Source organism: Balaenoptera borealis (genome assembly GCF_965194805.1).
Source record: "Balaenoptera borealis genome assembly, chromosome: 11".
Classification (NCBI taxonomy): domain Eukaryota; kingdom Metazoa; phylum Chordata; class Mammalia; order Artiodactyla; family Balaenopteridae; genus Balaenoptera; species Balaenoptera borealis.
This window is the reverse complement of record NC_138868.1, coordinates 24528199-24816556: the sequence shown is the minus strand read 5'-3', so window position 1 is coordinate 24816556 and position 288358 is coordinate 24528199. Positions and strand designations below refer to the sequence as shown.

At 39.2% G+C, this 288358-nt stretch overlaps 3 protein-coding genes and 2 long non-coding RNA genes across 16 annotated transcripts; 2 read left to right on the top strand and 3 right to left on the bottom strand.

Moving 5' to 3' along the window:
* Positions 1–58068: 58068 nt before the first annotated feature.
* LOC309606582 lies at positions 58069–102705 on the bottom strand. Of its 2 annotated transcripts, none has more exons than XR_014231958.1 (3): positions 96399–102705; positions 80586–80683; positions 58069–67083 (listed from the first exon to the last, which is right to left on the bottom strand). It is a non-coding gene; the product is annotated as an uncharacterized lncRNA (long non-coding RNA). The 2 variants fall into 2 exon arrangements; XR_014231959.1 differs by lacking the exons at positions 58069–67083; positions 80586–80683 and adding exons at positions 89221–90673; positions 91998–92369.
* On the top strand, positions 90686–139894 carry LOC309606568 (uncharacterized protein). 8 transcript variants are annotated; one of them, XR_014231931.1, is made up of 5 exons: positions 90686–91407; positions 111815–111995; positions 118211–118329; positions 120280–122220; positions 123052–124714. XR_014231931.1 is itself a non-coding variant. In XM_082343894.1 (4 exons), exons 1-4 carry the CDS (start codon positions 91375–91377, stop codon positions 132314–132316), a joined length of 480 nt encoding a protein of 159 aa, XP_082200020.1. In that variant the 5' UTR covers positions 90686–91374; the 3' UTR covers positions 132317–139894. The 8 variants fall into 8 exon arrangements, 7 of the variants coding, with proteins under 7 accessions (XP_082200020.1, XP_082200022.1, XP_082200021.1 ...); XM_082343894.1 differs by lacking the exons at positions 120280–122220; positions 123052–124714 and adding an exon at positions 132170–139894; XM_082343896.1 differs by lacking the exons at positions 120280–122220; positions 123052–124714 and adding an exon at positions 126295–139894.
* A 122-nt stretch (positions 139895–140016) lies between these two features.
* Positions 140017–159179, bottom strand: APIP (APAF1 interacting protein). Of its 3 annotated transcripts, none has more exons than XM_082343876.1 (7): positions 158986–159179; positions 151397–151497; positions 147036–147084; positions 145690–145807; positions 144096–144231; positions 140952–141119; positions 140017–140322 (listed from the first exon to the last, which is right to left on the bottom strand). In XM_082343876.1, exons 1-7 carry the CDS (start codon positions 159040–159042, stop codon positions 140223–140225), a joined length of 729 nt encoding a protein of 242 aa, XP_082200002.1. In that variant the 5' UTR covers positions 159043–159179; the 3' UTR covers positions 140017–140222. The 3 variants fall into 3 exon arrangements, with proteins under 3 accessions (XP_082200002.1, XP_082200003.1, XP_082200004.1); XM_082343877.1 differs by lacking the exon at positions 158986–159179 and adding an exon at positions 149972–150077; XM_082343878.1 differs by lacking the exons at positions 147036–147084; positions 158986–159179 and having other exon boundaries at positions 151397–151475.
* LOC309606610 lies at positions 157620–158976 on the bottom strand. Its single transcript, XR_014231989.1, has 2 exons — positions 158297–158976; positions 157620–157872 (listed from the first exon to the last, which is right to left on the bottom strand). It is a non-coding gene; the product is annotated as an uncharacterized lncRNA (long non-coding RNA).
* A 189-nt stretch (positions 159180–159368) lies between the features above and the next one.
* On the top strand, positions 159369–251000 carry PDHX (pyruvate dehydrogenase complex component X). Of its 2 annotated transcripts, none has more exons than XM_082343811.1 (11): positions 159369–159565; positions 172571–172651; positions 194884–194984; positions 210414–210613; positions 213271–213369; positions 220300–220474; positions 222096–222243; positions 231916–231974; positions 235169–235327; positions 244471–244535; positions 247044–247273. In XM_082343811.1, exons 1-11 carry the CDS (start codon positions 159412–159414, stop codon positions 247087–247089), a joined length of 1287 nt encoding a protein of 428 aa, XP_082199937.1. In that variant the 5' UTR covers positions 159369–159411; the 3' UTR covers positions 247090–247273. The 2 variants fall into 2 exon arrangements, with proteins under 2 accessions (XP_082199937.1, XP_082199938.1); XM_082343812.1 differs by lacking the exon at positions 247044–247273 and adding an exon at positions 247317–251000 and having other exon boundaries at positions 159374–159565.
* Positions 251001–288358: the final 37358 nt, after the last annotated feature.

The window sequence follows — 288358 nt, the reverse complement described above, 5'->3', positions numbered from 1 at the left end:
ATCCCAGAGAGAGGATTAAGCACTAAATCTGGCAGCTTCTCCAACAATTTATAAGCTAAAGTGTTTTGTTTTGTTTTGTTTGTTTTTGACAGCTACACTTGTAACAAATGAAGACAAGGACAGGACTTGAGAATGCTCAAGGTAGGAGTCAGAACAGAGATTCCTATATAAAATTAGGACCCCAAGAGGGCTGCTCCCTCAGAGAAACAATGTCTAGGAAAACAAGATCCACCTAATAAACAGGTTGGCAAGGAAGGAGGTGTGTTTCAGCTTTGGCTCCGAGTAGAGGGAAAAGTTGCTTCCTCCAAGAGTTCCTATCCATAAGTAAGTCCTCATATGAACTTGGATTCAAATTCATACTACCTGTGTGGTATAAAACACTTCAAACCAAATATCAAAAGTAGTTGCTGAGTTAGTTCTCTCAGGTAACCGGCAGGAGCAAATACTAATCTTCTCTGGTGGATTGCCATTTAACCCAACCACAAAGAATGCCCATAGGTAATGTCTTATTAGCACGTAAATAAAACTTCCAGTATACATGAGAAAATAAGCCACAATGAATGAGAAATAGACCCATAAAGAATGAAGATACTTGACTCGTACCAAATAAATATTAAAAACATGATGACTGGTACAGATGAACTTATTTGCAAAGCAGAAATAGAGTCACAGATATAGAAAACAAATTTATGGTTACCAAGACAAGAGTGCCCACCATCACCACTTCTACGAACCTTTTACTGGAGGCTCTTACAAGCACAGTAGTTCAGGAAAAACAAATAAAAAATATAAGTACTGAAAGACAGAAACACAAATATTATTATTAGTCAATGATGTGATTGTCTAGCAGAAAACCCAAAAGCATTTACTAATAAATTATTAAAATTAATGAGAACATTCAAAAACATTGCTGTATTTAAGTACTTAAAAAATTTAAAGATAATATAGAAATAATATTATATAATTTCAGAGTAGCAGAGAATTTCTTCAGTAAGACACAAAAAGCAAAACCCTTTATAATTGATTAATTCCATATATTAAAAATAAAATACGTTCACTGAAAGGCACTATAAAGTGAAAGTCCAGCCACAAAGCAAGAAAAAATATATGCTATACATATAATCCACAAAGAATTCGTATCCAGAATATCTCATATATAAAGAACTTCCACGAATCAAGAAAAAAGATGATCCAACAGAAGTCAGAAGCTATGAATAGGTGTTTCACTGAAGAGGCAACACGAATGGCCAATACCCATGAAAAGGTGCTCAATCTTATCAGTCATCAGGAGAATACAGATTAAAACCACAGTGAGATACTATTTCACACTACTAGACTGGAAAAAAGTTAAAACTTTCACAATGCTAAGTTTTGACTAAAAAGTAGAGTAAGCAATATTTCTCTCATTTTTCTCATACTCTCTCAGGGTAGCTGTCTCAGTTGGTACTTTACCTAGTAAAGATGAAAATGTCCTTCACTAGAGGAAACAGAAATTCTGCTTCTAGCTGTATAACAGAGAAACCCTTGCTCATAGGCCCCGCTAAAACATGAATACAAGTATTTATGAGTAAAGGTGGATTCTAAGGGTTTAGTTTTCATATGAATGGGAATTTGAGAATAGCTAGTTTTTAAAAAAAAAAAAAGGGAAAAAGATACCACTTGATAGCTTTTGTGTATTGAGGACAATGCCTCTTAATATAGGCTTTAAAGACTGGCAGGCACCTAAATGACCTTCGGCAAGCTGTTTATACTCTGTAAGCCTTGGTCTTTGCCTCTATAGACTGAGGATATGAGACTTGTCTTAAAGATTGTTGTGAGAATTAGATATAAACATGCAAAACACCCAGCGCATAGTAATGTTCCATGGATGTCAACTATTATTATTCCTCCATTGAACAGATTGGACATGACCTACTAAGAAGGGAAAGGAGAAGAAAGGAGCCAGCTACTTACTGAGCATCCCCAACAACTCAGTCACTCTCTAAGAGAAGGAAAGATAAAATCTTTAGAGCTGGGCAAATTGAAATTAGAAAAGAGTATTCCCTCCAGTGTAAAATGTGAAGTGCAGGTATGAGGGAAAAGCACAGTCTTAGAGACTCAGAACCCGCATCTGAGTCCTGCCTCCACCACATGTTGGATCTGTACCTTTGGGTATGTCATTTAAGCTTCTAGGTCTCAGTTTATTATATGTAAAAAGGAAATAATAATGCACCAGGTGGCTGTGAGGATTAGGAGATAGAATATGCACAAAAACTCCAATCTAAAGGGTTATACAAAAGTCTTAATAGCGTTAGTAATAATATGTTTCTATTTTTCACTCTTTACAGAATTCCCCTCTCTGCACATTTTGGACACCCAACATTCTATTGCAGTTCTAAGGCTGCTGTTTCCTTGAGCTCTTCTTATTCACTAAAAGTTACCCACCCCAAGTCCCATATGTCAGGGTCATGGTGAAGAGCTGACTGATCTGATGAACCAATTTGTATTCATCTATCAGTAGATAATCATGGATTCTTCCACTTCTCTCCCATCTTGTTGTCATGTTGGCTATTAAGTAGACATTTTAAAGATAGACCTTCAGAAGGGAGAATCCTTTAATGAAAATACTGACAAGTGCTCAAAATTTTAAGTGCTCAAGGCAGACAGTTGGGTGAGATTTACTGGATCAAGTGAGGCTTCTTCACACGACACCCCCGAGACGTCTTCTTCCCCATTCATTCATTGTGTCAAACAATGACTTCTTGATCCCCAAGTAAAGTTTGAAAAAGCTTCTGGGAGAAATATAATAGATACAGTTTCAGACCTTGATACTGAAGATGAGTTATAGAGATGGTATCCTACTAGCACTTTATGCTGCAGGAAGAACTTTCATATCTGTTGTGTCATTCGGTTTTTACATCAATCCTTGGAGAAGGAAAGTGAGATAGGGTTTGCTACCCCATTTTGTAGATGAAGAAAATGAGGCTCAGAAGTTTAAAGAAATAATTTGCACAAGGTCACACACCTCTTTATTGGCTGAGTTTAACCACACCTTTCTTGGGCTCAACCTCCCTACCTGGTCTCTGGAGCACTTGGTCACACCTACCACCTGGGCCATCGAAAAAAGGATGGTAGGTGTGAGTCACTACAAACCAGTTCCTCTTGCTAGTGCTTGGTATTCCCAATTCCTTGGTATTTCCAAGCTAATTGCCAGGGAAGATCATGGTGAAAAGACCAACAGCCAAGCCGGAAGCCCAGAAAACCCATTGCAGACTGTTGGTCCTCACACATCCTAATACATACCAACATGGCACCACAGGCTGGTTACTCTAGATGCAGAAAGACCAGTTTTCCAGCACAGGCTGAGAGCAAGTGGTGAGAGCTACACCTGTATCCCTTTCACCTTCCCCATCCCATAGCCCTCTCAAAGTTTTTCCCGTGGAGAGCAACAGGTGGTTGCCCCTTCCACCAGCAACTTTTGAAATAATAATTAGCCAGTCCTCCTAATGACTTAATAATCATGCCTTGCATGTCAAAGAACCTGGTGTTTTCAGGCCTCTTCACAGTCATTAATTAATTCTTCACTCAGCCGCTTGCAGCTATAGGTCACCTCAAACGCCTTCAGGGTGTGGCTGAGTCACGAAGCCAGGCCAGGTCACCCAGCAGTGTCTGCAGCTCAATCAACCCACCAGCTAGTGGAAATCAAGGGTACAAAGTCAGCTCTCCCGTCACACCTTCCTCCCCAGGGTCCAATGCTCTCCTACCACCTACCTCCCCATTCCAGTTATCTTGGTAAAGCCTCTCATCCAAACTTATGTGTCCTGGTTTCCTGAGGGCCATGTTAAATAATGAGGTCATCCAATTCAATAATTTACACGAATGCATTACTGGTTAATAAGCCTTACTTTATTCCCCCACAGGTATGTGCATCTTAACAGATGGTCTTCTGGAGCTCCAAAGCTTTCATCCACAGGGATGAAATTCTAATGGTAGAATTCCAGGCACTTGTCACCATCAGTAGACAAGCCACTTTAGCAATGGGGCTTTTTGGGCAGAAGTTCCTCACACAACCCTGCAGGCCATGTGCACTTGAGGATCATGCTGGTGCGGCCTCAAGCCCCTTGTCTTGCTTGGACTTGGTCTTGGTCTATGAGAGGAGAACACACTTGGATGCGGGTGCAACACTTTAATTAAGAGCTGGAAACCAGTTCTCCCTTAATTAATTCCACCTGAATCTACAGCCCTCAGACAGCCAAGCCATGTGCCAAGCCAGCATTTACCCTGGTGAGATCTGGCCGGCCCCAGATTTCAGGATACTCAGACACGTGACTCACAGGGGCTCAGTGTGTGCATTTGTGTGTGTGTGCGCATGCACACTCACACACGTGCATGTACCTGTGTGTGAGGCAGAGCAGCAAAGGTGACCACCTGCCCAAGCCAGTCTAGCCGGGAGGCCTATGGAAACCAAGTGAATGAAGTCCAATAAAGTGCAGATGGATGACAATGATAGTTGAACTTCATTTAAGTTGGTTCTCAATTATGTGTTCTAATGAGGGGCTCAGGAAGCACAAGAGTGCAGTCGCTAATCCCAAAGCATTTACAAGGAGTTTAGGAGGAAACGACCAGTTGCTGGAAGATGTCTTATTTGTGCTCAAGCTATTATTATTAAAAAGGAATTGACCGTAATTGGAAATCAAGAGAACCAGGCAAAAACTGGAGGTGACTACAGTTTGGAAAAGCCATCTTGAATAGTTGTGGTTTTCTTGCAAATCCTTCTCCGAACAGAAGATTTGGAGCAATTAATCTGGGTGGAAACAGTTGGCTACAAATCAGTTCGGCTGATGCACTGAGAAGATTCTGAAGCAAACTGTCTTATCCTAGGCTAAAAAGTCTCCTGTGGAATATTTGCTTTCTCTTCTTGCTCATCTTTTGGGGAAGCACTGAGACTGGGTTTTGAATCAAATAAATTTGAGTTTTTATAAATTCACCCCTTACAAGTTACCAAGGTTGATTACATGACAATTCTCTGAACTCCATTTATTTATTTATTTATTTATTTATTTATTTATTTATTTATTTATTTATTTATTTATTTATTTATGGCTGTGTTGGGTCTTCGTTTCTGTGTGAGGGCTTTCTCTAGTTGCGGCAAGCGGGGGCCACTCTTCATCGCGGTGCGCTGGCCTCTCACTATTGCGGCCTCTCTTGTTGCGGAGCACAGGCTCCAGACATGCAGGCTCAGTAGTTGTGGCACACGGGCTTAGTTGCTCCGCAGCATGTGGGATCTTCCCAGACCAGGGCTCGAACCCGTGTCCTCTGCATTGGCAGGCAGATTCTCAACCACTGCACCACCAGGGAAGCCCCCATTTTTTCATCTGTAATAATTTGGCAGAGTTTCTGTAATGACTAAGCAAGACAACAATAACTATGATTCTTGTTTATGATAATTGTTAACATGTATTGACTCTGTTTACATTTATAATACCAGTTTACAAATATCGTGTGAGATACAGAGCAGGAAACTAGGGTTCAGGGAGGTGACATACAGGTGCCTAATAAATAGTCATGTTCTCAAGATGGCATATGCAAAGTCGTTCCATTTTTGTTAAATTGAAAAGTATTTGTGTGGACATAAAAGGGAAAGGATGTTGTAAAATATTAATTGCGGTTTATCTAGGAGGTAGGTCAGTACACAAATCTTTGTTTTTCTTATTTAGTAATCTGTATCTTCTGAAATGTTTGCTTATTACCTTGTTAGGATGAACGAAGTCATGGTTGGGGTGGAGGGTGTGGGTGGTGAGGATTAAAGGCATCGCTCCCACCTGCCGTCTGCCTCATCTGGGGCGGTTAGGGCTTGAAATCCTGGTCTGTTCACTTAGCAGGACTTATATGAGCTCTATAGCCCTGCAGAGAAAATTCAGAATTGGGCACTTACTGTTAATTCTATGACATGTGTTTTCCCTCTTTTATTCGCTTTTTAGCTTAGAATTACAAAGCATATCAAAATCAGTAATTCTGCAAAGCATATTTACTTTCTTTATGTACATTTACACATATGTATTCCTATTTATGTCCTTCCTCACTTCTCTGAAGATGGGTTCTGAACATTTGACTGCAATTCAATTATCTGTGACATACACGTCTGTGTTTAAGGCCCAGAATTTGTAGCCTGAGAAAGGAAGATCCGGACACACCAAGTTTGCTGCCTTGGATCATAGAAGAATGTGTTGGTAAAAGCATCTGGGGATTGAAGAGGCACCCTGCCCCCTTTGAGGACATGGGGACATGATTTTGTTTGGGGACTTGTCTTGGTACCGTCCCTTTGTCCATCATGGTTAACCACAGTGCCAGGGCAAGTTCAGGGTGGACAGAGGGAGAGCTTTTGTAGACGAAAGCAGGTGTCAAGGTACAATAAGGGCATCTGGTGTGTGGGAAACTCATCCCCGCAATCCATGGGGTTGGCACTGGAGATAGGAGAGGAGGCTGGGCAGAATTCTCCCACAGCCCACTTGTCTGGTTCTCCCAGACTCTGTCCCCTCAGTGCAGGTGACCCAACCACAGCCCAGGAAGGGCATGGCTGGTAATACTAACAACGGCACCCATCATTAAATTTTAAACAGTTTAAATGTTATCATAATTAAGGCTCCAAACAACCCTATAAAATAGGCACCATTGTTAGCAGCTTCGTTTCACAGTTCAGGAGTTGTGCAAGGTTCACAGAGGTTAAGTCACTTGCTCATCAGCACACAGTGGCAGAGCTGAGTCTCAAACCCAGGTGTGTCTGAAGTCACAGCCCCTATGCACTTGTCTCCGGCGACTCAGCCTGTCAAGCCTGCCTCACCTTCCTGCCCTGCATCGTGTCTCCCACGGCTCCTCTCCCCTACGGCAGGCACCCACTTTCGGTTCCCTGAGCACAGAAGGCACGGACTCCCTGTGCTCTTTATGTGTGCTCGACCCTCAGCCTGGAATCCTCACCACTGCCTGTTTGAGTTAACTTCTTTGGGCCCAGTTTAAGTCTTCCCTTGTCTTTCTGTTTGGAATGAATCTTTCCCTCCTTGGCTCAATCACAATGAAAATTATATATAATTAAATATATATACAAGTATATATAGCATACACATGCATATATATATATACAATGTATATTTATGTACATATAGTTTTTAAAACTCCCTGTGGGAATGGATGGTCCCCCAAAAATATCCATTCCCTGGAACCTGGGAATAAGTTACCTTACATGGCAAAAGGGACTTTGCAGATCTGGTTAAGATTAATGACTCTGAGATGGGGAGATTGTCCTGAGTTATCTGGGTGGTCTCCATCTGATCATTGTGACTTTAAAAGTAGAGGAGAAAGTCAGGAAAGTAGATCAGAGAGATGTGAAATGAGAAGAACTTTGAAGTTGGAGGAAGGGGGTTATGAGCCAAGGAACGTTGTAACCTCTAGAAACTGGGAAGAGTCCTCAACTGACAGCCAACAAAAGATGGGACTGCAGTCCTACAACCCCAAGAAACTGAATTCTGCCAACAAACTGATTAAGCAGGAAATGAAGAGCCTCCAGAAAGGAATGCATCCTGCCAACACCTTGGTTTTAGTTTAGCAAGACCTGTAGTAGAACTCTGACCTACAGAACTGTAAACTAATACACTGTGTTATTTTATGCTGCTAAATGTGTTGTTATTTGTTATAGCACCCATGGAAAATGAATACACTTTCATAGGGTGTTATAATTTTATTAGAGCATTTGTGTCACCATTCCCACTGTAATTGCTTAAGCATGTATATTTTCTCTCATTAACCTTTTATTTAAATGGGCTAAGTCTTCGACTCATTTTTATATTTTTTCCAGAGCCTGAATTCTATTGCATTGCATTGTCATCTGTGTTACCTGAGTGACCACAATGTGCCCAGCCTCATCCCAGGTGCAGAGACAGCTGAGTACTTCACCGATATCTGGACTCCAGCTCCTTTCAGACACACCGGAAGATTGCACCTCTCTTCCCACTTGAAGTTCAGTGTGGCCATGTGACTTGCTTTGGCCAAGAGCTACGAGCAAACACTTTGTCTCTCTCTCTTTTCCCTTCCATATGCTACCTGATGATGTTCGAGGTGGCAGTGGTCTGGCAGCTTGCATCCCTTAGTGACTTTGATGTGTGGAGCCTACCGGACCCACAATGGACATGTAACACAAAGGAGAAATAACCTCACTGTTTAAGCATCTGAGATTTTGAGGTGGTTACCACTGCATAATTTAGCATCCTAATGGGGAAAGTCAGTTTCTGCCTTTCAGATTCTTCCAATCTGAGGGAAGGGAAATAAAATATATGCACAAATAACTACTATACAGAATAGTCATGGTGGGATTAACTGTATGTGTTAGTAGTTTAGCGTGTGTTCTTCCAGACTTTACACATACATTCACGCACAGAACACCCACAAATATGTAAGTCTACAAAGGAAATGCTTGTTTTATGAGAGTGTGTCCCAACCGTATCTGCTGCCTGGACTGTCTACACATTATTTTGTAATTTGCCTCACTGGGATTTGTGGGAAAGGTCACTTCGCTCTCATAACAACTTAGAAGGTGGGCATTGTCCCTTTTTAACAGATTAAGAAACAGCCTGAGAGGTTAAGCCAACTTTTCCAGGTCACTCAACTGGCAAGCGATGGAACTGAAACTTGAACCCAGGTCTCTCTGGCTCCAAAGTCACTGAATAGCACAATACGTTCCCTCCCTTCACAAAGCAGGACACACAAAATGCCTTATACGTAGGAGACGGCACTTGCTGAGTGACAAACCAGAACGACGACTGCACGTGTTCTAAGTGTTGAGTGAAGAGCTGGCTCTGAGGCCCAGGGCAATGGAGGAAAGGCTTCACAGAGATGGTGGGGCTGGAGCGTGACCTCTGAGGAAGGGCAGGACTTAAGTAGATGAAAGGGAAGGCATTCATTAACCCATTCACGATGCATTCACTTACCCAATGACTATTTATATCTCCTCAGTATCAGGCAGTCCAGGCAGCAGACATGGTGGGGACACAGCCTCAGACATGGGAATGTTCAGGAACAAAAGGCAGCCCTGGTTAACTGGGCTTGAGGACTGAGGTGGAGGAACATGGGTGATAAAGCAGAACAGGTGGGTAAGGAAACAGCCAGAGGATATCTTGGTGCCCTCCACCACCGCTGCCTAAGAATAACCTCAAGCATTGAAAGAATGTTGAATATTGCCATAGGCATTTAGGAACACAACTCCTATTCCAAGATCAATAAGAGATGACGGGGGGGGGGGGGTGGGGGGGTGGGGGGTGGGGGGGGGTGCTTCCCTGGTGGCGCAGTGGTTGAGAATCTGCCTGCTAATGCAGGGGACACGGGTTCGAGCCCTGGTCTGAGAAGATCCCACATGCCGCGGAGCAACTAGGCCCATGAGCCACAACTACTGAGCCTGCGCGTCTGGAGCCTGTGCTCCACAACAAGAGAGGCCGCAATAGTGAGAGGCCCGCGCACCGCGATGAAGAGTGGCCCCCGCTTGCCACAACTAGAGAAAGCCCTAGCACAGAAACGAAGACCCAACATAGCAATCAATCAATCAATAAATCTTTAAAAAAAAAAAAAAAAAAAAAGAGATGATGGGGCAGAGAGTGGAGGGATGTGGAAGATGGGAGAAAAGTTAAGATTTTCCCTAAACATGGTTTCACTAGCCCTGAACTTCAATTTCACTCATCCACGATGGTCTAGTACACTGCTGGGCACTCCGTGGGACCCAAAGGAAGGGAGACACAGCTCCTGACACAGCTAAAAACAATAGGGTCCACCACACGGCAGTATATTGTTGCTGCTAGTATAGGGTCTCCCCACATTCCACCCCTCAGAAAGGCAGAGGGGTGGAAAAGTGGCCCTGTGGATGAGGAGTCCACAGACCTGGTTCAAATCCCAGCTCTGCTGCTTCATGGGAGGCGCCCAGCAAATCACTGAGTTCAGTTTTCTCCTTTGATAAACAGAGATAATAACATCTGACATGCAGAATAGTAAGAATTGGGAAATATTGTATATAGAAAGGCTAGCATGGTGTCTGGTGCATAGTAGGTGATAAACAGCTGGCAGTGATGACCAGTATCTTGTTCTGAGAATGAGCAGTTAGCTTTGGGCAGATAGTGCCATGTTGCAAGGACATGAGCACGGCTGCACCTAAGCTATAAGCTAACTGGAAGGCAAATGAAATGCAGTTCAGGACCGTGGGGTGGCTTCCAGAATCTGTCCTAAGGAAAGGCTTTGTCTACCAGATCAGCGCCTTTGTAAGGGCTTCTGATGGGAGACGACCCCTCTGTGCTTGATACTTAGATGCTTCTTGCAACAGCACAAAGCACGCCCTGATTCACCAACCTTACATGGGTGGCTGGGACTCTTGTGGCCACAGCCAACACTTAATCTCTGAGCTACCTGCAGCCAGGTGTGCTCAAGCCTGTGCTACAGAAACCATAGGCTTCAGGAGTGAAGGGTACAAGGAGGAGGCTGCTGGGAAATTTTGCCTCTGGGGGAGCCTCTTTCAAGATTTATCCTTGGCTTGCTGAAGCCCTTTCTCTCTTCTTTATCCCAGGCTTTCAAAATATCTTTTGGTGTTGCTTTTTTCTTTTTTTATTCCAAAGCAAAGTATTGTGGGAAATGGAGATAAGCAACAAAAAGAAAAAAAAAAAGAGAGAGAGTGGGCTTCCCTGGTGGCGCAGTGGTTGAGAATCTGCCTGCTAATGCAGGGGACACGGGTTCGAGCCCTGGTCTGGGAAGATCCCACATGCCGCGGAGCAACTAGGCCCGTGAGCCACAATTACTGAGCCTGCGCGTCTGGAGCCTGTGCTCTGCAACAAGAGAGGCCGCGATAGTGAGAGGCCCGTGCACCGCGATGAAGAGTGGCCCCCGCTTGCCACAACTAGAGGAAGCCCGCGCACAGAAACGAAGACCCAACACAGCCATAAATAAATAAAATAAATAAATAAAAATTAAAAAAAAAGAGGGGATTCTGGGGATTGTAGAGTATGAAAAAAAAAAAAAGAGAGAGAGAAAGAAAAAAGAAAAAAGCCAACCAACCACTATTCCACCAACCTAGAGATAACCACCCTTAACTCTTGATATTTTCTTTATCAATGTTTTTTTGTATATGTACACATATGTGTACATATACATATACATGTACAAAACAGTATATATTATAAATATCTTTCCACATCAAGGGACACGTTTCTCTTACATAATTTTTAATGGCTAAATGGTATTCCACTGAATGAGGGTACTGCCCCAATTTTTAATCAGGGAGATAGGCTATTTTGATCAGTATTAATTTTATAGCAGTATTTCAGTAAATATTAAGATTCTATCTTTTCTCACATATTTCATTATTATCACAATTTCTAGCAGTAATATTTCATATCATTCATTATTTCCTTGGGATAAATTCTAGAGTCATTTTGCTGGGTCAGAAAGGGAACACATTTTATAACAACTGTAGCCCTTACTTTTGGTTGGATCCCTTTCTTGTAATTTTACTTACTGATAATGAAAAACATCTCTGGGAACCAAAGCAGAAGTGAGTGTTATATCTTAATGTGACTGAGTCCCTAGCACAGGGCTAGCGTTCCATATAGCCACAGGAAAGTGGTATTTCCCTTCTGGCTTCAATAGCAAAATAATAACAACAACAGCTATTATTGTTGTTGTCATTGTTGCTATTGCTACCGTCTTCTGTATGGTCTTCCTGCTCTGAGGTCCCCTCCAGTTGGGCTCATGAGAGAGGAATGGGCCATTTTCTGGAAGCTCCATTGACCTCTCTTGGAGCATAGCACAGAGGTTCTGGTACACTCCTTGTCTGAGCAGGTGAGATAAACTTTTCCTGAGCCCTCAGAGCTCCTCAACTCTAGACAATAGGTCTTCTATACCGTTTGCCCAGTGACACCTGCAAGAGTCTGGTGTTCATTGTTGTGTGCTCCTCTCAGTAGGCTCGTCTATTGCGTTTGGCTTCTGCTGACTACAGTAAGGGAAGCTGACCTAGTTGAGGAGAGTAGCTTGAAAGAATAATCTTAGTGTTGGTATACGGCCTGAGGGCTCCATGTGAACCTGTCAAAATACATACACATGAATTAATCATCCCAGACCAAAACGAGTCCCAGCATTGAGCACAGGACATGGCATACAGTACAGGCACTTTTTCGCAAGTGTTTGCTAAGTGAAAATAGATGAAGGACAGGGTTAATTATCTCTTGCCTTCTCTTGTAATAGATGGCATGTCATGCGCCCAGAGTCAGATATTTATGTCTCCAGGAATCCTTTCACAAGAGAGGCGGAAGATCATGCCTCATATGTGGCACCTATTCTTCTCCAACTCCAGGGCAAAGAGCAAGATACATGGACCTAACAAGTGCCATTAAGTTTATAAAGAAAATTATTGACCTGTCAACTATAAATTGTGTGAGCATATAATCAAAATATGTTCAGATACACATGGTCTCAAAGTCACTTCTCAAGCAGATTTTTTGGGAAGTTAGAGGAGGATGCATTTCACTGAAAATGGGGGAGTAAATCAAGACATGGAACCTGGGATCCAGGCATCCAGTCCAGGGGAGAGGCTCAGGGAATTCTTCGGATGATGATGAAAGAAAGACCATAATACTATCAGCACAGCAGACTGACAATGCAACCAGCCTAGAAGGGAGGAGGACCAAGGGTCTCCAGAAGAGGTGTATTCCCCACAAAAGAAGATCTTTTGACTACACGATGGGTTTGACTTCACTGGGAGAAGTTTTATAGCTCTATGTGAGAATTAGGGAGATGAATTAATGCTAGGTACACAAAACCACAAAGGAAAAATAAGGCCATTGTTAACTATAGGAAGAAATACTTGAGAGAAAACGTAACCTTGGTATATTATGTGGCTCACTTGTGAACAATATTTTTATAGATGTTATCAGGTAAATAGTTAATATTAGATTAACAAAAAAATTGGTGTAGTTATATGTGAATGAATAGCAGAGGTGAAGTGTGTGTGTTGCGGAGGGACAAGGTACAAGGAAAAGAAAAGTGGTGTAAAGACCTGAATCCTTATCCTTCATCACAGAAAGTCAAAATATAAATGTCTAAGATTGAAAAATTAAGAACTAGCAGTATAGGCATGTCCTTTCAAGATAAAGAGGTAAATTCCAAAGAAATGGCTAAAAAGGTTGGAAGTTATTGCCTTTTGGGAGAACAACACAAGGGTAAGAAGAATTAGAGCGGGAACTGCTGTTTTTCACTTTAAGACTGACTTTTAAAAAACTAGGTACATATATTATTTTTTAAAATTAAATTAATAAAAGTGCCAGATATGAGCAACTGAGGGAATTGATGCAGACTTCTTCTCTTGGGGGCTTTTGATAGCTAAGCCTGTGGGTTGTTTTTTTTTTTTTTAATTTTAAATCATATTCCCTACAGTTGCTTCAGGGACAGTCATGGAGAGAAAAGGGGGCCCTGAGAAGGTACAGCTCTTCAACACTTTTATTGGTTTAATGTATTGGTGTTCGTGGTGAGATTTCACTTGAATTAAAAGGTCAATTGCTTTAAAAAAACATTTTTTTTTGAAGTTTGAAAGCACAGACCTAGACACAACTTTCCAGGGACTAGATTTCTCTTGAAAGCCCCATGGATCCATGTGCCAAGCCCAGGGCCTCCCTGACAAGGTGCAGGAGGAGAACCCCTCTCTCACCATTAGAAAGATATAAACTTCCAAGACTGAACCAGGCAGAAACAGAAAATATAAACAAACCAATCATATGTAATGAAATTGAAACTGTGATTAAAAATCTTCCAACAAACAAAAGTCCAGGACTAGATGGCTTCACAGGCGAATTCTTTTTTTTTAAATTAATCAATCAATTAATTAATTAATTAATTTTGGGGGCTGTGTTGGATCTTTGTTGCTGCGCACCGGCTTTCTCTAGTTGCAGCGAGCAAGGGCTACTCTTTGTTGTGGTGCACGGGCTTCTCATTGCGGTGGCTTCTCTTATTGCGGAGCATGGGCTCTAGGCATGTGGGCTTCAGTAGTTGCAGCACGCAGCCTCAGTAGTTGTGGCTTGTGGGCTCTAGAGCGCAGACTCAGTAGTTGTGGTGCACAGGCTTAGTTGCGCTGCAGCATCTTGCCAGACCAGGGATCAAACTCATGCCCCTGCATTAGCAGGCGGATTCTCAACAACTGCACCACCAGGGAAGTCCTTTCACAGGCGAATTCTATCAAACATTTAGAGAAGAGCTAATGGCCATCCTTCTCAAACTCTTCCAAAATATTGCAGAGGAAGAAACTCTCCTAAGCTCATTCTATGAGGCTACCGTCACCCTGATACCAAAACTGGACAAAGATATCACAAAAAAGGAAAATTACTGACCAATATCACTGATGAATATAGACGCAAAAATCCTCAACAAAATACTAGCAAACAGAATCCAACAACCCATTGAAAAGATCATACACCATGATCAAGTGGGATTTATCCAGGGATGCAAGGATTTTTCAATATATGCAAATCAATCAATGTGATACACCATATTAACAAAGTGAGGAATAAAAACCATATGATCATCTCAATAGATGCAGAAAAAGCTTTTGACAAAATTCAACACACATCTATGATAAAAACTCTCCAGAAAGTGGGCATAGAGGGAACCTATCTCAATGTAATAAAGACCATATAGGACAAACCCACAGCAAACATCATTCTCAATGGTGAAAAACTGAAAGCATTTCCTCTAAGATCAGGAAGAAGACAATGATGTCCACTCTCGCCGCTATCAGCCAACATAGTTTTGGAAGTCCTAGCCGTGGCAATCAGAGAAGAAAAAGAAACAAAAGGAATACAAATTGGAAAAGAAGAAGTAAAACTGTCATTGTTTGCAGATGACATGATAATATGATACATAACATGATACATAGACAATCCTAAAGATGCCACCAGGAAACTACTAGAGCTAATCAATGAATTTGGTAAAGTTGCAGGATACAAAATTAATGCACAGAAATCTCTTGCATTCCTATACACTAACAACAAAAGATCAGAAAGAAAAATTAAGGAAACAATCCCATTCACCACTGCAACAAAAAGGATCAAATACCTAGGAATAAACCTACCTAAGGAGGTAAAAGACCTGTGCTCAGAAAACTACAAGACACTGATGAAAGAAATCAAATATGACACAAACAGATGGAGAGATATACCATGTACTTGGATTGGAAGAATCAATATTGTGAAAATGACTACACTACCCAAAGCAATCTACAGATTCAGTGCAATCCTTATCAAATCACCATTAGCTTTTTTCACAGAACTAGAACAAAAAATCTAAAGATTTCTATGGAGACACAAAAGACCCCACATAGCTAAAGCGATCTTGAGAAAGAAAAACAGAGCTGGAGGAATCAGGCTCCCTGATTTCAGTCTATACTACAAAGCTACAGTAATCAAGACAGTATGGTACTGGCACAAAAACAGAAATATAGATCAATGGAACAGGATAGAAAGCCCAGAGATAAACCCATGCACCTGTGGTCAACTAATCTATGACAAAAGAGGCAAGAATATACAATGGAGAAAAGCGAGTCTCTTCAATAAGTGGTGCTGGGAAAACTGGACAGCTACATTTAGAAAAATGAAACTAGACCACTCCCTAACACCATACACAAAAATAAACTCAAAATGGATTAAAGACCTAAATGTAAGACTGGACACTGTAAAACTCTTAGAGGAAAACATAGGAAGAACATTCTTTGACATATATCACAGCAAGATCTTTTTTGACACACCTCCTAGAGAAATGAAAATAAAAAAATAATAAACAAATGGGACCTAATGAATCTTAAAAGCTTTTGTACATCAAAGGAAACCTTAAACAAGACCAAAAGACAACCCTCAGAATGGGAGAAAATATTTGCAAATGAAGCAATGGACAAGGGATTAATCTCCAAAATATACAAACAGCTCATGCAGCTTAATATCAAAAAAACAAACAACCCAATCCAAAAATGGGGAAAAGACCCAAATAGACATTTCTCCAAAGAAGACATACAGATGGCCAAAAGGCACATGAAAAGATTCTCAACATCATTAATTATTAGAGAAATGCCAATCAAAACTACAATGAGGTATCACCTCACACTAGTCAGAATGGTCATCATCAAAAAATCTACAAACAATAACTGCTGGACAGGGTGTGGAGAAAAGGGAACCCTCTTGCACTGTTGGTGGAAATGTAAATTGATACAGCCACTGTGGAGAACAGTATGGAGGTTCCTTAAAAAACTAAAAATAGAACTACCATATGATCCAGCAAGCCCACTCCTGGGCATATATCCAGAAAAGATGAAAACTCTAATTTGAAAAGATATATGCACCCCATGTTCATAGCTGCACTATTTACAATATCCAGGTCATGGAAGCAACCTAAATGTCCATCAGTGGATGAATGGATAAAGAAGATGTGGTCTGTGTCTTTATTCCCGTCTTGCCCCTAGGTTCTTCATGACCTTTTTTTTTTTTTCTTAGATTCTATATATATGTGTTAGCATACGGTATTTGTTTTTCTCTTTCTGACTTACTTCACTCTGTATGACAGACTGTAGGTCCATCCACCTCACTACAAATAACTCAATTTCGTTTCTTTTTATGGCTGAGTAATATTCCATTGTATATATGTGCCACATCTTCTTTATCCATTCATCTGCTGATGGACACTTAGGTTGCTTCCATGTCCTGGCTATTGTAAATAAAGCTGCAATGAACATTTTGGTACATGACTCTTTTTGAATTATAGTTTTCTAAGGGTATATGCCCAGTAGTGGGATTGCTGAGTCATATGGTAGTTCTATTTTTAGTTTTTTAAGGACCCTCCATACTGTTCTCCACAGTGGGGTATCAATTTACATTTCCACCAACAGTGCAAGAGGGTTCCCTTTTCTCCACACCGTCTCCAGCATTTATTGTTTGTAGATTTTTTGATGATGGCCATTCTGACTGGTGTGAGATGATATCTCATTGTAGTTTTGAATTGCATTTCTCTAATGATTAATGATGTTGAGCATTCTTTCATGTGTTTGCTGGCAATCTGTATATCTTCTTTGGAGAAACGTTTATTTAGGTCTTCTGCCCGTTTTTGGATTGGGTTGTTTGTTTTTTTGATATTGAGCTGCATGAGCTGCTTGTAAGTTTTGGAAATTAATCCTGTGTCAGTTGCTTCATTTGCAAGTATTTTCTCCCATTCTGAGGGTTGTCTTTTGGTCTTGTTTATGGTTTCCTTTGCTGTGCAAAAGCTTTTAAGTTTCATTAGGTCCCATTTGTTTATTTTTGTTTTTATTTCCATTTCTCTAGGAGGTGGGTCAAAAAGGATCTTGCTGTGATTTATGTCATAGAGTGTTCTGCCTATGTTTTCCTCTAAGAGTTTTATAGTGTCTGGCCTTACATTTAGGTCTTTAATCCATTTTGAGTTTATTTTTGTGTATGGTGTTAGGGAATGTTCTAATTTCATACTTTTACATGTAGCTGTCCAGTTTTCCCAGCACCACTTATTGAAGAGGCTGTCTTTTCTCCACTGTATATTCTTGCCTCCTTTATCAAAGATAAGGTGACCATATGTGCGTGGGTTTATCTCTGGGCTTTCTATCCTGTTCCATTGATCTGTATTTCTGTTTTTGTGCCAGTACCATACTGTCTTGATTACTAGATAGCTAGTGGGAAGCAGCCACATAGCACAGGGAGATCAGCTTGGTGCTTTGTGACCACCTAGAGAGGTGGGATAGGGAGGGTGGGAGGGAGGGAGACGCAAGAGGGAAGAGATATGGGAACATATGTATATATATAACTGACTCACTTTGTTATAAAGCAGAAAATAACACAACACTGTAAAGCAATTATACTCCAATAAAGATGTTTAAAAAAAAAAAAAAGAATTATTAGATCTCAGCTCTTCTGTCCTAAAGTCTTGTCTCCCATCTTGAAAGTGTAGGGACCTACTGTATAGCACAAGGACCTCTTCTCAATATTCTGTAATAACCTATATGGGTAAATTATCTAAAAAATAATGGATATAATTATATGTATAACAGATTCACTTTGCTGTACACCTGAAACTAACACAACTTTGTAAGTCAACTATGCTTCAATAAAAAAAATTAATAATAAAAAAAAGAAGATGTGGTACATATATACAGTGGAATATTACTCAGCCATACAAAGGAACGAAACTGGGTCATTTGTAGAGACGTGGATGGACCTAGAGACCATCATACAGAGTGAAGTAAGTCAGAAAGAGAAAAACAAATATCATATATTAACGCATATATGTGGAATGTAGAAAAATGGTACAGATGAACCTGTTTGCAAGGCAGAAACAGAGACACAGACGTAGAGAACAACTGTATGGACACAAAGGGGGGAAGGGGATGAACTGGGAGATTGGGATTGACATATATACACTAATATGTATAAAGTCGATAACTAATGAGAACCTGCTGTATAGCACAGGGAACTCTACTTAATGCTCTGTGGTGACTTAAATGAGAAGGAAATCCAAAAAAGAGGGGATATATGTATACGTAAAGCTGATTCACTTTGCTGTACAGAGAAAACTAACACAACATTGTAAAGCAACTATACCCCGATAAAGAAAAAATAATTACCATATGATCTGACAAACAAACAAACAAAAATTTTAAATCATATTCCTTACAGTTGCTTCCAGGACAGTCATGGTGAGAAAAGGGGGCACTGAGAAGGTACAGCTCTTTAACACTTTTACTGGTTTAATGTGTTGGTGTTCCTGGTGAGATTTCACTTGAATTAAAAGGTCAGTTGCTTTAAAAAACACTTTTTTTTTTGAAGTTTGAAAGCACAGACCTAGACACAGCTTTCCAGGGACTAGATTTCTCTTGATAGCCTGGTGGGTCTGTGTGCCAAGCCCAGGGACACCCTGACAAGGTGCAAGAGAAGGATCCCTCTCGCACCACTAAGACCTTGAGCTTTTCTGTCCAGAGGAGAAATGGATTCATGATGCCCTGTCTGCATCTTTGTATTTATTCCCTTCAGGGACCAAAGACCTGTGTCTGTGAGATGAATGATTTGGGATTGCGAGTGTGGTATGATTCTAGAAAGAGACTGTCAGACAGACATGAGACCCTGAGCTCACGGTCAGCCTTGACGTCCCACTGCTGTACGCAGCCGCGCCAAGCCACTGGGAGCTCAAACCTGGGAGTATACCAGTGATACTATGGCAATAAAGCAGGCAGCCATTGCCTCTTTGTACCTTGCGAGGCATTGCTCTGAGCACTTCACATTACTGACCGCTTTAATCGTCACAACCACACTAAAGGCACTGTTGCTCTCCACATTTTACAGATGAGGAAACTGAGGCCTAATGTTGATCAGTAGCAAGGGCCGGGGGCAGGATTTGAACCCAGAGCTCATGCTGTCAGCAGCTTCACTCTGCTGTCCCTCTAATCCACACACTTTAATATTCCTTTTCCTTCCATGTACCCATATACCCCTTCATGGAGACTCTCAATTAGGACTTTTAATTCTCTCAATCTTCTGGTTCGTTTTTAGTTAAACTGGAGTTTCTGCAAACATCAGACTCACTTAAAACCAAAGCCGGCAGAGAAATCCTTCATTGACAAAAATGCCTGGCACTCACCAACAGACCATTTGAAGTCATCAGCAGCAATCGGATACCCGTGTTGTAATGGTTTGGAATTAAGAGTTTAAGTCTCACACCCAAGGGCTGACACCCAGAGAAATCACTCACTGATCTCTGTGCTTGGTGCTGGGGCAGGGAGGTGAGGGGCTGGTTTTCTCGTGGGGAGGCCATGTGGAGCTTTCAAAAGACCCCTCCTCACAGCAGAAACCAGGCTCCAACCCAGCCCCAGATACACTTGAATTGGGTGGACCCAGGTACTGAGTAAGGGATAGGGCACTGCGGATGGGCCCGGTGGCTGGGGGGCGGGAAGGAGGCTGGAGGTGGGCCCTACCTCCGTGACCTCTTGGTACACCTTCCATGCCCCTGTCACTCATCCCAGCCTCAGCGAGACTTCTTTGTATTTCTCCAACCTGCCAGGCCTGCACCTACCTCTGAGCCTTTGCACTTGCTATTCCCTATGTTCTTCCCCTGCCTTTTTCTCCCCACATGGGTCTCATCTCAATGTTACCCCTTCAGAGAAGCCAACCTGTCTGCCTAAATTTAAAGGAGCCACATATTTCCCATGCTTGTTTATTTCCCATATACTGTTTTTAAGGGAAAAAAAGACTTCATAGCACTTATCGCTAGCTGAATTTATGTTGTTATTTTATTTTACTTATGTATTTATTTATCTTATGCCTCTTCCACTTCTGTGAAAGCAGGGACTTTGTCTTGTGTAAATTTCATTACCCCCAGAGCCTTAGAACACTGCTAATATACAGTAGAAATCTAATGTCTATTTCTGGAATAAATGAATGAATGAATGAATGAGTGAATGAATGAATGGGGTTCACAAGCTAGATGCGGGGAAGGCTGTCTTGAGACCGTGTTGAAGATCTTGCTTCCATGCTCAGGGAGAGAGCATGAAACCTTCCTGTTGGGAACCCTATGACTCTTCTGGGGGATTTAGGCCAGGATTGCATCAAGGCAAAGGGAAGTCTGAGTCCTTTTTAGCCTTACTGTTGAGAAGCATTTGGTAGGGGGTCAGTAGGGGGGAAAGGGCATCCTTCATGGATGCCTCCCTAATCTCATGCCTATGACACATCTAATACCATGATAACATGGCCTCTATCATTAATCTTGGGCTGTCCAGTCAGTGCCTTCCCCATGCCTGTTCCTCTCCTCGGAGGTCTTTGGCTAAGGACACCTGTAAGCTGATGAGCAGGGCCAGGCATCTCTTGAACTAGGAGCTGTAACTTACTCACATCTGTAGATGTTCCTCTCCCTTTCTTTGTTCTGAGCCCCACAATGAGAATACTCATCCCTAAGACCTTCCTGCCTTGCCAGCATTATGGGGACCATGTTAGTAGGGGAGTAAAACCCAGCTTCAGTGGGGCTTTCAGCTTAAGCCTTTTCACTCCCTCCCCTGAAGCCCCACCCCAGTGTGGTACAACCTCGTCCTAATGGGTCACCAGACTGGTGAAACCTGAATAGTTGGAGGCCAAAGCAGCACTTGATGACAAGAGGGTAGGGAGGAGAGAGAGTGAAGGAGGAGCGGGGGCTTCCGAGGGGGGCCTGGGAGAGGCACCGGGGCTATTTATTTTCAAATGGAGATGGATTTTATATTTCAACTTCATTGTTTTTATCATAGTGAAATCTTATGAGGTTGATGTGAACGGAGCCCTGTATGCATTGTTATGCTATTTGGTTTTGATAAAGAGTGGCATTGTACAAGATGTTCCTTGGCCACGTAAAACCTCGCTGCATAGGTAATGGTGGCACACAGCCATACCGCAAGTTGTGCAATGCGGTGGCAGCGAAAACAGAGCTGCTTCTCAGGGATTAAGGCTGGTATTTCAATTTGAACTTTAAGAAAGAGACTGATGGTACAGGAGCAACAGCAAGAAATAAAAAGAAAAGGAGAGAAAAAGAGGAATGAAGGGCAGGAATAATGGAAGACAGGAAGAAAGGAATATAGGAAGGAGTGAAAGAACGAAGGCAAGAAAAAGAAAATGATACCATTTAATGGGGGAAGAATTTTTTTTGTAAAATGGGAGAGAGCTGATAGGTTCTGAAAGAGATGACATTTCTTTGCTCTTCTTGCTACTTTCCTTCCCGTCTACCTTTGTTCCAGAGCATTGCTGTAACTGTAAGTATATTCTTTTCTCTCCTTCTTTCCACAAAAGAGTAGGAGTCAAAATGTCTGAGGTGCTTCTCTCAGTTTTGTAGGTTTAGAAGAGTCCAGCAATGCTCTTTCATTAACTCCAAGGCCCAGATTTTTTTCTTCACTTAAATCTCAGCCTGGGGCTGTGGCTGTCTCTCAGTGGCCTCAGTGAGATGTAAGGAGAGAAGGGAGACCACTTTCTTCTCATCACTTTCCTTTTATTTTGGCTCCTTGGAAATGAAATGCTAAGACCTACCCAAGGCTCTTTGAGAAGATACTTTAGAGGCAAGGTGGTAGAGTGGGATGAGTGTGATTTTTGGAGTTAGATGTGTGTACGTCTGAATATTACACAGAGTGTTGACAAAGTTAGAAAGCACTTAGCACATGTTAGGTGTTTGATAACTCTTGGTTTCCTTATTGACAACTCATCTCATCTCACTAGAACATTGTGGGTCATTGTCTTGTAAGAAAACAAATCTATTTCTTAATCTGTAACTCCTAACCTTCCACTTGAGCAATGAACTTGAAGACAGGAAAAAATCTGACCCCATTTCTAAGAAGAACTCCACCACAGGGTCGGAATTCAAACAAATGGCTTCCACCTGGTGCTGTCTCTAATGACGATGACCTGATTTAGAAAGAAATCAATCCAGTTGGGGTTGAGTGCCTGGAAAACCCTGCAGAACCACATCCAGACTCACCACACACAACAGAGCTGTGACCTGTCAAGGTCAGTGGTTGGCAGCTGAGTTGGGACATAGCTGAGTTCCTCTTCTGTTGTCACCAATTGTGCAGCATCTGATGTCCTCCCTTCCCGAACAGATCTGCATTTGCTTAAAGAAAACATGTCTAGGACTTCCAGCTCCTTCTCTCACTGGGTCTACCACACAGCACTCTCCACTCCTACCACCCTAACCTCGGTGCAGTTTCTAGATTTTGCAGGACTACTGCATGTACCTGGGCCTTTGCACGTGCTGCTCCTTATGCAAGCAGTTCCCTTCTTTACCACTTCTATCTGGTGAACACCTACTCATCTTTTATGATTCGAGTCCACCCTCGACTCCTCTGTGCAACCTTCCTGACTGACCCCCCTCCCGGAAGAACCTACACATCCTTCTTTGGACCTCTGATGTACCCTGAACAGACTTCTCTCATAGCCCCTGTGCCTCCTTCCATTTACCTGGAAGATTTTTGAGCTTAATGACAATGTCTGATTCATTTCTGTATCCCTAATACCTAGCGCTGTACCTGGCACATAGAGGGGATCAAAATTTGATCATTGAATGAATAAATGAAAGAGTGAAGTAAATGATAGGGGTAAAGAAATCTTCAGACAATCTATTGAGATATCTAAAAAAGCAAGGGGTCGGTTTTAGCATTCTGAGCTATTTTACCTTTGTTATAATTGCAAATTTATTTAAACTTTCTTCTAATGAATAACCAGAACTTTCACAGGGCAACAGTACTTGGCATGTGACATGACAAGTATACACGTTCAAGACCTTTCTGAATAAATGGAACAGAATGTGAGTTTTTAAGATTCTATGGAAATCTATTATGCTAATAGAGAGGAAGGGAAAAAGAAAGAATAGAAGAAGAGAGGAAATAAGATTAAATCATTGGACCAGAAACTGTTAGATGCTCTTACACACATAATTTCATTTGCTCTTCACAAAGAGCCTGTGGAAGTGGGTATTATTATCCCATTTTATGCATAAGAAATTCTGGCCCAGAGAAATTTTATACCTGGTAGACATTGAAAGTTGACCAAAACATGTCTGCCTCCCCATTCCAGGGGTTGTAGAATTCTGAAGTTGGAGTGTGAAAGATTTAACAGATCATCTAGTCTTACTCCTTGAATTTACAGATGAGGAAACTAAAGCTCAGGGACATAGGAGTCTTGCCTCACGTCAGCAGTTGGTGGCGGAGGTGTGATTCAACCTCAGGTCCCAAAAGCTCAGCCTCTTGAGGCTATAGGACAATGGTCCAAGAACAGGGGAACACGGTCCAAGCCCATCCCACTATAGTGTCTGGGTCAGGTAATGTGCCTGGAGTAGCTAATAACATCAGAGCTTTCAGACAAAAACAATTTCAGAAATTTCAGAAATCAAGCAACTTTAGGCTGACTCCGGTAAAAGGGAGACAGTAGCCTGCATATTTGACTGGCCTACGTGTTTTCTTTCTCACCCTCTTAAAATAAATATTTATTTATGCACAGCCAGAAGATACTATAGATTAATTGCCATTACCCATCTCTATTTTTCACTTTGGCGATATGAGCTGGTCTTTTCATGGTGCATTAGAAGATTTGCAATTATTTCAGTGAATTTAATATTTTGTTTATCATCTTCCATTAAATGATAATTATCAAAACTTAGGAATACAGGAAGAAATTTTCAATTTTTTTTCATCCAACATTTTGCAGAATCCTTGTTGGCTTTTGGAGATGTACATGCTTGAATGAGCTGACTTGGTAAGAAGAGGAAATGCACACCTGGCTGACTGTCTCCTAGGTGCTGCTCCAAGTATCTTATAGGTATTATTTAATTTAATGGTGATAAGAACCCATGAACTATTTATTTTTCTTAAGTCAGTTTTATAGAAATATAATTTAAATACAGTAGAATTCATACTTTTAGGAGTATAATTCAGTGAATTTCAACAAATATATACATAGATATAGCTACACCACAACCAAAATATCAAATATTTCCATTACTCCAAAGAGCCTGCTTATGTCCCTTTACAGTCAATCCTGTCCCCTCACCCAAGGCATCCACTCATCTGTTTTATGTCCTTTTCCAAAATGTCATATAAATGGAAGCATACAATATGTAGCTTTTTGTTCTGGCTTCTTTCACTTACCATAATGCTTGTGAGATTCATCCATATTGTGAATTACTTACTTTTATTATCCCACCTTACATATGAGGAAACTAAATGCCAAGCTGATTTAATGATTCACTCAGGCTTATACGTGGAGGCAGAGCTCAAACACAGCCAGCCTGATTCTAGCGCCTGCTCTCTTACTCACCTCTCTATACCTCTGCACCTGGGGTCAGGGCCCCTGGCCTTAGTCACAACACACAGAGTGGTCTTGGCTAAATGTTTCACTTGTTTGACTTTTCCTCCACTGTATAATCATAATGCTAGCTGTACACATGGACCCCCAGATGTTGTGCAAAGAACATGAGCTGCTTCTTCTTCTTCTTCTTCTTTTTTTTTTTTTTTTTCATTTTTAGGCTTGAGCAGAAAATGTTCCCGTATAAAGCTACAGCAGAATACCTTGGTCAAGAAAAATGCACTGTTCACATGCTTTCTAAGGAGGTGTCTTTGGTCCCTGCCCTCTGAATCTGTGAACCCCAGTCCTTAGCTCTGGCTGCCACACCACAGTTGGTATTGAATGAGTATTTACTGAATGGTGAACACTACGCCTATTCCATCCCTAGCTAGTTCAGCCACTTGCTAGCTGGGTGATCTTGAGCAAGTAACAGCCTCTTGGAGCCTCAGTCTCCTTACCCGTAATATGGGGCTCAAAGGCTGTGTTGAGTGTTAAGTGAAATCATGCTTATAAAGCACAGTGTCAAAAGTCTGGCAATACCTCCATCAGCATTAGGCTCTTCTTATTTTCCTTCTGTCACAATTATCTCTAGAATTGAATTAAAGCTCAGGTGTGATAAAATGTGTAAAGAACTATGAAAATATAAGATTTAATAAATTCACTCAACAAACATTTATCAACCACTCACAGCGTACTTGGCCCTGGACTCAGCTGGGGGTGCAGCAGTCAACAGACAGACTCACCCTAACAAGGGAGAAGATTATACTACTATCTTGAGTTACTCATGCCCCCAAAAGACCCCCAGCATATTAAGTTTGTCAAATATATGTCAATAATGAGGATCATAATTGGGAACATTTATCAAGTCCTTTCTGAGGGCCAACTATGGTGTGAGAGCTTGTTACATACATGTTACTTTATTTAATCCTCCCAATAATCCTCAGAGGCGCCAAGATTCCTGTTTTCCAAGTGAGGATAAAGAAGCTGAAAGCACTGAATGACGTTGCAGGTAAATGACTGAGCTGGATTTGGAACCAAAGCCTAAGTTTTAAATCGCTATATTCAATAGTTTTTAATTATCTCTTATTCACTAGAAATAGAACAGCAAGAGCTGCCAGCAGGGCCGCCATGATGCACAGCACCCAGGACATATCGTCGCCTTCACTGTCCGTGTGACTCATATCTCTGGAGTGGTGCAGAGCATGGCGTGAACAGCCTATGGGACAGCCCTGGCTGCCAAGAGGAAGGCAAGGACTAGACTTCAGAAAGGATGTGCTTGACACCTGGTAGGTCCCTAATAAATAGCTGTTGAATTTTTAAAAATGAGCTTGGCTTTCTGCTGGTTCAAGCACTCACCCAAGAGTTAACAGTCCGAAATAAAGATATCTATGCTAGAGAGATGGAAAAGCATACAAGCATTGTAAGAGTGGAGGTCACCAGTACAACCTGAGCTCACCAGCTATCACCCCTCCCCAGGCACAGAGCTCTTGTTCCCGAGTTTGAGAAAATAAGGAGGAAGATACAAAAGCATGCGACTTCCTCTTAGTCACAGGAGACTTCATGGAGGAGGTGTACTTCTCAGAGAACTATGAGGGTGGGAAGAGGGAGGCACCAATGAAGCTTGAAAACTTTTTAAACACAGAAACTTCAGCATAAGTTCGTGGTCACGTAAACACACTGGAGAGTAATGTGACAATTATGATCTGGCATTTATAAAAAAGAAAATCTTCCAGGATTCCTTTGTAAAGAGAAGGACTCTCCTTTTTAAGAGGAGGAATAAAAGAGAATTCCTCTACTCTTCTTCAAATGACCTTCTCATTCCACTCTGCACAAGTAAGCCTACATTTTTAATCGTTTATTTCTCAAACCAGAGGTTCCCAAACTTTCCCAGTAAAGGCACCCTTAGAGTCTCAGTAAACTTCACAGTGTCTGAAGCCAAAAGAGAGAATTTGCAGTTATAATATTGATTAGGTCCATACAACCTAATAAGCATTTGTCTGCTAACAACTTAGTAGCTGTTAGAAAGAATAATGCACATACATTGAAAGAAAAAAATGTTTAATTCTTAAACAACCATAATTACTTACTAATGAGATGTATGTGCCTTTTAGGCACTACACAACTCCTCAAACTTTGGAATCAGTTTGGGTATTGCTACCCTAATTTTCTATTCCACAATGATTTTCACAAAACTGAGAGTATTATGCTATCTGAGGTCTTCCATGTGGAGGGGAAACCACAAAATAGTCTTGACCCAACATCCAGAGGAAGATGGTTGCCGGCATTGGTTCAGAATTTCAGTCATATCAAGACTGTCAAGGTGATTCTCTTGACCTTTTCCTCTTGTTTGCAACGTGGCTGCTACAAGTCCAAACATCAAGTGAATGAAGCAGGAAAAAAGGAGGAAAAGGTGGTGCCAACCTCGTCTGATCACTTTTAACAGGGAACCAAAAGCTACTTCAGAGATTTCCTCGCAGCCCAGAAGATGTTCTCTAGCGGATCTCATGGGCCAGAAACTGTGTCGTATGCCCATCACTAGCTGCAAGGAAAGCTGAGAAAGTCAGCATTTAGCTGGATACAAAGTGCTCCAAGTCAGGGCTTAGTAGCAAGAAAGGAGGGTGTGGGTTTGGGGTGAACGAACAACAGTATCTACTCCAGAGCCACTTTTACTCACACAAAGATCAGCAAGACAAGAATTAATTCCTGCTTTCAATAACCTCAGGTCTAACCTGGAAACAAACAGACCTTCCCCCCCAAATTTCGACTACTATAAAAAATGATAACTAGGTACCTATTGCTGTAGGAAGGTACTTAATTTGCCTGGGAGGGTCAGAGAAAGTTCTAGGAGGGAGCTGACCACACGGTAACAGAAAGGCATTCAGAAAGAGGAACAGCAAGCACAGAGGCCCAGAGAAATGAAGAAAAGAGTATTACGTGATTTGAGTAGTACGTGATCCAGTGTCTAGAGCACAGGATGGATGGCAGGGGGGTGGGGCTGGCAGGAGAAGACAGATCAGGTCATGGAATCAGCTCTGTGAAGAATCGTGTAAGAAGGGCAGTCTATCACTTCTTTTTTCCTTTGGCCCGAATGACTTCCTTTGGGGAAATGTTCTTTTCACATTCTACAGGTCTGCCAGTTATGTAGGATAACCTTCTGTTTTCTGCGTGTGGTCCCCTGACCCAAACAGATCCAGAGTCCTTACAGGAATTGATATGGATGTTGAATGAGGGACTCCATCCTAAGGAAGACATAAACCTGGGGCTGCCAGTAGCCATATTTTCCTCCTTCAGAGAGAGCTTGCTTGAAGAATGGGGGAGGGTAGGGGGTGGAGGGAGTGGGGAGAAGCTAAGGGGGAAATGGGGAGAGGGAGGCTGATGAAATAATTCTAACATCCTGGATCCAACTTAATTAAATCCATCCAGGGGTTACTTAAGCTAATAACATTTCTGTTTTTATTCAAGCCAGTTTAAGCTAGTTTTTATTAAGCTGGTTTGAGTTGGGTTCCTATCATTTGTAGTTGGAAGGGTCTTGACAAACGGGCTACAACCTGGAAGCAGGAAAACCCATCAGAAGGCTCTCGCCACATTCTCTTCTCATATCTGGCTACAGGCTGGGCCTTCATGGGCTTCAAGACCACCTGCCCTGGCTGCTGGGGAGAAAAGCATAACTTTTCTGGAGATTTCCATCGTCCCCACCTTAATCTCCAGGTGCAGTCTGAGAGAGACATTGATTCTCACCCAGCTGGCTGGATGGCACCCACTTCCTGTCCTGAGAATGTCGGCTGTCTTCCCGGGCTGTTATCCGACTCCACTATCAGCCAGTGGCATCCAGGAACACATTGGACTTCTAGGAAAAGTGATGTTCTACAAGAGCAAACACATGCGGCCAGAGCTGACGGTAACTCTAGCAGCTGTGCGCACAGTGAAGCCCTGGACATTGTTCATGGCCTCTGGCGTTCAGGAGCCTGGCACAAGCTCCACGTTCAGGAGCTGGCAAGATAACCAGCCCATTGACAGGCATTTCTGAGCTGGTAATGCAAATCCTTGGAGGCTGTAGGGCTGAGATAGGACTTATCATTGCTTCCAAGGAGTTTCACCTGCAGATTTTAGTGCATCTTACATTCAAAACCAGACATCTACTAGCTGGGTGAGCCTAGGGAAGTTACTTCACTTCTCTGAGTGTCTGCTTCCTCAGATTTAAGTAGCCATGGTAACAGTATTTGCCAACGCATACTGAGCGCCTACTGTGTACCAGTCCTGCTAAGCACTGCACAGGTAGTCACCTCCCTCTGCAAGGGCTGACACATTTTGAGATTTTAATCTGGGTTTGTCATTGCTGTTATTATCTGTGGTACCATAGGAACCATCAGCTTCAATTCAATCTTTTAATGAATAAGAAAAGTGGCACCAGAAAGCAGTGAATGGCTTGCCTAAGTTCATATAGCATAATCAGTGACAGAGCAAAATCTAGAACCCAAGTCTCAAACAAATTAAGTTACATGACCCAAAGCAACAAACATTATAGGGTATCTATAGATTAACCTAGAATATATATGACTTCTATGGAAAAACAATTTAAATCCTAATGAAAAACATAAAACCTGATCTGAATAAGCAGCGGTTAGAGATATTCTATGCTCTTGAATGGGCATTTTCAGATTATAATGGTAACAATTATTCCCAGAATAATCCATGCATTAAATGTGATCAGATACCAGTTGGGCTTTTTTTTTTTTTTTTTTGATATATCCTGTATTAAATTTAATTTTTATTTATTTATTTATTTATTTATGGCTGTGTTGGGTCTTCGTTTCTGTGCGAGGGCTTTCTCTAGTTGTGGCAAGCGGGGGTCACTCCTCATTGCGGTGCGCTGGCCTCTCAGTATCGCGGACTCTCTTGTTGCGGAGCACAGGCTCCAGACGCGCAGGCTCAGTAGTTGTGGCTCACGGGCCCAGCTGCTCCGCGGCATGTGGGATCTTCCCAGATCAGGGCTCGAACCCATGTCCCCTGCATTGGCAGGCAGACTCTCAACCACTGCACCACCAGGGAAGCCCCAGTTGGGCTTTTTGAGGACCTTGAAAAATGGTTTTTAAAATGTCTTTGGAGGAAGAGAGATCCATCTAAGTCAACTTTAGAAAAGCAGAAGAGGAGAGAATTGCCTTACCAGTCATTGAGATGCATCACAAGGTTATGGCAGTAAAAAGTAGTTTGGTATTGTTGCAAGAATGGACAAACAGATCTATGAAACATCCAGAGAGGTGAGAGTCAGACCCATGTGTATATGGAGCCTAACATATTGTAAAGGAGGGCATCGCAGTTCTATGGGGGAAAGGCCAGATTGTTTAGTAGCTGGAGTACAGGAAACTGCTTCACTATTTGGAGAAAAATAAAACAGGATCCCTACCTAAGGAGATTCCAGATGAATAAAACAGCTAAATGTGAAAGATAAAATATCAAATGTTAGGAAAAAAAGTGAAACATCTTTGTGATCTAGGGGTAGGAAAAGATTTCACGAACAATATAAGGATTTCTTTTCAGCAAAGGACATTATGGACAAAGTTACTCAAAAAATGACAGGAAAGATAAAAATTTTCTGATATCTAAAATTGAAAAGGTATTTATATATGGCAGACCTCAGAGATATTGCTGGTTTGGTTCCAGATCCCTGCCATAAAGTGAATATCCCAATAAAGCGAATCACATGAATTTTTTGCTTTTCCCAGAGCATATAAAATTTTGTTTGCACTGTACTGTAGTGTAGTAAGTGTGCAGTAGCATTATGTCTAAAAAACCAATATGTACCTTAATTTAAAAATACTTTACTGCTAAAAAATACTAACCATCATCTGACAACACCACAGAGTTGCCACAAACCTTCAATTTGTAATTAAGAAAAAGCAATATCTACAAAGTGCAATAAAATGAAGAATAATAAAACAAGGTATGCCTGTGTAGCATGTGATATCCTCCTACGCAACCAGAAGAGGAGAACAATCCCTGTGGGAAAATGGGAAAAGAGTGCCTTATGGATAATTACAGAAGAAGAAATCTTAAAAGTTAATAGATAAATGAAGAAATGCTTAAAATCATTAATAGTCAATAAAATAAAAATTAAAGCAATAAGGCAGCTTTAAACTTATTAGATCGAAAAATTAGAAAGCTGTATAATGCAAGTGTTGGTTGGGTATAGGGATAAAGAAACACAGACGCACTGATCTACACAGATGAGAGCGGATCTAGATTATTTAATCTGGGTTATTTAGTGAAATTAAAAATATATGCATCCCCAATGGCCCAGCAATCCCACTCCCAGGCATAAATCCCAAAGAAATTCTTGCCAAGCTCTAAAAGGGGTAGATTGTATTATTGTTCACAATTATTTGCTCCCCTTTCCCAAGGAAAGGACTACACACCTCCACCCATCTCCATGTGATTTTCAGTGCCTGACTGTAGGAGATTGTCTTCTCTGCCCCAGTGTCAGTCTTAGCCACGTGACTTGCTTTGGCCAATGAAACAGGAGTGGAAGTGATGTATGTCAACTGGAACAGAAGCTCCAAATGCTATTGCATGTTCTCTCCAGCTCTCTTGCTCTTTTTCTTCTGCCAGCAGTAGGGCTTGTTCCAAATAAGGGCTGTTCCTTCAGCCTGGATCCTGGAATGAAGACACACAGCACAGGAGGTAGCCTGTTGCCATCAGCTACAACATGTGGCCTGAACAAGAAAGGAAACTTGTGGCTGTAAGCCACTGAGGTGTCTTCTTTTGTCTTGTTTATTATAGCAGCAAAGTAACCAAAACAGGGACACATAAAATAATTGTTCGTTGCAGTATTATTCATGATAGCAGATAGTTGCGGGCAGCCTTAGTGTCAGTCACTGATAAAACATGGCACACACCATAGGGTATTAAGAAATCACAATATGCAAAAGATTACATGTTCGCATGAAAACGTGGATGAACCTCAAGAACAGTGTTTAGTGAAAATATTAAGAAATAAAATCATATATATAACCAATTAACATAAAAACACAAAATTACAGCTATCTATTTTGCAATAGTATGTACCTATAAAAAGATTAAGACGTTGGCATGATTGTCTAGGGGATGAGAGAAGAATGGGAGTGAGATATGGAGATAAATAGAATTTTTAAATGTCCAGCCATTTAAAAATTGAAAGAGTAATTTGAAAAAAAGGAAAGGAAAAGGGGGCTACAGCTCCTGATGACCTGTTTGGTGCTTTTTCTTCCATACCCCATTGATTCTTGTATAGTCATACTCTCAGAATAACGATAATGCCTTATATCATAAATTGCTTCATACGTTTTAACTACAATATTTCCTCTGATCACCAGAAGAACCCTGTAAAATAAGGAGAGCAGATGTCATAATTCTCATTTAACACATTTTTAAACAGGGCTGGGGTGTCCACTGGTTTTGCTGGTAAGAGATTAATAGTTGCTTACCTTGACATAGTACGTAGTATGTGACAGGCCCTATTCTGAGTATTTTATAGGTTTAACGCATTGAAATTTCTCAGTCCCAAGGGTAGGTCCTATTATTATCACCTTCTCCATTTTACAGCAGAGGAAACTGAGGCACAATGGAGTGACTTGCCATGAAAATAGTACGTAGTGGGTCTAGGATTTGAGTCTAGACATTCTGACTCTAGAGTTAGGGTGACCACATATTTTAAAGCCCCAATTGGGACAGTTTTAAGAATAAAAAAGGGTGCTAATAAGAATTAGTCTGGGGCTACATCCGTAAACTAAGATGTCCTGTGAAAAACAGGACATGTGGCACGAGGCCAAAACCAAGCTTCCAGACACTCTGCTACGCTGCCTCTCAGAAGGAAGCCCAGGCCCCTGAGTTCATAAGTCAGTGTCCTTTTCATCACAGCAGGACTTAACTTAAGCAGTCCCAACTTAAAATTAGATCTTGCCAATTGCCTGCAAAAATAACAACAGAAATTGGCTCCATGATTATTTAGAAAACGGAAATGGGAAAAGTGAGCTGGTTTCAGAGCTGAAAAGCCGTCGAGTTGGGCCCTCAGGGCCTTGGGTGGGGGCTTTCATTAGCAGGAGGATAAAGCCTCAGTCAGGTTTTGGCTCCACGTCAAAGAAAAAAGGATAAAGAATCTGGAGATGTGAGCTCTCGCTCCTGATCTGGGGCTAAATTGGCTGGTCGACAGAAATCACTTTCCTCTAACACAGTGCACTCCACCCCTGTAAAATGGAGATACTTCTGCTCCTTTCCCACCCAACCACCTCAGGAAGAATGAATGATTACACTGTAATAGCTATGCTAAACTGATGCTTACAAAGTGGCAGCATTCACTCACTGCCTTATATCCATGATCTCATTTATCACAATAACCCTGGAAACAAGTATTATTATTGTTGTTGCTGTTATTATGATATCCATTTTGCAGATGAGGAAACTGAGGCTAAAAGATGTTCAGTTGCTTGCTGCAAGTTACACATTTTGTAATAAATCCAGGTCTATCTGCCTTAGAGCCCATGCTCTAGGACACATATTTGCTCCCTATGAGAATTTAGTTTAGCAATTCTCCCCCATTGCTTGGAATAATGTCTGGTAGACAAAATGGGGACAACATTCTTCACTCTAACTCATCCATGGATAGAGATTAATAGTGGTTCCAAAGATTAGCTTCATTTCCCCCTCAGTTTTAGGAGAATCTATATACTCCAGACTTGAAAACAAATGTGTGTTCATTTGGAATGGAAACAAATATCAAGAGAACCTCTTGGACTAATTTTTTAATACAGAAAGAATTGGGGATGAATAAGGTTACAGAAAAGGAAAGTCTCCTCTTAAAAGGGAAGAAAAGAAGGTACCATGATGTAGAGAAATTGAGTCACCATAACTGGCATAACATCAATGCTCCATGCTGGTGTGAAAACTTCCCCTGCACAACACTTGAAGTTATTGACTCCAGCATCTCAGAGCCCCTTGGGCATGCTCATCTAATCATCCAAAGTAAGAACAGCTTCTCATTGGCAGGTCCAAGGACTCCCACACAACTCCAGCTGACCTCTGAAGCTCAACAGTCTTTATTAACCTGCTTTAGCTTTCGAAGAAGGATAAAAATTAAAGGAATTGGTGTTAGTGCTTAAAGCACCTCAGGGCAAATTATCCTAAAATTTATGTGGAACCACAAAAGACTCTGAATTGCCAAAGCAATCTTGAGAAAAAAGAACAAAGCTGGAAGTATAACCCTCCCAGACTTCAGACTATACCACAAAGCTATAGTCATCAAAAGAGCATAGTACTGGAACAAAAACAGACACATAGATCAATAGAACATAATAGAGAGCCCAGAAATAAGCCCACACACCTATGGTCAATTAATCTATGACAAAGAAGGCAAGAACATACAATGGAGAAAAGACAGTCTCTTCAATAAGTGGTGCTGGGACAACTGGACACTTATGTGTAAAAAAAATGGGGTTGGGACTTTTCCTCACACCATGTATAACAATAAACTCAAAATAGATTAAAGACCTAAATGTAAGACCTGAATCCTTAAAACTCCTAGAAGAGAACATAGGCAGAATGCTCTCTGACATAAATCGTAGTAATATTTTTTGGATCAGTCTCCAAAGGCAAATGAAATTAAAGCAAAAATAAACAATAGGACCTAGTTAAAAGCTTTTGCATAGCAGAGGAAACCACTGACAATATGAAAAGACAACCTACAGAATGGGAGAAAATATTTGCAAATGATGTGACAGATAAGGGGTTAATATCCAAAATATACAAACAGCTCATACAACTCAATAACAAAAAAACACACAACCCAATCAAAAAATGGGCAGAAGACCTGATTAGACATTTTTCTAAAGAAGATATACAGATGGCTAACAGGCACATGAAAAGATGCTTCACATTGCTAATTATTAGAGAAATGCAAATCAAAACAATGAGATATCACCTCACACCTGTCAGACTGGCTATCATCAAAAAGTTTAAAAACCAGACAAAGATGTCACAAAAAAAACTTCAGGCCAATATCACTGATGACCATAGATGCAAAAATCCTCAACAAAATACTAGCAAATAGAATCCAACAGCACATTAAAAGGATCATACACCATGATCAACTGGGGCTTATCCCAGGAATGCAAGGATTCTTCAATATATGCAAATCAATCAATGTGATACACCATATTAACAAACCAAAGGATAAAAACCATATGATAATCTCAATAGATGCAGAGAAAGCTTTCGACAAAATTCAACACCCATTTATGATAAAAACTCTCCGGAAGGTAGGCATAGAGGGAACTTTCCTCAACATAATAAAGGCCATATATGACAAACCCACAGCCAACATTGTTCTCAATGGTGAAAAACTGAAACCATTTTCTCTAAGATCAGGAACAAGACAAGGATGCCCACTCTCACCACTATTATTCAACATATTTTTGGAAGTGTTAGCCACAACAATCAGAGAAGAAAAAGAAATAAAAGGAATCCCAATAAGAAAAGAAGAAGTAAAGTTGTCACTGTTTGCAGATGACATGATATTACACATAGAGAATCCTAAAGATGCTATCAGAAAACTACTAGAGCTAATCAATGAATCTGGTAAAGTAGAAGGACACAAAATTAATGCACAGAAATCTCTTGCATTCCTATACACTAATGATGAAAAATCTGAAAGAGAAATTAAGGAAACACTCCCATTTACCATTGCAACAAAAGAATAAAATATCTAGGAATAAACCTACCTAAGGAGACAAAAGACCTGTATGCAGAAAACAATAAGACACTGATGAAAGAAATTAAAGATGATACAAACAGATGGAGATGGATTGGAAGAATCAACATTGTGAAAATGACAAAAATAAACAAATGGGACCTAATGAAACTTAGAAGCTTTTGCACAGCAAAGGAAACCATAAACAAGACGAAAATACAACACTCAGAATGGGAGAAAATATTTGCAAATGAAGCAACTGACAAAGGAGTAACCTCCAAAATATACAAGCAGCTCATGCAGCTCAATATCAAAAAAACAAACAACCCAATCCAAAAATGGGCAGAAGACCTAAATAGACATTTTCTCCAAAGAAGATATACAGATTGCCAACAAACACATGAAAGAATGCTCAACATCACTAATCATTAGAGAAATGCAAATCAAAACTACAGTGAGGTATCACCTCACACCAGTCAGAATGGCCATCATCAAAAAATCTACAGACAATAAATGCTGGAGAGGGTGTGGAGAAAAGGGAACCCTCTTGCACTGTTGGTGGGAATGTAAATTGATACCCCACTGTGGAGAACAGTATGGAGGGTCCTTAAAAAACTAAAAATAGAACTACCATATGACTCAGCAATCCCACTACTGGGCATATACCTTGAGGAAACAATAATTCAAAAAGAGACATGTACCACTATGTTCACTGCAGCACTATTTACAATAGCCAGGGCATGGAAGCAACTTAAATGCCCATCAACAGACGAATGGATAAAGAAGATGTGGCACATATATACAATGGAATATTACTCAGCCACAAAAAGAAATGAAATTGAACTATTTGTAGTGAGGTGGATGGATCTAGAGAGAGAGCGAAGTAAGTCAGAGAGAGAAAAACAAATACCGTATGCTAACACATATATATGGAATCTAAAAAAAAAAAATGTGGTTCTGATGAACCTAGGGGCAGGACAGGAATAAAGACACAGATGTAGAGAATGGACTTGAGGACACGGGGAGAGGGAAGGGTAAGCTGGGACGAAGTGAGAGAGTGGCATGGACTTATATACACTACCAAATGTAAAATAGATAGCCAGTGGGAAGCAGCTGCATAGCACAGGGATATCATCTCAGTGCTTTGTGACCACCTAGAGGGGTGGGATGGGGAGGGTGGGAGGGAGACGCAAGAGGGAGGGGATATGGGGATATATGTATACATATAGCTGATTCACTTTGTTATACAGCAGAAACTAACACAACATTGTAAAGCCATTATACTCCAATAAAGATGTTTAAAAAAAAAAAGTCTACAAATAACAAATGTTGGAGAGGATGTGGAGAAACATGTACCCTTGTGCACTCTTGGTGGGAATGTAAATTGGTGCAGCCACTATGAAAAACAGTATGGAGGTTCCTTAAAAGACTAAAAATAGAACTACCGTATGATCCAGAAGTTCCACTCTTGGGTATATATCTGGAAAAAACAAAAACACTAATTCAAAAAGATACATTAACCCTGCTGTTCAGAGCAGCACTATTTATAATAGCCAAGTAGCCAAGACATGGAAGCAACCACATGCTCAACAACAGACAAGATGATTAAGATGTACATATATATGTACATATCTTCTTAATCGTGAAGATATATGACATATATGAAGATATATATGATATATATGTCATAGAATATTACTCAGCTATAAAAAAGAATGAAATTCTGCCACTTGCAGCAATATGGATGAACCTAGAAAGTATCATGCTTAGTGAAATCAGTTAGACAGAGAAAGACAAATATCTATGATATCACTTTTATGTGGAAACTAAAAACAAACAAACAAACAAAAAAATACCAAATGAATGTATACACAAAGCAGAAACAGACTCACAGATATGGAAAACAAACTTGTGATCACCAAATGGAAGAGGTAAGGGCGAGAGGAACAAATTAGGGGTATGGGATTAACAGATACATACTCCTATGTATCAAATAGATAAGCAACAAGGATATACTGTAAAGCACAGGGAATTATAGCCATCATCTTGTAATAACCTATAATGGAGTATAATTTGCAAAAATACTGAATCACTATGTTGTACACCTGAAACTAGTATAAATTGTAAATCAACTCTACTTCAATTTAAAAAAATTAAGAAATTTTCAAGGCACCTTAGGGGTAATTTTTCCAATGTCAGGCAGCGATGGTCTCCTTCGTTCATCCAGGCTGCATCTAGGGTAATGCAAAGGGACCCTGTGCTCCCTCGCCTGTATATGACATATGGCAGCATCAGAAAATAACATTCACTCCTGTCTGCTTTGCAACTGAGATAGACCTTCCAATCTCAACTCTTCATTTACCTCATTATTATTTTTAAACTTAAATTCAGGTCTTAAAATCTGAGAGATGGAGAGAGCTACAGTGGATTCAGTTCTGTCCCCCTCATCAACTATAACTGAGTGATGTAATCTCTTTGGAACTTGTTTCCTTTTCTTGCTTCACAGGAGAAGGAAAAAAGAGATTTTTTTTTTAATTAAAAAAAATTCAGAGAAAATCACTTTGAGAATCCTTTAGCTGCTTTGGGGTAAAAAAGATTAGCTTCCTAATAGCAATTTTTGGCACAGTTCCTCAGCCAACTTAACTAAACTGAATAAATAGCTCAATGATGTGGTAACCTGGGGATAAAGTCATGGTGGCTAGGAAAACTATTTGGCAGCTGCCAAAAAAAACACACAAATTTATAAAGGCAGTACTGACCCCAAACCTTATAGGTAGAGCAAAATTATTATTCCTTTTCATGCAGTTTAACTTCCATAACACTCTTCAATGTTGGGAGATTAGCTTGGCAAATGTCCAAGAGAACAGAAGAACAGAGCTAGCTTTTAAGACATTAACATTCCCCAAAGGCAGAGCAAACAAAGGATTAGATCCCAGGGGCAGAAATACCCCAGCAGAAATACTGCATCACTGATGCATTTACACCAAGACAAGAGCGTTTCTTCTCTCTGAATCACCTACTTAATGCCACCCTTCTGAAGACGAAACCACTGGAAAGCAACTGGGATTCAACTGGCTAGGACTTTACTGACTGGAGGGACTTCCCTCAAGGCACAAGCATCCTATCTTCTATTTTCTTCTCCATTTGAATATTAATAAATCCAAAGCACGAGGGGTAAGCGGACTCTAAAAATCAAGTCTCAAATTCTATGGATGTAGCACGATGATATTTTAAAATATACTGTGATTTCGTATTTCTACTTACTCAAGCAAAAGTCATCCACTGTCTGAAGAGGATTGGGCAAAAATGGCAGAAACAGCAACAACTTATATTTACTGAGTCTTTCTTAAGGGCCTGGCATTATTCTGACCACTTTATACCTACTCTCTCATTTAATCTCCCTAGCAACCTTATGAGAAGAGCACTATTATCTCCATTTTACTGATGAGGGAACTGAGGCACACAAAGTTTAAATAAGTTATCCAAGATCAAAGAGCTAGGAAATTCAACGCTCAGTTTTTGCCTTCCAAACTAGGTTTTTTATAGAGAACATGCTTATGAGAACAAAAACTTTTGATTTGCAAGTGCTTGGCTTAAGAAAAACAAAAAAACAAAAAACAAAAAAACCTTTGTTGCATTATAACATTCATATATACTAAAAAGTGCACAAATCAATGAAGTCTCACAAAGTGAACAGTCTCGTGTAATCAGTACCCAGGTCAAGAAACAACATTGCCAGCACCCACAAAATCCTCCTTAAGCTTTCTTTCAATTTCTCCCATGCCTTCAAGAGTATTTTGACTTTTAAAAACAATTGATTGATTTTTGCACGTTTTTGAACTTTTTATATTTGGAATCATAACCTATGTACTTCTTGTGTGTGTTGGCTTCTTTCATTCAAATTTTAATTGTGAGATTCACTCATATTGTTGTGCTGTCTCAATGATGTGTGCTAATCTAAATGCATATACCAAAATGTGTTTATCCATTTTACTCTTGATCGACACTTGGATTGTTTCCAGTTTGGTTCTATGATGTATATAGTGTCACTATGACTATTCTTGGATATATCTTTTGTTAAACATAAACACACATTTTGGGGGGTACACAGCTAGGAATGGAAGTGCTGGGTTATACGTTACACCTGTGTTCACTTTTATAGATATTGCTCAACAGTTTTCCAAAGTCGTTGAAGCACTTTATACACCTATTAGGAGTATATGAGTTTTCTAGTTACTCTACATTCTCCCCAACATTTTCTGTTGTCTGTCTTCATTTTAGCCATTAGAGAGGGCAAGACTGGCTATATAATTTGTAGAAACCAGTGAGAAATGAAAACGTGGAGCTCCTTATTTAAAATTATTAAGAATTTCAAGACGTTGACAGCAAAGCTTTAAGCCAAGTGCAGAATCCTTTCAAGAGTGAGCCCTGTGTGACTGCACAGACCACATGCTCATGAAGCCATCCCCGGAGGTGAGGATGTAGTCTTGTCACATTGTGATTTTAGTTACGTTTCTCTGATAAAATTGAATATATTTTCGTGTTTATTAGCCATCTTGATATCTTCTTTCAAAAAGTAACCTATTCATTTAAATGAATATTAATTTGTAGAAATTAATTTGTAGAAATCTGTAGAAATTAAATTTGTAGAAATTAATTTGTAGAAATCTATCTTATTTCTGGATATCAGGTCTTCGTTAGACCCAGGTATTAGGACTTGGCTATTTCCCAGATACGGGGTCTTGTTGTATACATAAACATATGTATTTGTGTATGTGTGTGTATTAAATCCCTTCTCCCACTCTGCGGCTTATCTTTACAGTCTCTTCGTGGTGTCTTTTGTTGAACAAGTTATTAGTTTTAAGATATTTTAACTTGTGAAATTTTTACGATTAGCGGTTTTGTATCATACTTGAGAAATCTTCGCTTACCCAAAGCCAGGAAAATATTATCTTCTTTTTTTGGGGGGGGAGAAAGGTTTGGGAGGGGTCCTTTTTTTTTTAAGATTTTTTTTTTAAGAATTTCACTTTTTATTTATTTATTTATTTATTTATTTATTTATTTATTTATTTCTTGGCTGTGTTGGGTCTTCGTTTCTGCGCGAGGGCTTTCTCTAGTTGTGGCAAGCGGGGGCCACTCCTCATCGCGGTGCATGGGCCTCTCACTATCGCGGCCTCTCTTGTTGTGGAGCACAGGCTCCAGACGCGCAGGCTCAGTAGTTGTGGCTCACGGGCTTAGTTGCTCCATGGCATGTGGGATCTTCCCGGACCAGGGCTCGAACCCATGTCCCCTGCATTGGCAGGCAGATTCTCAACCACTGCGCCACCAGGGAAGCCCGAAAATATTATCTTCTGTTTTCTTCTGAAAGCTTTATTGTTTTACCGTTACACATTTTGATCTAAAAATTCATCTGGAACTGATTCTTGTGTATGGTTGGAGGAAGGAGGATCAGGATTTATTTTTATCCATATACCTGGCGTCTAATTGACCCAGGACAATATTTTTTTCAAAGACCATCTTTTCCCTCTCTGCAGAGTAGTATCACCTCTGTCGTATTTGGGCACTGAGTGGGCAATAAGTGGGTCTATTTCTAGATCCTCTACTCTCTTGCCTTGGACTCTTTGCTATCCTACTAATATTAATCTATCTTAACAATAGTTCTTAATATTTGGTAGGGTAAATCTTCCATCTTTATTCTTCTTTAAGATTGCCTTGTCTATTCTTGGCTCATTGTATTTCTACATAAATTTCAGAAGCAGTTTGGTGTTTGATTTGGAATTATATTCAATCTATAGATCAATTTGAGGAGAACTGACATCTCTATAATATTGCCTTTTCAGTTCATGAATAAGTTGTATTCCATTTATTTATGTTTTCTGTGATTTCTCTCAATAATGTTTTATAAGTTTTAGTGTAGAAGTCTTAGTACATCTGCCATTTGATTTACTTGAAGGTACTTAACTTTTTATGCTATTGTAAGTGGTAATTTTATTTTTTTCTTCCAGTGTTATTGAGATATAATTGACATACAGCTCTGTATGAATATAAGGTGCTCAGGGAACTCCCTGGTGGTCCAGTGGCTAGGGCTTGGTGCTTTCACTGCTGGGGCCCAGTTTGATTCCTGGTGGGGGAACTAAGATCTCACAGGCCTCCTGGCACTGCCAAAAAAATAAATAAAAGTTTAAGGTGTACAGCAAAATTATTTGACTTACATACATCATGAAACAATCACCAACGTAAGTTGTGAACACCTGTCATTTCATATGGATACAAAATAAAAGAAAAATTTTTTCTTGTGATGACAACCCTTAGGATTTACTCTCAACAATTTTCATATATAACATAAAGCAGTGTTAATTATATTCATCATGTTGTACCTTGCAGCCCTTGTACTTGTTTACCTTATAATTGGCAGTTTGTACCTTTTGACCATCTTCACCCAATTCCCCCGCCCCCCTCTACCCCTACCTTACATAGGAGATGTCCTATGTTGCTCAGAAGTCCAATCCCTCCAGGCCACCAGAACCAGGTGTTCAAGGGGTGTCCCCAGCGTGGGCTGCGTGAGCCCTTTTTTGTGGAGGGTCCACTGGCTACTGCTGCCCTGCTCTGGTGGGCGGGGCTGGCCCCCAGGCTGCTTCTCAGTGGCTGCTGCGTAATGCTGGTGGGCAGGGTCGTCGCTTAGCAGGCTGAGGCTCAGTGGAGGTGCTGGAGTGCGCGGGGCTTTCAGCAGGGCATGCGCGCTGGTGCTAACCTGTGGACAATTCCAAAACGGCGCCTGCTATCCCCTGTCTTATGAAGGTAGCCTGAGTCTGAAAAAATGGTTCCTGCCAGTGTGTCAGTCCGCCCAGCGTCCCAGCTGGTTCCTGTCTCTCTGGCAGATGCTTCGAGATTAGTAAATGGATCCCCTTCACCTATGGTCCGGGCACTTTTTTCAATCTGCTGGTTTGAGCCAGATTTTGTGGCGAGTGAGTCTCGCACAAGCACTCTAAGAGTGGGTTTTCCACTCCCTGCAGTTCTATAATTTTCCTTGGGTGTATTCCTTGTACACCCAAAGGCAGGTGTATGGGGGACTTGTCTCTCCTGTGCAGGATCTAGGGGTTGAAGTGCCTGATAGGGAGCTTAAATCCCTCACTCCTTAGGGAAAAGATCCATACCTTTGTGATAACCCCCCGTTGTGGATTACTGCAGCTGCGTGTGGTTTTTTTCTTTGGTGGAACTATATCTCTGCCTCTCCTACCCATCTCGATGCTGTCCTTTTACCCTTTGTTGTGGAGGTTCTATTTATCCAGTTTTCAGGTCCCTTTCCAAGGGAATTATTCCATATGTAGGTGTAGATTTGTTGTATCCATGGGAGGGGGTGAGTTCAGGATCTTCCGAAGTCGTAATCTTGAACCAAGTCTAAGAAAAATATATTTTTTAATATAATATTCACAACAATACTATGAGGGAGTTATTATTAGTATCCCTATTTTATAGAGGAGGAAATATGACTCAGAGTTTAAGTGGTCTGTCCACGTTCGCACAGCTGGTAAGTGAAGGAACTGGGTTTGACATCTGGGTTCAAACCCCACTCCACCACTTACTAAGTGTCTTTGGGTTCTCCCAGAAGCAGACACTGAGACATGAATTTGAATGCAAGTAGTTCATTTAGGAAATGCAGGGAACATGGGTAGAGAGAGGGGGAGGTGATAAAGGGAAGGGTCAGTAGACAACACAAGGCTATTCAGGTGATATGCAAACATATTCTTTTTTTTTTTTTTTTTTTTTTTTTTTTTTTTTTTTTTGGCTGTGTTGGGTCTTCGTTTCTGTGTGAGGGCTTTCTCCAGTTGCGGCGAGTGGGGGCCACTCTTCATTGCGGTGCGCGGGCCTCTCACTATCGCGGCCTCTCGTTGCGGAGCACAGGCTCCAGACGCGCAGGCTCAGTAGTTGTGGCTCACGGGCCCAGTCGCTCCGCGGCATGTGGGATCCTCCCAGACCAGGGCTCGAACCCGTGTCCCCTGCATCGGCAGGCAGACTCTCAACCACTGCGCCACCAGGGAAGCCCCAAACATATTCTATTCCTTATGGATTTTCCCACAATGATTAACATGCTGCTTTGCACTCATATGGAGTCCAGGAAATGGGCAGACAGACATTAGTGCAAGGGAAGTTTCTGACACCGCAAGAATGTCAGTTGATCTATTGATAACAAACAAATGAGTTCCCTATGGCTCTCTACTTTCTAACATCCATTTTGTCTGCTTGTTTTTTCTAACTTCTCTTAGATGTTCTTTTTTCTGTAATTTTCCTCCTTGTGGGTGAGGATTATCATGGCTCCTATCTGTTGAAATATTTGCCCTACCTAGGAAAATAGCCAGATAAATAGCAGTGATCAACAGTAATAAGAAAGACAGAAGAGGGCTTCCCTGGTGGCGCAGTGGTTAAGAATCTGCCTGCCTATGCAGGAGACATGGGTTCGAACCCTGGTCCGGGAAGATTCCTACGTGCTGTGGAGCAACTAAGCCCATGTGCCACAACTTCTTGCCTTCTTGATGTTTAAAATTCCACTCATAGAGTTAGAAATAAATCTTAAAATACAATTATCTTTAAGGGAAAGGGGACCCTTAGATATTACACCTTTCAAAGCTGATTTGGCTTGGGCAGGGCATTGAGGTGGTTTTGGAGGGGTGGGTAGCTGAGAGACTTGGGGAAGGCATCTGGAAGAACTTGGAAAACAACAGCCTAGGTTTAACCTGGACAAAATGGCAGAAGCAAAGTCATGAGTGGGTCACAGATTCAGGGGCTGAGACTCCCCAGAATCCTTGGAAAGCCTGGTCTATTTGTTCTTTTTTCACACACAGAGGGTCTGAGTATTAGCATCCAGATCAATTCTGTCAATAAGAAATTCCATTACTGAGGAATAGGGCAATTAAAAAAAAAAGGGAAAGGACTTCCCTGGTGGCGCAGTGGTTAAGAATCCGCCTGCCAGTGCAGGGGACACCGGTTCGAGCCCTGGTCTGGGAAGATCCCACATGCCACAGAGCAACTAAGCCCGTGTACCACAACTACTGAGCCTGCGCTCTAGAGCCTGCAAGCCACAACTGCTGAGCCTGCGTGCCACAACTACTGAAGCCCTCTCACCTACAGCCCATGCTCCACAACAAGAGAAGACACCACAATGAGAAGTTTGCGCACTGCAATGAAAAGTAGCCCCTGCTCACCACAACTAGAAAAAGCTCACCCGCAACAACGAAGACCCAATGCAGCCAAATAAATAAACAAATAAATACATTTATTGAAAAAAAATAAAGGAAAAGCATATTATGATCCATCTGGGGAAGAATGGCCTAGAGAAGACTCCTCCAGATGCCCATGATACCAACGTGTCCTCAGAAACACACCTCTAGTTCCTCCAAGTAGCATGGAAAATCAACAGCACTTAGATCCACCACAAAATGAGACCAGGGAATATGTGGGTGGCTTCATGCTTGGCTCTCTTGGTACCTGACCTTGGCTCAGTCATTTACAAAATGTAGAGTTTCATACAGATTTACTGGCGCCTTAGAGTGTTGGTCCAAGGTTTAGTAAACAAACAAACAAAAACACCCAACAGCAACACCAGTCTTTGGCCAAATGACAGCTTCTCAGTGAGGCATTCACTAAATGCCTGATTGAAAATTGCAGTACCCCATACCCAACTCTCTCTACCCCTCTGCCTAGCTTTATTTTTTTCAATAGCACTGATTTCTGCCTTGTATCATACTATATAATCTGCATATTTATTTGCGTATTGACTTCCCCAGGGAGTATAAGGTCCATGAAGGCATGGATTTTTGAAGGCTTTGTTTGTTGCTATATGCCCAGAACCTAGAACAGTGCCTGGCCCCTAATCCATGGTCAAGAAGTATTTAACGAGTGAATGAAATTAATTTATTCATATAACGGATTTAGAAAAATATCCAGCACACAGTCAGCGTTCAAGAATGTTAGCTTTTACTATTTTCTTTATAATGTTTAAATTTCAACAAAGTAGAAATATTTGTTATAAGTCCCTAATATTAAAATAACAGAAAATGGGGAGTCTTTATCATGATTTTTAAAAGTAAGGTCAATACTCTCTCCCTAATGCTCTCTGATGCTTATATCTTTAGTTCTTCTGGGTCCAGATCACTTTAATCTTACATTGCCTTGATCTCTGCTGTATATTGTCATCAGGGAAGGCATGTTTCTATGTACGTAACTGAGCAAAGAAACTCCATAAAGGCAAAAATTGCTTTTTTTGGTTATGAGGATTAAAGGCGTCAATCAGTGAATCAATAATAGATTTGAATAAGGGGAATGGCTTCAGATTTTGTTTGAAGCAAGTCCTGAGATGCTTGCTAACCTTAGGCATATTAGGAACCAGTTATTAAAATGGAGCCATGAACTCTATGTTAAATGAACTTGACCCCTTCCTGCTTCTAAGCTTTATCTTCACTCAGTGTCTTCCTGGTTGGTTAGCGGTTCTCAGGCTCCATGTGAATCCTGCTTCATATACCAAGGGGCTCTTTAGAGGCTTAAAGTGATGCTTTCTTTCACTGTGAACTCCTCCCTCAAAAGCAAACAGAAGAAACAGAGAAATCAGGTTGTCAAAGCTTCGCCCTCACCCACCCCTTTCAAGAGTTAACAAACTGATTCACAGATGTGGTCTTTGCCAGGTCGCTCAGAAGTAGGTGGGGACAGGAGGTGAGGTACTTAGGGAGGAGTCCAGAGGCTTTTAACATTGATCGAAAGAAGTTGCCTAACAGGCAATGGGACTATCTGGGAGAGGTTCCTAGTGTGGAGGAAGTGCCCAAGACTCAGGAATGGGGTGGAGAGTGTTTTGGCAGGTGACAGCCATTAAGAAGAAAGAACTACTTCTCTGAAGCAGAACTGGGGAAGATGGTCCAGAATGGAGCTGGTGAACAGCATCATGGGTCTCCTTGGGGCAGGAACCTCGCTGCCTCCCCACATGATCATTTCATATCAGGCTAATAGGAGTCTCAAGGGTGGAAATGAGGTCAGCTTCTGTTTGTCTTGCACTTATTTGTCCTGTTTGGACCCCTGTCAATTTCCTGTAGGCATAGAAGACCTCCTCTGTGGAAACTAAGCCTTGGTCCAGGAATAAGAAGAGACTGTTTTCATCCTAGTGAGGATTACTTTGTAGAGCCAGTGTCCCATTGTGGAGGTAAGGAAGGTGAGAGAAGATGACTCAATTACTCATTCATTTATTTGCACATATTTGCAGGGCACTGGGCTAAGTGTTGGAGATAACAACAATAACAAAATAATGAGTATATGTGCTAGGACTATATCAAGTGCCTTCCTTGATTCGTTATTTAATTGTCACAACAATCCTACAAGGTAAGTACATTGTTCATATTACACGATAGAGAAAACTGAGGCTAGGAGAGGTAAAGTAACTAGCCCAAAGACACCTGTCTAGTGAAGGTAGGAATAGGACTGAAATCCAAGTCTGTCTGACTCCAGATGCTCTGCTTTTAACCATCATAAGGACTTAGGTGGATCTCAACACTCATGCGGTTCACAGCCTAGGCAGAAAGACAGACAAACATGTGAGAGATGTGGTAACTGCTAAAGTGTTGATTAATTTCAGCCACAGTGCAGTAATTCCCATAGCACAGAAATTACTATCTGAAGCTTTGCATTATAACTAAATACCCTTTATGCCCTCTACAACAGAGGTTCTAAACCTCAGCACTATTGACACTTTGGGCCAGATAATTCTTTCTTGTAGGGGAGTGTCCTGTACACTGTAAGGTGTTTAGCAGAATCCCTGGCTTCTACCCACTAGATGCCAGTAGCACATGACCCCAGTTGTGACAACCAAAAATGTCTCCAGACATTGCCAAATGTCCCCGGGGAACAAAATTGCCCAAAGTTGAGAATGACTGCTCAGCCAGATTTAAACTTTTAGAGGGCAATATTATGTCTTATTCATCCTTTTATTCCACCCCAACATATACACATTCATAGAACACTCCACACAACAGCAGTGGAGTACACATTCTTTTTAAGCACCCATGGGACAGTCTGTAGGATAGACCATATTCTAAACTATTAAAATAAGTCTCAGTAAATGCAAAAAATTTGAAATAACCACATGTATGTTTTCTGACTACAATGGAACTAAATTAAAAATCAACAACAGAAAGAAATATTGGAAATTTTCAACTATCTGAAAATTAACACATTCATAAATATCCCATGGTACAAGAAGAAATCACAAAGGAAATTAAGAAATTTCTTGAACTGAAAGAAAATGTAAACACAACATATCAAAATTTGTAGTATGCAGCTAAAGCAGTGCTGAAAGGAAAGTTTGTAACCTTAAATGCTTATATTCTAAAGAAAAAAAAAATTAAAAATCAATAATCTGAGCTTCTATCCCAAGAAACAAAGGAAGGAGAGTAAATAAAATTTACAATAAATAGAAGGAAGGAAAAATAGAGATCAGATTGGAAATCAAAATAAAAAACAAAAAAAAAACAAAAAAAACCCAAAAAAATTTTTTTAAAAAATTTAATCACACCAAAAGTTAATAATTTGTAAAGATCAACAAAATTAATAAACTTTAAGCTAGGTTAATGAAGAAAAAAGGGACAACAGAAAGTAATAAAATCAAAATAAAATCACTACACTACAATCACTATTAAACCTACAGAAATTAAAATATTATAAGAAAGATTATGAAGAACTTTATGCCAATAAATTGAATACCTTAGAAGAAGTGGACAAATTCTAAGACATATATTATCATAACTGACTCAAGAAGCAATACTAAATCGAAATACTAGCAATGAACAATCCAAAAATAAGATTAAGAAAATAATTCAATACATATAGCTTCAAAGAGGGTAAAATACTTAGGAATAATTTAACATAAGCAGTGAAAGATACTCAAGACAAAAAATATTGCTGAGAGAAATTAGAGATCTAAATAAACGAAAAGCCATACACTTTTCATAGATTGGAGGATTCAGTATTGTTAAAATAGTAATTCTTCTCATATTAATTTATTGATTCAAAACAAATCCTACAAAATCCCAGCAGGCTTGTATGTATAAATTGAGAAACACATCCAAAATTAATATGAAAATGCAAAGAACATAGAATAGCCAAAAGAATTTTGAAAAAAAAGGACTACGTTAGGGGATTTATATTACTTGACTTGAAGACTTACTATAAACCTACAACAATCAAGACATTGCAGTATTGGCATAAGAGCAGACATATAAAGCAGTGGAACAGAATAGAGAATCTAGAAATAAATTATATATTTTTGTTTCATTGATTTTCAACAAAGATTCCAAAGTAATTCAATGGGGGAAAATATAGTCTTTTTTAAAAAAATGAAGCTGAAATAATTGGATAACCATATGAAAAAAATGAACTTAGATTCTGCCTCACTTTACACATAAAATGTTAATTAAAAATGGATCATAGACCTAAACTTTAGAGCTAAAGGCATAAAATTTCTAGAAGAAAACATAGGAAAAGATCTTTCTGACCTCGGGTTAGGCAAATAGTTTCTTAGATGTGACATCAAAACCACAATCTATAAAAAGTAAAAACATTTACTAATTGAACTACATCAAAATAAAAAACTTTTGCATTTCAGAAAGCACCATTAAGAAAATAAAAAGACAATCCACAGACTGGAATAAAATTTTGCAAATGATGTATCTTATAATGCAGATAGGACCAAAATATATAAAGAACTTTTACACTCAATAATAAGATGACAAACAACCCAATTAAAAATGGCCAATGTATTTGAAAGAGACACTTCATCGAAGGAGATATATGGACTACAATAAGCACAGGAAAAGGTGCTGAACATCATATGTCATTAGGGAAAAACAATACCACAAGAAGATATTATTACTTATAGACTGGAATGATAAAAAATTTAAAAGACCAACAATACCAAGACCTGATGAGGAAATGGATCAACTGAAACTCTCATACATCACTGGTGACAATGCAAAATGGTGCAGTCACTTTGGAAAGCAGTTTAGCAATTTCTTAAAAAATTAAACATAAACTTACCATACGACCCAACAATTACACTCCTAGGAATTGACCCAAGAGAAATTAAAAAAGAATGTCCACACAATGACTTGCACACAGATGTTTATAGCAGTATTTTTCTTTTGTTTTCTTTTCTTAACAAAAATTGTGTATATTTAAGGTGTACAGCATGATGATTTGATAGACGTGCATAGTGAAATGTTTACTACAGTCAAGTTAATTAATGTATCATCTCCTCAGAGTTAATCTTTTTGCACAGTTAATCCTCGTGTGCGTGTGATGAGAGCACTTGAAATCTACTCTCTTATAAAATTTCCAGTATTTAAACAGTATTAACTGTAGTCATCATGTACATTAGCTCTCTAGAGTTATTCATTCAGCACAACTGCAATATTGTATCCTTTGACCACATCTCCCCATTTCCCCCACCTCTCCACTCCTGGTAACCACTGCTCTACTCTCTGCTTCTATGTTTTTGGCTTTTTTAGATTCCACATATAAGTGAGATCAAGCAGCATTTTATTGTAATAGCAAAAAACTGGAAACATTTCAATGCTCATCAACTGGTGCATTGATAAACAAATTGTGTTGTATTCATACAGTGGAATCCTACTCAGCAATAAAAAAAGCATGATACATGCAACAATATGGATGTATCTCAAAAATATTATGCTAAGTGAAAGAAGCCAGATACAAAGACTACATATTTGAGTCCACTAATAGGAAATTTCTAGAAAAGGAAAAGTTATAGAGACAGAAAGTCAGTGGTTGCCTGGAGCTGGGGCTGGGAGCAGGGATTAAATGCAAATAAGTACAAGAGAACTTTTGGTCAATTGAAATATTTTAAACTGGATCTTGGTAGACAATTCTATAAATTTACTAAAATTCATTGGAACATCCACTTACAAAAAATACATTTTATGGTATGTAAATTCTATCTTGGTAAAGGTGTAAAAAAGTAAAAATGATTCAAATAAGTTCTAAATTAAACAAATTATAATATTTGAGTTTGGGGTTATTATTTTCTCTTTGCCCGCCTTCTGAAAATAAATGTTTTCCCTATTACACTAATTCTATGAGAGAACAGATAGGTCAGAGAACAAGTCTTTGACGTGTGTTCATGATTTCTGTCTCACCTTTTTACTGCTTATCATTAAGTGGCAAAAACTAAGGGACGTTTCCTTGAAGTTCAATAGCTTGTGTTCTGAGTTTACTTTTAAATCATAAACATGGAAAAACTAATTAAATAATGATATGCTAACCAAATTATACATAATATAGATGATGTTCCAAGACTACCGAAGTGGCGTTGGACCTGTAAAAAAGTGTTTAAAAAGTAACCTCTAATGCAAACAGACTCTGGTGCAAGGTTGCAGGGACCTGCCACTGAGTAGGTATGAGGCTTGAACAAAGGCCTTCATCTCTAGGTTGGTCTATTTCTAGGTGTATTTCAAAGTGTGATCCCTGGACCACCTGCATCAGAGTCACCTAAAGACCAACTCCTGTCTTTAAATCTGTCAATAAAAGACAGATTCCAGAGCTTCATGCCAGAAGTCATGAATCAGCTATTAACTGATTTGTCATCTCTGTTAGGGGTTTAGGAGTAATATCCAGTATCTGCATTTGTAATAAGCTCCTTGGGTATTTTTAATGACCATTAAATTTTAACAACTCTTGACCCAGGTCTTATTTTCATCATTTGTGAAATGAGGGAATTAAACTAGAATTATTTCTAAAATTGTTTTTAACTCTATGAATTTGCATCTTTTCCTTTTACCCATATATTTTACCTGTTTTTTTTTTAAGCTCCTAATTTTCCTCTGATCAGATTTTTTAAGTTTCATATATTTACGTGTAAAGGACTATGACTTCCTCACAATGCATTCATCCTTTATTCTGAGAAGCCCATTTTCTAATCATTGTCAATGCATCAGTCAATCAGTACGTGCTTTCAACCTTTCTAGATGTCTCTCCTCTTATCCACCATTTGGACAGAAGGATGAGCTTTGTACTTAGCCATCAGTACTTCACCATCCAGCTCCCTCAGCCACCCACTTGATGGTAATTCAAGGGGGCCCAGTGTAGGGGTAAAGATTGTGGCTGCTAGAGTCCCGAGCCCAGGTTCAAATCCTGGCTCCCCAAGTACTGGCTCAGACAAGCTCCTTGACTTTTCTATTGCTGTTCCTCATCTCGGAAATGGAGATAAAAGTATCCTTACCTCATAGGATTGTATTAATACTTGTAAAACACTTGGAATTGTACCTGGCATACAGTAAGGACTATGTAATTGTTTGTTAAATAAATGTGCTAGTTTGAATTGGTTTCAGGCATAAGTTTCCCATGGGACAGTTCTGAGGTGTCAGGGCAGTGCTCCGGCACATGTGTCAGGTACAGGTATTTGCTTTTGGGTTTCAGTATTTGGGGGTCTTAACCCAGCCAAATAGGAGTCTCAAAGATACGTTCCAAGGAGACCCAGAATTCCATAGTGTGTGTACATGTGTGTGTGCATGTGTGTGCTTGGATGGGGAGGACAGATAGTAAACATGTAAGATGCAATGAACAACACCTCTCAGACAGTGGTGTTAAGAAGCAAACAAAACGGAGTAATGTGATGACCAGGATAATTCTGGTCTTGCTGAATTGTTCCCTTGTGACTGCCTCTGTCCCATCCTTCCCTGGTCCTACCTTACCCCAACCTCCTACCCCACCCATCCCAAGCTTGGACAGCCAGGGCCAAACAACTGACACGTGGAGTCCTCATCAGCACACTGGATTTAGTCCACTCCTAAGGGTCAAATGGGCCAATTTCCCACATCCTGTGCTTCTCTTTATTTAAATGCCCGAAATGACTATACCAGTGACAACCTTGTGAAAAATTTTCCATGAACTTTGGGCTAAAACCTTCCTTTATTTAATTTCACCTTAATTGCATCAGTTAGGCTGCTTTCATGTTTGCTCAACAAACTCTTTTGTTTATTTCACTCAGCTCTGAGAAACAGCTGCCAAATGGAGCCTTTGTTCTGAGGGCCTTTTCTAATAGTTTTCACACCGATCCTGTTTGTCTTCCTCAGGGGCAGCTCCTACCCAACCTGAAAAATGTGTGGCCATTAAGCCTCTAAGGGCAAGCTCAGTTGCCAGCTGCCATTTACGCCCCGTTCAGTTCCTGGAATGGAAAACTATGCCTTTCTTCTCTCATTTTGAAGGGAGCTATTTTTAGTTGTGTGGGGAAGGGTGTCAGAAGCCCTCAGATAACTTGAATTTTCGTCTTAGTCTCACTATGACACCCATGCCCAACATCGAGCCTTTAGCCCTCCCACCCCCAAATCACTTTTGTTCTTTAAGGCTAGAGATCTCCTTATAGTTCACCTCCCTGCCTCCCATCTCATCCCACCCCACCCCATTCTTCGTAGCTGTCAGAAGTGTGTGATTCTGAAATGAATTCCATAATTCCACTACCTTACCTCCATGCCACTGCTTCAGCCCTTCTGTGGCTTCTCACAGAGCTCAGGGTCATCACTCCACAGCTTGTTTCTCCAAGTTCTTCAGGCTCAATTCTCTCTAGTCCCAATTTCTTCAACCCCTGGAACCCACTGAGGAAGCTTTTCTCCAAAATGACACCTATCAAATTTCTTCCCTCCTTCTGTAGGCAAGCCATTCCCCCATTAAGGGAAGGGGCTATTTCTCCCCTCCCTTTGAATCTGGGCTGGCCATAGTGACTTGTTTGCTCATTAGAATACAGTGAAAATATGTTCTGGAACTTCCAAAGCCAGATTGTAAGAAGATTTGCAGCTTCCTCCTGGGCCTCTTGAAATATTCACTCTCGGAGTATTTGCTTTGGGGGAAGCTGGCTGCCATGTAAAAAGAAGTACCCTGAGTTGGCTGTGTCATGAGCAGCCAGACCACATGGAGTGGCCGTGGATAATGAAACACCATGTGGAGAGGAAGAGAAGCTAAGGAAGGCAAGGCACCGAAATGATGATGAAGAAGCCATCTTGGAGGTGGACCATCAGCCCCAGATGCCCCAGCTGATGCCAAATGAACAAGAGATGAACCACCCAGCCAAGACCTTCCACATCCCTTACTGACAAAAGTACAGTGGAAACAAAATGATTGGCTTACGCCACTAAGTTTGGGGGTAATTTGTTATATAGCAATGGACAGCCAGAAAATCACTTCTTCAGACACCTCATTCAGACCTTTGTGAAGTCCATGCAAGGCTTTGATTCACATTCCCATTCACTGTCCTTGAACCTGCTACTTTCTCTGTCTGAAATACCCTTCCCTCTCCTCTCTGCATGGCTCACTCTTGCTTTTTCCTTGAAAACCTAAGTAGCACTTTCTTTGACTAGACTTTTTTTAAACCTTCCTAGTCTGTGTAAAATGATTTCCCTCTAAGACCATTCAACAAACGTTTATTAAGCTCCTCCTATGTGCCAGACACTGAGGATTCAATAGTGAAGCAGGATCTCAGGATGCTCTGTGCTTTCCTCTTAGGTCAAGAACTCCTCGTTCTGTTTGAAATGGCTTCTACCTTTGTCTGACAATGAGCTCCCTCCAGGCAGAGGCACTATGTTTCTCTCTCCACATTCTGAGGATCTAGCGCAGAGCCGGTATATAGCAGGTGCTCAATAGATCCCAAACAAACGATCAAATGAATTGCGATCTTTAGTTGGCATTTGTATGAGCTATTGACTTTAGGTTTGGCTGAGTCAGTTCAAGCTGATTTTTGCCAAGTCCAGCTTCCTCGAGTGGAAACATTATCAAAACGCTGAAATGACAGTGGTGGGAATAAAGCCTAGTAGCAAATTTCCTGATATGGGTATCCTTTAAATGCAAGTCACAAATGCAACAACATTAAGAACCCAACGATAGAAACTCTATAGAATGAGCATTGAGAAATACTTGCCCAGAAATGCACAAGGAAATCTTCTCTTTTGAAGGTGAGAGGGAAGATTAGGAAGATTAGTACTGTTCCTATCACTCTGCTTGGGAGGTATATCACCGAACCTCTGAACCCAGCCCCTCTGTCTCTTCTGCCCTAGGGTAACAAACAAATAGGAGGATGGGAAGAGCCTAAACTCTGAAAGTTTTTCTGTTTTGTTTTCTCTTGAATACACCAAGCAGCTGAGCAAGAGAACTAGCTCTGAAAGTCAAAGTCACGTGCTCTTGCCTGAGGGTGGATTCAAAGGAAAGATTTATCAGGATTGAACAACAAGATCTGCTGTCATGTGGTTCTGTCTTTTTGTGCCTATCACTGTTGTGTGCTAAAGAGCTTCCCAGATAGGGTGGCAGCTGTTTGTCAATATGGCGCAGAGGAACGACAAACAGTTTGCCCATTATCTCAACCAGGGGTGATTTTACCTCCTTCACCCCAGGACGTCTGGCAAGGACTGGAGACATTTCTGGTTGTCCCATTGGATGAGAATGGGGGCTACTGGAATCTAGTGGTTGGAGGCCAGGGTTGCTGCTAAACATCCTACCATATACTGGACAGCACCCTCTATAAAATCATCGAGCCCTAATTGTCAACAGTGCTGAGGCTGAGAAATGCTAGCACTAGCTTCACACTTTAGTGTACCCCAGAATCACCCAGAAAGCTTGTTAAAATACAGGTTGCTGATTTGGTAGCTCTGAAGTAGGGCCTGAGAATTTCCATTTCTAACGAATTCCTAGGGGAGACTGATGCTGTTCTTGGGACCACACTTTGAGAATCATTGGCCCAAAACTTCTCTTCCCTGTGTGGCAGGAGCTCAGAGGGGGTGCACAATGGGAACATCCAAGAAGGAAGCCTCCATGCGGGCATTTTTGGGGACCTCTCTGACCTCACCTTGGGTCAGTGAACTCCCTTCTAGCTCAGTCCAAACACCTACTTTGGGTTGGAACTGAACAAACAATACATAACACAGCAAAAATAAACAAACAACAACAACAACATTCCTGAAAGAAAAAGAGCAACCTGAACAGAGGAGGGAAATCAGCCACAACTCGGGTCAAGTTTTTGGCACATTCTGTGGAAGGACTTGAGGAGCAGATAACAATAGCTCCAGTTCTCTGGAAGGGCAGCCAGACCAACAAAAGTTCAATTAGTAAGTCTTGGCAAATAAAGACAACAAACAGTTTGGCAATAATAAATTAAGGCCATGCTTGGCTGACACCCAGGCTCAATACTGTACCCCTGCCAGGCTTTGTGAAAGGGTGGCTTTGAAGGCTTCTGAAAAGGGTCCATTTCTCAAACAATTCCAGCTTTTGTTTGTGGCCACCCTGTTCTTCTCTTCGCTCCTTTCTTCACTTATCGTGAAGGGCACAAACATGACAGGTAGGCTTCTGCCCTCCCAAGAGTTTGCCAGTTCACTTCCTTTTTTCCCAAGATGGTACCAGGAGTCCACTGCTCACCTCTGCTGTCACCATGGAAGACACCCATGGATGGGACCTAAGGGATAGGAGACTCAAAGAAATGAGCTTTCTAGTTTAAAAACACCGTTTCCAAGAAAACAGAGAACAAAGGCTGCTCTCACTTAGAAACACTGTTTCCATTTTGAATCTGTGTTTAAAGGTGAGGAAGTGAAATCATTTAGTGAACTTGGTAAACACCTTAAAGCCTTGAAGAATGTAGTGTGGAGTCCACATCCCTTAAGGTTATCTGCATCCTGTAAGATGCTGTTAATGACATTAATGATGATAATGACATTATCTAATATTTATTGAGCTTTTGTTGTGTGCCAGACATAATTCTAAGTGTTCTATATCTGTTTCATTTATTTTTTGAGAAACCTTCGAGGTAGACATTTTATTATTCCCATTTTACAGATGAGCAAATAGAGACAAAGAAAAATTAAGTCATAGAGCTAGAAAGTGATTAGTGTCTCTGAGATGGGGATAAAGATTTTTATTTCCCTTGTGGAAAACTGAAGTCTGACTCTTGCCGGTTTTGTAACTATGTGTGCTAGGTGGATATTCTATGCTCCGTAGAGGGCCCTGTAGCAACAGTGCACTCTCAAGCAGATATCTCTGCTCCAGGCAAATATGTTGCTGGACACCAACTCCTAGCACCATCAGGTGATGTCTTGCTGGCAGGACCTAGGTGTTCCAACTGCGCTCTGGCTGCTGGCATTGATTGTTTAGGGCAAGGAGTAATGTTGGGTTGTACTTAGGGTGCACTGAATGCACAGGGAAGAGAACACAAAAGGGCAAAAGGGGCTGCCAACCAAAAGGAAACAGCAGACCTAGTTTACTAGTTAAAATCAAACCTAGTGACTTTAGGTTTGATTTTAGTGATCAACAAGGTCACCTCTCACCCCTCATCCCAGTGTCTCCAAAGGGGCAATGGAGGCTCAGGTGATGAACCTACCCAAGAATACACAGTGAGTGGTAGAAGGAAGACTAGAACTTGGGACAACTGACTCTGATTCCTGAGCTCCTTCCATTATACCACTCAGCCCCCTACCATTGGTAGATCAGTGGAATGAACCATGTGGAATTTCTGGACTCAGTGGGTTTGGTAAAATTCACAGAATCACAGAATCTTAGCATCCAGAGAAATTTCACCTGGTTTAATCTCTTACCTTCTATGAAGCTAGAGAGAAAGCAGTAGTGACATCGTAGGCATGTTCTTGGGTCTGCGGTTAGAGGTATGAGCGCCACACAAGGCAGCATTGACTAACCCATCCAGCAAGCGTGTTCCCGTCCACTGAGAGCCGGGATTGCTGTAGGTTAAGTAAGATGGTGCTGTCTAGGCAACCATCCTACAGGAGCCTAAGATCAAGGCGACTAGGTTGTCAGCTCCCAGAGAGCATCAGGAAGACACAGGAAATAAACATTGGGAAAGAAAGTTGAGATTGAGTTGTGGGGAGTCTTGAATGCCTGGCCAGGCAGGCTTGACTTTACTCTGAAGACAATGGGGGACCACTGGAGCTTCCTGGGTAGATTTTTGACATGGAGAGAGTTCTGCTTTAGGAAAAGGCATATATGGCTTAATGCCTGAATTTGAGAGCTGACAGCAGGTGGCAGGCATGGAAGCAAGGAGAAGTTTGCAGCCATCCAGACAAAAACTAATGTAGAGACTCAGAAATTTTACACCTAGGCTGTATCAAATAGAAACGAAAACATAGGTCCATTAAAAAACTGTACAGGGCTTCCCTGGTGGCGCAGTGGTTGAGAGTCTGCCTGCCAATGCAGGGGACACGGGTTCGAGCCCTGGTCTGGGAAGATCCCACATGCCGCGGAGCAACTGGGCCCATGAGCCACAATTACTGAGCCTGCACGTCTGGAGCCTGTGCTCCACAACAAGAGAGGCCGCGATAATGAGTGGCCCGCGCACCGCGATGAAGAGTGGCCCCCGCTTGCCACAACTAGAGAAAGCCGTCGCACAGAAATGAAGACCCAACACAGCCAAAAATAAATTAATTAATTAATTAAAAAAAAAAAACTGTACAAAAACATTCATAGTAATTTTATTCACAATGGCCCAAAATAGAAATAACCCAAATAAATGTCCACAATAGTAGAATGGATAAACAAACTTATTCATCCAATGGACATCAATATTTAAAAATGAACAAAACAACATGCAGGAATCTCACAGACGTTATCCTCAGTGGAAAAAAGCCAGACACAAATGAGTATAGAGTGTATGATTCCATTTTTAAGAATTTCTAGAACAGCCAAACTAATCTAAGATCAGAAAATCAGAACCGTGGTTGCTTTGGGGGAGGGGAGAGATTGGGCAGGGACACAAAGAAACTGGGGGGTAGAAAATGTTCCACATCATAATGGAAGCCTGGGTTAAATGGATGTCTCCATTTGACAAATTTGTACAGCAAAGATTTGTGCTGTGTAAATTTTGCTTTAGAAAAAAAATTTTGCTTAGAAAATAATTGTAAAATAATAATAATAATAATTGATTAGGGGATGGAAGATGGCATAATATTGGTAATTGTAGGAGCTGAGTGACAGTTACATAGATGTTCATTACATTATCCTGTTTATTTTGTAGGTGTTTGAGATTTTCCATAAGAAAGTGTTGAAAATAAATAATGGGCTTAGATCAAGGCAGTGGAAAGAGAGAAGCCAGGAGGATGAAAGACATTGTAGGGGTGGGCTCAAAGCATCTTGGAAACTACTTGGAGGCAGGGGGTAGTTTTCAAAGGTGAATGTTGAAAATGATATTTCAGTGGCAGTACCTGTAATGAAGTGAGGAACAGGTTTCAGAGGGAGAGTGGTAGGTCGTTTCAGTGTGAGATGTAGTGATTCTGAAATGCTGGTGGGATGAGCAAATGAAGATGGAAAACGGAAAGGAAGGAAGATGGTGTCCTGCCTTGAGTGTCCTGGTTATTATGTAAAAAGAGTGGTAACTTACTACACACATTAAAAAAAATAATGCGAAGGAGGGAAAAATAACTTAACAACTAGGAGATCATAGAACAGTCCGTTCATTTTTACAGATAAGGAAAGCAAGTTTCAGAGAACTTGTGTCACCTGTTCAAGATTGCACAGCTCTTCAACAATTTCAATTGATTTCTTAGAATTCTGAGCTATTTGATCCCAACTCAGGTGTCATGAGCTATGCTGCTTTATCTCTAGCCCAGTGCTATTTCTGCGGCAGCTCTCCAACTCTTCCATATTTACTGTGGATGGAAACACTTGCTCGCCCCCTGTGCCTGCTTTTCCACCCACATCCATGTAATGAACTCTGGCTACAAGGTACTCAGAGTGGACAGAGGCCACGGCTCCCCCGAATGTGAGCCCAATGCAATACACTATGAAATTCAACCTTGGAAAAATGGCACAAGTGACTTGCTCCTATTGGAAGCCAATCTCGACATCAATTAGGCCCTTTACATTATCTCTGATTCGTGATTACACACATTTTAAAAACACAATTAGTTATGGGCCAGAGCTATGGAAGCCTTTGATTCATAATTGGCCGATTGTTTCCAGAAAATTAAGCAAGGGAACAATAATACTGAGTTGGCTCTACAAGCCCCATTGCAAACACACACCCTAATTCCTGCAGCTGCCCAGGGTTAAAGGGCTTTTTCATTGAATGGCCCCCTACTCACCTCTCCAACCCTCAGTTTTTCAGTATGTATAGGGGGTTATGTCACTCCCTGGCTCAAAACCTCTCAGAAGCTCCCCCACTGTACTTGGGACAATGTCCCAACTCCTTGACATGACCGTGAAGCTCTTCATTCTCTGGTCTCTGTCTCCAGCCTCACTGTGTCCTGGCAACCCTGGCCTTTCAGATCATGGACTCTCAGTAGCACATGCTGCTAACAAACCTATATTCATTCATCTATTCTTTTGCTCATTCATTAATTCATTCTGTGAATATTTCACATGACTTTATTAGGTGCCAGCCCCAGTGCTAGGTACTGGGGATTAAGCGATGAACTGGGGAGTCAAGGAGCTTTCATTCTCAGAGGAAGACATTAATCAAATCATCACACATCTACATGATGACAAATTGTGGACACACAAAGAGTCAGAGAAAGGACATTCCAGACAAAGGAAAGAGCAGGGGCAAAGGTGTTGGGGAGGAGGAGGGCTTGGCAGGAACTGACAACGGCATCACAGTGAAGGAGGAGGAGGTTGGAGAAATAGCAAAGGGCCAAGTCATGCAGTGCCTTGTAATCCAAGGTAAGGAGTTTGAATTTTCTTCAGAAGGTAGGATTTTAAGTAGAAAGGATGACACAGTAACATATGATGTCAAGGGATTTCTGTGGGCTACTGGGTGGAGAGAGAATTAAAGACAAGCAAACAGGGGAAGTGGGAGACCTGTTAGGAGACTCCTAGAGAAGACCAGGTCAGTTGAGAAGTCAAACATCCTGGTTTGCCTGCAACTGAGGGATTCCCTGGGGGTGGAACTTGCAGCACTAAAACCTGAAAAGTCTCAGACAAACCAGGAATATTTAAGTCACCCTCCAGGTAAGACATGATGATGTCTTGAATTACAGGATGACACTAAGTGGAAGGATGTGAATGGTCTAGAAGTAGAGGACTTTTATTGATGAACAGGACAAAAAGGATAGAAAAAAGAAGGACTCACGTTCTGGCTTTTGCAACTAGTTGGTAGAGCCTTCTATTGAGAAAGAAAAGACTATTTGCCATTTCTCTGTCTACCTCAGGGCTTTCTGAGTAGAAAGCAAGTTTACCTAGAAGAATAGCATGAAAGAAGCCACCTCCTCATTGTGTAGTAATTTCCAAAACTTCAGGCAAATCAAGGATGTCTTGCATTAGGGTCAAAGCCATGGTCAGCTAGGAGTTTACTTTGTGTCTTGTTTTCAAAGAGGTCAAAGCAGTTTACAAACTTTTATGACAATCTTCATAAAATCCCATGTGGCACCAACTAAAATACAGGCAAGGAGACAAACAGAGGGAGATGAAACTATCATCATTATCGCTGGTAAAGCCAGTGTCTCACTATGCTCACTGGATAACTGAAAGCAGTTGAAAATGCATCTTCTTGCAGAGACCTGATTCCTCCCTAAAGAGGGCTGTGTGGTGCAATGAGTACAAAATTTGGGCTCCAATCCTCCCTCAGTCACTTACCAGCTGTGTGACCTTGGGCAAGTTACCTAACCCCGTGAGCCTCTATTTTCTTGCCTATAAAGGGAGAATAATTACCTACCTTCCAGGGTTATGATGAAAATTAGAGATAAGGTATGTACCTGCTGTGTAACAGGCTTTCCATAATGGTACCTTTCATTACCTCTGTGCCTCACTCTCCTCATCTGTAAAAGAAGGATGATCACTCTTATATCTACTTGATAGGATTTTTATGAGCATTAAATGAGATTATCCATGTTGAGTGCTTAACATGGCTCCTGGTACACAGAGGGAACTAAATATTATCAATGACTTGCTATTATTAATAGTGGGAAGAGTTGCTACCGGTCTCCTCACTCTCCATTCACTTCTACTCATGACCAATATCATGCTGTGTGGAGCAAGGGCACCCTCACCTTGCACAGAAGTCAGGTTCCAAAGGTAGTATGTAAGGTGAAACTCACAGGTATTCAAAATTCCCCTTGAAAATACTTTCAAGTCTCCCCAGAGTACTGTGTACTTGGTTTTGTGCTTACAACTCTATACCTTAATATTTATGTATAAATGTATAATGCATTCAGCAACTTACAGTACATAATAAAAATTATGTATGCAAAATTTGCTTTTACAATGTCACACAGTATTTTAATATTTTTGCCAAGCATGAGTAGTTGAATTCCTATGGGTTAAATCATGTGTGATGTGATGCCACTGTGATCATCAAGAGTAAGAGTTTTTGCAAAGCTAGTGCTTTTCTCTCCAAATCTAGAGACAATGGCTATAGTATTTCCTAATGCTACCATAGTCACAATTAAAAATGTAAATAAGCACATAATTCATTCAGCTAACCAAGTACGATAAAAAGCTATATCCATCAGCGTTTATTCAGCAACATTTATTGATATATAATAAATCAGCAGGTAATACATGCCAGACACTGTGCTAAATCCTTTACCTGTATTTGTGAGAAGCAGCATAGCCCTATGGTTGATGCTCTTGAATTAATTACTTGGGTTCCAATCCTGGCTCCACTATTTACTAGCTGCGTGTGAGCAGGTGCTTATCCCATCTGAACCTCAATTTTCTAATCTGCAGTATGGAGATAATAAGGTATCTGATTCATCAGGTTGTTTATAATGGATTAATAATTAATGCAAAGTGCCTTGAATAATGTTTAGTCTATAGGAGGCACTCAGATATTAGCTTCTGTTATCAGTACTTCATCTGTACATTAAAACTATGAGGTAGGAACTATTCCTTTCACAATTTTATATGCAAGTCTCCTAGGACAGAAAGTTTATATAATAATGTTTAGTTAGTATTTACTACAAACCCAAGACATTCTTAGTGGTTTATATAGGTTCCCTCACTTACAGCAACCCCAGGATGTAGGTGCTGTATCAATCTCACTTTTCAGATGAAGATACCAAGGCTCAGAGGGATCATCAATGAAATCTAAGGAATGGTTTGGAGAAATGCCCACTTGAATTTCTAAACGAGGGGCTAGAACCAGTGCTTATTCCATAAGTAGCCCTTTTCAGTGTATCTTCATTCTGGATCAAAAGAGATCATCTTCCTTTAAAATTGCTCTGTCCCCTCACCTCTACTGTTCTTTGCCTGACTGGTATATGTGTATAGTGTGGTGAAATCAGTGGTTTATTCACTCCTTCAACAAGTTTATTGCAAGCCTGCTATGCCAGCTGCTAGGGACACTGCAACCAAAGATCTGCTCCCTGTCTACACTTGCACCAGCACATTAGGAGACTGAGAGAGAACAACAATTTCCCACAAAGCATTTATCCACACATAATCTCTTGAGATGCCTGCTGGGAGAGGTTTCCGTGGTATTCATTACCCAGCTCCTAAGACATTGACCACATGAGCTCCTCCTAAGAGCTAACTGCTCAACGGGCTCTGATTAGCTCTCCAACCAAGAGAGACCTGTCTTAGATGATAGAACATTTCAACAAGGGGAAACACAGATAAGCATGATGTGTTAGAACTTGTGGTGGAGGCTTAATCATTTGATTTTTCTCTACTTCTGCAGAATGATTTTTTAATATCTTCAGGTTAAACTGGTTCACCTGACTTGCTCTGATCTGCATCTATGCTTCCAGGTTATTGACTAACAAACAAGTCAGGGCAGCAGTACAGGGTTCTGGTCAACCCGGAAGTGTCAGCAAAATATCTGAGTTTTCACATAAATGGTATTAGTATTTTTCCCAAAACTATACGTTGTGGTTATTAGAGCACCAAACCAGAAGTGTGGAGAGTTCAGCTGAAGTCTTGGTTTGCCTTAAAAAATCATGTGACCTTAAGTGGGCCATTGACCTTCAGCAGCCTCAGTTTGGTTTTTTCCCATTAGAGTTAATCAGCTGCTGGGTCCCTCTCAAGACTAATATTCTATGATTCTTGGATTTGATTTCTAAGAATGTCCTAGTCCCCTGGAAACCCCCACTATGGGGTTTAACTTCATATATTACTGACAGAATTAGACTTCTGTGCTCTAGTAGCTAGGAAGAGAAATGTGGAAAGTACTCTAAAGCTAGGAAAACTGCACATAAACTTCTCATTCGTTGGTAAGGAAGGAGATTTTTTTTTCCTATACTGGTTACAATGGTGACTATTTTTATTTTCCTCATCATAAGATGTTCTGGGAATACCCTTGAGTCCAAACAACTAGAAAGGTGAAGGCATTTTTTAACATTGGCAACCCAACCTACCACTGGGTGCCAGAGAACACGGGCACTTTCTCTGACCAAGAGGTGTGAGACTAGCCAGGTAGCCAAGGCTACTCCCATCAGGTTCTTCTTCCTCCCCTGCTTCACTCTTCCAAACATAATCAGTAACCACAAGAGCATGGCAAAGGTGTTAAGTAGGTATTTTGGAGCCCAGGATTCTAAGAACTGTACCAAGCTTCTACCAGGACTGTTTTCAGAGCCAAACCAACAGGAAATGACTTTTTCTGTTCCCACTCCACCAAAAAAAAAATAAAAGAAAAATTGCCAAACCTGGTTTGGCATGTGACCACAGTAATGCCAAAGAAAAGAGGTGTGGCTGAAAGGAGAAGGCAATGAAACTGAAGCCATTACCCATACCCCTACCCCTACAATACACACACACACACACACACACACACACACACACACACACACACACACTCTGCTGCTCCATTTCTTTCCCCAGTTTGCCCAATGGACAGTTATATCAGTATTAAGCTCAGCAAAGTAAAACTTTGAGAACTCAGAATTTCCCTTAGTTGAGGCCCTAAAGCTTAGGAAATAATTCCATTCATTGCCATTGAACTCTGGAAAAGGACTCTCTCTCTTAATTTCTGCCAAAGAAAACAACAAATCTCTTCTCTGCAACTCTCTTAATTTCCTGCCAAATAAAACAGTCACTCTTTTTCCCAAACTCTAAACTCCAGTGTCAAACGTGTTTGTGAAGATGAGGTTAACAGTTTGTAAATTTGAATTTCAAGTGGGTTATTCATGAATCAATAGAAACAAAACTTCATAAATTGATTGTTTTGCTCTTAGATGACATTGAGTACCTTGGTCCTTGGGGGGGGTCTTATGATCTAAACAATACAGGGAATATTCATTAAGTGAAATTCAGATTATAACCAATTATTTTCCATTGTGTATTTTTCCCCACAGATTATATATTTTTAAAATTAAAACAGCAATTATTGGCTTTAAATAAATGTCAACAGAAAAATCATTAACAATTATACTTGTGATGCCAACCTTTTTATAAGAAATATTAACTTGAGAATAGGAGGCAGTGCTAAATAGCTAAAAGACCAGAATATTCAAAATCTCAGTACAGAGCCAGCTCTGCAAAAATCAGTGTGTAACTTCAGCTAAAATATAATTTGTTTGGGCTTTCTTTGACCTTTATTCATCTGTAAATAAAAGATTTGGGCTGGATAGTTTCTAAGTTTATTTTAAAAATCTAAGTTTCAATGACTATTTTAATTATAATTGGTGTTTTTCTTGCTGCCTTTTACCATCAGTAACTGTCACTTAGGCTAATCCTGACCTTATACCAGACATTGATTAAAATTCTTTTTGCTAACACATCTTTTGGTATGTAATAACAATGGGATAAAACTTTGGGACTTCAGGCCAGCTTAGTATCAAAAGCCCTTCCCAATGATATCCCCTAAGATCTGACAGTTTCTAACAGCTTCTGGGTAGGGTACTTTTATTTAAGCAATCAGCCCTGTATCTGCTCTCCCACATGGGCTATTACTGAAATGTGTGCAGAGGAGTTTCAGGTCCTTCCTGGCTCCTCCTTACCTCCAACTGCAGGGCTGCAAGAGAGACAGAAAGAGAGAGAGAGAGAAACAGAGACAGAGACAGAAAGAGAGACAGAGACAGAGAGTGAGACTGTCAACCATACACAGGTACAGAGAAAGCAATAGACACATAGGAGGGATTGTTCTGCACTGCAAAACTCTGTGACAACATTTTCCAGTCATAAGTGGTAACTTTCTACTCCTTTTTAATAAATAACTACTGTCAGCTTTTCAATATGCCTTAAACTAGGAGCTGTTGGTCAGGTATTAAATGAAACAAATATATTGGGTGTCTCTTACACACCCAGTATATTTAATCTACCAGTTTTAAAAACTTTATGAGTAAGAGAATATTTCTCAGAAGCTACTCCTAGAAGGAAATTGCGCTTTCTGTGACAATACATTTAAATATAGTAAACAATTTTTTTTCTAATGTTAAAAGTAATTCGTGCTCATTATAGAAAATTCAAAAAATACAGAAAAGTCTGAATAAGGAAAACTAAAACTACATGTACCCAGTATGGGATTAATAGATACCCACCACTATATACACAATAGATAAACAATAAGGATTTACTGTATAGAACAGGGAACTATATTCAATATATTATAATAACCTATAATGGAAAAGAATCTGAAAAAGAAGATATTCTTTATATATATATGAATTACATGTGTCAGAATACTGGGGGTTTTTACCTTAACAATTTGGTGTGAATGCATGCAAATACCTGTATAGGTTATGTATGTTATATATTTACCTGTATTTTCATAGTTGAGATCATGCTGGGGCTATAGTTCTCAGTGATTCAATGATGACACATTCACCCATTTCCTTCAGAATGTCACATAAAGCAAGGCTTGCTGCTGACACGTTAAGGCTGAGAGAGTGAGGGGCAGTGTCCGGAGTTGGCTGTCTCTGGGGAATTTCCTTGTACCAGGTGCTTTGGTAATCTCACAGATTCCATTGATTATAGGTACCACATATCACAATTTTCCATGCTTCCAGGACAGATATGATGTTACCCAGACCCCTTCAAAGAAACGTTCCTAAACAAAGACTACATTTGTATCTGTTTAATACAACACGACTTTGCAAATGCTTTCAAATCTTTTCTGAAATGAGTTCTTGACAACTTTGCAAGTACAATAGTATCAGAACACCTCAAGTTTAGCCAGCCAAAAAGATCTTTCCAATCCTTTTACTTAATGTACATTCAAAATTATATAGGAATCTATATCACATGAAATAGTGATTAATTCCAACTTTGATGCAGCAGGTGGGGGAAGGTCTGTGTCTTCATTGAATTGAATTCCGTGTTTCCTTTCTGTGTCTTCATTGAATTGAATTCCATGTTTCCTTATCACAAACTGTTAGAGGGCATGCGCAGAGCCTGCTTGGTGATGGCATTCTCCTTAGCACCCAGCTCCATTCCTCAGAAAGGATAGTTGAATTGATTTTAATATGCTCACCAAGGAGAGAACTGTTAATGCTATCACCAAATATCCTACAGCCGCTGTTTGATTCCATCTCGGGAAACAGCCTCAAGGCAGGTGGAAGTACCAACATAGCATGAGATGGGTGAAGAAACCTGGAGAAGAAAGGACTTGCCTTAGAATCACAGCAGGAGGCTTAGGGTTAGAATGCAGAATTTAGGGTCAGTACTTTATCTCATCTAGTCACCATGTCCCTTGCTCCATTGAACATTTTGGAACCATCCTGAAGAGTTCTGTTCGCTTTTCCATTTTGTTTATGAAACTTTTGAATTTGGTTATTTCATTAATTTCAGAAACATTTATTGAGGACCTAATATGTGCACAGTATATGAAAAGTAGTTCATATAGTCTGTAGCTTGACATATATACAATATAAGTCGGGCAGAACTGAATTCAAACCTTAGCTCTCCTTTTTACTAATTTATTACTTTAGGCAAGAGAATTGGTCTCTCTGTGCCTCAGTTTCCTCATATGTAAAATGAGAATAGTAGCAGTCTATCTTCCTCAGCATTGTTACAAGAGTAATCTGTTGTTATTATCATTATTTTTTGTATCATAGCTTGTGCTAGACATCATGAATGGTACCAAAATATTCAGCTATCAATCCCAGAAGAGTGGACCCCTTATGAACTGAAAGAAATTAAAAACCAAATGGGGTGGTGTGTGCTGTATGAATTCAGAGAAGGGAGAGTAAGTAAGGGCTCAGGTAATCAAAAAAAGGTTTCATGGAGAAGAAGAAACTTCAGTTGTATTATAGAAAAGAAAGTATGTGATTTGGTTGAGAAGAGTGTCTATAGCAAGGAATAAGTTTGAAGCCAGAATGGGGAAAGATTGACTACCCAACTAATGATATTAGTTTTCCATTCATTCATTCACTTATTTGTTGCCTTGGTGATACAATCGTAAGCAAGGCATGGTCCATTTCTCTTTATAGTCTTATGGAAATAAACAAAGATCAACCAAATGAAAAAAGTAAAGGCTATTTATCCTGAGCTTGCTAGAGCAAGGGAGTCAGCCGCATTTTGGCAGAAACTCAAAGGCCGGTAGGGAAGTGGGAAAGCTTTAGAGTGGAAAGAAAGGAAGACTTCATGTATGGCCTGATTGGAGGTTGTTAGCATGGGGAAGCTATAGGCCCACAAACTAGAAGCAGGGCATCCTATATAATTGGTTAGGGGTGCATATTTGGCTTCCTTTGATTAGTCCTAAGTTAGAAGGGACTTAAAAATTAGAGAAGCTGGGACTTCCCTGGTGGCACAGTGGTTAAGAATCCGCCTGCCAATGCAGGGGACACAGGTTCAAGCCCCGGTCCTGGAAGATCCCACATGTCGCAGAGCAACTAAGGCTGTGCGCCACACTACTGAGCCTGCACTCTAGAGCCCGCGAGCCACAACTACTGAGCCTGCGTGCTGCAGCTACTGAAGCCCATGCTCCTAGAGCCTGTGCTCAGCAACAAGAGAAGCCACCACAATAAGAAGCCCGCACGCTGCAACGAAGAGTAGCCCCCGCTTGCCGCAACTAGAGAAAGCCTGTGTGCAGCAACGAAGAGCCAATACAGCCAAAAAAAAAAAAAAAAAAATTAGAGAAGCGGTCAGTTATTAATCAATCAGCATTTGGGGCCCATTGTCACAGAAATATTGTTCAGCTCCCTGGATTGTCATTGGAAGTAGCAATCCGGCTTCCTGCAAGTCTGACTTAAAGCAGGCTGGTTTCCTGGGTTGTTTATTGTAGATAAGGGGGTTGGTTGCTGCAGGTTGTGAGTCCAAGTTCTATTTTTATGATGCTGTGGCTATTGTCCATTTGTATATTCAGTCTAGTGGAGAAATAAACTAAAAAAGATTGTAGGAACAGGAGCAAAACAAAAGAGATTAGACTATTATAAACACAGTGAGAACTGGGTTAGGGAATGCCTTTTAAATAAAGTAGCCAGGGAAGATGTTTCTGTGGAGGTGGCAACTATGCAGGGATCTTAAAAGATGAGAAAGAGCCAGCCATCTAAGGAGCATATGGAGAAGCATTCCACACAAAGGGCCAGAGAAAATACTCGGAGCCAGAATGAGCAGAAAGGGTGTGTGATGTTCAAAGACATGAAAGGAGATCAGTGCAGCCAGACAAGAGTAAGCAAGGGGACAGTGTATGACATGAGGTTTGAGAAATAGGCAAGATTCAGGTCAGATAGAATTTTGTATGCCATGATGAATAATAGATTCCATGCATTCAGGGAGCTTAAGCAGAGAGATAATTAAGGAAGCCACTGCAGTAATCCAAGTAAAAGATGGTGGTCATGGTCTTGATTAAGGTAATGGGAAATAGAGATGAAAAGGAGTCAGTCCCTTGAGATGTCTTGAAGAAAGGACAAAGAGGACTTCCTGATAGCCTGAAGATGGAAGCAACAGGGGGTGGAGATAAAGGGAGGAAACAAAGAAAATTCCAATGATTGTGGCACTTACTGAGGTGGGGATACTGGATAAAGAGAGAAAACAGGTTTTTAGGGGAGAGGGAAATCAAGTTTAATTTAGATATTGAGGTACTGAGAAAGGCATTAGTGTAATAAATGCCGTCTAGAGAGACAGGATACAGGATAGGTAGGTTCAAAAGACATGGGCTGAACTTCTGTTGATAGTCCATGCCTCATTTAGTTGAACAAATGATACCCAAATAAAGAACAGGGAAGAAAGAAAGACACGAGCTACAAAATTGAAGCTGGAGATAAACTCCAGCTGGGAATATCTGGCCCCAAGGTTTCTGGTCAGTTTAGTTAAAAAACTGAACAACAGAAAAGTGGAATTGCTTGGCATTGTGTGGTCCAATTACCTGGTCTATTGGCTGCACTTGGAGTGTCATTTGGTGATACAGTCAAATGCAAGACATGGTCCATTCCTGCTTGTAGCCTAGTCAAGATGAGAAGAAGTAGCTGGGTTCAGGTGAGCTAGTAGTCATTAAGAGTGAAAACTCTCTCAGCTGTTGACCTTGCTTTCTACTTCATGGAGAAAAGAAAAGCAATCAGAAGAAAATATCCAGATGCCCACCACAGCACCTACCAGCTGCTGGCATCTAGACCCATATATTGTGCCCTCCCTCCTGTTATAAAGAATATCATCCATAAAGAATATCATCCATGCTCCATTCTGAAGCAGTACCTCCAACTGTGTGCACAAATTCAGGGACACTGTTCCATAAATTCTCTTCTCTCATTATTGGACTATTCTCATCAATGAACAAACTCACTGCTCTTGCTTCCATCATCAAAAAATAGTTGCAAGATAAAATTTAAAAGCTTCACTTCACAGTGATTTTACTTCCCCTGCCAGCAAATGTCCCATTTCATGCTCTCATTTTCAGCAAAACTCCTTGAGAGATTTGTCTCTTTTTTTGATGTCTACAATTCCTCTCTTACCATTCTCTTTATTTTTCCTTTGCTCAGGTATATTGAAATATAATTTACATACTGTAAAATTCACCCTTTAAAGTACACATTTCCATGAGTTTTGACAAATGTAAATAGTCATGTAGCCACCATCACAATCTAAAATACATAATATATCCATTACTTCAAAAGGTCTTTTGTGCCCCTTCACATTCAACCCCTTCTCCCCATCCTCACCCTTAGTGACCACTGTTCTGATATTTGTCCCTATATTTTTGCCTTTTCCAGAATGTCATATAAATGTATTCCTACAGTCCTACAACCTTATGTGTACAGTGTGTTTCTCTTTGCACAATGCTTTTGAGATTTATCTGTTTTGCTGCATGTATCATTAGCTTGTTCCTTTACATTGCTGAGTAGGGTTCAAGTGTGCAGATGTACCAAAATTTGTTTATCCATTAACCAGTAAATAGACATTTGGATTGTTTCCTGTTTGGGGCAATTATGGAGAAAGCCTACACAAATATTTACATTTGCAGGTCTTTGCAAATATTCCTTCCAGTCGATGGCTTGCATATTTATTAGCATTCTCTTTCAAAGAGAAAAACTTTTAATTTTTTTTTTTATAAATTTATTTATTTTATTTATTTATTTTTGGCTGCATTGGGTCTTCGTTGCTGTACGCAGGCTTTCTCTAGTTGCAGTGAGCAGGGGTTACTCTTCGTTGTGGTGCATGGGCTTCTCATTTCAGTGGCTTCCCTTGTTGCAGAGCACAGGCTCTAGATGCACGGGCTCAGTAGTTGTAGCTCGGGGTTCTAGAGTTCAGGCTCAGTAGTTGTGGCACACGGGCTTTGTTGCTCTGTGGCATGTGGGATCTCCCCGGACCAGGGCTCGAACCCATGTCCCCTGCATTGGCAGGTGGATTCTTAACCATTGCGCCACCAGGGAAGTCAGAAACTTTAAATTCTGATTATAAAAAATTTATCAATTTTTTTATAGTTTTTGTTTTTTGTGTCATATCTAAGAAATCTTTGTGTAACTCAGCATCACAAAAATCTCTTACATTTTCTTCTAAAATTTTTATCATTATAACTCTGATATTTATGTCTCTGATCCACTCAAAGTTAATTTTTTGTAAATGATAAAATAAGAGTAGAAATTCAATGTTTCTGCATATGAAGGTCCAATAGTTTCTGCACCATTGACTGAAAAGGCTATTCTTTCCTCACAAATTACTTTGGCATCTTTGTCAAAAATTAATTTTCCATAGATATATGTCTATTTCTGTTCTTTTTTCCATATGTTTATCTTTATGCCCAGAAGAAATTATTTTAATTACTATAGCTTAATAGTAAGTCTTGAAATTAGATAATGTGAGTCCTCCAATTTGGTTTTTTATTCTAAAATTGTTTCAGTAATTTTAGATCCTTTACTACTTATTATACAATTTAGAATCAGATTGTCATTTTGTATAAAAAATAGCCTCCTGGGATTCTGATTGGGATTACATTGAATCTATAGGTCAAATTAAAAGGAACTGATATTGTAATAATAATAAATCTTCTGATCCATGAACTTGGTACAGCTCTGCCTTTATTTGAGATTGTGTTTAATTTTTCTCAGAAATGTTTTGTAATTTGCAGCATACAAATTTTGCATGTATTTTGTTTGACATATCTCTAAATATTTCATGCTTTTTGATGTTACCATAAATGGTATCATGCTTTAATTTCAATTTTCATTTGTTTTTGCTAGTACATAAAAATAAAATTGATTTTTATATGTTGACCTTGCATCTTATGACCTCTTATAAACTCAGTTGTTAGTCTTACTGGGTTTTTTGTAGATTCTTTTGGATTTTTTACACACATAATTGTGTTGTCTGCAAATAAAGATAGCTTTCTTTCTTTCCAATCTGCATACCATTTATATCTTTTTCACTGTTTTGGACCTCCAGTAAAATGTTAGCTAGAAGAAGTGAGAGTAAATATTTTTGCCATATTCCTATATCTATTAAATTTTTTGAAATAATTATTAAAAATCTTTCTACACACACAAAAACCCTCCATGCTTATTTGGTTTTGCTGTTGAAATTTACCTAACATTTAAGGAAGAAATGAAACCAATTTTACAGAAACTCTTAGTCATTCAAAATTAAGTTGTCTGAGAGTATTTAGTAGATACCTTTTATCAAGCTGAGGAAATTTCCTTCTATTCTTAGTTTGCTGAGCTTTTTAAAAATGATTTTATTAAATCATTTTTCTACATCTATTGGTATGATCACATGGTTTTTCATTTTCAGGTTATTAATTGATTGATTTTTAAAAAAGAATGTTGAGCCAACCTTACATACCTGGGATAAACACAATTTGATCATAATGTATTATCTTTTTATATATTCTGGATTTGATTTGCTAAAATTTTCCTGAGGATTTTATGTTGCCTTGGTCTGTAATTTTCTTTTCTTATAATATTTTTCTGGTTTAGGTTATCAGGGTAATTCTGACCTTAATAAATGACTTCAGACATGATCATTTCTCTTCTATTTTTTGAAAGTGTTTATGAATAATTGGTTTTATTTCTTCCTTAGGAGTTTAGGAGATTTTACCAATAAAACCATCTGAGCTTAGAGTTTCTTTGGGAAAGGTTTTTAACAATGAATTCCGATTCCTTAATAGATATACCCCTATACAGTTTATCCATTTCTTCTTAAGTAATCTATGGAAGTTTGTATCTTTTGAGTAATTTATGCATTTCATCTAACTTATCAAATTTATTGGCATCAAGGTCATAATATTATTATCCTCTTAATGTTTATAGGATATGTTGTGATAGCCTCTCTTTCGTTCTTAATATGTTCTCTCTCAGTCAGACTGGAGGTTTATTTATTTTACTGATATTTTGAAAGAACAAGTTTTTGGTTTCATTGATTTTCTCTACTGTTTTCCTGTTTTCTATTTCATTGATTTATGCTTTTATCTTTATTCTTTCTTTCCTTCTACATGCTTTGGGTTGATTTACTCTTTTTCTAGTTACTTAATGTATAGCCTGGAATATTGTTTTGAAACCTTTTTTTCCCCCTAGAATGAGCATTTGATGCTATAAATTTCCCACTGAAATTTGCACTGATAGCCTGCATATCACAGATTTTGATATATTATTTAAAAATTTTTGTTCCATTCAAAATATATTCTGATTTCTCTTATGATTATTTTAATTTAACCCATGAGTTTTTTAAGAAGTATGTAATTTAATTTCTAAATATTAGAGTATTTTCCAAATATCATCTGTTATTTATTTCTAATATAATTCCCCATGGTGGAGAACATATTTTATGTAATTTCAATCCCTTTACATTTGCTGAGATTTGTTTTATAATCTATAATATGGACTGTCTTGGTGAATATCCTAGGTACACTTGAAAAATATGTATATTCTGCTACTATTTGGAGGAATGTTCTAGAAATGTTCATTATGTCAATTTGTTGTTCAACTCTTCAATATCTTTGCTGGTTCTTGTCTACTTATTCAATTAATTGCTATGAGGGGGTGTTAAAGTCCCCAAATATAGTTGTATATTTGTCTATTTATCCTCTTAATTCTATCATTTTTTTCTGTATGTATTTTGAAGCTCTACTACTGAATGATATTAAGATTCTAATTTTAATGATCAGGGCAACCACTAAGAAAATAACTGAAAAAAATATATGTAGTAAAAAAATAACAAGGGAATTAAAATAATACACTAGTAAAAATTTATTTAACACAAAAGAAGGTGGTAATTGAGAACAGAAGAACAAAAAGGCATATGAAATATTTAAAAAATAGCAAAATGGCACAAATGACACAAAAACAGCAAAATTGCACCAAATGTAAATGGATTAAACACTCCAGTCAATAGGCAGATATTGCAGAATACATTTAAAATGATATGACTGTATGCTGTCTGTAAAAGATCCACTTTAGATTCAAAGATACAAATAGATTAAAAGTAAAAAGATTAAAAAGATGTACCATGCAAACAGTAAACAAAAGAGAGCTGGAGTGACTATACTAATATCAGACCAAATGGACATTAAGACAAGAATTGCTACTAGAGGGGGAAAAAAGGACATTTTATAACGATAAAATTGTCAATAATAATAAAATTGTCAGTCTATCAAGAAGATAGTGTCATGTAAGAATCTATTGTAATCATGTGTGTACCTAACAACAGAGTCCCAAAATACATGAAGCAAAACCAGACAAAACTGAAAGGAGAAATAAACAATTCAACAATAACAGTTGAAAAAATCTAATGCCCCACTTCAGTAACAGAACAAGTAGACAGAAGATCAACAAAGAAATAGAAGAGTTGAAAAACAATAAAACCAACTAGTTCTAACAGACATATATAGAATACTTCATCCAATGACAGCAGAAAACACATACTCCTCAAGTGTACATGAAGCATTCTCCAGGATAGACCATGTCTGAGACCATAAAACAAGTCTCAATAAGTTCAAAAGAATAAAAATTATACAATGTACATTCTCTATCCACACTGCAATGACTTTAGAAATAAACAACCAGAGGAAATTTGGGAAATTCACAAATATGTGGCAGTAAAGCAGCATTCTCTTAAATAAACAATAGATCAAAGAAAACTTACAAAGAAAATTAGGAAATACTTTGAGAGGAATGGAAATGAAACACATCATAAAACTCATGGGATTCAACTAAAGGAACACTTAGAGGGAAATGTATAGTTGCAAATGTCAATATTAAAAAGAAAAAGAAAAATCTCAAACCAATAAACTCTACCTGAAAAAAACTAGGAAAAGAAGAGAAAACTAAATTTAAACAAACAGAAGAAAAGAAACAATAAAGATTAAAGTGTAAGCAAATAAAATGGAGAATAGAAAAGCGATAGAGAAATCAACAAAACCAAAAGTTGTTTCTTTGAAAAGGTCAACAAAATTTATAAACCTCTAACTTCACTGACCAGGAAAAAAAATGAGATAAGACTCAAATTATTAAAATCAGGAATGAAAGAGGAGATACTACTACTGACCTTATAAGGGAAAAAGGATTATAAGAGATTACTGTAAGCAACCATATGTCAACCAATTAGATCACTTAGATAAAATGGAAAAAAAATCCTAGAAGGACATAAGCTAATGAAACTGAGCGGAGAAGAAATAGAAAATTTGAATAACCCTATTCACTTTGCTTCATAAGTGAATTCTACCAAACATTTAAACTCTTCCAAAAAATAGAAGAGGAGGGAACACTTTCCAACTCATTCCATGAGGACAGTATCACCTTGATAACAAAACCAGACAGAACTTCAAAAGGAAAAAAACAAAAACTTGGCACAAAAATTCCCCAGGTTAATATTAGAACTGAACCCAGCAACATATAAAACCATGCTCAAGTGGCATTTTTCTCAGGACCACAGGTTTGTTTAACATCCAAATGCCAATGTATTAATAGAATAAAGGACAAAAATACCTACCATCTCAATAAATTCAGAAAAAGTATTTGACAAGATCCAACACTGCTTCATGATTAAAAACACTCAACAAACTAGGAATTTTCCTCAACTAGACAAAGAATACCTATGAAAAACCCACAGCTAACATCATACTTAACGGAAAATGACTGATGCTTTCTCCCTAAGAGCAAGAACAAGACAAGGATATCTGCTCTTGTGACTTCTATTCAACATTGTACTGGAGGTTCTATTCAAGGCAGTTAGTCAAGAAAAAGAAATTAAAGGTACCCGTATTGGAAAGGAAGAAGAAAAAATATTTCTATTTGCAGATTACATGATCCAGTACATAGAAAATCCTCAAGAATCCACTAAAAACTATTAGAATTAATAAACAGATTTAACAATGTGGCAGTATATACAAGCTCAATATACAAAATTCATTTGCATTGTTATACACTAGCAGTGAACAATCCAAAAATGAAATTAATAATCCCATTTACAACTGCAACTCTGAATCATCAGGGCTTTGACAGTCTATGCACATTTATTTCATTTAAAAAAAGTAAAAGAAAAAGAAATTCCATTTACAATAGCATCAAAAAGAAGAAAATACCTAGAAATAAATTTAACAAAAGAAGTTCAAGACTTTATTCTGAAAACTATAAAACATTGTGGAAAGAAATTTTTTAAAATGAAAAGACATTCTGTATTGATGAACTTTAAAATTTAATATGCTAAGATGGCAATACTACTCACACTGATCTACAGATTCAATGCAATCCCTATCAAAATTTCAGCTGTCTTCTTTGCAGAAATAGACAAGCTGATCTTAGAATCCATATGGAAGCACAAGAGATCCAGGATAGCTAGGACAATCTTAAAAAAGAAGAACAAAGTTGGGACTTCCCTGGCAGTCCAGTGGTTAACACTCTGCGCTTCCATTGCAGGGGACATGGGTTAGATCCCTCATCAGGGAAGTAAGATCCCACTTGCCACACAGTGTGGCAAAACAAAACAAAACAAACAAACAAACAAAAACAAAAACAAAAAAAGCCAAAAAAGAACAAAGTTGAAGAACTCACACTGTCCAATTTCCAAACTTACTACAAAGCTGCAGTAGTCAAGACAGTGTGGTACTGGCATAAAGATAGACATAGAAATCAATGGAATACAATTTAGAGTCAAGAGATAGACTCACATTTATGGTCAATTGATTTTCAACAAGGGCAACAAAATCAATGAAGAAAGAATAGGCTTTTCAACAAATAGTCCTAGAACAACTGGATATCCACCTGCAAAAGATAGAAAATTGAATGGTCCAAATGGATTCCTACTTTCCACCATACACAAAAATCAACTCAAAATGGATGATAGATCTAAATATAAGAGGTCTAAACTGTACACCTTTAAAACTATAAAACTAGATAAAATATAAGAATAAATCTTCATGACCTTGCGTTAGATGATAGTTTCTTAGATATACCACCAAAAGTACAAGCAACAAAAGAAAAAAATAGATAAATTGGACTTCATCAGAATAAAAACTTTTGTGCTTCAAAGGACACTGCCAAGAAAGTGAAAAGACAACCTGTAGATGGAGAGAAAATATTTACAAAACATAAAGCTACCAAGGGACATGCATCTGAATATATAAATAACTCTTACAACTCAACAATAAAAAGACAACCCAATTAAGAAATGAACAGAGTTTGAATAGACATTTTTCCAAAGAAGACACACAAACGCCAATAAGCACACGAAAAGATTTTCAACATCATAAGTCATTAGGGAAATTCAAATAAAAACTGCAATGAGATGTGGCTCACATCCACAGGATAGCTATAATTGTAACAAGTGTTGGTGAGGATGTAGAGAAATTGGAACCTTCATACATTGCTGGTGGGAATGTAAAGTGTTGTAGCCACTTTGGAAAACTGCCCAGCAGTTCCTCAATAGTTTAAACATAGAGTTTCCATATGAGGCTACCATATGAAACTCCTAGATGTATATCCAGGAGAATCAAAAACATATATTCGTACAAAAACTTGTACACAAATGCTCATATCAGCATTTTTCATAGCCATAAATGAAAACAACCTGAAAGTCCATCAACTGATGAATGGATATGCAATATATGGCATATCCATACAATAAAATATGATTTGACAATAAAAAGGAATGAAGTACTGATACATGCTACCACTTGGGTCACCCTGGAAAACATTATGCTAAGTGAAAGAAGCCATTCACAAAAACCACATTTTGTATGATTCTGTTCATATGAAATATCTAGAATAGGCAAATGATAGAGGCATTAAAAAAAAAAAAACAGTGGTTGCCAGGATCTGGAAGGATGAGGGTTCGGCAGGAACAGGGGATGACTACTAATGCGTTCAGGGTTTCTCTTTGATGGAAATGTTCTAAAATTAGATTGCGGTGATGGTTGCACAGCTCTTGAAATATGCTAACAAGCACTGAACTTTACACTACAGATGGGTAAATGATTTAGTGTAGTATGTAAATTATATCTTACTAAAGCAGTTTAAAAAAATATTTTGAGTCATTCTTGATTTCTCTCTTTCTTTCACACTCCATGTCCCATTTTAAGGAAATCCTGTTGGCTACTGTACCTTCAAAATATAACCTGAATCCAACTACCTCTTGACTCTTTCACCTCTCTCATGATGGTTTAAACCACATCATGTCTCATGAACTTCTGCAGTAGCTTCCAAGAGTTCTCGTTGTTTTTATCCTTGTCCTCCTACAATCTCAAACAATAGGCAGTGTGATCCTTACAAAATTTAAGTCAGATCATGTCACTTCTCTGCTCAAAGCCACACAATGATTAACAAAATCCAGCACAAGAAAAACTGTAGGTCAAACTGACCAAGTATGTCAACAGACAAACTATAAGGGAAAGAAAGGGATGGAGGAGACTTGTGGGTTAACAGAGACTTAAAGGAAGTATTAAGATTAAACTATTAGTGACTAGAGATGAGATGCAAACTTGGGTGATAAAACACAGAGAAACCAAATGAGTGATTAATAGAAAAGTCAGGATGGTGGTTACATTTGGACAGAGGCAGGGGACTCTGATTGGGACAGAGCCCATGAAAGGGCTTCTGAGGAGACTGACATATTTCCTTGTTGACTTGGAAGGTGGTTAAAAGTGTATAGGCCTCATAATAATTTGTAATAATAAGCTGTACATTTGTTTTCTGTATCTTTTATTTTACAACAAATAGGTTAAAAACACAAACTCTGCAATGGTTCCCCATATCCCTTGATAAAAAGCCAAGTCTTAAAACAGGATTTTTGATTAACACCCTCGACCCCTCCAAGTCTTTGCTCACAGCTAACGTTCTCAATGAGGGGTACCTTGTTGACTATTCAATATGGCTATCTCCCTCCCTACCTTAAAATGCTGATCCCTTTAACCTTTTACTTTTTCTGCTTTCCATAATCTACATCATCTTCTATTGTACAATATAGAGTTCACTTAATTATTGTGCCTGTTCTCTTAATTTGTGGTCTGTCACCCCAGTAGAATGTAAACTCCATGAGAGCAGGAACTTTATCTGTCTTATTCACAAATGCATCTTACAAGATAAGGCAAGGCTAAGGCCAAAACCTGAGTGACCTGACTGGTAAAGCTACAATGAGCCTCTTTTAGATTTAGACAGTGCATACATGCTGCAAAGAAGAATAATGCAAAGGTGCCAGGTCCCCATGATCCTTGTCCCACACTCCAAAAAGGATAACCCTGAAAATAAAGGGGCTTGATGGATACAGTGTGAGTTGTGGGGTACCCTGTCCCTGAGAAGCTGAGTCTAGACTGTAGCCAAGCAGTTTTATATTCTGTAACTCTAGTCTGAGGAGGGCATGGCAGAAAGCCCCATACCTCATCAGAACCCAGGAAGTGATGAGAAATGGTCTCATGGTAGCCTCCCATGGGAGATAGAAAGGTGAAGGGAGATGGCCTCGGAGCAGATCTTCCCAACCTTCATATGCTCTTGTGGTCCAGGAGCAGCTGAATAAGCTTGGGCATATAGGTGTTATATAAGTGAATGTTATGAATCTTATATTCATATTTTATATTTGAATATAAGATTTTATATTTGCAAAGATTCCTTGGTACACTTGCTTCCTTTCCATCCCCACCTCCTACCCCAATGCTCATGATGGTTTCTCATATCCCTTGATGAAAATGCTTGGTTTTGCATTGCACTGGAGATTTGACTGTTATTATGCTTGGTAAGTTACAGAGATAATAGAACCACCTCATGGAGAATGGAGAAAAGAAAAGGAAAATCACGCTTACCTAACAAGCTCAGCATAGTTGCTGTGAGCATTTTAATATAATTCCTTCTAGTCTTCCCTCCACCTCTCTATATATATGGTAAATAAAAAATATATACATGTAAATAATATTCTTTGATGGCCTAATACATGACATATATTAACTTATTAATCCTTACGATAACCCTTCCAGATAAGTACTATCACTACTTCCATTTTAAAAATGAGGAAACAGAAGCACAGAGAGGTTTAGTAGTTTGACCAAGATCACATACCAAGTCAGAGCTGGAATTTGAACCTATGTAGTCAGCTCCCAGTATGTGTTGTGCATTTAACCACTTCTATACCAAATGAACAATTTTACATTCTAGCATGAAGGCTGTCTTAGTCAGTTCAGGCTGTTATAACAAAATGACACAGACTGGAAGGCTTATAATCAGCAGAAATTTATTACTCACAGTTCTGGGGGCTGGAAGTCCCAGATTAAGGTGCCAGCATGGTTAGGTTCTGGTGAGGACCCTCTTCTAGTTGCAGACTGTCGACTTCTCATTGTATCCTCACATGGCAGAAGAAGACGAGTTAGGTTTCTGGAATCTCTTTTATAAGGGCACTAATTCCATTCCTGAGGATCCCACCCTCATGACCTAAGCACCTCCCCAAGTCCCCACCTCCTAATACCATCACCATGGGGGTAAGGATTGTTACATACAAACTTGGAGAGGGAACACTCTTGAAGGAGGTCATCTAGAGGACGTGACTGCTAGTTGACCTGGGCAATAGGAAGCTCTCACCTCCTCCCTGTCCTTGGAATGTACATTTTGCCCACTGTTCCTACACTAAGAGCTGTTTTCAAGGACACAGTCTTGAGAGAGCAATGTGGTGCTGAGACCTTCTGGACAGTATGGTGACTGAACCCCATTAAGGCCTCCATATAAACTTTTAAGATTCTGACAGGTGGGTATGAAGATTCACTGTCTTGCAGCCACCCAAGCCAAGCTGTGTATGTAAGTCCCCTTGCTTATTAAACCTGCCCCCTACCAATCTGAAGTGGTCTGCCTCTTTCTTCCATCTCTCCTTGCCCTTCATTTATGGAGGCCAGTTTCAAATTTCACTCAAGAAACTCCTGAGGTTGTGAACCAACAATCACAAATAGACTATAGCAAAGTCAAAACACTTTTCATGTAAAAACATATTCATAAGTATTCATTTTAATGTCCATCAAGTGACCATATCATAGTTTCCTTAATCATTTCTCCTACTTTGGAAGATTTATGTTGTTTTTAAATTTGCACATTTATAAGCAAGGTGAGATAAATATCTTTGTACACAAAGTCTTTCTGCGGTTAGGATTATTTCCCAGAAGTGTAGATAAAGGTCAAAGGTAAGAACATGTACTTGGCTTTGGATCCCATTACCCAGTGGTTTTCCAAACTGGTCCACTTTATGTCAGTAGCCAGCAACTTCCTGACTCAGCCCTGGATGTTCTGATCCACTGTGAGCTGGATGGTTCCCAGGAATCTCTATTTTTACCAACCCTCCTGGTGATTCTGATGTTGTTCAATTTTGGAAATGTTTGACTTATCCAAGTGTCTTCCTTTTCCATGCAAACGTTCTAGGATTTTGGATGAGTTAACTCTTTGCCACCACCTTCAGGAACAAATCCATGATAGTACCTCCAATTAAATAGAAGTGGTTGCAAACATTAATTCATTCAACAAGTTCAACGAACATATATGGATGTTGATTGAGGTGCCAGACATATAGTAATATACAAGACAAAGTTCCCAATTTCCTGGGGATTACGTTAGAGTATGATTTGGCAGATGGTATATAAGAAAACAAATAAGTTTAAAAAAAAAATAAAAGATGATTTCAGAGAGTGATTTATGTTGTGAAAGTACCAAAATGGAATCCTGTGATAGGGAGTGACGTAGAGGTGCCGGAGGGGTCACTTTACACAGGATGGTCAGAGGTGACACTGTGCAAAGAAGGATGAGTAAGTAGATCTGCCAGAAAGTATTCCAAGCAGAAGAAACTGCAAACTTGGAATGTTTGAGCAGCAGAAGAAAGAAGCCAGCAGGGGTGGAATGTGGCTGGTGAGAGGAAGAGTGGAGAGGAGAGGAGAGGAGAGGGAGGCAAGGACCAGATGATGCAGGGCTGGGAGGCCTTGGCAAGGAATGACTGTGGTTACATTTGGGACATCACTGGGGGGATTGAAGCAGGGGAATGACATGCTGTGATGCACACGCTTAAAAAAAATCACTCCAGTTCCTGTGTGTAGAGGGAGTGGAGAGGGCCAGGGGAGCAACTGAGAGACTTGTTAAGAAGCTCCTGCAATTCCTGGCAAGAGATGATGGCGAGTTGGCCTAGAGTAATGGTAATAGAGATGCAGAGAAGTGAACAGATGACAGCTGTATTTGGAGGTGGAGGGATGGGAACACCCCACAAAAGAGCTTAGTTAAGAGCAAACAGTAAAGGTAACCCCTCAAGGCATGAACTGAAGTAGAGGGTCTTGGATTCTATTCTAGCGCTCTCATCAGCCCACCTTGTGACCTTGAACTAGTCACTTTATCACTCCTAGCCTCCCTTTCCAGGGTTGAAATAAACATGTAAGATCTTTTCTAGTCCCAACATTTTCTTATCGATTTTTTGATGTGATATCCTCTACCTAGTTTACTCAACAAATATTTAGTAAATGCTTACTAAGTGCCAGCACTGTACAGGCATACCGTGTTTTATTGTGCTTCACTTTATTGCACTTTACAGATACTGTGCTTTTTCACCAACTGAAGGTTTGTGGCAACTCTGTGTCAAGCAAGTCTATCAGCACCATTTTTCTAACAGCATTTGATCACTTTGTGTCCCCGTGTCACATTTTGGCAATTCTCACAGTATTTCAAACTTTTTAATTATTATCGTATTTGTTATGGTGATCTGTGATCAGTGATTTTTAATGTTTCTACTATAACTTGCTGAAGGCTCAGATGATGGTTAGCATTTTTTGGAGATGAAGTATTTTTAAATTAAGGTATGTACATTGCTTTCCTTAGACATAATGTTATATTGCACACTTAATAGACCGCAGTATAGTATAAACAGACTTTCACATGCACTGGGAAACCAAAAATTTCATGTGGCTCACTTTGTTGTGATACTTGCTTTATTGCGGTGGTCTGGACCTCAACCTGCAATATCTCTGAGTATTCCTATACTGTGTATTGATGGATCCATCAGATACTCATCTCTTCTGTGGAGCTGACAGCTTCAGAGAAGTGACTGATATTAAACATATAACTATACAAGGGATTATTTAAATAGCTACTGTGATAAGAGCTACTATGGAGAATCACAGGGGATATAGACCTGACTGGAGGTTATAGAAAAGCTTCCCTGAAGAAAGGGTGTTTCGGCTGTGGTGCCTGGTGAGGACATGGTCTGTTTAAGACAAATCAAAACCCTCATAGGCTGTGTGTTGTGAACTTTGACCCTGCAAGCCCAGCCACCTTTAGAGTCAGCTACTTGTAAGACCGAAGTGACTCCAGCCCAGGCCTGCTGCAAGGGGCCACGTGGTCCCGGGGACATTCTCTCCTGAGGTCAGCCAGTTCTAGTTTGATAAAGCCAAACATTTTTCCTAGAATTGAATGTCATCAGGAGGCATATTCTGTGACCTGATGTCATGATACCCCTGAGCGAAGGAGGCATTTGGCAACACACCGGGTACCTTGGTCTCTTTCTCTGCCTCCACAGAGGGCTCTGGGACAGAATGCCAACTGCTGAGCCTCTTGGGGCCAGATTTGGCCTGTCCATTTGGAAAACAGGCACACTCCCCATTTTCAATTTTGAGGATTATATCAAGAATGCGTTTCTCCAGTACAAGATAGAGAAAAGTGTTTCAAGCTGCTCTGGTCTTTCTGAGAGTGCCTGATTACTCTAGGGCTCCAGCCAAGCCCTTCTTCCCACCCAACCATCACACGAAGACACTGAAACAGAACCTTCCCTGGGCATGAGTTTCCAGGATCTTGGGACTGATGTCTGCCTTAGCAGCACGAGCCAGAGAATGATTACATTGTTTTCTTCCTCTTTGGAGGATTCTAGACAAACTCTCACTGTATGTGAGATCACCCACTGGCCGGCTCCAGGGTATTAGCAAGCCTGGCGACACTGCAGATGGAGAAGAAACCCTTTTTCAGAGGCTGGAGAGCCTAAGAGGAGGACAACTGTGGCTCTGTCTCCAGGGCCCTGTCCCAGGGTACCAAGAACAGCCCACAGCCCATAAAGAGTGTGCCCTGTTCACCAACTGGTTTTCTAATCAGGAATGCTGAGAGCACTTTAAAAATCCATCTCTATGGAATATTTCCATAACTCTGACGAAGAGCCCATAGCAAGGCAATGCGGTACGATGACTAGGTGAACAGATTCTGCTGCCAGGTTGCTTGGGTTCAAATTTTAAACCTTGTGACTTCAGACAAATCATCCTCTAAGCTTTACTTTCCATATGTTTATATGGAACTGGTAAAAGCACACCTATCATAGGTTGTTGGTTTTTTAATTGAGATAAAATTGACTTATTATATTAGTTTCAAGGATACCTATCACAGGTTTTTAATTTGAAGAAATAAATGAACCGATGTAGGTAATGGATATGCGCAGGGTCTGAGTTCCATCACTAATGTCATGTTTCCTGTCTTTGCTGTCAGCCGCTGGGGGATGGTCTAGTCGCTAGCTACTGAGCACAGGTGGCCACATAGTCATTGGAAAGGTTTACAGATGGGAAGCAGGACATCTGTCACCAATTCTCCCATTGACCTTGGCCAAGACACCACATCTGAAGAGGAAAAGAATGAAAGAAAAAGGACTCTAAGATTCTAATTAGCACTTTATCATTTTCTAAGAGGGCTCACACTGGTCAATCGGAAGAAGGTAAAAGTTCCAAATTAGTGGCGTGATTTTTTTTTAGGGCTTCCTTTTCCCTTTCAGCATCTTCATCCCACAGGACATTCCCACTATCCCATGCTTCCCCAGGTGCTCCTGGTAGGAGGAGCCCACCTGCCCGTGGCAGAATGTTCTCTACTGAACATTAGCGCTACAGGTGGCTCTGGAGACCATCTGTCCTGGCTTTCTCTTCGCAGGTGAGGAAACCGAGGTCCAAAGCCATGAAGGGATGGACCTACCATCCTACAACTACAGGGCCCAGAGCCCGGACTGGAACCCGCTCTACGTTTGCCACTCCCCCTGCTTCTCCTCTTCCACCCAAGTGCGTTAACAGGGTCACGAGGAAGGAGTGATGCCTGGCTCCTCATGTGAGAAGCCTTGCTGGAAATGCAATAGCCTCCAAAGAGGCCAAAGCACAAGAATCGGGAGGCCTGTCTTGCCTCGAACTGGATGGGCCAAGCTGGATGTGTGTTTTGAGTCAACTACCTAATTCTTCTGCGTCTTTTTGCTCACGTCAACTCCAGTTGCTCGTCAAGCATGGCTTTCCCCTACCTAACCAATCATTATACGAAAAGGCCCTAAGGGAATCGAACCTTGTTTCAGATATGAAGTCGCTCAAAGGGGTTATTCAGCCCCTGACTCCTGAGGGAATCCATTTGAAGCTTTAAGCCCGGTTCCTAGGATATCATACTCAGCTTTGGAGCTTTCTCTTCCAGTGAGTGAACAAAGCCCATTTAGAAACCCAAGACCTACCCCCCGCCAGCCCTTAGGGTCCAGGCCCAGCTCCTGGATTTGTGCAGCCGGGAGAGGAAAACGCCTGCAGCCGGCTTGAATGGGCCCATTATGCACAGCCAATTCCACAGCAGAACACTGTGTCTCTGAGGGCCCAGCAGCAACTGGTCCTACCTGTTTAGAGTCAGTACATTCTGTTTGCTGGAGGGATGAAGGGAGCGCAGCACATACCACCTCTCACCATCATAAAGGCCATTTCGGGTTAAAGATTACCACGTACAGTAGTACTGTAGTCAGACTCTGCACACACCGAGCGCCCTTCCCAGGGAGGCCGGCGGGCAGTGCATAAAGGGGGTCATTGTGTGCGCCGGGTGAGGGAGGGAGAGGCGCCTACCGGTGCCAAGTATGGTCTCATAGCTCATACACGCGGGAGGGGGAGGTTGGGACACTGTGCGCGTATGTTCTCATTTTATAAGACAATCTATTTACATCCACTGTTGACACTGGGGTGCTGTTACTGAAGCTGGAAGTTGTGTCATTCAATAAAATACCCTATCAGACTAACGCGACAGTACAGTACCTCAATGAGATGTCACACACACACACAAAGTTCCCTCCTTTGGCCAGAACTGGCTCTTTTGTAGCCAGAGCCATCCTCCGCCTGCTGGGGGGCCGTGTGGACCTGCCTGCAGACTGACAGCTGGGGGGTGTTTCTTACCAGCTGAATGACTGAAGTTGATGGCTCTCAGGCCCCAACCAGCCTCTGCTGTCTGCCAGAGAGAGAACAAGAATGTTCCCCTCCCGAGGTCTCAATTTACAGGCTTTTCACACTGACAATTAGGCGAGGTTTGCCACCTGCACTCCTCGTTGGAGGTCCCTCCCAAGAGAGTCCTGACATCACCTTGAGTCAGCCCAGCTGTGACTCCACCTGTTTCCACTGCCGCCTCCAGAAAGAGGGGATTGCTTTGGGGCTGGAAGGCTGTAACCTTGGCCAACTTTGTGGGTCAGCAAAACCAGATGGATGATTTGGCAAGATCAAGGAGATCCTCCTCTCCTAGGAAAAAAAAAAATTCCCCAGTGCCTAAAATTCCATCTTCAGTGCACAATTACTTTGTGTCAAACATTGTCCTCTGTTGCAATTCTCACTTCAAATCCAGGGCACTCTGGGAGAATAGGAATAGAAATGTTTAGCATTGAAGTACATTTGTCAGACTGGGAAAGGTAGCGTGAAAATCTTGGGTGTTGGAGGAGGTGGGAGCTGTGCTGAAAACACGGGAAGGGAATCCAAGGAGCTTTGAAACAGGTCGAGTTCCAAGGAGGAATTGAGGCATATAAGGCACAATAAGAATATTTCCTAAGTGGTCAGAGTTACAGATTCTTGTTTCTCCTTCCCCCTTAAAAACCTAAAACAAAAACAAAAACATAGGCTTTCATGCCTATGAATTCATAGTGACTGTAGTGGACACTGTTGTTTGCCCATTCAACAAACAACATTCCCCTTTCTTTTGGGAACCTTTCCTTCTGTACTTTAAGTCCATGTGGTTCAGATGAAACTGATTTCACCACCAGGCTATAAGCATCATCTAGGCCTGGTCCATCAGATCACTGCATCCCACAGGTCCACTGGCCACAGTCACTGTTACATGGATAGGCAGGCATGTAGCGTGAGCTAAGCCAGTCAAGCTCAAACGTAGGGCTTTGGATGAAACTATTGGAAAAGGGGACCCTCCTTTTTGCTGGTGGGGCTAAGCTGATCAAATGTGGGCCTAGACCAGCTAGTGGTCTTCTAATCATGGCATGTAAAGAGCCTGCCTGGGAGTGAAACCAATTCAGAGGAGTACAGAATTAAAACTTTCAGAGAGCCATATTCCTCATGATAGCATTCAAACTCCTAGATCCAACTACACTTGCAGCCAGCATAACCTCAGATGTTTTACTTACATGAGCCAAAACATGTTCCCCTTTTCCTTGAGCCAGTTTGTCTCTGATACAACAGAACAAGTTCTCAGTATTATACTGACTCTATATAATACAGTTCACAATGGTTCATGTCCCCAGCAGCTGGCAGCATTCTTCTCTACCTGATTCTGCCACATTCGAGGGAACCTGGCTCAAACTGGGCCTCAGTGTACCTATCAGCTAACTGGGGATAATAATGGGGCAGATAGAAAGGAGGAAAATAGAATTACTGATATGGAAGAACTTTGCTCTCCTTGGAAGAAATAGACTATAGAAATCCAAAGTCTTATGTTGACAAAGGTAGACCTCACATTTTGGCCGTAGAACTCTGGAGCTTTGCCACTCAAAGTGAGGTCCCTGGACCAGCAGCGGGCAACACCTGGAACTTGTTAGAACTGCAGAACCTCATCTTTACTCCAGACCTACAAATCAGCATCTGCATTTTTTTTTTTAAGTGTAATTTCTTCATTTACATCATTCTTTTTTTTTTTTTTTTTTTAATAAATGTATTTATTTATTTATTTATTTTTGACTGTGTTGGGTCTTCGTTTCTGTGCGAGGGCCTTCTCTAGTTGCGGCAAGTGGGGGCCTCTCACTATCGTGGCCTCTCCCGTTGCGGAGCACAGGCTCCAGACGCGCAGGCTCAGCAACTGTGGCTCACGGGCCCAGCCGCTCCACGGCACGCGGGATCCTCCCAGACCAGGGCTCGAGCCCGTGTCCCCTGCATTAGCAGGCAGACTCTCAACCACTGCGCCACCAGGGAAGCCCAGCATCTGCATTTTTATAAGGGCCTCAAGTGATTTGTGTACACATGAAAGATAGGGAAACACTGTTCACAAGACCCCAGAAGGATAGGGCCCCAAGAACACTTCTGTCTATTTTATATACTGGGGTACCATGCATGATCTCAGTTAAAAGTAGGTTCCCTTGCTGTCAAATAGTTTGAAAATACTTATCACTTCAATCTCCACATTTCACAGGGGGATAAACTAAGGCTGAGAAAGAATGAATGACCTATCTAGGATGAGAATCAGCTGCTCAGTCTGGATGAAAAGTAGGTATTTTGAACTTTGTGACCTTAGGTAAATGTTTCTTAGATATGACACCAAAAGCATGATCCGTTAAAATCTTTTGATAAATTGGACTACGTCCAAATTTAAAACTTCTGCTCTTCAAAAGATACTGTTAAAAAAATAAAAAGACAAGCCATAGTCTGGTAGAAAATGTTTGCAAAACACATATTTGATAAAGGACTTTTATCCTCTCAAACTCAAAAATAAAAAAACAAACAACCCAATAAAAAATGGGGAAAATATTTGCAGATAGTTCACAAAAAAGTTATACAGATGGCAAATGACCACACAAAAAGATGCTCAACATCTTTAGTTATTAGGAAAATGTAAATAAAACCACAATGAGATACCTGTACATAGTTACTATTGGCAAAAACAAAAAACAGACCAAGTGCAGTGAGGAGGATGTGAAACACCTAAAATGTTCATATATTTCTGGCAAGAGCACAAAAATGGAACAGTCACTTTGGAAACAATTTGGTGGTTTCATACAAATGTAAACATCTACTTACCATGTGACCCAGGAGCCCCACCCTTAGGTATTTACCCAAGAGAAATACAAAAAGTGTTATACGTGAATATTTATGGAGGCTTTAGTCACAATACCTAAAACCTGGAAATAACCTAAATATCCTTCCACTGGTAAATGGATAAATAAAATTGTGGTATATCCATAAAACAAATCCTCCTCGGCAATAAAAAAAGGATGAAAAAAAAAAGGAATGTGGTTGAATCTCAAAAGCACTGTACTGAATGAAGCTAGACTCAAAAGGCTACATACTGTATGATCTCACATAACATTCTGAAAAAAAGCAAAACTATAGGCACAAAAATCGGATCAGTGCCTGCCAGGGGCTGAGGTAGGGGGAGGTAGTAGACCATAAGAGGGCTGTATTAGTTTGCTAGGGCTGCTCTAATAAAGTGCCACAAACTGGGTGGCTTAAACGATAGAAATTTATTATCTTACGGTTCTCAGATCCTGAAATCAAAGTGTTGGCAGTGCTGGTTCCTGCTGAGGGCTGTGAGGGAAGGATCTGCTCCAGGCCCCTCTCCTTGACTTGCAGGTGGCCATTTTCATGTTCACATGCTGTCCTGTGTGTGTGTGTGTGTCCAAATTTCCCCTTTTTACAAGGACACCAGTAATATTGTATTAGGGCCCACTCTAATGGACCTCATTTTGATTTGATTTCCTCTGTAAAGACTCTATCTCCAAATAAGGCCATATTCTAAGGTACTGAGGGTTAGGAGTTCACCAGAGGAATTTTGGAGGCACACAATTCAACCCAAAAAAAGGGGCACAAGGAAACTTCTTGGGGCTACAGAACTGTTCTACACCTTAATTGTGGTGGTAGGCCCATATATGTACGCATTTGTCAAAACTCAAAAAACTATACACTAAGAAGGGTGCATTTTACCGCATGTAGTATAATTTCTAAACACTAAAAAATGTAGCACATCTCCTAAATTTTTCATCAAAAGATTATTAATCTTCCCAATCTACTGTGCTCTCCTGACTATACCGTGTGTTCCAGCCATCTGTGAAGGTAAGGGATTGTTTCTCAGAACCCCAAGTAGCTCACAGTTTCACAGAAAGAGCTATTTTTCCACTGTGTGAATTAATCTAAAGTAACATTCCACCAAAGCATGAAGATTCCATCTCATCAAACGGCACATTTAATGAATTGCCCTTCTTGAGGGGGATGAAGTAATGCAAATGGAGTGCCAGCTGGGACAATCTGGTCTGGGACCTGCCGAGGTCAGCTGGAGCTGGGCTCCACTCCCAACAGGTAGAAGCTCCACATTTTGCCCACAAGCCTCTGGTGTCTCACCTGAGGCCGCTCAGAGGACACCTGCAAGAGAGGGAGACAGGAGATCAAAGAGCCTGCCAGCTACACTCAGATACACAGGAAAGAACTCAGGAGGTGACCTCATCTTCATGGGAGGGGAGTGGGTGCGTGGACCTGTTCACACACTTCATCTGAGCTGGGGCGGGCAGGCGGGTTAGATATGTACAGACGTTACTTCACAACGGAGGAAAAATGTTCAAAGGGGCCAGAGATAGCAAACCTTGGAGCCCTCCCCGCCCCCGGTTCCCTGGCAACTTCTCCTGCCCCTCTGCTTTCTTATCTGTCTTATTCTGCCACCGTCTGACTTTGAGCCATCCTGCAGGTCACTGACCGTACCTGCTCAGGCCAAATGGAATTGCTTGACCAGTAGTGGAAGCAGGAAGTCTTTGTTCCTTCCTCTTTTTCCGTGTGTGTGTGTGTGTGTGTGTGTGTGTGTGTGTGCGTGTGTGTACAACCTAAGTCAAGGTATACAGGGATGACTGGAGAAGAGGAACCACGTTTCTGGAAGGATCCAGAACGTGCTACAGCATATGCTGATTCCCCAGCCCCCAGCTTTCAGAAAAGGTGTTTTCTTTGTAGACAGTGCCTTCTGAACATTCCCACTTCATCCGTCTGCAGGGGAGGGTGTGGCAGAGGCTGACTGCAGCCAACAGGGAGCCAATGGGAAAAAAGGGAGCTCAGAGCAAATCTTCTCCAGGGGCTTGATGGGAACATCCCCGAGACATGGCTCAGTGCGGGTAAGGAGCGTGGAGCCCCACGGCAGTGCGTGAGGAGGTGGGGGGCACGGGGGGCTGCTGTTGGCATGTTGGCAGCTGCCAGGCCAGCCTCTGAGGAGTATGACAGCAACGGCTTGTTCTTTCCGGTTACCTGTCAGAAGTGAGTTCACTGTTGTGTTAGCCTTCTCAGCCTTCACATTTTTGTGGACACTCTGTCTAGCTTCTATTTAGTCTGGCCCTGCTGTTTCATCTCTTTGTGTTTTTATTTCAGGTACTTTTTTTTCAATCTCCTAAATTTTACTTTTCCTAATTTTATTTCCTAAACTGAAACCAAAAAGCCTTCCATTTCCATGGCCTTAGTTTTCCTGTCTGTAAAATGGGGCTAGAGGAAGGGTCCTTCTGAAGAGTCAGTTCTGTGTCCAAAGAGCAGGAGATTTGGACTCAGTAAGTCTGGATTTCCAAGGTTTTATCTCCCACACATTTATAAAGACTACAAGAAACTAACACAACATTGTAAAGCAATTATACTCCAATAAAGATGTTAAAAAAAAAAAAGGAAAGAAAGAAAGGAAATCAGCTGAAAAAAAAAAGTCTCTTTGGCAAAGGATTACCTTGAGCTGGTTAGTTTTTGTTTGTTTGTTTATAATTTAAATTTATTTATTTATTTATTATTTATTTTTGGCTGTGTTGGGTCTTCGTTTCTGTGCGAGGGCTTTCTCTAGTTGCGGCAAGCGGGGGCCACTCTTCATCGCGGTGCGTGGGCCTCTCACTATCGCGGCCTCTCTTGTTGCGGAGCACAGGCTCCAGACGCGCAGGCTCAGTAGTTGTGGCTCACGGGCCTAGTTGCTCCGCGGCATGTGGGATCTTCCCAAACCAGGGCTCGAACCCGTGTGCCCTGCATTGGCAGGCAGACTCTCAACCACTGCGCCACCAGGGAAGCCCGAGCTGGTTAGTTTTAAGAAATTGCAGACACAGGAGAAGCTCTGTAAACCAAGCAGAAGTTACCATTTTGTGAAAGACATTTCCAAGTGAACTCTCCATTTGTAAGGGTGTATCCATCCTTCTCTGCACCAGGAAGAGGAGGGTGACTCTAAATCCCTAGAAACTCTTATCATTGGAGAAGGCAACGGCTTTAAGAACTCTGAATAACAACCTTACCCTTGTTTACTTTGCTTTTCCTGGTCACCTCCCGTAATTGACTCCGCCGCCCCAAACATCTTCTTTTGTCTTTAGCTGAAGATGGTATTTAAGGTGATGGCTTGGGCCATTCGGGAGAGTTACTCAGTTTTCCTGGGTACCTCTTACGTATACAGAAGGTATACATGTTATTGTACTTGTGCTTGTTTTTCTCCTGTTAATCTGTCTTTTTATTACAGGGGTGTCTCAGCCAAGAACCTAGAATGGTAAAGAGAAAATTATTCTTTTTCCCCTACATTTTTCTTCCCCCATCTTTTCTTTAATCTCACAACCACCCTGGGAGGCAGGTGCTACAATTATCCCCATTTCACAGGTGAAGCTGAGGCACAAATAGGTTGAGTAACTTGCCCAATTTCCCATGACCAGTTAGTGGTGGAGCCAGTACTCAAATGAGGTCTGTCTGGTCCATCCTATTTCCCAACTATGCTGTAGCACCAAAAAAAGCACTAGGGTGAGGACAGGGGGAAATTGTGTGGCTGATATTAGAGGCATCTTGTAAACTTTACCCACAGGAAAAACAAGAATCTAAGGTAGGGGAACATTCTCAATTTTTTTTTTTTTAAATAATCAAACTTCTCTTCTTTTTTCTGATTATTTATGCTATTAGTCAATAAGTGCAATTCTCTAAATATGCAGATACAAGACAAGTAACTTTTTTTTTTTAACATCTTTATTGGAGTATAATTGCTTTACAATGGTGTGTTAGTTTCTGCTTTATAACAAAGTGAATCAATTATACATATACATATGTTCCCATATCTCTTCCCTCTTGCATCTCCCTTCCTCCCGCCCTCCCTAGACAAGTAACTCTTATGTGAAATTTTGTATATGCACACCCAAATATGTAAAAATATGGAGAATAAAATAAGCTAGTTGATCGCTCATAACCTGTGGTCTATTTTTGAGTAAAAAATAAGTTTGAAAATACTGCCCCTGCTGTGTTTAGCTCTTCACTTTCAAACCCTGATTTAGCACTTTGCATTGCCCCGGGCAAAGAGAAACTCCTTAATAAATTGGTGGCAGAGCTTCTTCCAGCCTCTTTCCCGTCCACCACCAAGAACCTGAGTTATCCACATTCTGGAAAGAAATGAGGCAGAGCCAGCAGAGAGGCCCAAGTTAGCAACGTGCTGGGCTCTGCTGGGCTCACAGATCCATGACGCCAGGGAGCCCTGGGGTGGTGGGTGGGAGATCTGTTACGTAACTGAGCAGTAAGAATCAGGGCCTATCACAGGCAGGGCCCAGCCCAAGATACAAGATGGATAAATCTAGCATCACAGCCTGGCCAGCCTTTCCTTGGAGGTGCCTGTCCACCTCCCTACCAGGCACTCTTCTCACCTCCAGGTACTTTTACTAACTAGCCCGTAAGGCCATCCTCCCTATCAACTAATTTCTGCTAAGATGTTTATCTGTGAATTGGTTTGTTGAACTAGCTACCTGACAGCATTTGAATTTTAATAGAGGATTTCTGCAGACCCCAAAGAATTAATCACCGAATTACAGTCTCTAAGAGGGGAAGGGATTGAGCCATCAGCTAATACAGGGTTACAGATTCGCATGTCTCCAGGGGAGGCAGTAAATGCAGATGTCGGAAGCAGGCACAGGACAGTAGGGAGTGGTGGAAGATTGTGGCAGAATGGAGAGTCATGTCCTATCTAAGGGCTTTCAAATTCCAGCTCTTTTTTTTTTTTTAACACATTGTTTACTTTATTTATTTATTTTTGGCTGTGTTGGGTCTTCGTTTCTGTGCGAGGGCTTTCTCTAGTTGTGGCAAGCGGGGGCCACTCTTCATCGCGGTGCGCGGGCCTCTCACTATCGCGACCTCTCTTGTTGCGGAGCACAGGTTCCAGACGCGCAGGCTCAGTAATTGTGGCTCACGGGCCTAGTTGCTCCGTGGCATGTGGGATCTTCCCAGACCAGGGCTCGAACCCGTGTACCCTGCATTGGCAGGCAGATTCTCAACCACTGAGCCACCAGGGAAGCCCCAAATTCCAGCTCTTAAAAACATTCTTCAGGCAAAATACAGAAATAAAAACAAAGCAAAACAAAAACACCTATACCCTAAATGCAACGTGGTATTCTTGCTTCGATCCTAAGACAGCAAAAGGACGTTCGTGGAAAAACCAGTTACATGCAAATAAAGTCTGTAGTTTAGATAATAATGCATCAATGTTAATTTCTTAAATGTACCATAATTGTGTAAGATGTTAATGTTAGAGGGAGTTGGATATTGGTTTATAAACCTAAAATTTATAAACCTAAAATTTATTTATAGGTTTAAATTTATATAAATTTATAAATAAATTTATTTATTTATAAATTTTATTTATAAATAAATTTTAAAAATTTATTTATTTATAGTTTATAAACCTCAAATTATTCCAAAGTGATAAGTTTATTAAAAAAACAAAACAGCTACATCCATAGGGTGAGATCTTTGATAACAGAAGGTATGAGGGTTACTGTGTCTATGAGCTTTATATATACTAATCCACTTAATCCTCATGACCATTCTATCAGGTATATAGAAGTGCTTGCCTCCTTTTCTCAATGGGGAAACTAAGGCACAGACAAGTTACGTATCTTGCCCAAGGTCACACAGTTAGAAACCAGGCTTCTAATCCAAATGCACAGTATTTATTCCTACACCAGCTCACCTGTGGGATGTAACACATGTTTATCAGGAAGTCAACTTGTAACTAGGAGGCAGGGTGGGAACTACAGTGAGATGAGTGAGACACCTCCTTGGGTGCAAACTTTAAGAGGCACTACCACCTCACACCCACCTCACATCATTAGGATGGGTACTAGCAAGAGAAAAGGAAGGGAAAGGAAGGCAAGGGAAGGCAAGGCAAGGCAAGGCAAGGGAAGGGAAAAATTGTTGGCAAGGATGAGGAGAAATTGGAACCCTTGTGCACTGTTGATGGGAAGGTAAAATGGTGCAGCCGCTAAAAGGTGGAAGCAACCCAAGTGTCCATGGATGGATGAATGGATAAGCAAAATGTGGTGTATACATGCAATGGAATATTGCTCAGCCCTAAAAAGGATGGAAGTTCTTATACATGCTACAATACGGATGAAGCTTGAGGACATTATGTTAAGTGAAATAATCCAGTCACAAAAAGGCAAGTGTTGTATGATTCCACTTATATGACGCACCTAGAGTTGCAAATGTATAGAGATGGAAAGTAGAATGGTGGTTGCCAGGGGCCGGGGGAGGAGGGAAGGGGGAGTTACCGTTTAATGGCTATAGTGTTTCAGTTTGGGAAGATGAATGGTGGTGATAGTTCCACAACAATGTGAATGTACTTAATACCACTGTACTGCACACTTAAAAATAGTTAGGGTGGTAAATTTTATGTTAGGTGTGTTTCACCACAATTAGATATAAAATAGAGTAAAATAAAATAAAAATTTAAGGGGCCCTAAAATTTTCAGTCATCAAGATAAATAATATTCGAATGCAATATTTTTTTAAAATCCAAATTAATGGGAAAAAATCCACAAGGAAAAAAATACCAAAATTTTAAATAAAGACAGGATCAGGGACAGTGTCGTATCAAATTATATTGGAGTCTGAGGCAAGAGGGAAAATGGCAACACTGGTCCTGAAGGACACACCCCCTTGAGAGCATATGGGAATTTTAGGGCTGATGGGGCATGGGGTATATACTGAAAAAGCTCCCCACATGATCCTGATATTCAGCATTCCCTGCCGGCCCCCCTCCACCCCCCGTCGCCTGTCGCCACAGGAAAAAAGAAAAATTTCAGCACGGACTGGCAGAAAAAGAGATCCAAAGTGGTTAACTTTCACTTACTGGAGGTCCTCGCTGGTTAGCAAATGAGCTCGTGGTGGAATGTCTGGGAGCTCAGTAGCCCGAGAAGGAGGCATCTGGGGGCTGGATGCCCTGGTGCCCCATTCCAGCTCAGCTCTGCCTTGGGGACCCTGTGACCCAGGCTTTGAGGTGCTCGTTAGGACACCAAGCCTACACATGTGCGGCCAGATCTTTTGGACATGTCGTTATCCACCAGCTCCGGGCTGATTTTAAAATGTGTTTCAGACCTCACCACCCAGCGCCCTGCTACCCTTTGCCAACTCCCTTGGGATTTACAGACGGGGAGGCAGCAGCAGGACAAGTTTCTGCAGCAACACCTGGGGTTTAGGTACCGCCATTAGCAATGCAAATGCCGGGGAGTGTCAGCTGATTTATTAAATGGAGCCCTTGGCACGTCCTCTTGCCCCAGTTGGGTTCATCTGTCATCCCCTCATCCGCCCTGCGAGCCGGGTGCATGCGCTACATGTACTAACCCAGCTCAATTAATATTGTCTCAGTGCTCCGGATTTATGGAGGCTTATTTCTTTTTTCTTTTCTTTCTTTTAATTTATATATTTATTTTTGGCTGCTTTGGGTCTTCGTTGCTGCGCGTGGGCTTTCTCCAGTTGCGGCGAGCGGGGGCTACTCTTCGTTGCGGTGTGCGGGCTTCCCATTGCGGTGGCTTCTCTTGTTGCGGAGCACGGGCTCTGGGCGCACGGGCTTCAGTAGTTGTGGTGCGTGGGCTCAGTAATTGTGGCTCATGGGCTCAGTTGTTCTGCAGCATGTGGGATCTTCCCGGACCAGGGCTCGAACCCGTGTCCCCTGCATTGGCAGGCGGATTCTTAACCACTGAGCCACCAGGGAAGCCCGAGGCTTATTTGAATCCCGGTGATTAGAGTCATGAGATCCTGTCAGTAGCCTTGCAGGCCCGCACACTCTCTCTCTCTCTCTGCGATTTTCTGTTTTCTTTACCAGGGAGCAGACAACTCATTTCTTTCTTTCTCAGCCTGCAGGGCCTGGCCCTGTCAGCCAGCACCTCCAGCCACACTGCTTTCTCACCCTGGGGTCCCTGCAGATGTGGCTCCTCCCATCTGACATACCTTTCCCCTTCCTGCCCTTCTCCCTTCCCCAAACACCTCAACTATTCTGGTTGTTCAGCGGTTCTCAACTGGGAGCCATCTTGCCTTCCCAGGGACATTTGGCAACGTCCAGAGACACTGCGACTGTCATAGATGAGGCGTTGGGGGCGGTGCTACTAACGTCTGGTGAGCAGAGGTCTAGGCTGCTGCTAAAGGTTGTACAGTGCCCAGGACACCCCCGGCCCCCTCCAAGCAAGAATTATCTGGCCCCCAATGTCAATAGTCCCGAGGTCGAGAAACACTGGCCCAACTAACCAGATCCATCAATCGCAGCTCAAGCATCACCTCCTCCGACGGGGAAGACATGTCTGACCAGACTTCCCTGCCATCCTCACCCCACCCCCACCCCAAATGCACACCAGACTCTGCCATTTTCAGGGCATGCCCCTACTTTCCTTTAGAGTACTTACCATAATTTGTCAATATATTTTTGTGCTTTTGTTTGATTAATGTCTACTCCCAGGCTCAAGCTGCACAAGCTCAGTGCCCTTGTCTATGTTCACGCACCTCTGCATCCCTCTGCAGAGCAGGTTGCTTGATACATGGTAGGTTCTATGGGATTTACTGGATGAACCAATGGATCCATACTCCTTCTGTATTCCCTGTGAAGGACCCTCCAGGTTCAAGGCAGTCCTTAGGACCTGCTGGACTGAAATAGCTGAGAAAGGGCTCAGCCTCTGTGTAACACTGGTTGCCGACAATGAGGGGTGAACAGATGCTGATTAAGCCCCTCCCCCTTCCTGACCCTTCCATCCTCTCCTTTGCCCTCTCCTCCTCTTCTTCCTCTGCCGCTTTCCCTCCCAATAAGCAAATATTTATTGAGCATCTACTGAATATCAGGAACTATTAGGTGTTAAGTATACAACGATGAACAAGACAGACACAGAACTTGACTTCATTGATCGTTAGTCTTTTGAGAAGACAGTCGTTAAACAAGTTTACACAAGTGTGATGAATGTCCCAAAGGAGAAGGAAATCGGGCCATGAGTGTCCATGCCAGGAGAATCTGAACTGGGTGGGAAGGAGCAGGCAAGGACTCCCTTTTTTTCTTCCTCCTCCTCACAATCCTCCTCCCAGACCTCTGTTTCTATCCCTGGGCTGGGATTAATGTGAATAATGTGTTAAATTATAAGCCTCAGGAATTATCTCTAAAGCTTGTAGGCACAGCCCAAGGGTGCACAAGACAACTGCTGGGTGTAAATGGAAAATGTTACAGCTTTTTATATTTATTTTCACCTCACCCTTGTTTGAGTTTTAATTTGGAGGTCTATTTGATTGGGTCTCTGGAAACAGACTCTGAAATATAAAGCTGCGTGCAGGTTTATTGGGGAGTGGTCTCAGGTGATACACCTGTGATGAAGTGAGGAAGGCAGGACTGGGCAGAGGGGGCAGCTGACCTGAATGCCCGTGTGACAGAGGCCTCAGCCATCGTACAGGGAGCTCTGGAGCTGGGATGGCCCTCAGAGCAGTCCTGAGTTAAGGCAAAGGAGTTGGGCTTTTGCACCCCCATCAGTCACTGGCTGCAGGCCACACCCTGGGAGATCATGAGCTTGGATGAGCAGTTTCTTTCAGCTCCCAGGGCGGTTTCCAGTGAGGACTGCATCTGTGAGGCTTTAGCAACTGACCTTCCCACTTCTAGGAGACGGAGTCATCAGCTCTAAAGAGGGGATCTGGGCAGATCACCACAGTACCCACCACAAGAATCTAATCACAGAGCCATACGTGTGAATTGCACACAGACAGACACGCACACAGAGAGACACACGTACACTCATGCTTTGGGGATTGTGTGCCCCCAAATTGTGTGTTATGCTGATAGGTTCATGCCACTCAGAAAGTCTGAAGACCACCAGTTTAGAGTAGGGGTACCCAATTGATAAACTGCCCCCTTTTTATCCGTTTACCCCCGCACTTCCATTTCTATCATGGGTCCTATGTTTCAGAAAATCTCCTCCCAAACTGCTGTGCTAAGTAATGAGTTTGCTTCTCCATTTTGAAATTAATCATAAATGGAAACAACACTGGGTGATAGAAACCAAGAGAGGCAACACCAAAAGCAACCTGATTTGGACTCTGATATGATTAAATTTTAGCTACTACAGTGGTTAAGAGTCTGGGTTTGGAGCCTGGCTATCTGGGTTCACATACCAGTTCTACTACTTACCCTGTGAACTTGAGTGAGTTAAGTTGCCTCATTCCTGCTTCTTTATCTACGAAACAAGAATAACATAACACTTACTTCATGGGATTATTGTGAGGATTAAATGAACTAATGCATTCAAAGTGCTTAAGACAAAGTCTGAGACATAGTAAACCCTCAACAGATGTTAATATCATGAACCTGCATGGTTTTATTTCCCAGGGAAATGGAGGATTTTGGCTTTTGAAACTATTGAGGAGGGCCTTGTATCAGTTAAGATTAGGCTCAACAGTGAGTGACAAAGAACCCAAAGTAAGAGGTAGAAGTTTATTTCCCTTTCATGGTATGCATTGTCACCTAGTATGGCAACTCCATGGTTTTCAGAGACCAAGAATTTTTCCAGCTTGTTGCTCCTTTATCTTCAGCGTGAAAATCCTACCTCATAGTCTGGTATGGCTGCTCCAGCCCCAACCATCACGTCTACATTCCAAACCAATTGGAAGGAGGAGGGCACATCCCCTACCTTTAAGAACATTTCATGGAAGTTGCACACTGGCTTCTGCACCTATCCTGTGGGCCAGAACTTAGTCTCACAGCCAGCCTTAGATGCAAGGGAGGCTGGGAAATGTAGTCTTTGTTCTGGGTAGCTGCATGCTCAGGTAAAATGTGGAGAGTGGTCTTCTGCTTAGGAAGAAGGAAAGAATGGATATCAGAGAACAAATAGCAGTCTCTGCCAAATGTCCCGACTTTGCTCTCAACATTGGAAGGGCAGGAAGGCACAGCCCATTACCTGCAATATTTCACTGATGACTAACAGTGAATCCAGGACACAGAGCTGTTCTTTCCTTTGGTCTGAAGCTGACAGCTGTGATCCCTCAGAGCCCAGGAATGGATTCTGCCTGAGCCACCAGTTGAAGGGCTTCTCCTCTCCTTGCCCTGCAGGGAAACTCTGTCTTTTGGGGACCTCTCTAATCACATACCGCCCCCCACCCAGGGGCCCTGGACCCCTAAATCCGTCTGCTCTCTTCCTCCTCCCACCTTTTCCCTTCTTTGGCCTGTAAGCTGGTTTTCAGTGTTGTGGTTGTTCTCCCAGGCTGGGGGTGGAGAGGCCTTAGGACGGGGATGAGGCAAACCTGACCATGGGGGCTGTCTCCTACAGCCCCTCCTGTTGTTATTCAGGGTGGTCTCAGTCTCTTCTCTACCTTGAGGTCCTTTTGACAAAAGTCCCCTCTCGTTAGCATGCCTTGATGTGCACCTGCCCCAGGAGGAGGTGGTGGGGTGTTCCCAGCTGTGTCCTGGAACAGGTTCCCCACACCCCCTTTCAGGGACCACTGAGGACTCCAGCTGAGAGCTGAGTATATGGTGCTAGCATGGCCCAAGTTACCCAAGAAACCCCCAGAGGGCAGTAAACTTTATTCCTTATCAAGGCCCAGGCAAGTCCCTGGTCCTGCCAAACTTTGCATGACCTTTTCCAATAATTTATTACTACAGGGAACTAATTGTTACTGGGTATCCACTATGTGCCAGGAACTGTGCCAGGGACTGAAATCAGTTCATTGAATCCTTACAACAGTTCTCTGAGATGGAGGATTTTAACTCCACTCACAAATGAGGAAACCAAAGCTCAGAGAGGTTGAGTAACTCACCTAAGGCTATTTATAGGTCTCGAAAGTGGTGGGGTCAGGACTAGAACTCTGGTCTGATTCCAGACTATGTTCTTCAGTCCAGTAAGACTTGCCTGTTACTTAAATGCATTTGATTAGTCAGTGGTGTGGGGTGTGGAGAATCAACTAAATTAATGCAACGTATATTTACTGAGCTACTCCTAAGCGCCAGGCATTGGGGAGACAAAGAAGAATAAGACACAGCGGGAATTCCCTGGCGGTTCAGTGGTTAGGACTCCACGCTTTCACTGCCGAGGGGCCGGGTTCGATCCCTGGTCTGGGAACTAAGATCCCACAAGCCACGTGGCACGGCCAGAAAAAAAAAAAAAAAAAGAGACACAGCCCCTCAAGGAATGTCAGCTTAGCCAGGGAGACAGTCATAGATACAGATTATTTGGAGTCAGTTTATTAAGGGCAAAACTATAGCACAGGTTATTATGGATACCTCATCGCGTAATCCATAGCTGGCTGGGTATTTAAGGGGTAGGGGTGGTAGGAATCATGGAAGGCTGCCTGGAGGACGTAATCTCTGAGTTGAGTCTTAAAGGGTGAATTTGATGTAGCCAGGTTAAGAGCGGAAAGGTCAGGCAGAGGGCACAACACAGGCAAAGGTCAGGAGGGAGGGCCAACATAACATTCCAGGCACATGCCCTGTAGGTATTGGCGCCTGTGTGGCATTCTACCACATACTCAGGAAACATTGTTCACCAAATAAATCCATTTTCCTCCTACAGTGCCTGAAGAAAACCTTTCCAATCACTCAGTTGATTTGTCGGTCACGTTCTTCTTGAATTTTTCACCTGTTGGCCAGCCTCCTACTTCCACCTCCTCCCCCCACTCCCTAGTTCCTTATGGAAAGTGTTCTTTTTCACCAGCAGACATTTTTTGTCTGGTTCCTGGGACTCTGTTTTGCTTGCGTTCACTGGAAGCCGAATAGATAGTGTACCGCTTGGGGTTCTGCCGAGATGTTGGGTGAATGAAAGCTTCCACCTTAGGTGAGCAAGGTTTTCGCAGGGACTTTGACTGACTTAAGAAAGACGGGGGCTTCCCTGGTGGCGCAGTGGTTAGGAATCCGCCTGCCAATGCAGGGAACACGGGTTCGTGCCCCGGTCCGGGAAGATCCCACATGCCGCGGAGCGGCTAGGCCTGTGAGCCACAACTACTGAGCCTGCGCGTCTGGAGCCTGTGCTCCGCAACAAGAGAGGCCACAACGGTGAGAGGCCCGCGCACCGCGATGAAGAGTGGCCCCCGCTTGCCACGACTAGAGAAAGCCCTCGCACAGAAACGAAGACCCAACACAGCCAAAAATAAATAAATAAATAAATTTATTAAAAAAAAAAAAATGGTGGCAAAATACACATAACATAAAATTTACCGTCTTAACCGTTTAAAAAAAAAAGAAAGACGGAGCCCATCTGCTTCCTCCATCCTTCTCAAACGTGGTCTCCAGGGAGCTCTGGCGTCCGCTCACCTCATTAAGAGAGCTTTGTCTTCTATTGGTTCCCAGATTTCAGTTGCCAGGACACCTGAGGGAGAGATGGTTGTCTGGGTCTTCAGTTCCTCCAGCTTCATGTTGCTATGGTTTCTCTGAGCCTCCATGGGGGGTCCCAACCTCTCTACATCCCCTTCTCAACTTACTCCAGGTTCCTTCTTACCTCTTCCCACCTGTGCCATCCCCACACACGTTGTAACCTATATTCAGAAAATTATATCTTACAGGCTTCAGTCAGAAGCAGGAATTTCCAAGGGTGGGATTTTACTGCCAGAGTTCTGGGTGATCTTTCCAGGCATTTCCTGGGCTGGTGGCCTCTTCAGACACCCCTGAAATCACAGAAGCCTGTCAAGAAGGTATATAAAGTCAGGAACACAGGCTCTGCCCTAGCACAAACCTGAGTTCAAACCTGTGCTCTGCTATATCATAGCTGGGTATCCTTGAGCAAGTGACTGAAACTCTCTAAGCTTCTGTATTCTTGTCTGGAAAGTGGGGATGATAAGAGTTCCACTTCAGTGACTTACAGGTGGATGAGGTGAGACCATGTATGTAAAGCACTTGACATGGAAACTATTATTATAGCACCTCTTGCCAGCTTGTAGACGGCTCGCACTCATATATTGATTCATTTAGCAAACGCTGAATGCCTAACTGTGCATCAGGTGCTGTACTAGGCCCTGAGAACATAGGCGTGAACACAATAAAATGACCATTGATTGTGACCATATGATCACAATGGATGAAGACACTGGGAACAGGCTTCTGTGCCTCTGTGGCTAAATTGCTTGTAAGAGTGAATGCCCCTGCTCTGTGCATAAGCACATAAGAGAAAGTCTGCCCATCGGTGACTCTCCCAGTCTGACCTGGCTTCCTCCTGAGAGTTTCTACTGCCTTTTCTTTAATAGATTCTTGGATACATGAAAAGCATCCTAAATAAGTTCAGTTACATAGAACCATTGGTTCATGTGTTCTTAGATGTCTCACAAAACACGCTCCTTGGAGCTCAGGAAAACGCAGGACTGTCATTTAGGTAGAAGAATCTCTGATCTAACTGAATGCGTGTTCACCTGGCATAATTATAATAAATACATTTAAAAATTATTCTTACATTTTGTGATTATAAAACCATACATGCTCATGGTAGAATGGTTGAAAAATACAGAAGATAATACAGAAAAATGTGTAAATGATTTATACTAACAGTTAGTGGTTTAGTGTAATATTCTCAAAGTGTGGTCCAAAGACCCTCTGGGGGCCCCTGAGATTCTTTTAGGAGGTCCACAGAGCCAGAATTATTTTAATAATAATAACACCAGCCATTATTTGTTTGTTTTACTCTTATTCTCTCTTGAGTGTACAGTGGAGCTTTCCCGAAACTACAGGACATGTAATGACATCATCACTCTAAAAGCTTATGTGCTGGTGCATACCTATGTTTTTAAATTTTCTAATTTTAACTTTGAATATAATAACCATCCATAGACATAACTCACAAAAACAAAAGTTCTTTGTGATAATTTGCAAGAGAATAAAGGGATCCTGAGAGCAAAATGTTTGTGGTTTAGTGATTTTTTTTCCAGTCTTTGGCCTATGAATATGTCTAATCATAAAAAAAATTGGCATCATATTATACGTACTTTGTATCCTGCTTTTTCACTTAGCTAATATATTATATATTTACATAAGACATTAATATACCTTTATGTTATATCTCCTAAACAATAATAATAACACTTCTATGAGCCGGGCACTGTTCAAAGTACTTTACATAGCAACCCTCTGAGACAGGAACAGTTATAATCTCCATTTTAAGAAAAATAATTAATGTTAATTAACTCTCCCAGGGTTATAGAGCTAGGGAAAGACAAAATTGGAATTCAAACTTAGGCGATCCTCACGTACAGTAGTTCATCATCTGAATGTTGCAGAATTTATGTACTCATTCCATAATTTTCGGACATTTAAGTTTTCAACTGTTTTCAATTTTTCACTAACATAAAATAATACCACGTGAATATCCTTGAACATACAGCTTTTCTGGGATCACTGATTATTTCCTTGTGATCAGTTCTTAGAAGTAGAATTATTGGGTCGGGGGAGGGATGTGTATCAATATTTTCAAAATTTTGATACATATTGCCAAATTATCTTCCAAAAAGTCTGTGCTCATTCACACTTGCACCCTAGATACCTGAAGAACATTTATCTCACTTCATCCTCACTGATATATTTTTTTAACATCTTTATTGGAGCATAATTGCTTTACAATGGTGTGATAGTTTCTGCTTTATAACAAAGTGAATCAGTTATACATAGACATATGTTCCCATATCTCTTTCCTCTTGCATCTCCCTCCCTCCCACCCTCCCTATCCCCTTCCCTAGAGGGGAAAGAGACGTCTAGTAAATCAAGGAGCTATCTTTCCTTTGCCTATCATGTTTGCAAAAATATCAGTGAGTTCCTTAAAAAACTAAAAATAGAACTCACTGATATTTTTGCAAACATGATAGGCAAAGGAGAGATAGCTCCTTGATTTACTAGATGTCTCTTTCCCCTCTAGGGAAGCCGAATGGCATTTAAAATCTTTTTTTGGCCGTGTGTATTTCTTCTAGTGTAAATTATCCATAGTATGATCTATTTTTATCTAATGAGAGTAACCTGATTTTCATTCACACATTCTTGTGTTTATGGCTCAAAGTAAGTGTTGCCAACATCAGAGTGATCACATAGACACTTAGTCTAATGATAATATCACTTGATAAAAAGTATTTGGGACTCCTTTGTGGGACCTGCATGCAGAGTAGTTTATAAGCCACAAAGGAAAAGAGGAAATTCTTTGTATAGAGCATTATTATCACCTATAAAAATGTTATTTGCTTTTTAAAAAAAAAAAACACAATACTATATTGTTCACTAAGCTAATTTACCAGGTTGGATCCAAATAACTTTTTGGCTGTCTGCTAATATCAACTCTTCTCCCACGGGAGTAGGAGTGATTACAGAAGTTATCTGGAGTGGACACCGTCAGTGCCCTGCCTATTTCCCCTTCACCTGGCTGGTGCGCCCACCCCCCAGGTTCTGTGGGTAAAGCTGCCCCTTCTTCAGGGCATTCTCTGCTGACAAAGAGTGGCCAACCCCATAGGTTAGACGTCCCTTCACACCCTGAGAGCAGCCAGTAGCCAATGACAAACATAGAGATATAAAAGGCTGACGTCCTTGCCTCAAGGGAAACCCAGTTATGGGGTGAAATGCCTGCTCCAGAGCTTTCTGAGGGGCCAGACTGATGCTAGTCTTCAGCTGAGACCACATCCTTACTTCGTTTTTTTCTCTTGCCCTCTTCTGTTTCCCTCACTTCTCTTCTCCTGAGAGCACTTTTTCAATAGAGAAGCCCCACCTTAGGCTCTGCTTTTAGGGACTCCTACCTAAGATAGTTGGTAGCAACAGTGGCCGTGGTCTCTGGCTTGCTATAGCAGTGCAATGGCTAAGAATTCCACCCTTGGTGAGCAGGAGGGTGCAGGAGATAATGTCCCTGGCATTTGAGAGGCACGGAGCAAAACCAAAGACTGTGAAATTGGGAGGCTGCTGCTAAGTGCTGTTGATTCACTGAAGAGAGAAAAGGCAAGGCTCAGATGTGTTAGTCAGCAACTTAAAGCTGAGGGCCTGGGCTTCCCTGGTGGCGCAGTGGTTGAGAATCTGCCTGCCAATGCAGGGGACACGGGTTCGAGCCGTGGCCTGGGAAGATCCCACATGCTGCGGAGCAACAAGGCCCGTGAGCCACAACTACTGAGCCTGTGCGTCTGGAGCCTGTGCTCCGCAACAAGAGAGGCCGCGACAGTGAGAGGCCCGCGCACCGCGATGAAGAGTGGCCCCCGCTTGCCACAACTAGAGAAAGCCCTCGCACAGAAACGAAGACCCAACACAGCCAAAAATAAAAATAAATAAATTAATTAAAAGTAACATTTAAAAAAAAAAAAAAAGCTGAGGGCCTCTTTGGTGGCACTTAGAGACAGTCCTCTTCTGCAACCAGAGGGCAGACAGAGCTGAAGGGTAAGCACAGAACCTAATTACAAGGATAGCAGGACTTCCACGTCAGCTGAATTCTCAGCTCAGGCAAACATCCTATGCCAAAGACAGGACCCTGGTAGGAAAAGAACCCTAAAAAGAACTCTAAGGCTTGAAATGCAGACACCTGGGGAGATGCACTTGAGAACCTTGAACTCTCAGATTTTGGATTTCCCTGAACCCCCTGGGCATGCATAAATGGCCCACTCCCCATTGTTAGAAGATGGAGTCCCCCTCCCTCTTCTTGAAGATAAACTGAGTCTTAAATGAGGCTGGTGCCTTAAGAGAGGACGCTTGCTCTTTTCAGAATCAGCTGTCATCTTCTTCCTCCAGGTCACCATACCTATCATTAAGGTCAAATCTTAGCATAACACCACTGGGGGAGTGAGAAGCCTGCAAAGGGAGGAGAGGAATTACATGTTAAAGAAGGTACAGAAACTGGTTAATATGTGCCAGTAGGAACTGGGCGAATATGCTTAGGAGGGGGTCACGAGGATGCTGGATGAAGGTGGGAGGTTAAGGGAACACTTGTCAATACAGGGTGAAGGGCCTCAGGAGACATGTTTAATATACTGCTGTGGTAGTTGTTCATATCTTAGAAAAAGTGATAGGTTGAATTAATGAGATAGAGATGCCAGACTGCCTGGTAACTGCGGGGAAGGGATTAAAAGTCTCAGAGAACTGAACTTGCTAGAATGGGTCAACTACATAAGACTGCAAAACCAGGAGCTGACTCTGTTCCTCCACTTACTGAGGTGAAAAGGAATGCACTGGGAGGGGCTGTACCAGAATCACTGAGAAGCTCTAGAGAGGTTGTTTTCTTTAGGCTGCAGCTGATAATAGAAGATGCTATTCCAGAACTAGACTCCCTAGTATTGATGAGAATAATAGGGTCCCAGAAGAGCAGAGGCCAGGTGGTAACTCTTAACCATCAGAAGCAAGGTGGATGTAATTACGGAAATGAGTCATATTATTGGAATGTCACCCAGGGAGGTCTGACCTGAAGCTACCTATGAAGGTAGCTAATAGGTCATGTTGTTTCTAGGGCCAAGATAGACTGTAGTCAATAAGAATATTTGCTTAACACATAAAATCAAAAGAGATCAAGAATGGATGAAAAGAAGGCTGAGGTCAGCCATCTCCGTAGAAAATCAGGATTTCTTGCCCAGTTTCCAGACATGAGTCAATTCTCAGATCCAGAACCCATTGACAGCAAAAGGGGTTGGGTTCCCATGTGAGAAGATACTGCAGCATCATAATAAGTATATATACTCTAGAGATTCATCAAGACCTATGGCTATTTACCCAGGTAACTACATATGGGGAAAGGGAAATACCCAGTTCTTTCAAGTGCTGTTGGATATAAGGTCAGAGGTGATCCTAATACTGAGAATCCAAAGTGCCATCATGACCCCTTTTAAAATAGGGGCATATGTAAGTCAGGTAATAAGTTGAGTCCTGACCCAGGTTTGTCTCACCATTAGTAAACTGAGTCCATGGATCAACCCAGCGATCACTTCCCCAACTCCCAAATGTATAAATAGAATGGACATTCTTAGCAATTTGCAGAATAATTACATTGGATCTTTGACCTGTAGAATAAAAGTAAGCATAGTATAAAAGGCCTCCAGACCTCCATGTTCTAATATGTAAAATATGTGTAAGTCCCCAAAATTGCACCATTTGTTTAAGATAGTACATCAAAGCCCTGTGCATTCTCTAGGGGGAATGGCAGACTGATGCCAACCTAGAAGACATAAAAGATGTAGGGGGATGGCCCCCATCGTATGCTTATTTAATTTATCAGTCTGGCCCCTGAAGAAATGGGTCATTGGGGAAGACAGGGTACTGCTGCAAACTTAGCCAAGTAAGACCCCCAACTGCAACTATTTCTCACTATAGTAGATTAATACATCTTCATGTGTATGGTATTCAGTTATTACCCGGCAAATATGTGGTTTTAAATACCCATCAGAAAGAAGGGTCAGAAGCAGCTGACATGTATATGCATTGAAAAATAATATACATTCACAGTTTGTGCCTCTGTCACAGTGTAGTCCAAAGGGACATAAACCATCTGCCAATTATGCAGAATTACATTGATGACATCGTGTTATCAATGCAGAGAGGTGGCAAATTCTTTGGATGCCTTGGCAACATTCATGTGCTTCAAGGAGTAGGAGATAAAAACTACAAAGATTCAGCGACTTACCACAATGGTGAAGTTTTTAGGGGTCCAGTGATCTGGGCATGCTGGGTTATCCTATCTAAAATCAAGGTCAAGTTTTTGCACTCTGTAACTTATACAGTTAAGAATAGGCCTCTTTGGGTTTAGGGGAAAGCATATTCCACCTCAAAACTTATCCTTTTATTGGGCGACACAGAAGGATCCTCCAATGAGTGGGGTCTATAACACTCTTCCAATAAATCTCTTATACTAGAATTCCCATCTCAGGCTCTGCATCCAGGGAACGTGACCTGAGACAGGTGCTTCAAATGAAGCCAAGTTGTTCAGAGCCAGAAAACAGGGCACTTGGGTCTTAGTTCTACTGAGTTTTCTTCTGGCCAAGTGATCCAGGCATGTTATTTTGCCCCTCCAGGCCTCCATGCTCTCATATGTAAAATATAGTATTAGTGTTGGTTCAGCATTTCTTAACCTTATTTCATCAGATAACAGACATGACAGAAAAGATTTACATGTATGACATACTCCCAAGGGTGTGCCCCTCAGCACGCATAAGAGAAGCTGCAAGTTATGTGCAATTCCCAGCAGGCTGGCTGTAACTCCGTCCTTCCCTCCCACTCAAGAATCCATATTGGAATGCGGTAGGGTAGATACGGGATAATGTGGTAGGGGTAAGCTTGATGTTGTTCTAATTGGTTTTTAAAAACATTATTCACAATCTATAGTACTTTAATGTGTTTTTAAAAGTATTTTCAACGAATTTCACAATGTCTTGACAACATGGTTCAGAACTGGTGGTTAAAAATGTTCTTTAAGATTACTTCCCACCTCCAAACTTTTAGATTCTGAAAATGAGTCCTAGAAAACAGAGTTCCAAAACTATGTTTCTATGTCAGTGCCTCTCTGATACTTGAAGCAAGAGCACTCATTTGTATATAAAAATTTGAATATAAGTTGAATGGACATTTGATAGGAGCTTCACCTACTGTGACCCCTATATGGAGTCATTCACCCCATATTTACTAATTGCTTACTCTTGTGCTATTTCTAAGCTTCTAGAAGTCTAAATTGTGATGAGTTGATTAAAATTTAGCGCCTTTATAGTAACATTGCAAAGAGTACAATGTTAAGTGTTAAAAAGTGCAAATTAATAAGTGTTAAGAGAGAAAACGGTTCTGTGATCAGAGAATCTTGGGTCAATTAGGGATAATAAGATTTCTTTACTGCAGAACTTCTCAAGTCCTTTAACCTAATTTGTCAATATGTCTTGTGAATCTCCAGGAGAGAAATTTAGTTGGCAGTGTTTCCCAAAGATTTTGAACGTGGAACTTCATAGAACAGATGTTTCCAGGAACACACTTTGGAAAAGTCTGTTCTACAGCCATACCAGGTTTCAATGGCTCCCAAGTAGTCTGAGATACTTCTGCAGTGATACCATCTGTGCTGGCTTACCCACCACCAAAAGAATTATGCTCCTGAGTGATATACAGTGCTGTCCACTGAGTGTGCTTCACTGCCCTTCCCATTACTTCCTTCCACATGTGTAGTCCAGATTCCATAAAAGCAAATAGTGGATCCACTCTAGAAAGTGTATTGCTACCCCTCTGACAGATATTTGTGGGGTAATGTAGTACCAGCAGTCAAAATACCCAGTTCTGGACCTTGCTCTGGCACCCAGTAGAAAGGTGACCAGGGGTTAGAGACTAAGAATGAATGAGATACAATCATTAAAATAACAGTGGTTTTGTTCATGAAATGAGTTGATTCTTTTTGAGTGTCACTTAATAGATGTATTTTTTTAAAATAAAACAAAACACCTACTGCATTTTCAGGCATATAACCTAAGAGCAGCTCGAAGATGAGAACCTGGAAAGTAATATTATTAATGATTCCATTTATGGAACACTCTATGCTTGAACTATGCTAAATATTTTACAATCAGGTCTTCGCTCATAGGCCATCTCCTCAAAGAAGTCTTTCCTTACTATCCTATATCAAATTGTTTCCCTGTCGCTCTCCATATCCTAATCAGGCTTTATGCTTTATAGAATGTATCTCTCCCCAACGTTATGTTATTTTTCTGCTTAGTGTTTATTTCCCCAGCTAGAATTTAAGGTCCATGGGGACAAAGGTTTTGGGTATTTTGTTCTGTTCTGTATCCCTAACATTAGAACAGTCCCTCAATCAAGTATTTATACAAGGAAGATATAAATGAATGATCTCGTGGAATTCCAACCACAGCCCTGTGAGCTAAGTCTTATTATTATCTCCATTTAGTAATGGAGGAGACTGGGCCACAAAGGCATTCAGCCACTTGCTTAAGGACATAGTAAGTGGTAGAGCCTGTATTCAGATCTAGGTGTGACCCACGGCTTCAGCCACCAGGCTATACAGCCTTTTAATGAATACAGTGTTGCTTCTCAGAAGGTGGTATCTGGCCTCCGTGGTGACTCATTAAAATGTATATAATTGGGGTTCACTCTGATACATTGAAACAGAATGAGTGAGGGAGGGCTGGAGGAGAATAAAAGGTAGGAAAAGGGAGGAGGCGGAGAGAAAAAAAAAAGCACATCTGTCTCAGATATCAGTTCCAAAATGGACCAGTCTGACCCCTTGGGACTCTTGTCTGAACCCTCCCAGAGAGCTGAAAGAAGGAGCTGTTTTCACAGGGGCTCAGTGACACCTGGGATGCTTTGTTGCCCAGGTAAAAAGGTACTAACCATTTGGCCCCTTTCAGGTTAGCAGCTCTGACAGCACCATGAGACAAAGCCTTGGCCCAGACGCCAAGATTGCATGGAGCCCATGCAGGGAATCTTGGGAACTGGACATCATGAACACAGAGACTGGATGGAAAACAACAGAACCGTATGCAGATGCCTATGGAACATCCCCTGGGGGCTCCCAGAAAAACTTGGAAGGTGGGCAGCATTTGCTAGGTCTGAGGTCCCATGTTTAAGTAAGTGTGGGCAAGTGCTAGCTACCGACGATTGAATTGTTATTGTTACAGTGATTCCATCAGTACCTACAAATACTATTTTTCCTCTTCTAAGGTCCCTGTTTTCCTTTGTCTGGCTGGACCTCGGGGGTTCTACTGCCTCAGGTCATGCTGGCCTATTGCGCTTTCACCCTGATGTGAACCACAGGGCACGACAAAAGTTCATCATTGATCTCGTCCTCTCTGGAACTATCTGTAATGCGTAATGCTCTGGTGCTTTTAAACAGGAAAAAAGAGGTGTGGGGAACAGAAATGACATGGAAGGATTCAGAATCAGCTCTGGAGCCCACCTCCTGGCGTCCCATAGCTATGGACATGAGTGAGCTCCAGAGAGAGAAACGAGCCCTTTGTCCTCCCCTTGGTCCGGGCCCAGTGACCTTGCTGAGCCTAAATTCCACAGTGCCACAGGATTTGAGTGAAGTTGCCCTTGATTTCTAGTAGCTGAGCTTTCTTGAGAGGTCCCTCCAGTATTGAGCTGTTAACTCAGCACTCCTTTATTTACATATTAGTTAGATGAAGTACACCCGCTCAGATTGTGAAACACCATTCATTGTTTCTGGCGAGCTGCTCTTGTTGTCAAGAAGTCTTATTCTGAGGGATTCAAAAGTGTTTCATAGCAATGTCAACTCTGTAGTTATGGCCCTAAGTAAAAACCTTGACCCGAGAAATGAGAAAAACTCCCGACAGGTGAGGTAAGTAATTAAGCAAGGGACTGCATTTTATTGTGTAAATTATAGTACATTTACTGTAAAGCTAAACTTCCAATAACCCTTATAAAGTCCTCACAGGTAATGACTTAACCATGAATAGTGAATTCCAGGGCTGCAGAACAGAACACGTTTGTCCTTTAAATGCTATTGGGAAAGAGAAACTAGATTAAAATTGAAAAGTGCAGTTTTCCCAGGTTCCAGTCATTGAAGGTTTGGCTTGGGTTCAGGGGTGGAATCCTGGTTTTCCCCCCCAAACCTCCCTAGTACTGTATGCAAATCTTAGGTGTAGCAAGAGTTGGGCATGAAATCAATTGCAGTGTTGGAATGTTCGTAACATACGTGTGACTTGGTAGAATATTCTCTCTTTTCCTGGACCATTTTGCTCCTCATTTCCCTGGAAATGAAAGGCCTGTGACCCATTGCTTTCAGACCCACAAGGTTGCCCAACTCCAGGGGGCACTGTGACCTTATGTGAATGTTGTCCCCTAGAGCTGTGCAAAATGTCAACCCCAATTCCTTTGTAATGGAGCCATTCGTACTACCACCTGCAAAAATGGTGTTCATTCCAGCTGGATATTCCATTCCACTATTCTTTTCTCATGGCCTGGTTCAGGTTAAATGATGTCTTTAGCCTCAGTCTGTTTTTTTTTTCCTGTGCGTCATTCAAAGATGGGACCTTTCCTCCATACCAAGGGATGTGATACACAACATCTAGCACAAGGGAGGTTGAGGGGTGAAAAAGAGAAAAGGTTCTAAGTTGCTCCAAAGAACCTGGAAAAGGTATGAGAATTTGTTCTCGAAAAGGTGTAAGAATTGGCTCTGTGATAGAAAATAATATCTTAGATCCTGCATCTGGTACTGGGTGTTAATAGACTTTCACATGAAATGAAGGCATGGTGTTCCTGGCAGATGATGAGAAAAGCAATGTGTCCTCCTCACCCACACCTCCCAACGGAAATAGGTTTTTTGTTATTTTTGCAACAGGACTTTACTTACAAAAGCAGTTGGTTCCCTTAGGAAGTATGCATCCAACTAATCCTCCACATAAATACTTGGCTTCAACAGAGAAAATAAGTTTGTCATATTCAGCATAAAGCTTGACTGCACTTGCCTCCAGGCCTTTGAACAAGCCAGGCTGTTTTGCCCATAGGCACCAGAGGCATAGTGCCTAGGCTGGGGCCCAAGAACATTTTAAGAGCTGATTAAAATACCTGAGACCAGGGGAAAAAAAAAGAAAAGAAAGAAAGAAATGTTTTGCTTCCAAAATATGGCAATTGTGAAATCAGAATTTTAAAATGTTTAGTGACATTACTGCAAATTACAGCATATGTCAACTTTGGTAATTAAATTCAGTATTCATAAGCATCTCATTACAATTAAAACTTATTTGTGGATTAGATTTTATTACTTAAAATTTCTCATGGGTACCCAATGATGGCTGAGAAATCATAATCAAGTGTGAATCAAAGGAGTTACTCATAGAAAAGAATTTCAAAAGCCAAAGTAGAAAATACCTTTCAAATTTTTTTTGCCCCCAAATTAGGGTAGACGTGAGTCTCTTTGAAGGTTTGATAAGATGTATGTGGCGCTGCCTAGGACTTAAGAGGATCCTCAAGCGGCCCCGTATGTGGGTCATTTCCCCCGCCTGGGATACTCTTCCACCGTCTCTACAATCCTTGTTCTTTCTCTGATTTAAATCTTTAAAGGAAATTCCCTCAAGAACTTTTCTTTGTTCGGCTCCACTGGTCTCCTTGACTATTTCTTCAACAATCACAGATAGAAGGACTTTGTATTTGCTTGTGTTACAGACAACTTATATTTCTTTATTTTTATTTTGAGGGCTTTCTTAAATTTATTTTATGTATTGATGCTGTATTTCAACTAAAATGAGAGCCTTGGAATGGAAAGCATTTATTCATTCATTTACTCATTCAAAGAAGCCACCATGTGTTGGGTGCTTGGGAGACAAAATTGAATGAAGCACAATATCTGGCCCCTTCCTTCTCGATGCTCACAGTCTAGGAAAGAAGATAGGAAAGCAGATAAATGATAGCACGACTCCCTCCTGGTGTTTTTCTCTTTGTTGCTGAGACTGGAACTGGGTTCAATATGTTTTTATTTATATAATAAACATTTTCTGTGTGTCAGGTACTGTTCTCAACACAGGTACTGTTTGTTAACCCTTTTTCAACTATTAACCTATTTAATTCTCAAAGCAATCCTATGAGGCATTATTATTATCCCCACTTTACAGATGAGGACATGAAAGCACAGAGAAGTGAAGTAATTTGCTCAAGGTCAGTTGCACAGCAAATAAGCAGCCGAGCCAGGATGTGAACCCAGACAGCCTGGTTCCAGAGCCCACGCCACTGTCTAGGGTATGAACTGAACCACGTGAGATCAGTACCAGAGGGGTTCGTAGAAAATGCTACATAACTAATCATGCACAGGAAGGATGAAACAGGCAGGGAATTCTTCACAAAGGAGGTGATATTTGAATCACTTTGTATGAAACAGGAATTTGCCCATCAGATAAATTTGGAGTACGGGATTGAGAAATGTTTTCCAAGTAGAAAGAAGAGCCTATTCGTCATCTGTACGCATAAAAAAAACCAAACAGATCTGAAGACTTGTTTTGGGAAATGCAAATAGCTTATTTGGCTGGAACTTTATGTGCTTGGAGAGGGTTTACAGAGATGGGGTTTTAAAAAGAAGCAAGGGAAACACAGACTTGGTTATTTTGAGGAGCTTGGCTTTTGTTCAGTTTTGCCTTTGGTCAGTTAAATGTTGATGGCCCCTCCCCGCTTCCACCCATTCAAAACCACGAAAGAAAAACTTGGTAAATTCAATATGCAAAAGAAATGTTTTTAATATGCTTGGAAAAAAATGACACAAAGTCAAAAGTCAAACAACAAACTAGGATAAAATATTTGCACTGCACAGAACGATTTTTCTAACATACTAAGTGTGTTTACAAATCAGCAAGGGAACTACGTGTGGTGATGGATGTTAACTAGATTTATTGTGGTGATTATTCCACAATATATACAAATATCGAGTCATTATCTTGTACACCTGAAACTGATATAATGTTATGTGTCAGTTATACCCCGATGAAAAAAAAAATAAGAAAAAAAAAAAAAAGACCAACACATCGAGACAAAGGACCCAAAGAGATGGTTTAAAGAAAAGACATCTAAACATTTGTAAAGGTGCTCTGCCTACTTACAATAAGAAAAAATCAAATGAAATCAAGAGTAAGATATAATTGTCATTGTTGGTTTGGCAAAAGTCAAAAAGTTTGGCAAACACTGGCCCTGCCAGGGTTTGGGGAAGCAGCCCCTCTCATACACTGCTGGTAGGAGGATAAACTGGCACAGCTTCTATGAGGATAATTGGGTAATATGCATCCAAATTACACAAGTGCGTTGTTTTTTTTTTTTAATGGCACATATTGGGGATTATGAATCCTCATAGTGCTTTTTTTTTTTTTTAATTTTATTTATTTATTTATGGCTGTGCTAGGTCTTCGTTTCTGTGCGAGGGCTTTCTCCAGTTGCGGCAAGCGGGGGCCACTCTTCATCGCGGTGCGCGGGCCTCTCACTATCGTGGCCTCTCGTTGCGGAGCACAGGCTCCAGACGCGCGGGCTCAGTAATTGTGGCTCACGGGCCTAGTTGCTCCGCAGCATGTGGGATCTTCCCAGACCAGGGCTCGAACCCGTGTCCCCTGCATTAGCAGGCAGATTCTCAACCACTGCGCCACCAGGGAAGCCCTGACAAGTGCATTTTTTTTTAAATTTGTTATTTATTTATTTATTTGTTTGTTTATTTATGGCTGTGTTTGGTCTTCGTTTCTGTGCGAGGGCTTTCTCTAGTTGCGGCAAGCGGGGGCCACTCTTTTGTTTTTTTTGTTTTTTTTTTTTTTTTAAATAATTTTTATTTTTATTTATTTATGGCTGTGTTGGATCTTCGTTTCTGTGCGAGGGCTTTCTCTAGTTGTGGCAAGCGGGGGCCACTCTTCATCGCGGTGCGCGGACCTCTCACTATCGCGGCCTCTCTTGTTGGGAGCACAGGCTCCAGACGCGCAGGCTCAGTAGTTGTGGCTCACGGGCCTAGTTGCTCCGCGGCATGTGGGATCTTCCCAGACCAGGGCTCGAACCCGTGTCCCCTGCACTGGCAGGCGGACTCTCAACCACTGCGCCACCAGGGAAGCCCTTAGGGGGGCCACTCTTCATCGCGGTGCGTGGGCCTCTCACTATCGTGGCCTCTCGTTGCGGAGCACAGGCTCCAGACGCGCGGGCTCAGTAATTGTGGCTCACGGGCCTAGTTGCTCCGCAGCATGTGGGATCTTCCCAGACCAGGGCTCGAACCCGTGTCCCCTGCATTATCAGGCAGATTCTCAACCCCTGCACCACCAGGGAAGCCCAAGTGCATATTTTTTAACCTAACAATTCCACTCTGAGAAATTTATTCTGCAGGTATATTCACACATGGATATGATGTTGTACATACAAGGACACATATATTACAACATTTTTTGTAATGGCAAAAGATTGGGAGAAAAAACCTAAGTGTCCTTCACTAAGGAACTGGTTAAGTCCATTATGACACATCCATACCATAGAATTCTCTGATGTCTTTAAAAAGAACAAGTCTGTCCTGTATGTATTGATGTGGCAGAATCTCTAACATATAGTGAAAAAAGCAAGGTACAGAGCAGTGGGTTAGGTTTATTACCATTTGTATGTGCATGTGTGTTGAAGGAAATATATGTACACATAGGCTTGAACGTGCATTAAACACTTCTAGAGGAATCAAAAGAAATTTATAACACCAGTTGCCTCTAGGGAAGGAAAATAGGTAGCTGGGGAGAGAGGAATTATGAAGATCTACTTTTTTTTGTACAATCGTGGTGTCTTTGGCATTTTTTGGCAGTGTGTTTCTTTTTTTTTTTTTTTAATTTTTACTGGAGTATAGTTGCTTTACAATGTTGGGTTAGTTTCTACTGTACAGCAAAGTGAATCAGCTATACGTATACATATATCCTCTCTTTTTTGGATTTCCTTCTCATTTAGTTCACCACAGAGCAATGAGTAGAGTTCCCTGTGCTATACAGTAGGTTCTCATTAGTTATCTATTTTATACATAGTATCAATAGTGTATATATGTCAGTCCCAATCTCCCAATCCCTCCCACCCCCCTTCCCCCTCAATATCCATATGTTTGTTCTCTATGTCTGTGTTTCTTATTTTTAGGGGTTTTTTTGCATACCTTATCTGATTTTTAATAGTGAAGTTTTAAAATTTTGGTTGACCGACTCCCACCCTTCACCATTACATTGTTTTGCATTTGGTAGGACGATCAATTGAGATACATGTTTCATAGCTTAATTTTCCATAAAACTCCAAGCTAAGTTATCTCCTTGCAGGAGGGAACAGAGGGAAGAGCTTGGCCTCAATAAGCTGGAGCTGCAGGTTGAAGATGGCTCGGGGAGTTGGCTGCTTCTGTCCACTTGGTGTGAGGCCAGATCCTCGGCCTCCCTTGCAGGTGGGGCAAGTGAGAAAGATCATGTGTCGGGGCGCTGGGGGGGAGGGGAAGGTGTGCACCACAGTTCACTGGGAGTCTTTGATTTAAACACTTTTCCAAACCCTGGCTTTCTGGTTACTTAAACCCAGAGACAAAGATTGTGAAACTCCTGTCTGGCTTCGGTTTTGGTTACAACCCCGGGTATGTGTTCACTGACACATTCCGGCATGGACATAATCTTCGCTAACCTTAATTGGAGCAAAGCTCAATTTTGCTGAAAGGAATGAATTTATATATCTATTTTTTTAGTGAAGTATCTGGTATCAGTCTGAGTGAAGTATCTGGTATCAATCTGCTTTGCTTTCATATGCTTATGTCACCTCACCAAAGGACTGATTTCCTCAGCAAATAAGAACGAGTGCAGAAGACCCAAGTGCCCAGAGACTGTGTTTAGACCTCTCAAGGTATAATTAATAAAGACAATAAAGGATCAAAGGTGATTTTCAACTGACAAGGCCAGGCCCTTCTAATTAGTGAAAACTGCCCAACTGCTTTGCAATATTTTCTTTGCCAGGAGACAACTCCTATCCTAAATGTTTAAGCGACTTCTTGTTGATCTGGTTTCGGAGGATTAAGTTCAGTGTAATTTCATCTTTCCCAGATGTGAGACACTTGTGTGTGCAGTAATATGATTCTGTACTGTCAGGGAAAACAGTGTGTCTTTGTCAGCACTGTTTGACAGAGTCAAACCCCTGAATCACAACCTCACTCTCGACAGGCCTAAATTCTGTGTGGTTACCACTTGCCCCTCTGCTGAACGCTGCAAGGCTTCGGCTGATGGCTTGCGGTCACACAGGTCAACGGGGCAGAGATGGTGTGTGCCAGCAGCCAAGCTGGACTTCAGAAAGCATTTCCTTTCTGATTCCTTTGGATTCGGCGTCTAAGGGCTGAGCGATACTACCTCTATTTTCATCAAGGGTTAAAAAAAAACGCTCAGTAATTAATTTGTGTTTGCGTTAGCTAGTAGTGAAGTCAAGTATTTTTCTGATTCTTTGGGTAATGCTCTCAATGATGATTTCCTGATGAATGTTTGCATTTTTGATATGTAATATGCACCCTGATATAAAACGTATTAGCTACTGTTTATTAACAATAATAGTTAATTTTATTGAGTTCTAAGAGTCACGTACTGTTCTATGTGCATACACGGATTATTGCTTTGATGCCCACCACTGTAATTATCATGTCTATTTTACAGATTGGAAAGTGAAATACAGGGAAAGTTAAGTAACCTGACCAAGAGCTCAGGGCTAGTAAGTGGTGGACGTGGGATTCGAACCCAAGAGTCTGAGTTTAGCATTTTAGCACATAACCTCAAAGTTATCTACCATCATTTATTATATTCCAGGCACATGACAACCCTGAGAGGTGATGATTGTCATCCCCATTTTACAAGTGGGCAAATAGAGTCTCAGAAAGTTTAAATAAGTTACCCAGGTCACACAGGTAGTAAATGGTTAATGCTAGCTAGCTGAGATCCAGATCTGAGCTCTTAACTCACAAATCATGTGACCAAGAAAGGTGAATCTATTCTTGTCTTGGTCCACGCGGAACCTAGCACTTGCTATGGACAGACAGAAATGGGCCGTATGGCTATTTGTCTGTACCTGTCCACACAGAGGGGAACTGGAAATGTGAGACAATTGTATTCTGAGCTGGGGATTACAGAAATTTATTTTAAGTCTTGCTGTCTCACAGGAGCAAGGAGCAAGAAGAGTCTTAAGGGATGGAACCTTAAATATCATAAGTCAAACCCCACAGTTTCACAGATGAGGAACTAATGCTTCAGAGACAGAAAGCAACTTATACAAAGTCACAGAGGAAATGTTAGTGGCCTTGCTGGGCTTAAAGCCAAAGTCTCCTGACACCCAGCATAGGGGGTCTTTCTTTTACACCTTTTTGTTTCCACAGAGTTTTCCTGACTCTTGTCCTACAAAAATACTGTGTGGGCCTGTTTCCTCACTGTGTGGTTTAAGGTCAGTGTGTTCCTCAACATTGCACATTAAAGTTCCTTATCTGAAGTCTCTATATAGGTAGCCCAATCCACATGAATTTGCTGCTTTTATGATTCAAAAAGATTGAATTTAGTCAGCTTCTTAAGATTCTACTTGATGGTTTTTTATTGAGAAAGTAGCAGCTAGCCTAGTCTGCCTTGAACTTAGCACATCAAGAAATCATATTCTCTTATTGAATTACTTCTTTGTCCAAAGGCATCCCCTAAACTTATGTGAATACTTTCTAGTCTTTCTTTTCCATCCAGAAAGAAACGTGTAACAACTTGAGAAGAAGAGAGGAGGGTCATCATAGGTAGGACTTGCCCAAGGCTACCAAGTGTGATGAGCCATTAATAGCCTCTGTGTTCTTGGCAATTAAACTTTAAGATATTTCTTCACTCCACCATCATGACCACCAAAACCAGGTCAAGCTTCTTTATCATACATTCTCATAGCACCATAGCTCTCTTTTTTAGCACTTCCATTTGCTTGTGAGATGATGTGACAAATTTCTTCCACCTCCCTAAGGGTAGGAACCTGACTGGTTTTGTTCATTCTGCACCTCCAGCACTTAGCACAGTGTGCAGCACATAGTAGCTGCTCAACAAATACATGTTGAATGAATGAATAAACAAAAAATAAAGCCATAATACTTTGTTTTATTCCTGTCCTCATCATCCAGCAACCTAATGATAGAATGTTTTATTTAAATTTAAATCCAACAGTGGAAATCTATAGGAAGATCCCATCTTAATCCTTTGAGAGGCTCACCTGTCCCATGCTACCCAATGACCTATACCAGATATCAATGTAGGCAGAAGGCAGCCCTGGAAAAGACACCCCTTGAAATTTCTTTGTGTGGCCATGAAGCTAGTATGTAGATTTAACTTAAAATTTGGATCTCAAGCTTCAGAGGGCTTTAAAACCCATCAGCTAGACATCACCACAAACATTTGGTCACGATGCTTTCTCACCATTGGGGCGAATATTCTGACAACTTCCCTCACCACCCTGACTGGCACATATGCACACACAGCAGGTCAAAGGCAGACCCTGTGGTAAATCCAGCTATGTAGACACGGGCTGGTAGAGCCACTCCAGCAAACAAGGGCAGGGGTTGGAAGTGAGAGGAGCAGAAATGGAAGGTCCAGTCTCCCCCAGTGGAGTTAGACCAACTGGGGCACAGTGGAAGATGCTCTGGAATAGATTTGGGACAGGAGCCCATTACTGTCTAGCCTTTCTTTGAGAAAATGATCTTACCCTAGAGTTAATCCAAAGCGTGTCAGAGATTTAGAAGGCCAAATCCACACAAATAACCTAGATGTTGCCATACCTGCATTCCAGAGTAGGACCTGACGTGAAACCTGGTGTCACTGCAGAGACTTTTAGTGATTGTTTATTTGCCTAAGCTAAGGCATAGAAAGAATGATCTTTCCCCAGCTGGAACGAGGACAGTGTGACCTTGTGCCATAACTACTCTTAACTACCTTGTAATCTTCTACTTATGATCAGTATCTGCGGGCTGGGCGTACTAGATGTCTTTCCCCTGACATCTCAGCAGGGCTTATGACCCGCTCTGCTTCTGGAACATGAGAAAGCCAGGCCCTGAGAAATAGAGACAGATTGCTTGCTTGAGAAGCCAACTCATCAAACAGGACTTCGTTTAAGTAATTGGTCTAAGTTTAGGTTGAATTTGACAGCAGCACAGCCAGAATTCTCTGTCTCTGTCTTTTTACTGCTGAACTTCTCCAATTAGTGGTCTATGCCTGCTTCTCAAGGTCTTCTCCTTGACCCTCTGACGTTAGCCTTCTATTTGTCAGTCTTTCCCAAGTTTGGCAATCTCCTCATTTGGATCCAGGTTTGTTGGTTCTTTCTACACTTGCCCCTGCCGTTTCTCTTAATGGTTCCCTGCTACTATCCCTGCCTCCAAAGTCTAAGTAAGGGCAAGAGAGAAATATTTTGTAGCCTTCTAAATTGAGGTGAGTCTGATGCTTGATTTATTCGTATGCTGCTCTGGTTATGAGAGACAGAGTCCCATTCAGCCCCAAGTTCTGAGTTGTGAGGGATACTTTGCTTAAATTCCCAGCTCTGTGACTGAGCACATCCCCAAAGTTAAAAGGTTCAGGCATTTGGGCACAGAATGGGGGACCTAAATTGCTATTACAAGTGTCCCCTTCATTGCATCTTACCAGACGGGTGCATAGTGGGAGATTCTCACTCTGAAGTACATAGACACTGGAAGGGTTTATGAGGAAGAGCATATTGAATTTTGAAGCTTAAGGACTTTAGACAAATTTCCTAGAATGCACCAATTCTCCTTTTTGCCAAATTCAAAAGTGCCCCCCAAAAAGCAAAATAAAAAAACAAACTACTATTTATTAAGCAGTATACTTGACACTTTGCGTATGTGATCTCATTTATGCAGTCCTTAAAGGAGGCATTTCCATCCCCACCAAAGGCACATCACCAATAAATGGTGGAGGTAAGACTCAGAGTTATGTATCTCTGAGGCTAGAGTTCATGTTTTTAATAATACTACCTATACTTTTTTTAGCAGCAGATATTTTACCTTCTCTCTCCCTTTGAAACTCTCACATCTTAAACTAAATGCTATGCTCTTCTGGTTTTCTACCTACTTCCTCTTTTTCTATTTCCTTTGCTGGTTTCTCTTCTCTCTTCTACACTCTAGAATGTGCCCCGAAGTTTAGTGTTCCTCCACACCCTTGGAAAGATCATCTATACTCATGGCTTCAATGAACACTTCCACGATACCATCAGAGTCTAAATACCAGGATAACAGAGACAAGATCTGTCTTATTCTCTGGAGAATCTCGAGCATCCTGCAGAGTACTTGACACACAGTAGGTGTTCAATAAATATTGTTGAATGAATGAATGGATGAATGGATGGAAGAATCACTGATCTGCTGAAAATTCTCCCACATCCTTCTTCCCAACATCTAGACCCATATCTCCGGCTACCTACTGGATATTTTCACCATAGTTTCCTGCCATTGCTATGAAATGGCAGTAAGAGTTTGGTGGAGCCATTGAGGGTTTAAACAATTTTCTGGGGCAGCCACACCAATTGGACTCTTTCATGGTTTACCATTGGAGGCAGCCTCATTACCGTAGTGGGTTATAGACGTTCTACAGGGGAGAATAAGAGCTTGGTTCCTTCCAGTGATGTGGGTTTGGGCTCCTTTGAGAAGGCCCAGTGCAGCTGCTGGTTGGGGTCCTTGCTAAGTAGACATGGATGGAGAAAGATTGCTGTATCTGAAGCCACTGGTAGCTCATTTAAGGGTGACAATATCACCACACTCGTTGGGTAAATGCATCTTTGTGTTCAGTGCCCAGGGAGACTTAATGCCAGGTCAAGTCTAGGCATGGAAGAACAATGAGCTCATAGCCATGAAGAGTCATGATCCTATCAAGGCCTTCAGATCTGACTCTTGGTTCCTCTTCCTGCTACAAGTCCTCAAATATTCCTGTAAACTTGGTTATGAGTGCCAAAGTTGGTGGCAGTCCTTAGTTATTACGGGTGCAATCAGCTGAAGATTTGTTTAGTCTGAAATAATTAACCAAATGACTTGTGGGAGGTGCTATCAGAGAAGCACATAGAAGCTGGATGACATCTACTGCCTGAGTTGTCCTGTCCACTTAATTGTCTCATACCTGTTCTACAGTACGTGCCCTGTGGTTGGCATTAACATGTGCTTCAAAGATCTTTACACTTCATGCTGCTGTCATAGGTCTCTCCTCATGCTTCTACCTCAGACCAATTTGACCCCAGTTTTTCAGTCTTCCTGCTTCAGGCACCTGAGCAGCCAGCCAGGCCATTTGCCACTGCCAGTGAGTCTGTATATATTTTAACCTTGAGCCACTTCTTTTGTCCAAGCAAAGTGGGTGACCACATTCATCACCTGACACTCTCCCCAGGGGAAGCATCTTTGCCTCACCACTATTTTTCTAGATTACCCCTGGGTGAGGATACAGTGCAGTCTATGACTACTTTTGACTTCTATGCACATGCTAACTTAACCATCCATACGTCAAGCCCAGGCTTTTTCCTCTTCTGTCAGCTGGTTAAGGAACTCACCACATGACCATAGGTGTGAGATAAGGGAGAAGTGCTTGTGCCACAATGAATGTATAAAAGCCTGAGCTCTCTGCTATTGCAACTGCCTCGTGACCTCTGGCCCAACTCATGCTTGACTCCAGGGGTACCACTGCCACCTTATGAACTGTGGATGTGCCTAAGCGACGACTTGGTGGGTCTGATGAAACCCAGGTCGTGATGATGATGAGTGTTCTGGATGCATGGTCACCTGGTGTATCAGTCAGGGTTCTCTAGAGAAAGAGAACCAATAGAATGTGTGTGTGTGTGCGTATATATATATATATATATATATATATATATATATACACGCACACATATATACACACACACACATATATGTATATACACATTATACATATACACACACACATATGGACGTGGAGTGAGAGATTAATTTTAAGGAACTGGCTCACACAATTGTGGGGCTGTCAAGTCCAAAATCTGCAATGCAGGCCAGCCAGCTGGAGACACCGGCTAAAGCCAGTGTTGCAATCTTGAGCCCAAGGGCCTCTGGAGGCAGAATTTCTCTTTAAAGCACTTCAGTCTTTTCCCTTAAGGCCTTCAACTGATTGGATGAGGCCCACCCTTATGCGGAGGGTCATCTGCTTTACTCAAAGTCTACTGATTTAAATGTTCATCACATCTAAAAATTACCTTCAGAGCAACATTTAGACTGGTGTTTTCCCAGCCCTCTGAGCACCATAGCCTAACCAAGTTGACACATAAAATTAACCATCATCCTTGGTGTCTCTATGAGACACACCCAGGAGCACACTGTGGTTTTTCAAAAGGCAAATAATCCTCCATTGCAGAAGCCCGGGACCTGCATAGTGATTCTCCCACTGGGACTTGCCATAAACTACACATGATAACTTTTTCCACCACGAATTCTCAAATATCATAGGGTCCTGTGGGTCCTATGGCCCAAGTAATAGGGCTGCTTCCACCACAAGCTGGAGCTGCTGCAGAATTCTTTCCTGCTCTGGGTGTCACTCAAAGCTGGCAGCCTTCCAAGACAACCAGTGTATATGCTGGAGCAGTATTCCCAAGTGTGGAATATGTTGCCTCCAGAACCCAAAGAGATCTATGAGGCATTGTGCTTCCTTCTTCCTAGTGGGAGGTATAAGATGTAAAAAATTGTCTTTCACTTTGGATGGAATATGCTAGCATGCCTCTGACCATTGGACCTTTAGCATTTTTCCTCATGTGGTAAGCTCCTGAATCTTCATAAGATTTATCTTGCACCACTGGAGCAGATGCTAGTTAGCTAGTTCTTGCTCACCTGGCTCGTTTAGCATAATGTCATCAATGTAGTGGGTCAACACGATGGTCTGTGAGATATACAGAAAGTCCAAATCTCTTTGGACTATATATTGAGAGTGAGCGCTAACACAGCCCTGGGGGAAAACTATTGCCTATGTCACATGAAGGCGAACTGTTTGTGATCCTCTTTTCTGATATAGAAATTGATGGCTCCATAACATGTATCTGAGGCCACATTAATCTTCTTTAGCAAAGATGCCATATCTGTCATGGCAGCTGCAGTTGGGTTTGTGATAGTCTACTGTCATCCTCCAGGACATACGACTGATTTCTGTAGGGGTCCCAATGGATGAATTAGGTGGAGATGAAATGGGGATCTCTACCATGTCCTTTAGATCCTTAAGGGTGGCATTAATTTCTGTCATCCCTCTGAAGATATGAATTTGTTTTTTATTTAATATCTTGGCTGGGAGCAGGATGGGAGTAGGTAGCAGTTTCAAAGGCTTCTACTTGGTCTCCTCTACTCTGATAGATGGTTTTTACCCCACAGGCCAAGGATCCAATGTGAGGGTTGTATCATCTCCCAACTATGTCTGTTCCAACTATACATCTGGACTATACAATGGGCCCACAGTCAGCCAGAACCTGGTCAACAGTCTGTTTGTAACCGGCTCTTCTGAACCCACTGTAATAGAGAGGCCATGATACTTTGGGTCTCTAGCTACCAATGTTACCTCAGACCCTGTGTCCAACAGTGGTTAAGTGCTTGAGTATTCCCCCTTCTCCTACAAAATAAACCAACTCTCCCATAACCAGTCTTACATCCCAGCTTTCTTTGTCAAGCACCCTTGGAATTCATTCCCACAAAACTCCCCTGGTTCCTGCTAGTATCTGTAGCTATGTGTTGCAACTCCTTGGGCATCCATTTCCTCTCTAACCTGACCTAGCAAAAACACTGGCTGGGTTATTCTGTGACTTAACCCTACTTATGCGCCTCGTGGCCAGGAGGGGAGGTGAGGACAGATCCTGGGGGATGCTGTCTGGAGGGGGGAGAGGCAAGGGAGGAGTGCCAGCTCCTAATAGGGAGGAGAGTTAACTTCTTCAGGCTCAGAACGTTCCGGGAATCTGGGAATTAAAGATTTTCAGGGACATCACTACTGATTTCTCCTCTGAATGTGTCGAGGTCCCATTCTTTCCTAACAAGAACCTTGACCTTGTTATGGCAGACTGGCCTTAATTGCGAGTTGAACGTTCTTTGAATCTGAGATGCTCTGATAATTAAAACCTGGACCTGTTCTTCAGCTTGCTTTGTTTTGCTACTGCGGGAGATGAGAGTCTCCTGGCTACCAAAGAAACCCTCTGGCTTTCACCGTTGTCTTTCAATTGCCTATTAATCACTGTCAGCCTTTTGTTATCTTTCACTGAAGCAATAATCACAGTAGCTACCCAGTCCCATTGTCGTTATGGTGACTATTTGCTCCATAATTTTCAAATGCCTGATATACCGTGTGTGCTAGTGTTTTCTCTTCCTTGGTATTCAATCCTACTTTACCATTGGTGAAAGTTCACAACTGGACTGTCCCCTTGTGTCAGGGGCTATTTGCTCCAACTATCACTCGATGGGGTCAGCAATGCCAACGTGGTGGTAAGAGATTCAGCTCTAAAACTCTATCTTATACCTACTTTCTCAGATCACCCTTGCTATTAACTGTCACAGGCTGAGTACTGCGGGAAGCAGACTCTGAGACTGAGTTTGGTGTACAGGATATTTATTAGGTGGTGTCTTCAGGATCAACACATGTGGTTAGGGTGACAAATTCATCCTGGTTTTCCTGGGACGTTTTTTATTTTAGCACTGAAAATCCAGCATCCTAGGAACTCCCTCAGTCCTTGGAAAACCGGGACTGTTGGTAACCTTACCTGTGGTAGAGAGGGGACAGAAGCAGGGTTGAATGAAGGGAGAAGCCAAGCTGTAATCCAGGCCTGATGGCCTCAGCTAACCCCATAGACAAAGAATTCTGGAATTAAATTTGCCCTTCAGACATGTCCGGCATCAGGCTAAAATTTCCAGGCCTTTATACTCCTGTTGCCTCAGACATTGGATGTGGGCTGCCCTGGGAAGGGCATGGCCTTGGGTGGACAGTCTCTGAATGGGGCTGACAGCTAAAGGCTATCTGCTGACAGCACTTCTAGGAGTCCGGGCCACAAACCCTTCCATGAAAAGGGATCTATGTGTTGCATCCCTGTGTCTAATACAGCTGTATGTAGATATATTCTTATATTTGCATAGACTATCTGTGGAGGAATGCACAGGAAATTGGTATCAGTTGTTACCTCCAAAGAGAGGATATAGGTGACGAGGGGAGCAGAGTGGAAAGAGGAAATGCTCTAAGGAGATAGTCCTTTGTACAGTTTGAATTTTTCTATCATGTTAAATGTATATGTACATTGCAAACATGAACTTGAGTTGAAATATCGGTAAATAAATAAAAATTAAAATAAATTAAGAAATAATTCAGGACCTAAGGAAATAAAATGTTTTGTTTTTAAAATACTTTCATTTGGCAGATATTTATGGAATACTTATTATATGCCAGGATCCTGGAGACCCAAAAGTGAAATATAGATAAAACCCCTGTTCTTATGGATCTAAAAATATACCACATCCCTAGTTAACCAAATGGGTACAAATATTTAATTCTACCAAGTTTATATTCTTATTTTTCAATCCAAACCAACATATCCATTTGGGTTGTATGAGATGAATGGTAATATTAATAAACTGGTTTGTTATGGAATTGCCACCTGATTTTACACAAAATCCAAAGAGTATATCCACAACACAGTGTTTTACAACATTCATTTTGTTTTAGCCTTAACATTAACCTTTGATGTTAATGCCTGTGTTTCTATTTCTTCCTTTCCCTCCCTGTTCTCCCAAATCATCTTATTATGCAAATTTTATATGGTCCTGAATCTTTTTCAGAATGAGTGTGGGTATATATAAATGAAATATAAATGCTCTAACACCGTATTTATGGTCTATGCTGTGCTGAATATAATAAGGCATATGGGATCAACAAGGTTGAAGCAGAACACTAAAAACTTATGGTACCATGTAACCAGAACACCAATAAAAGCGATACTACTACTAATAAAAATGCTAGCAGTTAGCTTTCTTCCAGTATTTGCACCAAGCATCACTGTTAATCATTTACTTCCTTACAATTCCATGGAGTTGCTCTTCTTCCTTTAAGAGGTAGGCCTTAGAGAGCATTTGCTTCTGAAAGACCCTGTTTTCAACAAATTTAGAAATCTTATCCAGTCTGAAGCTTTCTTCAATAACCCATTGTTTTATACAGTTGGAAATATAGCTTAACAGGTGGAAACAATGAGGGCTTGTGAAGCTACTAAATCAGCCCCCCTCCCTTTTTGCAATAAAGAATGAACATGTGTCCATTTTCAGCTTTCCTCCCAAAGTTTTCATATAATTCTAAAGCTTTCTCATTAGTTGTGAGGACTTACCCTGACTGCTTTAAACAATGTGCTGAAAAAAAACTGTGTACCAACCAACACATATATATACCAATATACCAATATCATCTCTCTATTTACCAATTTTGTAGGAAGTAATGTGCATACAAAACTCAGGTCCCATTCACATTAATGTGAGTTAGGCTTTTTATTTCCTACAACTGCATAGCATCTACTCTTAGGTATTGTACCAGTTAAGACTCTGTTAGGAAAGAACTCATCTCAAAGTAACTTAAGTTAAAAAAATAAAAAGCAAATTTGTTCATCCCTTCTGACTTGAAGGCTGAGGTGAATCCAAAGGCATGACTGAAATGAGGCACTGAAACTCACTATTTCAGTAGACAGTTCTTCATTAGAACTTTCTATTTCTATATCTGCTTTTAATGCTTCCCTTTGTGTGTTGGTTTCATTCTCTTCAACCAAATACACCTTTCCTCCATGTGGTAGGGAAGGTGGACCCTGGCAGCATTCCTTGAACCAGGAACCTCATAATTGGAACCCTCCCTGTGGGCAGGGGTATGGTGCCCCATGATTGGCCAGGCCTGGGTCATGTGCTGAAGCTTGCAGCCAGAGGGCAGGCAGGGTATTGTGATTGACAGTCATTCCAAAACTTAATGAGATGGCCAGGATGTGGAAGTGGGTCCAATGAATGAAGGGAAATGGGCAGACAGTTCAAGCAACAGCTTACCACTCCATGAGTGCCAATACTTGAGTACTGAAGAAGTACTGAGTATAAAAGAAGAGCAGCTGAAATTAGGAGTCAAAAGATCCTTAGTAAATGTCAGCCAAGATATGGAAGAAAGTTAAGTGATTCTTCTCAAGGTCAATGTAAAAATATTAAGAATGCTAACACATAGATGTCAGGAGAGAAAGTATAAGCCAGGACAGAAGATTAAAAGAACAAAATAAAAGACATATGTTCAAAGAATAAAAAGGAAGAGAAACAAGAAAAAAGCAAGAGGGGAAAAAAAGGTAATAAAGAATAAAATCTCCCTTGTTAAGAAGGATGGGCAGGAGGAATTGAAGGAAAGGAAAAGCAGTAGGAAAACCTCAGTCCTAGGGTGTGAAAGCATTAAGAAAGATTACAAGTGATAATAGATACTTTAATATATTGTGGATTTGGTTTAAGGTAAAGTTTTTATTTCATATTGAAACTATAGGTGGTGATTTTTTTCTTAAGTAAATAGGAAAAATGCCTCAAGAATATGTGAATGGCACGGCATGATTGAAGATTAACAGCTAGAGGTAGTTAAGACCTGGCTTAAAATCACACTTATTTGTAAGTTTGGTGAGTCAGAATCACTGTAAATGCTAAATGGTAATTCTTATGAAGTTACCTGGGGGAAAAGTATTATCCCTCACATAACACAGCAAGGTTTTAATAGGAATTCTTGGCTGGGAAGGGAAATCACTGGAAGTAAGAATTCAATATTGCTTTCTGGATAAAAAGAGGTAAAGGAGAAAATTACAATAGGTTCTGAAATTTAGGAAAATGGAGGAAAGAAGTTTTTTTCAGAGACTGTCTATAAAAAGCACATGTGATGCTGCATTCCAACAAAACTTTATTTACAAAGACAGGTGATGGGCCAGATTTGATACATATTATCACAGATACCTAACTGCAAGTAATTTTAGGCATTATTTTAAAAGATGACTTTGTGTTTGCCTTAGAAATATGCCTTTGATCATCAACAAAGTGAAAGGCAATCTACTGAATGGGAGAAAGGTATTTGCAAATCATATATCTTACAAGGGGTTAATATCCAAAATATATAAATTACTCATACAGCTTAATAGCAAAAAACAAACAAACAATCCAATTAAAAAATGAGCAGAAGATCTGAATAGACATTTTATCAAAGAAGATATACAGATGATGAACAGGTACATGAAAAGATTCTCAAGATCACTAATCATCAAGGAATGCAAATCAAAACCACAGTGAGCTATCACCTCACATCTGTTAGGATGTGGAGAAAAGAGGACCCAAGTGCACTGTTGGTAGGACTGTAAATCGGTGCAGCCACTATGGGAAAAAGTATGACACTTCCTCAAAAAATTAAAACTAGAACTGCCATGTTTCAGGAATTTCACTTCTGGGTATTTATCTAAAGAAAATAAAAACACTAATTTGAAAAGAAAAAAAAAAAAGCACATGTGATTGCTGGTATGACATTGATGAATATAGATTGAAATGAGTTTATTCATTCCATTTTGTGATAAGATCACTCACTAGTTAGAGATGCCATGCAATTAAATTAAATACAAAATTGCTAAAAACAAGGGAATTGAAAGGGCAGAATTCTACCTGACATCCTGTAAAATGAATGGCTTTGAAAGTGTCATTGGAGAGTGTCACTTAGGTGCAAATCCTTAGAGGCTGGAATTTAAAACAGAATGAACACATTTCTAGGTTACATGAGACAGAGGTTATCAGGATCCTCATACCCATGAAGAACTATTAGAAGAAAATGGAAAGGGCAGAAATATACAGGTTCATCAACTTGTACAAGTTCATTCTTAAGAATTGTAGAGGGAGATAGGGAAATAATTGCTTTTTTAATGATATCCTATATATGTATAGATGAATCACTGTGCTATACACCTGAAACTAACACAACGTTGTAAATAACTATTCAATTAAAAAAAGGTTAAAAAAAAAGAAAACAGATAAGTCAATCTGAAAATGTCCCTATGTACATTATCTTGAACAATTAAAAAATTTAGGAATCAAATGCATATATCTACATTTGCTGAGAGATATTTGTTCATCCAGGTTGGGCAAATGTCACAGAATTTAGAGTCAAAGGCCTAGGACAAATTCCCACCTCTACCACTCACAGGGCTTGGACAAGTTAACTGTTTGGAACTTATGTTTTCATTTGTAACAGGGGGAATTCTTCAAGAAACAAACATTTTTGATCACCTTACTACGTGTGGGCTCAAGGATATGGAAATCCACAAGACATGACGTTGGTTTGCCAGAAACTTGTATTCTTTGGCAAATGGTGATAACACTGAAATCACAGGATTGTTGAGATAACTAGAAGAGTGAAAGTGTTTGCTAGACTATAAGATTTTATGCAATTGTTATTAATGAATAAAGTGATTCATAGTTTGCTAATGGGAAGACATAAAAATTAGGCATTTAATAAAGAAATATTAGATAAAATTTATTGCCTCACAAGATTTTATAATCCTGTTCTTCCCAACCTCTTCCTTTGCAATGAAATATAATACTGATTTGTTTATTTATAACTCTCCCTTTCAATTCTGTTCCAGACAGGGATTTAAGACTTTCCCAGTCCTACTCCATTAACCACCGTGACCAACTATGTCCATAATATAAAAGCTAACATGACATTCATTCTTCCCAGGCTCAATTCTTTCTCTGTGGAATTAGGAGGAGGTGAGGCAGACACTTTATCTTACTCCTAATTCCCATCTGCTTTAATATTGCTGGGAGGCCCAGAGTCATTCATTCAATATCTCTTCACATCTACTTACTATCCTAGGTTTGCAACAATAACATTTGAGGGGTAATGATTTCCCATTTGGGCAGGAACATTCAGTGCCCTGGGGATGTGTATTCCATTCTCTTGTCCATGGCATATTCTTGTGGCATCTTTTAGATCATTTATATCAAACTTTTAAGCTCACAGATGGTCATCAGTGCTTCGACTGGGAACCTTACATTTGACACCAACACAACTGCCTGCTTCAAGAGAGTACTTGCTACCCTAATATGCTGTTATTTCCTTGGGATATGGTATTTTGGTTTTCACCCAGTTTTTATAAAATAATATAAGCCTAAATGAGTGTAAGATTTTTGTATTTAGAGCATGGGAAAGAAAAGTTTATTAATTGGAAAGCATGCATAAGGGAAGGGAACGGATCTTAGCTAGCCAGTGAGTTCCAATTACAGTGGTATTGAATCATAAAGTTGACTTAAAGGGGTCATACACCAGGGCAATCCCCCTTTTTCTTTACTTATATTAAAAGTGATGGATGCAATGAAACGTGAAACCAAGAATGAACATTTGTGAAACCAGTGGAAACATTTGTGAGTAGTTTTAAGACACAGTGTTCAAGTAGTAGATAAATGTTTGGTGATGGCTTGATCAATATCCTTAAGAAAGGAAACAAGTAGGATTGAGGGCCATCGATAAACACGTACTATTGAAAGAATGAAAGAAACTAGGTTAAATTCACAAATTATACGTATAGGATTATATGGGTGATTTAAAGGATTTTTAAAGGTAATTTTGACTATTGGAGATTTTCACTTTACTCATTAACCTTCAAACCTAAGATAAAGCTCCACTGTATACCAATACAAACAAAAAACAAACCAATTTCTTGGTTTCGTTTTCAAAGATGTGGCTCTAATTGCAATAAAAAATAATATCAAGCATGAAAATAAAAGGTACTTAGTAAAATTATAAGTAAAATAATAGAAGGAAGAGAATACTTTATATTTTAAAGGGTAAAAGTTAATCATACAGTTGAATAATAAATGGAAACCGAATGCATGATTAATAAATGGTCCCCAAAGAAATTTTGGGAACTATTAGGTCAGTAAAGCCAGAGAAGCTTCTTTTCCTAAGTCGCTAATGCCTATCTCAGAAGCCACATATGCTTAAAGAGGAAAACTCTCTTTACACCCATAAGAGCAATTAGTATCGTATTGATGAGATAAAACTGATTTGATGTGGGAAAGCACAGAGGGCTTGCTGGGTGGATTTGGTAAATTTTTTACTTGGGTAGTTTAACCTCTGAATTTAATTTTCCTCATGTATTAAATGGGGGTAATAATACCTTGAAGGGCTATTATAAGAATTGGGTGTAATGTATTTAAAGGTCCTTACCTTAGTGTTTGGGCTCCTAAAAAATAGAGACTGCTATGATTATTACATTAACACCTGGCCTGGGCTGGGCACCATTATGATGACTTGAAGAAATTCATTCACAACCTTTACTTCTAAATCAGAAAGTTTCAAGAACAATCATAGAGGAGGTTGATACAATATTAATTAATGCAATATTTAATCATCTTGCTTATTCTTTGGTTTCTAAAATTCCAATAATAAAAAATTATAGAATTTTAAACAAGAAGAAAATAAATGGAGGAAAACTGTATTTTTTTCTTTAGTCAGGTTTATTTAATTTTCCAAAAATATACTTTCAAACAATAAAATTACACGATTAGCGACAACTATGACAAAGAGATGAACACAGTTTATAACTTATAACCACAAAAGAAGAATACTTAGTTCAGTGATTATCATCCGAAATGTGATGACTCAGTGATTATAGATTATAGGGCAATGAAATAAAAACCAAATTCTGTTTGTCTTGTAGTCCTGTTTTAAAGAACTGTGGTGGGAGAATTCTTATTGCTTCTTGAAAAGTGATATCGATGTTATAAGTCCCATATCTGACTACCTTGCCTGGAATTGCTGATGAGATATGGCAGTTTTCTTCATCAAAAGGGAAGTATTTGAGCCAGTTGAAATATAAGATGAAACTCTCCTTAAGGTTATGACTTTACCGTTCTGTTCTGATTGTTTGGGACATTCTCTGGGGAACTATAGTATTTTGAGTTGCTTCTCACAAAAGAGAGCTGGGTGGGACCAGAAGGCTCTAAAATCATTTGAGAAACAAATAACATACTCTTGACTAAAATGTTAATTCCTTATTCAATCTGGGAGTGAATGGAATGTCCTGCACTTAATGAAATAAAAGTGTTTGATCTAGATCTCTTACCAGTTTAATCTTTCATTCATAACCCACCTTTCCCCTCCTTATTTAAAGAAGTGGGGATAATTGAGAGAAAAACAGTCACAGGGCATGCAAAGAATGTCTGTTGCTCCCTTCCACAAATATTCACTGAACATGCATGTGCCAGACGCTGAGAATAAGCCCTCCCTGAGCGGTATGTGTATCACCTTTGGACCTCAGCTTCTAACAGTCACATTATAGGGATCATATTCTTCTTTAACAACAACAAAAACTAACTAGGAGATACAGACTTCCACCAGCTACCTGTCTCCCCAACCTCTAAATCAGGTTTTGCTCATCTTTTCTGTGTGTCTAGTAGTAAAAAAAAATACAGTCGGAGACAGGCTGTACTACAGCACAGCTTAAATGACTTACTTGCATTACAATTACCGCGAGGGTAGCTAAGTGATGGGTGTTTAGGAAAGGAACTTTATAGTTTGAATGCACTTCTAGTATATGATAGGCACTGTGGTAAGTTTACATCCTTTCTCTTAAATTCTACATATTTATTATTCCTATCTGAGCTCAATTTCCTCATCTAAAAAAATGGGATAATACTTTGAAACCCTCTCAGGAGGATTAAATGGGACTTATAGAAAGGAAAGTAATTAATATTTATTGAGTAACTACTATGGGTCAAGCCCTGCGGTTTGTCCCTTCACATACTTTATCTCTTTCATTAGCTCCATCTTAAGAATGAGGAAAATGAGGTTAAGCAGAAGTGACCAAAACTATTTTTCCCCAGTGGAGGAACCTTCACCAAGAGCCCAGAAAACACATATTTATGGAGTGCTTACAATGTGTGAGGCATTTTTCTTGGTTGTAGTGAGCAAGACAGAGGTCTGTCTCAAAGAGGTTTGGCGTACTCATCCAGAAAATGTTTGGGGGTGAGAGGGGGCGGATAATGGCTCATACAGAAGAAAAATCAGTGGCACTGTTTTGGGCCAAGGTAGGTTTCAGATGCCTATTAGACATCCAACGGGTGAGGAGTGAGGCGTAGGAGGTGGAGAGATATGTGTGGAATGTAAGGGAGACATCTGGGCTAGAGATAAAACACTGTGAGTCATCAGCACATAGATAATGTTTAAAGCTATGGTGCTGAATGAGATTTCCTGGGAAAAAAGTGTAGGTGGAGAACACAGTTAAGGGCAGAGAGTCCCGAGGCCCTCCAACATTTAGTCATCTGACAGAGGAAAAGTATTCAAGAACCACAGAAGTGACCAATGAGGTAAGTAGAAAATTGCATGAGTTCGGGGTCATGGAAGCCTAGAGAAAAGTTTCAAGAAGGGAGTCATCACCAGTGAAGCTACCGTAAAGGCGCATAAGATACAGAGAACTGGCCACTCATTTTGGCAAAAAGCTACCGTAAAGGCACATAAAATACAGAGAACTGGCCACTCATTTCGCCTTTCACTGAATAGATATTTACTGAGTACCAACTCCGTACTAGATACTGCTCAAGGGACTAGAGATACACCTGTGAACAGAACAGAGGAAAATCCCTGTCCTCATGGGATTCACATTCTAGTGAGGGGGGAAAAAGATAAACAATTAAATTATAGTATGCTAGTTGATTCTGAGCCCTTTACAGGAAACGCAAGCAGAGGCGAGCGCTCTGGGTATGGAGAGTGGGGCTGCAATGTCAAATAAGCCCAATCAGGCTCTGGACTGGGGTCTTGCACCTGTCCATTGTTACATCAAGGAAGGAAGCTTCCCTTTGCTTCTGAACGGCACTCAGTCTCCTTCAATTGACTTGAAGGACACCGGGGTGGGGGGGAGCGGGCAGCGTGTATGGAGTGGGGAAGGATCCTTACTGGGGCCCTACTTGAAAGATTCAAACTTAGCAAATGGAATCTTGCCTATAGTGCTGGGAGGGCAAGCCCTCCTCGTTGTCAGTCGCTGGCAGTCAGAGGAGGATATAATTCACACAAGCAAGACCTTTAGAAGATAGCCATGGAGCCACACATGGGAAGAGCATCCCAGGAAGAGGGCCCAGCAAGGGCAAAGACAACCGAAGCTACGGAGCATTGAAAAAAATAAATAATAAAATAATAAAATAAAATAGAGTAATCAGGGAAGGCAGCACAGAGGTGATCTGTGAAGTCCTGGACGAGCAGAGGGAATGAGCGAGGCAGGCATCTGGAGGAAGAGGTTTAAAGAGGGAAGAACACGTGTGAAAGTGCCTGGAAAGTTGTGAAGACTCAGGAGGAGGCCGGAGTGGCTGCAGCAGAGTAGATGAGGAGGAGGGTGACCGAATGAGGCGAGAGGGGATCGGAGCCTTCACTGTGAGACGGGAAGCCTGGGTTTTGAGCAGAGGAGCGCCATGCAGGCTACTGTGTTGAGCAGACACTGTTGGGACCAGGGATGAGGGTGGGGAGCAAAGGCCGAAGCAGGGAAATTAGTTAAGAGGCAATTGCTATAATTTAGGTGAGAAATGGTGGGCCTTGGGCCAGGTGGTAAGTGAATGCAGTGAGAAGTTTAGAGCAGGGGTCCCCAGGCCCTGGGTCGTGGACCCCGGTACCGGTCCGCAGCCTGTTAGGAACTGGGCCACGCAGCAGGAGGTGAGCGGGGGGCGAGCAATGGAAGCGTCATCTGCCGCTCCCCATCGCTCGCATTACAGCGGCCTGAACCATCCCCCACACAACGACCTCCTGCCGCCCCCCGTCCGTGGAAAAATTGTCTTCCACAAAACCGGTCCTGGTGCCAAAAACGTTGGGGACCACTGGCTTAGAGACTAGTCTCAATGTTAAAGCTGATGGGATTTGCTGATTAGCTGGATGTAGCCTGTGAAAGAAACCGCCAAGCAGGATGCTAAGATTATCTGCCTGGGCGACTGGAAGGATGGAGTTAAGGTGGGGAAGACATCAGGAAACTGGGAATTGTTTTTGGAATTGGGAGGAGATCTACTGCTTAAGGGGAGAGGCTGGCCTCAGTGGGAGTCATGGACAGTTCTTCACCAGAGTATATGCAGGCAGAGGAGGAAGCAAGTTCTTTCTTGGTGGTTTCTATTTTTTTCAGTGAAATAGCAGTCAAGGTCATCAGCCAAGAGGGAATATGCAGGGAGGTGTTTGAAGTCTGAAGAGAGAAACAGTTGTCAAGGGGAGGAGGGGAATGAAGAAACCAGGGTAACAAAGTAAAATTCACAAGCAGCATTGAAGGCCCACTTGACCTTGATGTGGTTGTGTTTCCCTTCAGCCATATTAAGGCACACAGTTGTGGGTTTGGAGTCAGAAGAGAGCTGGAATCACCTGTGACTGACGGTTTGCTGAGTACAATGGAACAAGGAGGAGGGGAAAGACATTTAGTGTCCACGGAATTCACTCACCCCACAGCCAGGGGTAAGAGAGGAAGTGAAAACAACCGCCACTGAGAGCTTCAGGGGAAATTGTATCCCCAGGGGAGAGACAGGTTTCGCTTAGAGCAAAGAAAGCAAAGGAAGAATTCAAAAGGATGAGGATGCAGGGGATTTCTTATTCTTGGTAAAGCAGTTTCAGTGGCCTTGATGCGGCTGGATCGGAGTGGGTCAGTGAGCAAGGGAGAGAACAGAAGTTGACAGAAAAGCAGGTAACTATTTCAAAAAGCTTTGCTCTAAAGGTGCTGGAGTTAGCTGAAGGGTGGTTGAAGGCAAGGTTTGTGTGTGTATTTTAAGGTGAAAGGTATTACAGCATGTTTTTATACCAGTGGAAGAGGGTAAAAAATTAACAACACAAGAAAGCAATGGGATAAATGTGGGGATCTTTGCAGAAAGCAAAGCCCTTGAGAAGGTCAGCGGACATTGGATCCAAGGCGTAAGTGGAAGAACAAACTTAGAATTCGGTAGAAGGAAAGAGGCAAAGAAGGCTGAAGGCAGGAAGGTTGATGGAAACGTCAAATGGGAAGATTTGTTAGTTCTTGGGAATGAATCTACTTATCTCTGAAAGTATGAGGAGGTTATCATCTGAGAAGTGATGGGGGAAGGAAGATTGGGTATTTGATGTCAGATAAATAGAGCTGTGAGGAGAAATGGCCACCAGGTAGGGAAAACGAACTTACTAGGGAAGTGTAGTAGGTTTGTTTGGCAGCATGGAGTGCCCACCTGAGAGGTGTGGTCATAAATCTGAAGTGAGGTCAGTCAACATAGTTGTGTACTTTTTCCCATCAGGTCTTGCTGCTTTGGTACAGGTGCCAAGTAACTGGCTCACAAGGACTGTGGGTTTTGCCAGGTGAGTATGATGGGGGGGGGGTAAGATACAAGGAGGTTAGGATGTTTCCAATGAAGTGGTGAAAATGCTGGGCCATCATCTATGCTTCATAAGGAAGGAAGCAAGGATAGGAAAGGAGTCATGGACAATGACAGATGGTAAGATCAAGGGACTGGAAGTCTGGGTGAGGTTAAAGACTTGCTGGAGTGAAAGAACTGGGGTAAATGAACGCAAATGGTTCAAGACGATAAACCAAGAAGGGGGTGTATGAGGTTATAATTTAGGAGATGGTGTATTATTTTCTCTCCCAATTAAAAAAAAGCATTAACCAAATAAAACCTTAAGATCAAGATGATGTTGCTTTTGGCTACATTAAAAAAAAGCACTTTCTGATTACATCTCTGGGTTGGTCACAGTTTATTTGGCTAGGAGAGTTTGAGTTAATATCACTTGATTTGAATTTTACAACCGATCCCAATATAAGATGAGTGCCCTGTGTTACAATCTAGGGAAGCACTACAGCATATAGGGGAAATCTATAAAATTGTTTTGACATCAACATTGAGGGATATATATGTCCTTGACTTTTCATGTAAATTTATGATACCAATATTAAAATAAGAAAATGCTCATTCTGTAATTAAGTGGACATTTTCCAATGAATTCTATTATCCTAACAACTTTAAAGAGTAATAGGAATTCTCTGGGAGTATATATAAAAAAATTAAAGGAAAATATTTTGCTGTTAAGGGGTTTAGAAATAAACACAAAAAACATTCATTATAAAATTTTTATTCCATTGTATTGTCATTTAAAATACAAGAATATAAGCAAATATCATCCAGTGTCAGAAAATCTGCAGCATTTAGTGACAAATCCATAGCTTCATGGAAATTTTCAATTCATTTAAAAAAACACCCGAGCCATTTAAGTAATAATTAAAATGAGCTTTGTCTCTACATAGAATAAACTTCCACTTGGCTTATACAATTCCATTTTCTCCAACGGGAAGCTGTGTAGGATCCAGTCCTACCTTCTTCATTGATACGGCAACATCAAACAAATAGTCGTAACACTCACACCTGTTAAAAAATAAATAAATAAAAGCAAAAAGAACTAAAAGTAAGTGTTCAGTGAAAAGAGAGTTCTCCAATCCTAACAATCGCATTTTTCCTCTGCATCAAGTTAACCCTGTTCCTAGCAGATTTTTTTTTTCTTTCCTCAATTCTAGGCAAAGTTTCTATTAGTTTGTCTCCAACATTATTAAAACACGGAATCATACTGAATCATGCCACCATACTATATACTTCTCAGGAAATAAAAGGGAGTTTAAAATATACTACTTATGTAAATTTAAATTTTTTATTATGCGCCATTTTTTGAAATAAATATAGCAAATCTTTATGCGACTTGGGTTAGCTTTATTCTAGCCCTCAATTCAGGGAACAAGATCTGTATCTCCTTCTTTGTATCAAAGAGTATAGTGCCTTGCCAAATAAAAGCTCATCTGAAAAATATTTCTTAACCAAAGAATATATAATACAAATAAAATATTGAGAAATAATTAGTGATAAACTATTTAAATTTAAACCAATTTGACCAGTAACACACAAAAAAATCATACTCCGTTTTCAATCATAAAACATATTTCATTCTCTTTTAGAGTGTGGTGACTTGCCCCAGACGTTCTTTGGTTTCGGTTTACACTTACATGCTTTTAGCCTTCTCCCACGTCTCTCCCCAGACGTAGACTCCGTGCCGTCTGACTAGTACTGCACAGGAGTCTGGGTAATCATTCATTGCTCGGGCCATTCGCTCTTTGAGGTCTTTCTCCTCAGGTGTATTCTCAATAATGGGTACTACTAACATATCATCGTATCTGTTAAGACAAAACAAGCCATTTGCTTTACTTTTTAAAACAAATAAAGGTATTCATATATAAAATTTATAATTTTTTCAAATAACAAGTTAGACATTCTCTTTATATCTGAAAAGCCACTCCAAATTAGGAACAAGATGTTGCATGTTATTCTGTGTATCTTGTATAAACAACTGTATCAAGAGACGCCTTGGGAATTTGGCAGGCACTTTTCCAATCCTAAGTATAAGTGGCAGAAATTTGTACAGGATACCGAAACCTAACAAAGAAACTATCAAGATCATACAAGTATTTCCCTGAAGGATAGAGAATCACAGTAGTTTTAACAGGAGATGAGAAATGATAAATTTCAGAATTAGAAGCATAGGAAGGATTAACAATTGAACTACTTATTAAAGCAGGAATTTCCCAACGATACAAAATCATTCTATTCTATCTCTGCAGGACCCAAAAGTGTCTTGGATAGACAAATAAATAAATGCAGGTGTGGTTTATGGCCCTGAGATAGTAAAAACCTTTTGGAGCTAACTATTAAAGGTATGACAATATTTTCAGAACGTTCTCAAATCTGTGACATTAGAACTTCTTTACCTTATTTTTAGTAAGTACATGTGATGAAATCAGAATATGCATTTTTCATTTTTGTTTCTGCAGTAATATTTAAGCAAATAGCTTGTTACTGGTAAAACTATGTCTATTTGTGAGGTCATTTACAACCAATCAAAACTCAGACATGTTTTCCTTTTAACATGAATTTCTCTTGCCTTGTTAATGTTACATCTGCTTTTTCACTACCTCTGTGATGGCTAAACTTAACCAAAATAAGTTCTATCCATATATTACCAGAAGTTACTACTTTAGGGAGGGTACAGACTGAGTAGCTGTCATGTGATAAAGAACCTGGCCAGGGCTTCCCTGGTGGCACAGTGGTTGAGAATCTGCCTGCCAATGCAGGGGATGCGGGTTCGAGCCCTGGTCTGGGAGGATCCCACATGGTGCGGAGCGGCTGGGCCCATGAGCCACAATTGCTGAGCCTGTGCGTCTGGAGCCTGTGCTCCGCAACAAGAGAGGCGGTGATGGTGAGAGGCCCGCGCACCGCGATGAAGAGGGGCCCCCGCTTGCCGCAGCTGGAGAAAGCCCTCGTGCAGAAAAAAAAAAAAAAAAAAGAACCTGGCCAACCATTATCAGGAACAGTACGAGGTTGCCCATTATTTCACTTAAGTAAAATAGAGGTAATTATAAAATATCCTTAAATGTGGAAGGAATAAATTGCTAGTCCCAAATCTTTCCTAGTATTGGCCAGGAGAACCACAAACTTATATTTTCCTCTACCATATACCGAACAGTCAGAAATATCTCCAGGTGTAAAATAATTCACAGCAAAATAAGGCCTCAGGAACAGAGCCAGGGTAGTCCTTTGACCATCAAACAGTATTCTTTTCACTCTAGCATAGGCATGTTGCATCCAAAAGGTACAACAATTATATTTAACATGGTAACCTCCCCCGATAAGAATTAGGCATTTGAAAGTTATTATAATTTTTTTTAAGATGGACTTAAAAATTTTAAAAGTAGAATAGAAAATGTAAAAACTCCATCCTTTCTTAGTCATCCACTTTTTATTGCCCCTTCTTTTGACTGGACACTTAGGATTCTCCCCAAATACCGATGAAGTATCACTGCCCCTGAGCTGTGATAATGACCCTGTTACTGATTTCCCAGCCAGGTTCAAACAGAATTGCAAAAGCGTGTCAAAAAACTTTGTACTCTTTAAATTCTGAGACATTCAAAATAATATATAAAGTGTATACGTTGTGATGCATAACAGATGACACCTTTTCATTCGTGTCATTCGTTTTTCCACAAAATTCCGAAGGCTCTCTATTGTGCTCTGCTCCTCTACCCACCGTTTCACACGTTCTTCTGACCTATTTTTATTTCTTCACCAAAGCAATCAAATGTCGATGAAATTGATAGCACACATAATGCCTCTCCTTCAAGACCCAGATATGGAAAAGGCAATATGCGGCTATGCTTTTTTTAGTATGTACACTTTCATAATTTAAATATTTAACTTTTGTAAATAGGTGTTTCCCAGTGCTGAGGAATGCTTTAGGCACACAATAAATATTAACTAAAATCAAGTCCAATTAACTTCTCAGCACACTAGTTTAAACACATACAGTCTATTATGTGCAGTAACAGTAAGATACTGCTGTAAGAACACTTTAGAAAAACTGGCACCCTTTTCCTCTAAACAAGGCAAAGTGGATTCAGCCCCTTTAGGAAATTGGGAAGGGTGAAGGCTCAGGAACAAGAATGCCTGTACATTCAAACAAAATGCCGAGCCTGTCCCTGAGCCCTGGGAACGTGTTTCTTCATGTCACTGTATTCTAGATTGACGAATAATTGCTACATTTTTGTGGGCTGGTGGATTTAGCTGATTTTATCCAGAAGGCCTCTGTTCTATACTATCTACGCCAGTTTCCACACTGAAAAATTATAAACGTATAGAGATCTACTTAATTAAAATAATAATAAAACTTTTTTAAAAATGAAAATATTCCAGAAATACTACATGAAATCAAAATGAAGCATAAGATTCAGTCAGAGCTGAAACTTCCCGAAGACAACGTGAAGGTGAGGACAGCTTGCTCTTGGGGTTCTTCAATAAAGGAACACACTCTTTCCATCTCTGTAGATACCTCAGTCAGGATTTTTGCATTTTACTCTGACAAACATTTAATTATTCATGTTGGCAATAATTTACCAAGGCTGGGTTGGGGATGGGGAAAAGGAGGGGAGGCATCTGATTTGTGTCACTGAGAATAGATCTGGAAGTATAATATTAAGGGGGGTACTATCTAAAACAGATCTACCACATCTCATTAAATACATAAAAAGATCAGTATCCTGTTTATTACAAGAAGGAGAAATACCATTCAAATTATTTAAGCAAAAAATAGAGGAAAATACCTGTAATACCCTCCTGAGGTACATTTCTTTATTCCTTTGATCATCTCTTGATGTGTAATTTTAAACTCCCTTCCTGGGAAGAGAAGGGTGGCCATGACAGCAGCTTTAGAGTGGGTATGAATCACAGCACCTGCTCCTGGAGGGGGAAGAATACAGTTACATGCTCAGTGAAAACTAAATTGCACCTTTTAAAGAAAAAAATATATACACATATACACACAAACACACACACTTATTTGTATATGGCTTTGGACTTGTTTTTCTTGGCATGGAATAATAAGTTGGCAGCGGGTAGGAGGGGAGAAAGGAAGATAGGAAAGAGAACTACTGATAGAGAAGTCAGAAAGCAAAAAGAAAAAAAATTAAACTTTATCCAGCATCAGGACAACGCATGATACTTTATACATGCTCAAGAAATCTCCTTTAGATGGTCTGAAGTACAACTATAATGACTGTGGAGATCATAATCATAATACTACTACCACTCAATTAGGGATTCCTATGTGCCAGGCACTGGGCAAATCCCCTTTACAGATGTTATCTCTTCACATCATCACAGCAACCATCTCCCCCATTTAACGGTCAAGGACATGAGGCTCAGAGATGTTAAATAATTTGTCCATGGTTATTTAACTACGTTGTCCAACTACAGACAGTAGTTGAAGAACTTGGATTTGAACCCAGTTTAGTCTGACCCTTAATCACCAAGATATGCTTCATAGTGTAGGCCATATCTTAGTAACATAAGGGGATGGTAGGGATTTTAAGATATAGATGCAAGGGATTTACCTAAAAAAGAATTTGTATGCTATAAAACTCAGTAATGGCTATTTTTGCAATGGGAAGTTTATTTAGCTTTTTGCTAGGAAAGATTCTCCATGCTGTTAGAATCTGTTGCTGAAGTTTCATCCTTTCAGTAGTAGCTGATAATGTCTGGGAACAGCACATGGCATGATTACTAACTCTATATTAATTTTATTCAGGGGCTATACTAAAGCATGGTCCTAATGACTTCATTGTTAAGGCTGAGCCAGTACTTCAGTTATGCTTTCCTATTTTTACATTGTCCTCTAGGTTCAACCTTTCCAGGTTGGTTTTCTACCACGATTTCTGGGAATTAAAGTAAGAGTCCTATTTTTATCATAAAGTAAATTTTTCAAAAAAGAGGATCACTCCCACTGAAGTGAAGAAAAGGGCATGATTTTCCCTCATTTGTATTTTGATTAACTTCTACTACAAGTTCCCAGAGATATAACTCTGAACTAAGAGTAGGAATTGGACTGTAAATATAATATTTAGTTGGTTAATTTGACAATCTAGTGGAATCATATTGATCTAGGTTGGAATTCTGGCCCCAATACTCACTGGCTGTTTATTTTGGGAAAATCTTCCCAGAGCCTCTGTCCTCTCATATATAAAATGAAGTAATAATGGACCTCCCACAGAGGCTGATGTGAGGACTGAATGAGTTAACATATTTAAAGTCCTTGCACATAACAGGTATTCAAGAACTGTGAACTACAACAGTAATTGCCATTATTTACAGGAGCCTACTCTGCAAATATTCTTTACGTTGAATACATTTTCTGCCTACCTCTCATTGTGTAAGCATTCATGAAAAGAGGAGTACACTGGCTTTTTTTAAGATTCTTATATGGCGGAGGTCCACTTATGTCCTGTTCATTGATGTCACAAACAAACATGTCTTCAGGCTATTTAGAGGGGGAAAAAGAAAAAAAGAAGGCTTATACAATATCAATTAGAAATGTCCCCTTTCTTGTGTGTGTGTGTGTGTGTGTGTGTGTGTGTGTGTGTGTGTATATATATATATATATATATATATATATATATATATACATACATACACAATTCCATTTATATATAGTATATATAAACAGTGCTAATATATATACATATTTAACTCACATTTTAAATATTTATATAATTATAGTTTCTCTCTCAAAATTTTTTAGCCATTTTGAGAAATAAAAAAATGTTTTCTACTAATAAAAATCATCTCAAGAAAGTTAAAAAAATCGACCTTTAGAATTTGAAGAAAAAAGTGATATGGAAAATTTAATATGCATGTCATGATGTTGATGTCATTTCATCAACTTAGTTTCTCAGCTTTGCCATGTAATTTCACAATATTTCAGAGAGACTATATAATCATCATTTTAGAATGGGTGTTATAATTTTTTTTATATTTCATAATATAAGAGGAAAAATACAGAGTAAAATTTTCTTATCCCTTGAGAAACTTAACTGGTACTCAGAAATGTTAATCTCGATGACATACTCTATTCTTAAAGATTTAAGGAATTATGTAGATCCACAGGTTTTTCCTAGTAATACATGCATATCTCTGACTTGTAACTTTCGTTTGCCAGGGTTTATTACAAACTACAATATAAATGTTTTATTAATGAAGCACTATGCCTTAGACAGAATTAAGTATTATGTGCTTGTTTTAACTCTATTCTGGGTATTATTCTAGCATTAATACAGAATGGGTCTTCTCAAAATGTTGAAACAAAGTTTTATAACTTTAAATTGAAAAAGCTTTGCCATTATTAAATATGAATCAGTTTGGTCCATTTGAGACCACCAATCTGATTACCCTATTAGCCTGATAAAGATGGTATTATAATGCTGCAAAGTTAAAATCATTTTTTATTATGACTTAAGACTGCACTATTCACTTTTGCCCTCTAGAGGCTGAATGAGAATTCAAAACACCTGGTTGCAAGCAGGATACTTACCACCTTAAAAAAATTTAATAGTTACTTAACAAATGTTTGTTGATTAGTTATTTAAATTATCACAATATAACCTCCCTTCAAAACTAAGATTTCTTTTAATATTAATTCCATTTCACAAAACAATAATCAAGTAGAGAAGAACAGACATTTGGTTTTAAGAAGGATCCCTTTACCATACCTGAATCCGTTCCTTTTGCACTCCTGAAGGAGCAATGTAGATTTCATTGCTGGTAACACAAAATACAGAAATTGGTATTTATTTAACTCTAATGTTCTGCTTTTGCAAAAAGAAAAGCGTACCCTTGCAGTCCAATCATTAATGATCTTTATAAATCAAGTCATACAAATAGCTGCTTTATTTAATTAATGGTGTAGGCTGTATCGAAAGAATACCAAATTAATTTCTTTATAATGCTGATGACACAGTAAAATGTTGATAGTTGCTTTTGTTACATTTTCATATATATTTCTTTATTTCTTTTTTATGGTGCAAAATCAATGGTAACCAGGCTTTTATCTGGTTAGGGGAAATAAAAATCTGAAAACATAAGTCTTTAGCATCTTTAAGCATGAATAAGCAAGCAGAGTTTATCTTACTATACATGGAACACAGTTATTCTAAAGTCCAATCAGGGGAAATATGCTCACTTGGAGCAGATCTCTGTCTTGCAAGAAATCAGGGTTAATTTTATTGTTTGAAATGTTCTTATTATAAAACATGACGCTCAGAGACCTCTGCTGGATGGTTTGTTAAATTACAGCATTAATACTGGGCTACTTTTTGGGTGGAACAGTATATGCTTCCTAATTGAAAAACACTTCTATCTTGTGAAAATATTTGGTGACAAAGCCAGAACAATTGCAGAAAGTTAGAAATATAAAAGGCATGGCTGCATCTGGAGATCTCTCGGTTACACAGCACATTGTGCTAAGGGAGATGCTATAGCAGTACCACTTACCACAAGGTGCTTTCAAATTTGATTTGGAAATTAATCTAAAATCTTCTCTAAATTCTCTCCACCCTCAACAAAGGTCCTTTGGCTCATGTATCAGTTTCAGTTGCTGACAGAGGGTGTTAAAGAACTGCCACATAATGCAAACGAAGGAAATACCAGCACTTGCACGCTCCAGCTTCTGCCACTGAGGCATGGACGTAGGGACACTGAATAAATATTAACTGTTTCCCAGTGAAAATGAGGATGACTACCTATATTGAATTGAGCTGTCAAAGTTGGGGTTACTAATAAACCTATAGACTTGGAACTGACAAAAATTTAAGAAAGTTCCTTTAAGGATCTACTGGTAAATTAAGGTCTAGAAAATAAATGCCTGATAATGGGAGTGAAATCCAAAGCAGAGTAAGCTTTGTTCAAGCATTCATTTTAACAAAGTAGCTATTGCTTTAGAACTCTGTTGCATAAGAAAACCATCAAGTGGCACTCCTCTGGAACCAGTGGGAATGCGTAGGGATCATTACTGTTAAAACGGCCCCTTATAAATACCAGGGATCCAAATCTTTTGTCCTCATGTAACATGAAAGAGACTCTAGAATCATGTGTGGTCCCTAGTCCAGTCACCTCCAATGGTAAGTGGACTTGTAGGTCTTCTTGTGTGAGGAGATATTTATGCAGTCCTGCGAACAGACTCAAAGTTCAAAACAGTCTGCTGGTAAATAAACTCCACCTACAAAATGGGAAAATCCAGGGTTTTTATTCAGTTTGTTCAAATAATTTGGTATGCTAAATGTCTTTTCTTTTTTTTTGGCCATGCCGCATGGCTTGTGGGATCTTAGTTCCCCGACCAGGGATTGAACCTGTGCCCTCAGCAGTGAAATCGTGGAGTCCTAACCGTTGGACCACTAGGGAATTCCCTGGTATGCTAAACCTATTTTTATTACTGCCTTTATAAAATGGAAATCAGTTTAGACTTTGATCAACTTTGAGTAATTAAAAGATTAGCTAACTAGGTTTTAGAAAAAAGTATACCTACAAAGAAGGAGATATGTGGATAGAAATATTAATACAAAGATGACAGAGCTTTTATTTTAGGAGGGAAACATGCCAAAGACTAAAAGTGAAGTATTTATTTGGTACTGTAAGCCACAAACAAAAGCATTTTGAGTTTCAAGGTATTAAGTTTTAGAATTTATTTTCTCCATACTCCCTGCTCTTTCACAATGTGGTGAGCAGGGGAACAAAACACAAGAGTTTATAATACATGTTCTATTTTTATTTACTTAAAAAAAATCCTTTAAACTTTACTATGATTCAATTATCTTGTCTACAATATAGGTTTATTAATTTTAATTCTAATAGCATACAACAGGATTACTGTCTCTGACACATAAAAATATAATGCTGTGAAAGACAGGAAACCAGCCTAAGCACAATGGCTGCTCAGTATCCTGGAATTGCCTTGATTACTGTTATTTTCTTGGTCCTCCATTTCTTCCTTCTGATTTAACTCTTATATGTGTCTTAAGCTATCTTTTATTATATACATTTTTGGCACCATACACCAGTAGCATAAGCTGAACTGATAGTAGCCAAACCTTGGAATCAGTAAATAATTTCATATTCCCCAAAGGGCTTATTGCTAGAATTATTCTGGAAACACAATCTATTGGGTTTGTACTTCATTCTAAATTTATTTGCTCTAAGCATCAGCTAAAGAAAACCAAACTTTCACTAACATGAGAATAATATTGCTGATAAAATTATTGATATGGGTCTATGAAGTCATTTAAATATTAGGGAGAAAATTCAACATGTTACTACAAATTACCCATTTTACTCTGTAAGGCAGAAATTTAGTAAGATTCCAAATACAGTGCCATAAAACTGTGGCTGTTTTCACCTGTGACCTCCAGGAGGCTCCTCACCAATTAAGAAGCTGAGGAAAAAGCATTTTACAAACACAATGCAACTTCCCTATAAATTGACTGTAGTGCCATAAAGCCAATTAATTTTAAGAGGTGCCAGTGAGTGTTTTAGGGTGACCACACATAATTTTAGTGCATGGTTCTACAAAGAATTTTAGTTTTACAAAGAACATAGTCTTTTATGTCTTTATGATCAAAAAAATTCCCTCTTGAGATCTGCAATGGTCCCTTACCTGCATTCTATTTTTAACTTAGCTGTTTTTTTTAAGAGCCAGTTGGAAAAAGTTATTTTAACTCAGTTTGGTAGAAAGCTCTCTTTTGTACATATACAAACTATTTCTGCAAATGCAAAAAAAAAAAGCAGTTAACTAAAGGCAATGTTTAGAATATAATTTATTATTAAGTAATACATGTGAGAAACCAAATTACTAGGGCTCAACTCCTAAATGAATAAATGAAACAACAACAAGTGTTGTTATTATAGGACTTTGCTGTGAACAGATCAACTTGAAAGTTTTGGCAAAATAACTTGAAAACCTGCAAAATGCCGATTGACACATTAGCACTGGGTTGATGGTAAGAGAGGACGCACGTGACGGATGTCCCATGTATTGATACCATGTGGAACAGGACGTTTCCAGACTGAGAGCCTCCCTACACATGAACTGTGACATTTGTTGACTAAGGGCTCTCCTGTCATTTCCCACAGTTTAATTAATATTTCATGAATTCCTTGGTAATTTGAAGCAGATGAAATTTCAATGGCATCATCTTGTGGTATGCTATAAAATCCCCTTTGTTCAAAATGTTCTGATTATATTTTACATTCCATTCTTTTCTAAACAATTCAACATTACATAAATATTGTAGTAATCCAATTTTGTTAAAGAAAGTGAATTAGGATAAAGAAATAAATCAAGTTACTCAGTTTTAACATTCAGCCTCCAGACAATATTATTCCTAAAATATTTCAGGAGCAAATACATTAATCCTGTTCCAGAAACACTTAAGAGAGTGAGATTCCACAACCTCTATTTTCATTGTTAGTAGGTTACTTATTTCTTCACCCTCTTAAAGGAAAGACAGTGATTAAGTCTAAAGAACAATTAACTACTATTCATTCCTTCTGTTTCAAGGCCAGTACCTCTCGTTTTGTCCTGTGAACAACATGGACCTGCAGGTGTTATGTCCATTAATAATGATACATGCATTTAGAAAGGCATATTGCCTTTTTTTGGACTCAAAAAAATGTAATTTTTAGAATTTTGGGTGGTTAGTAATCTGTATTTAAGTGACTTTAAAATATGTATCTGAACCTTTGAAACAAATCCTGTCTATCCAGAGTGGACCCTTGGTAGTTCTAGACATATGAACATACCCAGCAACATGTTATTTAACTTTGGTACTCCATGGACTGGGGACCAAATTATTCTGATTAGAAATTATGGTTCTTAAATCCTTAGATATTTATTATATCTGCAACATCTGCACACTTATTCCATTCAGTTATGCAAATACCTATTTCTTTATTTAGAAACTAAATACCTTCAGTATCATAAAACTGATCATTGGTTGTTCTTTGTACGTAATACATGTTAGGCTCTCTGTGGTCTACTTATATGGAGAATTCTCAGAGATGAAATCAGCCAGAAACTTACCCATGCTTCAAGCTAATTCCTCCTCCAGTCCCAGTGACCCAGCCCAAATGGTAAAACTGTTTGCAGAGCTCTGGGATCAGGTATTTTGGATGTTCCTTGTCCTTAAAAAGAAGATAATGATTTCTAAAATAGACATTATTTTATCAAATGACTATTCTAGATGATATCTCTGTTAAGAAACCAATTTAAGGAAGTTTAAGAAAATCTACCATAGAGAGGGTACAGTGAGGGAGAAAATTATTACAAAATATATTTTGTTTTTAATGTTTGGAATGTGGATCTACCATATTATTTTGCAACCAGGAATTTTTCAGGGCCATACAGTCTAATATTATGCAACAGGTTGCAAGAACAAGGTGGAGAAATGCCCAGATTATATTACAAAGTATCTACTGAAATGGCTGAAATAAAATAGGATCTAGTGCTGAAAGGAACATGCTTCAGTCTGTCCAGAAAATTTCTTTACACATAACATCTTATTCAATTAAGGCATGATATACATGATATACTATGATAGTTATTTATTATCGGTGTTGGTTCAATTTTATTTTTATTCTAAAAATGTCCTGTGTTTCATAGCAATTGTATTGTTTTCTCTTATTACAAAAGCAATATATACTTATTATGGAATTATAAAGTCAAGAAAATAATATAAAAAGCACTCAGAAACAATCATAATTAATACTTTCTAGGCCCAATCCTATGAAGATATATGTTGGGATAAACACTGAGCCTTATTTATTTATTTATTTATTTATACTGAGGTATAATTGACATAGAACATTATATTAGTTTCAGGTGTACGATATAATGATTCCATATTTGTATAAATGGTGAAATGATCAGTACGATAAATCTAGTTGAAATAAGAGCCTTACTTTTATATGTCTAATGATTACTTCTTTAGAAAACAAAACAAGGCGTTTCCCCCTCTTTTTTAAAGCTAAAATTAATGAAAACAAAAACTATAATAAAGAAATACAATGAATTCCATTTTGGCAGTATAATATACAACCCTTACCTTGAAAACAAGTAAAACTGCTGAATAAGTCATTCAAAAAATATTTCAAAATATACTGCTGAGCTGGCAAGAAAATAAGGTTTCACAGCCATAAAAGAAATGAGAGTGAGTCTACCTGGGAGGGAAGTGAGATCCAAAGCCCTAATTTCCCTGAAGGTATTTGCAAATCTCTGGTGACCTCTTCAATTTTGATAGCTATGCATGTCACTAGAAACACAAGATAAAACCTAGGGTGTGCTCAAAATAGGGCATCTAATAGAAAATCCCTACATATGCATGGGACCCCAAGGGGCTATACCCTCCAGGTGAAAGTGAACAAGAAGTAGTCACACTGTGCAGAGAAGCACAGCTAGCAAACCTGCATATATAAATCTTGGCACTGGGTAAAGGGGAAAAAAACATCTTTGAGTCCAAAGAGGGATTATTATTGAACAGACTAAATTTTCAGCTATTTAATTGGATTTCTGAAATTATGATATTTTCCCAAATTCAGTTAATATTTTACATACACATTTTATTTTAGATAAGTACTACAAATGATCATTTGATGGAGTAGACTTAAAAATATAAAATTAAAAACATGGGAATGTTGACATTTTTTAAAAGTTCTGATTGAACACAGGCTTAGGAGTTAATGGACACAAAGGCAAATCCATATTACACCATTTATTGCTTACGTGACCTTGGGCCTCAGTTTACTCATCCATTAAATAAGAACATTATGAGGATTAAAATGAGATATAATGGATACAAAGCATGAAGCACAACATGTGACACAGTCAACATTCGTTTCCTTCCCATTTTAACGAGTTAAAAATCCCTGAATTAAAATGAAAAATAAAGTTATATTGGTCTTTCTTATATCTTTCCTTATGAAATCTAGCCAAAATTACCCATGCCCTGTATAATTTGCTATTTCCTTTTTTAAGGATATAAGTGATATTTTAATTACATATTAAATTACAGCTAATGAGAAGACTCCTGCAGTTTTACAATCCTTAACCATTAACTTGCAGGGCACGTTGCAAACATTATAGAAAACAGTCTGTTATTAAGGGCATCCCCTTTCCCTTTTGTCTTTCCAGTACTGAGGTATTATAACAATTAGCCTGCTTCATGCTACAGGAATAACAATGGTAAGGCAGCTGCTGTTAATAAAGTTTCATTCAATTGTTCAAACCCACAAAATTACAATTTCAAGAAAAATAATCACTTAGCAGCAGGAACCAACAGAGATATATTTAGTAAAAGTGCAGTCATTTAAGTTATCCAGAATGATAAGAAAAATAAAAATTAAAATATGTATTTTAATAAGAATTCACAAGAAAGAAAAGGTTTAGTTAGTATTTAGCTCTCCCCTGAATGTCAATATTACTTGTCTGTTATTGTTAGGTCTGTTAGAATAAGAATTTTGAAAGACATATCTAAAGATGGATTACAATCAACTTCTTACAGCAGAGGTTCCATACAGTGAGGAAGAAACATTTAACAGTATTTTGTATATACTTTCAAAACACTAAAGCCTAAACAGTTTTTGAATCAATACTTCATTTCCCCAATTTTTCAATCTAGTTATTTTAAGGAAATCAGCCTCGAATGTCACTGAGACAGGCTCACAGCCAACAATGGCTCTCATCCCCTCCCCCACCTTTTCTTTCAAGTTAAGCATAATAGAGGCATTATTTCTCAGATAGAGGTTTTCACAAGGGACTCTTACAAACATAAAATGAACACGTGTCAAATGTATTTAGCCCATCAACTAAATGAGGGAACCAAAAAGATGATACTCCTGTGTCCAAAGAGAATTCAAAACACACACACATAAAAATAATCAGGAATCCTGGATTTACAAATAAATGATATAGAAAAATTGGACAATATCCGCTGCAGCGATAAGTTGAATCTCTGTAACACGACTTGCATTTCTATGAAAAATAATCGTCTGCATTACTGTCAGCATTCTACAATTCACAGACCTGTAAAATAGCGTAAAGATAGCCCCAAGACACCTACTAGTCTTTTTTGATCATTTCAGTCTTGCAGAATTTTTCCTCGCACTGGCCTAAGAATGGACTGGATACAGGCACAGTCAAGGTGTCAGCATTTTCTGTCTCTGGTCTTTGTTTCCTTCTGCACTTCTGATTCATTCTCCTCTCTGCATACTGGTTTTCTTTGCAACTTCACCTCCACTCAAAGCCCTATTTCTCCCTCCTACCTTCACTACACTTAAAAACTCTTCTTACCAGTTAAGCACTGACTAGAAATCAGAAGACAAGGAGGTTGGCTTTAGCTTTGACCCCCACTATGGCGAGTCTGTGACCCTTTCTGGCTATCAGTGTCCTTATTTTAATAATCTGGATCAGTGATTCCTAGACTTCTGAATTTCAAGACCGGTAGTTTTTGTTGCTGTTGTTTTTTAAATTTTAGGGACTGACATAAGGTTACCAGTTAATGACATTGGTTATATTTAACCATCCATTATCACATTTTTCAAAAAAGAAAGTGCATTTTTAACATAAAAAGAGTAGGAAGGATAATGTTGGAATGAAACATAGTCCTTTAAATGAATGCAATTAATTTTGTGAAATTCACCTTACCATCGTCCTTATTTTTCTTATTCTGCAAGAATTGAGTAAAAGCTCTCAAGGACACATGTTTGGGGAGGATTGAAGTTATCTTTTCCTATTTGGTCTCCTTGCCTACAATTTCTCCTTCTTCTTCTCTTTCTTCTCCAGCTTACCCTTCACTCTATTATTAGTACTAAAATAATAACACTACTTTGATCGCTGAACTCCCTTCCTCAAATCATTTAATGTTCAAATATCACTCCCTGGGTCTCTTATTTAAGTCCATCTGCTTTCTTGCTCCAATTTAACTTTTCACATATTTTCTTTCACTTTTTTACATACATCTCTCAGTTCTAGTCAACCTGGTTGTGGTAATCAACCTCCAGGATGGCTCTTAATGATCCCTGCTTCCTGGTATTCACATCCTCGTGTAGAGTTCCATCCCACATTGTACCGGGCTGGTCTGTGTGAAGACAGACTAAGACGTGACAGTATGTCACTTCTGATGGCAGGTTACTAAAGCCTACAGCTTCTGTCTTGGTTGCTCTCTCTTGGATCACCTGCTCTGGGGGAATCCAGCTGCCATGTTGTAAGGGTACTCAGCCTATGCAGAAGGCCACAGAGCAAAGAACTGAGGCATCCAGCCAATAAAATGTGAGGAACAGAGGCCTGCCAATAACTTTGTGAGCTTGGAAGCAGATCCCAGCTGCAGTCAAGCTTTGAGATGCCTGCAGCTCCAGCTGACAGCTTGACTGCCAACTCATGAGAAACCTTGAGCCAGAACCCTGAGCTAAACTCTCCTGGATTCCTAATCATCAGAAACTGTGTGAGACAATGATTGTGCATTAAGCCTAAGTTTTGGGATACTAGCTGTGCAGTAATAGATGACTAAGACACATTTTCTTGCCAGCCAAGAATACATCTTTTTCTCTTTGCACTGTTATTGCTCATGCTGGATCTCCAATTATCCCACCTCTAGCTGTCAAACTCTTGCTTGTCAGCCTTTACACCAGGCTTCCTACCCACTTCCCCTGTGATTCCTTCTCTCACCTTCTCCACAGGAAGTGATCCTTCCTTAAACTCTGTGCCATGGCATTTGCACTCTGTACCTTTTTTTGGTATCTGTTATATAGCCCTCTCATTCATTCATTCAACAGACCTTTACTGAAGGCCCTGAAGAAATAAATACGAGTAAGAGAAAATCCTTACCCTTGAGGGCTCAAACTCTAGTAAAGAAGTTAACAGCTGTGAAACGACAAAGCAATATATAAAACAAGATGGTCCAGGGCATTATGGGAACAGAAGCTACTGGTGGGAGGGAGCAGGAGTTGGGAAAAGCTTCACAGAGGAAGGGATGCTGAGCTAAGTTTTAATGAAGGATGGCAGAGTATACAGGTAGGTGAAGAGGAGAAAGGGCATTTCAGTCAGAGAGAACTCTGAGTAGTTGGAACCGGAAATAGGTTCTTTGGGATGCAGCGGGGAGGGAAAAAGACTGTAAGGGTCTTTCATGCCATGCACAGGAGTTTGGACTTTATGCTATAGATGGTTGATAACTGCTGAGTAGTTTTTTGCTGTTTTTTTTTTTTTTAAATGAAAGCTTCTTTCTTTCTTTCTTTATTTATGGCTGTGTTGGGTCTTCGTTTCTGTGCGAGCGCTTTCTCTAGTTGCAGCGAGCGGGGGCCACTCTTCATCGTGGTGTGCGGGCCTCTCACTGTCGCGGCCTCTCTTGTTGCGGAGCACAAGCTCCAGACACGCAGGCTCAGTAGTTGTGGCTCGCGGGCCTAGTTGCTCCGCTGCATGTGGGATCTTCCCAGACCAGGGCTCGAACCCGTGTAGCCTGCATTGGCAGGCAGATTCTCAACCACTGCGCCACCAGGGAAGCCCTGCTGAGTAGTTTTAAGTAGAAAATGATAGGATCATACTTTGTTTTTGAAACACATCTACAGTGGCAATAAAGAGAAGAGGCTGAAGGGTGACAATCAAGGAAGCAAAAGACCAGACCAGAAGAAGGCTGTGGAAATAATTTCAAAATGAAATTGTAAGGTGGTGATGGTGGAGATGGATTTGGAAGATAATTAAGAAGTTAAAAAGAAAGGATGGGCTTTGGGTGAGAAGACTGAAAAAAAGGAAGGCTTAGGGCTTCCCTGGTGGCGCAGTGGTTGAGTCTGCCTGCCAAAGCAGGGGACACGGGTTCGGGCCCTGGTCTGGACGATCCCCCAAGCCGCGGAGCGGCTGGGCCCGTGAGCCGCAACTGCTGAGCCTGCGCGTCTGGAGCCTGTGCTCCGCAGCGGGAGAGGCGGCGATAGTGGGAGACCCGCGCACCGCGATGAAGAGTGGCCGCTGCTTGCCGCGGCTGGAGGGGGCCCTCGCACAGAGGCGAAGACCCAACACGGCCAAAAATAAATAATAAATTTATTAAAAAAATAAAAAAAAAAGGAAGGCTTAGAGGAATTCTAAGTTTCAGTTGGCTGAGTAGCTAAGTGGGTAGTGATACCAGTCATAAGTATTCCTTGAGTGTCTACGTACCAAGCACTTCCTGGGAATTCAGCCATGTGCAAGACCAAGTCTCTGCACTAAAGGAATTTATACTCTAGAGGGTAGTTTAAAAAAAAACGATGTCGACTGAAAAAAAATGCACAATGTGACAGTTAAGTTTAATTGGGGGCAAAATGAGGACCATAACCCGGGAGGGAGCCTCTCAGCTCTGAGGAGCTGCTCCAAAGCGGTGGGGGGCGCGGGGGGGGGGGGGAGAGGTCAGTAGAGACGTAATTTTAGTGAAGGGGGTTACATGGAATCAAGCACACATTTTGGCAGATGGCTGCTGTTAATCACAAGAAGTCTGCCGCTGGTCACCAGGAGATGTCTCAGTTAATCCTTTTAGTGCTTTTCTAGATATAAGATGCAAGAAATTGGGCTCATAATATGTTCTCTTAGAAATAACTATCTGAAGGCCTGTTCTTCCTAGAGTATCTCATTCCTATCTCCTCTCTGAACTCCTTTCAGGGTGTGTTGAAGGTCAACCACTCCAGTAGACAGTGATCTAAACCTTGTAGAGGCAGACAGTGTGAGACAATTTTTAGTTGGCAGTGAAAAGAGGAAAAAAATAAATAAACTGTAATAAGTGGGAAAAAGGAAACAAACAAGGGACTTCGCTAATCTGTGTTAAGTCACTTATTCGCACAAGATAGTGGTTGACAAGTACTTCCCAATATAATCTGTCATCTTACTACTTTTTAATTGGGACGTTCAGCCCCGAGAGAGAATAACAGGAGGAATAAGGACTTTCCCTGCCTCTTAAGCAAGGCTTCTCACAATGTAATTGTTTATTCGTCTAGCTCTCCTCCAGACCCCAGGCCATTGTCTTAATCACCACCCTGACCACGTGCGTGTTCCATAAAATTCTTGGTGCGCAGAAGTGAATGAAAAGTTATGTGCAGCCGGAGGGTGGATTTTCCTTTGACTTCTGCTTAAGGAAAAATCCTTTTTACGATCATCCCATAATCAGTCTAAACCCAGACAGGCAAAGAGCAGCTGTGCAGATGAAAAGTGCCGGCTACAGTCCGCAGATCTGGCTCGGCGGACGTTTCCGAGTATCTACTAGGCGGCAAACGTCGGGCTGGTCGCCAGGGCGCAGAAAAGAAGCTCGAGAGCACAGTCTTAGCTTCATTTCCACTCCAGAGCTTCACGTTTCCCAGCTTGGTCTGTCTTCATGTTAAGTGGTAACACACACGAAAGACGCCCGACGCTCTCCTCCGTTATTTTTTCCATTACAACGTTTGGTGCCCAACCCCCGCCATCAAAGAATCCCAGCGCTGAAAGGAGGCCCGCCTCGGGGCCCGGGGCCGCAGGTCTGCACGAGGAACGGGAGCGGCGGCGCGCGGGGGTCGCGTCCGGACCGGCCTGAAGCCCCACCCGACCTACACCCAGCTTCCGCCGCCGCGCCGGGCCGCGCCAGCGCCTCGCCTCCTGGGAATAGAGGGCATCGGTGGCCCCGCCCCTACCTGCGCGCGACACTGCAGTGAGCGACACTCTCCCTCCGGAGCGTGACAGCCAGACATGGCCCGGACGAGGGGTACCCGCGCCCTCCAACCTTCTCACGGCTTTACTTCTGGCGCTCCGCCTGGGTTAACGCGGCAAGGGCAGAACTGCAATCAGGCGGCCCTGAGGGCAGCCCGGGGGCGGGGCGGACAAGGCGAAAGGCGGGTCTGGGAGGGCCTCGCTGCCTGGAGACCCAACCGCGGAGCGGCCTGACCAGGAGGCGGGGCCAAGCGGTTGGAGGCGGGGCTAGAAGAGCTTGAGTCCAAGGCTCAGAGGGGCGGCTGGCGTCCAGGGGGCGTGTCCAACAGGATGGGAGGCGGGGCCTGAGAGGGCCTTGCTGACTGGGCGATCAGGCTGTGCAAAGGGCAGCCCGGGAGAAGGCCGGGAAGATGGCGGCCTCCTGGAGGCTACGCTGTGATCCGCGGCTGCTGCGTTGCCTTCTGGGCTTCTCCCGAAGCCCAGGGCTGGTTAAGGGGGCTGCTGGGCGGTCTGTCGGCCGTGGAGCTAGTTGGAGATGGTTTCACAGCACGAAGTGGCTGCGGGGTGAGTGGCTGGGGCTCGCTCAGCTTCTGTGTATCGGAGCAATGGGCCTGGGGCTGGAGCTTTTTGATTGAAGGCCTGCATCTGGGTGTGAGTTGCCAGGGGCTCACTGTTCCCTTGGCTTTTTCTCGGGGAGGAGTCTGCTGACTTGGCCTACTGCATGCCGCAAAGGGCTTTTGGGGAAACTAGGAGAACTTGATTCCGTCCCTGGCCGCCTGGTTGATATGGCTTCTCCGTGACCTTGCCTTGGAATTTGGGTTGTGAGGCATCTCTCAGGCCTCTTCCCAGTGACATTTCATGTTTCTTTAGAGTTGTTAGGTTGACCAAGTTTGTTGAGATTCAAACGTCACCGTTAGCCGTTTTTATTCATTCTCCTGACCCGTCTCTATTGGGAGACCTTCGAGGCCACTTGGGTTGCTCCACGCGACGACTATGGTAAAGGACCCAATTTGTAAATGTCCAGCCATTAGACATAGGTCGGGAAGAATGTTTAACCAAAACATGAGCCTGAAAGAGTGAAAATTTAGGAGGGGAATCTTACCAAGAAGGTGTCAACTTAAAGACATACAACATAAGAGTTGTGAGTTTTAAGTTTTATTCAGCGGCTTACTGACGATTATAGCCCGGGCGACAGCCACTCAGCTCCGAGGAACTGCTCTGCAGAGGTAGGGGGGAAGCCAGATTGTATATGAATTTTTTTGTCTAGGAAATACACACAGTCAAGCATATATCTTGGTAAAAGATTACTGCTAATTACAAAGAACGGATATCTCATGTTAATGGTTTTAGTATATTTCTACAAATAGGAAGATGTAAGAATCCAGGGTCATTGAAATTCTTCCTGAGATATGCTTCGAACTATCTAAGGGCCTGTTTATCCAAAGCAGAGTGCTTCATCCTGAATTCCTCTCAGGTCGCACTGTGGCTGGGCAACTTCAGTGGGTTATGACTTAACCCTTGTAGAACTGGATAGTCATTGAAATTCTTCTTTGTTCACAAAATTTATTATAGAAAGTTGTCATTAAAGAGTGGTATTGACACAATTAACATAATTCTTCCAGTGTTTAACACTATGTAATATAGTGTGCCGGGCATTATTTTTCTTCACATGGGTGGCGGGCAGGTACTGAGTGTATTATTACCTGCGCATCATTCAGTCACTCCACAGGATGAATTGTAATACAAAAAATTAGGTGCAGTAGGCATTACCTACATATTCTGAGCTACTTGAGGCTCAGAAAAAAATATTACACGAAGTTAATGGTAAGATGAGTGCACTGAGATTTTAAGATCCGGTGATGAGACTTTTTTTTTTTTTTTAAGAAGTGAGATATTCTGGTAATATCTACATTGTGAAATGGTATTTCAGCAACAGTCATGATATTATTTTAAATAAGATACTAAAATTGCAGACTGTGTATAAAAGATGGTAAGACCATTTAAGAGTTAAAGTTTATGTCACTGATCTCTCTGTAAGTTTCTAAGATGATATACTCTTAAATACACTTTATTGTCTTTAGCATCATTTGCCTTTATGAAAAAATGTGTAAATCCCCAAACTATTATGCATGTGTTCATTCTTTTGCTACACTCTTGAGTGGTGATTTCTTTTTGCCCTTGTTCCAAGGTTTCAGAATAAACTGGGATTCATGTAGAATTTAAATTTTATAGTTTAATACCAAGAAGACCGATATTGCAAGCTGAAACCTCTTCTGAAGTGTTTGGTTTATTTCACCCAGAGGAAATAGTTCTGCAGCCATTCTGACATACCTTACAATTCCAGCAGGCTCTTTATAAATGTATCATTCAGTACTAAGTGTATGAAGGAATCAACAGATTCTGTAAACAAAATGGAGTGTATGGTGACTCTTTTTAGTTTTTGTACTTGGTAAGCAGTACATTTACTATAGCTGGTGATCTACTGGATACTTTTCTTCAATCAAGGTCTTTCTTGTGTTAATGAAACATTTCTAGGGAAGAATTAAGGTTGGTAAATTTAAATACAGGAGAGTTTATTTGGGAAACTACTAGCACTGATTTTTAGAGAGGCATAAACCTATTTGAAAACTGATAAAAGCTATACCACTTCTTCAGAAAAATGCATACATGCAAAATTTTGTATGTGATTCCAGGGAATTTGTAGATCTCCCTGTAATTTATCTATAAATGCCACGTAGTCTCCAGGCTATTACCATGAACATTTTGGTCATTTCCTACAGAAAAGAATTGTGCTACTTTGCAAGGGTATTTGCCATGTCTGAGAGCAAGAAAGGTGCGTTTTAATACAGGGGTTCGAACTATAAACAAATGACTCTTGGATACATTTACACAAGTGACTACAACAAAGGCAGTAATTTGGAAATTCTGATTCAGATCTGGGTTTGGGTTAAGTTTGTGCATTTAGGCTCATCCGATCATTCACCTTTACCTAAACATCTGTACTTCTCTTTCCTTTCTTTGCTCATATTGTTCCTTCAAATGGAGTGACCTTCCTTGTGGTTTGAAATTTTTCTTGTTACTTCAGTGCCACCCTCTTAAATCTTTACAGGCTCCTGGCAGGGAATTGATGACACTCTAAAAATGGATAATTTGAGGAGAGTTTTATAAGTGACTACTTTTGTGATTTTAGGGTATAGAGATGGTGCTGTACTAATGGGCTGTTTTGAGTAAGGTGCTGTGACCACCCCTTGGCTTGAAGAGGCATGGGAAGGGAGCACTTCCTGGAACTGGGAAGGAGGGAGCCTGTGGGAGGACCTCTGATGGAGCTGTGCCCTTCAGTTAAAGGATCCAGCCAGGCCAGGCAACCCTACAAGGAGGGTGCTGGGGAAAAAAATATCCTGAACTCACTGTCCTCTCTCCTTTCAGTCTCCTGCTTATTCTGCCCATTGGCGGAACCCAACTGGAGGCCAAAGCAAGGAGGCCTGTTGATGTAGCCCATATAGTAGTATGGGGGAGGGTTGATGAGTAGATCTGGAAGGGCAGATGGGAAATACCTCCCAAACCCACCTGACTCACCCATCAGTCATTACACTTTATATTGATACCTCAGCTTTAGCACTGATGCGATCAAGTACTGGCTTGTGTGTATATGTATGGTAGGTCTCATGCTAAGAGAGGGGAAGAGAGCAAGTGTAGTTTCTACACTTGGAAGAATCAAATGTAGTTTCTTTGGATTGTTTCCCTAGGCCAGTGCTTTGCACAAGAGTAAGCATAGGCTCTTTATAACTGACCTGATTTTTAATGGGATTTTTCTGTCTACATTTGAATAGCTGAATAGGAATCAAGTCTGTGTAGGCTTTTGGGGCACTTTTTATAGAAAGAAAAATGTTCTTTTTGGAACTATGGCATCTAATTTGGATTTTTGAGTTTTTTTACTTGTACTCCTAACTCGAGTCATCCTTGACTCCTGATTTTCATATGCCACATCCAAACTATCAGAAATTCTTGTTGACTCTACCTTTTAAATGTAATCTGACCACTCCTCACCACTTCTGCTACCAACTAGACTGGTCCAAGCTACCACCACCTCTAATCTAGATTATTGCAGGAGTGTCCCAATAGATGTCTCTACCGCCACCCTTGGCCCAGTACAGGCCATTCTCCATGCAGCTTTCAGAGTGCTGCTTTTAAATTATAAATCAGATCATGTTACTCCTCTGCTGAAAACCCTCCAAGAGCTTCTCATTAAACTCAGAATGAAATCTGAAGTCCTTAACTGTGGTTTACAAAGCACAGTATGATATGAATCCTCCACCTCTCTGAGTTCAGCTCTGACCATGCCTCTCCTCACACTCACTCCACTCCAGCACACAGGCTCCCTTGGTGAGTTCTGAACATACCAAGCATGCTCTCTGCTCATTCTTTTTTTTTTTAAACTTTAAAAAAAAAATTATTTATTTTTAATTTATTTTTTTTATGTGGGTAAACATACAATTTATTTTTTCTATGTTCTTATTTTTTAATATTTTTAATTTATTTATTTTTGGCTGCATTGGGTCTTTGTTGCTGCGCCTGGGCTTTCTCTAGTTGCGGCGAGCAGGGGCTACTCTTCGTTGCGGTGTGCGGGCTTCTCATTGCGGTGGCTTCTCTTGTTGTGGAGCACGGGCTCTAGGTGCGTGGGCTTCAGTAGTTGTAGCACGTGGGCTCAGTAGTTGTGGCTCGTGGGCTCTAGAGCACGGGCTCAGTAGTTGTGGTGCACGGGTTTAGCTGCTCTGCGGCATGTGGCATCTTCCCGGACCAGGGCTCAAACCCGTGTCCCCTGCACTGGCAGGCGGATTCTCAACCACTGCGCCACCAGGGAAGCCGTCTGCTCATTCTTGTGCTTGCTGTTTCCTCCGTTTTGAAGGCTCTTCCATCAGAGATTTGCATGGCTTCCTCCATTCAGCTCTACTCACTTTGTCAGAGGACGCCTTCTCTGATCAACCAATAAAATAGTTCCTCTACTGTAACTGGGTCCCCTTACTTTCTTTTCTTAGAAGGATCTGGTCCTTACATGCCATTTCAGTCTCTCAGGACAAGTGTTCTAAGTCAGTAAAGGAGAACAGGTAACACATTCATGGGTATCTTCACTTTGTATTTCAAATCCCATTATTTTAGCTTTTCTGCAGGGTTTATAGTTGTGACCGTCTCAAAGCATGTGCAGTTTTTCTTCTTTTCTTTTTTGTAAATTATAGCCTTGTGAACATAGCCATGTCTGTGGAACTGCAAGCAAGTTCAATTTTTTTATTGTGGTTATTTCTTTTACTTGCTCGAAATTTTTTTCATGTCTTTCCATTGCTATTTAAATAATGTCAAACCCATTAACTAGGTATTAGAGTGTACTAGAAGGTACTATGGCTACCTACTATAAGGCAGTAGTCCCAACATACTTTTTTTAACTTACATGGCCTACTTTTCATTTTCATTATGTTCTACTCTTTAGCCAAACTAAGCTGTAATTCCCACCTCTTTATGAGCATATGATGTTTCCCTCACCTGGAATATCTCTGCTGGTCCCTCACCTTGTTTTATTTGCTCAGCAGATTTTTTAAATTAAAAGTTATTTTTTATTGTAAAATATATATAAAATTTACCATTTTAACTATTTTTAAGTGTTTAGTTCCAGGGCATTAAGAGTTCTCACATTGTGTGCAGCTATTACCACTGTCTCCAGAACTTTTTCATAATCCCAAACTGAAACTCTGTACCCATTAAACAACAACTCCCCATTCTCCCCTCTCCCTAGCCCCTGGTAACCACTGTTCTACTTTCTCTGTGAATTTGCCTCTTCTAGGTACCTCATAAAAGCAGAATCATAAAATATTTGTCTTTTTGTGTCTGGTTTATTTCACTTAGCATAATGTCTTCAAGTTTCATCCATGTTGTTGCAGGTGTCTGAATCTCATCCCTTTTTAAGGCCGAATTACATTTTATTGGATGTATATACCACAATATTTTGTCTATGCATTCATCTATCCATGGACACTTGGGTTGTTTTCACCTTTTGGCCATTGTGAATAATGCTGCTGTGAATATGGTTGTGCAAACACATGTTCGAGTTCCCGCTTTCACTTATTTTGGGTGTATACCCAGAAGTGAGATTGCCTGATCAAATAAATGGTCATTCAATGTTTAATTTTTTGAGGAACCATTGGGTTGTTTTTCCACAGAAGCTGCATTGTTTTACTTTTCCACCAGCAGTGCACAAGGGCTCTAATTTCTCCACATCTTGCCAACACCTTGTTTTCTGGTTTTTTTTTTTTTTGATAATAGCCATTCTAATGAGTATAAAGTGGTACTAGCACACGAATCAAGATTTCCTTTCTTGAACAGCTAGAATCTCGACTTTCAGCTCTTTGGCATTCTCACGGCATGTTTATATGCTACCCTCTAGTACTTGTGTATTTGTCTTGACTTCCCATTTAAACTATATTCCTTTGAGGTCAAGATTCTGGTCTATGTGGGTCTAAGGCTAGGATAGCAGGAGCTCAGTAAGCATTTGTTGAATGCCTGAACTTACCCTTTAGCTTTGGTAGTCAATATGACAGTACCACAGAAAGTAAAACATTTGCCAGTGACATTAACGAGAGTTTGGTTTTCAAATGTTCAATACAGCTAAAAGAGAGTTCAAGAGTTAGTGTACTTTAGCAATGAGGACAAGGCTGGATAAGGTAAAGAGTAGAAAGGAAACCTTCATGTTTAGATTGGGAAGGTGAAAGGAACCTGTGAATCCATCGCTCATTACCTGAGGAAGGAATTGTAAAGTAGGATATTGTGATACATCTAGCCAACTGTCTGGCTGCCTTCAGAGTCTACTCTTAACCTTTTCTGTGCTGCCTATTAATAATAAACAGCTAACATTTTTGAGACTTACTTTTTGCCAGGCCCCATTGTAATGACTTGGCATGTGTAACCTTATTTAGACCTTACCAAACTCTTTATTTTACAGAAGAGGCAATCAGCACAGAATGACTAGGTAACTTGTAGGTGCTGGATTGATAATTTGAACCTAGGCAGTTTGGCTCCAATGCCTGTTCTTTCTCTAAATCACAGTGGTGTGCTGCTGCTTAAGTTAAAAAAAAAAAAAAATTAGTCATTTTATTAAATAATAAAATATTTTAACACAGTCATGCATGCATATAGTTTAAATAGTCAAATGGTACTAAAAGGCTTATAACAATACGGTGGGTCTCTGACCCATCTCTCCCTGCTCCCCCAGTCATCTTCCTCCTTAGAAGCAACAGTTTTTTCTCTTGTTGCTTCTAAGTGTCCTCTGGCATTTGCTCATCTTTCTATTTTATGTTATATATTATCTGTGTATGACTTCTGATCAGTCATCCCCCTGTTTTCCTTCCACCATTCTCCCAATGTAGTTATTTTGCAATTCTTTTTTTTTTTTTTTTTTTGGTGTATGTAATTTGTATAATATTTGTACACAGTTTGTAATCTGACAAACTGACAGAGCCAAGATTCCAATTCAGGTCTATCAGTTTATTTTGCAATTCTTAATTAAATCTATATTCAGTGTTTACACCAAACAAATATGTTTAACTGAGAATTGTCCTATATCGTCCCATATTATGATTGTTACCTTTCTTACTTTTTGCTTTTTTCCAAGTCGTTGCCTTTAAAATTTTTTCTTCAGTTTTCTCTGTAACTATTACTAATTCATCCCACACCATCTAATAGCTTTTTAGCACAATTTCTGGTATTGTCAGTCACTTCAGCTGATCTCTCAGTTAACCTACTTTTGCAGTTTCTGTATACAGTATCTCCAGGTGTGTAGGTTCAACCTCTGTTCCAAAGGTCTTCTCTTTTACCTCTGCAGAGGAAACAACCTCCAGTCTTCGGTTGAATGAGGGTGGTGTTACGCAGCACTTAAATAGCATTCACCCAAACCTCCCACCCCACCGCCCCCAGTATTTCCAGAGGTCCTCAGTACTGCCAGTTCTTGGGCCTTTGGGAAATTCTTGTATAAACCAGGTTGATTATCTCAGCTTTCTCCACTTCTAGTTTAGCATTCAGCTTTCCAGACTCTCTTTAGTCAATTATTACTATCTACATTATTTACTTTTCTGCTTCCAAAATTGTGTTCTATTGTTCCTTCTTTTCTCCTTGTTCTTGTGGGTTTTTGTTTAAAAGTAACAAAAAACAAAGAAATAAAAAGCAGGTATAATAAAACCATCAACTAGAGATAGGTACTATTGTCATTTTGGAGTATATCCTTTCAGTCTTTGTGTACATACAAGCTAAGCAGGTAGAAATTGGATTATGCCATATGTACTGTTTGTGGGCCTCTTCCATTACATTTATTACTCTAAATGCTATTTTCTCACAAACTATTATGCATACATTTTTATTGTTGTTCATTGACATTTTCAATCTATTCTTACACCAAAGTAAGTATTTGTGACATTTTCTATCTATTCTTATGCCAAAATAAGTATTTGAACAAAGAAGACCCATATGACAAGCACTTATCTTTTAAAAAATTGCTTTACCTTTATTCAAAACTGCAGTATTAATATTATTCTGTGCCCTGGTATTGATTTTGAAATTACCTTTACGTCTTATGGCTTTATTTCATCCAGCCTGCAGATGGCAGAATTGTTTTATTTAAGCAGAAATTTTAAAGGTCAATTTTATTTAATGAGTTCTTGCATTGGAAAGAGAGGTGATTAAATGAGAAGCATCTCTTCCTATTAAAAAAGAAGCAAATTAATGTAAGGAACAGAGAGCTGCACTAAAAAAGTACTGGGTAATTTATTTATTCAATTTGTCTGTCTTCATTTCATGGTTTTTGTATTTGGATTATAGTCGTATAAATGGACTAGAGCATGATGTCCAAGCAGTACCATAAGTAAATTGTGGAATTTCCTTAATTACTTCAGTCAGAGTAATGGAGCTTAGATCTGCTTCATTATTAGCCACAAAGCTATTTGTTCTGCATTTGTATTTTAAGAGTTTGCTTATATTAATCTTTTTTTTTTTAATCTGGAAACCTTTTAGAATTCATGTATAGATCATCAATTTAAAGCTTTTATAGGTTTTGCTGAGTGTTTTGAGATAAAAGAAATACTCTAGAGAACAAGAAATTAGATTACTGTGGATTGCTGTAAGATTCAGTGATTGATCAATTGCTCATGTGCCTGATAAGGAAGGTAAAGCAGCAATATACTGAGTGAAAAATTTCAACTTATTGTGTCATTATATTGAGGCAAAAAAAAAAGAGATTAAGACAGTTGTGATGGATTTGTGAGACTCTGCTGTTAAAATCAGTATATTTAAATATAAACTGGAACAATGTACATTACGGTAGTTACCTTAAAAGTTTTTAAATATGTTTTTTAACTGCTATAGAAGGGCAGACTTTATAAGCCATTAGGTATACTTTGTTAGCTTGATGAAAAGAAATAGAACACTAAAATGACTACAAAAGGGTTAAAGTCTAACAAAATTTGGGGTAGTTTTTGGGTACTAATTGAAATAACCTGTGTGACCAGTGGAGTAAAAAAACTGCATTTCCTTCATTCTTACTATAGTTGTGCCCAGTTATGAGTAGGCACTGTAATTGGTGCCCATTTCAAGGCCTCCTCAGTTTGACAGGAAAAAGGTAGAATGTACTTCTTATTGGAATCAGAAGGGAAGCTACATATAATTCCTAATGAAATTAAACAACATTATGTGTAGGTTAAAATTCCAAGGAGTCTAGAAAAGCCCACACTATCTTCAGTAGAATTGACGGCAGCCATTAAGGCCAGATATTAGTTATATATAGCCCTGTCATTCAAAACTGATATTATGATTACATAATTACTGTCCCACTGGAAAAAATACATTTGGAAAAGATGTGTATAATGTTCAGGTTGAAAGAGGATATACTAGAATGAAGTATGCATTATTATTAATAAATTAATGCTTCCTTTTAAAAATCATTTTCTAGCATGAGCATCTGAGGATAGATTAGTTAGATTAATCAGAAAATACATTGCACATTGTACTCTCCATATAAGTCAGTATAAGCCATCAAGAGATAGTACCGAATAATGGAGATGTCCAAAATGTCTTTCTTTGGTTTTTGTCACCTTCATTTCGGAGTAAGGATAATGATCTATTACAGAATTTTTATATTTTATTGTTATTATTCAGAGAAGCAATTTAAATTCATCTATGAAGCGTTGCTGTATGAGGAATGATTATGTTCTTTTTATTTTTAAAATATGAAAATTTTTAAGGTTCTTGATGTGGTAATTCGTAAAACGCAAAAAGTTTCATAATGAAGTACTTAATGTCAGGAAAAATGTGAAGATCTCATAGGTGAGAGATTATAATAGGAGAGAGAATCACAAAATGAATATTAATTGTATCATGGCAACTAGAACCAAGGTATAAAAATATTGAAGAGAGACTTTGTTTTGAGAGAACTGAGTTGATATTTGTCATAAATTGGAATCTGGACATAGAATCATAGAAGTTCATTTATTTTGCTTCTTTGTAGTGGAACTCTATTTGATGTATAAATTTACTGTGTATATGATTTTGAAATATTGCATCTCGTAATGCCAGGCTTGAACTTTTTGATAGAGAGGGATTGTTAGGCTGCCTGATTGGACACGTGAAGAATGCTCACATGGATTTGATATGTCTGGTTTGTTGTGTTTGAATTTCTGGATGAATAGACTATAAATAACCAATGATTAATTAGTTGATAATCCATATTGGTAAGGATTATCAATTAACGGTGAGCAGTAGTACAGTGTAGGAGAGGACAGCCTTGAGAGTTAGGCAGAATTCAAATCCCTTAATCAGTGGATTGTAGTTTTCTCATTGATGAAATGGGCGTGTTGACTTAGAATTTGGTTCGGGCTCTATCATTGTTGGGGTATTGAGAGTGATGATTCTACATTTCTATCCTTGTAGATTGGTACCAATTGAGAAGGCAAAAACCAGACAGATGGAGATCAAAGTAACAGTTTTAATGTTGATGGTTTTGTTGTATTGGAAAATGTGACTTAAATCTGTGGCCTTCTCCAGTTGGACTCCTCAGTACAACCCCTGTTTAGACTTTGGGCTTTTGTTTGAGAGAGACAGTTTGTGTATACAAAGCAAACACACATCCTGAATTGCTTCCCAGCACCCACTGGGCCCTGATGGCAGGAATATAGAGAGCTGGGCTTACTATCTGCCTTTGAAAGGCAGGTAGGTCCATTTATGCCTAGTGCATAGAAGAACTGAAAGGAAAATACAGGTTCCCTGTAGGCAGGCAGGTCTTAAAATGAGGAAAAGGCTGAGGCAGATGTATTTGCCTGGATCGTTTTCCCAGTCCTTTAGAGGGGAGTGAATGAACAGTGACGGGAGGATAGAAGCTTCCTTCCAAATGCTTCTGAAATGGCACTCCTTTACCATGAAGCCATAGGAACTCTCCATTTGAAATTACAATAACATTAGTTCAGTTTCCCAAAGGAAATATTTAACTACATTTAACATTAGTATTCAATTCCCTTATTTATTTTTTTAACACATCTTTATTGGAGTATAATTGCTTTACAATGGTGTGTTAGTTTCTGCCATATAACAAAGTGAATCAGCTATAGGTATACATATATCCCCATATCTCCTCCCTCTTGAGCCTCCCTCCCACCCTCCCTATCCCACCCCTCTAGGTGGTCACAAAGCACTGAGCTGATCTCCCTGTGTTATGTGGCTGCTTCCCACAAGCTATCTATTTTATATTTGGTAGTGTATATATGTCAGTGCTGCTGTCTCACTTCGTCCCAGCTTACCCTGCCCCCCCACCCCCATGTCCTCAAGTCCATTCTCTACATCTGCATCTTTATTCCTGTCCTGTCCCTAGGTTCATCAGAACCTTTTTTTTTTTTTAGATTCCATATATATGTGTTAGCATACGGTTTTTGTTTTCCTCTTTCTGACTTACTTCACTCTGTATGACAGTCTCTAGGTCCATCCACCTCACTACAAATAACTCAATTTTGTTTCTTTTTATGGCTGAGTAATATTCCATTGTATATATGTGCCACAACTTCTTTATCCATTCATCTGTCTATGGACACTTAGGTTGCTTCCATGTCCTGGCTATTGTAAATAGTGCTGCAGTGAACACTGTGGTACATGTCTCTTTTTGAATTATGGTTTTCTCAGGGTATATGCCCAGTAGTGGGATTAGTGGGTCATATGGTAGTTCTATTTTCAGTTTTTTAAGGCACCTCCATACTGTTCTCCATGGTGGCTGTATCAATTTACATTCCCACCAACAGTGCAAGAGGCTTCCCTTTTCTCCATACCCTCTCCAACATTTATTGTTTGTAGAATTTTTGACGATGGCCATTCTGACCAGTGTGAGGTGATACCTTATTGGGTTTTGATTTGCATTTCTCTAATGATTAGTGATGTTGAGCATCCTTTCATGTGTTTGTTGGCAATCTGTATATCTTCTTTGGAGAAATCTCTATTTAGGTCTTCTGCCCATTTTTGGATTGGGTTGTTTTTTTTTTTTGATATCAATTCCCTTATTTTTAACCCTAAAACATCAATGGGAGAAAAAAAAAGCCCTATTCTACCCTTTTCCACATTTGAATTATGTCAGATGTGGTGTATTTTGCTTTTTTGGGTCAGAGAGTTGAATAATCTGAGGAGAGAATAGGTTTTGTGGAAGATTTCAGGCAATGTAATTTGTTACTATGGCTACTGCTAAATAAGCACTGGAGCACTCTGTGAACTATTTTATTAGTATAAACTTTATGTAAATTGTAATCTAACAGCTGTGCGCTCTTTAAGTATGGTCCTGGACAGTGGAATTATCGGGAAGTGCATCTGGCCAAATATATAGCGTGTCTCCTTTTTTATATATAAGGAAAAAGTAGCTGTGCTTTATTGAGAGGTCACCCTGGTTTGAGTCTATCTTTTTGGGTCCCTAGCTGAATTGTGGTATGAAACACAATCTGAGATTAATTTAACTACTTAAGTTCACTTGCCCTATCATTCTTGACAAGGCAAACCTCTGCTTTTCACACTTAGCAGCAAGAACCTTTGATTTCTGAATAGTGTAATATTAGATTAAAGTAAAAACACAACCAGTTTCTAAAGTTTAATCTTGATTATTCTGTTGTAAGTCTAATCTTAATTCTTTTGTTGTAGATTATCAGAACTCTAGTTTTATTTATTTATTTATTTTTTGGTCTTTTCCTTTGGTCATTCTACTTGTAAATATTTTTTGCAGCAACAAAAGGGGAAGGAGAAGAAGATGAAACACAAATCAGCTTTTCTTTTTTTTAATTTTGTAAGCACCTGGCTTGAAAATATGCATAGAGGGCTTGGAGAACTATGAAAAAGGAGTTGAAAATATTCCAGAAAAGATTACTGAACACTTAGTTTGACCAGTTGGGTGTCTTTCAGACTGTGGAATATTTTTTTTCTCAAATTGAATTCGATATTAATTTACTTGAACTTTTTGTTGCTGCCTCATGAGGTGCATTATTTTTTGTGTTTAATCTTTTCTTTTTTCAATTTCAGCTGATCCTATTACGATACTAATGCCATCACTGTCTCCTACAATGGAAGAAGGGAACATTGTGAAATGGCTGAAAAAGGAAGGTGAGCAATGCATTACTAATACCTGTGTTATTTGATCATTTTGGTTTTCTCCTAATCAGCTGGTTTACACAATACATGATATACATGAAATGATTGGTTCCTTTGCTTGTTAATCTTAATTGTTTAAATAAAAATTTCTCATGGTAATGTAGCAAAGGTTTTCTGGGTTCAGCCTGTATCTTTTCACAAGCAGAGAATGGTAAACTATATTAGTGCTTTTTTCCAAGTTTTAGTTCTTATTCTTAGCTTTTAGTTTCAACATCATAAATTTGTCAATCCCCTAAAGTTAATTTGTGACTTTATAATAATTCTGTGTGTTTCCTGTAACTAGGCAAGCTGATTATAAATTTCATTGGAAAGAATAAATAAGTAAGCATAATAAGAAAAATTCTCATTAAAGAAGAGCAGCAGAGGAGAGTCGTAGACCTACTAGATATTGAAACATGTTATTAAGCCTTTGTAATAAAAACTGTGGTATTGGTGCTTAAAAAGACAGACTAACAGAACTGAATGGAAAATGAGGAAATAGACATGAATATTTAGTGTTTAAATAATGAAGGAAGACGATATTAGATTTAGTCTTTGTACTATCCCAATGATAAATTACAAGTGAATCAGTCACTTAATATACAAAAATGAAACCAGACAAGTACTAGGAAAAAAGCTGGTGAATTCCTCTGAACCTGGAAGTGGATAAACACCCTAACTACAACTCAAAATCCAGATGCAATAAGGGAAATATAGATAAATTTTATGGTAAAAATAATAACTTTATTATAGCTGAAAACATAATAAAGTAAAAAAGATGACAAATTGGAGAAGGGTATTTGCAGTTTTTAATCACAAAAGGTTAGTATTTCTAAAAAATAGAGAATAAGAAAACTATCAACTCAGCAAGAAAATGGGCAAGATATAAGAACAGATGGTTTGCAGAAAAAGAACTGCAAATTGCCTCTAACATATGAAAAGCTATTTAATATTTATATTAATAAATATGCAGATTAACACTGCACTGATACATCATTTCTTACCAATCATATTGACAGAAATTAAAAAGTTTGACAAGTTATTCTGTTGATGAGACTGTGGAGAGAATGGGGGGAAGCAGGCACTCTCTAACATTGCTGTAGGAAATGCAAAATGGTATAAGCCCTAGGGGAGAGAATTTGTCAATACCTAGAAAAATTACATTTATATTTACCCTTTCGCCAGGCAGTTCTATTTCTAGGGATCCTATCTCAAGGCAAAAATAAGAAAAGATGCACATATGAGGCTATTTATTGCAGCGGTGTTTGTAATAGCAAAAGTTAGAAACAATCCATCTGTTGGTCAGTACACAATTTGATGAATAACGTATACTACATCCACAACTACAGAAAGGAATGAGGAGTGTCTATACTATTGTAGAGTGACCTTCAGAGGAAAAAAGCAGGGTGGTGACTAATAGATATAGTGTGTATCATTCATTGAAGAAAGGGATGGGAATACTAATATTTGGAAATTTTTTTTAAAAAAGGATAAAACAAAAATTTAACAACAAAAAAATGGTTATTTGTAGTGTGATGGAGGAAACAGTGTGGTGGGTGGGGAGAGGAGCAGAAGCTAGACTTCTCTGAATACATCTTGTTTTGTCTCCTTAACTTGGAACCATATACATATTTTGCAAAATTTTAACACAGAATTTAATTTTAAAAGATCCCTAAAAATGGAAACCAATTGAAACAGAAGAACCTAATTATATATTGAGTTGCTGATATAACAACCATGCAGGGAGGGGCTATTTCAAATGTCAACAAACTTGACTATCTATCGCTACTAGATTGTAATTAAAGGACAATGACATCTCTAAAAATATCTTAAATTGTTTAGAGTAATAGTATTATAGTGGTTATGTTGGTATTTTTATTCTAAGGTTTTTAAAAAATGTATTTTATGGGATAAAGCAAATGAGTGATTAAGATGGTATTATTGGGAATCCAGCCTTTGAGTGTGGTTTAAAGGAAAAACAGATGAAAGATAGCTAAGGCTAAGGAAAGATCCTGTGATGGTAAATTTTCTAGCTCTTTTTCATGGCAGGGCCTGGAAAAATGACAAACCCAGTAGCAATGAGCACCCCTAACAATGAGACTGTAGTATCTAAATGCCATTTCCTACTAAAGTAAACCAAAGCTCCTTGGAAAATAGCTACTTCCAGGTCTGGGGCAGGAAATGTACAAGATGAGCTTGGAACATCTTGTCAATTTAGAAAGGAAAGCAGTTATCAAAAACTCCTGAGGGCGTCTTAAAGGACTCAGGAGCCAAAAATGGGACAATTTGAGGATCAGTAAGAATAATATCTACAGTGTATTGAAACACATCAAATATATTTAAATTTGAAGCTCACAATAATACTAAAGAAAAATACTAATAGTTGGTCTGCTTTGGGGGATGCTAGTAAATTAACTAACTCATTTTGAAAACTGGTAATAAGTGGAAAGACTCAAGTATTTTTCCCTGCCTTTCCTATATGAACTGTAGCTTAGAGTAACCAAGTAGTTGGTGATGATAAGTTTCTAATTATTGGCATATCCCAGCTCTTAAAAGATGGAGGAATGATAGAATGTCACTGTATCACAATTTTGCAATCTCTAATGAATGAAGGGATATAGCCAGTGACCATCAATGGTTGCTAATATCACAAAAAGAGAGAAAACCAGATAGTACCACCAGCTATAAGGTTGTCTTGCCAGAAAATTGAGCTGAATTGATCAAGCCTGTAGTTCTTGGTATCAATTTCCAGGAAATATAGGGGAAAGAGGCATGTATCCAATGACACCAAGAGGAGTATATCAGCATAACCCAGACTGTGGGGATTTCTACAGGCCAGTTTTGTCAACAAATTCATGTCAAGGGATGGGAAGATGGGGAAGGGAAGGAAGTAGGGGAACCTATAGCTTCAAGGAGATTTAAGAGACCGGTTCCAATGTAGGGACCTTATTTTGTTTATGATTCAAGCGAATAAAACATTTGGGGAATTTGAAAATTATATGTTTAATTAGATTAAGGAATTAATCATTTTAGAGGTATAATGATACTGTGCTAATAATTTTTAAAATCTTATCTATAAGAGGTATGAGTTGAAATACTTATGTATGAAATGATAGTACGTCTGGCCTTAACTTCACAATACCTCTGGTGGGAGGATAAGAGTATAAGTATTCATGAGTCAGTTGACAGTTGTAGTAGTTATAAAAGTTGGTTCATTAACTTTCCTTATAACTTTTGTATATGTTTGAACTTTTTGTACTAATATATATTTTCTAAAGTTGTCCAATCAGTAGCCTTTGGGATATAACATGGAGTGAGAAACTACTCTTTCCTCAGCTTTTTATAAGCTCCAAGTGAATTTGAATCTTGCTGTTACTAAGAAAATACTTGCTACAATACTACCTACAAAGCTATATTAATCTATTATTTATAGCAACCATTTTGCCAGATTTTTTAAAATTTATTTTTTTACTGAGGTAACATTGGTTTATAACATTGTATGTTTCATGTGTACAACCTTATATTTCTACTTCTGTATATCCTACAGCATGCTCACCACCAAAAACTTAGTTTCCGTCTGTCACCATACAGTCGATCCTCTTTGCCCATTTTGTCCTCCCCTCCTTCCCCTGGCCCTTCTGCTCTGGTAACCACTACTCTGTTCTCTGTAGCTACGTGTTTGTTTCTGTTCGGTTTGCTTTGTTCATTTCTTTTGTTTTGTTTTGTTTGTTATATTCTACATATCATGAAATTCTACAGTATTTGTCTTTCTTTGACTTATTTCATCTAGCATAATACCCTCAAGGTCCATCAGTGTTGTTGCAAATAGTGAAATTTTCATCTTGTTTATGGCTGAGTAGTATTCCATTATATATATGCATATATCTCACATCTTTATCCATTTATCCATTGATGGGCACTTAGGTTGTTTCCATACCTTGGCTATTGTAAATAATTGTTTTGCCAGATTTTAATACTTAGTATGGTGCTTAAAAAATAAGACTAAGCATATGAAGGCCAAAGAGATAAGGATGCTATAGCGCTCATGGTACAGAAGGAGGACAGAGGAAAAATTACTGTGAAGGAAGCTGGAGAAGGAGACTTTTTATTTTTCTGGCAGCTGCTTTCTTTTCCTTTTTCTTTCCTCTGGTCATTGCCATATATGTCTGTAGAGTAACCAGGTACTGCCTGTGGGATGGATTCTTTTAGCCACCTCCCTATGCTTTACTCATTCTGCAACATGTTAAACTTTTGGGGAGATGAATCTCCAGTCCCTTATTAGGGCTTGTTGGACAGATGCACAGAGAAATTGACCAGATGAGTTCCCCATAGCCATTATTATGCTTCAGCGTGAGAAATGGTAAACCAAGTGTTAAAAATGGAAAGAGAAAGGGAAGAGTGAGTTGAGAATGAAGGACATGGTCTAGGAGGATTTGACTGATTCCAGAGACTAGCCCTGGCAAGGACTTCTGGGGTCTCTATATGTGATTCGGTGGGCATGGGAGGTCATCCAGGCAAATGTTGGTATTGAGTGGTCCAGGCTAGCGCTTATAAAATTGTATAGATTAAAAGCTTTTGCACAGCAAAGGAAACCATAAACAAGACGAAAAGACAACCCTCAGAATGGGAGAAAATATTTGCAAATGAAGCAACTGACAAAGGATTAATCTCCAAAATACACAAGCAGCTCATGCAGCTCAATATCAAAAAAACAAAAAACCCAATCCAAAAATGGGCAGAAGACCTAAATAGACATCTCTCCAAAGAAGATACAGATTGCCAACAAACACATGAAAGGATGCTCAACATCACTAATCATTAGAGAAATGCAAATCAAAACTACAATGAGGTATCACTGCACACCAGTCAGAATGGCCATCAACAAAAATTCTACAAACAATAAATGCTGGAGAGGGTGTGGAGAAAAGGGAACCCTCTTGCACTGTTGGTGGGAATGTAAATTGATACAGCCACTATGGAGAACAGTATGGAGGTTCCTTAAAAAACTAAAAATAGAACTACCATATGACCCAGTAATCCCACTACTGGGCATATACCTTGAGAAAACCATAATTCAAAAAGAGACATTTACCACAATGTTCATTGCAGCACTATTTACAATAGCCAGGACATGGAAGCAACTTAAGTGTCCATCGACAGATGAATGGATAAAGAAGTTGTGGCACGTATATACAGTGGAATATTACTTAGCCATAAAAAGAAACAAAATTGAGTTATTTGTAGTGAGGTGGATGGACCTAGAGACTGTCATACAGAGTGAAGTAAGTCAGAAAGAGAAAAACAAATACCATATGCTAACACATATATATGGAATCTAAGGGGAAAAAAAAAGTGGTTCTGATGAACCTAGGGGGAGGACAGGAATAAGGACACAAACGTAGAGAATGGAACTGAGGACACGGGGAGGGAGAAGGGTAAGCTGGGACAAAGTGAGAGAGTAGCATGGACATATATACACTACCAAATGTAAAATAGATAGCTAGTGGGAAGCAGCCTCATAGCACAGGGAGATTAGCTCGGTGCTTTGTGACCACCCAGAGGGGTGGGATAGGGAGAGTGGGAGGGAGACACAAGAGGGAGGGGATATGGGGATATATGTATGCATATAGCTGATTCACTTTGTTATACAGCAGAAACTAACACAACGTTGTAAAGCAATTATACTCCAATAAAGATGTTAAAAAAAATTGTATAGAGAGAACTTAGGCATTGGTAAGAGTTCAGAGTCTGACCTAGTTATGCTGTGATTCTAGGAAATGAGCCGTTCATGGCAGTGAGGACAAGTGTTGGGTGTCGGGAAGAAGGCTGCAAGTATTTAGTAGCTTGGGAGTTTGAGAGAAGGCCCCATTTCTTGCAGGTGGGGTGGGCAGGGCTGGGGTGCTAGGAAAGTCAACAAGAGAAATTACAGAATGGGCCTCACAGCAGGGGTTTGGGACTGTGGATTGGGCCAATATAGAGGATAGGAGGTATGGCACAGTGAGGCTATCCAGATGACCATGACTGGTCCTTGATGTGCTATGTACCACCTCTGATTGAAAGCACATCTTAATTCTGTTCCTTAGTGGCGAACATGTCTGAGTTTTGATATGTTTCCTTTTGTGGTTATGACTAGCATAGTAATAATCAATAGAACAGACCCAGCAGCACTGTAAGTGGCTGATCAGTAAATATATTGGCAGAGGGGAGAGTAAGGCAAGAGCAGGAGATGTGACAGGCATCGAGAAGGCTTTACACATGAGGTACTACTTGAGTTGGTCCTTATGTAATACATGGGTTTTTTTAAAAACAAAGAAAGAAGGACATTATAAGTAATGTAAACAATTTGTCAAAATCTTGGAAGTGAGATGTCATGACATGTATTTTGGCAACTGTAGGTAGTTCTGGCTGCATTAAGGGCATGGAGGATGTGAGATAAGATAGGTTATAGAAAGGATCTTGAATATCAAGCTGCAGTTTATCAGTCTGTGAGTGTCCTTATCCTAAAGCCAGGAGGTAACGACACTCATGGTTATTTTGTAGGAAGTGGTCTTTACGTGCTTTCTTGAGCCCTGATAGTAGCCTTGCACTGAATGGAACAGGCCCTAGGAGTGCTCTGGTATCAAGAGCTAACTGTAGGCAATTTAAGTAGCTTCCTTTACAGGCTCACATTGGAAAGGCCAGTCCTGAGGACTTCTAGTCAGTATGACCATCTAAACAGATGGGGTCAGGGTTCTGCTCACTTCTGGATAGAAAATTATAAGACAGATTTTTTAAATGTAAGTGGAGCTTAAATGCAGGAAAGAGGAATCACCAAATGTCAGCAATATCCAGAACGGTGAGCAGGAGTTGACTGCATGCCCCGCTGGGCCTGAGCTGGAAGGGTGGAATAACTGAGATTGGGAAACAGGTGTGTTTTTTTGTGGGCAGGCGGGGAAATCGAGAATTAGGTTCAGGAGGAAACTTGCACAAGCCTCTTAGCCTCATCCACCAGAGGGCAGACAGCAGAAGCAAGAAGAACTCAAATTCTGCAGCCTGTGGAACAAAAACCACATTCACAGAAAGATAGGCAAGGTGAAAAGGCATAGGGTTATGTACCAGATGAAGGAACAAGATAAAACCCTAGAAAAACAACTAAATGAAGTGGAGATAGGCAACCTTCCAGAAAAAGAATTCAGAATAATGATAGTGAAGATGATCCAGGACCTCGGAAAAAGAATGGAGGCAAAGATCGAGAAGATGCAAGAAATGTTTAACAAAGACCTAGAAGAAATAAAGAACAAACAAACAGAGATGAACAATACAATAACTGAAATGAAAAATACACTAGAAGGAATCAATAGCAGAATCACTGAGGCAGAAGAATGGATAAATGACCTGGAAGACAAAATGGTGGAATTCACTGCTGCAGAACAGAATAAAGAAAAAAGAATGGAAAGAAATGAAGACAGCCTAAGAGACTTCTGGGACAACATTAAACGCAACAACATTTGCATTATATGGGTCCCAGAAGGACAAGAGAGAGAGAAAGGACCTGAGAAAATATTTGAAGAGATTATAGTCGAAAACTTCCCTAACATGGGAAAGGAAATAGCCACCCAAGTCCAGGAAGCACAGAGAGTCCCATACAGGATAAACCCAAGGAGAAACACGCCGCGACACATAGTAATCAAATTGGCAAAAATTAAAGACAAAGAAAAATTATTGAAAGCAGCAAGGGAAAAACGACAAATAACATACAAGGGAACTCCCATAAGGTTAACAGCTGATTTCTCAGCAGAAGTTCTACAAACCAGAAGGGAGTGGCATGATATACTTAAAGTGATGAAAGGGAAGAACCTACAACCAAGATTACTCTACCTGGCAAGGATCTCATTCATATTCGATGGAGAAATCAAAAGCTTTACAGACAAGCAAAAGCTAAGAGAATTCAGCACCACCAAACCAGCTCTACAACAAATGCTAAAGGAACTTCTCTAAGTGCGAAACACAAGAGAAGAAAAGGACCTACAAAAACAAACCCAAAACAATTAAGAAAATGGTCATAGGAACATACATATCGATAATTACCTTAAACGTGAATGGATTAAATGCTCCAACCAAAAGATACAGGTTCGCTGGATGGATACAAAAACAAGACCCATATTTATGCTGTCTACAAGAGACCCACTTCAGACCTAGGGACACATTCAGACTGGAAGTGAGGGGATGGAAAAAGATATTCCATGCAAATGGAAATCAAAAGAAAGCTGGAGTAGCAATACTCATATCAGATAAAATAGACTTTAAAATAAAGAATGTTACAAGAGACAAGGAAGGACACTACATAATGATCAAGGGATCAATCCAAGAAGATATAACAATTATAAATATATATGCACCCAACATAGGAGCACCTCAATACATATGGCAACTGCTAAGAGCTATAAAAGAGGAAATCCACAGTAACACAATAATAGTGGGGGACTTTAACACCTCACTTACACCAATGGACAGATCATCCAGACAGAATATTAGTAGGGAAACAAGCTTTAAATGACACAATAGACCAGATAGATTTAATTGATATTTATAGGACATTCCATCCAAAAACAGCAGATTACACTTTCTTCTCAAGTGTGCACGGAACATTCTCCAGGATAGATCACATCTTGGGTCACAAATCAAGCCTCAGTAAATTTAAGAAAATTGAAATCATATCAAGCATCTTTTCTGACCACAACGCTATGAGATTAGAAATGAATTACAGGGAAAAAAACGTAAAAAGCTCAAACACATGGAAGCTAAACAATACGTTCCTAAATAACCAAGAGATCGCTGAAGAAATCAAAGAGGAAATCAAAAAATACCTAGAGACAAATGACAATGAAAACACGATGATCCAAAACATATGGGATGCAGCAAAAGCAGTTCTAAGAGAGAAGTTTATAGCTATACAAGTCTACCTCAAGAAACAAGAAAAATCTCAAATAATCTAACCTTACACCTAAAGGAACTAGAGAAAGAAGAACAAACAAAACCCAAAGTTAGCAGAGGAAAGAAATCATAAAGATCAGAGGAGAAATAAATGAAATAGAAACAAAGAAAACAATAGCAAAGATCAATTAAACTAAAAGCTGTTTCTTTGAGAAGATAAACAAAATTGTTAAACCATTAGCCAGACTCATCAAGAAAAAGAGGGAGAGGACTCAAATCAATAAAATTAGAAATGAAAAAGGAGAAGTTACAACAGACACTGCAGAAATACAAAGCATCCTAAGAGACTACTACAAGCAACTCTATGCCAATAAAATGGACAACCTGGAAGAAATGGACAAATTCTTAGAAAGGTATAACCTTCCAAGACTGAACCAGGAAGAAATAGAAAATATGAACAGACCAATCACAAGTAATGAAATTGAAACTGACTAAAAATCTTCAAACAAACAGAAGTCCAGGACCAGATGGCTTCACAGATCAGTTCTGTCAAACATTTAGAGAAGACCTAACACCCATCCTTCTCAAACTCTTCCAAAAAATTGCAGAGGAAGGAACACTCCCAAACTCATTCTATTAGGCCACCATCACCTGATACCAAAACCAGACAAAGATACTACAAAAAAAGGAAATTACACGCCAATATCACTGATGAATGTAGATGCAAAAATCCTCAACAAAATACTAGCAAACAGAATCCAACAACACATTAAAAGGATCATACACCATGATCAAGTGGGATTTATCCCAGGGATGCAAACATTCTTCAATATATGGAAATCAATCAATGTGATACACCATATTAACAAACTGAAGAAGAAAAACCATGTGATCATCTCAATAGATGCAGAAAAAGCTTTTGACAAAATTCAACACCCGTTTATGATAAAAACTCTAGAAAGTGGGCATAGAGGGAACCTACCTCAACATAATAAAGGCCATATACAACAAACTCACAGCAAACATCATTCTCAATGGTGAAAAACCAAAAGCAGTTCCTCTAAGATCGGGAACAAGACAAGGATGTCCACTCTCGCCACTATTATTCAACATAGTTTTGGAAGTCCTAGCCATGGCAATCAGAGAAGGAAAAGAAATAAAAGGAATACAAATTGGAAAAGAAGAAGTAAAACCGTCACTGTTTGCAGATGACATGATACTATACATAGAGAATCCTAAAGATGCCACCAGAAAACTACTAGAGTTATTCAGTGAATTTGGTAAAGTTGCAGTATACAAAATTAATGCACAGAAATCTCTTGCATTCCTATACACTAATGATGAAAAATCTGAAAGAGAAATTAAGGAAACACTCACATTTACCATTGCAACAAAAAGAATAAAATAACTAGGAATAAACCTACCTGAGGAGATAAAAGACCTGTATTCAGAAAACTATAAGACACTGTTGAAAGAAATTAATGATGATACCAACAGATTGAGAGATATACCATGTTCTTGGATTGGAAGAATCAGTATTGTGAAAATGACTATACTACCCAAAGCAATCTACAGATTCAATGCAATCCCTATCAAATTACCAATGGCATTTTTTACAGAACTAGAACAAAAAATCTTAAAATTTGTATGGAGACACAAAAGACCCCGAATAGCCAAAGCAGTCTTGAGGGAAAAAAACACAGCTAGAGGAATCAGACTCCCTGACTTCAGACTATACTACAAAGCTACAGTAATCAAGACAATATGGTAGTGGCACAAAAACAGAAATATAAATCAATGGAACAGGATAGAAAGCCCAGAGATAAACCCACGCACCTATGGTCATTTAATCTATGACAAAGGACGCAAGGATATACAATGGAGAAAAAGTCTCTTCAATAAGTGGTGCTGGGAAAACTGGACAGCTACAGGTAAAAGAATGCAATTAGAACACTCCCTAACACCATACACAAAAATAAACTCAAAATGGATTAGAGACCTAAATGTAAGACTGGACACTATAAAACTCTTAGAGGAAAACATAGGAAGAACACTCTTTGACATAAATCACAGCAAGATCTTTTTTGATCCACCTTCTAGAGTAATGGAAATAAAAACAAAAATAAACAAATGGGACCTAATGAAATTTAAAAGCTTTTGCAAAGCAAAGGAAACTACAAACAAGACGAGAAGACAGCCCTCAGAATGGGAAAAAATATTTGCAAATGAATCAGTGGACAAAGGATTAATCTCCAACATATATAAACAGCTCATGCGGCTTAATATTCAGAAAACAAACAACCCAATCAAAAAATGGGCAGAAGACCTAAATAGACATTTCTCCAAAGAGGACATACAGATGGCCAAGAAGCATATTAAATGCTGCTCAACATCACTAGTTACTAGAGAAATGCAAATCAAAACTACAATGAGGTATCACCTCACACCAGTTAGAATGGGCATCATCAGAAAAATCTGCAAACAAATGCTGGAGAGGGTGTGGAGAAAAGGGAACCCTCTTGCACTGTTGGTGAGAATGTATATTCATACAGCCACTCTGGAGAACAGTATGGAGGTTCCTTAAAGAACTAAAAATAGAATTACCATATGACCCAGCAATCCCACTACTGGGCATATACCCAGAGAAAACCATAATTCAAAAAGACACATGCACCCCAATGTTCATTGCAGCACTATTTACAATAGCCAGGTCATGGAAGCAACCTAAATGCCCATTGACAGACGAATGGATAAAGAAGATGTGGTACATATATAGTATGGAATATTACTCATCCATAAAAAGAAATGAAATTGGGTCATTTGTAGAGATGTGGATGAATCTAGAGACTGTCATACAGAGTGAAGTAAATCAGAAAGAGAAAAACAAATATTGCATATTAATGCATATATGTGGAACCTAGGAAAATGGTACAGATGAACCGGTTTGCAGAGCAGAAATTGAGACACAGATGTAGAGAACAAACGTATGGACACCAAGGGGGGAAAGCGGTGGGGGGGTGTGGGGATGGTGGTGTGATGAATTGGGCGATTGGGATTTACATGTATACCCTGATGTGTATAAAATGGATGACTAATAAGAACCTGCTGTATAAAAAAAAAAAAAGCTGGAGAAAAAAAAAGAATTAGGTTCAGGTTTGGATGTGGTAAAGTTTGAGTTCCTTGTTAGATATTCAAGGGAACGTGTTCAATAGACAGTTGGTTATAGGAATTAAAGTTTAGGAGTGAAGTCTGACTTGATAGACATTTTAGAGTCACCACCCTATAGATGGAATTTAATGCCATAAAATGGCTAACAGACAAATATATTTATTTGTCTTGGAATAAAAATGCTTACCTTGTTGAAAATGTTCTCTCATAGGCATTTCTTCATGAGGCTTTGGGGTTCAGATTTGTAGTATTTGCATTTTCTGGGAGCCCGTAAGTAGAGGTAAAGTGGTCCTGGGCTGATAATCTTCCTTGGTTACTTGGCAGAAGCCATTATTCTGGAAGAACATAGTCTCTAATCCAACTCACATAAGATTCCCAGATAAAGTCCCCCTTAACCACAAAGTCACAGTTCCAAATTTAATAATTGACATGGAAGCTGCCCTTTAGGGACAAACGTTATTAGGCATAACAAGCAACAGGATTAGACCTCCAGGAACTTCAGCTAATTGGAATTACAGATACATAAAAATGTATGTTTGAAACAACAAAACGTGTAAGAGAAGGAGTTGAAAATATGAAAAAAGACAAACACTATCCAAAAAGTCCAGACAGATTTGAAAAGGACAAATAGAACTTCTAGGCATGAAAAATGTTGTCTCTAAAATTAGAAAATGAAAAACTCAAGGTTGGGTTAAAGTGTGATTAGATGTGACTTACCAAAGGATTTGTGAAGTCCAGCCTGTTAGCGTGCATGCAGCAGCAAGAGATAAAGCAGTAGAGAATATAAAAGAGAAGCTAAGACACGAAGAATAAAATGAGAATCCTCTACTAACCCAATAGGAAGAATTCCAGAAGGAGAAAAAAGAGAGAATGAGGAAGAGGTAGTATTCAACAAAAAAATGGCAGAGTTTTCTAGAATTTGAGAAAGACATATGTCATATAAATGAAAGAGACAATGCTTCATTAGGAAGCATTTTGAGCAATCGGCTCTTCATGGCTGCTGCCATCTTCTAAAATAATTATCAATATCTAAGAAAGTTTCACCTTTATAAATAATGCAGTCAGTTGGAATCTATTTTTAAGTTTCTTTTTCCTGATGAATTACAGAGCTTTGGCTATTTCCATATCCAGTATGGCAGAGTGTTGGTGTCATTAAATAATGATTCAGACACAGACCAGCCTTTTAGGATTATTATAAAAAGATTAAATTTCTTCACACTTTGAGACCTTCCTTGATAGGCAAGTAGATAGGAGGATTCTTTGGACCACATTTATCTCTCAGACTTCTAGCTTGCTGGCAGTCTGATAAGTTATTCACACCCATTAGAATATGGTGAGTATAATGCAGAGCCAGGAGACAAATGGTTTCATCGTTTTGTTCTTTTTCCTTTTGATTACATGTGCTATTTTCATGCAGGACAAGCCAGGGTGTACTTTAAGCCCCTGGAGCCTGTTTCCTTGAAGGTTGCTTTTAAAATTCTGTGTTCTGCCAACTCAGGAGAAATGTTTACCAGTACACATAAGTAATTGAGAGCAGTCTAAATCGTTGGTTCTCCATAATTCACTGGCTTCGTTTTTAGTTCATCACCTTTGTGATTTTTTTTGAGCATAATTCAGTTCTTTTTTATAAGAATTTTTTTTTAAATATTTATTTATTTATTTATTTGGCTGCTCCAGGTCTTAGTGCAGCACACGGCATCTTTGTAGTGGCGTGTGGGATCTTTAGTTGCGGCATGCGGGAATCTTTTAGGTGCAGTATGCAGGCTCTTAGTTGCAGGGTCTAGTTCCCTGACCAGGGATCGAACCCGGGCCCCCAGAATTGGGAGTCTTAACTACTGGACCACCAGGGAAGTCCCTCATAATTTAGTTCTTTAACATTTATGTATTGTACACATGGGTATGACTATATATGTCTAAGTATGTTTGGTGCTTGGTACATAACTTGGTTCAGTCGTTATGTATTAAAAGCATTTATATTCTACAAGAAAACTTTTTATATACCTTTTTTTCTTATTAGCTATGTTTTTAAAAATTTTTATCTTGAGATCTTTATTGTATGGTCACTGTTATTTAAAACTGAGTTTAGACCTTCAAACATTAAGGGGATTGAAATTTTTTTATGAAAAAGAATAGTGTTGTATCTAATTTTGAATCTAGTTTATTTTTAAGCTAATGCTAATGATCTGATAACCTTTAGTGGATGGCAGTTCGGTCTTACAAACCTTTAAGATTTCTTGAAAATCTGAGATTGTAATTCACAACTGTTACTAATGTGTGTGTGTGTTGTGTCTGTTTTAAGCCAAGGCAATAAGGGTGCAGTGAAAAGAACTCTAGTCTAGGTTTGTCCTTTGGGGTTCCCATTCTGTCATGAAATATCTGGGAGTGAGTTGAATTAGATGATTTCTAAGATATATCCTTGACTTTAGAATTCTGTGATAACTCAGTTTCTTTTTCTTTTTTGAAGTCATAGTGTTGTATCACAACCTCCTCAGGAGCTTCCTGGGTGTAATCGGAAATCGGCCCCATACATGGAGGGTAGGGAGAGATGGAAGAAAGAGGCTCCAGGTTGGTAGGTGGCAGGTTTAATAAGCAAGGGGACTTTCATGTGAGGCTTGCCTCTGGCAGCCACAAGATGGGTAGATCCCCACACTGCCTGCCAGAATCTTAAAAGTATACAGAGGCCTTAACTGGGCTCGATCACGTATACTGTCCAGGTGGTCTCAGCACCACAGTACTATCTCAAGGCTATGTCCTTGGGCAGCTTCCAGCACTGGGAAGGCAAGCGGAGCACACATTTCACTGATGGGGAGGGGTGAGGGACCTCCAGTTGCTCTTGCCCAGCTAAGTGGTCACGTCCTCTTGATAACCTGTCTCATCACATGGAAACATGCAGTAATATAGCATATAAATTATTCCCATCTTCCTCGATCTAATGAATGTTAGAAAAGTAGTTTTGTAATGAATATTAGAATACTTAATTTCAGTCTGAGGATTAACTAAAGAATATGCATTATTAAGTTAGTAGGGAAAACAGTTCAAAAGTGCCAGGTAACATGTACAGGTTCAAAATCTGAAAGGTGAATTGAGCCACATTCCACATTTTTATTACAAGCTTGTTATTTGGTGGGGGAAGTGTGTGTCAGATGATTTTTAGTTTAATTAAAGTGTATATAGATTATTTTTTCATCAGTTGTAAGGTCATATCTGTTAAAATAACAAAAAGGAAGAAAATATTCTTATTCTGCCCTTTTGTGAGAGAATATTTGAGGGTATGAAAAACATTGTTTTCTTTCTTGAGATATTTAAGAGCTTATCCTGAAACACTGGAACAAAACTAGACTGAGATAGTTATGTGAGGTACTTGGCCACACATTGTTTGGAACAGACGTAGAACTTGCTTCATCAGCCATGTTACTGCTGCTGCACTTGGTGTTTGTTTTCCTTCAGAGACTGTCATTTCATGTGGGCTTTCCTTTTTTCATGGGACTGGGAATCTTGAATATTTAAAACAATTTTTGTGTAAATCTTAGATTGTATAATTAATACAGTGTGTAAAATTCAGAAGTAAAACTGTCTTGAAGGTGTTGATCACTATTTGAATTGTTATCACCAGGTGCTACTAGAGAGTTAAATGGGTCTCTGGCTTCTATTGTAGATGAGGCTTTGGTTTCTGTTATTTCTGGGGATTTGTATACATGTTTGGATGCTAAAATGGAAAACTTCTGAAGTGTGCATTTCACAAATAACAAGTGTTTTTTCAGTACACTACTATTTTAACAGCTTTTGAAGTATAATTTACACACTATAACATTCACCTATTTTAAGTGCTCAATTCAGTGATTTTTTAGTGAATATATAGAGTTCTTCAGCCATCACCAAAACTTTAGAACATTTATATCACCCCCAAAACTCCCTAGTGCTTGATTGCAGTCACTTCTTTCTCTTATCCCTATCTTGATCTGCTTTCTGTCTCTAAAAATTTGCCTTTTCTGGGCATTTAGTGTAAATAGAATCATGTATTATGAAGTCTTTTGTGACTGGCTTCTTTGATTTAGCATGATTTTGCAGTTCATCCATGTTGTAGCATGTATCAACAGTTCATTCCTTTTGTTGCTGAATAACATTCCGTCATTATGCTTTTTTACATTTATTGTTAATATTTCTATTATGTCAGAATTATAGAATTGGTGAGATTACAGTATTTTTCAATAGAGCTTCCTGTAGTGATGGAAATGTTCCATGTCTGTACTGTCCAGTGTAGTAACCACTAGCCACATGTGTGTTGGGCACTTGAAATGGTTTATGCAGTGAAATGTAAGAGCCAGAAGGATGTAAGGGAGGTTAACTTTGCCTAGCAGTTTCCTTCTCAAACAACTACTCCTGCCTTGAGTCCTCAGAGCAGGATGCCCTAGGAGCCAGGTTGCCTGGGGTCTTGGGCCATGCAAGTAATATCTTCGTGTGTGATGAAAAGAGTTGGCAAACACTGACTAGGGGCCCCTTCTCTATCCTCCCACGCTGCTGTAGGCATTGACTGGATGAGATTGGCATTGCCTGCTTGTTTGTACTCTTCCTCAGTCAGACTCTCTTATTTTATTATTATTTTTGCCATAGGGTCTTGCACAGTGTCATGCACATAGGGGCAGCCAGTAAATATTTGTTGATATACGATTGAATTATCTTTGTCTCTAATCATAGGTGTCATTATGGTTCACCTTAGCACTGAGAAGAGGTTTCTTTCTTTAATGTTCATGTAGATGTGACTTGGCCTCCCACCATTACCACCACACACACCTTTTAAATAAAGACTTTTATTCTTAACTTTAGGCAGAACAAGATTATCTTGTGAAAGTCATAGGATGTGTTTAGTTGATAAGCATCACCATTAACTGTGTTTGATCAAGACTACACTTCATACCCAGAATTTAAAAGAGAAAGGGAAGCCTCTGTGTACTCCAGTCCTCAGCTCTGGCAGCTGCCCATCTGGACAAAGGCACAGGATGATGATGATGCTGGCTTCGGTGCTGGGGAGCGGCCCCCGGGCGGGCCTCTGCTCTGGCCCCTCCTGGGGCCCGCACTCTCGCTCCGGGCCCGCTCCACCTCGGCTGCTGACACGCACCACGAGGAGATGGCACAGGGACACGCAGGAACACGGCAAGGCTGCCATCTCCTTCTACAACCAGTCAGCCCTCAACGTGGCAGCTGAGGAGCCATCTGTCACCTCACACCAGCCATGATGCTCTGTGCTAGCTTCTAAGTCTTCTCCTCTAGACTCTGAACTTGTTGTGAACAGAACCCTATCTTATTGTTTTGTTTATACCCAGTGCTTACTTACAAATGCCTTATATACTAATGTATGTTGAATGATCTGTCTGAAATGATGGCATATGGAGTAGGGAGCTAGAATGAGTCTGGGTTCTTAATGGTTATTAATAACATACCTAACTTTTTAACCTAAAGATGTTGTGAAGTGTTATTTGAAGAGGTTTGTGAAGAGTTAACATTTGCAGTTCCATGATTTTTTTTTTTTATAATAACTGCACATTCAAACTTTCCTTAGAGTCAGAGGGATTCAGTAACTTGGTCAAGATTACCAGTAAGTGTCAGAGCTTGGAATAAACCTGTGTCTGAGTTGGAAGAGCTCCTTGTAACTACTGTGCCTTGCAGGTTTTCCAAGTTACAGCGCTAAATTGTTGACCAGGGCTGAAACTGAGTATATTTGGAATCTTCATGGCTCGTTATTTGTCTCAAAATTTTTCTTTGGCATTCACATTATGTTTGATTATTGATAGATAGAACCCTAGTTTTGTGATATTAGGGGTAATGTGCCTTATATAATAATACAATGTTTTAAACCTTGCTGTGGTTCCTGGGGAAGGTTCACCACACAATAGATGCTTTTCTCTATGTTTCTTTACATTTTATCTCTCTCTCAGGATTCTCATATAGCTAATATATATATATGTTTTGTGAATAGGTACACCTTTAATTAAAACAAAATAAAAAGGAAACAGGACACCTAAGTTTTTAAATGTCAGAAACATGCTACAAATCAAATGTTAGAACTGAAAGAAACATAAAGGATGGTTTGATGTATACCTTATGAGGAAATGAGGACTTGTGATATTATTGCAATTTTCTTCTGAAGTGTTTTAATCTCAAACTCATTATGTATGAGGCAATAGCTGGAGTCCTGGGGAATGAGGTAGAATGTAAAACACTTAAAGTGTGTCCTATTCCTATTATGAAGAAGCTCATAGATTGGTAAATAGAAGAAAACCAATTTTTAAAAAAGTAATTAATAGCAGTTAACATAACATTTCATAGTACAATTTGTGATTCATTTCAAATTAATTACAAATACTATAGGAATTCAGGAATAGGAACAAAATCATCTAGGTTGATCTATGGCTGAGGTAGAATTTGTGAATCGTTCTCAAAGCGTGTTTGGAATTTGAAATAGGCAAGCACAAGTGATAAAACATTATTTTATTGTTTTCCTATGGCCAGAATTTCTTTTCTAGGTGTCTAAAAGAAGTATTTAATTGCTAAGTTGCCTGATTGAATTGTTTTTTCCATGGTTACAGCAGAAACATATTAGGGTGTGGTTCCTTTCCTTTTGAAATATAATCTGTCTTAACTGCCCTAAGACATCTGTCATATAAAGAAGTGATGTGAGATTGTATAATCTGGCACCGTAGCTTTCTCTGTATGACAGACATGTTTCCTTTTGGGGTGGGATTCCTGCTTACCTCACCAGCCTAATCTCTCATTGCTTCTCTCAGGTAGCATTAGCCAGATCCTCCGAAGTTTCCTGTTTTCTTTCACCTTGAGAGCTTTGGGTGTGTTGTGCCTTCTGCCTGGATCACTTGCCCCTTTACTTGATTGTCTCCTCCTCATCTTTTCAGGCTCAGACTAGATGTCTTTTTTTTTTTTTTTTTTTTTTTTTAAGGAAGGCTGCTCTCGCCTTTCAAAAACTGAATTAGATACCCCTGCTGAATGTTCCCATACCATCCTGACTTCACCAATTCCACTGTTATTTCCAATTAATTTGTCACAAGATAGTAAGGATGCTTCTTGAGGTCAGAAATCTTAACCATTTTTTTCCTCCCACTGCTGTATCCTCAGTGCTCTAATACATTTTCAATAAATGTTGGTTGAGTAGGAAAATCTCTTTGGGGTTAGACCGAGCACCTTTCAGGTGTTTAATAAATATCTAACAGATAAGTTTATTTCATTAAAATAGTCTGTATTGGTGGTTCTGAACTATTTTAACTGAGATATAGTATAATCATCTGTGTGAAAATCTTGATATACAGTGAAGGAGTTTCAGTACAGTGAACTTTCAGAGCATATTTGTTATGTCAGCGTTTTAGATTTTCCTTCATGTTCTTTTATTGAGTGTGCCTATTCATACTGCTGTACCCGCTGTTTTTGGTGTATATGTGAGGGGGTGTATTTGTATGCTTTACATTTTTCTATATCTTTTTATTCTCTTTTTGTTTATGTCTGTCTCTTATAAGCAACGTTTAACTAGATTTTATTTTTTAATTCATTTTGATAATCTCTTTTAGTCGGTGGTTTTAATCCATTTATGGTAATTGTAATTACTGATATGTTTGGACTTCTTCCATTTTTGTGTTTTCTGTTTTTATCCTTTGCTTTTTTCTTTTCATGCATCTGCCTTCAATTGGATAATAGTTTGTGTTATTTTCTATATTTCTTGCTTTTATGAATGCTGTAGGTTATGTTTCCATTTTTATATTTTTTGGTATACACCATTTAAGTTTTTAGGATACATATTTAATTATATTTTGCCAGTGCAGTCTGGAGTTATCCAGTATTTTTCCTCCTGTCTGTATCAAAGTTCTTAGCATGTTTTGTCACCTAAAAATATCCTTATCCAGCTTATTGGTATTTTTAATGTTTGAGTTGTAAACTTTTTTAACCCCTCAGAAATTACCTTTTAAATGATTAATAGTTAACACTTTATCAGTTTCTGTGGTAACTTGTTTTGTGTAGCCCATGGATCCCCTCTGTGTCTATCTTTCTTTTTGATAAACTGCATTTTGTAATAGCTCATCAATAAGTGGTAAATTTTCTTAGCTTTTGTATGTCTGAACTTTTCCTTCGTTCTTGAATGATGGTTTGGCTGCATATAAAATTCTAGACAGTTATTTTTCCTCAGCTTTTTGAAGATATTACTCCGTTGTCTTCTGACCTCTATTGCAGCTGCTGAGAAGTGTGCTCTCAGTCTGTCATTCCATTGAGGTAATCTATTTTTTTCCCTCTGATAGCTTTTAAGATTGTGTTTCAATTGTTGAAAGTATGTACTTTCTATACAGTGTATGATGTGGAGTCATGTTCATACAGTCTAATACTCTTTTTTTCTGTTTAATTCTTTTTATCAAGGTATTACCTGCACAAAGTGTAAGCTCAATTAATTTTTACATAAACATATATCCAGGTTACCAACACCTAGTCAAGATACAGAATATTTCCAGCAAGTTCCAAGGCTCCCTGTGCCCCCTCATAGTCAGTACACTATAGATAACCACACTCTAAACTCGTTCAGTACTCTTTCATTTTGAAGATATATATCTCTTTTCAACTCTGGGAAATTCTCAGCAATTATCTCTTCAAGTATTGCTTGTCCACTATTCTCTCCCATCTCTTGCCTTGGAACTCCATTGGACAAACACTGCAGCCTCAATTTATGTCCCTTAACTGCTCTTTTCTACTTATCTTTTTGTCTGCCCATATTAAGTTCCAGGTAGTTCATTGAAGCTATCTTTAATTTACTAAATCATTCTTTCACTATGTCGACTGTAGAATATATCCCATTGTTTGTTTCTTGTTATTTCATTCATTGTATTTTTCATTTCCAAGATTTCTAATTAGTTTTTTTCCTTTCAACCTGATGGTGCTTTATGTCTGTACATTATTTTTCTTTTTTATCTCTTGTTCTTGTGATGGATCTTATACCTTCATTTCTATTTCTGAACATCCTTAAGATATGTATTTTAAAATCTTTGGTGGGTTGCACTAAATGGATTGCATCTGAAATGAATTTCTGTTCCAATTACTGATTTTTGTGGTTTCCTTTCTTAGCATTAAATTTCTTCATGTTCTGGAACTTTGTCTTGCAATTTACTTTTGAGTGGAGTGTTTCTGTTTTAGTTTCGATGTCTTCCCACCTGTCCCCTGAGTCTCCCTTTCCCCACCCCTCAATCTAGGGATTTTGCTATTGATATTTGGGATATTGGCAGATAAAGTAATGGAACCAGAGGGTGGCTTGACTCTGTTCTGGAATTGAGGTAGTGTTTTTGTTCCCTACCTTCTTAGACCTGCATTTCTGATATAAAGCCATAGTTCTAGTCAAAGGTTTTGGTTGCAGCCAGCCCTAGCTTTAAGCAGAGAATCGATTTGAGTCCCCTGCTTCAGCAGGCCACTCTTAGTTCCCTTTGCTCCAAAGGAAACGACTGTACTTCACCCTTCCTCCCCACAGCCTGCTTTTAGCTCCAGAGACCAGCAAGTCAGGTCCTGCTCAGCATTTTTGAATATCTATACTGTTTCTGTTGCACAGAAGTGTTTCTTATTTGACCTTAGCTGTGTCTTTGATTTTCTCTCTTTATGCTTAATATGTTTTCATTCATTTGTACTCTGTGGTGCCGACAGGGTTTCTGAACTCGCCTACAGTGTTAACCCAGAGGTGTTATTAATTGTAAAACTGTCTTCTTAAGGAATAATAATCAAAATATATTAAAAAGGAAGAAATATGGGGTCTGGAATTGATTTGTTTGGAGGAAGATATGCATCCCTTGCTATTCTCTATAAAATGCGATTTCATTTTTAATGTTTGCTTAATAATCTCTATAATCACTCTTTTATTATAACAGATATAATTTAGGTCCATTATTGAGCTTTTGGAAAATGCAACAAAGCATACACATATACACCACAAAAACACACACACAATATGAGAATTACTTGTAATTCCACAGCCCAGAAATAGCTATTGAGTGTTTTGGTACTTATTATCGTTTTTTACACACTTTACACACACCATCTCACATAACTAATATTCATATTTTAAAAAACAAAACAAACCCAGTCTTGTTTTGTAGGTGAAGCTGTGAGTGCTGGAGATGCCTTATGTGAAATAGAGACTGACAAAGCTGTGGTTACCTTAGATGCAAGTGATGATGGCATCTTGGCCAAAATAGTGGTAAGTTTTTATTTTGATTGTCTTCAACAAGATGAAGATTTCTTAAACGTAAAGTTCCTTGAAATTGAGTTACTGTTTATTTTTACCTCTTTGTTTATAGTGTTATTGTATATCTACATAATACATTTTAAATTCAGATGTTTAAAATACTTTAGTGTTAAGGTCTAATAGTAGCCAGTAATGATCAAACAACATAGAACTATTTCAACAATGATAAAGATACTCAGTGTTTTGGGTTCCCTAGTGGAAAATGAGAAGCATTCTGGCCTGAGGGATGAGAGAAGTCTATTTGAGGTGGAATTTGAAGACAAAGAAAGCAATAGGTTAAAGCTTAGAGCTAGTAATTTCCAAGTTTATAGTTGGTAAAATTTTAAAAAAGAAATGTTTTACTCTAATCGCATAAAAGCAAGAAACCCTGTCTTCATCTATCCCCAGGACACCGAAACCTGGAAAGTGTATAAAGTGACTGTCTGCTCAGCTCCTTTCTCTAGATAAGACTATTTGAAGTCGTCCTATGCAGAGTCTTGCTTGTGGGTTTCATAGCCACACTCAGTGTCCTGGTCTACTTCTTACTCTTTCTTACAGTTTTATTCATCCTTTACATTTTTATAATTATTTAAAAATACAATTATATAAAAAGATATGTGTATGGGATATTTCATATACTTGAATGTAGTTGACAGTCTTATCTTTTGATAGCATATTTTCTGTTCCATGAGCAAAAGAAAATATACTTGTGGGTCTAGCAAAACCAAAGTCATTTCCTTTTAGATCTAAATTTTAATACACTACAGCAATTTTGAAGGCTCTTCTCTGAACAAACTTTGCTTTATAACTAATTAAAAATATGAAGCTGTAACTTGGATACTTTAGTGGCATTATTACAAGCTGAAGTTAGTACAACCCTTCAACCAAAATGTGTAGCAATACAAGAGAGGTTACTTAATTAATGGAAGGAAATATGGAATATCATGTAGCCAATGAAAAATTGTTTCTAGGAAAAAAATGTGATTTCTTTATAAGTTAACAAAAATTCAAAAATTTTTTGGAAAAATGCTCTTACAATTGTGTGTGGACAGTGATTACAATCTTGTAGAACTTGAAATAAAAACATAAATACAGAAAAGGTTAGAAAGAAGTGTTATAAAAATTTGAGTATTTGTCTTTGGGTGGTGGAATTAGGTGATTCTCCTGCTCTGTTTTTCTCTATTTTCTAAATTTTCTATAATAGGCATGTTATTTTTATAATGGAATGTTAGAATTTATGTGAAAAGTAAAGTAAAATAAAATGCTTAAAGCCTGTTTAAGGTTACATGGTATACTCACTGCTGGAGCATGTTTGTTTCTTAACGTGTAGGACGTTTAATAGACAGCATGGTATAGCAGCTAAGATTGTAAGCTCTGGAGTCACACGGCTGCCTGAATCATATAGCTAATAAGTTCTGCAGGTTACTAGTTATGTCATGATTGGCAAATTCTTTAACCTTCATAATAAAGTGGAGATAACTATAATACCTAGGTCATGGGGTAGTAGTAGAGATTAAGTGAGATAATGCATATACACTCATCACAAGACCTGTCACCCACCAGGTGTCAATAAATATCACTGTTCCCATTATTATTACAGTTATTCATTCAGTCTTGGTGACCATAAGCCCCCATTTCAGTCTGTATATTTGTCTAATAATTTGTGTTGGTTGTGACTAGACACTAAGCATCCATTTGTGCCTCTGTAGTTTGATTTGTACAGATAAACTGCGTGTCTATCAGTAGTCCATTGTTGATGTGGTTTTAATTCTGGGCTACCAGCTTACCTCTGCTTTGACCATGCATATAATGCCTTCCTTCATACATTCTATTCAAAGACCATACCTTGGGATGTCATACTTGATATTTTATCTTTTATATTCTAATTTGTCAAACTTCCTTTACTTGTCATCTTCGATATTAATAGCCATGTTAAAACACATTGTTGAACATACTTCCTAGGAGGAAATATGAATGGAAGGCTAAAATTTCTGTACCTTTATAACTAGGAAAAAATAAGTGTTCGTACCAAAAATAGTTTGTTTCACTAATTTATGCAGCATTTTGAAAAGGAAAAAGGTTGTTTGAATTACCATATGTAATAATAAATGCAGCTACATTTTATTGTGTGTGCTTTTGGCAAGCTGTGTTTTTGGCCCTAGTTCTGGATTGTTTGGCTGTGAAAGTCTTCCAGAATTGACAGCATTTTCCACTCAGGTGCTTAGTCATGCATTTCAGATTACTAATGATGTCATAGGTCAGTAGTGACTGTTCATCTGGCCCCAGAGCTCTGAAGCGGTGGGGGTGGGGGGTGTGATTTGACAGCAGCTTTAGCGGCACAAATAGCTATTTCCTTGCCAAAGACTGTATGTTTGTAGTTTAGGGCTTTGTGCTTTATTATTATTCCACATGCATTTTGGATAACAGGAAAAGGAGTATATTCATGTCACAATGTGTGCAATTTTATGGGGGAAAAATGGAGAAAAAAATTACGGTGGATTTACTGATAGTGTTTTGTTTTTGTCTTTTTTTTTAGCCTTTCACCCCACTCCATTCTCAACCACCCCACTAGCAAGTTACAACTTTGTCTTTCATTGTGGAATAATTCTCATATTTTAGCACACATAATAAATGATTTTTAAAGGGATACATATAAGAGATTTTTACTTTCAGAATCAAGGAGTTGGATAATTGAGCTTGTTAAAAGGCAAGAGATGATACAAAACTCTAGTTTTTAGTTTGCCCACATTTTGAAAGATTAGGAATTATAACCTATTTTGCTCTTCATAGGGATTTATTTCCATAGTCTGTGAGAGGTTTTTATACTCTCCCTCTCCTCCCAATTTTATTCTTTTCTTTGTACTCATAATTTTTACATCTGAATTCCATTTTAAATGTAAAATAATATTATTACATTTCAATTAGAGCCAGAAAAAAAGCTTAGAAGCTCTTAATAATATTAATAAAGAATAATTGGTATCAGTGTAGATAATTTTATGATTTATTTCCAATTAAGTTAATTGGAGAGTTGTTGAATTCTCATTTAATCACTAGTAAGTTGTCATGCAAAAACCTTAAATTATTACACATAGATCAGTTCATAAGTTTAGTCTTAAATTATTCAGCAAACTGGATAGCAGGTGCTTTAAATGGTAATGTAATAGAATATTAGGATGACATTTTTGGAGAGTTTATTAGAGATTGTGTAGTTTGGCTTCAAATGTATTTAGGGTTACTATATAATTTGTCATGCAAGTCAGGATACTTTTGAGGGTGAAGAGGGTGTAGGATGTTAGGATTATTTAAACTTATATAATTAAAAAAAATTTAAACTTACATAATTTTAGAAAATTTTAGTTTATTGACTGGCAATGCATTCATTGATAGAGTTTTATTTTATTGGTAAGCCGTTACTCTTCAAAACCATTTTCAGAAACAGAATTCTTTCTAAAACCTACCATCCATGGATATTAAAACAGATTTTTAAAAAACTCTTTATTGATCATCTGAATATTACAAAAATAACATCATAATTATTTTTGGTATTGTTCCTCAAATTCAGTCAATTTCTTGATTGTTTCTCACTCCAGTACTGTGTCACTGGTGTTTTCGAAAGAATGGATTTTTTCAGTAAGGTTTTATTTTTTTGTTAGATTCCCTCCTCCCCTCCATTATTATTATTTTTTTTTAAACATCTTTATTGAAGTATAATTGCCTTACAATGGTGTGTTAGCTTCTGCTTTATAACAAAGTGAATCATTTATACATATACAATATGTTCCCATTTCTCCTCCCTCTTGCATCTCCCTTCCTCCCACCCTCCCCATCCCACCCCTCTAGGTGGTCACAAAGCACCGAGCTGATCTCCCTGTGCCTATGCGGCTGCTTCCCACTAGCTATCTATTTTACATTTGGTAGTGTATATATGTCCATGACACTCTCTTACCCTGTCACATCTCACCCCACCCCCTCCCCATATCCTCAAGTCCATTCTCTAGTAGGTCTGTGTCTTTATTCCCGTCTTGCCACTAGGTTCTTCGTGGCCTTTTTTTTTTTTTTTTCCCTTAGATTCCGTATATATGTGTTAGCATACTGTATTTGTTTTTCTCTTTCTGACTTACTTCACTCTGTATGACAGACTCTAACTCCATCCACCTCATTACAAATACCTCCATTTCATTTCTTTTTATGGCTGAGTAATATTCCATTGTATATATGTGCCACATCTTCTTTATCCATTCATCTGTCGATGGACATTTAGGCTGCTTCCATGTCCTGGCTATTGTAAATAGAGCTGCAATGAACATTTTGGTACATGACTCTTTTTGACCTATGGTTTTCTCAGGGTATATGCCCAGTATTGGGATTGCTGGGTCGTATGGTAGTTCTATTTGTAGTTTTTTAAGGAACCTCCGTACTGTTCTCCATAGTGGCTGTATCAATTTACATTCCCACCAACAGTGCAAGAGTGTTCCCTTTCCTCCACACCCTCTCCAGCATTTATTGTTTCTAGATTTTTTGATGATGGCCATTCTGACCGGTGTGAGATGATATCTCATTGTAGTTTTGATTTGCATTTCTCTAATGATTAATGATGTTGAGCATTCTTTCATGTGTCTGTAGGCCATCTGTATATCTTTGGAGAAATGTCTATTTAGGTCTTCTGCCCATTTTTGGATTGGGTTGTTCGTTTTTTTGTTATTGAGCTGCATGAGCTGCTTGTAAATCTTGGAGATTAATCCTTTGTCAGTTGCTTCATTTGCAAATATTTTCTCCCATTCTGATGGTTGTCTTTTGGTCTTGTTTATGGTTTCCTTTGCTGTGCAAAAGCTTTTAAGTTTCATTAGGTCCCATTTGTTTATTTGTGTTCTTATTTCCATTTCTCTGGGAGCTGGGTCAAAAAGAATCTTGCTGTGATGTATGTCATAGAGTGTTCTGCCTATGTTTTCCTCTAAGAGTTTGATAGTGTCTGCCCTTACACTTAGGTCTTTAATCCATTTTGAGTTTATTTTTGTGCATGGTGTCAGGGAGTGTTCTAATTTCATACTTTTACATGTACCTGTCCAATTTTCCCAGCACCTCTTATTGAAGAGGCTGTCTTTTCTCCACTGTATATGCTTGCCTCCTTTATCAAAGATAAGGTGACCATATGTGTGTGGGTTTATCTCTGGGCTTTCTATCCTGTTCCATTGATCTATATTTCTGTTTTTGTGCCAGTACCAAACTGTCTTGATTACTGAAGCTTTGTAATATAGTCTGAAGTCAGGGAGCCTGATTCCCCCAGCTCCATTTTTCGTTCTCAAGATTGCTTTGGCTATTCGGGGTCTTTTGTGTTTCCATACAAATTGTGAAATTTTTTGTTCTAGTTCTGTGAAAAATGCCAGTGGTAGTTTGATAGGGATTGCATTGAATCTGTAGATTGCTTTGGGTAGTAGAGTCATTTTCACAATGTTGATTCTTCCAATCCAGGAACATGGTATATCTCTCCATCTATTTGTATCATCTTTAATTTCTTTCATCAGTGTCTTATAATTTTCTGCATACAGGGCTTTTGTCTCCTTAGGTAGGTTTATTCCTAGATATTTTATTCTTTTTGTTGCAATGGTAAATGGGAGTGTTTTCTTAATTTCACTTTCAGATTTTTCGTCATTAGTGTATAGAAATGCAAGAGATTTCTGTGCATTAATTTTGTATCCTGCTACTTTACCAAATTCATTGATTAGCTCTAGGAGTTTTCTGGTAGCATCTTCAGGATTCTCTATGTATAGTATCATGTCATCTGCAAATAGTGACAGCTTTACTTCTTCTTTTCCGAGTTGGATTCCTTTTATTTCTTTGTCTTCTCTGATTGCTGTGGCTAACACTTCCAAAACTATGTTGAATAATAGTGGTGAGAGTGGGCAACCTTGTCTTGTTCCTGATTTTAGTGGAAATGGTTTCAGTTTTTCACCATTGAGGACAATGTTGGCTGTGGGTTTGTCATATATGGCCTTTATTATGTTGAGGAAAGTTCCCTCTATGCCTACTTTCTGCAGGGCTTTTATCATAAATGGGTGTTGAATTTTGTCGAAAGCTTTCTCTGCATCTATTGAGATGATCATATGGTTTTTCTCCTTCAATTTGTTAATGTGGTGTATCACGTTGATTGATTTGCGTATATTGAAGAATCCTTGCATTCCTGGGATAAACCCCACTTGATCATGGTGTATGATCCTTTTAATGTGCTGTTGGATTCTGTTTGCTAGTATTTTGTTGAGGATTTTTGCATCTGTGTTCATCAGTGATATTGGCCTGTAGTTTTCTTTCTTTGTGACATCTTTGTCTGGTTTTGGTATCAGGGTGATGGTGGCCTTGTAGAATGAGTTTGGGAGTGTTCCTCCCTCTGCAATATTTTGGAAGAGTTTGAGAAGGATAGGTGTTAGCTCTTCTCTAAATGTTTGATAGAATTCACCTGTGAAGCCGTCTGGTCCTGGGCTTTTGTTTGTTGGAAGGTTTTTAATCACAGTTTCAATTTCAGTGCTTGTGATTGGTCTGTTCATATTTTCTATTTCTTCCTGGTTCAGTCTCGGCAGTTTGTGCATTTCTAAGAATCTGTCCATTTCTTCCAGGTTGTCCATTTTCTTGGCATAGAGTTGCTTGTAGTAATCTCTCATGATCTTTTGTATTTCTGCAGTGTCAGTGGTTACTTCTCCTTTTTCATTTCTAATTCTATTGATCTGAGTCTTCTCCCTTTTTCTCTTGATGAGTCTGGCTAATGGTTTATCAATTTTGTTTATCTTCTCAAAGAACCAGCTTTTAGTTTCATTGATTTTTGCTATTGTTTCCTTCATTTCTTTTTCATTTATTTCTGACCTGATCTTTATAATTTCTTTCCTTCTGCTGGCTTTGGGGTTTTTTTGTTCTTCTTTCTCTAATTGCTTTAGGTGCAAGGTTAGGTTGTTTATTCGAGATGTTTCCTGTTTCTTGAGGTAGGCTTGTATTGCTATAAACTTCCCTCTTAGCACTGCTTTTGCTGCGTCCCATAGGTTTTGGGTCGTCGTATCTCCATTGTCATTTGTTTCTAGGTATTTTTTGATTTCCCCTTTGATTTCTTCAGTGATCACTTCGTTATTAAGTAATGTATTGTGTAGCCTCCATGTGTTTGTATTTTTTACAGATCTTTTCCTGTAATTGATATCTAGTCTCATAGCGTTGTGGTCGGAAAAGATACTTGATACGATTTCAATTTTCTTAAATTTACCAAGGCTTGATTTGTGACCCAAGATATGATCTATCCTGGAGAATGTTCCATGAGCACTTGAGAAAAATGTGTATTCTGTTGTTTTTGGGTGGAATGTCCTATAAATATCAATTAAGTCCATCTTGTTTAATGTATCATTTAAAGCTTGTGTTTCCTTATTTATTTTCATTTTGGATGATCTGTCCATTGGTGAAAGTGGCGTGTTAAAGTCCCCTACTATGATTGTGTTGCTGTCGATTTCCCCTTTTATGGCTGTTAGTATTTGCCTTATGTATTGAGGTGCTCCTATGTTGGGTGCATAAATATTTACAATTGTTATACCTTCCTCTTGGATCGATCCCTTGATCATTATATAGTGTCCTTCTTTGTCTCTTGTAATAGTCTTTATTTTAAAGTCTATTTTGTCTGATATGAGAATTGCTACTCCAGCTTTCTTTTGATTTCCATTTGCATGGAATATCTTTTTCCATCCCCTGACTCTCAGTCTGTATGTGTCTCTAGGTCTGAAGTGGGTCTCTTGTAGACAGCATATATATGGGTCTTGTTTTTGTATCCATTCAGCCAGCCTGTGTCTTTTGGTGGGAGCATTTAATCCATTTACATTCAAGGTAATTATCAATATGTATGTTCCTATTCCCATTTTCTTAAATGTTTTGGGTTTGTTATTGTAGGTGTTTTCCTTCTCTTGTGTTTCTTGCCTAGAGAAGTTCCTTTAGCATTTGTTGTAAAGCTGGTTTGGTGGTGCTGAACTCTCTCAGCTTTTGCTTGTCTGTAAAGGTTTTAATTTCTCCATCGAATCTGAATGAGATCCTTGCTGGGTAGAGTAACCTTGGTTGTAGGTTTTTCTCCTTCATCACTTTAAGTATATCCTGCCACTCCCTTCTGGCTTGCAGAGTTTCTGCTGAAAGATCAGATGTTAACCTTATGGGGATTCCCTTGTGTGTTATTTGTTGTTTTTCCCTTGCTGCCTTTAATATGTTTTCCTTATATTTAATTTTTGACAGTTTGATTAATATGTGTCTTGGCATGTTTCTCCTTGGGTTTATCCTGTATGGGACTCTCTGTGCTTCCAGGACTTGATTAACTATTTCCTTTCCCATATTAGGGAAGTTTTCAACTATAATCTCTTCAAATATTTTCTCAGTCCCTTTCTTTTTCTCTTCTTCTTCTGGGACCCCTATAATTCGAATGTTGGTGCGTTTAATGTTGTCCCAGAGGTCTCTGAGACTGTCCTCAGTTCTTTTCATTCTTTTTTCTTTATCCTGCTCTGTAGTAGTTATTTCCACCATTTTATCTTCCAGGTCACTTATCCTTTCTTCTGCCTCAGTTATTCTGCTATTGATCCCATCTAGAGTATTTTTAATTTCATTTATTGTGTTTTTCATCATTGCTTGGTTCCTCTTTAGTTCTTCTACGTCCTTGTTAAATGCTTCTTGCATTTTGTCTATTCTATTTCCAAGATTTTGGATCATCCTTACTATCATTATTCTGAATTCTTTTTCAGGTAGACTACCTATTTCCTCTTCATTTGTTAAGTCTGGTGTGTTTTGACCCTGCTCCTTCATCTGCTGTGTGTTTTTCTGTCGTCTCATTTTGCTTATCTTACTGTGTTTGAGGTCTCCTTTTCACAGGCTGCAGGTTTGTAGTTCCCGTTGTTTTTGGTATCTGTCCCCAGTGGCTAAGGTTGGTTCAGTGGGTTGTGTAGGCTTCCTGGTGGAGGGAACTAGTGCCTGAGCTCTGGTGGATGAGGCTGGATCTTGTCTTTCTGGTGGGCACGTCCACGTCTGGTGGTGTATTTTGGGGTGTCTGTGGCCTTATTATGATCTTAGGCAGCCTCTCTGCTAATGGATGGGGCTGTGTTCCTGTCTTGCTAGTTGTTTGGCATAGGGTGTCCAGCACTGTAGCTTGCTGGTCATTGAGTGAAGCTGGGTCTTGATGTTGAGATGGAGATCTCTGAGAGATTTTTGCCATTTGGTATTACGTGGAGCTGGGAGGTCTCTTGTGGACCAGTGTCCTGAAGTTGGCTCTCCCACCTCAGAGGCACGGCCCTGATGCCTGGCTGGAGCACCGAGAGCCTTTCGTCCACACGGCTCAGACTAAAAGGGAGAAAAAATAGAAAGAAAGAAAGAAAGAGGCTATAATATAGTGAAGTAAAATAAAGCTATTATAAAGCAAAGCTATACAGACAAAATCTCACCCAGAAGCATATACATATACACTCACAAAAAAAAAGAAAAGGGGAAAAATTAATATATCCTGCTCCCAAGGTCCACCTCCTGAATTTGGGATGATTCGTTGTCTATTCAGGTATTCAACAGATGCAGGCACATCAAGTTGTTTGTGGAGTTTTAATCCGCTGCTTCTGAGGCTGCTGGGAGAGATTTCCCCTTCTCTTCCCTGTTTGCACAGCTCCTGGGGTTCAGCTTTGGATTTGGACCCGCCTCTGCGTGTAGGTTGCCTGAGGGCGTCTATTCCCCACCCAGACAGGACGGGGTTAAAGGAGCAGCTGCTTCGGGGGCTCTGGCTCACCCAGGCCGCGGGGAGGGAGGGGTACGGAGGAGGCGGGGCGAGCCTGCGGCGTCAGAGGCCGGCGTGACGTTGCAGCAGCCTGAGGCGCGCAGTGCGTTCTCCCGGGGAAGTTGTCCCCGGATCACGGGACCCTGGCAGTGGCGGGCGGCACAGGCTCCCGGGAGGGGCGGTGTGGAGAGTGACCTGTGCTCACACACAGGCTTCTTGGTGGCGGCAGCAGCAGCCCCAGCGTCTCACGCCCGTCTCGGGGGTCCGCGCTGATCGCCGCGGCTCGCGCCCTTTTCTGGAGTTCGTTTAGGCGGCACTCTGAATCCCCTCTCCTTGCGCACCGCGAAACAAAGAGGCAAGAAAAAGTCTCTTGCCTCTTCGGCAGCTGCAGACTTTCTCCTGGTCTCCCTCCCAGCCAGCTGTGGTGCGCTAACCCCTTCAGGCTGTGTTCACGCCGCCAGCCCCAGTCCTCTCCCTGTGATCCGACCGAAGCCGAGCCTCAGCTCCCAGCCCCGCCTGCCCCGGCGGGTGAGCAGACAAGCCTCTCGGGCTGCTGAGTGCTGCTCGGCGCTGAGCCTCTGTGCGGGAATCTCTCCACTTTTCCCTCTGCGCCCCTGTTGCTGTGGGGTCCGCGCTAATAGCTGCGGCTCGCGCCCGTCTCTGAAGTTCGTTTAGGCGGCGCTCTGAATTCCCTCTCCTCGCGCACCAGGAAACAAAGAGGGAAGAAAAAGTCTCTTGCCTCTTCGGCAGCTGCAGACTTTTTCCCTGGACTCCCTCCCGGCTAGCTGTGGTGCACTAACCCCTTCAGGCTGTGTTCACGCCGCCAACCCCAGTCCTCTCCCTGCGATCCGACCGAAGCCCGAGCCTCAGCTCCCAGCTTCGCCCGCCCCGGCGGGGGAGCAGACAAGCCTCTCGGGCTGGTGAGTGCTGGTCGGCACCGCTCCTCCATGCGGGAACCTCTCCGCTTTGCCCTCCGCACCCCTGTGGCTGCGCTCTCCTCCGTGGCTCCGAAGCTTCCCCCCTCTGCCACCCGCAGTCTCTGCCCGCGAAGGGGCTTCCTAGTGCGTGGAAATCTTTCCTCCTTCACAGCTCCCTCCCACTGGTGCAGGTGCCGTCCCTATTCTTTTGTCTCTGTTATTTCTTTTTTCTTTTGCCCTACCCAAGTACCTGGGGAGTTTCTTGCCTTTTTGGAGGTCGGACGTTTTCTGCCAGCGTTCAGTGGGTGTTCTGTAGGAGCAGTTCCACGTGTAGATGTATTTCTACTGTATCTGTGGGAAGGAAGGTGATCTCCGCGTCTTACTCTCCCGCCATCTTCTCTCCTCCCCCCCATTATTTTTTATTAAATTGCCTGCAGTCTCCTTCAGCGTTGCATTTTGTAGTTTGAAAGTTAATGGTTGAAATTTGAAGTTGTAAGACCTTCAGTTGATTCTTCTCTGTAGACTAATATTTTTAACTGAGAAAATACCCTCTCAAAGCTCAGAGCAAATTCTACTAATTGGGAGATACTCTCAGTTCTAATTTTTTTAATACTGAAATGGGTAAATGACATTGAAGTAGTAAATGAGTCTATGTTCCCCATGAATTAAAAGCTAAATCATTTATAATCTACTCTTCTTTTTTAAGCTTCTTTGTAAAAATAGTAGCACTGTCTTGAGGTGCTGTATGATCTTTTTTTTTTTTTAAGTTTAATTTTTATTTATTTATTTATTTATGGCTGTGTTGGGTCTTCGTTTCTGTGCGAGGGCTTTCTCTAGTTGCGGCAAGTGGGGGCCCCTCTTCATCCCAGTGCGCGGGCCTCTCATTATCGCGGCCTCTCTTGTTGCGGAGCACAGGTTCCAGACGCGCAGGCTCAGTAGTAATTGTGGCTCACAGGCCTAGTTGCTCCGCGGCATGTGGGATCTTCCCAGACCAGGGCTCGAAACCATGTCCCCTGCATTGGCAGGCAGATTCTCAACCACTGTGCCACCAGGGAAGCCCTGTATGATCATTTTGATTGAGCAAATATAATTTACAGATTGGGTACTGATCATACTGAATGTTGTCTCTAGTGTCACACTGCATTGACTCCTTGCTAACTAGCCCTGTGATCTTGAGCAAGTTATTTAACCTTTCTCTGCCTCAGTTTCCTTATCTGTAAATGGGAATAATAATAGCACTTCATAAGCTTTTTAAGAGAATTAAATGAGTTAATACTGTGCTAGAACAGTGCCCGGCACTTGAGTACCAGACAAACTGGTATTCAAGGACTTAGTGAATGTCTCTTCTCCCCTCTGCATTTTAGCTTGTCATTGATTTGTTTTCTGCTTCATTGTTTCTATGTGTCTTCCTTTTAAACCAAAGTTCATTGTGCATATAAGTTAAATATATATATTAAAGAATAAAAACAATTTAAAACTGTATAATGGTTCAAACTATGATGGAAAATCTGTACTGTTTTCAAACCAACTAAGCCAGTCATGTGACTCAGCTTATCTCCACTAACCATTGTACATGCTCCTTCAGTACTCACTTAGCAGCTCTCAAACTGTTCTGTTTTAAAGAAGAAAAATATTTAAATAATTTCTTAACTTACTGATTATTTTTTAATGTCAGAGTCAAAGCAGACAGTATTTACCAGCACCTTTAATGGAGTGAACCCTCTCAAACAATTTCTCTGTTGGGAAATACTGCTGTAGATATTTTGTGTCTTCAGCATCTCATATCCTTGGGTACACTGGAGCTTATTAAGGGGGCTGTATTTATAGCACATTTGCAGATAATACATTTCAGTTTTTGGGGATGTCTCTGGTAAAGAGGACTCATACCAGGGGTCTGGGCCTAGGGAAAGAATTCAGACTCTATAGGTATATGTATATTGAGAAATAGTTTGTCACAGAAATAGTTTGTCTCAATGTCTCACATGTCGCTGTTTACCCAGCCTCATGCTGGGCCTTTTGGTATGAATTTCCAGCGCTTCCCAATCGGGACACTCCTCTGTAGTTCAGTCTTGATCCATGTTGAGTATATTTTTGTTTTAAAAATAACTTGGAGGAAAACATAATAATAGCATCTTTCCAATTTATGTAGTACTCACTAGATGTCTGGTACTATTCTGAGTGTCTTGTATATAACTCATTTATTTCTTATGATAGTTCTTTGAAGTAGTTACTATTATTATTTCCATTTTACAGATGAAGAAACAGGCATGGTGAGATAAAGAAACCTCACCAAGGTCACATAACTAATAAGTAGCAGAGCCAGCTTTGAAACCCAGGGAGCCTATAGAAAACTGTGAGGGAAGACTAGTAGTTTAAGTGACAGACTCCAGATCCAATATTTGAGCATTAATGGGCTGTTTTAGCAGAACTAAGTATAAAAATCTTGCATTTAATATTAAATCAGTGACACAAGAGTAAGGGAGAATTTTGATCAAGTAAGTCAAATGCCTGGGAAAAGGCCTGGGCCTCTGAGGTGTCACAAAGCTCCAGAGGCTGTAGCGGAGCAGAGCGCATCCACAGTGCTACCTCAGAGGGAGCAGTAACAAAGGCTCATTTGGTTTCTCAGCACAGTTTTGAAAAGAGCATCTTCTTCCGTTACTGAGTCTACACCAATTTTAAATATTTGCTGACCACAACATAAGCAAATGTCTACAGGAAACTAGCACACCTCTAAAAGATCTCTTATTGCACTAAGGAAATAGAAAAAGAGAAGCGATCTTAAATTTGTATAGTGATTTTAATGACTTTAAATGGAACTGTAATAGGCATTATTTTCTTATAACTAATATTAATATGTTCAAGTTGTGTGGTAGTATATCATTGTTCATGGTATTTGGATTTCATGTTTCATCATGTCATTTTTTAATGGAAAAATATGAGTAGTTAAAAATAAAATTTACTTGATATTTAGATATGGTAAAAATGGAAATGATACTAAATGCTCATTATTGCCCACTTATGAAGGTGTCAATAAGTAGGGTATGTACAGAATCATTTATATGATTTATTGTAGTAAATGAAACAAGGTGAGGTATCAGTTTCAGATTCTATATAGTATCTGATTCAGGTTTTAGAAACCTATTGATATTTTTAAAATAAAACTTACCTTTTTTTAAAGAATGCTTTTTATTTGAGTGATGTTCTTTGAACTTGGATATTGATCCTATTTCTGGTTCAGTTTTCATAGGAATTAACATCAAGTGTACTTCATATAACTTAATGCTTTTTTCTATCAATTTTTTTAGAAAATTGATCATTTTACTTTGTGATTTTGAGTTAGCAGTTCATAAGCAGGTAAATAGACATTTTCAGAAGAAGAAAAAGTGTTAACCCATTCATAATCTTAACTCATCTTTTTGACATAGTAAAGAAAAATGAGCAGTCCACAGAAGTGAAACTTTTTAGTATGTGACAAACAACTAAACAAATTGTTCTTGGGTTGTTTAGCATCTTTCTTTCCTCAGCCGCAATTCATTAAACATCCTTATTTAGTTGTATATACCCATTTCTTATATATATTTACTGTTCTTCTCCATCAGTAGTTAGTAAACTTAGAAAGCTTCCTAACTCTCAGAATTTATGCCTTATTATTTTAATAGTGCACATATTAATAAGCATGAAAATTACTGTTACTTAGAAAATGTCAAACCCATTCTAAGAGTTACGCTTTTACTTATAATTACTATATTAGTGACTGTCCTGCAGTCTATCATTCTATTATTCATTAGATTACATCTCTAATGAATCTTATTTAAAGTAATTGAAAGGGAACAATAGAAAACTTTGAAGGAATGACGTTTTCTTCCAGTACTGAACTTATATTATCATCTGAAGGTTCTCTAGGGACTTCTTTTAATAAGTAAATAAGAATCAACTCTTTCTTTATAAATTAATGCTGCTGAAATGCTTAAAATATATTTGAGTTTAAAAAAATCATCTTCGATCTTATTTATGTTTTTAATTGGCATTATCTATGAAAAAGTGGTTAGCTGAGACACCACCATGTTTCTCATGTACTTACAGAAAATTCATGAGGTTTTTATTTTATTTCTTAGGTCTTGCAAATATACATACAGGGAAGAAATTAAATATAGAGAAATGTGGAAAGTATATTTAACATTATTAACCACAGTAGTTAACCAATTCTGTCTATACAATGGGACGTTCTTTTTTCCAGAGACTAAGTTTACTGAAAAGATTTTACTTTAAATTAATTTTCATAAATATGACTTATTTGAAGGAGTTAACCCCTTATGAAATCTTGGAATTCTCTAAGCCATTGTGGAAACTGTCTGGGAAAGACAAATAGTTAAGATATGTTACTACAACTCCTGTTTTGGATTTGTACTGAATGACATCAAAAGGAAGATGGTAATGGTAGCTCTTATATATTTGAAGCCTGTCAGAAAGAGGAGAGAGTCTAGGTTTTTTTTTTTTTTTTTTTCAGGAGGTAGAATCAGTAACAGGAAGGAGGAGAGTGGTGAAGAGAGGGGTAGGTGCGGGAAGGTAGGCGAGGCACAGGAAAGGCGGAGGCAGGCTAGCTCGGATGCAGATTTCAGCTCACGTTAAAAGAGATTTCTGCCTGGTACAGAATTGTCCAAGGAATAAACTACTTCATGAAGTCATGAGTCTTTCCATCTCTGCAATTATTTTCTTTTTAAAATATAGGTTGCAGAAGGATCTAAAAATATACGGCTAGGTGCACTAATTGGTTTGCTAGTTGAAGAAGGAGAAGATTGGAAACATGTTGAAATTCCCAAGGATATAGGTCCTTCGTCACCAGCTTCAAAACCATCAGCGCCTTGCCCTTCACCAGAACCACAGATTTCTACCCCTGTCAAAAAGGAACACATACCGGGAAAACTGCAGTGAGTATGTTTATTTGAATGATGTTATTTAAAAAAAAAAAAAAAAGAAATGTTACAGCAACTTTTTGAGTATTTTAATCATTATCCTTTTTAAAACACCTTTGTACATTAAGTAGGAAGTTGCTGCTCTTCCCTTTTTTTCTCTTAGGAAACTGAGGTCTAGGAATGATTATTTTACCATCATTGTTTATTCCACAGACAAATAGTATTGAATACCTACTATATTCCAGGTGCTGTGAAGGCCCTGTACACCTTGTGGAGAAAAAGACAAATAGTCTGTGTCCCCACTGAGCTTGAGTTAGGTTTTAGGATTCCAGAATGGAATTCAGTGTACCAAACTTCATATGGTGTTCCCATTCGTGGAATCCTAATTACTGTAATGTGAATTACAGTTTCAAATGTATAGCTGATATAAAATGAAATTAGCATTTTAACATGCATTCCTTTTCTAACTACCCTGCATTTGAGTTTCTGACATGTATTAGAGCTCGAGTTTGTCCAGTTGTTCTGTAACAACACAGATACTTAGTAAACATCGTTTCACTTTAGCTTTCCATAACTTTAATCGATGGACTCTGAAAATTATGTTTTATTTATTTATTTTAATATTCTCTATAATTATATGAAATGCCTTTTTTTGTAAAACAAGTTCTTTTTAGAAAAATGGTCCTATTAAGAATGCTTTTGAGCGTAAATAAAAATGCAGACGCTTTCGTTTTTATATTTTTTTCCAGTCGTTTACCATTGTCAGTTCTTGTTAGAAGAAGTTGCCAGTGTGTTTCAAGTACTGAGTTTTAACTTTCCATTATCATACACAGTATTTCTGACTCCATTGCCTTGGCTCCTCTTTATTTTCCATGAAAATCACAAGGTAGGCTCATGGATGCTTTGTACTTAATGGTCTTTTCCCCTTTGCAAAGGTAGTATACTCTGTGATTTTGTTAATATCCATCGTTAGAAATTTACATGGGTCTGAAACCCCATGGTGTAGTTTAAAAACCAGGTGACCTGTGAACCTGCACAGTGTTGGCCCATGTAGTGATTTAAAAATTTTTTTTTCACTTGGTTTGTTACTAGTTAATCTTACATTAAAATCTAAAATTTCAGTTTCTCTTGAAAAATCTGAAGATTTGGTACCACTGAGCCCATATCAGCTAGAGCTGTTTCCCAGAAATGCAGAAAATGCCACATTTGTTCCTCTCCTTTTCGGAGTTATAAACTTCTGGATCTAGCCCGTTTTACTCATTTTTAAAAATCTGACTGTGTAGTTATTTGTGTTTGCTATTAGGCTTAAAGGTCTTATTTGAACAGTAGACAGTCATGTGACCTTTTGGTGTGTGTCTCAGTTTCCTTGTCTATAGAATCAACATAATTGTGTTTGCCTCTCTTCTTTGTATATGAAGTAAAAATGCTTGCATGTAAATACGAAGGACTTGAAAAAATATGTTAAGATGTAATTCAACAACAACAACAACAAAACAACCCAATTTAAATGGGTAGAGGACTCAAGTGTGCATTTCTTCCAAAGAAGATGTACAGATGGTCAGTAAACACATAAAAAGATGTTAGGGAACTGCAATTCAAAACCACAATGAGATATCACTTCGCACTAATTAAAATGGCTGTTATCTAAAAACAAGAAAGAAAAACCCAAAACAGAAAATAACGAGTGTTGCTGAGGATATAGAGAAATTAGTATTTCTGTGCACTGTTGGTGGGAATGTAAAATGGTGCAGTCACTCTGGAAAACAGAATTGCAGTTCCTCAAAATATTAAAAATAGAATTACCATATCATCCAGCACTTCCTTTTCTGGATATACTCAAAAGAATTAAAAGCAGGGACTTGAAGAGATATTTGTATACCCATGCTCATAACAGCAGCATTCACAATTGCCAAAAGATGGAAACATCCCATATGTCTAAAATGTGCTGTATATATACAATGGAATGTTAGTCTTAAGAAGGAAGGAAATGCTGACACGTACTGTAACATGGATGAACCTTGAAGACATGCTGGGTAAAAGAAACCAGTCACAAAAGGACAAATGATGAATGATTTCACTTACATGAGTTACCTAGAGTAGTCAAGTTAGTAAGGACACAGAGTAGAATGATGGTTGCCAGGGGCTGGGAGGAGGGAGGGATGGGGAGTTATTGTTTAATTGGTACAGAGCTTCATTTTGGGAGAATGATAAAGTTCTGGAGATGGGTGGTGGTGATGGTTGTACAACATTGTAATTGTACTTAATCCCACTCAATTATAACACCTAAAAATGCTTAAAATGGTAAATTTTACATATATTTTACTATAATAAAAAAAACCATGAAGGAACAGCATAGTTTCTTACTGATGTATGTGGTGAGGAGCCATGTGAAAAGTGATTAGTCAAAATAGAAGCTTTCTCCCTATGAATATTTATTCTCATTAAAAGAGTGTTTTGAAATAATAACTAGTTAAATTTGTATGAAAATGTTTTCATAGTAAAATAGACCAGGTTAGTACGATTAATTTATTTGACTGTCACTATCTATGGGAGTCATTATAGCTCTATTATGTTTTAATTTTTCTAATTTTCAGCAAAACTGTGGACATTTAGATATATTTGAATCAAATATAAGTGTTAATTGGTTCCATTAATTTTCATGTTTTATTTAGGTTCCGTTTAAGTCCAGCTGCCCGCAATATTCTGGAAAAACACGGACTGGATGCTAACCAGGGCACAGCCACTGGCCCTCGGGGGATATTCACTAAAGAGTATGTGTGTGCTTTTTGTAATAACCAGTTCCATTACTTATCATGATCATCTTTTTCTGAAGGTATTTAAAGAAGGGCTTATTCAGTGATAAGACTTAAAAGGAAATACACTGTTCTTTTGTACTTTTAATTGCTTTTGTCAGCATAAAATGTATTTTATGCAAGGGTTGTTTTTTGAATAATTGCAGCGCTCCTGAAAAACAGTTCTAATTTGATAACTAAGCCAGAACCTTAGAAATTATGATAAATGGAGAAAATTAGAGTGCAGAGTGGTGAATCTTTATATTGTTTTTAAGTTTGTATGAAATAATCATGCGATCACATTTAAATTTCTGAAGCATAGTTTAAGAAAAAATTTCATTCTTAACCCATTTGGATTTTGCTCACGTGTATGATCAAAGCAATTTCCATATGCAGTTGGGTCTCATTTTAGATTTTCTTTTCTATTCCGTTGATCAGTCTGTCTGTGAATTAGTACCTCACTTTTTTAGGACCACACTCCTAATTAGAAATATTTTATAGTAAGCTTTAAAATCTGATAGAGCTATCCTTGCTCTTCTTTTTCAGTAAACCAGTTTTCTTGCTTTATTTTTATTTTACTATTCTTCCAAATGAATTTTAAACAGTTTGTCTAGCCCTGCTGGTGGGGTTGGGCAGGAAGACTATGTTCTTTTTATTGGGATTGTATCACATTTTAAATTAACTTTGGGAGAACTGACATCTTTATGATGTTGAGTCTTCCTGTTCAAGAACACTATGTGTTTCTATTTGTTTAACTTCTGTGTCTTTCAAGAATATATAAAAAAAAGATGGCCCGTGCTCTATTGAAAATTAGTCTGGTGAGGAAGACAGAGGTTAATCAAATAGGCATATGATCTAATGTGAAATTGCTATAGTGGTGTCTGCCACATTTCTACTAGAGTAATATTAAATTTTCAAATTGAGTTAATGTTTTAAAGCAATATACTTATCCCCTGTTTATCTACTATTGATAAAAGTGATCAGTAGTATTGGCCAGAAATTTTTACAAGTTGAGGTAGAGCAACGTTAGGAAATTATTAAGTGGCAGACCAAGTGACTTTTCTTTCTTTTCATTGTATTATTTTACTCTTCATTAAAGCATTGGTTTATTGTTGGATATTTCTTTTAACGAAAGAAATACACTTTAATTCTTAGATATCCTCATTTATCTGTACTTCAGCCTTACTGATATGTTAATCAGACAGGTGTGTGTGGTTTTCTTAAACATATACTGTGAAGTTTGTGCCACCATACTCACATGAGTTGGAAATCAGCTATTCTGACCGCTGGCTGAAAGGCAACATCCTGGACTGTGGATTTTTAATTAAAAGACTTAAAAGTTTCACTTAGCCATAAAAAATTAAAATAAAGAATCCTGGTAGGTAGTTAAGCCTGGTTTTTTCCCCCACATTAATCCTTATCTAGTATATACTACTTGTATCTTAATTTTGTTAATCTTCTACCAGTCCATACCTTATGAAAAAGTCTCTGTAAAAATGGGAGAGAACAACTTTCTTTATAACATGGTAGACTTACCCATATATATCTGAGGGATAAGATAAAGAGTCTATATTTAATTCATTAATTGTGAAGATTTGGTGAAATGTAAAATAATCATAGATGTAACTTAGAAAGATCAATTTTGCAAATTTGTGAAAGATAAATTGGAGCAGAAAAAGACTTGAGGTAAGGAGATAAATTAATAGGCTCATAAAGTAGTCTAGCTAAGAGAGAATGAATACTCGAATGTGGGTAGGAATGTAAAAGAGAGATCACTGATGGATACAGCATTATAAGGAGAAAATCCAGAAGCCTGTAAAGGATGGATTGTAGAGCACAGACCAGGATAGCAACGAGTCAAGGGAAGAACCTGGGATTCTGTTCCAGGTGATGACATTTTGGCCCCATAAATAGAAATAAGGGACTTGCGGAAGCGTTTGTCTTGGTAGAATAACTAATGTGTTTGGTTTGAAGCTTATTGTCAGTGCTGACAAACCAGATTCCAGATATTAGAATCAGTGAGGTGAAGATGCGTCTTGGGAGATAGTTTGGTACTAGAGACGTAGATTTGACAGATAATAAAGTGATAGTTACAGTTGAGATCATCAGTAGGTAAACATTTTAGAAGGCAAAAATTTCTGTGTTGGAGGATATCTAGGAGATGGTTATAAGTCAAGGAGGAAGGGATCTGAGAAAAGGCTCTTGAAGTTGGTGATTAGTGACCGTTTAGAGGGCAGATCAGTGGTGTGACAGCAGTGGGGTAAAGAAGTAGAATTTTCTTTTTCTTTCCCTTCTCTTTCCGTATGTGCTTAATACATATACGATGAACAGGTATCTTTTTTAAACCCAAGTTGAAAGTTATCATAGTAGTCTGACATCTCCTAAGGAGGACAGAATGGTGTTATCTTGTTGGATCCCCTAAGGAAGCACTATTACAGAGTTATGTTTTTGATATCTTTGCTATCTTTGTCTGCCTATTACCCAGTCCTTTCCCTGCCCTTTAACTCCCTACCATAAGAGGGTCAACCTTCGGTCTTTAAAATATGACGTATTACAAAAGATTTTATGAGGAAAATGGATCCTTAAAGCGTGCATTATTGAGAATATTTACTTTGTATACTACTAAAGATGCCCTGTTTTAAGTTAAACACTGAGGTGACCTTTGGAAAAAAATTTGTCCTCGTGTCATCTACAGAAATGTCATCTTCTGGTAAGATTGACAAATTGCAGCCTTCAGCATAAGCTGCGCCCCAAATACCTTAGCACACATTCTTGAAATAATGAGGGACATCCTTCCTCCTTACCTTGTCAACTAAAAGTGCAAGTAGAAGAGAAAAGTCAGTTGCAACAGCTGAGGAGGTGTCTCTGACCCATTGCATTTATGAAGAAAACCATAAGTGTCATGTTTGCTATTTTAATGTTGCATGAAAGCAAGCATATTGCTCAGAGTGTATGTTGTGCAAAAGCGTGTAGACTTTGCTTTGCCTGTACATGTAACTGTTTTAGGAAAACAAGTGCCAGGGACACTGTTGGAGGTTCTTGGCCTATAGCCTAACTTCTTTGGCATATCTACGTCTTAAGTCATACTTGTAGCTAATGTTTGTGTTCGTATCACAGCATCACAAATATAGTAGGCATGACAGTCATGTCTAGTATGTTTTCAGTGATACTTCTTTTTAAAACTAATTCATAGCACACCCAAATGACTTAAGGGATCTGGTAGAGAAGGTTCTGCCTTAAGTGAATGCCCAAAGCAGAAGTGAATGGTGTATCAGTTTTTCTCTAATTTTTATAGCTTTTAATATCTACCTGATTCTTCGGGCTTAGACTGATTAATTACTTAATGGACAGAAATCATTAAAAATCATTCTCTGTATTACAGAAACTAAATTATTGGCTGTTATTAAACAATAATGAACGTTCATACTTTATGAGCTATGTAAGTGTAAAATCAGCAATAAAAGTTTACCGTGAGCCCATGGCCAGAATTGATTTTCTGCTCGTTTATGATTGATGACTCCTACTTACTTTTAGGGATGAACCTAAACTGCCTTTTCTTGATAAAAATAGTAAGTAATAGTAATGCTGATAGTGAAATAAGAATATGTCTATTTAGTGTGACCAAGCTTTTTCTAAGTAGAATGTATTCAGGCATTATTTTAGATTTTTTTAATCTCCTCAAGTGTTCATTGTTTTCTGTTGTTGTTGTTTGTTGGTTTGTTTTTAACCGATTACTGAGGGTACACTAGTGATCCCTGTATAAAGAAATCAATGTTGTTTTGTATATGCCATTCTGATGCTAAACTTTAAAACCCAGATTAATAATAAATTTTGTTAGAGAGGTGTATTTAATTACCTTATATGATGAAAGGGGACTAGTAATGTTAGGCTGTGGCTTGTAACAGCTCTTAAACGCTAAATATCTTTTGTTGAAGGCATTTTTCTAAAACAAAAGGCCTTATCTTATATCAGTGCTCACACTTTTATCTGTGTGGCCAAGGTTTTGACTCATGACATAAATCCCCAGGAATTGTAGGGCAGTCATTTACTTCACATGTAAATGTTATCACAATTAACTGGAAAAATGGTGCTTTGGGTTATAAATATCATAAGTAAATTTAAAATTAACTTCCAAGTAGGAGTAAGCTTGCTGTTAAAAAGCCTTAAGAGCACATAAGCTCATTCCCCAGGACACTCAGTCTTTCTGCCGTTACCATCAGGTTTGTGGCTCATCCTTGGAGAACCAGCCTTGCCTCCAGTTATGTTCCTGTTACTTTTTGTGTGGTGGGTGAAGGGCCTTTGTCTGGAGGTCCTACTTTTAGCTACTTCAGACTGGATAGGTAACTATTCTTCATTCAGTCACAGAATTGCTGTTAATCTGGGATATGCTTATTTAATTCTATTCTAGCCTTTTCTTCTGAGGAAAATTTGTTCCGACTCTGCCTAGTTTAATTGGCATACTCTGCACAGGTATTAGAAAGGTAGTAGGAAATACACAGGCTTTGGAGTTGGCCATACCCAGGTTTGGTCCCAGCCCTGGCAGCTCCTAGCTGCCTACCTCTTCAGCTTCATCCTTAAACCCTCTCCACTTTGTTCACTGCCCTCCTTCTATGCTGGGCTTCCTTCTGTTCTTAGAAGCCCTAATTTCCCTGCCTTTACACTTGCTGTTCTCTGCCTAGAAACATGCTTTTTTCCCAGCTGTTCTTGAGACTTGCTCCTTCATGTCCAGCCACAGAAATATTATTTCTTCAGGCCTTCCCTGACCGCCCTGTTTTAAAGTAACACCTCCTCTCACTCATGACTCTCAATCTCATTACTCTGCTTTATTTTCTTCACTATCGATTCATTTGTTTACTTGATTAATGTATGACTCTCCTATAGAATAACACTCCTTGTTGGGAAGTGTTTTAACATTATATTTTCAACACCTAGAGTAGAGTAGGTGCTTGAGAACTACTGACTTAGAAATGGAATTTAACCTCTTTGAACCTACTTACTCATTTATAAAGTGGGAGTAATAATACCTCTCTCACATGGCTGGTGTAAGATTACATTAACATAACCACAGTACATACACAAGAGGCTCACTTTTCCACTTTTATTCCCTCTTTCAGTACTTAAAGATCAAGGATGATACAAGCTTTAAGATTTCTTTGTCAGTCTGACCTCTTATCTTAAATGTCAGCTCTTTAATTTTGAAACAAGTAACTTACTTGCACTTAATGTTAAGTTCATGTATCCCTTTCTGGAGCTGATATAAAAATCATAGACTCTCCTTCCTTAAAAATGTACCAGTACACATTGGAAGATCCCTCCTATGATGCCTCCCCAAGCTAGAGCATTCCTGCCTGTGTCAATTTTCTATTGCTGCATGACAAATTGCAACAAACAGTAGCTTAAAACAACACCCACTTATTATCTAACAGTGCTGTGGGTCAGAAGTCCTGGTCCAGCATGGCTGGGTTTCCTTGGTCTCACAAGGCTGAAATCAAGGTGTCAGCCAGGGCTAGGGTCTCATGTGAAGGTTGGAGCCCTCTTCCAGGTTCACATCGTTGTTGGCAGAATTCAGTTCCTTGGAGTACTAGGACTCTGAGCCCTGTTTTCTTGCTTGCTGTCATCCAAGGATTGCTGTCACCTCCTGGAGACCTCCTTCAGGTCTTTGCCACGAGGTCACCTCCATAGACAGTTCATAAATGCCTGTTTGCTTCTCCAATGCAAGCAGGAGAATCGCCATTCAAATTTCTTCTTTTAGGAATTCCCTGTTCCTTTTAAAGAACTTATCTGATATGTCTGACCCTTTCAGGATAGTTTGCCTTTTGATTAACTCAGTGTCAACTGCTTTGGGACCTTAATTATGTCTACAAAATCCATCACCTTTGTCATGTAATGTAACCTAATCATGGGAGTGACATTCATCATATTCACAGGCCCACCCACACTCAAGAGAGATTATATGGGATATGTACACTAGGAACAGGAATATTGGGGCCATCTCAGAGTTCTGCCTAGTATGTGATAATATCAAATCATTAACTGTGTTTAAGAAATTTTAAAAATATAATTTGCCTTTAGATTTGTGTTACCCTGAAGTTGTTTTTAGACTATGTAAAACCTTTTTCATTTAAAAAAATTTTTAGATTTAAAACATTTTTAATGTAAAACATTTTTAAGTACTTTAGAATTGTCAGATTAAAATTTTTGAAAAAGCTGCTTTGTTTAAGGAAGTACATGACTTTATACCACTGTAACTTCGAATGGATTGAGAGTTTGAATAGTAGTCTAATTATATCCTTTTAATAAACAAAGACACCTTTGTTTTGCAGAGTAATACAAAGGCAAGTCTGTTACTTGTTTAGTTATTTTTCATTCTAAATGCTGCTATAGGTTAGGTTTATTACATTAGATTGTGCTGATAGCATTTGAGGTATGATTTCCTGGCCATAAACAAGCTAATTTGCACGAGGATAAACAATGCTTTAGTAAATATTCTAATGAAAGTCATAGGTACAGTAAGCTTGACACTTTCTGAATGCTATATGAAAATTATTTCACAAATACCATGAATGAGGGTATGGCTTAATTTATGAATTGCTCATCTACCAAAAGACACCACCCCCAGAAATAAAGACTGATTTTCCTTTAAAAAATAACTGTCTACACCCAATACTTTGATAAAATCTGCTTGTTGTTTTGTTTTTAAAATGTGCAAATATTGTAGCCATTGGACAAATATGAATCAGTAGAACAAGTGAGAGACAAGATTTTCTTGTCTAGCTCAAATTGTTTTGCGTTGTAGCCTTGACATCAGTATATTTCTTTATTTTCCCTTCACGTCTGGCCTCCATTTTCTGAAAGTTCTTATATTCCTGGTTGCTAATCATGGTTATCTAACTCCCTTCTTATCTCCAGGGATGCTCTCAAACTGGTCCAGTTGAAACAGATGAGCAAGATCACTGAATCCAGACCCACCCCAGCCCTGCCAACCGTTCCCACAGCGTCTTTACCCCCACGGGCCACAGCCAGGCCATCTTATCCCCGGCCAGTGATCCCTCCAGTATCAACTCCTGGACAGCCTAATGTAGCGGTAATGTCATCTGAGTAGATTTTTATTTTTCAGATTTAAGTGAGAGAGAAAATAAGAACCATTACTCTATGTTTTATGAGTTCTTTTACCAGTCCATTATAGTAGTAGCTCAAAGTGATGAAGACAGAAATTCTCTAAATGTTTTGTTTTGCACATTTCCATAAACCAGATTTGTTTGTACAGTGCTAACTTCCAAATAGAATTATGATTCAATTTAAATTTGCCACAAGTTCCACAATGTCAGTGCCATGTATATGCTCTATAATCGTGATTCTTTTCATGTCTTTTTTTTCTTGGGTGTGATACTCATAATTGGTAGCTGACACCAGCTCCCTTTTGTGGATATGTTTTATTTTTTGACTAAGGGAGTTGATAGTCTTACTGTGAAGAACTATAGAGATTGTATAGCTAATCATTCTTTCCTTCTTGGATACATGTAATAGCCCTTTTTTGTTTTCAAATTACTCCATTTTGCCTCTCTGTCTCCCTTTCTTAGTACCTTTTATGTCATTTGCTTCCCATCAGAAGAAATGCAGGATAATCAGGTTTGTTTAAAGCTGAATGGGCACTGAAAAAAATAAATAAATAAACCTACACCGCTTTTTCTGATGGAGAAATATATTCCAATATAGTATTTTAAAAGTATTAAAAACAGTACAAGTTTCATGAGAAACAGATTTTTTAAATGTACATTAATGATTCGTGACTACATACACAAAAGTTTATGAGTAATCAAATCTTATTTCTTTAAAAAGTAAGTTATTCAAATTTGAAAGATAAACCTTACTTTAAAATTCTTACAGTATGTAGACAGCATTTATTTTATTTGATCAAGTATTTTGCTAACATAAGATGTTTAATTCCCACAGAAATCATTTATAAAAAAAGAAGTCAGCTGTACTTTTGGCTGTTTTGTATTATCCTAAGTGATTGTAATCCAGTCCCAGAATGGAGTGAAGGACAAAGAAGGAATTAGACATAATTTAAGGTCCATCATGTTTTTGTTAGAGGTTCAAGGAACAGAATGGAAAAGCTGCAGTAAAGTTACAGGAAGATTTTATTATCCCATTCATACTTTATGAGTTTCTTGGAAATAAGATGCTCATGTGATTTTTTATTTTTAATTACAAACCAAAATAGAAATAATTTGGAAGATTATCTAGTATTTTGGATTACCTTTTTCTCATGTATGCCATTTTTATAAGTAAAAATAGCCTGTAGTTGTTGATTTATTGATTGCTTTGAGTTTTATTAAGAAGTGATGTTTGTAACAGAAGCTACTTACAGGCTTATAGGTGATATCTCAATAAGCACACCCATGAGGGGTTTATTCATGATTTGGTACATTTCTTTTTAATCATCTTAAACATGGTAATATAGATGTTCCATTCACAACTGAAACATGAATTTTTCTGCTTTTTTTCTACAGTCATATACTGTAAAGTTAAAATTCCTCAGATTTCTTATATTTCTTCTTATACTAAGAATTTTTCATAACAGTTTTACTGTATTAATCTTTATTTTCATAAGTTAGGTCATTGAGACTGGATTTCAGTTACAGTTTGTTTGCTTGTGTTTTCCAATTCTATTTATGGTTTAATGGACATGTTATTCTTTACAGGGCACGTTCACTGAAGTCCCTACTAGCAATATTAGAAGAGTTATTGCCAAGAGGTTAACTGAATCTAAACGTACTGTACCTCATGCATATGCTACTACTGACTGTGACCTTGGAGCTGTTTTAAAAGTTAGGCAAAATCTGGTCAGAGGTTAGTAAAGTTGAGTTTATTTAATGTAATACACATGCTAAACTAACTATTATGAGATCCTTTATTTATGAAATGCACATTGTGTAGCTTTTTCCATCAGTTTCATCATCTGGGCATATTTTAGTACTAGAAGAGAATTGTTTCTCTTTTCCTATAAGAAATAAATTGGTTCCATAGTATTGAATACATCATACTTTTTGGTATGATATCTGAAGAAGCAGTTCTTAACATTTTAGAAAGTATAAAATCCAAAACTGATTTAAGAATGTTTTAGATTGTAAATATATCTTAGATATCACTCTTTATACATTTTAATTTTTAGTTCCTCTTCAAAATGTACTTTCATGTTATTAAATTTGTAATGTTCCTTCTCCAAATCTATTAAAACTAAGGTTGCTGAGAGACATAAATTTTTAGAATGATCTGATGTTTTATTTTTTTCTTTCCAATCTGTATGGCTTTATTTCATTTTCTTGCCTTATTTCACTGTCTAGGACCTCTGTTACAGTGATCAGTATGTGATAAAAGCAAACATTCTTGCCTTGTTCTTGATCTTGGGGGAAAGCATTCAGTCTTTAACGTTAGCTGTTGGTTTTTTGGAAGATTCCCTTCTTCATGTTGAAGAAATTTTATTCCTAATTTGCCAAGAATTTTAAGCATGAATGGATGTTAAGTTTTTTCAAATACTTTTTGTGTATCTTTTGAAATAATCTTTTCTTTCCTTGTTAATATGATGAATTACATTGGTTGATTTCAAATGTTGAATCACCTTTGTTTACATGAGTGATTCCGCATTAGTGAGTGATTAAAATTCATTTAATCATTAAAAATTTTCTCATATATTGCTTGATCCCATTTTCTAAAACTTAGCTAAGAATCTTTACACCTGTGCACATGAGAAATACTGGTCTGTCATTTTTCTTTTATTGAGTTTTTTTTACTGGGTTTGTTATCACAGAATAAGTTGGGAAATGTTTCTTACTCCTTTATTTTCTGGAAGATTTTGAGTAGAATTGGTTTTACTTGTTTTTTAATTGTTCAGTAGAATTTACCAATGAAGCTTTTTAGGGCTGCCATTTTCTTTATGGGGATTTTTTTAACTACAAGTTCAACTTTTAAAATAGATTAAGAGTTATTATTTTTTCCTGAATGACCTTTGGTAGTTTGCCTCTTTCAAGGAATTTGTTTATGTCTTCTAAGTTATCAAATTTATTGTCATTAAGTTGATCATATTACCTTATTATACTTTTAACATCTATGTATACAGTTGGCCGTTCATATTCACAGCTTCTGCATCTGTGAATTAAACCAACCATATTTTTTTTTAATTCCTGAAAGTTCCAAAAAGCAGAACTTGAATTTGCCATGCACTGGTAACTATTTACATAGCATTTACATCATATTAAGTGTTATAAGTATTCTAGAGATCTAAAGTGTACGGGAGGATGTGTGTAGGTTATATGCAAATACTACACTATTTCATGCAAGGGACTTGAACATTCTCGGATTTTGGTATCCAAGGGGTGTCCTGAAACCAGTTCCCCTTGGATACAGAGGGATGACTGTAAATGAAGTGAGATTACCATTTTTTATATCAGTAATTTGTCTTCTAACTTTCTTGGTCAGTCTGGCTAGAGGTTTATCAATTTTATTGATCTCTTCAAAGAACTAGTTATTTGATTTTACTAACTTTTTCTATTTCTATAATTTTGTTTTTATTGATTTTTACTCTCATCTTTATTATTTCATTTTTTCTATTTGCTTTGGGTTTAATTTGCCCTTTTTATCCCTAGTTTCTTAAGGTGAAAATCGATGTCAATATAATATAATAAACTTTATTTCTAACATGAGCATATGATACTTTTAAGTTCCCTTTAAGCAGTGCTTTAGCTGTAGCCCATACATTTTGGCATGTTTTATTTTCCTTCCTACTCAATTCAAGATGTTTTCTAATTTCCCGTGTGATTTCTTTTTTGATTAATCAGTTATTTAGAAGTATAAGTTTAATTTCCAAATATTTAGGGACTTTTCAGTTTTTCTTTCTTTTATGATTTCTAGTTTAACTTCACTGTGTTTAGAGAACACACTTTGTATGATTTAAATCTTTTTAAGTTTGTTGAGGTTTATTTTATAGTCATAATGTTACCTGGTCCAAGCTCATACTGCTCTTTGCACAACAGGCCAATAAATTGAGAGACGAGATGTTAGGGCAAGTAATAGCAACTTTATTCAAAAAGCCAGCAGACCAAGAAGATGGCAGACTATGTCCCAAAGAACCATCTTCCCTGGGTTAGAATTCAGGCTTCTTTTATACTGAAAGGGTAGGGGGTGTGACTGGTTGTTGCAGTCTTTTTGGTTCTGGAACCCTTTGTTCTTACAGTGCCAGGGTGGTCTGGTCACAGCGTGCCTGTAAACCTCCAACAAGGCAATTGCTTTCCGTTCTGCAGCTTTTTATCTCTATGTGAATGGAAAAGTGTTACACCTTTAAAGTTCAAGCCTCTGCAGGCAGAGCATTGAGAAAGGGCTATTATGTATATTTCAGGCTATAGGCAATATTCTTTTACAAAGGTGCAGAGCCAGCTTGACTAAGCACAGGCAATGGAGCACAAAAGTTAGTGTCCTTGAAAAGAATGTGTGTTCTACTTTTGAGGAGTGTTTTATGAATGTTGGTTAGGTGAAGTTGGTTGATACTATTGTTCTTACCTTCTGTAAACTTACTGATCTCCTGTCTCTTTGTTTTATTAATCTTTGAAAGAGGAGTGTTAAAATCCTTAATTATAATTGTAGATTTGTCTGTTTCCTCTCTTAGTTTTTATCAGTCTTTGCTTCATGTATTTTGAAGGTCTGTTATTAGGCATATACACATTTAGGATTTTTATGTTTTCTTGGTGAATAGACCCATCATGTAATGTCCTGTCTGTTCCTGGTATAATATTCCTTATCCTCAAACCTCGTTTGCCTGATATTTATATAGGCATTCCAGATTTCTCTGATTAATGTTTTTATATTATGTCGTTTTACATCTTTTTACTCTGAATGTATCTGTATCTTTATACCTCACAAATATCACGAGTTCAGTTCCAGACCACCACAATAAAGCAAATATTTCAATAAAGCAAGTCACACTTTTTTTTTTTCTGGTTTTCCTGTGCATATAAAAGTAATGTTACACTATACCATAGTCTGTTAAGTGTGCAGTAGCATTATGTCTAACAATAGTTTATTGCTAAAAATGCTAACCACCATCTGAGCCTTCAGCTGCTGGAGGGTCTTGCCTTGATGTTGAGTGCTGTGGATTGATCAGGGTGGGAGTTGCTGAAGGGTGGGGTGGCTGTGGGCATTTTTAAAAGAATAAGACAGCAGTGAAGTTTGCTGCATTGATTGACTGACTCTCCTCTCACAAACGGCTCTATGTAGCAGCGATGCTGTTTGATAGCATTTTGTCCACAGTGGATCTTCTTTCAAAAGCGGAGTCAGTCTTCTCAAACCCTGCTGCTGCTTAGCAACTAAGTTTATGTCATATTCTGAATCCTTTGTTGTCATTTCTGCAGTCTTCACAGCATCTTCACCAGTAGATTCCATCTCAAGAAACCACTTCCCTTCCTCATCCGTAAGAAGCAACTCCTCATCTGTTCAAGTTTTATCATGAGATTACAGCAATTCAGTCATATCTTCAGGTTCTACTTCTAATTCTAGTTTTCTTGCTGTTTCTACCACATCTGCAGTTACTTCCTCCACTGAAGTCTTGAACCCCTCAAAGTCATTCATGAGGATTGGAATCAACTTCCAAACTCCTGCTAATGTTGATATTTTGACCCCTTTCCATGAATTACAAATGTTCTTAATGGCAGCTAGAATAGTGAATCCTTTCCAAAGTTTTTCAACCTACTTTGCCCAAGTCCATCAGAGGAATCACTGTATATGGCAGCTATAGCCTTATGAAATGTATTTCTTACAAGGACTTGAAAGTCAAAATTATGTTTGATCCACGGGCTGCATAATGGATTGTTAGCAGGCATGAAAACAACATTAATCTTGTTGTACATCTCCATCAGAGCTCTTGGGTGACGTGGTGCATTGTCAGCGAGCAATCATATTTTAAAATGAATCTTTTTTTCTGAGCAGTAGGTCTCCACAGGGAGCTTAAAATATTCAGTAAACTGTTTTGTAAACAGTATATAAACTGTATGCTGTCATACAGGCTTTTTTGTTCCATTTATAGAGCATAGGCAGAGTAGATTTAGCATAATTCTTAAGGTCCCTAGGATTTTTGGAATGGTAAATGAGCCCTGGCTTCAACTTAAAGTCACCAGCTGCCTAACCGGAGAGTCAGCCTATCCTTTGAAGTTTTGAGGCCAGCATTGACTTTTCTCTAGCTATGAAGTCCTAGATGGCATCTTTCAATAGAAGGCTGTTTCATCTACCTTGAAAATCTGTGGTTTAATGTAGCCACCTTCCTTAATGTTCTTAGCTAGATCCTCTGGATGACTTGCTACAGCTTCTTTATCAGCACTTATTGCTTCACCCTGCACTTTTATGTTACAGAGATGGCTCTTTCCATAAACCTCATGAACCAGCCTCTGCTAGCTTCAAACTTTCCTCTGCAGCTTCCTCACCTCTCTCAGCCTTCACAGAATTGAAGAGTTAGGGCCACGCTCTGGATCGGGCTTTGGCTTAAGGGAATGTTGTGGCTGGTTTGATCTATCCAGACTACTCACACTTTCTTCCTCTCAGCAATAAGGCTGTTTTGCTTTGTTATCATTCATGTGCTCTCTGGAGCAGCACTTTTAATTTCCTTCAAGAACTTTCCCTTTGCATTCATTTGCAACTTGGCTGATTGTTCAGCACTAGAGGCCTAGCTTTCGGCCTACCTTGTCTTTCAACATGCCTTCCTCACGAAGCTTGATCACTTTTTGCTCTTGATTTAAAGTGAGAGATGTGTGACTCTTCCTTTCACTTGAACACTTAGAGGCCATTGTATGGTTATTAATTGGCCTAATTTCAACATTGTTGAATCTCAGGGAATAAAGAGACCTGAGGAGAGGGAGAGAGACAGGGGAACAGCCAATGAGTGGAGCAGTCAGAACACACGCAAATATTTATCACTTAAGTTCACCTTCTTCTGTGTGTGTGGTTCGTGGCACCCCAAAACAATTACAATAGTAACATCAAAGATCACTGATCTCAGATAACCATAACAAATATAGTAATAATGAAAAAGTTTGAAATAATGAGAGAATCACCAAAATGTGACACAGAGACATGAAGTGAGCAAATGCTGTTGGGAAAATGGCACCAGTAGACTTCCTTGAAGCAGGGTTGCCACAAACCTTCAATTTGTTAAAAAAAAAAAAACCCCACAATATCTGCAAAGGGCAGTAAAGCAAAGCACAATGAAATGAGGTATACCTGTATTTAGATGGTTCCTTGCAGACAGCATATAATCGGTTCTCACTTTTTTAATCCAATCCTGTGGTTTCTGTCTTTTTATTAAGATTTAAACTATTCACATTTAATGATTTGTTCTTTGTTTTTCCTTTGTAAAATTTTCTTTTGTACCATTTATTGTCCTTTGTTTTTGTCCCATCATTCTTCCTGTTTTTCCTGTTTCTTATTTTGGATTACTTTTTTATTTATGATTCCATTTTATTTCTCTCTTTTTACTCTCTCTCCTCTCTCTCATTATTTATTTATTTATTCATGTTTATTTTTGTGGTTCCTTTAGGGTTTACAGTATAATTCTTTATCACATCTACCTTCATATTTTTATTGCACCACCTCATGTATAATGTAAGCACCCTACAGTATGCCTGTATTCCCTCCCTCATCCTTTATGCTGTTATTCTTATGCTTTACTTCTACATATGATGTCAGCAGAATATATGTATAATTTTTTTTTACTTTAGCAAATCAACTATATTTTAAAGTTTTAAAAATGAGGGGAAAAAATGTCTTTTTATACTTGTCTGTATTTTTACCAGTTTTGTCATTCTTCATTTCTTTGTACAGAACCAGAGTGCTAGCTATCTGCTATCATACTTCTGCCTGAAGAACTTTCTTAATGTTTCTTGTGGTACAGGTTGGCTGGCAAAAAATTCTTTCAGTTTTTGTCTGGAAAAGTCTATTTCTCCTTCATTTTTTTCCATCCCTTGAATTATAAATTCTGGTAAAATATACATAACATAAAATTTACCATCTTAACCATTTTTACCTATACAGTTCTGTGGTATTAAGTACATTCATATTGTTCTGCAGCCATTGCCACCATGCATATTCACGAAATTCTTCATTGTGTAAAACTGAAGCACTGTACCTGTTAAACAGTAACTCCCTGTTCCCCTTTCCCCTCAGCCTCTAGCAAACACTATTTTACTCTCTGTCTGTGTGAATTTGACCACTCTGTATCTCATTTGAGTGGAATCATACAGTACTTGTCCTTTTGTGACAGGCTTATTTCACTTAGCATATTGTTCTCAAGGTTCATTCACAATGAGCATATGTTAGAATTTTCTTCCATTTTAAGACTGAATGATATTCCATTTTATGTATATACCACATTCTGTGTATTCATTTATCTGTCAGTGGACACTTGGTTGCTTCCACCTTTTGATTTTTATGAATATGCTGCTGTGAACATGGATATACAAATATCTCTTTGCATCTCTACTTTCAGATCTTTTGGTTATATCCCCAGAAGTGTTACTGCTGAATCATATGGTAATTCTAACTCTAACTTTTCGAGGAACTAACATACTGTTTTCTCTCGTGGCTGCATCATTTTACATTCTTATCATCAGTGCACAAGGGTCCCAGTTGGTCTGTATCCTCACTAACACTTGTTATTTCTGTGATTTTGATAGTAGTCATTCTAATGGGTGTGTCTCCTTCATTTTTGAAAGGTATTTTTGCTGGGTATAGAATTTTGAGTAAACAGGTTTTTTTCCCCCAGTATTTTTACTTAAAGATACCATTCCGTTATCTTCTGACTTGCTGAATATCTGCTGCCATTCTTAATCTGTGTTGCCCTGTATATGATGTTTTCTTTCTCTCTGGTTGCCTTCAAGATTTTTCCAATAGCAGCTTGACTATTATATGCCTAACATTTTTTGTTTTTTGTTTTTTCCCTATTGCATTTATCCTGTCTGGGTTTCTCTCAGCTTCTTGGATTTGTGGTTTGGTGTCTTTCATTAATTTTGGAAAACTCCCAGATACAGTTATGTTTAACTGTATCTTCTGCTTCATGTGTTTTCTCCTTGGAACTCTAGTTATAAATGTTAGACATAATTGTAAAGCTTAGATGTAACCTCAGCTCCCTAATAGACTCAAGAAAGTTATGATTTTGTAGTTTATGTTGCTTTTCCTCCCACCCTATTTGGATGGGCACAACTTTCTCTTGTGGCTTTCTACATCCTAAGTGAAAGCAGAACTGATAAATCAGTATAGGTACAGGCTTTCAAACCTGACAGATTTTAATAGTCCAAGGAACCAAATGGAAAGCTATTTCAGACAGAGTGATCAATGTTCAAAAAGTTAACCCTGGAAGCTCCCCTTATAGGTTTCAAATCATACTTGCTAGTTATGATATAGAGGTTATTGTGGGAATAATTTTCCTGGTTCCTTCCTCTCATGAGGCAGGAAACAGTACAATTTCATTGGAGGTATGGATTAGTGTAGTATCTTTGCATGGACCAGGTTTGGTATGTCCTTTCAATTAGGGATTTTTTGATGAGTCTTCAAAGGGCCCACATTAAAGGTTATAGTATATAACATTCTGTAAGTACGTTCCACACTTTGTTTTGTAACAGTATGCAAAGGAAAATATTTGATATTCCCTCACAATGTATTTCCTACTCTCTTCTTAATAAATGTTACCAATGGTCTTTCTGTATGTTTGAAAATGTCCGCAATATAAAAAAAATGCAAAAAAACTTTTCTGTATGTTTTAAATTTTATTTAAAAATAAAGGAACTTGAAAAAAATCTCCTTTGCACATATTAGATTTGGGATGCCTATCAGACACGTAAGTAGAAAATGTCATGTGAGAAAGAGGGTGTATGAGTCTGAAGCTCCAGATACACCAGGATTCAAGATAGAATTTGGAGGAATCATTATCATATAAATGGTATCAAACTGAAAGTTCTCACCTGGGGAGATGTCAACATTGAGAGGAAAGGACTGAAAGTAAGTGAGCAGAGAGTGGAATAAAACCAGGAGAGTCTGTGACACAGAAGTCAGAAAGAGAACGTGTTTCAAGATGAAGAAAGTGGTCAAATGTAGGAGTATGATGAGGGCAGGGAATTTTAAGTGAGGACTATGGACTTGGGCAGTAGATTTGGAAATCATCAGCTGGTAAATGGTTTGGGAAGTCTTCACTGTGGACACCTATGGATAGTAGGTAAAGTGAGAAGGAGGCTAAGGAGGCATGAGAGGTAAGCACAGTGTGTTCATAAAATATTCTGTCTGCATATTTGAATTTATGCAGACCAAATTTTCTGTATGTGGGTATCATTAAGGCTCTAAGCACTGGAAATCCGTTTGTTTTTCTGCTCCCAAAGGAGTTTTAAACAAACAAAAATGTTTGTGTTTCTGGAAATCTGAATGATAAGAGCTGTGTATTAGAAGAGCAGCTGACAGTTACCATGACAGTTTGACAGTATTTAGGTTTATGGTAATGCATCTAATCCCTTTCTGAAGTCTTAGCATGCCTTTGGAATGAGATATCATTCATGTAAAATTCCATGATAGTAGAGTAACAGGATTTGTGTATCCTGCCACATACCATCAACTGACTAGATACCGATCTTAAAGTTTATAGAAGCCCTTGCAATAAAGAATCAAATGTAGTTTACAACACTTTCATACGCACTGGGAAAAGCAGAGGTATAAACCAAATGCTTTCATTAAGATCAGCTCTTTGGGAAGGGAGGGGACCCCAGCTTTATCTTAAAACATTATACTGGAAGGAAATTGATTTAAATGGATTCACCATAAAACTAGACAGAGAACCTCATTTTATTCATTGCATTAAGACCCACGCCAACATTGCTTCATCTTTGGCATTTGCTGTATCCTGTTTTGTTAAGTTAAAAAGCAGCTCTTATTTAATGCAGTGATCTTAAATTTTTTCATTGTACGTTTTGTTAGTAAAAAGAAATTTCTGAACATCCCCTCTCTATATATATATCTATGTTTGTTTCTTTAAAGTGACTACAGCTACCACCGTTCTAATATAATCCATGTATTATAAAGAATACACAGAATACGGACATTTGAAAAGGATGTGGAAAAAAATGAATCATCTTGTAAACTTCCTGACTATATATGCCATGGACAGACCATTTGTCTTTTTCAAGACATGGGACTTGGATCTTTTCTTTCTGATTATGGTTGTCATGTATCTTTCCGGTTCTTGTGTATGATATCTGAGCAGTTTAAAAGAACTGTAATCGATCAGGAGAAAACTTTTATATTCGTGGTTAATATTATTTATCCAGGACCTCATATAATGCACATTCCCCTACTCAGAGGAACCATGACTAAGCGAACAAAACCTGTAATATTTTTTATCATTGTTTGTCAGTACAGTCCATAATTTAAAAGTTTGAAATCATAATGGTTAATTTAAAAGTTTTATTATGAACACTAATTTTAATACACTTGTTTTTCTTTCAGATGACATCAAAGTATCAGTCAACGATTTTATCATCAAGGCAGCAGCTGTTACCCTTAAAGTAAGTAGCAAACCCCAAATAATTCTGGCTTCCAAAGTAGTCTCACATCTTGGGATTTTATATAATAAATAGAACTCTTATTTTTAAGTCACAAAAATTTTATAATTTTAATGCTAAAAATATTCTGTTATTTAACCTCACTCAGTTTTGCAGGTGGAGAAACTGAGAATCACAAAGGCTTACAACTAATTACAGCAGAATAAAGACCGTTTATTCCACAAATACTAATTGATCCCCTAGCATGTGCTAAATACTAGAGATATAGTAGTGAGCAAAAGCCTACATATTTTCTGCTCTCATGGGGCTTATATTCTAGTTGGGAGAGGCAAACAAATACATATGTCAGATAGTGAAAGTGCTGAGGAGAAAAAGCAGGTTAAGGGAAAGGAAGAACTAGAGGTATTATTTTCAAAAGTTAGCCAAGGAAGGCTTCTCTGGCAGGATGATAATTGCGACAAGGCCTGTGGACAGAGAGGGAGAAAACCACGTAGAGGTGTGGTAGAAGATGCTCCAGGCAGAGGGAACAGCAAACACAGAGGCTGTGAGGAGTGGATCGTGTCACCCAGAGACACGGTGCTGGGGATCAGGTGTGCCTGGAGTGGAGTTAGTGAGAGTAGGAGGGTAAGAGATGAGATTAAACATAAAAGAAGAGGGAGAGGGGCTAAGGGGGTCCCGAAGTACACGAGGCCTTGGTGACCATGGGAAGGAGGAGGAATTTTATTACGAATGAGAAGGAAGTCTTTGGAGGGTTTTGAGCGAAGGATTAACATGATCTGACTTAAAACTTTAAAAAGAAAAAGGAGAGCCTGCTGCGGCGGTTGTGTGGCACACAGCTTGCGGAGAGGCAAGGGTGGAAGTGGTTACATTTCCAAGGCAGAACCACCAGGGTTTGCTGGTGGATTGGATGTGGAATGTGAGGGAAAAAAGGACATGGGTTTTGGTCCAAGCAGTGGGAGGAATGGAATTTCCCACGTACTAAGATTGGGAGAGGAGCAGGTTTGAGGCAGGGAATCTAGACTTCAGTTTTGGACAAATTAAGTTCAGGAAGCCTCATAGTGTCCCAGCGGGGTGGCAGGAAGGCAGGTGAACGTCAGAGCCTGCAGTTCAGCGAGGTGTCCGACTGGAGATGTAAATCCAAAGCCCAGGCTTCCTGAATCCCTGCTCAGCACCATTTGCTGTCATGGCTTCTTTCTATAACTGTGCTATTTTCTGCATCACTGCTTACTAAGTGCTGTATTTAAAGTATTTTTATAAGGAATTTATTTTTAGTTCTTGGAGAGTACAACTATAGAAAATTTTAAAGGCATGCCTTTTCAGTCGTTTGGTATCTCAGTGTTCATATGGTTTTTCTCTTTTGACCAAATAATATTTTGATTTATATTAACGATCTTCTAATTATGAATCATTCTTGCCTTCTTCAAGTGAGTCTCTAGTGGTCCATTAGCTATTTGTTAAGATTTCATTTTATAATTTTGTTATCAGAAACCGTAAGTAATTGTAATTTAAATTGTGTGCTAGCTTTTTCAGGTTTTTCTTTTTTCTAAATCATTTGCTTTATAAAATGAATTTGGTTGTATTTTTCCCTTTCCTTTCTCTGTGCTTGTTTCAGTGTTACAAATATTTGTATTTCTTGAAGTTTTATAGAATTCACCAGTAAAAATATCTGAGCCTAGTTCTATTTTGAGGAAGGGGCCTTGGCAGCTTTCCCATTTTTTTCCCCTATAATTATCAAGCTGTTTGGTTTTCAGCTTTTTCTTGAATCAGTTTTAGAAATTTACATATTCCCAGGAAATCATTCATCTCACCTGGATTTCCAAACTTATTAACCTAGTTATTTGAATTTGTTTCTTATAATTATTTTAATGTCCTCACTGCCTGAGTTTATTCTGAACTCTGTCTCACTTTTATTATTGCATATTTGCTTTATCACTCCTTTTACATTGTTTCATTATGTGTTCCCTCCTTCATTTCCCTAGGTTTATTTTGGTTAGAAATATCTTGTTAGAAAACTTGAATGTGTAATTCATTATAATTATTTTTTATTAATAAGAAAGTTTAAGATGAATTTTCCTTTGAATACAACTTAGGCTTTATCCTAGAGGTTTTTGTTACATAACTTTCTAATTAAATTTATTTGCCAGACATTCTTCATTTGTGAGGGTTTGTTTGTTTTGTTTTGTTTTCTTCTTTTACTTCACTGTCCATGAAGAATTTAAAATCTTCTGGGAGATTGGGACTTTATTATTTTGACAGAGTGGCATTGTTGAATGAAAGAGTTGAGCCTCGAAAGAAGAAGTGAAAATTGCAATTGAACAGTGGTGAAATGGAAATGAGTGTAGCATAAGAGTGAGAAGCCTGAGTAAAGTGGAAATTCATCTTAGGGGAGTGGTCAAGAGTAAAATTAAATTGGATGGAATCAAATTGTGGATTGCCATGCTTAAATGACATGCTGGGAGGCTTGGATCTTACTCTGCAGAAAGCAGTGAATTTTTGAGAAGAGAAATTAGTTTTTGATTTCTGTTTTTCAGCATCATTTTCTCCTGTGATGTCTGGCAACATTATCAGTACACACTGTTTCCAGGCATTTAGTCATCTCCTCTGGTTTTTTTCATCCTCAGTGTAGTTGTATGTATATTAAATATATACATGCTCCTATATAGTATATAGCATATGTTTATGAAGCCTAGGAAATCTCTCTTAAATAGGGAAGTCATTTATCAAGGGCCTGCTAATATTTCCCAGGGCTGCACTAGAAAGTCAGGCTTCCTCATGCCTTAGAAGTAATGTGCTTGGATGTCACTACCCCTCTGCCCTCCCCTCTTCTCCTCGAGGTCATGTCGGTCATCATATGAGACAGGAAGGTTAACACACGTTAACTACTTCCTAGCAATTAGGTTTAACAAAGGAAGCCCTTTTCTTAGCCATGGTATAAAGAGATCAAAACATGGGTACGTCATCAGAATTTCCTCAAGCTTGCTTCAAAAAAGATGGTATGTTTAATTTTTCTTCCCAAACGTAAAAGATATTTAATGTAGAGGTCCAAACGACTTTTTTCAAATCGAAGTTTTATTTATTTCCTTCAGTCTAGCTATATTCACTTTCAAAACTACATAATAATGTTAGTTATTTTTCCGTAACAACCTTGGTCTAAAGCTACTTCTTTAGCAACATTTTTCTCTACTTCTGCTTTCTAGCAAATGCCGAGTGTTAATGTAAGCTGGGATGGAGAGAGCCCAAAGCAACTGCCCTTTATTGACATTTCAGTGGCTGTGGCAACAGATAGAGGGTTAATTACACCAGTCATCAAAGATGCTGCTGCTAAGGGTCTGCCGGAGATTGCTGACTCTGTGAAGGTAGGTTAGCACACACCGCCACACTGTGAGATAGGTGTGTGTGCGCGCGCGTAATATATATTTTTGGTATTTCCAAGTGCTTATCAATTACGTATATAGACTTTTAAGTTTTTAATCCAGGTACAACCCATTTTAAGAACATTTAACATTTAAAAATTCAGAAATAACATGCATACAAGCTAGGGCCAGCTGTGTTCAAGTTGGCTGCTTTGTTTCCCAAAGTCTATAATGCAACTCTAGAGATGGTATTTTAGATACATTTTAAAGTTAAAGCTGAAACTATAGCTCTGTCAAAGTGGTAATGGACAGACCTCACTTTTCACAGCATTTTATTCTTAAAAGTTTATTCATTTCCTCTCTACAGTCAAGACCGCTAGAAGTGCTTGGTATTCCAGAAGCAAAAACGCTTTCTTTTTCCTGGGGTCCAATATGGAAGAGTCAGCTCTCACCAAAACATCACATTGAATAGGCGGAACGCAGGCAGTAGGCCAGCTTCAACAGTTTTAAGAGGCAGAGGCAAAGTTTAGCTCATTAGTACCCAGTAAATTTTTTGAATGAATTAGTAAGGCATGTGATATATTTTAGAAATATTTGCTAGTCAGCTTGTATTATGTCTTGTCAACTGGATGGTTCAGGAAACACGAGCTTTGATTTTTAAGTTCACATTCCCAGGAAATACCAGTGAGAATTAGTTACTTTCAAAACCTGTGATCCTCATCAGAATCTATTCTTATTCCACGTTCTTAGGAGTTCGTTGACAAGAATATCCTGCTGATGTTTGGGTCTATAGAGATTTTCTTAAAGTGTATTATGTGTGCTTGTCATCTGTTGGTTTTTTTTTTTTAATGAATATGTTTTTTATTTGTTGTAGCCTGGTAACTCATCAGGATGTGTTACGATCATCTGCCTTTAGAGAAATGCCTTTTAAAGTTCATGTGATACGTGCTTGTTCAGATCATGTGAAGTTATTATATTGCTTAAGGCAGGAGAAATGCATTTGTAGATTGTCCTCTCTACTTCTAATATTCCAAGGACTATACAAGTCTAAATTCATCTTTTATTTTTTTCATTCTGGATGTAAATAGTTTTATAAGTAACTATATCCAAATAATATAAATCTGTAATTGATTCATTTGGCAGTAAGTCACAGTGATATGTTGAGATCGTTTTTGATTTTTAAAGAATGTTTTATTTTTCAAAAATTAAATCATCTATGGTTCAAAATTAAGTAGTTTTCAGTGGGGATTGTAATTGTACCTTTGTTAGCTATCCAATACAGAATATTAAGTAAACCCCAGATTTATATCATCTACCCAATGACAGTAGCTTATCTCTACTCTCCCCCTCATAAAGTAATTCTTCATTAATTTTTCGTATGTAATGACTCAGTCTCTGTCCCCTTGCTTTTGAAGCTTTGAAAAATAAAAATTAAGATGTGTGGTTAATTGCAAGTAGAGGGAAATTCAACTACTTTTCCTCATGTAGCTCTCAGAGTGTTATCTGTCTTTCCCTCTGTAAGTTTTTAGACATCAGTTTTGTCAAGGGTGATATGAAATTACTACATTTTTACATTCCTTGTAGCAGGGTAGACTAGCTCACAGGAAATGTTTTAGCTATAGGATCAAGACCAAAAAAAAAAGTTCATTTTCTAGGGCTTTGTAATTCCATTTCTGAGAATTTATATGAAGGAATTCAAAAGAAACAAATGAACCAAATTACAACACTAGGAAAATGACTAAATTGTGGCAGATGCAGTATTTAGAATGTTAAACAGACATTTAAAAATCAGTTGCAAAGACTAACAATACAGAAGATGCATATAATATTGAAAAGTAACTATAAAATTCTCTGTTTTTTTTAACAACTGTTTGAAGTTATATATATGTTGTGGGTAAAAAAGAAGCAAACACTGAAATGAAAATTGATGTGTTGGTTGTGAGATTGTTGCCGTTGAATAATTTATTTAAAAGCTACTAGAGTAACAAGAAGGGCTCTTCTAATACTTTGTCTTACAAGAAAAAATTTTATAGGCAAAATGGAAAATTTCACTGTATATATAAAAAACACTGAAACATTCTGCATAGTGTACAAGGTAATTCCAATATTTGAAGAATTTTTAAAGGGAAATGATTTTTCTAGAGTTCTGATTCACATGTATATAGCTTCTTGGATTATCTGTGCTCTAACTTACTCTTTTTTTTTTTTTCATACACACACACTGTATTTTATTTTTACAAGAGATAAATAGACTGACACGAAGCGTTGTACATGGATGACCACAATAAAAGCAACAATGATTGCAATTACCAAACCTGAAACACACTCATACTATGTCATAATATTGACATTCAGTCCAGTAATCCTCCACTGTAACAGCTCCTTTACTTTGCAGTGAAAATTGATTTGTATATTCTTTGCCTCTGAGTCCTTGTGGGATTTTTTTTTTTTAATTCAGACAGAAAGTCACAAAGATTATACTCATCCTCATCAGTTCACTCAGTCCCATGTAATTAAATTTTTTTTTTCATCTTGATCTTTTGTTAGCACTTTTTTGAGTTCATCAGTTTTTCATCAGAGTTCTGAAAATGCTTATTCATTCAGTTCAGCAGTACAGTCAGTTACCAGAAACCTGTACTTGTCAGAGTCTTTTCCATGAATTTCTTGAAGATGAAACCCTTTTATAGGAACATATTTGCAAAAGCATCAGAGTACACCCAGAACTGTCTGTAAATGAGAAAAGACTTAAAAACGACCACAGTTAAAGATTCGATGAAAGTTCATAATAATGCAGTTGACAAGAAAATTAGTTATTTCTGAGATATACATTTTAAAGTAATAACTAGGATTATTACTTATAACATTATACCAGAACATATAAGATTTTTAGAAATTTCATGTAATGTCTGAAACATTTATATTAACATATTTCCATACATATTTCCATACAAATACAAATATAAGATTTTTAGAAATTTCTTGTAATGTCTGAAACATTTATATTAACATATTTCCATACAAATAACCCAATGAAAGTTTAGTATTAGTTGTTTTGTTTGTTTGTTTGTTCATACTGCAGGTTCTTATTAGGCATCAATTTTATACACATCAGTGTATACATGTCAATCCCAATCGCCCAATTCAGCACACCACCATCCCCACCCCACCGCAGTTTTCCCCCCTTGGTGTCCATATGTCCATTTTCTACATCTGTGTCTCAACTTCTGCCCTGCAAACCGGCTCATCTGTACCATTTTTCTAGGTTCCACATACATGCATTAATATACGATATTTGTTTTTCTCTTTCTGACTTACTTCACTCTGTATGACAGTCTCTAGATCCATCCACTTCTCAACAAATGACTCAATTTAGTTCCTTTTTATGGCTGAGTAATATTCCATTGTATATATGTACCACAACTTCTTTATCCATTCATCTGTTGATGGGCATTTAGGTTGCTTCCATGACCTGGCTATTGTAAATAGTGCTGCAATGAACATTCGGGTGCATGTGTCTTTTTGAATTACGGTTTTCTCTGGGTATATGCTCAGTAGTGGGATTGCTGGGTCATATGGTAATTCTATTTTTAGTTTTTTAAGTAACCTCCATATTATTCTCCATACTGGCTGTATCAATTTACATTCCCACCAACAGTGCAAGAGGGTTCCCTTTTCTCCACACCCTCTCCAGCATTTGTTGTTTGTAGATTTTCTGATGATGCCCATTCTAACTGGTGTGAGGTGATACCTCACTGTAGTTTTGATTTGCATTTCTCTAATAATTAGTGATGTTGAGCATCTTTTCATGTGCTTCGTGGCCGTCTGTATGTCTTCTTTGGAGAAATGTCTATTTAGGTCTTCTGCCCATTTTTGGATTGGGGTGTTTGTTTCTTTAATAATTGAGCTGCATGAGCTGTTTATATATTTTGGAGATTAATCCTTTGTCCGTTGATTCGTTTGCAAATATGTTCTCCCATTCTGAGGGTTGTCTTTTCGTCTTGTTTATGGTTTCCTTTGCTGTGCAAAAGCTTTGAAGTTTCATTAGGTCCCATTTGTTTATTTTTGTTTTTATTTCCATTACTCTAGGAGGTGGATCAAAAAAGATCTTGCTGTGATTTATGTCAAAGAGTGTTCTTCCTATGTTTTCCTCTAAGAGTTTTATAGTGTCCAGTCTTATATTTAGGTCTCTAATCCATTTTGAGTTTATTTTTGTGTATGGTGTTAGGGAGTATTCTAATTTCATTCTTTTACATGTAGCTGTCCACTTTTCCCAGCACCACTTATTGAAGAGACTGTCTTTTCTCCATTGTATATCTTTGCCTCCTTTGTCATAGATTAGTTGACCATAGGTGCGTGGGTTAATCTCTGGGCTTTCTATCTTGTTCCATTGATCTATGTTTCTGTTTTTGTGCCAGTACCATATTGTCTTGATTACTGTAGCTTTGTAGTATAGTCTGAAGTCAGGGAGTCTGATTCCTCCAGCTCCATTTTTTTCCCTCAAGACTGCTTTGGCTATTCAGGGTCTTTTGTGACTCCATACAAATTTTAAGATGATTTGTTCTAGCTCTGTAAAAAATGCCATTGGTAATTTGATAGGGATTGCATTGAATCTGTAGATTGCTTTGGGTAGTATAGTCATTTTCACAATGTTGATTCTTCCAATCCAAGAACATGGTATATCTCTCCATCTGTTGGTATCATCTTTAATTTCTTTCATCAGTGTCTTATAGTTTTCTGCATACAGGTCTTTTGTCTCCCTAGGTAGGTTTATTCCTAGGTATTTTATTCTTTTTGTTGCAATGGTAAATGGGAGTGTTTCCATAATTTCTCTTTCAGATTTTTCATCATTAGTGTATAGGAATGCAAGAGATTTCTGTGCATTCATTTTGTATCCTGCAACTTTACCATATTCATTAATTAGCTCTAGCAGTTTTCTGGTGGCAGTTTTAGGATTCTCTATGTATAGTATCATGTCATCCGCAAACAGTGACAGTTTTACTTCTTCTTTTCCAATTTGGATTCCTTTTATTTCTTTTCCTTCTCTGATTGCCGTGGCTAGGACTTCCAGAACTATGTTGAATAATAGTGGTGAGAGTGGACATCCTTGTCTTGTTCCTGATCTTAGAGGAAATGCTTTCAGTGTTTCACCATTGAGAATGATGTTTGCTGTGGGTTTGTCATAATATGGCCTTTATGATGTTGAGGTAGGTTCCCTCTATGCCCACTTTCTGGAGAGTTTTTATCATAAATGGGTGTTGAATTTTGTCAAAAGCTTTTTCTGCATCTGTTGAGATGATCATATGGTTTTTATTCTTCAATTTGTTAATATGGTGTATCACATTGATTGATTTGCGTATATTGAAGAATCCTTGCATCCTTGGGATAAATCCCACTTGATCGTGGTGTATGATCCTTTTAATGTGTTGTTGGATTCTATTTGCTAGTATTTTGTTGAGGATTTTTGCATCTATATTCATCAGTGATATTGGTCTGTAATTTTCTTTTTTTGTAGTGTCTTTGTCTGGTTTTGGTATCAGGGTGATGGTGGCCTCATAGAATGAGTTTGGGAGTGTTCCTTCCTCTGCAATTTTTTGGAAGAGTTTGAGAAGGATAGGTGTTAGCTCTTCTCTAAATGTTTGATAGAATTCACCTGTGAAGCCATCTGGTCCTGGACTTTTGTTTGTTGGAAGATTTTGAATCACAGTTTCAAATTCATTACTTGTGATTGGTGTGTTCATATTGTCTGTTTCTTCCTGGTTCAGTCTTGGAAGGTTATACCTTTCTAAGAATTTGTCCATTTCTTCCAGGTTGTCCATTTTATTGGCATAAAGTTGCTTGTAGTAGTCTCTTAGGATGCTTTGTATTTCTGCAGTGTCTGTTGTAACTTCTCCTTTTCCATTTCTGATTTTATTGATTTGAGTCCTCTCCCTCTTTTTCTTGATGAGTCTGGCTAATGGCTTATCAATTTTGTTTATCTTCTCAAAGAACCAACTTTTAGTTTTATTGATCTTTGCTATTGTCTTCTTTGTTTCTATTTCATTTATTTCTGCTCTGATCTTTATGATTTCTTTCCTTCTGCTCACTTTGGGTTTTGTTTGTTCTTCTTTCTCTAGTTTCTTCAGGTGTAAGGTTAGATTGTTTACTTGAGATTTTTCTTGTTTCTTGAGATAGGCTTGTATAGCTATAAACTTCCCTCTTAGAACTGCTTTTGCTGCATCCCATAGGTTTTGGGTCGTCGTGTTTTCATTGTCATTTGTCTCTAGGTATTTTTTGATTTCCTCTCTGATTTCTTCAGTGATCTCCTGGTTATTTAGTAACGTATTGTTTAGCCTCCATGTGTTTGTCTTTTTTACGTTTTTTCCCCTGTAATTCATTTCTAATCTCATAGCGTTGTGGTCAGAAAAGATGCTTGATATGATTTCAATTTTCTTAAATTTGCTGAGGCTTGATTTGTGACCCAAGATGTGATCTATCCTGGAGAATGTTCCGTGCGCACTTGAGAAGAACGTGTAATCTGCTGTTTTTGGATGGAATGTCCTATATATATCAATTAAATCTAACTGGTCTATTGTGTCATTTAAAGCTTCTGTTTCCTTATTCATTTTCATTTTGGATGATCTGTCCATTGGTGTAAGTGAGGTGTTAAAGTCCCCCACTATTATTGTGTTACTGTCGATTTCCTCTTTTATAGCTGTTAGCAGTTGCCTTATGTATTGAGGTGCTCCTATGTTGGGTGCATATATATTTATAATTGTTATATCTTCTTCTTGGATTGATCCCTTGATCATTATGTAGTGTCCTTCCTTGTCTCTTGTAACATTCTTTATTTTAAAGTCTATTTTATCTGATATGAGTATAGCTACTCCAGCTTTCTTTTGATTTCCATTTGCATGGAATATCTTTTTCCATCCCCTCACTTTCAGTCTGTATGTGTCCCTAGGTCTAAAGTGGGTCTCTTGTAGACAGCATATATATGGGTCTTGTTTTTGTATCCATTCAGCTAGTCTGTGTCTTTTGGTTGAGGCATTTAATCCATTCACGTTTAAGGTAATTATCGATATGTATGTTCCTATGACCATTTTCTTAATTGTTTTGGGTTTGTTTTTGTAGGTCCTTTTCTTCTCTTGTGTTTCCCACTTAGAGAAGTTCCTTTAGCATTTGTTGTAGAGCTGGTTTGGTGGTGCTGAATTCTCGTAGCTTTTGCTTGTCTGTAAAGCTTTTGGTTTCTCCATCAAATCTAAAAGAGATCCTTGCCAGGTAGAGTAATCTTGGTTGTAGGTTCTTCCCTTTCATCACTTTAAGTATATCATGCCACTCCCTTCTGGCTTGTAGAGTTTCTGCTGAGAAATCAGCTGTTAACCTTATGGGAGTTCCCTTGTATGTTATTTGTCGTTTTTCCCTTGCTGCTTTCAATAATTTTTCTTTGTCTTTAATTTTTGCCACTTTGATTACTATGTGTCTCGGCGTGTTTCTCCTTGGGTTTATCCTGTATGGGACTCTGCGCTTCCTGGACTTGGGTGGCTATTTCCTTTCCCATGTTAGGGAAGTTTTCGACTATAATCTCTTCAAATATTTTCTCAGGTCCTTTCTCTCTCTCTTCTCCTTCTGGGACCCCTATAATGCGAATGTTGTTGCATTTAATGTTGTCCCAGAGGTCTCTTAGGCTGTCTTCATTTCTTTTCATTCTTTTTTCTTTAGTCTGTTCCGCAGCGGTGAATTCCACCATTCTGTCTTCCAGGTCACTTATCCGTTCTTCTGCCTCAGTTACTCTGCTATTGATTCCTTCTAGTGTAGTTTTCATTTCAGTTATTGTATTGTTCATCTCTGTTTGTTTGTTCTTTATTTCTTCTAGATCTTTGTTAATCATTTCTTGCATCTTCTCAATCTTTGCCTCCATTCTTATTCCGAGGTCCTGGATCATTTTCACTATCATTATTCTGAATTCTTTTTCTGGAAGGTTGCCTATCTCCACTTCATTTAGTTGTTTTTCTGGGGTTTTTTCTTGTTCCTTCATCTGGTACATAGCCCTCTGCCTTGTCATCTTGTCTGTCTTTCTGTAACTGTGGTTTTTGGTCCACAGGCTGCAGGATTGTAGTTTTTCTTGCTTCTGCTGTCTGCCCTCTGGTGGTTGAGGCTATCTAAGAGGCTTGGTGGGAGGCTCTGGTGGTGGGTAGAGCTGACTGTTGCTGTGGCGGTCAGAGCTCAGTAAAACTTTAATCCACTTGACTGTTGATGGGTGTGGCTGGGTTCCCTCCCTGTTGGTTGTTTTGCCTGAGGCAACCCAACACTGGAGCCTACCTGGGCTCTTTGGTGGGGTTAATGGCAGACTCTGGGAGGGCTCACGCCAAGGAGCACTTCCCAGAACCTCCGCTGCCAGTGTCCTTGTCCCCACGGTGAAACAGAGTCACCCCCCGCCTCTGCAGGAGACCCCCCAACACCAGCAGGTAGGTCTGGTTCAGTCTCCCCCAGGGTCACTGCTCCTTCCCCTGGGTCCCAATGCGCACACTACTTTGTGTGTGCCCTCCAAGAGTGGGGTCTCTGTTTCCCCCAGTCCTGTAGAAGTCCTGCAATCAATTCCCACTAGGCTTCAAAGTCTGATTCTCTAGGAATTCCTCCTCCCGTTGCAGGACCCCCAGGTTGGGAAGCCTGACGTGGGGCTCAGAACCTTCACTCCAGTGGGTGGACTTCTGTGGTATAAGTGTTTGCCAGTCTGTGAGTCACCCACCCAGCAGTTATGGGATTTGATTTTAGTCTGATTGCGCCCCTCCTACCGTCTCACTGTGGCTTCTCCTCTGTCCTTGGCCGTGGCTTATCCTCCTTGGTGAAGTCCAGGGTCTTCCTGTCAATGATTGTCCAGCAGCCAGTTGTGATTCTGGTGCTCTCGCAAGAGGGAGTGAGAGCACGTCCTTCTACTCCGCCATCTTGGTTAATGCCTAACTTACTCATTTTTTAAGTGTGTTAGAGAAAATTATATATATATAATTTTAAAATATATATATATACATATGTATGTATATATAGTCTCTTATAAAGTCAAGTCAAGGCATATCAAAGATGAGAGTGTACCCTATAAAAATATTTTTAAGTGACAAAATCAGCCATATAATGTAGTGTTGGTTGTCATGCTCTGTTTGTATTTTTCTCAGGCTCTATCAAAGAAAGCTAGAGATGGAAAATTGTTACCTGAAGAATACCAAGGAGGATCTTTTAGGTAAAATTTAAACTTAATTATTTGTAGCATCAAACAGACATAAGACTTATGAAGTCCTTGTTAACCTGTTTCATTTATTTTCTGAAACATTTCTTTAAAAATTTAAGCTAAATATCATACTTTATTTAGACAAGAGAATATGTGAAAATGTTCTTCAGACTAGTTAGTCTTTCATATGAATCAAAGCTAGTAGGAAGCCATTAGGGTTACCTAGTTAACCCATTTAGATGTTCATAGAATGACATTCAGGGTCTGACATACAATAGATTTATAAACGTCAACTATTTTTTTTCTACTTGTGATTTATTTTAAGGTCCTTTGGGGTAAAATATTAACACATAGACTCTTGAGTTATTATCAGCTCTATTTTTGTTTAAGTATAACTTACAGTACAGTACACTGAGTGTAGCTGGAATGTTTTATAAAGTGAAGAAAGCTGTGTAACCAACCAAAGCAAGATAATGAACATTATCTGCATCCCATAAGCCTCCCTTTACCCTTCCTAATTCTCACCCCCTTGAGGGTGGTAACCATGATTCTGAAAATTATCACCGAAGTTCTTGTTTTGCCAACTTTGATCTTTACATAAATACATATTTTTCAGTGTCTGACTTCTTTCACTCAACATTAATGTCTGTGAGATGAACCATGCATGTTGTTGTGTGAAGCAGTCATTTATTTATTATTGCATTATAATATTCTGTAGTATGCTGTATAAATATGCTAGTGTCCATTTCACTGTTGGGCATTTGTGTTGTTTACAGTTTGGTGCTCATGAACATTTTTGTTAGTGTCTTATGGTGACTATATGTACATATTTTTTTATTAATTAATTAATTTATTTATTTATTTATTTTTGGCTATGTTGGGTCTTTGTTTTCTGTGCGAGGGCTTTCTCTAGTTGCGGCAAGCGGGGGCCACTCTTCATTGCGGTGCGCAGGCCTCTCACTATCGTGGCCTCTCTTGTTGCGGAGCACAGGCTCCAGATGCGCAGGCTCAGTAGTTGTGGCTCACGGGCCTAGTTGCTCCGTGGCATGTGGGATCGTCCCAGACCAGGGCTCGAACCCGTGTCCCGTGCATTGGCAGGCAGACTCTCAACCACTGCACCACCAGGGAAGCCCTGTACATATTTTTGTTGTATAGACCTGAAAGTAGAATTGCTGAGTTTATAGCTTTAGTAGATCCTGCCAGATAGTTTTCCAAAATGGTTCTACCATTTTTTTCTTCCATCAACAGTGTATGAAGAATTCCCATTGCTTCATATTCTTGTTAACTCTTAATATTGTTAGGTTTTAAATTTTAATGAATCTTGGTGTGTGTAGTGGTACTCTTTGTGGTCAGAGAAATGCAAATTAATGATGTTGAATACTGTTTTCATTTATCTGTCAGCCATTTGGGTATCTGGTAACTCATCGGGTAAAATACCTGTTGAAGTCTTGTGTCTGTTTTTAAAAATGTTTTATAGGAGTTCCTTTTTCCCGATACACAGACTTTTATAGGATATATATTATTTGAAATACCTTTTCCACTTTGTACCTTGCCTTTGAAACTTTCTTGATGGTGTTTTTTAATGAACAGAAGTTCTGAATTTTAATAAAATCCTATTTATCAGTATTTTTCTTTATAGTTAGTACTCTGTTTTCTGCTAGGAATTATTGTCTATCCCAGAGTCATGAAGTTATTCTTCTATGTTATCTTCAGAAGCTTTATAACTTCTCACATGTAGGTTGCAATTCATCTGAAATTAGATTTTGTCTTTGATATGGAGGTAAAGGTCATGATTCTCTTTTTTTCCCTTTGTGGATAATTAATGGACTAAGCCTCAATTATTGAAAAGATTACTTCTTCTCTGTAGCATTGAGAAGGTAACCAAGTGTGTTTGGTCCTTTTCTGTATTCTCTCTCCTTTTCAATTGACCTGTTAGTCCTTCCCTTGCTTAATACCAGCAAACTATAACTTTTGATATATGACAATGAAAGTCTTCCAAATTTGTTCACCATCAAGATTGTCTTTCCTGGCTTTGTACTTCCAAATAAATTTTAGAATCAACTTGTCATTTTTCGTACACACACACACACACACACACACACACACACACACTAATCTTGCTCGGATTTTTATTGGGATTGCATTGAATTGTTTGATCAATTTAAGTTTAAGGAGAATTGACATCCTTATAACGTTGAGTCTTCCAGTGAATGAGCATGGTATAAACCATTGTTTACTTGTTCTTTGATTTCTTTCAGTTGTGTTTTATAATTTTTTGTTTAGAGGTCTTATATATGTTTCATTAGATTTAGTCCTAGATATTTTGTATACTATTGTAAATGGTATTATTTTCTAATGAAAGCAACTTGTATATAGATGTAAATTTTTATATTGACTTATTATCTAGTGACTTAGCTAAATTCATTTATTAATCTTACTAGTTTACCTATAGAGGCTTAGATTTTCTGTGTACACAATCAGTTCATCTGTGAATAATAAAGTTTTATTTCTTTTTTCTAGTCTTCATACCTTCTATTTCTTTTCCTTGCCATATTCCTCTGCCTAGGACTTCCAGTTCAATGCTGAATAAATGTTTACATTAGATACAATATTTGTGTGTTGATACCTGTTTTTTTGATCCTACTGTAAATGGTATTCTTTGTCTTTGGTCTTTGAGTAACTTGGAATAAGGTTCTGTGGCACAGTTTTTTAATAAAGTAAAAATATATGACTCAGGGAAAGGGTTCTTTGATTAAGGACATGCCATCTTCAGAGCTTTTTGTTTTCCCTTAGTATTTCCAACTTGGGGATGTTTGGCATCGATGAGTTTACTGCAGTGATCAACCCTCCTCAGGCCTGCATTTTGGCTGTTGGGAGATTCCGACCTGTGCTGAAGCTCACTCAGGATGAAGAGGGTAATGCCAAACTGCAGCAACACCAGCTCATAACGGTCACAATGTCCAGTGACAGCCGAGTGGTAGATGACGAACTGGCTACCAGGTTTCTGGAAAGTTTTAAAGCAAACCTGGAGAATCCTATCCGACTTGCCTAATCCTCAAAGATGAGAAGTTGGTCTTTGGCTTAGTTAATTGTATCATTGTTACTGAGAAACATACACTATAGGAAAACAATTAGGTATTTAAGTGTGAAGTGAATGAAATGTTTATTTAGGGTGAAAGAGTTTGACCTGAGTTGTCTTCATTTTCAGTTTGGGTTCAGTGTTATATAAATAAATAACAAACTGTAACTAATGGGAGGAAGAAAACATTTGGTTAGTCAGATGCATTTTTAATTTAACCACTGGTGCTGTACAAAAGGGATGTTCAGCTAGATGTAAATTAAATTAGATGTTTGGCTCATTGGAGCATTTTAGAATATTTGAAGATGTATGATAAGTTGTAAAATCAAAAAATTTTAGAACTCTACCTTAATTGTGTTGAAATTAGAAGTGGTCTTCAAAGAGATGCCCATTAATGTAGCAGTGGGACGTCACTTTTATAAGCACTGCTCTAGATATACTTGAACAATTTAATATGTACAGAAGTTTATTCTGGATACTAGTAGATAAATAAGAATCACTCTGTATTAGGGGTTGTGGCAACATTATTGAATTTTTTATGTATATAAAGCCATATGTTTTAGAGTGGTTTCTATCAGTCTTATTTTACACTTCTATGACACTGTGAACTAAAGAAGAAGAATTAAAAAGAATCAAAGGTGAAGAAAGAGACCAAAATATTTTGTTTGCTTTGATAATAAACTACAGTTAAAATATCTAAACCTTCAGAAATAAATTGCTCACCTTCATACTGAGTTGGAATATATTAAAGTAAGTTATGCTATTTCCTACCTAACATTTTAAGTTAGTGTTGATTTAAACACATGCTGTTACTTAGTGCATTTTAATCAAGTTTATACTGTGCAATAAAATATGAGAAAATATAAAAATTTCTATTGTATTTTAAATGTTATGACGCAGAAGTTTAGTACCTGGAAGTATATTAGTAATTTCCCTGGAATAGCTTAAAAGGGATTCTACAGGAGGAGAGAAGGAATTTAAAATCACAGTTAACCCTTGTGAGGGTGAGGGGAGCTGATCCCAAGCAGTTGAAAATCTGCGTTTAAGTTTACACTTGGTTCTCATATCCATGGTTCTGCATCTGGGGATTCAATCAACCGGGGATCGGGTAGTACTATACTAGGTATTTATTGAAAAAACTCCACGTGTAAGTGGACATGCACAGTTCAAACTCGTTGTTCAAGGGTCAACTGTAATATGACATTAGGAAAAAATGGATGTGAAATGTAAAACTTCAGAAAGAATAGAAGCCCTGTGAAGCAGGTGAGAACTATCCTCTTTATTCCATTGATAATATGAAAATTTGACTAATTGTTGTAAAGGTTAGAAGAGCTTATTTCTCTCTTTTAACAACTCTGCTACGACCGACAAGCTAACTGTAACTGGAATTGGATGGTGATTTAATTAACTAGTCACAGAGTCGTGTTGCTCTCTGCTGATGAGAATCGCCAGAAGAAAGACTACATGGTACAAGTTGTATGCTCTGACATGATGAACTGCTTATGCTCTAACAAAAGAGCTTTCTAGAATAATTAGAGCCCCAGTATATCAATTGCTAAGAAGATGCTTAATCCAATTAGTTTTGACAAGCTATTCTTTAAAAATAGTCTTCAAAACTTTTGTCATATTACTGAAAATTGTAACCACATGCTGTTTTCAAAATAACTTTCATAAGTTACATTATTTTCAATCCGTTTTAACTGAAATTATTATTTTTTTTTTCTAATTTTTAAATCTGAGGAATAGAACGTGAGACAGCTGTAAATCACCCTTGGCTTGGAGTTCTGTTTTTCCATTGGACTGACACGCTTAAACTGTAGTGCATCTGTTTCCCTGTAGGTGAAAAGGGCGGTGATACCCGCCCCTGCCTGCCTTATAGAGCTGACATGGACTGCCCAGGAGAAATGCTCTGTAAATGCAAGACAGTTTAATTCTTCATGGAGATCACAGCCAGGCTTTTCATATAATCAGTTGCTTCTCATGGTTCGACTTTTCATGGTTTGACTTCTCAGCTGTTGGTACAAATGCCCATTCATTCTGACCAAAAAATACTTTCTCTGATATTTCTATACTGCTTAGGTTTATGTGAGAAAATCGTCATTTCTAAAAAGAGTTCTGTTGCAGCGTGAGGTCAGAGAATAACACTGATTTGAGAAAGGGGTAAGGTGTCTTGATTGGGATCCTTAAACAGAGGATGAACTGTGTGCTGTATGAGCAGGCTGTCTTCCACGTTATAAATTTATACTTATTTGTAGTACTGAGAGGGGTCACACTGAGAGCATATGAAAATGAAATTTTATACCTTTTTTTTTTTTTTTTCTTATTTAAACAAGGAAAATGACCAAAATGTTGGGAAGACTTCTAAGGAAAAGGCAACACACATTCTAGTTAACACTTGGGCATGAAAATATCAATGAATATTAGAATTTATAAGACAGAACGGCCCTGCTTCTCCCTGATTGCGACTTCGAGTTTAACATCCTCAGGCACAGTTTGTTCACTGACTATTTTGTGGCAGATTAAAATCTTCAGTATACTGCTGGCCAGACTTCTTTGTTTGAAACGTTACTAAGAAATTGATACATACTGGTATAAGTGTTTTACATACATGTCAAATGGAACTTCTATTTTTAGTTTTTTTTTTTTCCTTTCTGCATTTTAGACTTAATTTCACACTAAATTGTACAGGCCAGATATTGGGCATTATGCTAAAAATAAAACTAGTTTCCTAACCTTTTATTGAAAGATAGGTGGTGCTGTGAGTTAATATATTGTAGTTAGAGTGTGGGAGAAAAATAGAACTGACAATCCTCAGTTTTCAAGGAAAATTTGTCCTTATCACTCATTGCATCATGATGGACTTTGTCTCAGGTGAAGTGAGGAAATGAAAGAACCAAGCGTATTGCTGGTAAGAATTAACCATTATTTTAAATGTGACGTTATTAATGGGAAACTTCTGTTGACTTTTGAAAAAGGAAGTAACAGGGCAGAATTACTTTCAGGTTAATCTGGCCCCAATATGCAAGGTAGGTCAAAACAGAGAGGACAGCCGTCAGCAGAACCAGCTGGAAGCTTTTGCTATAATGAAAGCGTCCATTGATTAGATTCTGTACCAGGTCAGGGGCTTTAAAGAAGGGAGAAACTTAAGAATATTCGACATGTTCATTTGCTGTGGTATATTATGTATATGTGGGGTGAATGTGTGCTATGAGATAATGCAGCAACAATGATGCAGTTTCCCAGTCCAAAACCCCACCCTCCATGGCCCCCCCCATCACCAGTGTACAAAAGGTTAAGATTTGGTAAGTTATTTACAGCAAGTGGTATATTTCAGGAAACATTTAAACTTTCTGTAAATGGGAAACACAACAGTTTTCTAATAAAATCATTTGAAATAGTTTTGTGGATTTTTAAAATTTATTTTCTAGTGTCTATTGATTTCAAGAGATGGGGACGGGGAGGACTGAAGGAAGGTGTGGTTTGTCTAGACTTGTAATACTGAAGACACCATTGAATTGAAATTGTAGGGTACGAAGATGTATTTTGAAAAACCATTTGCCTCTGTTAGTGGCAGTCTTTTATTTCTTTGACCATACAAAGTTTACTTTCACATTTACTTATATTTTTTGCAACAAATCCAAGCAACCTTATTCTTCCTAGCAAAGTGGCTACTTTTTAAACCTCTAATTTAACCTCTTCTATGTATGATATATACAGTTAAGAGAAACTTGGGCTTTTATTAAAAGTTGAGAAATTATTAGCAAAATCATTAATTAGTCATGATTTTCCTTTATTCACACGTAATTTATTTTTTCTGAAATTTCTTAGTCTATGAAATTATTACTCTTATAACTAAAAAAGTAGGTCTTTTAAAGATAAGGCTACTGTGGTCAGATTATATTAGTCATAGCACTTTATAAAGCAAAGTATTATATGAATATGTTAAATTTTTAATCACATAAATTGCACTTGTTCTACACTTCGTGTGGCATTTATCAGGCAGCTATAATTTATTATTTACTTAATAAATTACTATCCTTATCAAATGGAGCTACTGGTCTTTAGTACATACTTCATTTCCCAAGTTTGCATGCTTAAATCAAGAGTATTTTAAGCCTAGCTTCAAATTCATCTGTAAATTACTGTGCTTTGGGTAAAAACTTTATCTCTGTGCCTCAATATTCTCTTACCTATAAAATGAGGAAACAGGAGGGAAAATTAATCACGCTAATGGTTGCTTACCTTGTTTAATCTTCTCAATTTTATAAGGTAGGTATATCTTACTTTATAACCATCATCACAAGACAGGATAAGGAAAGAAACTCAGGGATTATGTTACTTGGTCAAAGGCACACAGCTCAGAAGTGCCACAGCTGGGATTTGAACCTAGGTCTTTGCAAGTGCCAAAATTCAAGCTCACCACACTGCAGTATATAACTTTCTAGGCTGTGTTATTGCTGCAGGTATAGTTCTGTACTAACAGATAGCATTTTCTACTTGCAATAATTGGAAGGTCCTGTTCTTCAGTAATAACATGTGTCTACTACATGGCCACTCTTAATTCATATTTCTCTGTAGTGTAGTAGTTCGCTTTGTGCCTTTCTGGTGATTGATGCAGAAAGTGCTGAGGAATTTTTGTTTTCATTATGGACAGCTATTAACCTGCAATGCTGAAGTTAAGGGTTGTAACTTCTACCTCCAAATAGAAGGCTTAGAAAAATAGAAGCTTAAAAAAATTAGGGGCTTAGTTTCTCTAAGGATAAAAAACATGATATAGGACATTTTACTTTAATAAATATCTTTGGTCCAAGTTCAGAGCCAAAGGTAATTAATTACCTCAGCTTTTATTTTGGAAGCTCCAGGCTTCTATATTGACAACTGTATCTCAGGGTCAAGCCTTCTATATTGACCACCTTATCAGTCAGCATCCAATATTTGCAGCCCACTGGGTGTCAGAGAAGTTCATTGCATTGCCCAGGACAGATCTGTCTGCAGTCGCCAGGGAAATATGTATGAAGCCACCCTCCAGGGCGCAGGTCAGCCTCAGCTGAGAAGGTCACAGTGCCACTGCAGGTGGGAGGCCTGGAGCACCTGCAGTTTGTGTGGGGAGAGCCATGTGGGAAAGGTGGTCGTCAGGCTGAGCTGGGGCTGCCATTCTGGGCACAAGGCAGGAGCAAAGCATCACTGGGTGTTCTACGCCCACTGAGCAGTCTGGCAGCAGCTAGAAATGGCAATGTCTCCCAGGTGCCTTCTGAGAAACGTATTGTGCTTGCTGTAAAGGAGAAATGCTTAGAAGAATCATCGATTAGTGCAGAAGTTCAGAGCAGGCATTGAAGGGTACAATTGAATCTGAGAAATTAATTAGTGGCTGGCACAACAACCCAACCAGACAGGCTGGGAAATAAAATGTGATCTTGTAATTTGGAATAACTCCAAATGATAAGATATCTTAGTAAGGGATAGCAGTCTATGTTATATCTACTTTGTGGGTAGGAATTATTTCAAATAAATTCCCCTGTTTGTTAGGTGAAACATTGATTAAAATGTGAAATGAAAGAAGATGTTGAGATATTATTCATTCAACAGTGGTGAGCATCTACTGTGTGTCGGCACTGAGGGTTCATAGCTAATGGCCCTTACCCTCAAGCAACTTAAACTACAGATAAATGAAATGCAGTTCAGAGTTGCAATAATCAGAGTCTGTGCATAGGACCTGGGTTGAGAGGACAGCATCACAGAGGAGGTAACATTTGAACCAGGTTTTTACATTACTGGTTATAACCAGCTCCTTATGGTTTCTGGTTTCTCTAATTTTAGTAACCAAATATTTAGCACTTGTTATACAAGCTCAGCAGTTCATTTTCCATGACCTTGACTCAGTACCTGTACCTATTACTATAATAACTTTTTTTTTTTTTACATTTTTATTTATTTATTTATTTTTGGCTGTGTTGGGTCTTTGTTTCTGTGTGAGGGCTTTCTCTAGTTGGCGGCAAGTGGGGACCACTCTTCTTCATCGCGGTGCGCGGGCCTCTCACTATCGTGGCCTCTCTTGTTGCGGAGCACAGGCTTCAGACTCGCAGGCTCAGTAGGTGTGGCTCACGGGCCCAACTGCTCTGCGGCATGTGGGATCTTCCCAGACCAGGGCTCGAACCCGTGTCCCCTGCATTAGCAGGCAGATTCTCAACCACTGCACCACCAGGGAAGCCCTATAATAACTTTAATCCCAACAAAGCTTAGAAACTTAGTTGGGAGGAAAGCTACCTAGTGGCAAGTTGCATGGGCAGAGAGAGCTTTACACCCTACTGCTCGCAAAGAAAATATTCTTTGCCAGCTCGTCATGCCTAAAGAAAGAGGCTGAGTTTGGAAGAAACAGTCATGCTTTGTATGATGGAAATGTGTTTCATACCTCCACTCTCCTACCTCTTCTCCAGGCCCTACTTTTTTGAAGGTGTCTTGTGTGTGCAAATGCATCTTGTTAATAGAATAAGTCATCTGCCAGGACAGCCACTTCTTTAGGTAATCTTCACACCCATTGTTTTGCTTCTCAAGGGACCATCCGTCGAATTTATTTTCAGAGAATCAGGATCATCTTTTGAGTCCTCCAGCTGAGCAAAAATATAGGAGCAGGTGAAAATCAAGTTTTACTTTTACCGTTCGGTATTTCTAATGCTAAGTATCAAGCTAGTTTGTTCTTTAAATTTCTTAGTTGAGAACGAATGCTTGTGAAGTGGAAGCCAACTTTGCTCAGCAGTGAGCACCAGGTAGCTCTTGCCGTGCTACACAGCCACCACCGTTAACCAGGTTTCATTACTTAGTAAGTAATTCGTGGGCATTCCATTTTGACACCAAATCATCTATTAATTATTGATGAATTAATAAGAATGTATCTTATCTCAACCTGTTAATTAAATACTAATTAGAATAGCACGATGAGTTTCCAGGTATTCTTTTTATACCTATGCTTTGATGCAACTTTAGAAGAATGGAAATAGATGCTAAGATGTATAGATGTAAGTGTTCCTGAGAGCAAACTCTGCCCTTTTAAAATTTCAATTTTAGTCATTTTTCAGAGAATGCTTAAAGTCATTATTCCTTGCAGGTGAGCGTATATGAGCCTATGAATTAGGCAAAATTGGAAACTTGATATTCAGTGGGGTCACGGGGCTTTTGTATGTTTTGTTTCCTGGCTTTTGTATGTTTTGTTTCCTGAATGAGTCATCACAACTTTGGAAAATATTGGGAGGAATAGCTTCCTAAAAAGCCTTAAAAATGGAAAAACTGGTCAAATAAATTAATGTTGTAAAAGTATCATTTGAGAAATTCTCTACAGTACTCTTATTTTCTAGGTAGATATTTCAATATAATTTTCTAGTTACCTAGTTAGCTTCATTCCCACTAAGTAGATACAGACCTTTTCTTCAAACTATACGTATGCTGACCATGAAAATATAATACAATAGTAATAGCTAACTTACTGTGTTTCAGGCACTGTTCTCCATGTTTTATATGTATTATTAACTCAGAAGTTTTCATCATAACCTCGTAAGATAGGTATTAGTATTAATCAGCATTTCACAAAAGACATGTTAAGTAACTTGTCTAAGATTACACAGCTAACAAGTGGCGATGACAGGATTCAGACAAGCAGTTTGGTCCCAGAGCCTCACAAGAGATTCTTCTTTTAAAAACATCAATTTAATAGGAAATCCTGGAGATTAGCACATTAAAAAGACTTGTGAGTTGGGGAAATGCCTATTAATGTAGTGAAAACACCTTGCTGAACTTCTCGGTAGCACCTGCTACAGGACTATAGAAATAAGAATATTACAGAAATAGGTCTGTAGCTAAAGCCACAGAAATCTTAATGTCCTCTAGATTTTAATATTAATGAATGATATATTCCTTTAACCTTCTGGTTCACGAAGAGGTGGTAACTGGTGTGGATTAATAATTAAGGGTCCAACAGGAAAACACCTCAGTGTTCTCATTTAGAGGGCAAGTTATTGGGTGATAACCAAAAAGTTCTTTAGTTTTGCTATGAGATAACCAGCTATGGAAAAAGAAATGTCTAATAAATTTTAATTTAATAAATGTCTCTGTGGTTGAAAGTACATGTTCTTTCTACACAGATACCAGAGCTTGGTAAGTAGAAATATCTCCTAGATTTTCCCCAGATTGTTTTGCGAGTGTCTTGAATATGTTTTTCTTTTAAGTGTATTGCTCCTCCACCCTCATCCTTACTATCACCAATGCAGTTATTAGTTTGTAAAGTATAACACAAGGCTCATACATTGTAGGATGCCAGGCTGATTGGGTTTCTCCCACTCTTCGTCTCTCGCAGCCTCTAAATGTGTCAGTTTAACCTTCACCAAACACATTCCTTTTTTAAGGACCTGAGGAATCTTGTTGGAGCAGTTCTGTGCCTAGGTTTCAAGAACATACCGATTAAGTAGACGTATTAGCATTTGTCAGGACTAGCCCATAACATTGTGTTTTCTCTAAGATGTTCTGAGGCCAGTTTCCCTTTTATGGTGGGTAAATATGTGAACATTTTTATGATGGTAGCATTGACTCACCTTTTTTTAGGAGGTTAGAGAAGTCTTTTTGTGCATTTATATTTGCAATACCATAAGACATTCAAAAGGAATTTACCGGAAGACTCCTTATCTGCATCAATTGTGTTTTTTCATAATTGAAAAATTACACTTTAATTGGAGGATGACTCTTTAGTAGAAGTTTCTGCCACATGATACTCAGATAAAAATAACAGATATTTGGTGGACTTTTGCTTCTTTTGTTTTTAAAGAAAAATTAAGAAGTTGGAGGGGGGATAAGACTGTGACAAATGTAAAAGTACTCATAATATTGAATAGATTCATGGACTAGGACACACCAGTAGCATGGACAGTCAGAGATCTGATTTGATTAGGGACAAATTTTGTTAAAACTTTAAAGTTTCATTGCAATTTTTTTTTCCAGCACTGAAGGAAACTCCTCGTAGTTAGTGTTGGCTATTGGCATTGGCCTAAAGTTTCAAACAACAAGATTACCACGCAACAGAATTTTTAAAATTTCTATACATCTTGGTTTGGTAATTGCATTTTATTTCACCTTTAGAAAGATATGTTTAAATCATAAGCAATGACAGTATTCGTGTACACTTTGCTTGGTGAAAGGTGGAGATGCTCACTGACCTTTATGTACCCCAAACATGTTCCAAATTTGACAAAAGATCAAACTCCTTGTTCACAACTTTGACGCCTCTACCCACCTCTTCTCTGCTCCCAAGGAGCCATTGATGTGGATTCAAGGGGGAGGACATTTATCAGGCTATGGTGCCAAGGCTGCCTGCCACCTGTTAGGATTCTCTCATTTTTTCCACATGGCATGTGTGGTCAGATCAGCCTAAAGCTGTCCCTACTTAGAAGACAGCCTCCTTAGGAAAGGCTGGATTAGGCGGATTCAGTTATCTGCTTTGCATCTTCAGGAAAGTCTCTTTTCCTTTTGATTTGTGTTCTTGTACAATTCTGTGTGTTTTTCTTGACAGGGGAATGGTAAACTGAAGAGCTGAGATAAGGGCGTGGACCTATAGCACAGAAGGCATAGAAGCTGTTCAACCTGTTTTTGTTCTTGGGTTAGGCAGTGGTGTGCTGGTAAATGTTTTAACAACCAGCTCTCTGGAAAACAAATGTATATAAGTATATAATCAAATGTAAGTCTATTAGAAATTCTACTGATATACAAAAAATAATTTATACAATTTGCAAATTTAATGGAATATACAATACTATTAAACAGTATCTTATAAATACAGTAAGAATTCAGTAAAATATACAATTCACACAATAGAATGTACAATACTCTATTGTAAATTTTTTATAGCTCACCAATTCTCAAAGAATGCTTTCATTGATTTTATGGAAGCCTTGTATCTAGCCAAGCTATGATTGCAGTTGATGAATAAGTCTGGTTCCTGACATGAATGTTGGTTGATGTTTTTCTTTACCTGAAGGAGTAAGATGATAGTTAAAACAACAAAGATGTCATATTTTGGAATTTCACTTGTTTGTTAATGAAGAGAGTAGCATTCTTTCTAAAATCAGACAATTTTCAAATATTTAAAGAACATTTCCTCAAATTTTGTGCTAGTCACAATGTACCAGCTACAGGCATGACATATTTTAAAGTTTAATCTGCATTATTTATATTTTTCCATCACTTTAAGTCTATAGACAACAATAAATCAAGCCCCAATTTTTTAGCATTTGCTGATTTCCATGATATAAATGTTCTGATCTCAAGCTACCAATGTGTTGTCACTGAACATGGAGTTGGGAAGAGATGCATGGCCATGCACCATTATATAGCATTTCCCACCAGTGCATATACAACAGATGTAAAAACCTCAAGAACATAGATAATAGTAAAATGTAGTAAGTGATTAGGACATGATGAGCTTTGCATATTAGCTTTGTTTTTGATGTAATTTATTTAATAGTAAGCTTATATAATCTAACTTTTGATAAGAGTTTGCAAAATTCCTGAAAATTCAACAGTCAGCTTTTGTGAGCTGGTACAAGCCAGTTTCAGCACACTACTGGCCTTACACCTTCCAGCTCAGATTAGTGGTCCCCTAATGTCAGTGGTGATGGGGGCAGGAGAAGACATGCCAATATGCCATGCTTTTTAAAATAGAGAATCCTGGCCCCCACCCCTGGAAATAAGTCTGAGATGAGACTTGAAACTGCAGTTCAGAACAAAACCAAACCTCCCCGGGTGACACTGATATGCGACTACATTTAAGAACTGTCCCTCTGGCAAGAGTGCTTATAGTTCAAGCCAGCTCACCAGGATCCATCACCTCAGAGTCTGAGTCAGGAGTCCCGTTAACAGTACGTCTTTCTTTGCCTGGCCTTGCTCTCTGCTCATATATTGTTTCCCTTTGGAACCTCAGCGGGGAGAGAAGAGAATGGGGTCTGAGGAGAACGAGTTCTCTTTTTTGAGATTCTGGGGCTCAGCCACTTTTTCTTCCCCTGTTAACATGAGGTATCTTGGCTAGCACCACTACGGATCCCACGGAAGTAGAATCTACCCCGCTTTCTCAGTTCCTGACCAGAAATTAGACTCTTAAAAGATACTCAAAAAGCAGAACTAGATATGAAAGGCTGTGGGCTAATTAGTTGGAACCATGAGATCTTTGGCTGGCTACTGACTCATGGGGAAGTTCTGTCACAGTAGCCCCCATTTTCATGTCTTTGTTTAGTAAAGCTTAACAGCAAAGCGTGATTGGCTCTTCTGTTGGCTTGGAGCCTGCTCAACAAATGTAAAACAGTGGTGGCTTCCATCATTTTTTTTTTGAAATTAATTCATGAAAACCTGAAATTAGAACACATGAAGTAGGGAATGATGTCATTGTTTCAAAAGGGCTTTTGCTTTATGAAAAGGAGAAGGTCACCTAGAAAATACCCTTCCGATAATTTTAAACGGTGCTTACAAAATCCTCGCTAATATATATATTTGTGGAAATACTATAGCATTAAGCATACTGAACCTATGTTCATTGTACAGTGTCCAGAACCTGTCTTCTTAGAGCTGGGAAATAGGAAATATGGTCCAATTGGGGTGGGGTGGGGGTAAGGGGGAGAATAGGGGAATTACATACTAGCATAAGTGTATCTTTGGAGACAGTCACAGCACCAAAACCTTCTTCTTCTTTGCTAGGCTGAGAGTTATTTGCAGGCAACGAGACTGAGCCAGCAATTTTGAAACTGCTTTTGTCCCTGTAACACATCCTGGCCAATGAAATTACTAATGAAAATTAAGGAACCTTAGCTTGAGTGAAAGTTTTAAACTTTTAAATTCTTGAAAAATCCATCATAAAACATATATGAGGGAAAACATTATGGGTTGTGGAGCACGGAGGCCAGTGCATGAAGTCAGATAAACCTAAAGTTGCATGTACTCATAAAATTCTGTTATTTATTAATTCACTTTACCCAAAACTTCTCATGGACAATTTAAAAAGCCAGTGTCCAGGGGTGGGGGGGGGGAGTGATCTGTCCGGGATCATTAGGAGTCAAATTGTTTTCCTCATCAGTTCGCAAGTCCTCTGGTGAGCCTTAAGTACATTAGTGCACATGAGCTATGCTACAGATAGAAGCGAAAATAGATGACTAGGGCATTACTTTTTTTTTAAGTAATGACATTTCTATCTAAAAGCTTCCTTAAGATCTGTGAATGCATAATTTCAAAGGGAGAATGTCTAACCTGATATGACAGGCAGGCTGCTCTTGGGCATGGAGAACAGAGATTGGAAACAAAAGCAAGCAAACCATGTGATTGGTTTCACTGATTTGCTAGTGCCTCACATTTGTGCTGAGACCATTTACTCTATTTCCTTCTACCTTAGCTGCTCCAACTTGGAAATGTGTAATGTTCTGTGCAGCAATGTGGTCATGGGACAAAGGGAACCAACAGATCTGATCCCTTTCACCACGTTTCCCACCTCTTCCCCTACCCCTCTGTATCTCACGTGTCACACGTGGGGCGTGCTGACTTGTGTCTCTGCCTCTGTGCATCCCCTGTCTTCCCATCTACAACTGCTCTCTGCCACCTGGATCCCTCATTTCATGACCTTATGCAAAGAGATCTTGTTCCAGGAAGGCTTCCAGGATAATCACTATCCTGTAACCCTCTGCAGACCAGACTATAGAACCAGCACAGCTCTCTCTCAGAGCCTGAGGAAGGTCATTGCTATAAGTCTCTTGGAGAGGTAGACTGATGCCATGAACTGGTGGTAAGTCCTGACTAGTCTCCGCATGCTCTCTATGCTGTCCCTGGGGCCAAGAAGCAATGCCAGGTGCAGCAAATGGGGACACAGAATCGTATCATGAACTTAGCAGGGATATTGTCCTTTCATGATACCATTCTGTATGACAATCCTGCTGTCTCTTTCCTTCCGTGGCTCCTTTTTAAGATAAAGTTAAAATTTCTTAGCCTAAGGGACAAAGCCCTTCATGATCTGGCCATGACTCTCCAGCTTCTCCCTTAATTATGTCCCTCTGCTGCATCCACATAGATCCATCTGTTTTTTTGGATTCTCCCGAAATGACCACTACTTGCCTTTTAAAGTAAAGTTCAGGCAAGCATCACTTCTTGGCTCTTGGATGTATTCTTCTGGGATCTTCCAGGTGGAGTCAAACAGTCCTCTGCATACCTATAAATGCCTTGTGGCTCTTTCCTTAGAGCCCTTCTTGCTTTGTCTAATCATGACCTTTCTTATTAACTATATTGTGAGCTTCCTAAAAAGCAGACCATGTTTTTTTTAACTCTTATCTCCAGCACCCAGGCAGAAGTGCCAGACACGTGGTAATTCCTCAACTAGTGGCTGAATGAATAAATGTCCTATTGCATACCTGGGAATTAAAATTAATGAATATGAAGAGAAGAGAGAAAGAATAAAGATAAGAGATTATCTCTGAGCCCAACTCCTAAAAGACATCAGAATTTTAACACTGTTCAATGACCCGTGGGAGTGACCTCCGCCTGTGATTTATGAGTGCTGGCAATCTAACAACATGTGACTCAGGTATTCCTAGGAGTAGAAAAGCCCTGAGAAAGGGCAAACACACTAGTCAGGAAGAACTTGAAATAAAAATTATCATTAAACACTGAGGGAGAGCCGCCTTTGATAAAAAGTAATGCCCTAAGAATGCATCAGGATTCAGAACAAATAAATCTAGATAAAGAAGAGATTGTATCAAAAGGAACCTGTTTCGTTAGCTGGAAAGGGAAGAAGGGTGATTCATAGCTCTCCTGGGTTGACAAAGTACAGGAGGTAAATCAGTGACATGGTAGCAAAGAACCTACAGCTTCTTATTACAGTGTACTTTTAGCTCAGGAGAAGAAAGGTATTTCATTCAGTATGATAGCATGTATGCCACATGGCCATTTAGTTGATAAGGTCAAAGAAAGTATCAATATATAGGACTTTTTCCAAGTTGGTGATAGTACCTATCAATGACCACTAGCAGCCTAAAGCTGCATAAAACAGCATAGTTGTGTTGGTTTCCCCCCAAAAGTAGTGTTTAACTTGTGGATGTGCTGGGTTGCATAAGGACAGCTGCAACCAGAGTTATATTGCGTTGTTCCCAGCCCAGCCCCACCCTGCTCCAAAAGGATTAATAATGGAAAAACCCGAAGGGCACAGAAATAAACAACACTCGTTTAACGAAACTGTTCTATAGCAATTAAGCATTGAAAAGAGGCCCAATTCAGGATCTTGGGCCCTCGTGCTATGAGCTTAGAATCAAGATAGGATAAATTCTTATCACTACCTTTCTGCAGTGAATTGGCAAGAGCTTTACTGGTAGAGAGTCTTACTGGGTTTGCGGTTCTTACCGGACCTACTTTAAAAATGATCAAGCATGTTGTCTTTTCCTCGGCAAAGATCTCGCTGGACTCAGTGAAAGGCACTTGCTTTTGAGGAGGCTAAAGCTAGGAGTCCAGAATAGGGCAGTTAGGACCTCAGTGGCTTTGTTTGGAAGACCCCTGGAGACAGCTTATTTTTCTAAACTAGTCTTGAAAGTAGCTCTCTTTGCCTGGCCTCTTGTGTTCCCTCATGTAATATCATTTGACTGTTTCCCCCAAACCCCATCAATGCACTGATAGGTCAGTAGGTGGCAAAGAGATCCCAAGCTGATCAGTTTATTTTTTAATGATTTTAGGCTTTGCTGCCAGAATCATCCTAATTTACACCATTGCCACGAAGTGCTTGTGTTTGTCTATGGTAATGTGTGTGCTAAATAATGCAGGGGAATCCAGCAGGTGGTAGAGAGGGCACCGTCTACCTTTTCTCTTGGCTCTTTGTACGTGCTGTTGAGGTAAACTGTGATTCTCACACTTCCTCTCTCACCTAAGCATGCGAAGAAGAGGGAAGCTGAGTCGTCCAATCTGCCGGTTATCCTGTATCCATGGTTATAAGCACTTACCTTAGAGCCAGACTGCCTGAGTTCCTACCCCCACTCCACCACTGTGTAACACAGGGCAAGCTGTTCAACCTCTCTGACTTTTACCCCATCTGAAAAATTGGGGTCATCATTATAATACCTTCCTCATAGGGTTCCAGAGAGGATTAAATGAGTTAATATATGTAAAGTACTTGAATGTTAGGTACTATTATTTTTAAGCCCTTCTGGCAGGCACAGATTCTCAGATCTTCCGCCTTGCCATTGCAAAACATAGAATTTATAGCTGAAAGAGATAGGGCTGATTGTCTAGACAGCTTCTCTTTTTTAATAAAGGAGAAAACTTAAATCCAAAGAAAAGACAGACCTTCCCTAAAGTCAAATGGCTGTTAAGGATAGAGGGAGGAGTGGCATTTGGGCTCTCTGACATCCGAGGCATCTTTTTAGTGGTCCATGGCTCTTGGCCAGTGAGAGGATCAGACTTCCATAGAGTAAACTGGCTATTTCTCAGGCTAACTAGTCTTGTTTGCTTAGGCTTTCTGAATGGGCATAAAGGGGAGGACTTGATAGTTTAAGAATATAATGCCAGAGTCGATGTGCAAACTCAGGAGTCACAAAGATTTCAGAGGGCAAAATTACAAATAGCCAGTGGCCAGAACTGCCATACTTAGAGGGCCTTGGAACTCTGCTTTGGCAGGAACTGATGGCTGCACAGGTTCTCAGGTGGGCTGCATAGGAGGAGTGGGAAGTGGATTTGCCAGCCGGGGCTTTAAAAAAAAAGACCTGTGGTCCGTATACATATTCAGTTTGGCATCCAGGCCGTAAACTCGGTGTCTTTATTTTATAGTCCTGTCTCACATATTACCTGCACAAAATCCTCACCACCCCTCTCCCAAGATCGTGACTGTCCTTATCAACCAGACAAAGTAGGCATTGTGGCCCTCTTTACTGCCTCTTCTTCCCCCTTCCCCCATTTGTGGCTTCTTGACCACCCTTAATGTCCATTTCAGTGTGACTGAACCTCAGTATAAAGATCAGGATGAGACACAGTGTGAACTGCCATGATAGGAAAAAAAGAATTAAAAATCACCCTTTAAATAAAACTAGTCCACAGGCCCAAGTTGCAAATGGTTACAAGGGTTACGCGTTGTGTGTGTGCGGGGTGCTGTCAACCTTGCTGGTCAAGTGGTCTCCCAGAGCCAGGGACAAGGGGTTACCCCCAGGAGAGGAGGAGAGTTCCTCTCCAAGACTGCAGAGCACAGCATTCCTTTATTTTTGTTGCATCAAGATAGTCTCTACATCCACCTGCAGGGTGAGGATAACTTACTGTTTATCTCTTGGGTTCTCAGGAACTGGCAGTTACCAGATTTTGTCAGTTAATTTACTTAATTAATTCCTTATGCCTCTCTGAGCCCTGGCAGGTTGGGAAGTAAGTGTAGTGTTTTCTTCCGGAACTGAGCCTGCTGACCTTTTGAAGTAGCCTAGGGCAGCCCTGGTGTTGGCTCCCAGGAAAAGGCATGTAGGGTTCCCTCTTTCCCTCTGAGGTTGGGGCAACGTCCAGTAGACCTTCACCCCCTTTCCTTCAAACTAGGATGTTGCAGTTGAAGGTGAAGCTGGTATGAAAATGATTAGCCTGAGAAAGCCCAGCAGGATGTGAGTAAATTAAAGAATTGGGTTTTTTTCCTTTGGGTTTTTAGGCAGGGGGAACCTACCTACTATCAAAACTAAATAAAAAGTACCAACATGAATGAATGTAGGGGCAAGTCCAAAGCCAAGATACCATTTTTGCTCTAAGTAAATCCACAAAGGGAATTTCCTCCCTTTAAAAAAAAAAAAAAGAGCAAACTATTAGAAACTACTGCTTTCACCATTCTCTCTATGCCTAGTTTTCCACTTTCTTCTGGGGTGGGGTGGGGTAGGATGGTGGGGGGTACTCTTGGAAGCTAATCAAGGAGAATACTGTCGTTGGGTTAGATGGTTGGGGAAACTAATGACCATATATTTGGAGCCTTTATTGAAGGGGAAAGCAACTTGCTGCAGTTGACATGGGCCAAGGCACTTGAATACAAGGCCAAGGTGACAAAATAAGGGTGAGGCTACAGTGAGGGAGTACACCACTATGTTACTAATGAGTCTGGTGGCCCCGATTTCTTAGAGGGAGAGGGCGTCTAGCTTTGGAGTTGCTTGCCTCAAGCATTAGGAAACATTTTACCTGCTGACTCTGTCCAGAGAGGTAGAACTGGCTAAATATCTCAGTAGCCCAAATTCTAGGTCCCTGTTTGTTGAAAGAAGTCAGCCAGCATTCTGACCCTACTCAAGTTCCTAATTACTTTGAATTAGGTGGCCTGGAAAGCCCCAGAGATTTCACGTCTGATATCTGGAAGTCAGTTGAAAGAGAAACTTAGCAACAGGATCCCCAAAGAAAATATAAAAGTCAGCACCTTCTAGCAGTGGATTCTTGGTCTCTGGAGTTTGTGTCTACGCGTGGCCAGCGCCATGAGGAGTCATGCCTCTTGGTTTGGGGAAGGGCACATGGCATCGTCTCACACTGGGCAGTATAACTTTTACTTTCTCTCTAAGATTTGCCTGCCTGAGAGAGATTTTGCTTCCTTTATTGTTGTTGCTTTAAAACACAGTTGTCTTTTATTTTGCTCTTGCCATGGAAACTGTAATAAATAAAGAGAAGCGTGATTTCTTAATGGTCTCCATCTTCAGATGCACTTTTCTGCCTGCTTACATCAGAGCATGCAGCTCATGGGAATAAAGAAGAAAGGGGAGAGGGAAGGTGAGTATTGGCAGGACTAGGTAATACATTCATGTCTGGAAAGCAGTGTACTCTTAGGCCAGTTCCTGACATTTGGTGTGGTTTTGTTTGCAAAAGGATACGGTGCATGCATTGTACAATTTAAAAAAAATTTTTTTTAATTGAGTTAAATCCAATTTTTTTTTGTATTTTGGCTATCCTTCACGTAACTTTCTTTAGGGGGGTGGTTTTCAATTACTTCAGCGTGGTGTCGCACAGACTCATTCCAGTGGAATCCAGTTAGATGGTCCAAATGCTTTTGTTCCAGAGGTAGACATGTGTTTTGATTTACATTGTGCTTGGATGGACCATGTGTATGCTTCATTCCTATGGAAGACATAATTTGCAGCAGAAAACTCAGAATAGCAGCATCCTGCTTGCAAAGCTATTGAAGGAAAAAAAAAAGAAAAAGGACTTTCCGATTAATTCCAAAATCTAATACTGCTCTTCAGATAGGTACCATTTCAAGTAGTTAACCCAGTGTGATTCTCAATTCTGGGTCTACAACAACCTCACCTGAGTGCAACATTAATCCCGCCCACCCTTATTCTACCCAACCCCATCACTCCCAGTTCCAGAGAGTCCCAGTCTGTCTTGGGTGGGGGCCTTGGGATAGATAGGTAGGTAAGTAGGTAGGTAGATAGATAGATAGATAGATAGATAGACAGATAGACAGACAGACAGACAGATAGATAGGCTGATTGATTTTATTAAACACAGGTGAGTTTGAGCCTCAGCCATGGTTGAGAAACTGAGTTTAAAAATGTGTTTTTTTAAAAAGGCAATTTGCTTTAATGACAAATAATAGGTAAACCTAAGGATACAAAAAGAAGGAGATGCTTACAGAAATAAAGACAGCCAAATAATGTCTGTGGTCACAAGGCATCTTGCTTTTATAACCAACTGCTCCCTTATCTCATGGGGTAATTTGACTTTACATAAAGGTAAGTGCTGTAAAACTATAAAATTCCATTATGTTTTTGAAATCAAAAGCATGGGAAAAAGTCACCTCCAGCCATTAAAAAAAAAGACTGCCATTTCACTGGGCTAAATCTGGCCTCACATACCAAGGTGACATGTATTAGTCTACAAATAAGGAGTGGTTAATTATCTGGATAGTGGTTGGCTGGTTCCTGGTAAATACAGTTTCAGTTGGATATGGACCCAAGCTTTATAAGGATTGTTCGGTACATACGACAGATAACCTGATAACAACTACTTACCGTGTGCTGGGTACTCTTCTAAGGCTTTACGTACATCACCTCCCAACATCTCTACAAAGTCGGCCTTGTTATTCCTACTTTACGAATGAGAGACTAGGTACAGACACTTGTCCACATCCTCTCAGCTAGTTGGCAGGGATTGGAACTTGGATCTGTGTGGCCCCAAAGCCATGCTGCAACCACCACACCACTTTGTCTCACCCCCTGCCCTGTGGAGTGGACCACAGTGGAACAATAAAGACCATGGAGCTGACGGCTATGCAACCACTTCAGAGAGATATGTCAGAGATTTACACACAAAGATGTGTTCTTAAGACATGTTATAGCAAAAAGCCAAATATTCTTGTAAATGTGGCAGTGATGACTGAAGGGTTTTATTAAAAATATATTAAGTATGTACAGTGGAGTGTTAACCTCTGTTAAATCTGGGTGGTTTTATTTACCTCTCTTTTTCTGTATGTTTGAAATATTTCATGGCTAATCATTCTTGGGCAAAAGGAAATGGAAGAAAGCTGATAAGCTCTTCTGCATTGAGTTATTCAGGTAGTTTTGCATAAACTGGAGGGCAGATAATTGCTGATATGACCTCAAAAGAGATAAGGAAGAGAAAGGAATGTTTGCTAATTAGCTACCAAGAAAAGAGAAATGTTAGAAATAATTAAATCACCTGGTTCTGTGTACTCCTCCAAAGTATTCTCCCTTATGTCTCTTCTGACCTAATAACTAAGAGCAATCAGCCAACAGTACACTCCGGGAGAAAAGAGATCTTGTTAAGCTTTGAGTATCATGCCAGTGATGCGTGTATTTTTTTCACAAATTATATTAGTGCTCATGAACTGGAATTGCTCCACTTTAAACACTCAAAATTATGAGACCAGCTGTCCCTAGTGGTTGCCTGGTGTTTGGAGTGAACCTCAAAGGCGATCCTTGGCTAGGAGAGAGTCTTCCAGATTCCAGCAGCTTTTGTTAAAAGCAAGGCATATCTTATTTATGCTTCCTTCCAAGTTCAATGTAACATGGATGGTTGTGCTTTGATTTTTTTCTTTTGGTTCATGGAAGTTATAAATGAAGTTTAATTTTCTAATCTTGCCCTTCAGAGCAGCTGACACATCTCAGCCAATGTTTGTTGTACGTGCAAAATATAAAGAAGGAGTAGCCGCTTCTGAGTGTATTTGGCTGTGGGGCATCAATATGCATGTCTTATTAGTGGGAGCTGTTGATTTTAAGAAAGCTACTTATATAAATAATCTACGACAGAGGGAGTTCATCCAAGTTTTAATGAGACATCTCAACTCTCCGTCTGCTAAATTAATACATCTACTTTGAGATTTTAATCTCTAGGAAAAGTGACAACAGAAAGAGCAGTTGAAGAAACCCTTCTTGTACACATTCAAGATATTAATTTTTACGAAATCAAAGCTTTACTATAGGGCTTCCCTGGTGGCGCAGTGGTTGAGAATCTGCCTGCCAATGCAGGGGACACGGGTTCGAGCCCTGGTCTGGGAAGATCCCACATGCCACGGAGCAACTGGGCCCGTGAGCCACAATTACTGAGCCTGCGCGTCTGGAGCCTGTGCTCCGCAACAAGAGAGGCCGCGATGGTGAGAGGCCCGCGCACCGCGATGAAGAGTGGTCCCCACTTGCCGCAACTAGAGAAAACCCTCGCACAGAAACGAAGACTCAACACAGTCATAAATAAATAAATAAATAAATAAAAGAACGTGAATTTCTAAAAAAAAAAAAAAAAGCTTTACTATAATTCCACTTTGTCTAAAAAAAAGTGTATAAATGCAATTAAGGCTAGAAGAATATACAAACCAGAATGTTCATAGTGACTAATTTTCTCTTGAAGGTGATATTTTAGATGATTTTTGATTTTACTTTTCTGTGTTTTCAAATTTCTCTGTAACAAGCCTATATAACTAGTTTAAAAGGAGAAAAAATACAGAAATGTTTAAGGGTCAAGAGAAAAAGAAATATAAATATGCCCCTACATGCAACAGCTAGACCATTTCTAGTGCTGGAATGTCTCAGGCTTCATTGCTCCCTTTGCAAATGAAGAACACAATGCACCTGTGACAATAGCTACTGCGATGGCCAGGAGTGACTTCTGGCTGTCCTGCAGCTTCTGCAATGGAAAGAGTCTAGACAAATCTTCCTCCCCAAGGAAGGCTTTGAGAAGTGGAAGCTTCAGGAGGAACAGGCAGAAGAGATGTATATATATATATATTTATATATGTGCTACACACACAGAGGTAATGAAAACTTGATTTACCATAAGATATTCATTTACAAAATGAAAAGATATCACAGGTTCTTATCTGCCCACGCTGGTCCTGCCACTGTACTTGTAGTCACAGTAATATTACCTATAATTATACTGATGTCTACACATATTCAAAAACAATATTAACAATGAGAATTGTTATCTGTGGGTACAGATAGGGTTGAACAGAAAAGAGTGGCCCTTTCTACCCTCTTGACCACCGCACACACGTAGGCTGTTTTCCCCCCATTTTGTTATGAACATTTTCAAACAAACAGTACAGTTGAAATAATTTCCTAGTGAACACTCTGTATCCACCACCTAGGTTCTGCCATTAACCTTTTTTGTTATGCTTAGTTTATCCCATGTATATCTATTCTTCTCTCCATCCATCAATCCATCTTATTTTGTAAATACAAATGTCAATCCATATCACCCTAAATATTACATCATGCATATTTTTAACTTGTTACTTTGAGATAAAATTTATATACAATGAAATGCACAAATCTTATGTGGGCATTCACTGAGATTTGACAAATGCATACAGCTGTTTAATCCAAACCTACCAGGCTATAGTATATTACCATCACCCCAGAAAGTTTCCTCATGCCTCTTCCCAATCACCCCTGTCCTCACTCCCCAGGGGCAACAAATGCTGTCATCTTTTTTCTACCATAGGTTAGTTTTGCCTTTTGTAGAATTTTATGCAAGTGGGATCATGCTTCCACTCAGCATAACTAACGCTCTTACTAATGAGCTCAGATAGAAGACTGTAGGGACAATTTACTTCCTTCTGGTCTCCAGTGTGTTGAGACACTCATTTGCTGCTGCTGCCACCCCGGCTGGCCACTTGATGTAGCAGCTAGTTGTGGGGCTTGCCACAGTCTGTGAAACTGATGATAATGCCAGGCCACCATTCACTGGGATCAGAGGAAAATGGAAATCCTAAATTAGGCATTTATGGAATGCATGCAGGAAACAGACACTGCCCAATCCTACTGGAGAGTACATAGGGAGGAGTCAAAATAGTCTGGTGCAGTGGTTTTTGTCATTAATCAGGTAGTGCAAATCTGCAACTCTCTTATTGTTTGATAATACTTTTATTTTGCAATAAATCTTCTGGGCAACAATGAGCCGATTTTTTTTTTTAACATCTTTATTGGAGTATAATTGCTTTACAATGGTGTGTTAGTTTCTGCTTTATAACAAAGTGAATCAGCTATACATATACATATATTCCCATATCTCCTCCCTCTTGCGTCTCCCTCCCACCCTCCCTATCCCACCCCTCCAGGTGGTCACAAAGCACCGAACTGATTTCCCTGTGCTATGCGGCTGCTTCCCACTAGCTATCTATAACTAAACTAAAAGTATACATTTAGTGAACAATTAAATACTAAGCTTCTGTATCTCAAGACAAATGATGATGAAAGTGTAACGTGCACAAAATATGTTTGGCATTTACTATCAAATCCCTCACTACCAAGGATAAGATCCCTTTTAATTAGGGTGTCATAGCCGTATCACCAACCACTTGAAAACCAGAAGGCACAAATCTGCTGCAGAAGAAGCATCAGCATCTGCTTAATCCTAAGTGGATATTTAAAGAATGTGCCCATAGATAATGACTGCAGCTACAGAATGTACATTTACAAATCACTTTACGAAGCATAGCATTTTCACTTAGATCAATGGAATATTTACCTAAATTAATTTTACTTGTTTTCACTTTCAGGTTTCTTGTGCACATTTGAAAAGTAAAGTATTGGGCAACTGAGAAGGGAAAAGATGGAAAACATTGCAAACAGTTAAATAATTCCAGTTTTACCACTGTCACTTGATACTTCAGATAGAAAATCAGTTTAGTTATTTTCTGATATCGGATTTCTTTTTAAAATCCAATTCATGGAGTCCAAGGAAAGCTTTGGAAGTTCATCCTGTCCAAAGTGAAACACTTGAGGATTTTTTGAAAGTTACTATAAATTCAATTAAAATGCTTAACAACGATGATAAACTTATTTGCTTTTCCATTAATAATATAAAAGCAAATTTTGGTGAAGTATAGCCATATAGTAAAAACTGTTCTTACTGAATGAAAACAGCCTGTGGAGCCAAATTGTACTCAAAATTGGTTGGGTGAACACATAAGCCATAATTTTGTACAAACAAGTCACAGTATTTTACCAATTAAAAAAAAAGCTGTAATTGTCAAACTTTATGCACACATGTACACACACACAACAACTAAACTACCAAACTTTTTGTGACAAGGTTAATGTTGAAATTTAAAAAACTCCAAAACGTTGGCATAGTAATATGAGCTTTATCTCCTTGCTGCTCATAATCAATCAGATTTAAAACATTTTTAAGTCTTTGAATTTTTATTTTATAAATCAACCTAAGTGTTCTATAATGTATTGAATTTTTGTTTATTTAAAAATGAGAGCTCTAAAATTTGATTGAACTTAATTTAAAATCAGTTGGAAATCTTTAAAGTATGCAATAAATGGAAAGCTCCCAAAGTGCAACTTTTGAAACTTTTGGAGAACTGCCGTGAATAAAAGCAAAGCTTGCAAACAAGAAGATCCTGAAATATTTTCTTATTAAAGCAAAGATGGAACTAAACAAATAAAATAATGATCACTCAAACAGTATATGAGATTTGATTTGGAATATTGGTAATTGAGTTTGGAATGTCTCAACATGTAGGAAGAATAATTTGATGGGGCTTCTATTTTTTTGTTAGATAAATTGGTATTCTGTGCCAGAATGAAGTAAAAGTAAAACAAACCTATGATTTTTCACCATTTAAATCTGATGAAGCATTAAAAATAATAAATACAGGCAATCTTTACAGTAAATTTTGTCTTTAAAAATATTTGTCAAAAAAAGTTACTCCAAATGGAAGCTGAAAGATAGTATCTGAAATATTTAGGCTGAAATATTTAGTTCTTTCAATATAGAAAAATATTTTTGAGAATATCCTTCATCCCGCAAAAATCACCTTGCTCTTACCAGCATCTATAAGTTATTTTCTCAATTAAAAATATTTTTTTACTACAAATGACTCAGCTGAATATGTCAAGAATTTCAAATTAACCATAAATTACAATTTGAAGATCTCAGAAATTTTATGAAAAAAATCCACACAAAATAGAAATATACTGAAGGGACTTCCCTGGTGGTCCAGTGGTTAAGAAGCCGCCTTCCAATGCAGGGGACACAGGTTCAATCCCTGGTCAGGGAACTAAGATCCCACATGCTGCAGGGCAACTACTGAGCCCACGTACCACAACTAGAGAGCCCACGTGCCGCAACTACAGAGCCCGTGCACTCTGGGGCCTGCACGCCACATCTAGAGAGAAGCCCGAGAAGCCCACGCACCACAATGAAGAGCCCGCACGCCGCAAGGGAAGATCCTGACTAAGACCTGAAGCAGCCAAAAATAAATAAATAAATATTTTTAAAAAGAAATATACTCAAAAAAATTCTTCGGAAAAATACCAGTGACACCGTTTTAGAGTTTAAAATGGCTAAGAACGAATAAGCAGAGCACAGAAGATTTTTAGGGCAGTGAAAATACTCTGCCTGATACTATGATGGTGGATACATGTCATTACACATTTGTCCAAACTCATTGAACATACGCCTCCACGAATGGACCCTAATATAAACTATAGACTCTGGGTGGTAACGATGTGTCAATGCAATAAATGTACCACTCTGGTGGGAGATGTTGATAATGGGAGATGTGTGCATGTGGCAGGGGCAGGAGGTATAAGGGCAGTCTCTGCACCTTCTGCTCAGTTTTGCTGTGAATATTACTCAGCCATAAAAAAGAATGAAATTTTGCCATCTGCAGCAACATGGATGGACCTGGAGGGTATTATGCTTAGTGAAATAAGTCAGACAGAGAAAGACAAATACTCTGTATTTTCACTTATATGTGAAATCTAAAAAGTAAAACGAACGAATAAATATAACAAAACAGAAACACTCATAGATAGAGAACAAACTAGTGGTTACCTGAGGGGAGAGGAGTTGGGGGGAGGGGCAAGACAGAGGAAGGGGGTCAAGAGGTACAAACTTCTAGGTATAAAATATTAATAAATAAAATACAAAGATATAATGTGCAGCACAGTGAATATAACCAATATTTTATAATAATTTTAATATTTTAAATGGAGTATAAGCTATAAAAATATCAAATGACTATGTTATACTCCTGAGAATAATATAATATAAATCAACTATACTTCAATAAAAAATATATATTTTAAAGGATAAAAATCACTAAGAAACTGATTGAAGAACAAGGATATGTACCAAGAATAACTATCCTAATTATTATTTTTAATGGTCATATAATCAATATTTAGACATTTAAAGTTTTTGCATAAATATATATGGATACATGTTACTTTCAGTTTATTAGAAATAATTTTTGAAACTATTTTTGAACAGGAGTTGTCATTCTATCAATATAACAAAACTTTTCTCAGTCAATAAATATTTCAAAAATATGTAACAAATTATTTTAGCACTCCTTTCTCCTCTCTAAAGTGTGTTGTCATCCTACTTTTGAGGGCAGTTAAAAGAATGCTATGCATTCTGAAAGCAGTCCTAAAAAGGGAGTCACAGTAATGTTTGCAGCAAAGGCAATGGGATAACCACGGCACTTCTGAAGGAAGACACTTGATGAAGGACAACAGTCATGTAGAATACCCAGCATAAAAAAAAGAAAAGGTCGGTTCCATTGACTCTGTTCTCTTGTCTGAAAAGAAAAGTTTGTCTTAAAGTAGATCCTACAAACCAGAGTGTGGGAATCACCTGGAATGCTTTAAACAAACACTGAACCCAAATCTCCATGAGTGTTGGAGAAAATGCAGAAAGCCACATTTTCAAAGGCTCCCAGGAGATGCTGAACCAGCTGCCTACTCAATAGTATGCATATACATATGTATATGATATATGTGTGTGTGCATGCACACAGACGTGTGTGTGTGTGTATATATGTTTAACGGATATACACCAAAAAGTTAGCCATAGTTACCTTTGGATGGCAAACTATGGGTGATTTTTTAATGTATTTTCTCATTTTTGTTTGCCCATATTTTTTGAATTTTCTACAAGGAACATCTATTTCCTGTGCCATGTTGTAAATTTTCAAAGATGTTCTTTATTAAATGCTTTTTAATAAAAGCAAACAAAATTTTTCCATATGTGTATAAATACTTTATTTTGACCTTTTAGTTTAATCTCTACCTCTTGAATTACTTTTCTGTGGAGAATACTTGAATAATTTTTCAAGTGATGGTAAAATACATATAACATAAAATTTACCATTTTAACCATTTTTAAGCATACTGTTCAGTGGTATTAAGTACATTCTCATTGTTGTGCAACCATCACCACCATCCATCTTCAGAACTCTTCATTGTGCAAAACTGAAACTCTGTACTGATTGAACAACTCCATATTCTCCCCTTCCTCCAGCCCTTTGCAACCATCATTCTGCTTTATGTCTCAATACATTCTGAGTACTCAAAGTATCTCATATAAGTGGAATCATACAGTATTTGTTCTTTTGTGACTGTATGATATTTCACTTAGCATAATGTCCTCAAGGTTCATCCATGTTGTAGCATGTGTCAGAATTTCCTTCCTTGTTACGACTGAATAATATTCTATTGGATGTATATACCACATTTTCATTATCTATTCATTCATCCATAGACACATTGCTTCCATCTTTTGACTGTTGATAATAATGTTGCTATGAACATAGGGATACAAATATCTCCTTGAGTCTCTGCTTTCAATTGTTTTAGGTATATACCCAGAAGTGAAATTGCTAGATCATATGGTAATTCTGTTTTTAACTTTTTGAGGAACTGCCATGTCAGCTTCCACAGTGACTGCACCATTTTACATTCCCACCAACAGCACACAGGGTTGCAATGTCTCCACATCCTTGCCAACAGTTGCTATTTTCTATTTTGTTTTGTTTTTGTAGTAGCATCCTAATGGATGTGAAGTTGTATCTCATTGTGGTTTTGATTTGCATTTCCCCAGTGATTAGTGATTTTGAGCATCTTTTCATGTACTTGTTGGCAGTTTTTATATCTTCTTTAGAGAAATGTCTATTCAAGTCCTCTGCCTATTCTATTAATTGGGTTGTTTGTCTCTTTGTTATTGAATCATGGACATTTTTTGTATATTCTACATCTTAACGCCTTATCAGATATATGGCTTGCAAATATTGTCTCCCATTCAGTGGGTTGCCTTCTCACTCTGATGATTGTGTCCTTTGATGCACAGAAGTTTTAAATTTGGATGTAGTCCAATTTATTTATGTTTTCCTTAGTTGTCTGTGCCTTTAATGTTATATCTAAGAGATCATTGCCAAATCCAATGTCAGGAAGCTTTTCTTCTATGTTTTGTTCTAAGAGTTTTACAGTTTGCTCTTATATTTAGGTCTTTCATCCATTTTGAGTTATTTTTTTGCAGGTGGTGTAAGATAAGGTCCAACTTCATTCTTTTGCATGTGGAAATCCAGTTTTCCCAGCATCATGGATTGAAACCACTGTCCTTCTCCCCCTATATGGTCTGGGTACCCTTGTCAAAAATCATTTGAGGGCTTCCCTGCTGGCGCAGTGGTTGAGAGTCTGCCTGCCAATGCAAGGGACACGGGTTCGAGCCCTGGTCTGGGAAGATCCCACATGCCGCGGAGCAACTAGACCCATGAGCCACAATTACTGAGCCTGCGTGTCTGGAGCCTGTGCTCCGCAACAAGAGAGGCCACGACAGTGAGAGGCCCGCGCACCGCGATAAAGAGTGGCCCCCACTTGCCGCAACTAGAGAAAGCCCTCGCACAGAAACGAAGACCCAACACAGCCATAAATAAATAAATTAATTAAAAAAAATCATTTGACCATATGTGTGAGTGTTTCTGGGCTCTCTATTCCATTAAACTAGTCAAATGTCTGTCTGTATGCCTGAACCACACTATTGATCACTGAGTTTGAAATCAGGAATTGTGAGGCCTCCAGCATTGTTCTTTTTCAAGTTTGTTTCGGCTCTCCACGGTCCTTTGAGATTCCATATGAATTTTAAGATGGATTTTTCTATTTCTGGAAAATACATCATTGGGATTTTGAGAGCGATTGCATTGCATCTATAGATCACTTTGGATAGTATTTACATCTTAACAATGTTGAGTCTTCTAATCTGTGAACACTGAATGTCTTTCCACTTTTTGATGTTTTTTTATTTCTTTCAGCAACATTTTGTAATTTTCAGTGTATAAATCTCTTGCCTCCTTGGTTAAGTTTATTCCTAAGTATTTTATTCTTTTTGATGCTATTGTAAATGGAATTATTTTCATTTCCTTTGAAATTCCTTTTGAGTATATAGAAATGAAACTGATTTTTGTGAGTGATTTGGGGGTATTTTTCCCCTTTTTTTGGAGTTGGAAATGTTCTATATTTTGATATGAGTGGATTATACTGAAGTATACTTATATAAAAATTCACCAATCTGGACAGCTAAGATTTTTGTGCTTTACTGCACGTAAATTAATCCTCAAAAAAGTAAAAAGTTATGAAATATTCCAAGCATCAAAAAAAGTGTGAAGGATCATCCTTTTACAGAACACTTTAAAAATAACAACTGAGTCAGTTGAAGTCTTAGGTATAGACAGGTTCTTTCCCGCTCCATCCCATCCCAGGTAACCACCAATCTGAAATTGCTGAGTATTATTCTCTTCATGGTTATTTTAATGGAAAGTTCACATTATGGGTTCTCCACCCAAACCTAGAAGTCCTTATTTCTTCTTGTATTTGAAATTTTAAGGTCAATTATTAAGTTCAGTGATGAAAGTTATCAGAATACTTTTCCTGAAAATTATTTTTTCTTAGAAAAAAAAAGGAAAATCAAAACCCTCTCAGCATAGCCTCAAATGCTGTACAGTCAAGTCACCCTGCAGATGGGGATGGGCTGTTGGTCATTCTCTGGGTCAGCAGGATTGTTACTTGGACCATTCTCTCCTCAGCTTCTTGCTCCAAGTCACCCTTATACTGGCACAAAACCTCTCTGACCTCTATGTTTTGGCAGCATGTTCTGCAATGGGATCTCAGATGTGTCAAGATCATGATTTGTTTTAAATCACTGTTTCCCACTTAATTTTTTCCTGCTTGTTGTTTTTCTTCCACTCATTTCTTTTATTTGACATTTTTCTTGTTTCCTGAGGCAGGCTTGCATCATTATAAACTTCCCTTTTAGAACTTTTCTTGTGCCCCACAGATTTTGTATCATTGTGTTTTTATTTTCATTTGTCTCCAGGTATTTTTTATTTCACCTTTGATTTATTCAGTGACCCATTGATTGTAGCATTTTGTTTAGCTTCTATGTGTTTGTGTTTTTGAAGTTTTTTTCCTGTAGTTGATTTTTAGTCTCATAGTTTTGTGGTCAGAAAAGATGCTTGATATGATTTCAATTTTCTTAAATTTACTGAGGCTTGTTTTGTGTCCTAGCATGTGATCTATCCTGGAGAATGTTCCATGTGCACTTGAAAAGAATGTGTATTCTGCTGCTTTGGGATGGAATGTTCTATATGTATCTATTAAGTTCATCTGCTCTAATGTGTTGTTTAAGGCCAGGGTTGCCTTATAACTTTTATGTCTGAATGATCTGTCCATTGATATAAGTGGGGCGTTAAAGTCCCTTATTATATTGTGTTACTGTCAGTTTCTCCTTTTATGTCTGTAAATATTTGCTTTATGTATTTAGAAGTTTCTATCTTGGGTGCATATATATTTACAATTGTTATTTCTTCTTCTTGGATTGATCCCTTGATAATTATGTAATGTCCTTCTTTGTCTCTTGTTACAGTCTTTGTTTTAAAGTCTACTTTGTCTGAGATAAGTATTGCTATCCCATCTTTATTTCTGTTTCCATTTGCATGGAATACCTTTTTCCATCCCCTTCCTCACTTTCAGTCTTTGTGTGTCTTTAGATCTGAAGTGACTCTCTTTCAGACAACATATAGATGGATCTTGTTTTTGTATCCATTCATCCACTTTATGCCTTTTTATTATAGCATTTAGTTCATTTACATTTAAAGTTATCATTGACAGATATATACTTCTTGCCATTTTGTTATTTGTTTTGGGGTGGTTTTTGTAGTTCTTTTCTGTTTCTTCTTCTTTTGCTCTCTTCCCTTTAGATTTGATTACTATCTTTAGCTTTATGTTTGGATTCCTTTCTCTTTTTTGTCTGTGTATCTATTATAGATTTTTGGTTTGTGTTACCATGAGGTGTGTATGTGTGTGTGTGTCTGTGTGTGTGTTTTAAGTTGCTGATTTCTTAAGTTTGAACACATTTTAACAACCTTGCATTTTCACTCTCCTCACCCCCACATTTAATGTTTTTGATATCATATTTTACATATTTTGTGTGTGTGTACCCCTTAACTACTTATTGTGGATATAGATGATTTTACTACTTTTGCCTTTTAACCTGCCTACTAGCTTTATAAGTGGTTTGTCTACTACCTTTACTGTATATTTGCCTTTACCAATGAGTTTTTTCCTTTTGTAATTTTTATATATCTAGTTGTGGCTTTTTGTTTTCTTCTTAGAGAAATCCCTTTAACACTTCTTGTAAAGCTGATTTGGTGGTGCTGAACTCTTTTAAATTTTGCTTGTCTGTAAAACTCGATCTTTCCATAAAATCTGAATGATAACCTTGCCGGGTAGAGTATTTTTAGTTGCAGGTTTTTTCCTTTCATCACTATAAATATATTGTGCCACTCTCTTCTGGCCTGCAGAGTTTCTGCTGAAAAGCCAGCTAGCTGATAGCATTATGGGAGCTCCCTTATACATAACTAGTTACTTTTCCCTTGCTGCTTTTAAGATTCTCTCTTTCATTTTTCTCATTTTAATTACAATGCATCTTGGTGTGGTCCTCTTTGGGTTGATCCTGTTTGGGACTCTCTGTGCTTCCTGGACATGGATGTCTGTTTCCTTTCCCAGGTGAGGGAAGTTTTCAACTATTATGTCTTCAAATTTGTTCTCTGCCCTTTTTCTCTCTTATCCTTCTGGAGACCCCTATAATGTGAATGTTAGTATGCTTGATGTTGTCCCAGAGGTCACTTAAACTGTTCAAATTTTTAAAGTTCATTTTTCTTTTTTCTGTTCAGCTTGAGTGATTTCCACTACTCTCACTTCCAGTTTGCTGATTTGTTCTTCTGTATTCTACTGTTGATTCCTTCTAGTGTATTTTTATTTGTTGCTGTATGCTTCACCTCTGTTTGGTTCTTCTTTATATTTTCTTTTTGTTAAACTTGTCACTGGGTTCATCCATTCTTCTCCCAAGTTTGTAAAGCATCTTTATGATTGTTACCTTGAACTCTATTGGGAAGATTGCTTATCTCCACTTCACTTAGTTCTTCTTCTGGGATTTTATCTTGTTCCTCGATTTGGAACATATTCAACTGTTGCCTCATTTTGCCTAATTCTCTGTTTTTATTTCTATGTATTTGGTAGGTTGGTTACACTTCATAATCTTGGAGAAGTGGCTTTATGTAGAAGATATTTTATGGGGCCCATCAATGCACTCCCTTTTGGTCACCAGAACTATATGCACTAAGAGTGCCCTCTAAGTGGGCTGCATGACCCTTATGTTGTGGTGGACTGACTACTGTGGGCATGCTGGTAGGTGTGACTGGCCCCTGGTCTGGCTGGTTGCTAGTCCCTGTCTAATGCAGAGGCTGCCTGCTTCTGATGGGTTGGGTCAAGTCCTGGCACAGCTGGCTGCATGGCCCTGGGAGTCCTGGTCCTGAGGCCAGCTCATTGTTGGGCAGGGATGTGGAACACTAGGGGTCTTGGGGCTAGTTCTGGCCCACTGATAGGCAGACCCGGGTCCTGGGGTAGCTGGCTGCAAGTCTGGGGGTCCTGAAGGTGTCATCCTGCTGGTATGCAGGGCCAATTCCTGACATGGCTGACTGTGGGGTCCTGGGCATCCTGGAGCTGGTGTCAGCCCACTGGTTGGGGAGGCCATGTCCCCGGGGTTGTTGGGGGCTCAGGGGTCCTATGGAAACTGGCCTGCTTGTGGATGGGACTGTTTCCCTGCCTGGCTAGCTGCTTGGCCTGGGGTGTCCCAGGACTGGTGCCTACTGGCTGGTGGGCAAGGCCAGGTCCTAGTGCTAATAAGCTACAGGGAGGATTCCAAACTGGTGCTTACCAGTACTAGTGTTCTCATGTTAAAATGAACTCTCAAAAATGGCTGCTGCCAGCATCTATGTCCCCAGTGGGAGTCCCAGTTGCCTCCTACCTCTTCTTGAGGCTCCCCAAGATCAGCAGGTCAGTCTGACCAAGGCTCCTTTCAAATTACTTCTGCCCTTGGTTTCAGAGCATGTCAGATTTTGTGTGTGCCCTTTAAGAGTGGAGTCTGTTTCCCATAGCCCTCTGGCTCTACTGAAAATAATTGCCACTGACCTTCAAAGCCAAATGTTCTGGGGCCTTATATTCCTGGTGCAGGAGCCCTGGGCTGGGGAGTCCAATGTGGGACTCAGACCCCTCACTCCTTGAGGAGAACCTCTGCAATTGTAATTATCCTCCCATTTGTGGGTTGCCTACCTGAGGGTATGGGTCTTGACTATATTGCATCTCTGCCCCTCCTACCCATCTCATTGTTGTTCCTTTTTATATTTTTAGTTGTGGAAGATCTTTTCTGCTAGTTTTTTTCTGTAGGTCATTTTCATAGATAGCGCTCTGTAAATAGTTGTAATTTTGGTGGGCCCATGGGAGTAGGTGAGCTCACTGTCTTCCTGCTTTGCCATCTTGGCAACCAGAGATGTGTGTTGTTTTTGTATCCTGCAACTTTGCTGAATTTGTTTGTTAGTTCTAACAGTGTGTGTCTGTGTGTCTGTGTGTGTGTCTGTGTGTCTGTGTGTGTGTTTAGGGGTTTTACATAAAAGATCATGTCACCTGCAAATAGAGATAATTTTACTTCTTCCTTTCCAGTTTGGACGCCTTTTATTTCTTTTTCTTGTCCAATTGCTCTAGCCAGGACTTATAGTATTATGTCAAATAAAAGTGGCAAAAGTGGGCATCCTTGTCTTGTTATGGACCTTACAAGAAAAACTTTTAGTCTTTCACCATTTAGTATGATGTTATCTGTGGGATTTTTATATATGGCCCTTATTATGTTGAAGTAGTTTTTTTCTGTTCCTACTTCCTTGAGAATGTTTTCTTTATCATGAAAGTGTGCTGAATTTTGTCAAAGGTTTTTTCTACATCACTTGAAATGATCATGTGGATTTTTTTCTTTATTCTGTTGGTGTGATGGATTACATTCATTGTTTTTCATGTGTTGAACCATCTTTACACTCCAGAAATAAATCCCACTGGTCCTAGTGTAAAATCCTTGTAACATGCTGTTGAATTCTGTTTCCTCATATTTTGTTGAGGATTTTATATCAGTATTCACCAGGGATATTGGTCTGTAGTTTTCTTTCCTTATAATGATTTGTCTAGTTTTGATATCAGAATAATGCTGTCCACAAATGAGTTTGAAAGTGTTTCCTCCTTTTCTGGTTTTTGGAAGAGTTTGAGAAAGATTAATGTTAATTCTTCTTTCAGTGTTTTGTAGAATTTACCAATGAAATCATCTGGTCCTGGACTTCTCTTTAAGAGGTTTATTGTCACAAATTCAGTCTCCTTTCTAGTTATAAGTGTGTTCAGATTTTCTGTTTCTTCATGATTCAGTCTTGGTAGGTTTTGTGTTTTGGGAATTTGCCCATTAAACAAAAATGTTAAAGGGGTAATCAGTGGTATAATCAGTGAGAAGTTTGCTCTCAATTTTATCCTCATCAATTCAGTTCCTACATTCCTCCACAGGTAACCAATTATATTTATTCCTTGGGTAGTGTTCCAGTGTTTTATATACCATTACTATAAATTGAAGTATATACTTACTTTTCCTCCTTCCTAACACAAAAGCACCTTTTGCTTTTGTTTGTTTATTTTCTATTTAAGAATGTATTATGAGGCTCTCTCCATTGTGAGCTTCCTTTGTGCGAATAAACCATACTTTATTGTTGAATGAAAACATATCTTGGTTTAGAATTTTTAAATGACAGAACTGTTGCCTCAGCACTTTAAAGATAATTATTTCATTGTTCTATGGCATGCATTGTTGCTGATAAAAAGTATTCAGTCATTTTGATTGTTCATTACTTTTCAGGTAATCTTTTTTATTTCTGGTTGTTTTTCATTGTCCTTGGTGTTTTTCATTTTCCTCACAAATTGTTTAGGTGTGAATTTATTTTTATTTATACTGTCCAGGACTCTTCTGTACTTTTTCTGTCTGAGAACTGAGAACTTGTGATTTTCTTCAATTTTGGAAATTTCTTATTTATTATCTTTTTCAAATTATCACTTTATCCTGTATTCTATAGTCTTGTCTTCTGGAATTCCTATCAAATAAAGGATGACATGTAAAAATTCAAGCAACACCATTTATGTTGGACACCTTGTGAAGAGTAACCTTTAGAACTGTACAACATAGCAGCCCGATTTTATATCTGCTGGATTTTCTCAATCTACCCTTCATATTTTCTATCTGTTCATTTGTATTTGCCATCTGTTCTCTGTGATATAGTCTAGGCAGTTTCCTCGGTTTTATCTCACAATTCACTAATTTTCTCAGCAGCTTTGTCTAGCCTTCTATTAATTCTTTATTTTATTGATTGCATTTCCTTTCTGTTCTTTGTCAATGTATCTTATTTTACTGTCCTCTTCTTTCACTTTGGATATTTCGTCCTCCCCCCACACTTCTTAAAACTTCTTAATTGTTTGAAACATACTTACTTTTTTGTCTCTTTTAGATTGTTCTACTAGGTCCAGCTCCTAGGAGGCTAACTTTTTTGTTTATGGTGCCTTATGACTCCTGTGGTAGCTTATTTACTCACATAGTTTTTCATTTTACTGCTTTTGATGTTGTGAGCTTGTCTTCAACAGGAGGCCCATGTACTCTTGATTTTGGAAGAGGGCTTTCAATAGTTCTACACCAATTTTATGTTAATTCCTTGGATATTCTGCAAAACACAGGTAGTTTAAATCCAATCACCATACCATTGCTTTCTACAGTCTTGGAGTATTTATATCTCAAGTGCAAATTTATTCATCACCTATGACCTTGACAAATGACAGGCTTCCTTTATCTTTTTTTTTCTTTTTCTTTTTTTTACTTTTATACAAATAATTATACTTTCACACAATGGATAAACTCTTGAAATTTTTCATGAATATCAAAATCGTACTTTAAATGCAATGGTAGATGTTTTCAAAAAGTAAATAATCACTTTCCAATCTACCAAAAAGTAAATAAGGACACAGTAAGTAGGATGTTGTTTTAAATTTTATTTGGTATTGCTCATTTAAAAAGTGATTGGGCCATCTTGATATATCCCCCTGTACCCCTCACACCACCCCCTTACAAAGCAGAAAATTCAGCAGAAATTTGAATATTGTTCAGTGACTCTCAGCTGTCATTAAATACCGTGGATAGAAATTCACCAAAAAAAAAAAAAAAATGAGGAACTAAGGGTTTGGGTTTGCATATGAATTCAGAAGTAGCCTGGGAATTTGGGGTTTCCTAACTGTGGGTCCCCTGAGCCCTCTTTTTGGTGGTACTGACAGCTTCTTGTGAAAAGTCAAAATGCCTGTGTTTTGGGTGTGGCTCCCAAATTTGCTTCTGTAACTAGTGTGACTCATTTGTTGGGCTCACTTAATATAAAGTGGTGGGAAGTTGTGGGAAGTGAGCTACTTACCAGGAGAAAAATATAGTACTTTGGGGGTTTCTAATGGCTTTCCTGAGACAAGGTGTCTGCTGAAATGAAATGGCATTAACACTTTGAAGGGTGTGTTCTGTGCCTGGCAGAAGACCTGAAGCTAGTATCATCTGATGACTTCTACTAGGAAGGAAGGAAACTGACACTGATTGAACACCCATCATATGTAGGATCCTGAGCCAGGTGCTTTGCATTAAAAGATATTGTTTTTTAATCCTCTTAAAAACTTCATTTTATAAATAAAGGGATTAAGGTTTAGAAAGTTTGACAGTCTTGTTCATGGTCACACAGCCAGCAAGTAGGTAAGGGAGCTGGGATTTTAAAGTTCATATTCTTTCTGAATCCACTGGGCCTGGAAGGATGTACAGTAAAGTCATAAATTAAATTCACTGCTGGGAAAGTATGTAAAGGGCTGAAATTAGCAACTGTACCACCTTAAGAAAAATTAAAGAGAAACTGTGTGTGGTGAAGGGAAATTTTTTTCTCTAGTAAAAATTGTTATCACTTTTTTGGACTTCCTGTGTCTGATGCCCTGTCATCATAGTGAGGCCGGGCCCAGCATGAAGTCCTTGCGCTCCGTGAATATTTCTCGTCTCTAATGTATTCCCTTGGTCCTTGTACGAGGCTGAATTCGGACGCCTGGGATGAGCCTCAGCAGACGTCAAACTGGTGTGTCATTTTATGAGTGAGAGCTTCTGAGCTAACTCCCATGAGCTGTGACTCACTGGGCTTCTAAGTATAACTTGTCATGGCTTCTCAGATAATGGGTTTGTCTCAATGGTTTCCAGGGACGGATTAGATCAGTCCTATATTTTGTGGGTCTTGGGTGTTCAACCAACTCCTGATATTCTTTGTGGAAATAGAGTAGAGTCTGACACGCTGTCCAGAATTTGAATGGTGTCTCCAGGGTTTTCACAGTGACTTGACAATGCCTCTTAGCAAGTGCTCCCAGGGTTCAGATGTCAGCGGTGGAGTTTGGCAACCTTGCTTCAGGTCTCAACGCAGGAGTGTATAAATCCTGAAAGAGCTTTGGCATCACAAGGACATTAATACCCCATGGCTGTGATGGTGGTGATGGGCGATAGACTTTACACCCCACAGATGCAGCAACTCAGGGAACAACAGAGGCAATAGCACTAGAGAGGGCGAATAGAGGGCAGGTTCAGAAGAGGAAAGAGTGTCATCTGACCTGTGGAAACTGACAGAACGTGTACTTGTGGGGCACCTCCTGGTGACTTTTGGGAGTAACTGGGGAGACACCGCCGGCAGTTAGTAGCCCTGCAAAGCAGATAACAACAGCCTCTGAAACACAGGCTACGTTGCCACACACTGCTGTGTCTGAAAGGGACCTGAGAGGTCCAACATTTAATTGTCACCCTTTACAGATCAACCACACCTCACAAAGGCTAAATGATTTTCCAGCATTTCACAGCTGGTTAGGACCCACTGCTTTTCAAGCCCCCAATTAGTATTTTGTTTTTGTGTGTGTTTCTTTGGCTGCACCACGCGGCATGTGGGATCTTAGTTCCCCGACCAGGGATCGAGCCCGCACCCCCTGCAGTGGAAGGACAGAGTCTTAATCGCTGGACCATCAGGGAAGTCCTCCCAATTAGCATTTTTGATGCACAACAAATATCTAAGTTTTTCCTCCAAAATTAAAATATTTTTCTGTGTTTCTGATTCAGTTGACTAAAACTGGGTGGGTGGGGGGGAGTTGGCGTCATTTAAAAAAACATGGTCAGTGTAATTCAGTGGTATATTTCCAACTGTAGGATCTTCAGAATGTGACACCATGTCTAAAGCTCTGTATCTGTACAGTTCACGCAGAAATTTTTATAGTGGGCTCAGAGCTCAGGATTTGGAGGATGAATCTGCACTGAGACTTCTTCTCTTCTGTCATTCATATTGCCCCTACTTTACCTCTGCCCCTCAGATGCCTCATCCAACCCTGACCAAACAGCTGAGACAGCTTATTATGGGGTGGGGATGAAGAGGAACCAGACAAAGGGCAAGAGGGACCTGGGGGCAAGTCTCAGCCTGAGTCAGATTTGAAAGAGACCAAGACCATATGCTAAGTGTAAAGGACCAAAGTCAAAGTAGACGCAGACTTGGGAGCAAGGCAAAGACAAGGTTCAAAGAGAATAGGAGCAAGCAAAGGAGAAGGGTCTATGGAGGGAAGAGCAGAGAGATTTCCTATCACTTCAGCAGAGAGATTGCCAACATATATCAACTGATAGGAGCTACTAGAGCAATGGATTAGGGATCAAGCTTGGTGGGATTGTTCTGTAATTGACCAGTGATGTCTGCTCTGAATGACAAAGGAAGAGTGAATGCACAGTGTATTTCCAGTATGTGGGAGTATTACCAGCTGGTTAAAAGTGCAAAGTCTCCAGACTTTCTCATCTCTACCCCTTATGGCTGGTGACCTTGGACAAGTCCCTTACCTTTTCAGTGTCTTATTTTCCCCACTTGTAAAATGGGATTAAAAACCTATAAAGGTTTTGTGAACATTAAATGCAATAATGAAAGTATATTACCTAGCACAGTGCCTGAGATGGAGGCAGCATTCAATAAATGTTAACTGTTATTACAGTGCTATCCCTTATCTTGGACCACTGCCCTGAACAGTTTTGGGGTGTTCATAATATGTAAGGATGAGGATCAGATATAAAAGGCCACAAAGAACATGAGGTTAATTGGACAACTTCACTTTTTCTGACAATACCTATAAGGAAGGCATTTTGAGTCTAGAGTATTTAAAACAAAACTTAAAAGTATGTTTTGAACCTGAATGCTGGAGCGGGGGGGTTGGGTTGTGGGGATGCTCTTAAAACAATGTGGCTTTCATAAAAGCAGCCTCCACCTAATCCACATTGGTGCTAAGTGTGGGTTTTTGTTTAAACCAGTCATGACATTTAATTGGCTTGCTCTCTGGTTAGTTTTAGTCTTCAAACTTTTGAAAATCCTCCCTCTGCCCTGGAATTAGGGGGTTGGGGAGATGGGAGTGAAGAAGCTTTGACCATGCAGGCTTGGACCTCATATAGTGTAACAGATTTTGCTGTGTGCAGATGGGGCTTGAAGGTGGTGTGACCTCTTCTCTGAACACTTGTTACCCTACTGTGACCGGCAGCCTGTAAGTCCACCACTCACCTCCAGGTCTCTGACGCAGAGATTTTGTTCACTTACACCCCTCATACTTCAGGTCAAAGAGGGAAGGAAGCATCCCATTTTTCCCACCTGTCCTTTTCTAAAATTTTAATTTTAATTTTGGCTGCATTGGGTCTTGGTTGCTGCGCGCAGGCTTTTCCCTAGTTGCGTTGAGCAGGGACTACTCTTCGTTGCGGTGCGCGGGCTTCTCATTGTGGTGGCTTCTCTTGTTGCGGAGCACTGGCTCTAGGTGCGTGGCCTTCAGTAGTTGCGGTATGTGGGCTCAGTAGTTGTGGCTCATGGGCTTAGTTGCTCTGTGGCATGTGGGATCTTCCTGGACCAGGGCTCGAACCCATGTCCCCTGCATTGTCAGGCGGATTCTTTTTTTTTTTTTTTTTTTGGATTCTTAACCACTGTGCCACCAGGGAAGCCCTACCACCTGTCCCTTTAAGATGTATACTGTCGTGCTATTTTCTCTCTTTGCCTTTCTCTGTCTCTCTGTCTATCTCTCAGTATTTCTGCCCTCAATGCTGGCCATACCTTGTTTTCTGAGGATGTAAACTTCTGCCTTCCTCTCTAAGTCAAATCCCATTGTTAGTCTCAGCGACTCAACTTTCAGGTGGACAGTTATCCCGTTTCTAGTTCCTTGGTTCCTTGAATCCCTCATGACCAATGACCACCCCTCCACCCCACCTCAGCCACCCACTCATGTTTTCACTGTCATCACCAGAGAGTATACCACCTTTGAAATCTGTCAATGTCACTCTTTCTGACCATCACCTCTTACCTTCCATCTCACCTCCTCTATCTGAGATATCATACTTTATCTCAGAGACAAACCTTTTATTCCCCACCACTCCCTCCCTACTCAGCAGCTCTTTCCTTTATTCACATCCCATCTTATCCTAGCTGAGATTTCATGGCCCCCCATTTTAATCTCTCTTGCAAATACTCTCAACTTCCTTGTCCCATCCTTTGTCCTACTCACCTGACACAACTCAAACTCCTTAATGAATCCAGCTTTCTATCTTCTGCCTTCTCTATGCTTATATGTGAGCAATTGGACATTGCAGGAGAAAAATCAAAGAATGCAGTTCACTGGTTTCACTATAAATTCATGATGACAATTTTAAAAGATATCTAGTAATCCTACCACTTTTTGAATAGAAGTCTGGCCTTCCCAGTTTCCAAAGTGACTATTTAGTATTCAAAATACACTGTCTTCCTTTCCTTATTTCTGGGGTCCCTCCCCCCAAACTTCACTAATAAAAGTGGCCAGACATGCACAACCTTTATTTCCCTAACATAACATAAAAGCTACAATCCTGTCTACATGCTGTCCCTCTTCTCCAAACTTCCTGTTTCAGAGCACAAAGTGTCTCATCTAACCAAGGACCACTCTTTCCGGTCTTCTCTCATTTTATCAAGGATACTTTACTCATCTCCTTTCCATATTTCTAATGTATCTCTCTTCTACCATGTTATTCC

Excerpts from the sequence above, each read along its gene's own strand:
- APIP (XM_082343876.1), bottom strand. The coding sequence starts at position 159,042 with ATGTCTGGCTGTCACGCTCCGGAGGGAGAGTGTCGCTCACTGCAGTGT. Across the intron at positions 151,498-158,985 it reads CACTGCAGTGTCGCGCGCAG|GACAAGGAACATCCAAAATA; the intron begins GTAGGGGCGGGG and ends CTTCTTTTTAAG. Across the intron at positions 144,232-145,689 it reads GAATGCTTACACAATGAGAG|GAGCAGGTGCTGTGATTCAT; the intron begins GTAGGCAGAAAA and ends TTCCCCCTCCAG.
- LOC309606568 (XM_082343894.1), top strand. The coding sequence starts at position 91,375 with ATGGGAACATCCCCGAGACATGGCTCAGTGCGG. Across the intron at positions 91,408-111,814 it reads CGAGACATGGCTCAGTGCGG|GTTAGCAGCTCTGACAGCAC; the intron begins GTAAGGAGCGTG and ends GGCCCCTTTCAG. Across the intron at positions 111,996-118,210 it reads CTCCCAGAAAAACTTGGAAG|GAGGGAACAGAGGGAAGAGC; the intron begins GTGGGCAGCATT and ends ATCTCCTTGCAG.
- PDHX (XM_082343812.1), top strand. The coding sequence starts at position 159,412 with ATGGCGGCCTCCTGGAGGCTACGCTGTGATCCGCGGCTGCTGCGTTGC. Across the intron at positions 220,475-222,095 it reads CTGGACAGCCTAATGTAGCG|GGCACGTTCACTGAAGTCCC; the intron begins GTAATGTCATCT and ends TATTCTTTACAG. Across the intron at positions 235,328-244,470 it reads AGATTGCTGACTCTGTGAAG|GCTCTATCAAAGAAAGCTAG; the intron begins GTAGGTTAGCAC and ends TATTTTTCTCAG.